We start from the raw sequence: 288,358 nt of genomic DNA, 5'->3' as shown, positions 1-288,358 counted from the left end.
TAGTTACGCTTAATTGAAACTACAAGTTGGCAGAATTGTAACAAATGGCTGGGCAACCTGTGCGCTCTTGAGGTCGCCTTGGCTAAGATTTGTGGCAGCCATCAGCCTCAATCAATCAATGGCAAATCACGCTGCACACGCTGTTGCCTGTGGCAAGGACACCTGTGCCTCTTGGCTGGCCGGGCCTTGTGTGTTGACAAGTCATGTAAGTCGTATGTTGTTTAATTATTGTGCGCATATCTGTTGGCTTACCAATAAAGCGTTAACCGCTAACGAGTTAAGTGCTTTTGAATGCCCGCTGAGCCACGACCGCAGCCGCGGAGCAATAAGTCGGAGCCAGGGAATACGAGAGAGAGAGAGAGAGGGAAAGAGAGAGAGGGAGAGAGAGAGGGAGTGACACGAGCTAACAGCGCTGACATATCCTTGATGAGTTGTTGACCAAAGTCATTACATGAATGGCTGAGGATGCGGAGTGCTGAATGCTCCTCTTGACCTGAATCAGAATTGAGTGCTCTTTAAGTTGTAATAAATGTGTGTGAGTGTGTGTGTGTGTGTGCGGTTTGCTATGACATTGTAAAATGATCGGCAATGGGAAACTTAATTGAGTTATTAAGCACTTAAAGTGCAACTGAATTTGTTTGCATGCTCTGTGTTTAAACGTAATACCAATATACATTTATTGCATTGCGGTAGAGATCTCCTTGTTACGGAATGTATATATATTTTATTTAAAAATGGAAATCACACTGTATAATATTTGCGTTTATTTCTTGGCAGCATCGGGTAGTAGGCCGACCTTTAGCTAAAGCTGCTCTTCCGTCCGGCAAAATAGACATTATCATTGTCTTTGATTAGAAATACAAATGGCCGGTTAACTTCAAAACGTGACATAGCAGATTTAAGATTCACATTGAAATCTGAAATAATGTAGAATTCAAATTAACGATAGATTTGCAAATAAGCTAAGCTGAGATGCAAACCTTGAACAGTTGCAGCTTCAGTTCCATTTTCATCCACTTCCATTACCGATTTCTGTAGGATTTCGCTGACAAATAAGTTTGGATGGTCAGACATAAATGTAAAATTGCCATTTTCGAAAATTTCGCGGATACCCAGACTCTTAACAATATCGTTAAATTTCTCCTTATAGTCAATCTTAAACTTTGGCAGGGCGAGTTCCATTGTCCTTGAATTTCGTGGTATAATTTCCTCGAAGTCTAATTTATATAAGTTTTGTTCTATTTTGCCAATACCATTTACAGTATTTGGCAGAAGAATAAGCATGGAAACATTCGAAGCGGCGTACGGTATCTCTAAGGCGTGTGCGTCTAATTTTTTGACGAACTTGTATTTAAAGTTGTTTACCTGGGTCATTGTATGAACCTTTGATTTTCGCATATTGCCATCGCCTCGAGGCGTAAAAAATACTTTTCTTTTGGTGTTTAGTTTTTCAAATTTCGCTTGCCATATTCCTTTAAAGTAAATTGCACTGAGAAGCAATATTTTTGTTGAGGGATCAGTTGTCTCAATCAGTTCGGTTATCTTGTTGTTAGTTCTCTCGGCTACCCATTTGTTAACAAGAGGGACCGTTGCTGCGGCGTCTGCAAAGTCGACAGCTTCAATTTCAGAACTGAAGATATCCGCTGTGGTTTTTCTAAATGTTGGCAATATGTTGATGTCACGTGCCGCGTAGATGCGACTTGCATAATCTAGTGTTACACCTTTGGGCTTAATGTTTAGTGTATGCCACTCTTTATACCTTTTGACTGCCTCGGATTTTCTTAGGCCAATCAGATGCAGAAACGTAGCAATTTCCTCAGAAGCTTTACCCTCAGCGCCCAAATAGAGCTGCATAAGGCCGTCGATCAACAAGAAGGGCGAAACAATAACATTATCTTCTTTACTCTGCTGCAATACATTCCCAATAAGAGTCGTGGTTATATTCTCCGCATGGCTAGATTCAAAAGCACTAAAAACGAGCAGCACAAGCACTGGGAATCTACAATAGAACTTTGCCATTCTGGTAAAACTGCTTAGGCCGTTCCTTTCGTGGGTCTTTTATAAGGACTGAGAAGATAATCAATTTGACGTGCTTTGTTTTCCTCATGTTATGTCGTTAGTCTAATAAATTAGATAATCACCTGTCACGGCATAGCCCCATATATACGATTAGTATCGGATCTCAGCTACCTTTACAAATTACCGTTTAATTTGAATGAGTTCCATGTAAGCATAAATATTCATTCATTCATTCGAAAAGGCTGGGATGAACTAAGAGCCTAAGAGCCGAAATTTTAATTTTATTTTTATTGGTTGTCAAGCATTTAATGAAATGAATTTCACAAATCGTTTGCATTATTATCCAGAATTGATTTGACCAAACACAAATCACTTAAATTAGATACAATTTGCACGCACACATCGATATCGATCAGTGGCAAACCAGAAATGAGTTTGATTGAAATGCCACAAAATGGCCTAAATAAGTTAATTAAATGCTTCAGAGAGAAATACTTTGCTGTAGTTTAAAAATATTTGGGCCGTACGTACATATGTACGTAGCTAATATACGGACTTGCATAGCAATAAAAGCCAAAAATTTAGAATGTAATAAGGTAGACGCCATATCGTGGCAAAAACAATAATGAAAATAAATATTAAACAAATACTATTTCAATTCATTAGCTAATGTAATTACTGATGCATACTATTCCCACGCACGCTCATAATTAGATTAACGTGAAACAGACATGTTGAGGCCATAAAGAGAACCATGTGGCATTATAAAATGCAAATAAACAAAGTCATTGTGCAATTGAAATAATGCGAAACATAGGCGGAATGAGAAACGCGTCATCTTACCGCGAGTTTAATTACATTCAAAAGCCTGGTGCGCTACAATGGGCGTATACGTAATAAACCTGGGCAAGAGACTGATAGCGACATAGAGTTTGTTTGTATTCCATATAATTCAATAAATGGCATAAAATGCGACGTGCCACAGAACTAATGAAGTCAAAGTGCGACACACACGAGAAGACACTTGGCAACGGTGGCAAGTGGTGGCAAGGGGTGGGGCGGCGGTTGCATTTGTCACGTTTGTTTGCTTTGGTTTGTTTTTGATTTGTTTGGTTTGTATTGCATGTCAAATAATTTGACTAATACTATTATGTCAGCAAAGCGTACTAGATACGAGCAGATAAATTGCAGATGCACATCTTTTTAATAATATTAGGTGAACGAATTTGAAAGTTAAAATAAAAGTTCCGATATAATATAAAGCCTTGAACTAGTCTAATGCTGATAAAATAATGTTTTAATGAGTTTTATCAAGGCATTTTAAAACATTTTAGCTCGTTCGATTGCAACATGTCCGCGTGGACATGGCTCAATCCATCTATTATATATAATGTCACCATTAATGCGCTAGCAAAGTTTCTTTAAAATGTTCTGCTACCTTTTAAGATTTCGCATACTAACTAAATCAGTTGCTTACTGTCATCTTGGCTGCGTGTAGCCGCAAATGCCAAGAGCAGGACAGCAAGGCCGCGTCTGGCAAAAGCGCCAGTTGAATAGAGAGTGCGTAAGGGGGAGAAAGAGATAGACAGCGAAGATACTGCTAACATGCAATCACGTTGACAGACTCTTGTAAGTAGAAAATGTGCAGCTAAAGAAGAGAAAATAATCCCCGCACAGGCAGTGCAAGTTTTAAGTAGCACACACACACACACACACGTGTACGTACACACCTGATAAGGACATACGCATTCGCTCACACAAACATATTACTTGATCCGTGCTACTTAAGAAAAACTAAGTGAAGCATATAAGTAGCAACTAATTTTCGAGCTGATGTAACAGCAGCGACGACGGCGAAGACGCTGCCAACGACAATAACGAGAAGGAAAAGTAGGAGCGAGAGAGAAAGGCAGTGATAGGAACGGGCAGCGAGGAGAGCGCAGAGTAGACTGCAGCAGCCATCAACAGCTGTCTCTTTGTCTCACTCTGTCCGTCAGTCTGTCCATGTGCATGTGTGTTGTGTGTATCTCTATTTCGCTGCATCGCTTTACCACTGCTTCGTCTGTCAGTGTGTGTGTGTGTGTTTGTGTGTGTATGCGTGCCGTCAGCTGCGCTTAATTTGAGCGCATTGCTCGCCAACGCGTAAAGGAAAGAAATAACAAAGCGCATTGCATACCTTTTGATACTCTTTGCCCAAAGGGAGCTGGGGTCTCTTGGATAAGTGAACAAAATTGTTAATTTGTGTGAACATATTCATCTACACATGCATCACAAGAGTATTTAAGTTGCTAGAGCTGGAAACAGACGATCTCATGCACAGATCAAGCGGAAAATATTTTGGACACGCAACTTATATAACTAGTTGTGTGCAGGGTATATTAGAGTTGGACCCTCTCTTATATATTTTTGAAAGAAGCACGCATCGTCAAAGTCAAAAGACAAACTGGAAAAGTAAAAGCTCTCTACACCGTTAAAGGCACAGCCTGGCTGGCTAGCTGCGGTGGGCGTGCCTGTGCTTTGAGTGCGCCTCGCAAATGGCATACAAAAAGTTGCCTAAAACAATTTAAAATTACCTCACGTACGTGCGAAATTGCAAACGTATTGTGGGCGTGACAGCCCCGATGCAAGAACCTCTCCTCAATCCTTCAGATCTCAACAATAAATGGCAGCTTATAAGTCAAGTGAAAAGCAGAACAAACAGAAACTGAAGCCAAAACTGAAGGACTACAGCAATTTCGGGGCTGACTCTGACTTAGGCAGCCAAAGAAAATATAAAAATAAAAATAAAACTAGTAACTGATTGCAAAATGTTTCATTGTGCGAGAATGGGTGTGGCACATGAGAGTGGGCGTTCGTGGCTTTGGCATCCTGTGGCATTTTAAGTACAATTTTATAGAGCATACCTAAAGGGACGAGAGAGCGGGACAGCAAGAGAAAGAGTGTGTAGGGGGGTGTGTGTGTGTGGGTGAGAGATGCGCTCCGATGCTCTCTGATGACAACGAATGAAGTGTTGTTGCCCGTTGTTGTTGTTTGTTCATGCTGGTGCTTTTGTTGTTGTTGTTGTTATATGCATGTGCAACGAGGCGTTTTTAGAGACAGGCGACAGAAGGAGTCGGTATTTAAATAAATTATATTTATTTCAAATTAAACTAACAGCTAATGATAAAATTTTTTTGGATTATTTGGGTTGAAATATGTCAAAATTGATTGCGAGGAAAATCAAATAATATGTCAATAAAGTAGAAACAACTGTAAGTCTTATACCATTACTACCTATAAACAAATTAAGATTTTTCGGTGGAGTTATCATATTCCCCTATTCACAAAACTTTATAAACTTTTTACTACATAAAGTGTATTAAATTTTGCACAAAAAAGTCATCTTAAATAAACGAGAATTAATCCTTGTTCAGTTTTAAACATTATTATTTACTTATAAAGCAGAATCGACTAACTAAACTCTTAAACTTTGTCGCCTGCACATATAAGAGTGTTTGAGTCACGGTAAGTTTATCTGTCGGTCGCTTGCTGTGCATTGTGTGTGTGCTGCTGGCTGGGTGCAGGAAATGCATTATCCACTTAAAAGTCAAGCAAAAAGGACTTCGTATTGTGAGTTGGGTTAGCAGCTACTTAACGCATTAGATACAAAGCTCAAGTGCAGACAATGCGAGATATAGCCTGAGTGGGGGAGAGAATCCGTCTGGAAATGGGGCTAACCCACCCTCATATAGTTCATTAAACTGAGCTAATTTTCGACACCTTTTGGGCTCATAAAAAGCGATTGGCACGCACATTGGCCAGCTGCGGATGGAGATACATTGCATGCCAACTATAGATACAAAGCTGGAACAAATCTAAACACAATAACACTTCAACTCTAATGAGCCAACTTTAAGTGTGCTAAAGTTTTACCTGGGGGTGGGCAATACGCTGGCTCTGTATCGTGTGTGATTTGAGCCATAAAGATAAAACACACGCTGAATGCAGACAAAACGCCCACAGAGACACAAGTTTGTGGCTTAAGTTGGGGGGTTGATAAGAATTTGAGGATTTTATGTGGGGCAGAGAAGAGCATGGGTTTCGGATTGCCGGCAATCACTTTGGCAGTCACGTGCAGCTGCTTAGCATCCACCTCCAACCAAACAGCGGCCCGCGTCATTTGCCCCATTATCAATAGACGTCGCCGCTATATCAAACGGCTGCGGCAGAATTTTGGACTCCAATCTCAGTGATTGACATGCGGGTTGCAGGCATTCGAGCCATTCAAGCATTGTGAACGTGTTAGCCGCCAGACAAACCCCAACAAAGGGGTTTTTATTTGACTTTAATATGCGAAGTTTAAAGATTGGGTATATTGAGTTATTTGGCTGAGCAGCTTAACACAAAAGAGTCTATTCAAGTAATACAACCAAAAATATTATTATATAAATATGATAGCATATTTTAAATAATAATTGTACGGAGTGTTCCAAATAATTAGATTAAAGCCTGAATACACTTATATTTCTTAGTAATTTTTACTCCTATTTGGCATTATTCATAAATAAACCTCTCCTAATTTACGCTCTATATGTATGCTTATATATATATTGATCCATTGCTTTTTATATCTATTATAAATATATTACAAAAAGAGATGTCCTAGTTTTTCCCAAGCTTAGATAAGCTTTCTAGCTTGGCTACTGGCAGACAACAAAAAGGAATATAAATCTGGAGTACCATTATGGCCATCTAAGACGCTGCCAGAAATGCTCATATTATTATGATAGAAATACTTGACTGGGCTTACCAGCCTGGCCCATAGTTCGGTCTGTCTTTCTGTCTGGGATCCGCAAAATAAATATATTTGCCTGCAGAAATATTGTATTTCAATTGACAATTGAACAGTGCAACGGGCGAAAGCCAAAACGTAATCAAATCATATGAAAAGGCCAAATCGGAGACGAATTCCAAATCGACGAGAAGTCGATGCCATTGACGTTGTTGACGTTGACGTTGACGTTAACGTTGACGTTGACTTCAACGTCGACGTCGATTTGCAGTTTGAAAAAGCTATAAAAAGTCTTTGCATACTTTTAGGGCTGGCGGATTTGCGCAACTAATGCGCCTGTTGTTGTTTGTGGCTTGTCAATGGTTATTGATTGTCTGGTGTCATGTGTGCAAGCAGGCGGTCGGGCGGGCAGAGCAGTGTTTGGGGGCAAAGTCTAAGCCGGCATGTAAAGCAAGGCGGAAGCTTTTAAGACATTTTGTGCCCCTACCGCAGCGATTTGAAATGTGAGCGGCGCTCGTCCTTCTATGTGTGTGTGGGAGTGGGAGTGTGTGTGTGTGTGTGTCTACAGCATTTACATTACAACAAAAAGGTTTTTATTTCTTTTTTTCTGTGCCGCACTCTGCACATGAAAAGCAAACGCATTTGCAAATATTCAAACATGAAATCGGCTTGGCAAATCCTCAAGAGCTAAGCAGCGTATCACAAACGGCTCAGCAGTTGCCAGCAAGCAAGCGAGAAAGGGAGCGAGAGAGAGAGAGAGAGAGAGAGAGGTAGAGTGGCAGAGCTTGATACGGAGAGTGAGAGCGGGAGACAGTTAGTTGACAGTTGGACATGCGGGAGCGTGAAAACTTTAACAAAACTTTGTCATAACTTGCTGAATTAAATTTGTAAAAGTCAAGCATTGAGCGTGCAACGATAGAAGCTTTATCTTCCCTTCTGCTCCGCACGGCCCGCCCAGCGGGGACTCAGGGCTCACAAACTTTGGCAAATGGGCATTGCATAGTTTTGGGCGTCGATTGCGATATGACAGCGCAGTTGGTTGCACTTTTTGGGGTGTCTGCTGGTTAACAATTGCTACCCTGCAAAACTATTGAAGCTTTCACTCGCCCTGCTTTCTTCTGTACTGTTGGCGGCGGGTGTCGGCTGGGAGAGAAAGTTTTAAAACAATATTGCATAGTTTTTGGGCTGACATGGCAAAAACAGAAAGCTGAACACAAGAATGTCGCCTTGTAAGCTCAATATAATAATCACATATGCTGCATGCAGCCGACACAGAAGAAAGTTGTGCCCCAAGTGTTGCACACAGATAAATGAACTGAATCGTAAGTATATACATTTGTGCGCCACTTTTCCAAAATATTAGCTATTGAATAAAGTGTTAAGCAAGTTTAAATCGTACCTTCACGATTATTTTGTATGAAGCTGCAGTGTTGAGACTCAACTTTGCGTCCCATTTCTTTATATGTTTCCAGTTGGTCACCCCTTAAAGTTAAATTTATATATTTCAGTTAGATAATCCAGTATTTAATCCAATGCAGAGTGCATGACAATGCAATTTAAGAATGTAATCGAAGTCTTCTGCCGCATCCACAAATTATAAATGAATATTCCTGTCAGGATCAATTCTGTATATTTGTCAGCTATTTATTCATTATTTGCGTTATTTTGTGATACCCTTCTAAGACTTGAATATTTAACAGGCCACAATTTCCCTTTCGTTGTTTATGGAATAGACCCTATTTTGGGCTTAGAAATGAAAGCCACAAGTTTGGAACTGCAGCTTTTGACTCATCAAGTGAGTTAGTTAACGTCCTGCTTTAGCTCCTTTGTATGCAAACACGGCCAAATCCGGAATGATGGGAACCCAAAGAGCGCGGAACTTGGAGCCCAGAAGTGTCTTTGAGTACGCGTTGATTTGCAGTTGTTGGCTAAAAGCGCATCCAATGCCAATGCCAATGCCAATGCCGACGCCGATGCGGATGCCAATGGCAGTGCCAGCCACTGCGCGGTTCTTTTGCAGCTCTGCAGCCGTTTTCCATGAATATGCATGAGCAGTTACAAGCCATCAAAACATGCCAGACGCTTGTGGTATAAAGTAGAGATAAAAAAAATACTAGTACAAAACAGAAGCTGATGCTGGAGGTGGAGCTGGAGCTGTAGCTGGAGTAGCTTTAAAACTAAAAGATGTGCAGCGTTTTCTGCGCGTTGCCATATCAAATTTAACCGCGTGACTAACGAGTCTATCGTTAGAATCGACAAGACCACTCCACTCCACTCCACTCCACACGCCACATCACAAACATCACAACATGTGAACAGCACAGCAAACTAAACCGATGGCAATGGTAGCCAGCATGGCGTATACTTGACGTCTGACGTTCAACGTACGATGTCCGATGTCCGATGTCCGTCGTCGACGACTTTGCTGCTGTTGTTTGACGTGTTGAGTTTAATTGGAACACTCGACGACGTTGGTGATGGCGACGCTGCTTTTGATGTTACCATTTCTGTGGGTCGTCATTCGACGGATCCTTGCGTCCGTGATGTTGCATTAATTCATGCACTTTCAAAGCCCCAACATAACACGACACTACACATCACACACACACACTACACTAATTCACATATTTTTTCTGTTTTAATTTTTGTTTTTTTTTTTTGGTACACACAAAAGGCAGCGCTGTATTTTAGTTAACGCGAATGCAGTTCGGTATCCCCCTTTTTTTATCCCTTTGGGCCAACATCATTAAAGCTGTTCGAGGGCTGCCACAAAGCGCTGCACTTGGTTCAAATCAAAAGTTCATTGCAGCCTTTCAGGTCTGACCTTTTGCAGCACGCAGCAATGCACTTAATGAGCTTTAAGCATGGTTAAAAAAACAGGATGTAAATAATTATCTGATTGTTATATTGTTTTTAGACAATCCTTAAATATTGTGTAACTTGTATTCTTTTCCGAAGGCGACAGCATTAAGAGTCCATTAAGTCCAACCAAATTTTAGAAATTTGTCAGTCAAGCATTTATATGACAAAGGGAAATGAATTCTGGATCATTTAAGGCAAGAAAAATAAACTTTTTATTGTTCAAGTGTGCTATATAAGATATGGAACATTTGTCAATATATTGGCAGATGGCAATTGTATGTCTTTTGCAACAAGATAAATATATATGTATATATTCTTGACAATTCTTTATCAATAAAGTTCCTCTTGTGGATTTCATGTGTTAATGCACAGAATATATTGAATAAATATTCTTTTTTCTTGCATTCAAAATTTATTATAAAGCACAAAAATAATGTAGAAACAGAAAACTTAAATACTTGGCATAGCAAATACTTGTTGTTGTTATTGTTGTTATTGTTGTCAGGAAGCACTCGGAAGTGCGAGCAAATGTGTCTCCCCCTTCTCTTTGATATAAGTGCGTGTGTGTTGCATGTTGTTGTTCCTGTTATTTTGCATTATGTTGCATTTGCAATGCAAATGCTTTTGTGCTTTTTCTTGATGTCGTTGCCAACGACGACGACAACAACAACAACAGCAACAACAACAACAACAACAATGCATCAGCATAAGCCTTGTGCTTCTCATCGTTGTTGTTGCTTTTGAATAGCTTTTTATTTCTTTATTGCGGCTTCCATAGTGCGTTTGTGGGTGTGTGTGTGTGTGTATATGTGGAGCTTGCATTTGCTTTTTGCTGTTTATATTTCTAATAAAAATTTTACATCATTTTATGCATCGATGCGCAACACTAGGCACACATTTGCACACATATAGATACAAGATACATAGATATAATATAGACTATGGCAGCGAATCGTGAGATGGAAACGTGCTTTATATAAATGTGATTTTGTTCTCGTGATAACTATACAAAATTTAGATTTGTATTAAAGAATTTTTGAAACACACATTGACTTGGTCTGTTGTTATATCTACTTGTCGCTAGAGGGCGTTGTTCTGTTGCTTATGTTTTGTTTTGGTTTGGATTCATTTTTATGACAAAGCAACTGAATGGTAAACACACAACGCAACGCAAACAACAACATCTGTAAAATAGCTGCCGATGTTGTTGCAAGTTGCGTTGTTGCTCTTGTTATTTCTCGTTGTCGTTGCCGTTGCCGTTGCATTCCATTAACATTACAAATGTATTCATTGTTTGCAACTGCAGCAACAACAAATACAACAATGATGCTATTTTACGCCGCATTATGCGAAAATGTGGCAAGTGATAGAAAGGATAATGCCTGCTCTATGCCGAGGACGACACACGTTCACGCAACAACAACAACATCAACAACAACAATAGCAACAACTGCAACAACTGCAACAAGAACAACAATGAAGCGACGCACAGCAGCATGCAAAACTATTTTTTTTCCTTATGCCCAAGTGGCTTTATTATTTGTTTTTGCACACATCGCTAATATGCCAGCGTGTGTGCGTGTGAGTGTGTGCGTGTGAGTGTGTGTGTGTGAGTGTGGGTGTGTTAGTTTGTCGCTATATCGACGCTGACAGTTTGTCTAGCTGGAGAAAAAGTTCAGAGTGCTTAGCCGTAGTTCTAATACCCTTACAAGGCTTTATTTATATATCCGTATGGGATAGAAAACGAATTATTTAATATTCCTTAATTAATAAAATTAATAAAAAATCTATCTACCAGCTTAAGTTTCTGATTTAAAAAAAATGAAAAGTGATCCGTCTCAGCGACCATTACAGACAATGGAGAATAATTGAGAGATTATGTTTGACTCCAGCAGATAGAATGTATTTCTTGCTTTCAAAATTCGTGATTCTCAAAGTTCAAATATAATATAATAAAAGTTCAATATAATATTTGTGAACGCATTGTTATAAGATATCCTGTGTAAGGTCTGGACTTCCTTAACACAAATTCTTATTCATATAAAAATATATATGTAAATTAGCACTTACCCCAAATATTCACATTTTCCTGTATTATATTATTTATGTGTATATTAGAAGCACAGAAAAAAATTGAAATGCCAGTGTATATCTGAAAGAAAAAAGTAAAGAGTTAATTATTTACAGTAAAGTAGAATAAGGAAAGATTAATGATTAAAGATTAAGATTAATTAAAATATACGTAGATTTATAAGATGGTCACACCAGAACACTTATAATTTAATCATGCCTTCCAAGTTTACTTGAATTCATGAAAATCGCATAGTAGGGCGCTCTATAAAAATATAGAGTTCATGAACTCTCTTATTATCAAGCATTTAATAGTTTTATTTCCTATTTTCAGTAAATTGCAATGCTGGTTTGATTTTCCAATCGAGCGCCTACCTAGTCCTACCAAGACAATGAACAATGGATTGGACTCCTTCGCAGAGAGAGTATAAACAGCAGCGACGATGGCAAAATCACAGCATGTCAAATTGTTTTCCTATTATTGTTGCCATTGTTGTCGCTGCCATCATGTGTGTTGGTGTTTTCGCTGGTGTTGTTGTTGAAGCTGTTGTTATTGTTGTTGGGCTTATCGTTATTTAAATTAGCATTACAATGCATTCACACACAAATATATGCGCAGGGAACGCATGTCTGCCATATTGTTTTGGAAAGAAAGCTGCAGTTGTTTTTGTTTCACTTTTATTTTTATTTTTTTATATTTTGCATTTTTAAAGCCAACAACAAAGTGGGTTACGTTTTTCTCGGCGTTTTTCCCCTTTTGTGTGCATTTGTCGCAACATTTATTAAATTTTTAATTAAATACGAGTTGCCGTACAGTCGATTGACAAACAGGCAACTGAACTGACTTTGTGATGCATACACATGGCGTATGTGTGATTTATTTTGAGCTCGCTTTTATTTATACTACATGCTTTGCTTTGTTCTGCTCTGCACACACACATACTACCCCAACAAACGCATTGGTCGAGCAAATTTTAAATATTCAACTGAACAGGAATAGATAAGTGCAAGCTAAATGACACAAGGCAATTCCTAAGAGCTAAAGAGATTTTTTTTAATTTTTCCTTCAGCTAGTGAAATTGGGCTAAATAGAAAAATAATACACGAAAGTTGGAAAGTTGTACAAGGAAATCTTACCATTTGCAGCAGCTGAACAAAGAAGTGGTTTTTTGTTTAACCAGTTAATTATTCATTTAGCTTTGCTAGAGTAGCAACGAATAACTGAGTAACAAGAAGAGGATTTGAACTGCCTTCGAAGAAGTCTATTAAAGGTAAAACTTGCTACTTTAGAAATTAAACTTAATGCCAGACAAGAATAGTTACAGAAAAAAATAAATACCTTCGGAATGCATATGAATAAATACCTTGGCAGATGTATTAAAATCAGATTATCGATTGAAATTAAATTAGATATATTAGCCGCATAATCATACTTTATAATATACAATATCGGCACTTTAATTATCAGCTTTATTATATAATTAACTGATCAAAAATGTATATACTCTGTCTTAAAATGCGATATATGATAATAGTTAGCTTCTATTGTGACAAGTTGTAAGACACTTTGTCAGCGTGTAAGCAGCTGATAAACATTTCGGGCACACAGACATTTATAAATTTCACACTACAATGCCAAAGAAATTGGACACAAATTGGCAATGAGCAAAAATTGTGTCTAAAATACAATACGAAATTGGTATGAAGAGTCTACAGCTTTTATATTTTTATTGGGCACATTTCTTATTTCGGCTAAGAAAAGCGATACGCTCGAATGGGAAGCAAAAATCCACTTTGATGTTATGCAATCGTGCGAGGCTGAGGCGAATGGATGAGATGAACTTTGCGTACACACACAAACACACACACACACAGACAGACACACAAATACATACACTAGCTCAGGAACGCGTACATTATTCATGTTTTGGCCATGGCTTGTACCTTGCTCGCTGTGCAGACAGGTGTGCAAAATAACTGGCAAATATTTTACAGCTGTCGCCTTTTTGTGCATGTAATTTTGTATTTATTTGTTTGCTTTTGGCAAATCACAAGAGCTCACACATAGACAGGCAGTTTGGCGGAGAGGGAGAGAGAGTTAGAGACAGATAGAGAGAGAGAGCAGGTGAGTTTCTTAAAAATGTTTGGCTTTCGTAGCATTTTTTTTCAAGCTTGATTGCAGCCTTGTACAATTATTGGTTGACTTTGACATTACATCTACAATCTACACATTAAATTGCCTCACATTTAATGACGAGTTTTTTTCTTATCAACAGCCTCAACAACATGCGATTATATAACACACTTTTGGGTCTATTTAAATAGGAATACAAATTTTGAGCGCAGCTTATCATAGGCCGAAAAGCCGTTGGACTTCTATTAGGTTCTGTCCAGGGTTATCAAAAATTTCAAAATAAATAGATCATAATTGATTTGTGTAAGGCCAGCAGGTTTAAGAGATTTTCAGGTCAAGGGGGTGTCTGCCGCAGTGAGTGTCCGTTTGTAGAGTTTTCACTGTATTTTACATTTATAGATTTATATTTGAGCAAAACTTAAACACTAGTTGGGCATGCATCTGAGACAATCCATATATCATTGCCGGCAGTTCGAGCCCGGATATTAAAAATGTATAATAATAATGTAATAAAATGCATGCGAACATATGTAAAATTAACAAAGATGTATAACATTAAACTTAGGACATCAATACTTGTGTTTCGGCAACGATCTAGGGTGGCTTTTGGCATTGAAACAAGGCAATCGGGGCTCTCAAGGCCGACAAAAGCAAAATAACAACACTTGATACAAACAGGCATGAGAATAGCCAAATTAGAATAAGCTAAACTACAGCAGGTAACTTTTCAAGCAGCAGGAAATTCCAACTGAATCCAAACAACACGCACACCCAAATTTATTCCCAACATGCCCAACATTGAAGATGAGGTGCCAAGGCCCTGTAAGCGCCAGCGACTAGAAGTAGATCCAGAGCCGGGTGGTTCAGCGGACCCAGAACAGCCAAGTGGTTCGGGTACGGATGCAGTGCGCAGCGAACCGGAGCTGAGCGAGCGTCTGCGCAAGGTAATGCTGTGCACCGTCTGTCTGGAGCTGCCGCATCCGGATGATAGCTACCAGTGCAGCTTGGGACACATCGTATGCGAAGATTGCGTCACACGTCTCCTGGCTGAAGCCGCGCTTAACAATCGCGAGGCACAATGCCCACACTGCCGCACGCACATCAGCTGGCAGGAGCTAACCAAGAATCTGGCCGTGGGACAAACTCTCTGGGAGCTGCCGAAGAGCTGTTCCGACTGCGAACAACAAATGGAATACAAATGCCTGGCCAAGCATCTGAAAACGGAGTGTGCCAAGCGTTTGGTGCATTGCCAGTACCGCTGCCTGGGCTGCACCTGGCAGGGCTGCCAGGAGGACAGTGGCCAGCATGAGGCCAGCTGCCACAACCTGCAAATGTCTAGCGATGAGATTCTACACGAGCTGGCCACAATCGATCGACTGGAGCAGATGGCGGCCCAGCCACTGCGGCAGTGCCATCGACAATTGAGTGCCCCAAGGATTTCCTACGAGGACCTGGATTTGCGATGGCCGCAGCACAGTTCGCGCCTGAACGGCGAGCTCCGCTTCCAGTCCCCCACAATCTTTGTGTTTGAGGAGTCATGGCGTCTGCGCGTGAAGCTCGTGCTCGGCACTGGCACAGAGCGCCGCCTTAGCTACAGTCTGAAGATATTGTCATCCCCGCAGGAGGTATTGCTGGTGAAATACTTTGCCACATTGCCGGCCATACACGTGCGTGCCAAGCAGCTAATGGATGTGGAGCCCCAGCTAAACGAGTCGTTTTTCAATCTTGCCGGCCAGAGCTCAGAGTTCAAGCTGCTGCCCATGAGCTGCCAAATAGCCACCTATCGTTTGCTGGCCATGCCACGGATCAAGCTGCGCCTCTGGATGATGTTGAACTAATTGGAAATGAGGAATAGTTGGATTGTTTTGCAAGATCTTAAACATTTATTAGCATCGTTATTTGTTTATTTTGTGCACTGTGCGCCTATTTCGGTGCCGCCTTCTGCTGCTTCTCCGCAATTTCGACCAAATTCTTCAGCCATTCAGTGGCTACAGCGGACACCTTATCGCCGAACTGTTCAGTTTCCTTCTTGAACTCGTCCACCTGCTGGTTCAATTTCTGTTGGCGAAACGGCAGCATTGTGGCGTTAATACGGAACATGATCACAAACAACAATCCACAAGCTGGTATTACTTACATCAAGATTTTCCTTGCTGAATGCCTCCTGCACTTTCTTGACCAAAGGCTGCAGAGCTTCTGGCAGAGCGGTTGGGGCTTCGGGCGCATCACGCGCCACACGAGCTGCTCCGTTGCAGACCTACATTGGGCATAAACACCATATCACATTTATATCACACACATGACCACAATTGGACTTACGGCAACCAGCGCAACAAGAAGGAACAGCACAGCGATCTTGGCCATTATTATTATTTTTTTTTTATGAGGATTAGCAGCTCTGCACAGTTGAACACGGAGTTGAGTACTGACTGAAACGCTCGCGATTTACTTGCAAAGATACCTCGTTTTGCGTCTTTTCGTATTTTTATTTTTTTGGACAGCAGCAGCAGCGCAAGCTTATCAGCAGCGTCTGACCATGTGCCATGGGGCAGGGCAACATACAGTACAGTCGGGGTCACACAATTAGAGATACTCAGTTTGTGCTTTGATTGGCCAAGGCTGTTCGTCGGACCCAGACCTTTAGCTCATGGCACGTGGTAAAATTTCATAAAGTCAAAAAAAAAATTCGATTCTATTTCCATTCTGAATGTTTCAAATTTAGAATCATATTAAACATAAAAACCAGTGCGCGATTTTCAAAACGGACTACAGCTGACTTTCTCGAGCTTGTATTTTGAAGAAATATTAATAGATAAGTCTTTCTAAATGAGTTCAAGCAACTGATTCGCTAACTACCAAGTCTTATTTTATGTATGAAAACGTTATTTGAGACTCGAGAAGATACGATCGGTCCATGCCAATTTGTATATTAAGTACATGTAATATTGCTCTGCGGATATTCGAGCGCATTTGCCAATTATTTAATTGTGTATTTAAATATTTGACTGCCATTTTGCAGATCTTAATAGTGTACCTCTTTATATATATGCTGTCAGTATGAAAGAAAGGCCATATATTATGTTTTGTACCTATTTGACTGCCCGTGACTGTATGCTGGATCGTATGTAGTACTTCCTATTTCGTATGTACTACAACGTATTAAACATATGTGCATATGCTTATCAATCAATTGAGTGGAGCTAAGCTTTGTTTTACTTTTTATTTTTTATTTATTTTTTGGGAAAGAAGTGTTTTTCCCAAATATAAATATATACATTAAGAAACAATTCATTTATCATACAATACATATGCCTATTTTTCGACAGGCTTCTTCAGGTCTGCTGTGATATCCCCCACAAACTGTTGGCCATTCTTCAAGGCTGAATCGGCAAACTCCTTCAACTTGTCTTTATCCACATGTTGTTCCAGAAAAGCGTTGACATCAGTCATAATTTTCTTAAGCTGGGCTGCTAGGGGTTCCAGTGGATTGTCTTCTTTCTTAACCTCTTCGGCGCAGCAGAACTATATATTGATACCAAACAATGCATCTTTAAGCTTTTGGCTTACAAAGCTTTTTTACTATCAACTTACGACAAATAGTGCGAACAGCAGAAATAACAAAGTGATCTTTGCCATTTTATTTATTTTCTCTTGCTGATTAATAGGCTGAATGTAGCTCTAAGCAGTTAAACACCAAACTTAGTACTGATTAAACCGCTGTCCAGCAATCCAAAATTATGCCTAGCTCAAAGATTTGTTTCTTGCGCCGAGCGGCACATGCTTTTATCAGCTCTTAAGGCTCAGGGTCAAAGATGTTCATGTGCCACAGCATTAAATGTGTAAATAGTGGAATGGAAACCGGGTTTTATTCTTGTTTTTCCATAAAAGTGTGGACAAATTTGATTAAAATTGTGTTAAACTCAGGCTCTGTCTTAGATTCTATTATTACCTTCAAATTTACACTTTGTTCCTAATAAAGTCTGCTGACTTTATATGTCCAGTCCATATACTTGCCGTCTATATACACATTTTTAATTCACCCTCAAATTCGAAATACATTAATGTGTATATAAATAGTCATAATCAGTTTAAGCTGCATGCTGAGTTTCAATTTTTTGTTTCCAGTGTTTATTTTATTTTCATTTTATTTTGTTCGTTGAAGGCTAACCTTGAGCTATGATTTTGAACTGTACCGAAGTTGAGCCACAAAAAATATAGTGTATATACTTTTTAGCAAATTATTTTATTTTAGAGCATTATTTACTCTTTCTTTTCACTCAAATTCTGAATGTCCGTTTGCGTATCAGTCAGGAATTTTTTGCCATTCTCGGCAAACTTGTCGACGAACTCCTTAATCTTGCCCTCGTCGACGTGTGAGTCAATGTACTCCCTGGCTTCCTTCAGGCGAGCCTCAATGGTGGCCTGCAGGTCGTCCAGTGCAGACGTTTCCTTCTTGACTTCTTCGGCCATGCACAGCTATAAGTTTCAATACCCAATAAGTTACAAAATCTAAAATATATTCACAATTGATGGGCATCGTTTACGAACTTACCGCAACCAATGCGCACAGCAGGAAAATCAACACAAATTTGCCCATTTCAAAAGGATGTTCTCAGTAGATCTATACGAATGCACTGGCTGTCTAGAACTGAGTGCGCTGCAGCGGATGCGATGCTTTTAAATGTGCAACGATCAGCGGCGATTGCAATTATCAGGAAAGCTGAAGCTCAGCTTGCATATTTGTTAATTGCAAATTGTTCGCATTATTTATTTTTTAATAATTTCAACACTCGCACATATGTATATTCAAATTATACTTCGGACTAAAGGTTAAGTCTTAATCAGACTGTAAACATTTTAAAGGGGTCATGCATTATTAATAGAAAGTTTAACATAAGGACAGCTTTGTAAATATCTATCCACGCCCAACAGGAGCGCATTCCCAAAACCAAAATTTTGCAAAAATTTATTCTTAAATTCTCGACCTAAAAGATCTAAGCTGTTCTTGCATTGAGAACAGAGTATTAAGCAGTCGGCTATATGAGGTTTGCTTAGAGACAAGGCTACGTCAACGAACGACACGTGTAGCATAGGAGTTCTTAGTTGAGTTATTTGTGATTCTGATAAGGTGCTCTATATTTTTAAACTCAAAGCAATAATGCATTTATTAGGTGCTCACATAGAAATTTTAATTATTTAAACTCGTGAGGCACCTACGTCAACAATTACAACATTTTGCAACTTTGTGAACTTCCTGCTATTTTATTATTAGGGTTCAATAACATAAGAGTATATTATTAATACACTTTTAAATGTTGAGATTAATTAAAAGCAACAAATTTTATTTAGTGGGAGAAAATAACCTACACCCTAAATTCATCATTTCGGTTTTGGATTTAATATTTTAGTTAAAAGAAAAATTGATTCGCCCTTCAATAAGATACCATAAAGGGCATTCAAGTAGAGCAAGAGCAAGATTCATTCCCATGGGTATACAAAAGATTAGTTCTTGCCTAATCATCGCTTAGGTTAGCTACCGGGGGCAAGGTTGCCACACCCTAACGAAAGCTAGTCTGGTTTTGTCGCCAAACAAGTTGCGGATGTTGGTGGATTTGTGACACAGACTATTTGACTTCTTAATGGGCACTACATATTTAAAAAGCGTGTTGATGAAACTAGCTACAAATCGCAACATTTGGTTAACAATTTGTACGATATAGCGGACGTGGGATCAATTTGATTGATGTGCTCGCCAGGGTATTAGGTCTTCGACACTTTGAGCGTGTTGTTAAAACTAATCTTTTACCCGATTAGCATTTCAAATTGACACACAAAAAGTACAGTTTGGCACTTTGAGCTGGCATTTACACTTACTTTATTTAAACAAATACTTATATAAATAAATATTGATAAGCGGCGATTACATGACATGGTCATCACGAAAGCTGACATCGCCGTCTGACTCTGCACTTAACAGCACGCGTATTTTACATTTTGTAAATATTTAAATGACATTTTCAGTTGGCGGACTGCAAACAAATGCCCCGATCTTAATGCAATGCATTTTTGCCACATCGACAGCCGTCTGCATATTGTTTGCATTAAGTAAACACAATAATTGTTTACTGTAATATTGGTCTTTTAAGCTATTTGCGCGAACAATATTGTTATTTATGTGTCTGGCATGTTAAATATGAAGTAAGAGAATTTGTTTTATGTTTTCATATTCATATTGATTGTGGTGATCTGGATATAGGATTTATAAAGCGAGTTATAATATTTGTGGTATGTGTTTACGAGTCTCGTAAATGAGAATAAAAATAATATTATATACAGTTAAATCTAGTATATATATATTGTTAATATATACAACATTAATAATAAATATATATAAAATTTAATTATTAAAATTTGTTATATTTATATGTAATTATTAAGAAGAACTTGTTTGATTATAATTAAATAAAATAATAATTATAAAATATATTTATATTCATATATATAGTATAATTATTATTATAATTAATTATAATTAAATAGGTCTGAATAATATATACACATATATAGAAGAATTTTGAGGGCTTTTTATGCCAATCTATGATAGAATAAGCTTCTTGTCCGTTCAGCTTAGCAAATTCGAGAAATTAAAGCACATGGCACGGGTAAGAGAATGCCATTAATATGCAGAAATATTCAAGTATAGGAAAATGCATGTATAGGAAAATGGCACTTCATAAGCCATCAAAAGCGTGTCCAGACAGCATCTGTTTTTGTTGTTTTTCGACGCTTAGTTTCAAGTGCAATCCATTAAAACAATTTAATGCAAAATTGCGTGCCTGAAATTACGCGGCGGCAGCGGCGGCATCCGGATGCTCACTTATTGGCCTCATCTCGCTTTAGCTTTGGCCCTGGCTATGGGTCTGGCTGTGTCTGGGTTGCTGTTGATGTTCAGCTGTGAACATTTGGCTTGGAAAGTTTATTTTCCACTTGAGAGCAACAAGCAGCGAAATTAACAGCGAATCTAACAGACAGACGTTGACTTTATGCCTTGCTAGTCATTTGCCCAGACACAAACAAATAAAATTAAGTGGCGACACAGCCAGAACCGCAGTCAGTTCAAGAACCCAAAATATAGACACAGATGCCAAGTCAATGTAATGCACAATATATATATATATATATATACGTAGATATGCATTGCTTAGCACCCTTGGAAAACTAAAAACCGCTAATAAATTTCACACTTGCCGCACTGCGAATAAATTATTTTCATTTTGCCGGCGTCGTGAACTTTTCCCGCTCAGTGCGGAGTAAAAGCGAAAACTGTCTGTGGTCGTCGCTCGGCTAATTAAAATCGAAGGTGTTGAAAATCAATTGGCTTTTGTTCGGTGGAGGTGGCAGTGAAAAGTGTTTACGTGGGTTGCTCAAATACTTTTCGAGCATTTAAGGCTTGAGCTCGTTGGAAATGTGTAAAGTGTACAAATATCTACTCTATATATGTATTCTCCATCAGCATCAACAGCCGAGTCCATTGAGCCATACTCGTCTGACGCCAGGAACTCACAAGCTTGAACTTAGTCAATAAGAAGAACCAAGTTTATTTCAAATAATCGATGCATCATTACAACGAAATGTATTTTTTTGCACTTGCCAAAGACCTGATCTTCCTCTCCTTATCATTCGGCATATTTGTAGTCTTTCAATATACTTACCCAACCATTTTTAAAAGATGCCGATCTAAGGTACAGAGTGGAGTATATGCTCTGGTACGGGCGGATGACATTGGGGCAAAGGCGGCCCCAAGGTAGGGTATGTGCGCAGTCGTAATAATTCCAAAATAGTTTGCAATTCCAAGACATGAGCATAGTGCTTGCGCACATTGTCCAATAACGATCGATGCGTTTTTATCTGTTCCATGCTGTAAGAGAGTAAGAAAAAAACCAGACCGTAGATCAATATTATGTAATTATTATGTAATTAAATAGTTTACCGCTCGCGCTGCTCACGATCGCGTCGTTCCTCCATCATAACATCGCGCAGTGAATTGTGCAAGGCAACATCCACTTTGAGGCGTTCGATTTTAGAATCAATCGAATGATTTTGGCGCTTAATTTCCAGAGTTTTCTGCTTCACTATATCGATTTTGATGTTGCTAAAGCAAATCATTCTTAGATAATTTATGATATATGCTGACGCTGTGCACTTACATGCGTTCGATTTGCTTCCTAAAGACCGCAATTTTTTGCTCTAAAATACGTTCTATAGCACCGGCTGCCATATATTTTTGACGTTCCGTCTTGACCTTGTCCCAGTTGCGTAAGATGTTGAGAAACTCGATGGTCACCTTACACTTCTCGATGGCATCTAGCATATACTTGAGATAGGCAATATTGGCCTTATACAGTTTGTGTTCCCATTCCTTAAAGATCACCTGACGTCTGAAGATGGCAACGCGCTGCATGGCTTTTATTTTCTTATTGCCAGCATCCTGAAGTCCAATCAATTGTTTAATAATTATGGTTTATATAGTTAGAATATTTACCTTTATCATACGATTAACTTCATTGATGTCCTCCACATGCATCAAAACGCAGTTCGATAGCGACTTGGTCGAGCCCATAACCATAACCTCCACCTGACCCAGTGATAAGGTCAACTGTAGCGGCATATTTCTCATGGCTTCCAACTGAAAACATTAATAGCATAGACCAATTATTGACAGAATTTTTAAATAATGAACAAGGCTGCAGCCCTGATTTTATAAAAGACTTTTGTGTTAATCGACTTACATACTGCTGTATGCTGTCCTCCATTTCCTTTTGGGTCTGAGCCTTTGTGTCCTTTAGACCGGCTATATCCTTGGTCAGGCTGTTCAAATAGTTTTGGCTGTCTACCAACTGATGGCTGATGCCCTTAAGGCGCAGCTCGCTTTCGATCTTCTGACGGCGCAACTTGACAAAAATATCCCAGGACTTGGCATCCACAGAGGCTGGACTATACTTGGGCGCATCATTGTCGGCGATATAGGACAAAAAGTCGGCAATCTCCTTGGGCATGGGGAAGCCCACACGATTCGTTTGCTTGGGGGAGAGTCTCTGTGCGACCTCAACGCAAATTAGCGATGAGCTAAACAGTTTGTTGGGCAATTTGGGCCGTTTCTTGAATAGCTTGGTCATTTCGTGGGCTGCATGTGGCACAGAGTTTAGGAAGTTGCCGCGAAACTGTCGCTCTAAGGCGCGATCTCGCGACTGCTGGGCCTCGAGACGCGTGCGTACATCCAGCAGTGCTCTCTCCCAGAAGTCCAGCAGGTTGCTGTAGCGTTTAATGTACTCGTTAAGCTTATCAATATCGGTCCGGTGGTGGTTGATCTTCTCGCGCAACTGATCGCGCGAGTGATTGATAGTCATGAGATTGAGCATACGGACGCGGCATTGTTTCTGGGCAAAATCGTACTTGAGTTTCAGTAGCATGAGCTCGGCAACACGTTGGTTTAGCTTGAGGATTTGCTTTGTCTTTAGCTGCAGCGTTTTGGCTTCGTTCTCGTTCAAAATGCGCAAATACTTGCGACGATCCTCCTGGAGCAGATTCACGGCATCCTCATAAGCACGATAAATCTTTTGATCCTCCAGCGTGTACTCGTGCGGCTGCTTCTTTAGCGTAAACTCAGGCACCGGTATATCCTTTTTGATCTCCTCTTCCCACAGCTTTTCGATGACGCCATCCATCATGACAATCAGTGCCCGCGCCCAGAACTCCACCGACCAGAGCAGCAGGCGACCCCTCTTGCCGCCCGTATCGATAGTTTTGCGTCTGCGTCGATTGATTGCCTTAATTTCCGAATCATCGACCTCCAGAATGCACTTGATGACCTCATCCTTGGCTAGTTCTGGCACAGTTAGCTCTGGCAGCTTAAACGCCTCCATGCTCAAGAGTCTTAGCATGCAATTCATATTGTCATAGATCTTGAGAAGCACATTATTCGTGCTGAGCACATTATCGATGGTCTCCTTTTTCAGTTGCTGGGCCTCGTGGAAGTGCTTGTTGAACTCCTGCTTCATTGGATCCACCAAATAAAAGCGATACTTGCAATTATCGTTGAATATTTGATTCGAAGTGACGGTGTTTTTGCTCTGCAATTGAAATTGTGGTGCCATGATGTGCTCATAGATACTGGGCCCTTCGACCACATAGAGTTTCATCTCGTGACTGGACTTCTTGCCAGTGTCGCCTTCGGTATTTCGATCTGGATGCGCCGGCTCATCTTCCAGCTCTTCCATGGACATCACAGAGAGTCGTATGTGATCCTCCAGATCGTAGAATCGATATTTATCGAATGTCGTCGCACTCCTCTTACGTACCAATGCGAAACTCTCAAAGTTCGCATCTGCGAATATCGAACGCACTTTGTAAATAATGTTGGCAGCGTCACGCGTCACCAGCTGCATAATCCAATCCCGTATCCGCGACTGATCGTCAATGGCACGCATCAACGATTGTCGCTCCAGCTCGCACAACTTGTGCGCCTCCTCAGTCAAGGCGTCCAGCCATTTGTAATGGTAGCAAAACTTTTTGAAAATTCCCTTCGATTTGCCCGTCACGGAAATGTCGTAATCAATGAGCGCCGTCACCTTGGCCGAAAAATCTTGGATCATCTGCAACAGCTTTTCGCGCTTTAACAGATCCGCATATGCGTATTCCTCCTTAACCTCCAGTTTCACAGTAAGTGGCAGAAAAACCCGTGACACCATCGCCGTTTGCTGCACTATGAACCTCTCGGGCACCTCCAATTCGGTGTTCTCACGCACATTGTCGGCCAGCGAGGGTAGACGACTTACCCACATCACATTGTTGGCGCTCAGTACCAAAAGGTATCTGTAAGGTAAATATTTAAAAACAAATTCCAATTTCGGCTTCAAACCGGTTCGAATAGAAACCGGTTTATAGCCCAATTTAATCCGATTACCCCCTATTTGTATACTTACTTGGAATTGTAGCACTCTCTGGCACGCAGCAGAAAGTGGGGCCTGAAGAAAAGCGCTATGAAGCGCGACATCATGAATGCCTTCTTGGCACGTTTGTGTTGGCGAAAGTGGACCATAATTCCATCAACGCCCCATGTGAGCAGATGCTTTGTCTGGCCGATGCCTATGATGTGGCCGAAGTGAGTCGACCTTATCGATGCGGCCCACAGGAGCTCACTGCGCTCGTTGAGCATGAACTGATCGAATATGCTGCTGTCCTTGACCACAGCCACAATCTCAATCTGTACCCAACGACCCATCGGCGCCTGTACGAAGAATGCCACATAGCTGTTGGGCAATGGCAATTCGCGTCTATGCAGGCGTCTGTCTTTGGTCCAATTGTAGATCCACATCTCATCTGCATGGCCGGGCTTCTTTAGGGTCTTGTCCCGCGATATCATGACTAAGAGACGCGGTCCTTCGACCAGCAGAAAGCTCTGGACAAAAACCTGTTTGACCAGCAGATCATCGTTGATGGTAAAGTAGTGTGTCATCTTGGGTGGACGGTACTCCACGTTCACAATGTGCAGCCCTTTGGCCTGATCCTGGAATACGGCACAGTTGTCGTGAAAGTCCATGGCGAATACGGCTGCCGTTTCGCATTGAAGCTCATTGACTATATTTGGCAGCGATGGCTTGTCAAAATGGATGAGCACCAGGCAACCATCGATGGTTCCTACGATAACGTAGGGATTGGTACGATGCGAGCAAATGGCGCAGGACATCAGAATGGGCACTTCGGAGAGCGTTCTGCCGCTTGGTAAGTCTATCATGGCAATCCCATCATTATATAACACCACGACACACTCCTCCTTGAAGCAGGCCAGCGTACGAAATGCCAGAATCGGTTTGCCGCCAACAACCAGCTGCTTAAGGACACCCTCATTCTCCTCGACCGCCACCCGATGAATGCTGCCGAGCTCGCCCGACGCATAAAGTTCACCATTCTGATTGCTGACAAACCGGCTAATGTGGGACAAACTCTGATCAATGGTCCATTCGACGGTGAAGTTGCCAGCCTTCTTCTTAATGTAGAATGCCATCGAACTATTTGAGATCAGGAATCCCATTCGGTGCGATAGGAGAGCGTGCGCCCGTGTGTGCATATCCACGTCCTGGTCACTTATATAGGTGGGCGACCAGCGCTGCTTAATGACAAAGCAGGCAATATCTATCTGGGAGAATTCGCCATAGTCGTTGACCACATAGAGTCCATTGTCGTCGCCGAAGCACATGAAGTACCTGTGAGATTTGACATAGTGTTTGCCCATTTCCACCTCGGAGACCTGATGCAAATACGCATCCTTCTCAATGTAGCACATCTCGTAGCAGAGTATGCGCATTTCCTTCTTGTCATACTGCACTATGGTGGGCAAGTTACTGTTGCTCAGTGAAATAGAGAATTCTGGTGTCACTATAAAAGTTGATTGCTCTAGTATCTTTGTGCTGGTGCGATAATTGAAAACACAAATCGCATATCTTGGATAGCCGCCGATTCCAATTAACAGATCCAGCTCCGAAAATCGAATCATGGTAAAAGTCAATGCTGAGGCTGCAAACAGATAACATTTCGAAATAGATAAAGGTCATATACATAAACTATTTCCATAGTTATTTTAATCAAGATTTAAAAATCTTTCAATTTAATTTAAATATATGTGAAATTCGTCAGAAGTGAAAAGTAAGAGTTCTAGAGTCGAGACTGGCCGATACCCAGTACACAGCGTATTCTTTTAAAGCATAAGTCCGTGTGTTAAGGTCCATGTGTAAATACCAAAGTGCAAGGTTTTACCTTTTAAATGAATTTTTTTTTTAATTTTCTGAAGTGTCCGAATAGTGAATTATTTTTAAACTGTATATACTAAACACCTCAAGATTGGTGTATCTAGCTCTTATAATTATTAGTTATGTCTCAAATTAGATTTTATGGATATTATCGAAATGGGGGTTGATATGAAGATTTCGAGCCTAGTCATAAAATCAATATTATCGAAATGGCGCGAGATATCGAACAAAATCACGTTTTTCATATGATATACAAGAATATAAACATCAAGGTCAACTACACATTTCAATAGATCTCTGCACTAATACTTACGTGGCAATGTTGAGAATCTGGTCAACTCGGGATACTTGTAAATGTATATATTCGGACGCATAACGCTTTCGGCAAAGCCAAACAGCGGAAAGCGATTGTGGCCCGTAAAAGCGCTAATGTGTAGTCCGGTGGCCACGGTTTCGGCCCGAAAGTAGCTAACGGCCAACGTTGAGACCTGAGTAAACTTGAGCAAGTTGCCCTCTCGCAGGCAGAGCACATCGGGGCCCACATTTGTGATGCTGTCGCTTACGTAGGCGTTGCTCCAGCTAAGTGAAGGAATTCAATTAGTTAATGTTAATACTTTATTTATAGCAATGCCTTACCAAATCGCTGAGCTAATATTCATTTTGATATTTGTGTCTTCTTCTGTTCTGCTAAATATTTCCTTCCCTTTCAGTCAACAAACTCTGTGGTTGCTAAGGCAATGCTTTCCATGGCAACTGAAATTGAATTGACAGCAAGTTGATTAAACTAAAATATTTTAAATTAAAACAGAATTAAACAAATTCGCTTTCCGCAGAATTACAAGATCAATTCGTTAGACTTCAATTTTTCAACATGGCGTTTCGCAAGAAATTTCCCAGGCGGCAACTTTGAGTGGCATCAATAAAAACAAAAATAACATAAAGGAGCCCCTTTATAGGCGCCAATCTAAACGCTGCCGAAAATTTAGTATACAATATATATATTTATTTTTGCTATTGCTCGCTTTCAACATAAGCGCTAACTGCGTTTTGTTAAAAATTGACGCCTCTTGTTATTTTTATCGCTTAAATGTTATTGTTAATGTCTGCTGCTTGCTTTTGTAACCTCTTTGTGGGTCACTGGTGTGTCATTTTTGTGTATGTGACAGTTTTTATTAAATTGTAAGCTACAAGCTGCATTTAATTTAAACTACGCCATTTTTTATTGAGTTTTAAATAATTTTTTTTGATGGTTAAAATGTTTTGCGAACTTTTTTTCGATCAATTTGTGATAACATTCTTATAAGCAGCAAAAAAGTGGTCGCATATACTTTTTTTCGATTCATTAATTTTGTGTAGTTTTATCAAGCAATTAGTAGAAAACTATTCAAGTAATAATTGGTGTATATTTTTCTATACATTTTTCTCGGCAAGTTTTGTTGTTTTATTTTTGGACATTTTTCATTTACCTGTTCTAAATAATTGCTGCATTTAATTATTTTATAAATATTTAATTTAAGTAAAATTTCCTTTTATACAATGGTATTTATATTACTAAAAAATGTGTTGCTATTTTTTTGCAAAAATACCTGAAGCCAAGCATTTCTAGCCAAATTAGATATAGTTTATTTTGTTCTTGTGTTTTAATTGTTCTGTGTATTCTGGCTGCAAATTCGACAATAAAGTTGTTAGAAAGAGTTCTCTCACCTTAGACATTTAAGGGCTGGCCACAGAATTGACATAAGCAGCTGGCCTATCTATTCCATGCCATTTTTCATATTCGCCAGCAGCACCTGCAGCCCGGCACTTTGCTGCCTACTTTGGGGCGCCACTCAATTATTTATGTGCCCCTGCAGTGCAGGCAGTCGAGAGTGTGTGGCACATTTGCACATGTGCCGTCTCCCACTTTGAAAGTTTTTGGGCATAGCCGCAGCCACCCTAAACGCCGACACGGAATGTCTTTAATGTTAATGACTGAGTGCAGCAAAAGTTTGGAGCGCTTAAGGCGGCTTTGTGGCAAGACGTCGTCGCCAAGATCGGGATTGCAACTTTGCCGTTGTATGTGGCCCCGAAAAATCTCTGGCGACAAGTTTCTGAGGCGCGGCAACTTTATTCTTTGTGTTTTTTTTTTACTCTTTATACATGCAGCACTCATTAAAAACGCATTAACAATGCATTGTAAATCATTGTTGTGCAATAAGTTGCACATGCGTTTGCAGCTGGCGTTGCCAGCCAGTTACAAGCTTCGGTAACACTTGCTATATATGCACATCGGTTGTATATATGTATATAAAATGTGCGAATATCTATTTTTAAAGCTTATTTAGCAGCTATAACTATATTGAGGCATTTCAGTTAATTAAAATTGTTTTAGTTAAAACGAGTTTTTGCTTGGAATTATTTAAAAAAATTCTGCAATAGATTTAAATGTTATAACCTGTTCAACAAAACGAACTTGCCGCGCACAATCGACAGTAAAACATTAACAGCACATTTTCATTTAAATTTTTACAAAAGGCATTTTTCATAATAAATTTTAATCATTTTAGTAGAAGCGCTGGGAGAGCAATGCTATAAGAAGCAATGCAATGTCCTCACTATAATAAATATTTCATAAAGGCCAGACAATGGCAGGAGTGGCACAACAATACCGAGTACCAGGTAGCGACCTTTTTTTCTCGACTATTGGCATCATAAAAAAAAGGGAGCTTTCGGGCAAAGATTGCGTTGCTGCTCAGATGTGCTGAAAATTTCTTCCTTCCGTAGTGTCAGCAATAGCAACAACAACAAAGACGGCAACAACAACATCAACTTGGGGCATCCTCCTTTAGGCCACACAATTGGCTGCCAAATGGCTAAGCTGGCTGCCTGTCAACCAACAAGTTTTGGGTGCTCCTTTTTTGTGCTCCGGGTCCATGTGTGGGTCGTCATGCAAAATGTATGCTAAAATTTCCTAGCCTCAGGGGTAAGTATGTGTGTGTGTGTGTGTCACGCTGTGTGGCGTCGCTTTAACATTTCTTTATTCATAAGCAGTTTGCATGCGAAGCTTTTCTTGAAAGGAAATCCCACATTAATACTAACTTTAGCCGGCAGCTGTGTTGTTGTTGTTGTTGTTGTCATTGTTGCCAAAAATTAAACAAATTTGTCTGGGCACAGAATACTTAACAAATTTTTAAATAGCGTAGAGCAAATTAGTTTTGCATAAGCGCACAGACATTAATAAATTGAAGCGTGCTTTGCCGTAAAGCCCATTTAGGGGGCATTTCCGCTTTAGAGTCAATTAAACGTGCTGTATTTGGCCATGTGTTAACATTTGAGCGGATTTTAGTGAATGCATTTAGCATTTTGCTTAACACTTGTGTATTACAGCTGATTTTTGTTAACTAATGCAAAGGGCTTTAATAAACGTATGGCCGGCAATTCTATGAAAGTTTCGCTAATGTAACCGGTAAAATGCACTAATTGCATTTATGGCAAATAAATCTGAAATTAGTTTATGCATCTGTGGAACGATTTTAAAGTAATTTCTACCTCTACCAACATTGAAAATATAATAATTTTGTTAATTATGCTCGCCGGACTGGAGAGATTTGGCCGACCTAAATAATTGATTGCGTGGCACATTTGGCAAAATTAGTTTTAAGCCAATTTCAAATCGTATTTAGAGCGTTTTTAGTTGATACAAGAAAGTGAAAAGTGGGCCACCAATCAAATTTAATTTTGTGTGCATAATCAGCTTTTATTTTGGCACCTGTTCTTTTTGGTATCAAACCAAAAAGGTTCAATTATTTAAGACGAGTATATATTGAAGTCAAGCCAAAACTACATCAAAAGCTGTCATCACACGAATTCATGAGAATCGCAGAGAACGGCGATAATTCACAGACAGCCAAAGAACACATCCAAATTCTTTAATTGTAATCAGCATCTTTTAATTCTTGAATATTTTATAGTGTGCGACCTTTGGAATGAGAAGCTGTCACGTCAACTTTGCAACGAGTTGTTTATGAGCATTAGAGCCATGTTCTCGCTTTCGCTGTCGTATTTGCTTGCGGACTGACAGCTGATTATAATGTGCTGCTCTTGTATGGTCCTGTCCTGCTGTTTTATGCCTGTTGTTGTTGGCGTGCAACTCGTTAAATTTCCATCAGTGTGCGTGGCGCGCCATATTGGCCCAAAATGTCACAGCGAGCAAAACTTAAGCAATGAACCCTGATGTCCTCACGTATTTGTGTAATATCGATTTGACTCACAAAAGCCACGCACTCATATGTTGGTATGTGTACTCTGCTAGTGTGTGTGTGTGTCTGTGAGTGTGCGTGTCGCTTAGCTGCCACACATGCACGTAATTGATATTTTATGAATGAAATGTAAACACTTTTTTATGTGCCGAACGACTCTGTGAGCGAGGCGAGTGTTAAAACTTTGATGCGATGTGCCATGTGCACCCTATACGCCTGATGTTCTCGGTTCATCAGGAACCAGTTGCGTTATCTGGGACGAAATGAGATGGTTGTTTGTAGCACGTCAAACAGCACTTTAATGTACTTTGGCCAAAGACACACTTAAAATGAATACTATTTAAATAGAAAATAAAAGATATAAATAGCTGCATAGTCATAATTTAAAACTATCGTATTTGTTAAATATTATTTATCATAATCTAACTATTTAAATATATAATTAAATGCAACAAGAAAGATGATTTTACTAAAAGACTTAAGATTCAGAAGCGAGTTTTATTTTTGATAGACATTTTATCCAACTTATTTTATAACAATAATCTCTATAGTTTTAAGTAGCTCATCTAAGCTTCGCTCTGATTAGGTGTCGCACCCAAAAGCCCTTGCTAAGTGCGGGCGCATCATAAAATGGCAACAAAGTGTCGAGCAGAAGCTGCTCCATAAAAATATTTTCAAGTACTCTTATACAAAATATAAAGCATAAAATGCGCCTTGCGCTCAACCCACAGCGAATGGTCAGCGTTTTGTGTCAGTCATAAATATAAAATTGCAACCATAATGTTTTCTTTTCTGCACACACACACACGCTCACTCGCATGCATATATGTATATGAATATATTACTCGACGGTTTTGTTTTTATTTAATTTGCATTTTTAAAGCATCGCCGATCAAAACGAAATTGATTATAATTACAAAACCATTTATTGATTGTGATATTTAAATCGTGTGTGCATGCTTGTCTGACACTCTTGCTTGCCGTTAAGAGAAATGTTTATTTTAATTCTTTTAAGTGTATGCAAGAATGTGCAGAATCTGCTTGGACTTATGCCAGCTCTACTTATTGCTGATTCCACATGATAAATTTGCTTTCTTTTCATTAGCTAGCACAAAAATGTTGGGATGAAAACCTTATGCTGCACAATTCATGTTTGTGGGAGTCATTTAGGAAAAAATCAAGCTCAAGTGCTGCCACTGTCTGAAAAGCTTTCTGTTGCCAACAGTGCATATGATTGACGTGCCTTCATGGATGGCAAATTTATTTGTATTATGCTGAAATGAATCGTGTGATTTTTATTGTGCACACAGCGAGAGGCAAAACTTTATTGGAAATTTGCAGCACTGTATTTTATTTCTTAGTCTATTGACGTTTTTTTTGTGTGCTTTTATGAAAATGTAGAACGATTCTTGCTAAAACCAAAGTTTTGCAGTTTCATTTTCTATTTTCACAAGTGTGATAGATACGAGTTCAAGCTGTTGACGCTGCCTTTTGCGGTATATGCGGCTTATGGATACAAACATACATATGCGGCAGCCGAGGAGCTGTTTAGGCACAGGGCGTGGCATGTGGCAATGCCAAGCGCAGACATCGCCACAGAAAGTTGTGCCTAAACGTGGCTGCCGTTGGCATATGCAAGCCGCACTACAATATGATATATGGCCGACACAACAACCTAGAAATTTGAACAGTAAGTCATCTACTTATGTATGTGCTTGCAGGCTCTATAAATCACTCGAAGAGTGTGCTGCGCATATTTGTCATTAGCTCCACAAAGATGCTGTAATCCTAAGTATTGATAACGAAACGTGTGATTGCTGCTACTTAAATCAAAGTGGGGCTTAAGTATACTTAGTTAATATAACTATAAATTAATATAAGAGTCTTATTTGATTATTTCAATATAAATGCAATTATTGTGTTATAAGTTCTAAATTTTAGCTACTGATATACTCTAGCCTAAAGAAATAGTGCTCTTTCGATAGCACTTTTCGATCTCAATAGTTTCTATAATGGACACAAGTTGAAAAATATTTTGTGTTAATTCAGTTTGTCATATATATTCAAAACTATTCATGTACTTTTCGATTACATTAATGTTGCAATCATTAGCAGTCTTGCCAATTCAGCCAAATTCGGATATTTTTTTGGATGTCGTCGGCTGTTTTCATATTTCATATATCATTTTTATGTCCCACTGACAAGTACTCGTAACCCTGTTTAATGCCAATTTATGGTAAGAAAATTAAATCTCTTTTCAGCTATTTGCAATTATTAATTAATTATTTAATGATAAATATCTAATCAAACATATTGATGGAACGCTGGACCTTAAAGTAGTGCTCGATATTCAATTTAAGAAAATTAGTGTACTTGGAGTTGCTCTTTGAAATATTTATTTTCATTATCTGGAACCCAAGTATGATTTACACCCTTTCGAGGGAAATTAACTTGTTATTAACTTATAACAAAATGAAAATTTCCATGCAATATACGCACAATGTAACAAAAAACATGTTTTTGCTGTCACTGTCTCTTGGAAGTTTTTCACATAAGAATTTTTAGCATGTCGCATGCGTCATATTTGGCAAAAGCACGTAGGAAGCGCAAACACAAACGCACACAAACAGAAACAGACACATGGACTGAAAAACAGAGATAGATCAGGAGGGAAATGCCTTCACACATATTTGCATGCTATAAATGCGACAACAAGCACACGCACGCACACTACAAAATACGCAAATTCCATGCTCAATTTCAGATTTGTGCTGGCGGCATACCTGAGCGCAGCCACGCCCACTTCCTCAACACACATTCATATCCACACGGTTTACGTGTCGCAGTGATAACGTGCATTTTGTAGGCATATAAATTGAGAGCCGTGTATTTGGGTGTTGGATTTTGGCTCATTCAGGTAATTTCAGTTGCCACCACTCGAATTGGCAGTGCGAAATTGTGCGTCCAAATGGTTCGTGAAAATAAGAAGAAGAATAAGCGGACTAGCAATGATGAGCGATGCTGATGATAACAGCAACGTGCAGCAGCTGACAGCTCTGCAGAATATCAAGTATTCTTCTCAGTACTCAATTACGAAGATTCCGTAGATGTCCAAGTTGCCACACGAGTTGCCTTTGTGGCAACATTCGGTAGCATGTTTTGAGAATGGAGTGCTCGGAAATTGAATGTGAAATACGATAAAATAGCCGAATATGAGCTCAATAGTTTCTGCATTTGAGCTAGCGGACTCCTGCCAGTAAGTTCGACGCCCAAACACGAACTCTGTTGTATAGATTAGATGCATATATTTATATCATCAGTGCTCTAAATATGTAATTTTGTAAATAATAAATTTATTTGTAGCTTTGCAAATACTTTTTAAAAATGAAACTATGAATATTTCGAAAATGTCGAAGCTACCACAAGAGTCGCCTTTGTGGATAGATTTTGTAGCACATTTTAGGATGTCATTGAAAATTTCGATTTCGATCAGAGGCAGAATTTGAATTAGAAAAAAATAGCAGAATTCGAACTCAATAGTTGCCCTAGACAAGGTAAACAGCGTTGCCTAATAAGGCTAGGTTTAGTTAAGCTTGTAAACTTGAAATTATTTTAAATTATGCTAAAGTTGGGCCCCCAGAGAGGCATAACATGAATACATAGTTAAATTAAAAATGTTAAGTATACCACTAGTTGGACTATACTAATTTTTCAACTAAGTAATGCGTGATAGATATAATTATGACTATTTGCTGTTTGTTTGAAGAGTACACAAATGATGTATGCAGGGCATATTCCAAAATTGAAAGCTATGCACTAAAAATGATTAGATTATGGTAATTCAAAATATATCTCTATATGAAATATTTTTCATTAGATAGATGCATTCATAAACACCGACATGGGTATAAATACTTTATACCCACTTGTGCTATTAAAATTGTACAATTGACTTTTTAATGCCCACAGAGCATGAATGAAGGTGCATTCGAATGTTTTCGTGTATCGCATCAAATTCAATTAGCTTAGTCTCTCTTTTCATCACAAATACACAATTCATGTCCATATGCACTGCTCAATCAGCAGCGTGCACTCACATAGCTTTCCTTGTGGCTTGCCCCATTCTGTTGCATGCTTCCTCTAGCTATGGAAACCGCATACGTTTGCTGCCCTGTCGTGTTGCGTCTAGCACGGAAATGAACTTAATTTATGGCGCTAAAAGGGATTTGACTTTGTGGCCTCTCTCCACACGCGAGAAACGTTGCACAACGTTTGTTTTGTATTGTTTCGTTTGGGGCCCTTTTTAAAAGCAAAGCGCGGGCTGCGATTCTCGCAATCATGGCTGTAATGATTTGTGTGCTTAACGCGGCGCCACCGTCGCCGACGCCGACGGTGCTGTCATTGTAAGCTCTAAATTATAAACTATCTACTGAGCACAAAACTTTGGGGCAAACATTTCACGGGAATCCTCCGCACACGGTGCTTGCGATATACGAGAACACGATTTCACAAATGTACATTCATAAATATATACATACATACTTATGTATGTGTTGTTTTATGTGCGACTTAGTCTGCAACTTTTGTTGAATTTGTGGCCAAAAGTTATAATCATATCCAGTGGCAAGTTGGTGCGTGTTTCGCAGGACACACCACAATGCCTGCCTGCTGCCAAGTATTTCCAATTACAATTTCCTTTACCATTAATTAGCATGTCAGTTTTATGGCAAATGGCTTTTAATTTCGCCTCCAGCCACTGGCATTGGCATTGCTCTTGCGTTTCATTTGGCAGGCCCATAATTATGTAAAGCAGCTGCCCACAATGAATGACAGTTAAAACGTTTTCGAAGCAGGCAGCAATTGGGCCATTATAAGTAAGGTTGATGATGCGTACCTTTAATAATGTGTTAATTAGGAGTGGGCAAGTGGGCGGACATTTAGAAGATACAAGCCAATTCCAAATAGTATTTCTTTGCTCAAAGTGCCGCCTCCTCCTTTGTTAAAGTTGCCGACTCCTCTTACATGAAGTGAAGCCAATGAGACTTACTTGAATTCATGAGAATCTCGTAGTGGGGCATTTGTTAAGCGCAGCTTACATATGTACGTACGTACATACATACATACATTCATACAATTATAAAAACATACATACATACATACATATGCCCATACATATGCCGAAAAATAAACTTTCGATCATTAAGCCTTTAACTCAAATTTTCCATAAAAATGCGGTACATTTCGCGAAAAACGTATCAAATAAATTTTCGATCGGATTTAAGCAAAAAAGTTGAACATTTTCTGCCAAATTTCCAAAGTTGCGTGTGGAAGACAAGCTTATATCAAAATTCAAAATTATTGCTGGACTTGAACCAGCAAGGTCCCGCTTGATAGTCCGACGCACAAACACCAACTCTTAGATCTTTGTGTAACTTAAGGAATTATTTATTTATTTGGGTAAAAAGGGAACAAAATCTTTGCGAATCTTTTTAATAGAATAAAACACTGATCTTTTAAAATACCCAGCTCAAGCTAAAACGCATTCGGAGGCCTTTTTGGCTTCTCTTAAATTCAATAGGTGATGTTTTTGCATTGGCAGCTTTGTCGAACCTTCACGACATCGCTTTCAGTGATTTTTTGCTCGGGTATCAACGCGCTGGCAGACTTTCATTAACTTGTCAGTGGGGCTTGCCAAAAATGTCACACGACGACAACGGCCGCGACATCAGTGGCCTTTTTTTTCGGGCCAGACAAAGCAAAAGGTTGATCTGGTATTGTTTTTCGCAATATTCGTGAGGCTGTCTGCATCTGATAAATGCTTTAGGTAGACAGGCATGCTAGAGTATTCAGCGCCGACGTGGGTTCAATTTACGGCCTTTGAGATGTCTGCTACCCGGCGAACCGCAAGTCGAATTGCATATGGCTGACATTTACTTAAGTGTCTCCTCTGAGAGAGGGCTCAAAGCCACTTTGCACTGCTGTAGTTATCATAACAATTATGTAGCAGAGACAATGCCACCAAATGCGCTCGAGAAACCACTTCAAACAATGACATAAAACAATGCCAGAGGAATGCCTGCGCCGTTTGGAGTATTGTAGTTTGCAAATTAAATAATTCCCAGTTACATTTCCGTTTCGCCAGTGCGTCGACAATATTATTTCGCATTTGTTGGCTCCTCAACCAGTTACCATCTATCCGTTAGCTAACAGTTTCCCAGTTTTTCAGCTCCCCAGTTGCCGAGCTGTTTCCGAGTGCTAATTGTGCGGCCGTTGCCGTTGCCATTGCCAGTGCCTTTGTTTAAGCACGACAGCGTCCAGGACAATCTCTGGAGTTATGTGACTGCAATAACACTAAATTGGCTAGATATCTCGCGGTTTTGCCGCTGTGCTGTTTCTCAGCGCTTCTCAAATTAACCCAAAGCGTTCTGATTTTTTAAGGTATGATATTTAAACAAGTGCTTTGAATCTTATGTTAAAAATATCTTCCGCTGTTCTAATAAATCTACAAAATTTATAAGAGTATTTCAAAAACTAGATTACCTAAACGAGAGCTAAGCGTTATTCGATGATTTTAAGTAACGCTTAGTCGACATAACATTCAGAGCCTGCCTAGCGCAGGTGTCTGAGCGTCGGACTAACAAGCAGAAGGATTTAAGGAATTAAGCATATTTTTTCAATGATTATATTAATAATAATAGTGATATTCATCCTAAATTTCTTTTTTATATAATTATATTTCATTAGAATTTGTTATAAGTGACAGAAATTGTAGGTACTCACGTTTTTTGAACCATGTCCGATTCGCTTTTTGTCCGGCGTGCACTCAGTGGGTTAATTGACAAATGCTAGTTGACGCTATCGTCCAGTGCATTTAGCTTTTAATTGTAGCAAAGTTTTGGGGCGCTGCATTTGCATATAATTATGCTGGGAGTTTTATGCGCATTCGCGCTATCTGCCATGCTTCGTCCATGGATCTGTGCGTCATTCAGTAGTCATTTGTTGATGTCTCTGCGGCTGTCACTGGCACATCGCCTAACCATATGCAATGCAATTGCACAAAACTGTCCATCAACGCTGTCATTTACTGGCCTGAACAGGCCCAAGCTGTCGTCCTCATCCTGCGGCTGACGGGTGGCGGCTGCTGATGCATTTCTTAAATGTTTGCAGGCTGTAAAATTTATTTAAACGCGCCCCTGTCATACACATGACAGACAGAAAGAGAGATAGGCCAAGGGACATACGCAATGCGTCATCGTCATAGCCATCCTCTGATTCTGATTCCGATTCTGAATTCCGCAGCTGGTTGTCCCTTGCGGGCCAAGCAATGCAATTTGCATTTAGGCAAGCGGCACGACGAGGACTTTTGTTTGCAGCCATGTTGCAAATTAATGCAATTTTTGTGGTGCCATTGACAGGTCGCAGAGCAGCAGCAGGAACGTCTCTCGCCAGCGTGTACTCGTATGTTTGGGCTAATAGTTTTGCTGAAAAGAAATAAATTAAATTGATGAAGTTATTTGGATTTTTTATTAAATTGATTAGTTTTTGTTGCCAAAAATACTGCCAGACTCTAACTATTTTCTTTTAAAACCAACATATTAAGAAAACATTTCATAACGTTAAGTAAAAATTATTAGTGTGAAAATAAAAATGTATTTACGTATTTATAACAGTTTGAATATTTAAAAGGATTGCATTTAATTATTAATAATAATAAGTAAGTATTAATAACAATATGATTATAGTCTTCAATAGCCAAATAAAGTTCTTAGTCTGGGCAGTCTTTTAGAAAAATTAGTTAATTAACAACCTTTTCTACATTAGCCTAGATGCATTGGAGCTTACCTCATTTCAATCCTAATGCGATTTCCTTAATTACCAATGTGATGAACTAAGCGAACCGTCAACAAATTTTCATAATTTTTATGTTAACATTTTTCCTTATTTCAAGGCAACTTCTCGTTTGTGATGCCTTAACCTCATTTCCCACTTGAGCTTAAACATTGCACATACGCCAGGTGGTCCCAGCCAGATCCAGAGCCAGAGCTGAGCGTTTGTCTGGCCAGCGCAGCGTTGTTGTTATTTTGATGTTTATTCGGGGCGTGGAACGTTGGAAACTGGTTTGACAAATAGCCGGCGGCTTATATACAATGCAGAGAAGATGTCATTGTCTAGATTCATGTTGTTGCTTGTTGTGGGTGCTGTGTGTGTGTGTGTGTGTGTGTATGTTATGCGAGTGGGCGTGTGTGTGTTTGTTGTTTTGTGATGTTGCCTGCAGTTTGTGCAATTCTTGTGCATTGTTTTTGTTTTCCTTAACAACTTGCTGATGTTGTGGTTGGGTTTGGGTCTCGGTTCTTTCGTCTTCTTTCACTTTTGCGTACATTTGCGGCTCTGAGTGGCGGGCTGCAAGGACACGAGCTGCAGCACATTCGCTTGAGTGCTATTAAAATGCGCCCAGGGCTGTTGATTGGTAAAGAAAAATGTAACATGTGGTTTACCTAAACTTTTACTGGGCCAAAATGGCTCTGGGTACGAGTACGGACTGCCAGCTGTCTCAATTGATGGCTGCACGAGAGCCTGACACCTTCATATCAACTTGAAGACAAACGGCCTTTTAAATGGCACCAGAATGCAGGCCAAACTTGTGGCTCTGAACGAGTTGGGCTGTGGTTAAGTGGCTGGCATTGGTGTTGTGATGTGTTTCAGCTGTGCTAACTGCTGATAATTTGTTGCCTGGCAGGAGAGAATGTCGAGGAGTGGGAAAGCGTACACAGCAGCAACAGACAGCTAAAGCATCAGACCTGATTTTCCCATATACCTCTGTGCATTTTGCGTACCTACAGCGGAATTGAATCTGACCAAAACTGCTCTCCAAAATGTGTACTTCACCTATTTTACTTATGTTTGTCAAAAGAAGATTTAAAAAAGCAAATTGTATTTACTTTTGTGAATATTCAACGCAATTTATTAAAAACACAAACTAGTTTCATTTTAAATAGACGGCTAATACCAAATATTTATTTTGGGTACTTTGTGCGCTTAAATACGCATAATGAATCATTTTAATTTTTGGTTAAATTATTAAATATTTAACCAGCACTTAACCTTATGCTAATATAAATTATACCTCTACGGTTCCTTTGTGTACCTGTTTGTATGCACTGCAAATATTTATATGCTCGACATATGCATACACAGGCATATATTCATATATATGTATATACATATAGGTTTGTATGTATTTATATGCATATATATGTGTGTAGATTTTGCGCATAATTATGCAGAGTTCACTTCCTTTTTGTTTGGCCAACGCAACACTTTGAATTCGTGCAAATGCTGTGAAAAAGCTGCGCATGGGCGGGTCAATTAATGGTCAAAGGGTACGTTAAATATTGATGATAATATAGAAAAAATATTCCATATCCATATATTCATATGCACATATAAAATGTTATATAAATAAAAACAATTCTTGAGACGGTTTTGAAAGCATATGCCATGGGCTAGGCATCAATTTTATGTGTAGTAATTAATTTATCTCGCAATCAAGTTATCCTAATTTGAGCTAGTATTTCAATTTTAATTTCAATTAAAAATACATTTTACTTAGGCAGTAGCAACCCCTCTGTAAAAATGTTGTCCCTACGCCACTGGGATTTTTCCGTTCCTCGCGCACAGTTGCGTGGAAATAGTAGTTGGCAAAGCGACCGCACGAATTTTCTTAATGAGCTCAAACGCCACACATTGCCACACACGCACACACACTTACATAGTTGCATATAAACTTTGGCCTTTATTTGCCGAACGTTATGTGCAACCACACATTTTATTATTTCTTGTTTAAAATGTGTTAAAAATTTGCTTAGCTTAGCGTGCTGGAATTCATTCCACCCTGGCAAATGCAAATGCAACTGAACTTATGCGAAGGAAGCAAGAACAAGTCGAAGAAATGTGGCTCAAAGGCTGCACTGCCACGCCCACCGCCCTTAAATGCCACAAGCGAAAAGCTCTTTAAGACATTACAATTAAATTAAATTTCATAAGCCGCCAAACGATTTAAGTTTAATTATAATTTTTTACGGCGCGTCCAAAAAAATCAAGAAAAACGAAAATCAAGGGAAAATGTGAGCAAAAGAAAAGACAGAGGTGAAAAGTCTGGGTAGTTGAATTATGAAAAGCGTGTGGGAGCCAAAGCGGAAGTACACAAAAGAGAGAACAATCTCTCTCTCTCTCTCTCTCTCTCTTTCCCTCTCTCTCTCGATTGTTTCTGTTGTTATTGTATTTTGGCAGCTGGGCGTTGGCAGCTGCTTCCACTCATTAGGCGCTTTATTAAGCGAGATAATTAGCCGAAGCACGTAACTTGCAGTTAATTGATATTATTTGAACTCCACGCTCATTATGTTAAGTCTCTCTTAGTCTCGCACTCTTTCGCTCTCTATCTCTTTCTCGCTCGCGATGTTGCTGCCATTGTTGCAGTCACTTAACCTTTGAACTTTTTGCAATTGTGCACAATTAAGTTGAAAATTGTGTTATAATGTTAAGTAATTGTTTATGAGCCGATTCAGCTGGCCAACATTTTTGGCTGCCGAAACATTTAAAGGCTATTAAAAGCAGCCGTGAGCCAAAAGTGAGGCCAGCAGACGAACGCTTGAGAGCATTAGTTGCCAACTTAAAGTGCTGCTTGGTGGAAGTCCTTACAGTCTCTCAAGTTTGAGCCCCGAAGTTTTGGGGTGCTTTGTTTAGTCTTTTTTGTGTGTTCCAAGTCCATTGACCGCAGAGTCCATTTAAATCTATGAGCTGCTCATTAGTCGGCTTGCAGTTAATTAATTTGATTTAAGCCCGCACAAACACACACATACACACACACACACTTTGACACCAACAGAAAACTCACCTCAGTATGCGATTTAACGACTTTAATTAAGGCAAAAGTCGTTGCCAGACATTGACGTCGACTGCGCCGCCGACTGCTACGCACTGACCTCATTTTTTATAGTCGACTATAAATAACAGAAATTATGTGCACGCCGAACTGGACGGCACTGTAAAAGACGCACAGTTGCGGCAGTGGGATATACGAATTGCGACTGAGACGAGAGAGGGGAGTGGGTCTGCTAGTGGGTCTGGCAGTCGGTCTGGCAGTGGCTCTGGGCATGTCCCGTCGCAGTTTTGGGCGCGTTTTTCAGCGCCAGTTAAATGCGCTGCCATGAATTTTAATTCGACGACACTTTGGCCAAGGGACACGCAACACGACAGTCGCCATCGCAATCGAAATATATAACAAAAACAAAATGGAGAACAGAAACATTCCAAAGAGAGAAAATACATAATGCTTGTTGCGAAAAGAAATTAAAGTAAAAATCAACTCTGACTGCATATACATTTGCACAGCGGGTCATCATTGAACTGTGGCACCACTCGCCAATTTAGTTGGTTAAAATTTTCAAAAATCATACCAACTACTTATAGTGTGTCTCTACATTAGCTTTCAATTTATATTAACCTAAATACTTAACTAAATTAAAGAGAATCAGCTTGCTCATCACAATTAAAACTTGATCTTTCAAATGGTTTTCCCATGTATATCATAAATATGAGAGAAGTCCTTAAGTCACAATGGCATTAACAGCTTAAAATATAAGCTTAATTTATTCGGTTAAGAAAATAAAACCTGATACAAATTTCTTGCTTTGATATTTCTATTAATTTTGAATAGCAAAGTACTTTATGATCCTATGTAAGTGGTTACCTGTTGTATGCATCTCTCCCTCAATTTCACTTGGTAACTTTTCAAAACTTTTCCATTGTTTATGCCCAGGAAAATGCGATTTCGGTAGGGGTTTGGTCAAGTTGGCGACGCTCTGACGCCGACTGGCCGTCCACCACAATCGGCATTAATTTAGCGGAAGTAATGCGAGAAATTGTTGAAGTTCCAACTGCTCCATACAGAGCAAAAATATTGCTCATTGTCCTTCGCATTGGGCCGAGGCTAATTGGGACTTGGCCTATACGTTTGATCATCTCACATGGGCAGCCTCCCGACGAAGACCTTAAATATATTAGCCAAAGGGTTTTCCAAATGTGCTTCTTTATTTGTATGTTTACTTTTATCTATTTTCTTGCTTGGTTAATTTTAATGAACAAGACATTTAGTTTTATATATATACTTTTTTTGGTCGCTTCTTTAATTAAATAAACTTGCCCTTTCTGGTTTTAATGGCCATATTAGTTTTTATCGCTCAATGTTGGACTTAATGCAGGCCAGCAGAGGAGCCACATGGTGCACTTGGGTGGGGTTTGAGGCGTGGCAGGTTTTGCTAATTGCCTTTTTGTGCCTATCGAATAATCTTTTGGCGTTTATCAACAAATGCCACATGGCGAGCTTATGTTATTTCATTGTATTATGTTAATGTCATTCTAACGTGAGCTATATAAATATATCTAGCATATGATTTATAGGCCATATTTACAATATAGCTAATGGACGCATTTGTTACGGCTGTTTTGTATTAATGTATTGTGTAGTCGATGTTTAAAAATAATTGGTTAAACAGGTTGATAGTCTATGTTGAAGGTATATCATAAACATGCCTGAGAATATATCTACAATTCGCTTGAAGATTTTGCATATATTCGAAAGCTAATAGAATATACTTCACATCATTTTCTATAAGGAATTCTCTTTTGTTATTCCAACATTTTCATCTAAAGTAATAGCTGTGCCTTTTCTTGTCAGTCGTAAAGTTTTCCGGGTACCTGTCGCCCGCATTCGTTACACCACAATTCGCCAGCCTGCAATGAATTTTGTAAGCGTTTGCCTCGGCTCATATAATCAGAGAAGCCCGAAGAAGCACCACTCAAGCTTTCAACATGAATTCGACACATATTTAAAAACTCATTCACACGTCCTGCCAACTTATTTAACAGCTCAAGTCACAGTTCCACAGCAGGCAGTAGAGCAGTTGTATAGATCTTGTGCGATGTACTTAAATTACTTGAGGACGAATGCTGCTCAGCTTGAATGCAATTTAAGTACGTACTTCAAAAGCAAATGTTTTATAGAGCACCCATCTCATAGATACACACCCACACACACACACACGCACAGAAACACATACAATATCTAACTGTAGAGCACTTTTCGCCCAAAAAAGACACTTTGCACGGAAGCCGACACATTCTCGTCCTTGTCTTCGTCCTGTTGGCACTCAGAGTTGCCTCAGTTTAGTATTTCTCTTTTAGTTTTTGGGTTTTACTTGTTGTACTTGCTGTAGTGGTATTGTATTTTATTATTTAAAAGCCTAAAATCTATGAAGTGCGGTGCAAATATTTGAAATTGTTAGGGCAACATTTGCAACTGACTCACTGACTACTGCATTTGACAAGAATATTTAATTTAACTGGCGAGGCACAAGACGAACCCCACACATGCTGAGAATTTTGCCAAGTGAAGCTGCTACGATTGCTGTCACTCTATAGCCTATGGGGCATAGTGGCTTTGTGACGCAGTTTGCAAAGTTCTATTACAAAATAAGCAACAATTATTAAATTTCCTAAATATAGATATATTGAACAGTATAAACATTATGACAGATCTAAAAATGAGTTATATTTGATAATTTTATATCTTGAAGGAATGCATGTTTACTCTCAGAAAGCATTCAGGAGTATATTCTAAATATATGGATATTTAAATATTGGTGGTGCATAAATATATACACATAATTTTAGTATTTATATTTAAAGATAAAAGATATTTTTGGTTAATTTATAGGAACATATTCATTCAACATGTGCTAGTTATTTCATTTCCAGTGAGAGTAAATAAAAGTCGATTTTCTTGCAGCTATTTCGGCTCTTTTTTGTTTCTCGCTATTTACTATTTCGTCAAAGGTATTCAGCTGAGTGCTGCTGCTTCCGTTTCCGGTTTCATGTTTACATTTGTGTTAAATGCAAAGCTGCAACTCGTAGGTTGCAGTTCTTTTCGAACCACGACAGCTACGTGCACAGCTTGGGGCCAATGCGATGCGGTGAGTCTCCAATTTGAACAGAAAGTAATGCGAGAGTCAAGTCAAATGCAGGAGCCCACGCAAGCCTGCCCAGCTCTATTTATCTTTAATATTTAAAATGCTCTATTTACCGTAAATATTTTCATGGTAATTTACGCAAATTTACATAAATAAGCGCTGTGATACACCTTACCCCACACACACACTCACACACACTCACACACACATAACACACACCACAGTGAATGCACATGCCTAACTGTTTTGGTTCGACGTAGCCTCATTTGAAAAATGTCAAACGCAGTCCACCCATTAAATTGTGGGTGGACGCAACGTTCAACGAACCAGGACACAGGACATGGGCGAGCAGCACAGTGAGGACTCAGGCGCGCCATCGTTTGTTTGGCCTAATAGCTTTTCTATAATTTATCATGGAATATTTATGGCACGCGCTTTTGTATCTAGGAATTATGCATTTATTATTCAAAATGCTTTTTATGCCACCAAACAAACGACTCCTGTGCCTCCTGCAATTGCCATCTGACAGGGGCGCCTACCCATAAACGTTGTCAGCGTTTAGTTTAGTTTGTTGAAAAATTGTCATATTTACAATGTGGGCACAGAACACGCCTCTGTCTCTGCCTCTGCCCTTCTTCCATGTCCTGGCCAAGTTAATTGGCAAATTTAAATTGAATACATTTTTAATGATAGTGCAATGGACTTTGCCCAACTATTTCAGTTAGCAGCTGCAGTTAGCTATGTGTGTGTGCATGTATGTCTGTATAGATGTATGTCCATATGTCATCATTACGAGTGAATGGCTGATGTTGTTGTTCTTGTTGTTGTTGTTGTTGTTGGTGGTTGGCTTATTTATGTTGTAGCGCGAGCGTATTAAGCCGTTTAATGATATGGCCACGATTTATATGGCTCAAGCGTAATTGGCATCTAAAATGACTGAAACTTAAATTGAATTCGTTGCTGGTTGTTTCGACAGATATGGGTTAAGCACTTGCTTTAGTATTAGATTGAATGAGTCATAGGTTAAATTTATAGTTAGGCTTTTAAATTCGAATTTTAAATTGTTGCATCTTTTCAATCGTCTAACTAGCTGAATATTCTATTGGGTATAGTTAGTACAAAAGAGTCTGAGTCCTTTTTGGTGTTACAATCCAATAGTTTCTTGTGAACTGCAGCAGAAGTTTCTCTTCTTCACATAAGTAGCTTTCACCTGATAACTGGCAGCTGGCCTCATTCAACCGATTTCCAGTATCCATTTCAATTGCATGGCTTTTAACTTTCGTTTCACTCCGAACTAAGTAACCTCAACAAGAAACTCTACTTTAACTTTCCCCACGACAAACTTTAGCATTGCGTACACCTGATCCCCGACTCGATGCTTCGCCGGTAGCGCTCTGGTAGTCCAATGCCATAAATGTCAATAGACCAAAAACCATTATGCATAATATTGCAAGCGGCACTGCAGCCACATGCAACTTCCACGGGCAGCTTCAGCTCCTTCAGGGGCCGCGTTGCGAGCCTTTACCGCCATCTCTCGCCGCATGCTAAACAATATTTCTCCATTACAAAACAATGGACCGAGTGCATAACGCAACTGCTTCGACTCCTGCTCCTAGACATGCCGCTCCCTCTGCTCCTTTGAGGACAAGTAACACCTTTTACTTGTGGCGTTCGGTGTCAGTGAAAACTTTTGCTTTTTCTGCTTGGCTTTTTATGTTAGCGTGTTGCAGTGTAGCGTCTGCCAGCCACGGCCTGCTCATACCTTGCCGCCCTAATATCTGCAGTTGTCGCCGCAACTTTTCGTTGTCTACTTTTGTGCTGTGGCAAGTTTGCGCTTGCTTATTGTCCAGCGCAGAAAACTTTGGCCGTTTGCTGCTAAATTGAAAGCGACTTGCTGCGCAGTGTCCTTGTCAACGCTCTGCGATCAGTTGTCCTTGGCGGTGTAAATTGTAAGACAAATAAACAGAGGCAGTCGCCTTGTGTTATATATGTTCAAGTAAAGAACTTCCAAGGTAATGCCCCAAATAACCAAATACAATTTACAGAAGAAAAATGTAGAAGCTTTCGAGCATAGATTGGGAATGAGGAGGAATGCTTGTACTAGTCTTTGAACGTTCAATAAATAGCAAAATCAGGTAACATTTTGGCTAACATCTGGAAAAATTAGCTGAATTGGCAACACTGTGTAAGAGTTAACAGCATTAACTATGTTTATCGAACTTAACTCGATTTTGATTTGAAAGTCGCTCGAACATTCAACAATACTATCAAAGGAGAAACTACCAAATCACCTCAAAGAGAACATCTAAGATTCTGGAAGAGGCACCCCCATCCTGCCCAGAAGCTGCAAAAATTGGTGACTTGACTGCCGCATGTTGTTCTTGCCTTGAACAGGCAAAATTTTGAATATGTGCAGCAAACGCAATTTGGCGAGAAGACGTTCAAAATGAATTTTCTTTATGGTTGAGAGTAAAAGTAAAAATAATTAAGTTCATTTTTTCGCATTACACCTGCTTACGCTTATTAAAAACATATCATTTAATAATTTATAGATTAAAATTAATGTATTCCAATATTTTCCTTGGCGATTTTCTTATTTGATTTCGTATTATTCTTACACTTTCTGTTCCATATCAATTTAAGCCGCTTCGTAGTTATTTAATCACTTTTTTTTTAAGATTTTGTATAAAACATAAATTTTTAAATAGCTCGATGTCGTGCCCAGATTTTGATTTCGTTTTCATTCACAATGTATCTCATTTTGTTTTTGGCAAGTCACAAAAGTAAACAAACTCTTAATTTAAATGAATCAATACTTAAAACGTGTAAGAAATTGTCAGTTAACGTAAATGATAAATGCTGTACCCATGCTTTTAATGCTTTGGCTGTTTGCCACGATAAAATCCCACGATGGCTTCGCGCGACAGCTCCAGTCTTTCGCGAACAGTCTTATAATACTGAACGCCTTTTAACTGATCCATAAATTGCCGCAAATAGCTCAGATATTGTATTTTTCCCTTGGGCTTGGCTTCATTGGGACACCAGCAAAGCAGCACCAATTTCTCTCGCTTTATTTCCTGTTTGGTTACCAAACACACATGGGTGTATTCCAGATCGAACACTCCATAGCGACATTCGATGGGTCCATTGCGAGTGAGATCCTCAAGGAACTGGTTATAGTCGTTGTCCCGCGGACCGACGGTCTCCACATCGACAAAGGCATCGGAAACGAGGCGAAAGATTATGTAACGATACTCTTTGCTCTTGCGTATGGCCTCGTAGATCTCAAAGCATTTTGGGCTGCAACTGACGACGCTCATTTTTTGCGTTAACTTATCAAAATCTGAAACCTTATATAAATTTAATTTTTCTGCTAAGTACTTCTCTGAAGTGCTATTAGAAATAACTATTTCAGCATAGCTCACTGGGTTTTGTGTGGGAAAAACAAACCTCATTTGAAAGCAAAGTCAACAACAAACGCAAAAAGTGCCGACAATTGGAAAAGTTTCAGTCGTCGCATCCATTTGAATTGCATACTCCTTAGAAAACTCACACATCAACTGGCATATACACACATATTTACATATACTAAATACGTAAATGCATATCTTTAGTTGGCATAGTTTTCCTAACTGTCTTCTTTTTGCAATTCCATTCACTTTTTTCGAGTGCAAGCCAAGGCCTACGGCGGCAGTTCAACATTTTTTCCTTGTAAAAGTTTATTTGAATTGCAAAGTTTGTTGGGGCAAGAGAAAAGAAAAAGATGCTTTATGATAATTGAACTGAGCTCGTTTATTTATGGGAACTATAAGAACAATTTCTGATTAGAGATGCAAGAAAATATCGAAATAGTGATTTATTATAACCGATTTTAGCTGACTATTTTACTTTCGGAGTTTCAAACTAGATCACTTAGTTTCTGAAAAAAGTAAGAGCCACTTAAAGAAAAATATGAAGACAGAAAAAGGACAGATGAGGGAGTTCAGAGTTAGTTCCTCATATATGTTTGTTTGATTATCAATATGATATGTACAACTCACTAGAGACTATATAAATTACAAATAAAGATGATACATATCAAAGAACTCTGCATGTATAAATATCTTTTTAAGTAATGGGAATGCTGTGCTTTAAAAACCGCTTCGACCCAAGACTCATTCACAAAATCACTCCTTACGAGATTTATTGCGCTTGATATAACTAGGCAGGCTGTTGTGCTTTGTAACCAGTTTTATACCAAATACCCTTTCCCACTTCTCCCTCTGTGCATCCATCCCTTGGCTCAAGCAAGCGGATTAATCACTTTACGCTTTAAAACGTTAATCATTGCGGGGAATGCGCAGCTTTTGAGCTTTGCAACGCTTTTAATTCAATTTGGCTGCGCTTTTGCCAAGCATCCTGGCAATAGGCAATTACCAGTAATCGAATTTTGCCACGACGAATCCGTTTGAAACAATAAATTGTTCACTTGCAAGCCCGAGGGTAGTAGGTTGATAGCCGAAGGGGCAGGAAACAAAATGCCAGCAGGGGTCGAGTCAATTCCAACAATTACCCAAAAATGCAAATGCAAATTGCGCGTGTCGCCGTCTCCAACAGCTCCTCTTTTGCCACCCCAATGGCGGGTCGGCGTTTTTGGGGACATAAAACTTAGCCCCGGCTTAAGCTCTTAAGCTGAACTTTCACTTAACCGCAGCAAAGCGTTAAAAGCATTCCATATTAATGTCTAATTAAATGCAGCGTGTGCCCGCCCAGACAAACGAGCAGCCCTATTTGCTGAGGCTCGAAAATAAAATTGCGAGACAGCTTCATTTGCATTTTAGATCTGGACATCCTGGTCTGTGCGTCCCGAAATGACAATCGGATGTATTTCATTGAAGTGCGTCCAGTGGACAACTCGCTTCCTGCTGGTTCCAGCCGGCCACTGCTGGCTTCCAGATCTGGCCAGCTGCCAGATGCCGCCCTCTTTCTGATTCCTCTCATACATTTTGCAACGTTTTGGTAAAACAATTCGTGAGTGGAGCTGCCAACCATTGCTCAGCTGTTGCATTTGTTAAATAAAATATCAGTTGTCATTAAAGGTGCTCCATGCTGGCTGATTGTGGACCTCCTTCTGCTTCCGGTGCAGCTCCTGCTCTTGCTCCTGCATCATCTGGTCTGCATGAGAGAGCTGCGTTCATTTGTCACTCGACTGCGCTTGACAATTAAAAATTGCAATCAGCTGAGAACGAGACAGCTGCCAGAAGCCTCAAGTATAACATCATGTTAAGTCTACGTTGATGACGTTGCGCTGCCTTTTTCGACACTTTTTCTTGGCTCTGACCACTGCGCTTGATTTCCCAAGCAAATTAATCGCTGCAAAGTTGACAGACAAAAAGCAAAAAGTATGCACTTGGTATTCAATGCATGTGCGTCCAATTTATGCGGCAGACTGAACAAAGCTTTGCAGAGCTGAGTGTGGGAGCAGCTGCAAAAGCAGATTGCAATGCACATGAAAGACTTACTGTCAAAGATCTATTGTTCTTGAGGGGGAAAAAAATAACAAGAGCAGCTAATTGCGACACGCTTAAATAAGCTTACATATAAATTACGGCTTTGTAGATATGTGAGGAAGTGAAGCTCGTAATTGCTGAGTTTGGTCACAATATCATAAGAAAACAGAATAGTTTTCCATACATAAACTTGTTTTTGGAACAATTCGAAGACTTCATTGAAAAGACTTGCCTATGCAAAGTTTCGTTAAAATAGAGATTCGATAAAAACGTCCCGCCCGTTAGGAAACAAACATTTATTAACCCATGCAATTACAAGGTTTTTAAATGTTTCCCGCTCGATTAAAGAAAGTTTGACCACATTTGGTAAACTTTAATTTTCATAAATTTGAAAAGTAAAGAAATGAGTAACATATGGACCCGCGAGAATTTCAAGATCATGCCAAAATCTCACTCATCCCTCATACCTTTAAACCCTTTCCCGTCATATCCTTTTAGATCTCGACGAGATGGGGATTTCCAGCAACGTAATTTCCAGCCTGATCGCATCTCTAATTGAATCGGACAGACGAACAGATAGAGAGACAGACATGGCTATATCTGCTTTTAATAATGGTCAAGGATATATATAGCTTATGGAGTCGAAAATGTCGCCTTCAATTCGTTTAACATTGTATTAAAAGGCTTTAAAAATAAAACATTATTATTATTAATATTATTTGATGCTTTCAGCTAGTGTCATTGGAGCCTATTAGACACTTGTGTATGTTTACCCGTACTACCCAAGAGTATTGCGCTTTAATTTGCGATCTATTATTGTGCGGCTACACGTGTATCTATTCACACGTGCTCACGCATACGCACACATGAATATACGGCGCCCACAAAGCCCACAATGAACTGTTAACGGGGCGTATGCGTGTTAACATATTTGATTTGTATATTTCAATAGGCAATGTCGCAGTGTATGACCCTCCTCCAGCACCCCCACCCAATGCTATTTGATGGGTTTATTATTGAGCAAATAAATTAAAATTGTTTACCTTTCACCGTATCTAGATATATTCACTGCGAGTAACAGAGACAGCAAACCTTTCTCTGTGGGCTTCTGTCCCGATTCAATTGCGGTTTCGTGAGTGCGCGTATGTTGTGGCAACTTTATTTGCGCAAATTAATGGATAAATGTTGGCACACACACGCAGGCATATATATTATGTATACGCACATATATGAGCATATAGCATCTGTAGATATAATAAAAACAACAAAAAGGGAAACAGAATAGAATATTCGATATAATGTGAAAAGCAATATGATGGCATACATGAAAATAAACAAAAGTATGCGAAATATATATTTTGCATATAACAGCAGGCAATTGAATGAAAATGTTTTTCTCTGAATCTATATTATAAGGGGGGTTGCACGAAAACAAGACCCGGGGTACTCGCACGCAATGGAACATTGCCCGGAAACCAGAAAAGGCAGCACAACATGGAACTGAAACACAAATTGTCTAAAAATAAGGAGCTTCATTTGAAATAGATATTTTGCTGTTGCCACTGAAAACATGTAAGTAACAAGCAGGAACGAGTCTATGAGATGCCTTTGCTAAGCGAGAATAATTTAATTCTGACAACTTTTTATATAACTTTAACTTGCCCCTTTTTAACCCTATTATAATTATGTGCTGAACCAATTAATATACATGCATACATATGTATTAGCATCAAATGGTCTGCCAGTAGGTTACCCCACTTGCAAATACTCTCTGTTTTCTCTCTCTGTATAATTCCCTGCCTGATATCCGTAACTGGAAGACCTACGTGTCTCTCTTAGTCGCCTCGTACGACAAGCGATGACATGCTGTGGAGGTATTCTGGCGCCCGCCAACCACACGGGTGATAGATCAGCACTTAAATATTTATCTAGTAAATCAATTCGCCTGGTACTTGGCTCGAAAAGGGCTGGAAAAGGCAAAGCTTTTGACTTTAAATATGCCAAAGTCTATTCCATTCAATCTTCCTAGTCTATAATCCTCTCCTGAGGTATATATACGCTGAATGTAACAAATCGGACGCCCTCTTAAGATTACCGCTCACCTACAATCAACTTCTGTAAAAGTCGATACGCTGAACGGCTATGTAACCATGTCCATCAGTTGGACAGCTTTTTGGGGATCAGCTGCGAAGACTGAAGCGTCTCTGAACTAGCGACATTTATACGACTTAAGTATTCTCTTTGGTTGTTGTTTGTAGCTATTAGTTGGTTAACAATGTATTAATAAATCCAATGAAATACATTTAAAAATATATTCATTTGAGTTGGGGAGCTATTAATCAGGCAGGAATCGATAGATCATAGGGATCAACTCGACAAAATGACTATGTATATACCCTATGGGGTCGTAGATGCAATTTTTCGCTTGCTTACACATTCGCAATGATGTAATGTCCATTTTCTGGCACCTAGAATTTCTATACTCAATGGTGCCGATTGAAATACATTTCCTAAACAATCAGGAGTCAAAACTGGCACATTTCAAAACAACGTTGGTTCTCGCGATGAGCACAACAAAGTAATATTGAAAGGCCCCCGGAGCGGTTAGCAGCCGGGAGCCAAAACTTTCACACAATGTCAGTCGGTCGGGAAAGAAATAAACTAACAGAAACCGAGTTAAATACACGCACGGTTGACATACGAGGGGGTGCAGGTTGTGCTCGAATGGGAAATAGAAAATGGGAAATGGGTAATGCAGGCAGCTATGCGTTGCAGGAACGGGAGCGGGTACGTGGACCCATTGCGTTGATTGTTCAATTCAAACATTTTGGCATGTTAGGGTCTGTTTTCACTTTTCCGAGTGCGGTATGAAAATGTCTGCCACTTCCAGGATACTGAAAATGCGTTAAATCCGCTAAAAAAGCGGTTAACCGACAAAGTTGAAAATGCCAAATGAGGTTCACGTTGGTTTGGTTTAGTTTGGCTGGGTTCGGTTTGGCTTTGATGGCAGCTGGTCAAGTGCTGACGGGTTATTTTGACTGCGCTGCGGATTTTTGTGCACACAGCAGGCCTCGGCCTGGAAAAAACTGCCAAATTGCTGAAATCAAACAAATATTTCCCACATAAGAAAACCTTTCGAATGAAAATTATAAAAGACATTACAATAGGCTACAATGTCTGACGGGAAACAAGACGCAATGGCTAACGACGAGTCCTTCTCATACTCGCCGGAGGTTGTGGAGGTTCGCAGAGAATTCGCATTCATATGAGCAACATTTAAATAAATTCATTGCAGAGCTACACCGAAAAGGAGACCGAAGAGGCAATGCAGTTTATCAAAGACAACGATCTGCCCATGTCAGATCTTCATTATGCTCTCAAATACGTACGCATATCGAATCGCGCTCTTGAACTGGATGACGAGTTCAAAAAAATACAGAAACGTCTTAAGAATCTGCGCGAAGCGGACCAGGCTGTTGTCAGCCCACCGAAATGCGGCCAAAGGGATATTAATTTATTCAACAAGGCCAACAAATGATTTGTTTCAATGCTTAAAACTTATCCAGTTACGTATTTCAGCAAGCGAGGCTACTAAAAGAAAGCAAAAAAAAAAATTAAAAATAAAAAAAATTATTGAATAAAAATCGACAAAACTTTGACATTATTATTATTTGGAATCGATTTAAAACTGCTTCGAAAATTGTAATTTAATTTAATTTTTAAAGATAATTTTCTACTCAACACTTTTCTGATGGCCTCATTATGGCTTGGGTATTTCAAAACCTAAGTGCTCTACAATTTTTCAATATTCAGACCAGTTCTCAAACTTTTTCCGGTTTTAGACTGTCACGAGTCAAATAGATAAAATTTGATGCTAGATATAAAAAAAGTTAAGAACTGTTGGAACGAGCATGCTGGATTGAGTAAGCGGGGCAAAGGGAGTTAGACGCCGGCAACAGAGAATTGCATGCAAAGCGAGGAGACAAAACAGCACAAAAGCAAACAAAATTATGTTTAAGGTTATATGCTATGCATAAGTAAATAAGCAGACAGCGCTGACGGATCAGACGGACACGAGGGCAGCCAGGCAAGCGGAAACGGAAGCTCAAGTAGCAAAAGAAAGTGTCTAACTGGCTGTGTGTGCATGTGTGTTATACAAAATGTGTGTGCTATATATATGTATGTGTGTGTGTGACTTATGCAAGAGCCACAGGCACTTCCGACAATTGGCAAAACACAACAGAAAGGCAACCAAGCAACCCAGCCAGGAGCGGAATGCCAAGGTACAGAAAAAGCCATGCGAAAATAAAATTAATTTAAATAAATTAAATATTTTAATAAGTTAAAAGATAAATATTAAAGAAAAAAAGAACATAAGGGAAAAGTTTCTAAAAATTGAACTGATAAAAAATTTACAAATATCTGAAATTGAGTTAGTTTTAGTTTAAGTGTAAGTAGGTAAAATAATTAAATTTTATTCAGTTAAATTTTTTGAACTAAAAATGCTTGAGCTAAGAATCAAAAACAAATAGTCAAAAAATAAATTTGAATTCTTTTTGAGGCTTTTTGGGAGCCTCGCAGCTGAATCCAATTTGATACTTGCTAATTCGAATAGAGTTGTGTTTTTATTGTTTTATATACTCTTGGTAAGTTTTTTGGGGCCTTAGGTTAAATAAATCAGGGCGCTCCTGATCAGGGGTAGTCAGGCGAACGGGCAGGCGCGCAGGCAGGCAGGCAGCCACAGGCAAGGATGCTTTGCACACGCGCCGAGCGAGATAAAACATTTGTATGCGCTGATAAGAACGCATCCACTTACTTTTGGTCGTACATGACCTGAATTTTTGTGCATTACACAGACACAGACAGACAGACACACACACACACATACACAGACATCAGAAAATAGAAAAAATATATTGGACTTGGCGCTTGAACTTGCACACGAATGAAGAAATTTAAATTTGATGCCAACGAGAAGCGACGAGGTCTTCAGCTATCAGACAAAGACGCCCACTTAATGCACACTTTATAGGGTGGGGCATTCTCGCAGGTATTTTGTGCCAGGTTGGAATGTGGAGAAACAATTAGACACAGCAGAATTTTCAATATGTACATATAAAGCATTGCATATGCTGCATAAAGAATATATTTTTCAATTCATATAAATAATATATCATTTATTTTTGCTTACATATAAATTTTATATAGTATATTAGTATTGATATGTAACTATTTTCTACAGTTGAGTTTGCGAAACATTCAAAGAGTATCGCGTGGCTTCTTTTTTGACACATTTGAGTGTGTTATGGGGGCAACATTAAAATGCGGCACCATGCCCAATCGAGTCTGGGTGGCCCGATTGGTCTGACTGTCTGTCTGAGGGTAGTAGTAACACAAAAAAAAAAGAAATCTAGTTTGTCATTCTAAAGTTCCAGTTCAGTTACACGAAATTTGAACGGAAATACGAAAATGAAAGATTCGTATCTGCAAAGTTAGAGCGAGATTGATGTGTGCACAGCAGCAACAGCAGCTGGCTGTGGTGCCCCCTTCCCATGGCCACGGACGCAACGTCTCTTCAGAACCACCAACTTCTCTCCCCCTGCCACCACACACACCCACACACACACATTCAGATGACTCTTGCGAAGAACGAGCGCCGAAAAAATATCGAACCGCCCGCAGCACTCAAATGCGGTACGTTCTGCCTGAATCTGCTCCCGTCCTCACAAATATTCGCTCCTTCGTACACGTACCCCCGCCCTGTGCGTACGCCTGTCTCAGTGTGAGTGCACCCCTTATACGAAAATGGGATTTGCTTGCAAATTTCTGCCAGGCTGCGAAATGGGGCGACCATGTGCGGGAGCGGGTGCGGATGCGGATGCGGCTGCGAATGCTTTGCGCTCGTTTTGTTTGTTTGACACTTGCGTGGTTAGTGATTGTCCATATTATGTGACACACTGTGTGACAGACGAGCAGATAGAGCAGGTCTGACAGTCAGACAGAAAGAAGTAGGGGAAGTGTCACCCACACGCAGGGCAACGGCGAGGCACAGGAAGAGAGGGAAACGCAAGAACGACTGGCTCGATTTCGTGCTGCATCAGCGCTGAGTTTGCAACTTTGGCCAGCTTCCGGCTTAAAGTTCAGTTCGAGTTGTCAAAAATGTTGGTGTGCCATTGCCAACAGGCACAACGCGTTCCCATCACCACATAATTGACAGCTATGTGAATTGAAATAGGTGCGATGGGTAGCTTCAGCAGCACACAATTTGGTTAGGCACTGAGAAAGCTTTTGTCTCAACTGCTGCAAGAACTATTACAAAATGAAAAGCTGTGCATGTGAAATGCATTATACTTTCATGTTTTACAAAACATTTCATTTGTTTTTATCTAACAATTGTTGGCTCTGCTCTTTTAATGGCTAAATCGCTTCCATTCCTTGCCCAACATTTCTTAAGCATGCAGGTAAATATTAATCTTGTTTATTTTCTTCATTTTCTTTTGCTATTGTGGCCCACAGATTGAGTTTCATTCAGACTTCAACTCTTGTGCGCAATCACTCGACCTATCGACCTCTCAAACCAGACAGCTTCACCGTTTGAGATACTTTTCACAAAATCCATTAACAAGCTTTTTGCATATGCCGACTGGAGAAAAGGAAAAAGGAAAAATGTTGCCCCTGCCTTCCACTTGAAATGCGAGCAGTAAATAAAAGAGCAAAGAGTTAGAGGCACATCCCGTGTGCATAAATTGTAAAACCAAATCCAAGAGCGGATCGAACTAAGCCAACTAGCTACTGGCTGGCTTGTTGGCTTGTTTGCTAGCTGGCAGGCTGTTTGGGTGACCCTTTCCCGAGGAGACAACGGAAATTGTTGAGATTTATGGCGCCTGGTAAAAAGGGCAGCGCCATATTTATTTGAAAATAAGTTGGCCCATAGGCAAGTGGGCTGCTTCGGCTGGCAAACAAGTTTACAAATTTCAGGCTAGCCGAAAAGCCCCAAAAAAGGATATTACATATCCTGTTCCTAGTCGTGTAAATGCCATTATAGATTGAATATTTGCAGCGTTGTCCCAGCCATTTGATTTACGTTGTTTCAGTACTTCCGCCACGCCGTTGTCCTCTGCAGCATGCTTTGCGGGGCTTTTGTTTGTTTTTTATTTGCTGGCGTCTTTTGCGTGGTTTTCAAGACCAGAGCGCAGCAGCATTAGCCTGGGTCCTGTTCCTGGTCCTGCTACTGCTCCTGGCCCTGCTACTGGCCCTGGCTCTAACTCTGACTCTGAGTTATGTATTGTGCCGCAGTATATGTGAGACTATTATAGGCCTCCGCCGGACCCTCTTCCCATCCGGCATTCGCTTGTGCTACGTGCAAGCTGCGCTTTTTCACACACTCCAGCAGCATTATCAACATCATCATCGTCATCATTGCCAGCGTCATGATTGAGTTGGGCACGCGATTATTGCCATTATGGAATGAAAATGAAAGCCGCTCAAATCGTAGCAGCTTCTCGGAACTCACTTTGCCGAATGTCCCTCCGTGTTGCCCGCTTCTGCGTTGTGTCTCAAGTGACTATTCACAGAGTGAAGATTTATTGAATGTGCGCTGCTGTCTGTGGCTGCTGTAAGTTCTGCTCTGTCTGCTCTTTGGCATTGGGTATTGAGTGTTTATTTATTTTCAAGCATCATAAAAAATACAGCAGGCAGCAGGCACGAGGCAAGCACTAAGAATATATACACACACACATTCAATAATATTTTCGCCTCATGGCAGAAGCAGCTGCAATTTTTACGCCATTTTGTGCTGTGCCAAGCCAAGTGTAATTTGTGGTCCGGGAACTTTGTCTATTGCCCTTGTACACGTTGTTCTTGTTGTTATTGTTGTTGCTGTTGTTGCTGTTTAATGAAGCATTCGCGCTGAAGTAGCTGTTGCAATTTTTATTTCGTTTGCCGGTCAATGAACATTGGGAATGTGTTAAGTGCCATCGCTTGTCTTTAATTGTCTACAACTTTGCTGAATGGCTTTTAATGAAGTGTTAAACGTTCATTGTCACCCCGATACCCACACTAACATCCTCCCCTACACAGCCTTTCACGTTCTACAATAATGCGTTGATGTTTTTCAAATAAATTACGCATACGCCGCATTGGCTTTTGTCAGCTGCCGTTTCCCAGATCTTAAACTGACTAAGCATACTAGCTGTAATTCTTAGCAACAATAATTACCACCTACTAGCATTTAACTAGTTAGGTAATGGGCGAAAGGGAAAAATGTGGCTTAACTGTGAATATAATTTTAAAGTAGACTGTTGATTATGTTTGCTTGCTTAATTTAAGTCCAGCGATTTTATTGACTAGGAGTCTTTTCTAGTCCATTTTTTGTCAAAATATATTTTTTCACATCTGTGCGTCAAATTGTATTAGTTTTAGCTGCTTCACCCACAACTACAAAATCGTTGTTTTTGTGCCACATGACGTATACGCAACGTGATTTCTCTGTGATGTTGCCAGTGCAGCTTGGGGGCATTTCCGCTTTTGCCACCGCCATTACTGTCATCATTTGGCGCTCGACTAAAAAAACATGCTTTATAAAGTCGACCAGCGTTAGTTTTTTTTTCCTATATACTTTATGGTTGTATAAATATAAATATGAAGCGGGAGCGCCGCGCACTTTTTGTTTTATGCATGCGGCGGCTACATTTTATATTACACATATATATATATATATATATTTCATAAACTGCAAATTTAGGTCACAACCACTGGGTATACGAGTTAGCGTATGGGACTTGGCACTACGGCCGACGATGGGGCTGGGACATGCATGACAGCAGCGCTAATGTAGCAACAGCTTCGGGTTCCCAGCGGTCAACGTACCGCGTTGACGATGGCGACGTCAAAGCGTCGTCAAAATGAATATGCGCATAGTTGCTGCGGAAATATTAAACATACGCCGTGTATGCCGCAGCGCGAGTGTTGAACATAGCGTGATGTGGCCCAGGCGACGTTAACGAGCAGACCAGTTGATATATTCTGTGTTCCGTAAATCGAAATCGCAATGAATTTGTATCAGTCCGCAGAAAATAAACCAATGGAAGATGTTTTTTTATATTTGTAAAACTAAAGATGCCAAAGACTCAAAGTAGGGATTGCTTAACTTTTCTCAGGCACAAACTTATATAAAATGGAATTGTAATCTTTTAGCTAGCTGCGAGAAACCGTTTCGAAGAGAAATTGTGGAACACATTTAAATATGAGACACACACAGCTAAGCTGCTATGGCCTGTGGGGGTCTTGTCTCCGTCTTCACAGTGCCCGGCCCCAAAGTATGATTGCGTGCCTAAGCGCCATCTTACGGTTGATAGCTTCATTACAGTGCAGTTGTTGCTTATTACCCGTTAGTTTGTTGGTGTTCTTGTACGGGTTGTGGTTGTTAGTGTTGCTGGTGTTCTTGGCATGTTGCAAGTGCTGATTACAGAATGGCGTCAATGTGAACGCCTGCAACCTGCGCTACTTTTTACGGCCGGTTTGTTGCACTCAACGGCATTTTTCTAATTTTAGTTAAAGTGTTTTTTCGGTGGGGACCTCGCGCATAGTTTGCTTAATTTTTAAATTGCCAACCTAAGCTCTTGGCCTGCCAGCCGTGCCAGCTGGCCTCATTCCGTGCGCCAATGAGTCGCTTGTTAGGGCTGCAAGTGAAAGTCTCTGTTAAGGCGCAAGTGTTATGGCGACTCTTAAGTTGCAGAAATTATGATTGGCGGCTAAAGAGATTTGCCGTGGCACCAGTTGTTACTGTTTACCTAAGTGCGCAAATCTAAAGTGTTTTTCCCTTATCCTTTAATGGCGCCAACTGTGCAACAGTTGTTTATTGTTAACACAATTACTCAAGATTATTAGCTATTATAAAGCGAAAAATTTAAAGCTGCATATCTGGGACTAATCACATATTGCATTTCATTAACGGCATGACGAAATTCTAACTGCATTTCTAATCGTCAAATTATTTACAAGTTTAGTTTAGTTTCTAGTGGGATTCTGATCTCTGGGATATGGTTTGAATCGTTAGGCGAACTGCGGTGCTGCATTTGCAGCTTAGTATTATTTTTGGAGTATTTTCATGTAGGTATTTAATATATTTTAATGTGGGAAGTTTCGAACAAGACAGATGACAGATAAAATGATGATGAAAACATGAATAAATATGACTAAATCATGCTGCGAAACTTTATTTATCAGCAATTTGTAAATGATGCCATTTATTGCGGATTAATCACACGCCCCGCAAAATAAATCCTACTCTCGTCTTTGACTAAAAATACAAATGGATGGTTTACAATAATATCTTCTCGAGCTCGGGGCAAAAATCTATTGAACTCTTCGGCAGTTGCTGAAATATTTAAATACTACTATTATCTAAATATTTGAGATATTATGTATAAATGAGATACGAACCCGGCGCGGCATCTTCGTCATCCAACTCAAAAACGGCTTTCTGGAAGATATTGCTGATTCGCAATGGGCGCTTGTCGTCAGTCATCGATTCCATATTTGCATTTCGAAATAATGATTTAGCGCCCAAATTGTTTACAACATCACTCAGTTCGGCCTCAAAATCAAATTTAAATTTTGGCAAAAGAACTGCCATTCTTTGCTCATCGGATTCGGGTGGGATATCGTCCGGGTGAAGGTCATCCAGATCTTCCACAAGCCTATTAATGCCGTCCAATTCTCTAGGCAGCAGAATAACCAGTGAGAGCATTGAGTCTTTATATGGCAGCTCTAAGCAGTCAGCATCCAGAGGCATAATGTAGCTAGACTTGAAACGGCCAACTTGACCCATCATATCAACCCGGGTAGTGCGTGTTTCTCCTGATTTTTCCCGAACGAAAAACTTGCCTCAAAATGTATTGTCCTTTAAAAATGGAGATTTCAAGGTGCCCTTAAAATAAATCGCACTGAGGAACATTAATTTTATCTTGTTGTCCGTTTTATCAATCAATTTTGATATTTTGTTCCCAGTCCTTTGGGAAATCATGTCATTTATTTTGGTGACAGTATTTTCGCAATCCCCAAAGTCCACTTGCTCAGGTGTATAATCAAATACATCATTTATTAGTTTCGTATATTCTGGTAATAGGCTGACATCTTTATCCACGTAGAGCCTATTGTCCGATTTCAATATCACACCTTCTGTTGGGGTCAGCTGTCTTTTCCAAGATGAATAACCTTCGATTGACTTGATCTTTGGTGTGCCAATCATCTCAAGAATGTTTTCAATTTCCTTAGCCGTTTCGCCCTCGGCTCCTAAAAACAACTGCATCAGGCCATCGCTTAGCAAGTAGGGCGAAACAAGAACATTTGTATTCCCGGTCTGCCGTAATGCTTGCGCAGTAATGGCCAGGGTTATATTATCCGCAGATGCCGATTCAAAACCTAAGAGTGTCCCAAGCAAAAACACTACAATCGTACATTGAAGCTTGACCATTTTGGGAAAACTATAGGCACATTCATAGCTGAATTTCTTATAAACAATTCAAATATAATGAATATGTCATGATGTTACAGGAACAATTAATTTATTAGTTTTGGATGTTTCGCCTAATATGTAGCGAATCGCCATTAGAAATCAAAAAGTAAGAGTATATGTTAAAAAGGTGAGTAAATATATATGTACATATACCTATATACCAACAGATACCAACATATACCTGTATCTAAAAGAATGATTGAGAATAGGCAACAACAGATCAAGAACGTAATGGCAGATGAATAATCGCAGGAGAGGTTTAACATCAGAAGAGGCAAGCAAAAAACTGTTGGATTAAACTTTTTATAACTTATCAATAAGTACTTCAAGCTTTCCTACCACTCATTGTTAAAAAATATCAAATAGTTACATATAATTATATATATATTCCTATATATATATATCTATATATAGATCAGTATCCATAGCATTGCGTGTCCAAGTATGAATTAGTTTCACCTATTTTAATATTTAAATAACTTGCCATACTCATAATATCGTATATACCCCAAAGTAGCTCTTGTACATTTTAAGTTTATTTTTCCACAAATTAATAATGTGCTGTCAGCCAGTGCACGCCTCTATTCTTACCAAGTCATGCGCCAAGACGTATTCGATATTGTCAGATAGCACGCTATTGAAGACAGCAACAGCCGTCGCATTGCTCCCATCGCAGCGGATACTTCATTTTTAATACGTGTCACTAACCGAAAGGTTCCAATATTTGCAATATTGAAATGTCAGATGTTGTCGTGTTGTTAATGCATTCCGAATTTTGTATTGTGTTAAAGTTCCTATACCCTCTATGCATGAAGTCGACTAAAAGGCTATACCAAATGCATGCGAATGCATGTAACAGTTAGCTGAAAATCTAAAGCTTCAAAATCGAAAATCGTAAATAAGTGTTTGTTTGGGTGTTTTGCATAAAGGGTGTCTCCTGGTCGCATTTGTGTGTGCAAATAGTTCAATTGCAAACGAACACGATTTTGAGAACTCGAGTTTGAGCCGGAGACTCCAACTCAAGGGAAGGACAGCAGACAGCAGCAGGTGCAGCAGGTGTGACTGAAGGGTCTGTGACAAGGAAAGAAGCTCTAAATAATATGAAATATTTGAAATTTGATAGCGCATAGCTCAGCAAATGATCCGAACTGTTTGATTTTCAATGGCGTCGTCTGTTGTTGCCTGTTGACTTTGCATTTGGAGTGCGGTCAAGCATGTCTTTAAATAAAATTTGTGTGCTATTGGGGAGTGCAATCGGATGACTGACTGATGCGTAAGCAAAAACATTTTCGTTCAAGTGAAATTCAATTGTTATCGAAGCAGCAGACGTGGCACAGATAGCCTTCGACATTTGCCGGGCTGGAGCTAGCAGGAGTTATAAACTGTTTTGGGGGTAGCTTATCATAAGCAATAAATGCTAATGGCTGAGCTTTGCCTTTGGGGGCTTGCATGGTCCTTGGGGAAAGCATCCATTAGTTGCAGTGGCGACCATTCCCCTACCCCAAAAAAATAAAATAAAGTAAAATAGACCAGCGATGTCAACAATAATCCAGCATCCAACTACCCCTCACAGCTGCGGCACATAATTCAACCCCTGCGGCTGCGCTCCAACAAAGGTGACAAAAGATATCGCAATTTTATGAGTAATCCCGACACTCTTTTCATTCCAGGCCCAGCCAGAAGGTGGGCGAGCGGTATGCGAGATGGTGACAAGGACATGCACTGATTACGCAGCATCACCGACTACTATCCTGGCAATGGTAATAAAATTCTCACTTCTGGATAGATTTTTGCATTGTCGTTAGAGTAGATAATGTGTGTGTGTGTGGGGGACGGCCACGGTGACGGCGACGTCGACGGCCTCGGCTTCATCTCCATCTCCATCTCCGGCTTCGCCTTCAGCCTTTTGCATTGTTTGTCAGCGTCTGTCTGGCTTCGGATGCTGCGGATGTTGTTGTGAGTCATATTAAAAAGTAACGAGCAAAATATTATGAAGCCAGACAAAGGCATTTCCGGCACAGAGACGAACCAGAGCCAAAACCAGAACCAGAACCAAGAGCTACCAATATATTGGATTCACACGTTGTAATGTGGGAGAGCACATATATGGGGTAGGGGCGTTGGGGTCTTGTATATCGTTGTTCATTCCCTGTTGTTGTAGTTGTTTGTTGGCTGCCCCTTTTCATTTGGCCAGCAACATGATGTGCTACACAACAGCCCGCCATTATATTATATTGTATTTTTAGACCAGACAAGTCTGCATTGCTGCATGTGCCATGTTCACTGTCTGCCGCTCTGTGTACTGTCTATCCTGATGAGCTGTTCAGATAGCCCCTCGCCCTTTCCGTATTGTTGTGCCATTATTAATAACCATAACTCAAATCTATTGCCGCTTTACTGCTCATTGAATCCTGTTTATGACCAGAGTTTCGTCAGTTTTCCTCAGTTACTTTTTGAGTTTATATTAAAAAGTTTTGATTTGACCGCCAACCGCTAGATAAACAAAGCTTGTGTGAAGCAAGTTAGACCTGGGCGTGGCTACAGTATTTTTGTCTAGTCTGGCGACTCTGTCTTGAAAGCTATAAATATTAAGTGTATATTTTTTCTGTCCGATCATTTTTTCATTATAGCCAGTTCACAGCCGGAATTCAATTTTATTTAAATGAAACTCAGTTAATGGGTATAGAAATCAAGGTTCACTTAGCGAACCCCAAGGCAGCACTTCGGTTCGAACCGTGAACCGAATCAGCGATTCTTTTTTGGAGCTTGCAGCCCTGTTAATGGGGAGCATAAATGCTTTAAAGTTTTACTCAAAATTAGTTACTAATTATGAACAGGATCCTCTCTTTGGCGCTGAGAGCGAAATCCTGGCAAAGTTGTTTGTAAACTTTTGGAAAAGCTGCTTGAAGGCCACTTTGAGTTGCTTTGGTTCAGTTAGTAAACTGTTGGCATTTGGCTTATCATTCAAAGCTTCAGCTTTGATATGCGGCAAACGGGAACTGGCCTTTGCGCTAAGTTTTAATTGTGCTCATATCTCAAGACCCGTTCAAGGCCCCTTTCCTGAATGTGGAGCAGAGCCAAAGTTTTTGCCTGGCCATTTGTGTGTGGCTCAAACTTTTTCGGGGGCTTACACACACATACACACGCACACACACACAGTCGCAAATTGCTCAACAATCCATGTTGCCATTTTACAACACTTGAAATTTCTTTGGACATTTGCTTTTGGCTTAGACCCGGCATCATGTTGACTTTTACTTTAGCAAATGGCAGCCGAGGCAGGGCCCCGCTCGACGGCGGGGCAGTGCAGTCCGGTTCGTATAATTTCAATGTGGACTGTCGTAAATAGCATAAGAAGCAGAAGAAGAAGAAGAGCTGCCGGCGTTGAGAACGATGAGTATTTTCTTAATTTTCTTGCGCTTCCTGCACAGCAAAGTTTTGCAAGCAAAGTGCGAGAGAGTTTTCTAGCTTTTCTAGCTGCAGCAGCTTTTCCGTTTGTCACGACAGACAAGACCCAACATTAAAGTATTATGCAAGCGTATTAATGCACTCAACGGAACAGTGGCAGAGCAGCAGAATCAGCAGAGCCAACAGGGCAGGGGCAGCAGGGGGAGAAATAGTGTCCAGCTAGCTGGCAATGTTGATAAGCTGCAAGTCAAGTCTGGACTTTGAATCGGACGCCGACTCGGACTTTTGAGCACTCACAGCGTGTGTCACACGGCCAAAGAAAAACAGTTGGCAAGATGTGCAAAAGTTTTTCTTAAGCAGGAAATAATATCTGAGGCGAGAAGCGTTGGCAAATGCCACCTGCGACTGCATAGGCTGCTAGAGTTTGAAATTTTCCCCAACATTTATTGGTTAGCCATCCAGCTGCATTTAATTTAATTAATCGAAGGCAAAGCCAACGGTATTGAAGCCAATTCCAATTCCCTTGAGCGTCTAGTTTAGTCTGTCTGAGTCTGTCTGTTCATGCTTTGTTGTCCTGTCAGCTGTCAAATTGAATTCTAGCACATTATGCTCAATGGCACAGAACAGTCCCTCAGCATTTAATATATATATTTATATATACACACCATATAAACACTCTCGTGTACTATCAGCCGCACGCCGACTTCGATTCCTTGGTGTATTTCGATTTGACACCATAACTGATGATGCTCAGGCAAAAGGCGACGGGCAAGGCCTCTTTCTCTTTCTCTCTCTTTCTGTTTCTGCATTAAACGTTCGCACATTAACATGATGTATGATCCGGGTCCAGAGTTAAGCCCACCCCAGCCATTAGCAACAGAAATGGCCACTTAATGGCAGTCGAGCTGCAAGTCGGGGAAGCGGCTGCCACTCTTAAAGCGAGTATGTTTAAGTTTTCGTGGGCAAACGCGAGTTCCAACCAGTTGCCACCTCTCACCTGGCGCGTAATCAAGTCATGCTCAAACAATTGCAGCTACGCCTCCACCAAAACAAACTACCACCCACCCACACAAAGACACCCACAGACACTTCACCCCATACAAACACACACAATGAAAACACATTGAGCAAACACTTTAGCGCACGATATTCATACACAATTTACACAATCCTACAAACGTGCTTGTGAGCTGTTTCCACTGTGCCACATTTGGTGGCAAATGTTACATTAGGCTAAAGAACTGTTTAATCGAATGTTAATTTTCAATAAATTTTGTAATACTGTTTTTGAAATTTTCGATATTTTAAAGACCCTAAATATAATTTCTTGAAGGTAAGGAATCGAAAATAATATTTGTTGCATGAAATTTAACTAAAAATTATTTTAAAAATCAGATATATTGCTACAGAAATATGGATTGAGTCAACTTATGCAGTTTAATCCAATCTTTAAATTAATGCTATGAATTTGAAATCAAACCATTTTTTAATGAGGGTTGATTTTAATTCTTACCACTTACTTAATTTAAAATGTATTTTGATCACATTTATTTGTGACGATTAAATGAAAATTTAAATATTTTAATAAAAGCCAAAGTTAAGACAGTTGAAAAATAAATCAGAAGAATTTAAGTTAAATTTGTACATAAAATACTATAATCAGTTCTGTTCGCTGGCTTTGAATGTGAAACGTTACGTAGAAAGTAAAACGCTTGAAGTTTTTCAACTTAAGCTCGTGAAATTTCAATACTACATTCGTATATATTTGAAAGCTGTTGCGTCTTGCTGCATGCCAGTGGAAACACGGCATTTGTATGCTTTCAAGTAGCTTCACATCTTCACGCCGCGCCTTTTATGCCAAATAATGTAAGCGTAAAACCAAATGCACTAAGAGCATTTCAAGTGCGCCAATGGAGGGCGTGGCAATCGTGGGCTATGCCCCACTCCAGGGGACGGTTATCGTTATGTTGGGGGGGAATCGGTGTGTCAGAATGTGTGTCTGCCAGTCTCACACAGTCGCACAGCAAACCTAAGACTGCCTTTCAATCACTTAAATTTGCTATGGTGGGTAAGGAGGCCACATGCCCGAAACACTTGAGAGGTCCAAAGGTTACATATATATGTTGCGTGTGGTGCTCCACTGTGGTGCGCGACTTGTTTGAGCGAGTGTGTCATTTATTGTGTATTTATTTGACAAGCGCAGATACATGGGAAAGAGACACGTGCGTTGTGCAAGAGAAGCGGTTGGGGCTGGCACAATGATTTTAGCATGTTTAAATGTTAAATGATGCAACATTTACTTTTGTATGTTCCTGCAATTTTTCGTCGCAGACACCAGCCCTTATGGCTTCAGACGGGTACGGGTTCGGTCTACATGTTGATTATTGCTCAGTTTTTTATATAAAATTCTGGTGCCCTATCAGCAGGCGCTTTGCTACTGGCGTCCACCATTAGTTAATGTCGTCAAGGCGTCTCTGACGCCCCACGGGTCCCCGTTTGTTTTACTTTAAGTTTGATTTATGTCCCTGGCCGCTGACTCAGCTGTAGCCAGGCCCGATACGCAGCTGCAAAACGAATCTTGTGCCCACAAAAAGTTTTATTTTCCTTTTGTATTGTTTGGAAATTAGTTTCGCCAAGTTCCTTTTTTTTCCTTGTTGGTTTTTTGTGACGCACATGTGATTTTGATTAAAAAGCACAATAGGAATTAAAATAGAAAGGTGATTTATTTCGGATAAAACAAGTTTCGTGCTTGCCATCGTGCCCAAGGGGAGAGGTGGATCTCTTGTCCATTTGGCATATTTTTACGGCTGAAAAAACGGTCGGCTAAAGCAACACAATGTTTCATTCATTCATCAATCAGCGCGCGACATTGCATGAAAAATGTCAGCAGGAAAAGTCAAATAAAGATTGAATTGCATTGAATCATAGACTATGGAATACCCTGTACCCGACAAGAGTCTCGTATCAATTATATTAAGCATAATGAAAGGCTGTAATCTTTTTCTTAAACTATAAATAAACATCGTTCATTTCAAAATGTTTCAAAATTGGATCATATTATTAAAATAGATCACATTTGGGAGAACTGTAGTCACATTCCCACAGTCAATACTATTAACTTTTCTACTGGGTGTTCTCTCTTACAGAGCAACGAAGAGTATTCCATCCACGCCCACTTCTGTAACTTCATGAGGACCATTCTATTTTCCGCCTCTGAAGATTGGCAAGTCACTTTTCAGTGGTTGCCGCGTTGCTGTTCCCACAAAGCAATCAATATTGATTGCATAATGAATGACAATCAATGCTGCGTTTGACACTTTCCATTTTAACACACACACACACACACATGCACGGCAAGGGTCTGTGGAGGGGTAAAGGGACAACAGCCGAATTAGTTTAAAACAAACTACAAGCCACAAAAAGGTCATCCTAATTGCATTTAGTGCCGAGCTATTTCTGAAAGTTCAATTGCCAATGCAATGCAAAAGATCCAAACGATGATTCAATTGACATTCTAAGCGGACAGGCAGCGGATGTTGATCCATGGAAACGACCTCGTCTCCTTCTCCTTTGCCATTCCCGCGTCCAACTCGTGCGGTCGTCTCCAGGCTTGGCGTTTGTTTGCCTGTCCTTTTGACGCTTGTCCAGCTCTGCAGCTCCAGCTCTCTAGTCAGCCGCACAATGACCGCCACTTGGCTGCTGCTGCTGCTGCTGCTGCTGCTGTTACCAGTTCCTACTCGACTGGTCCTTCAGCGTTCCCTCTTCATCTCCATTTGCACTTTGCTGGCCAGGCCTGGCCTGCTTGTTGTTGCTGTGCAGTTTTTTGTTAACTTTTCGACAGCAGAAATGTTTCGTTTATTTCGCTGGCTTTTGGTCATGTGCTCGATTGTATTGTTTGTTTCGTTTTGTTGCATTTGGTTTTATTACGTTTTCTGCCATTGCGCCATTTTGGCTGCTGCTGCTGCTGCAGTTGCCTCTGCTGCTACCTGAAGCCACTTCGTTTAATACCCTACACTTAGAGGAGTCTGGCTGCTCTTATGAAATCGTTGAAGTCGCATTCAATTATTCGCACACTGCCAATTCTTTGACTAAAAACCATATTGAATCATTGTTTTCTTGCCTCTAAATTTCTTCTTAATGGATTCACTGACAATATTATTACAATTTTCAGCTCTAAAGAATATTCCAACGCAATTGCAATATTGCAGTATTCAGTGCCAAGAGTATTTGTGTTTCTTTATGATATACAGTTCTTTTCCAGAGTTCCTGTTGTGTGCATCACTCAATCGGCACCAGAGTCTCTCTGTTCGTGTGTTTCTGATATTCTCTAAATTGAACATATTTCCGTTCCAAATGTAGCGCAGGTTGATTTTTATTTCGCTCCAGCGCTCTACCAACGGGGTTTTCATTTCCTGTTTGCAACGGTTTGAGACTTTTCTCAAGACTTCAGATCAGCAGGCACCAAAGCGAACTTATTGAATTGCTTTTATAGTATTTCTGTTTGTATATTAAAACTAAAATTTGTCTATGCATGAAGCTGTCGCCTAATTAGATTGCCTAAAATATTATGTATATATTATTTGCATTTTTTTGTAATCATCCATTTGGTTTGAATATTAAATGCATATTTAATTGATTTGAATTTCAATAGGTTTAATGGAAAAAATCATTTGATATTTGCTAATTTTTAATGGGTCTGCTTGTGTTGATTGTATGCCTTTTTATGTACAGTTAATAATTTGATTTCAATATATTTCAAAATGTTGTTTTTTTCACTTCAGCAACTGTCCATCACGCATCGTCACGTGCACATTTTCAAAGGTTGCCAAACGGTTTGGTTGAAATGAATTTTATTAACTTTAATTGAGTTTTTCATTGAGTTCTGGCAATTAAAAAAAAATAAAATAAAAAACAATGGCATGTTAAAGCCACAAGTTTCAATTACTTTCTATATGATTGAATGTAATTAAATTGGCGCTTAAAAACACGAATAACCAAGAGATTTTTAAAAGCTTTTATTAACTAAATGGCTAAAAAAAAAACAAAATTATAGAAAATGGCTGGCAGAAGTGTGAAGTGTTCTTATATCAAAATCTTCTTAAATAATTTTAATGTGTTTTACACTTAATCATAAAAGGACGGTTCTCGTTAACATTAAAATAAGTCCCGTTCGAGGGAATTTTAATTTTATGCATATCACTAAAAAACAAAAACCGAAGAGAAAAAAGTGCAATCTCTGCATTAAATGTAGCTGGATACATAAACTTCATTCTGCCAGGGTCAGCGTTTTAATTTTTTCACAGCTCATTTTTTGTTTGAGTTGCTGTGCATGCGTGTGTGTTTGTGTATGTGTGTGTGTGTGTGTATGCGTGTGTAACACACGCTACATAAAGTAAATATTTTAACAAGTGTTATTTTAATTGTGTGCACTGCGGCGTGCACAACAATTGTTGTTATTTTTGTTGTTGTTATTTACCTCTGTTTATAGCACTTGCACTATATACGGTATTTATGTGTATACAATTATATAGTGAAATGGCAGGAATGTTTCACATTTGCAAGAAAGAATGCCCCAGAACTTTGCACAGGACGCGTGTGGGCGCATAACTTTAGGCGGAGCCGACGCATTTGCATTCACATTCGAGAATTCGAATCCGATGCGACACGGCAAATGGGAATATGGGCGTACGTATTGCATATTCATGCGCAGATTTTTACTGGCTTTAGTCATTTTATCTGATTAACGCCGCACGCATAAATCCCAGCCGCGCCCTTCAATCGAAGCGCCGCTCCAATTTAATTTGCCAACGAGCGCCGGCAATGGCAAAAGTTTTCACTTTGTCACCTTTTCAGCAAGTGGAAGTGGCAGCCGTGGCAGAAGTGGCGTTGGGGATTGGACATTGGGGGGCGGCTGGCTGAGCTGGAGCCTGGTGGTTGCATAAATCAATTCAATTTGTAATAAATTTCAAACTTTTCATTTTATATTAATTTTTATGCCAGCGCCGCTGTCGTTCTGCATGCTCCTCCCTACGCAAGAAATCAATTTTATTATAATAAAATAAGTGAAGGAAAAGTTGCGGCTCCTCGGTTAGTTTATCGTGTGCGGCCCCAGCATATTTTCTTTCCACTTTGGCTACCTCTAACCCAGCCAGGCTCCTGACCATCATGGTCTTCCATTCGCCTGTGACGCATACGCCACGTTGGCCGATGTCGTCCTCATCCCTTTGGGTGCTGCTGCAGCTTAACAAATTGACTTTCTCCGGCCGCGAAGCGCCTTAGTTTTTTGTTGCATACTTACGTGCGCCGGGCCTGAGGCCGTAGCCGTAGCCAGAGCTTTGGCTGTGGCTGTGGCTGGACTCGTTTCGTTCTTTTATTCTCTTTATTATGATTATCATTTGAGTTATTGCTGCAGGCAGCCGCAGTATCAGAACTACCAGCTACAGCGCCATCACCAGCCCAGAGCATCGAAGCCTTTTATGGTCTGTCTGGTCGCGTTGTCGTCACTTTGTCTGCGGCATCGTCGCCAGTCGCCGCCAGCTCAGCACATAATTTCCAATGCCAACTATTTTTGGGCGTTACTGACAAATTAATATGCATTGATTGTTCAACGGTAGTCTCCAAATAAATGGAATTGAGTATGAAGTGGGATAGAATTGGGTAATCGTAGCAGAACAGAATTTGAAAGAATAACAACTGAGCTTAATTGAGGACACGCTGATATTTGCTTGCTGCAACCAATTCTGCTAAAGTGCCTATTAAATGAATTTATCAGCTTATTAAATTAAAAACGCGTCTTTAAGGAATTGCTATAGCTTATTTAAAATATTTTGAATTGAGAACCATCCCTCATTAAGACTAAGGTTTATATAGTAGCTGGAGATAAGTAATCTTTGGTCTAAATTGCAATTATATATACATCTTGTTCATATATGTATATACCATATATATAAATAATATATATCAAATAAAATATAATATATAAATAAATATAATAATATATAATATATATATAATATATAAAATAAATATGCACTTACCCAAAATACATGTACAGATCTCTGAAAAAATTAACAGTATGAAAGTAGATAAGTAAATAAGTCTTAGGCATCAAGTTTATTAGATTGTCCGCACAACGTTTTAATAAATTTAAATCATGATTGGGCCTTACTTAAATTTATGAGAATCGCATAGTAAGGCAATATTTAGAAATACTTTTGTTTGATTGTGCAGTGCAGTTGATTGATATTTAAATAGATTTTAGATGATACTTATAAGGCTTTTATGTGCTGAGTTTTAAATTAAATTACAAAGTTCTCAGATCCGACAAAACTTGAATTTTTAATATGAATTTTCCGAAAAGTTTGAAGCACGTATTAAGTGAATATTAGATAATGAGTTGAAAGGCGATCTCAGATTGTATACAAAAAAATTTTTGGCAACCGTTTTCCATTAATTTTTCTAGAGTTGCGTGTGGAATTTCTACTCTGCTTGACTTTTCTACTTCGTTTCAGCTTGCACTTACATTACATAAAGTAACTACAGTGAAAATTTCAGCTGTGCGTTGATCAACAGTCAGTCAGTCCGTCAGTCGGTCAGTTTAGTGTACTCATATATTACAAGACTTTTTACAAATGTTATGTGATTAAGCTTCTTGCTCTCTCTTAGTTCTCCCTTGTGCTGCCTAACCTATTTTGCTTAACGGCAACGCCCACTACTGCCTCGCCCATTTAACTCGACTGGCTTCAGAGAAATGCAATCAATTTGCGCACAAATTTTTGTCATTTGTTAAATTGGAAATTTCTAGCTGCAGGTCATCTTGTGCCATTTGCCGGATTCGACTACTTCTTCGACTTTGTCTGGTTTTCAATACTGAGAAATTCCTTTGCACATTTCAAATGCTCTTTGTGTAGGCCTATAGTCATTCCAAACGAATATCCCATTGCTGGCCAGCCATGTAATAGAAATTTGTTGATGGAGTCGCCGCTGGCAAACTGAAAACTTGGATAAAGTGAAGGTATTGTTGATTTTTAATTGTGCCGCCTCGTTTTGGGGCAGGCAAATAAAATAATTTATAAACCACTTGCCACAAAGCAGACGACCACAAAGCTGCAATGTTCTGCAGCTTAGACTTGGGTCTTTAAGGTCAGAGTTCATTTCGCATGCATTTTCAAATAAAACATTATTTAACCAAATGCTGTTTGTCTGCTGCAGCTGCAGCTGTTGTTGTGGTTTTGTCTGCTAAAGAGCACCCTATTACAAATTCGTGCACTTAAGCTCTGAGTACAAACAAAGCGCCTTCAATTTAACAGAGTTTTGTAAAGCCAAAATGGAAAAGAAGTTAAAACAAAACCATTTCTTTATACCGAAAATTACAGTGAACCCGGATAAGTGTTAAGTTTTGATCGCCTGTGGGATCCACATTTGATGGCATCTCTAATAACTAGCGGTCCAAACAGTAAGACTATCATCAATAAATCGACTCGCGCTTTAGTGCTGTTGACAAGTCCAAACGGGTTTTACTTGTTAGACACAATCAAAAAAATACTATTTTTACGTGTACATTATCATTTCGAAATTTACAGTTTATTTACATATGTATTGTATATATATCTTTGGAAAGTTTACTCCCCAAAGAGAAGGACGTGAATTGTGTGTTTTATTTGGACGGCTAATTCGTCTCGCAAAATAAACAACTTTCTTTACTTTGATTTCTATTCAACAAAATAGTTAATCTGATTTTACAATTGTACATAAGGTAAAAGAACAACGGAAAGGAAATAATGCTGACTCGAAAAGTTTTAAAATAAATATATTTTAAATGTAAATGTACTTCGATTCAAAAAAAGAAGCCCTCACTCACTGCTTTTACTTATCTGATGTATTATAATAATGATCAGTTATCTTATCCGACGGAGTTGGGTGATAGGTTTTAACTTGATTAAGATTATGTAAAAATCTATTATTAACGTTGACTCTACTTGGCAAAAGAATCATTTAAATTGCAGATCAGCCATTGAAAAGTTTTGAGAAGTCTTCATTAGGCTTGTATCGTGAAACTTTCCTTGAATTATCCATTTTTCGTTGAAGGAAATTGTACCGACAAGCGCTATTTTTGGGCAATCAATTTGTTCTCGGTTTTTTTTTTTTTTTTGCTGTCAAGCACGCCACAAAAATCTCATCCAAGGGAATCACAAAACAGTTGCATTGTCTTAGTTTTATATTATAGTTTAATAGAGTTAAGTTCCATTTCTTTGCAATTCGCAGAGACTACAAAATGGCTTTGTTCGCGCTCTTTCGTACGCGTTAAATTGCCGTCGTCGCAGGATCACGTGGCGAATGTGGAATGTAATTGCGTATACGTCGCGGCTAACGATGGACAGACAATTGCTTTATTGCCACGCACGCACACAGAGACAGCACACACGTTTTATTGAAGTGTTTACCTCTTGGCTGGACATTAAGAACGTCTGCTGCTGCTAGCGCCGGGAGTGGCAGTCAAAGCGTTTGTAGCGATGTCCTTTTTACTGCTGGGACTGCAGCTTTCTAGTACCTGACAGCCGCTGCTACTGCAGTGAGAGCTGCCGCCTGCTGCCCGCTGAGCACTTGGAGACATCTTGGACTCATCATCAACGTCAAGTTAAGGCCATTGCAGCAGCAGCAGCAGCAACGGATGCGGCTTTTGTTATTATTGTCGGCTGCTGTCAGCAGTTCGTCGTCGTCATCGTCATCGTCATCGTCGTCGTAGTCGTCATCATCACCATCATCTGCGTCGTCGTCGTCGTCTTTTGGGTACTGCAAGTTGTGGCATTTATGGCGCACTTTCGACGCAATTGGCTTTAGCGTTCTTTCTCTCACTTACTTGCTTTGTATGTCACTATGGTCTGGCAGGACAATTAATTAAATGTTGCGCGAACTGCAGACGGCGATGATGCAGCAGATGTCAGCTGCCTGGCAAAGATTCTGCTTCACTAACTTAAGCGTTGACACGTCGCTTATTAAACAATGGACAGCAAATGAACGTTTCTAAAGAGTGTGAAGCACAGAGATAACCATTAAGCAAACTCGCTGAGCACCCACATAGACTGGGCAGAAACCTCCAAAAATCTGGCAAGAGATGGGGAGCTTGTTCTAAAAGAATGCGTCGAAAAATGCACCTAGCGGATCTCTTAGATCTTAGCTTTTACTATCCACTTATTTACATAACGTCCGAAAATACTATAGACTGAAAATACTATAGACTAATACAGGACACATAAGCCTAGTAAGCAAATTTCTGATCAATAAAAGGCCCAATTATTTAAATAATGAAATGAACAAACTGTGGTGAAGGGTACAATATTTGAAGAAAAATATTATATAATTTTTTTTCTATAAGTTCAAAGTTTTTATTACGAAATTTACCTGTATAATTTCAAACCTTCGATCTATGTCGCCAAACTCGTTCAGTCAAAGTATTATCCATCAAAGTTAATCGCTTTTGCCCTGGCAGCAATCCACATCCGTTACATTAATTCCATGTTGCTGCTCTGCTAACAATATTAAAATCTTTATCAAATCGAAATTAAAAACCAGTTTGAATTGCTTCCTTGCGACCCCCGCGCACATCACTCACACAGACACACACAAACACTGTAAACTAGAGTCCCGCTCTCTTGGAAAGCGCCATCCTTTGGGTCTGGCCATAAAACTTTAAATAAATATGCAGCGTGTGCTGCCGTTTCCAATGGCGATGTCGACGTAGTCTTCCTCTGCTGTCTGCTCCGTAACCGATAACATCATTATTGATGAAGCCGTGGGTTGCCGGAGCAGGCGGTGGGTCGGGGCAGGACAAAAGTCACTGCCGGCAAATGGCAAAAAGGCAGCAAAGCGTGCGCCGCACGAACAGATTGCAGGAATGTGCCTCAGCTGCCACAGCCACACGGCTACGGCTCGCACTTCCTCCGACCGGAGGATTGGGCATAGGCGGGGAATACAGCTGGGGACTCTGGCATTGGCACTTGGGGTGCTATTGCCGCACGGCGGCCAAGGGAGGGGTCGTGCGCTCGTTTAGAGATTGGAAATCGCAGACATCGTCGACGTAGCAGTCGTTGTCGTAATAACTGTAATTGATTTTTGATTTGTGATTTAATTTAACACAGTTAAATGAATTGAAGTGAAGAGGCAGCGCCATGGGCTGGATTCAACTATAGCAGAGTGCTCTGTATAAGGGAGGACTAAGCTACGCTTAGCTTATGTCTTTGCTCGCTTGGATGGAATACACAAAATGCAATTCTTCTAAGCCCAATGCAAGATAGTCAAGCGTTACATTTAAAAGGAAGCTAATACTATCCTGTACTCTATGTAATATCAAGAGCACTAAAAATTGTAATCACAATCTAATCTAACGTGAAAATGAGAATATAATCAATATTTTCATCTGTACTATTTTGTTTACTTCATTTAATTAATTTGCAATTCATACCTCATACCAATTATACTCTTTATAGAAAAACTTTTGATGAAACTCTCCTCTAATATGGCCGCAGGCCATTCATTTCTTTTGCTATAGCTTTTTTTAAAACCTTTCAGAGGCTGCTTAACCCTTTTATTTGCCTAAGATTTTGTTCTTTTGTGCATTATTTAATTTAATTGCTGCCGAACCGTGCTTTCAATTTACTTGAATATGATTCTTGGCCAAACCCATTTGTTGTTCGCATTTACTTCTGAGTCCCGCACCCCGATTGCTTTGTCCCGCCGTTGGAAATTAATTCACATTTATGTAGCTAGTCCATTTTGGTGGTTGCAAATTTCATTAGGCAACACAAAACTCGCCAGGCACCACCAGGCAGTAGTACTCCAGAATTTGCCCTATTCAGCTTCATTTGGACGCAAACAACCAACAACTGACTGAAACTCCATACAACAATATCAACAACGAGAACAACTCTTGACTTGATTTTATGAGTTTTGGGCCAACTAGCAATGACTGCAATAACACTAAAGCCACCCCAGGCCCCGGCTACGGCTGCAGCCACATCCTTCAGAGCAGAGGCAGTCGCAGTCGCAGTCGCAACTGTGTAACCCTCTGGCCAATTATATTGAAAACTTTCGGCTGTGCAGAATACGCCAGAATCAGAACAGCATTCGACCACCCAATCCCACCCAGCTCGTGTCGTGTTTTTCTGACTAATTCTACATTTTAATTGATGCTCGTTTGGTTCTATGTGCATGTTGGATACAAAAGCTAGCAGTTAGTCGTAGCCGGATAGAGCCACAATATCTAGTTCTCAACCGAATTGTGACTGAACTGCATTGTCATTTGCATATCTTGCCCGGCATTTGGCTGTACGAGTAGCATTCGTTTGTTGTACTGGGCTAATTTATGAGCCACTGGGCTGTGGTTTACTTTTCCGCGCCATCAAATCGCAGCAACCGAGCCAATGACTGGCATAATTCACACGCCAATGACTTTGAAATCAGCGTAATACTTGCATATATTTACACACACACACACGCGCGTATACATATATATGTGTGTATCCATATATATATATGGCTATATACATGCCCATATGCATTATGCGTTATATGGCACATCTTGGCAATCTTATCGGGCATAACACAGCTCATGTAGCGTGCAAATCGCTCGAATATTGAAATTGGCAATTTTGATATTCATTAAATGCGTCGTCCTATCCCCCATGGCCCGATTCCCGCTCCTCGTCCACGCACCGCATCGACTGTGCTGTGCATGGGAGCGTGCTTATCCTGGCATCAGCTTTCGCACAGCGCCAATCAAATTCCATAAGCATCAACGTCGCTAAGCAGCGAAATCAATGGGGCCAGGGCTAAGTCTAATGCCTGCTTCTTGGCGGGTGGTAGGGATATGGATCTCTTCCTGGTGTATCTCATTTCCGATAACCGCAAAAAATTTCGCACGCTCTTGTACATACATATTTAATTTGTTATTGGGCGTCCCGATATTGCGATTCATTATAAAGAGCGCCGTTTGATTTAAAGCTTTAAGGCGTTTACCCGCATATACTCTGCTTGTGTGTGTATTGTTGTGCGTGGCCGGGCAGGCGGAATGGGACAGGCGGACGGGCTTCTCTCGGTTCGTTTATGTGTTGTGTAAATTTCATCAAAATAAATACAATTTATAGCGTAATAAGCCAATTTATGCGCCATGTTCGCTATTCTAGCCAAGAAACGCACAATTTACATAAATTCTCGGGAAACTGACAAGGAAACTGGTGGGGGCACATGTTACTTAACATGAGTATATGGCAAATGTTAAATGTATAAATGCCAAATAAATAATATTTGATTGCTCCAACCCAACCAGTACATATTTTAGTCGCACTGAGTTATTGTTTAAATTGCTGTTACGAATTATAAAGCAGGCAGAACCGACAAAGCCCCGCATATAACATTGTTGTCCATGTTTATATGGCTGAACAACAAAAGCTATAACAATTTGATAATATCTCAATGACACTTGCCTACAATGAACGTAAAAGTTAGGATAGGTCTTTAAGAAAATGCCAATTTTTTTTAGATCGAATTCAATTTTAAATTTAAATCTTTTTCGTCGCGATATATTTGTTTTGTATTTGGTTTAATAAAGCATCTCGATTAATTAAAGAGCTCCCGAATTTCCGCCTTGCTGTTAAACAATTGAAATCGTAGATAGAAATAATTAAAACAGTGCGAAAACAAATGTCGCAGAGCATCCAAAAGAGAGCAAAGCGAAAAGAAGACAATTTAACTGTAACAATAACAAAAGATGAAACCAAAGAAAATATTCCGCAAGAGAAAATACAAAAAAAGGAAAATTCAACTTTGACAAATTTGTATGCGAAAAGGACTGAAAGAAAGGAAACTCACCGAAAGAGCGAAATGAGAAGAAAAAAATGGCCACACAGGGCGTATGAGCAACATTTTTAATTGTTCAACATATGTTTCCGTAATTGCTGTGGCAGTTTAACTGACGAGATAGAGAGGCAAAAGTGGAAAAATGTGCAAAGACCGTGCTAAGAGGGAGACTTTTCAAACAAGCTGCCGTCTCTAAAGTGTGCCATTGGACACAGATCTGTTTACTTTAATTAACTGTGGTCTATCTTAATATCAGTTTAGTTGATAGCAATTTAATCGCTCTAAAGATATACCTAATTATATAGTGTAAGTTGAATGCTTTTGTGGAAAATTAACTTGTTGAAAGCTAAAATATATAAATGTGAATAATTCACTGTTTTAAACTTTCTCCCATTGTTGTAAGAGGCGCGAAATTTCCTAAGGCGAGAGTCTGATATACATGTTTTGTATATTCTTTTTTGGAGTTTTTGATAGTTTTGTAATAGAAGGAGCTAAAATATATAAATGTGAATTCTGCAGTCACACTCGTCTGAGCACTTGTTTCAAGCCTCCTCACACTGTAGTAAAAGCCGCGAAATAGTCTTACATAATTAGATAGTCTAAAGTATATCTATATTAAATGTGACATACACACTATTTGTATATCTTTTATAGTCCTTAATACTTTTTATTTCCTCCTAAAAATCTTAAATGCATAAATGCACTTCTGCACTGTCACTCGTCTAAGCATTGGATCAAACTTCTTCTTTCTTTTTCTATTACGAAAGTCTTAAATAATTCGCTGATGGTTAAACTTTTACTCCATTCTAAAACTTGTGCATGTGAGTTTGCCCGCCTTTTTAAGCTTTAGTTCCACAACATTTTAATTATGTTACTTGGCTTTTTATTGGCAGTATATTTTTTTTTGCTTCCGTATCTTCCTGTCTGCTGCTCTTGGCATTGAACTGTTAACTTCTACAGCCAGAGTTTATAATTCAATGCGTTCGCCTGGAAATTGTACTTCTGCAGCACGGTCCAAATGATAAATTGTGTGCTGCACTAGGCTCTAAGTGAAAAATATAAAAAAGTGGCGTACACAAAAGATAAACAACACAATAGTGGAGAAAGACTGATGGCAGGGGGGCGGGACGGGGCGAGCCTGTGTCGGAGGGTAGCATAACGTAAAACTGTATTTAATTAACCGACATTGCAATTACAAATTCTGTGCAACGCGGCGCACTGAACCAGGGCCTTGTCCGTGGCCAGGACGGCGCTGCTGCTGCTGCTGCTGCTGCGCTCTCCCCCATGACCAAAGGCAGCATCAGAATCAGCAGCAGCTGTTCGGCATACTAAAAAGGACTCAAAACCCAAGCGACGAGCCAAAACAATTTCATTTTGTGCACTAGCGGACGAAGGACGAGCTCTGCCGGGACGATGACGACTACGACGACGACGACGTCAGCCATAAACGTGGCCAGAGCTGAGGCTGCAGCTGACCAGCTGGTTTGGGGCTGGGCTAGCTTCCTGGCAAATATACACAATGCAGCAGTTTCAAGGCGTGCAAACAAAAGCTCAAAAGCGCAGTGCGAAATACAGGAGAGCTGGAAGAGCCTTTGCCTTTTGTTTATGACTTCGACAATTTACACCTTAAAGAAGTGAAGCTTTCCTTCTCAAGCCGACGTTGTCCGAGCGAGCAAAAAAAAATTAACGGCTGCATAGTTATCTGCCACAGCCAGCTGGGAGCCCCAGGCAGAGCTCCTTATCAGTCCTGTCCACAGGCGGCATCCAGACGTCCTTCACACTGCACTCCTTTTGCCATTTGTAAAAGAAAAGTGGAAAAAGTTGTGAATAACTCAAAGTCTTAATGAATTATGGGCTCGCCCGATGCCTTTTGCCTTTGCATTTGGGCTCGTCTGTTGTTTCGCCTCCTTTGGCTAGTTTCTCAAGTTGAATTGAGTTGGAAGTTCGCTCCTTCTACCCGCTAAAGCTGATTTGTGTGCGAGATAATACTGATGATGGCGATTACGATGCGGATTTTGATGCTCATCCAGCGCCATTTCTTTTTTCCGATTTAGCTGCTGATTAGCTTCGGCAGTTTTGTTTAAATCTTCTCTTAATATAACTCGATACTTCGCTGTACTTTTTTTTATTACTTAATTTACTTTACTTATTTTTCACTCTTAGTTATTTTTATACCCTGGCTTTATTGGCTTTGTGTGTAACAGTCAGCACGAGTCTTCTCCGACTCCAATAAGCATGTTCTTCATTCAGCCGAGTCGACCTAGCAATATCCGGCTGACCATCCGTCTCAGAGCTTATAAGAGCAGGGACAAAATCTTGAATGCAGGAAATCGATAACTATCCCCGTGTTCATGAATTCGATAAAAATCGAAACCGAAATCCTGTTTTTCTCGGAGTTAATTAGAGCTAAAGACACCAAATTTTGTAAGTAGTTTCTTGTATAGTATACATTGATCCAGAATATTCAATTCTTTTAATACCTCGTCTCGTTATCCACACAAAGCTTATAAAATATAATTTTTATCGATCCCAAGTAGTCTCAGGCTTTGATATGTTATAAATATCGGGCAATAAACACCAAAGGACATTTTCACATTGGGAGAGAACGAAGCTGCGCAGCGAGGGACGTCTGTGCTTTTTTCGCTCGGTGCAGGGTATCTCCTAGTTGGACACCCGCATCTAAAGCATTCTTGTTATTCATGTATTTCGATTTTGTTTATGCATTAGGGATTGCTCGACTATCTACTACTCGTGCTTCATTGGTCTTATAACTTCACGGCAGACCATTTGTTTTGATTATTATTATTATTACTATTATTGTTATTTCGACGCAAACAAAACATACTCAAACTTTTTCTCGTGTTCTCGTGTTCCTACTCGCAGTACAATTTTTACAACTGAGCAGCAGAGCAGAGCAGCGGAGACGTATGTAAATAATGAGAACTTACACATGGAGCTGGGGGGGAAGAATAGTTGGCTGCTATAAATAAAATTCCATAGCATAAAATCTAAACAACTGAAATGAATGTTGCCTGGCAGCAAGAGAACAAGGACAACAAACAAATAATTTCATGTCATACAATGATGAAAGTTTTGTAATTTTTGATGTTTCATGTTTTCCCTCGCCACTCTCAGTCTCTCTCACTCACACCATTTTACTCCCCCCTCTTGTGCAGAAAATTAAGCAATTTAATTTAATAGATACAAAGCATCGGATGGCGCTGGCAGTGGGAATGAAGTTGTGCATTATGTGAAATTCGCCCATAAACTGGGTGAAACTTCCTTGTACTTATGTACTGCATGTAGTAGTTGGTGCCTGCTACCCAGGCTACAGAACAATAATTCAACACATATTTAAATGCGCATCTCTTGCCGCTCCTCGCTGCTCTTGCCCCACACTTGGAGCCGCCTGTAGCGGCAGCTACTGCTGCCACTTGCTGTCCAGCAAATGAAAATTTAGTGTGCATGTTCCTGCTGCCAGAAACAGAAACAGAGCCTCAGTTTCGGTTGGAGTCCAGTTCCAGTTGCACAGCTCCACGCGCTGCCTTCACCCGCCTTCGCACCGCCATCCGCATGAAATATGCTTGTGCCAGTTGTCGTTGTGTAAAAGTTGTTGCTGTGCAACTGCGTCGCATCGAAAGCTAAATCAAAATTTCTATGAGCCGCAACTAGTGCAGCAGTTGAAGATGATTCGTATCTGAGCCTGCTAAGCAACTAATTTCAGCTTAACCCACTTTTCCAAAGCAATTACCGTGCCTGACCCTCTGCTCTAGGGGAGCGCGCCCCGCCCAGCTGATTTATGACAATGCGGGCACAACAAATGCAGACTGCCAGCGGCTGCCCAACGGATTGCGAATTGTGTTTTTATTGCCACCGAGAAGACAGCCTCAAAATCGCCATTTAATGTAAGTGAAGATAAATTATTACAGCAACAGCAACAGCAACAACAAGTACGAGGACAGCAGCTGTGAGGGGAGCGGCTGCTGTCAACAAACCGGAGATCAGGCAACATCCGTTCCATAAACGGATGTCCGGTTTGTTCGCACGTTCACGCTGTACTTCCATTCAGAAAAAGCAGTTTCACGTTGGCCTGTGCTCTGCCTTCGACTTATTGTTGTTGCTATTGTATGAGCTGCCTGTAAGGCACAAGGCACAAGAAAGCAACCATTAAGCGACTCTAGGCCTAGTTGGACTCGTGTCTTGTTTGTCTTAACGGATGTATACAACACGAAGCAACACGAAGTCATGTTTTTGGCCGATTCGTATGTAAAAGGCAGAAGGAAGCACCTCTGATCTATTAAAATATATCGAAATTGGATCAGGATGATGAGCTGAGTCCATGATGCTGAGTCCATGTTCGTCTATCTATCTCTGAAGTTATAAAATATAAAGACTTGATCTTTGAAATGCATAAGATTTTATTCGCTACGCAAAACAAGTTTATATACTTGTTTTCTCTATTCGCATTTTCAGAAATTCGATAAATATCGATCTTCATACATGATTTCTTAGGCACATAGGGGCTAGATAGAGCAAACTTAATAATGTGCACCTTCTCGAATAGTATATTAATATTTATTTTATACAATTTTCTGTCGATATCTCGTCACATTTCCAAAATATCGATTATTATCGAATTTTAGAGCATAGCTCAACAATTTTTAGAGTTAGGTACACCAAGTTTTGTATATAGGCTCTCATATGTAATGCACGGATTGGGAATATTTCAATTTTTGGACGCCTCTTCAACTCCCCTCAAAAGTCAGGCGCTATCACTTGCTGTTTCATTAAATTAGCTTGTAATGTTTGGTTGAATGATTGTTGTAAGATTCATCTTCACTTAAACGGGTAGCATTCAGTCAATGATCAATTCAATCTTCAATTTTAGAGTACAATTGCAATGCAGACACGCGAATTGTATGTGATTCGACAGACAACAACCAAAGAACCGACTGAATCTGTGCTGAAATATTGCGCGAATTTAGCATTTCAATGGAAAATTGAATATTTCAAGTGGCTGGTAATGACATTTTCTCAAGTAGCTGTTGCCCAAAATTCCAGCAGGGGAACCTGAACAATGCCGAGTCTGTCACTCATTCACTGGGCGCATTTCTGAGGTAACCGCGCGTATTTGGATTTGTGTGTGGAGCGGCAATTGAAGCTGGCATCTGATTTATTAACTCAATTATGGCCCAGAAAGAAGCACCCCTTAAACCCAATCCCCCCACCGCCATGTAATTCTGTTTATGCCTGTTTATGTTAAGAAAAATTGATGCAAATTTACGCGAAGCTGTGCAAAAAATTCCACTTAAATTCTGCGCATAATTCGATTTACACAGGAAAAAAATTATTTTTATCGCAATATATTCAATGAAAACGCAAAGAAAAGGGATGAAAAAGGTATGCTGCTCGGTGGCGAGGTTCTTATCCTCGCAGTCGTAAGAAATTATATTAGGGATGCCACGTAATATGGTTTTAGACGCTTGCTTGAATAGCATAAAATCATAAATAGAATGCGATACAAGACGTTATCATTTTATAAAGTACTAGAAGAAATCTCCCGGCTTTGCCCGGGTTACCAAATCTATGCAGTCGCCCTTTTATTACGACTTGATCTTTTAAAATAATTTGTTAAATTAACAAATGTAATTGTTGAAAATTTCTGAAGAGCCATCGAACTGTCGGTTGTTAGTCCGACCCTGCGATGTCGTTTCTCTTTATCATACAAATTTTGACTACCGTAGTTCCCAGTTAAAGGACGATACTTTGAAAAGGACAGACCCAAACAGGAGCGGCTTACGCTATGGGTTGCTTCTCATTCAGTGAGGACAAACATTTAGATGTGTATAAAAATATATGTTAAAAGCCTGAAGCCAGCTACTCAATGCGAATATTTTCCAACATTTTCTGCCGAAATTAAGTACGCTCCCAACGCCTTTCAAGTATCCTTTTGGCTAGCTCTTGGCATCGACCATTGCTAAGCCCTCAAATTAGCAATAGAATTCGAACTGGGCCCATCAACAGCCATTTAAAGACTTTGTCCTTGGCTTAACTGTGCGTCGCTTATAATTTATGAGCTCAGTTCCATTGCCAAATATGGACGTTTGGTGCCTTTTTGTGCCGTAGTTCGACTCCATTAGACAATTACGCAATAGGCTTTTAGCCAAGACATTTTCGGAGCCGAAACTCTTCGGCCATCTTCTCGTTTTGTTAATTATTTCTTAATGTCGTCTGTCAGTGTAAGCCCTTCCGTTTCCGTTTCCTCTGTCCATCAGACTGTCAATGGAATGTGATGGTATCATCAATCTGAATCAGTATACAAAAGCGTTGGCGGCTTCACATTGCTTATCACGAGGGGGAAAATCTCTTAAGTGGCGTTTACAATTACGACATTCTCTCTAAGCACATTATTAGCAGTCATATAATAAGCACATTTAAATTAACAGAGAGCACAACAGTTAGCATAAGAGCAACAACTAACTAACTAACTAAATCTGGGCACAACAAGAGCTACAATATGGGGCCAAACAGCTGCCGCTTGGTGTCTGCACTTTCGCAAACAAATTACAAATAATTACATGGAAAGGCCAGGGCATAGTTGAAGCTATGCAACCTGCTATCTGCTGCGTGCTGCGAGCTGTGCCACCTGGCCACAGGCCAACTGCTCTAACTGCAGGTGTTAACTGGCCCCATTTTGTTGCAACTGCCGCTTACTGCCGGCATGTGCGGTATTGCGCCCCGCCGCCCCTGCTACTCCTACTGCTGCTCCTGCTGATGATTGTTGTCGTTGTCGTGGTTGACTCAACTAACTGATCCCTCTTGCGCTTTGGGGGCGACACTCATCATAAATGCAATTATAAAAGCTTTGAGGTACAAGCCAAATGATATTGCCCAAAATGAGATTTACCTCCAAGCATGAGCTCAATGAGATATGTTTCTATAAGAATTCGAAAATCGAAAGATGCTAGCTCAACTGATAGAACTTGCTTAATATTAAAAAAATACCTTAAACATTTTGGGTTCAATTACTGAGCTCTTTAATGTCGTATATGACCTCAACATAATTAATAACAAATAGTGCACAAAAAAAAGAAAATAATGCCAGATTTTTGGGTTTGCCGATGCTGGAAATCAAATTGCCAAGTGAATACGAATTTTGCATGACAAAGTAAAAATGCCTAAAAATAGTGTAATAACTGCATCTACCTCCGTCTCAGTTAATATGACATAAATCTGTTCGAACTTCTATGATATATGTGGAGATGGCCGCCCACATGGGCGCTGCTGCAATGCCCAGTAAAAAGTGCGGTGGCACCAATGTGTGGTACCTTTTCTAGGCCAGTAGAAAAACATCATTAAGTGTTCCAGTAAGTCCCACAAATGCAGAAATGTGCAGACTAGACTTACGTGCTGAACAGCTGGAACTCTTTGCATACGCACGACGCCCAATTGCATGCTAGGCAACAAATGACCACAGTGGGCAGAAGCAAGAAGGAGATGTCCTGGGAAAAATACGGGCAACAGACCGCAATGGTGCCCAGGTCTTCCTTGCACAGTGGGGAGTACCCTTTAAAGGATACGAACATATCTCGAAATTGTGTTGCAGAGCTAGTAAAATATCTTACATAAGAGGCCACAAAAAGTGACATCACGGAGATCGATAAAACGATTGATGACGATGTTTTTGATAATGGGTCAATCTTTCTTGCCCCTTGGTGCTGCGACGTGCCAATTTGCATTGCAGAATTACAAAAATGGATTTTGTTAGGCTGCGGCACACGAACATGTTAATTTCTTTTATGTAAAAGGCAATGGAGTTTTGAATAATTTTATTCTATTTTCGACATTCATAGGCAAAGCAACGCAGCAAAAATATTATGTTTAGTTACCAGCAGGAAAGCTTTTTATTGATTATGACATCCTTACGCAACCCTGTTCTATAGATTAACAAATATTTGCCACACACATTTCTAAGATTTCTGTTTTTCAATCAGACTCACATATGCCTCGAATTTGCTTTGCCGACTCCTTTGCGAGTTTAATGTCCTGTGCATGCCATGTGCCACATTTGCATTGTCTTAATGTGAGTTTGTGTGTCTGTATGTCTTCGTGTGTGTGTGTGTGTGAGGTAGTGTGTGTGTGCCATGACGATGACAACGTTGTCGTCCTATGGCTATTGTCTGCGACTATTGTGGGTCCTTTTGTTTTTGTGCATCGCGCACTGCCGTCTAATAACAGCGCCACATAATGTGGGTCATTGTACCGCCATATGGCGCTGCATTTGTCACTACTAACAGCAACAATCACAACAATAGCAACAACAACGGGAACAACAATAAACAAGAATCTTGGGCTGCTAATTGCAAATACAGTTGCTTGGAATAGTCACAATTGCTGCGTGGTCGCTTCATGCAACGTGACAAGTCAGCAGCTGCAGAACAAAGTCTGCAACAGTATGTTGCATAAAGTGCGAGGATAATCGATGGATTTGTATTTTTAATTTTAACTATGTAATCATATTTATATTTAAATACAAAGTGATAACTTGTACCGAGGTTTCAATTTCTTTATATATATATTTTTAATTGTATATATATTATATATGTAAATAGGCACTTACCCAAAAATGCGTACAATTTTTACATTGTCATCGATTAGTAGGACATATATATATAAAACTTTTCTGAAAAAAAAAAGAGTCGGTTAGTGTAAGACCAAAAGAAAATGAGAGAGAGAGAGCGCGAAAGGGAGTGAGAGCCGGGGTTAATAGAAAAAGAGACTGCAAGAGAAAAACTAGAGTGTGTGTAAAAGCATATGTAAAATAAATGAAAATTTGCAAACCCTACATGAATTCATGAGAATCGCATAGAAGTGCCGTAATATATTTCGAAATTTTTTTCTTGCAACGAAGCGGGAAGTGAATGTGGTCTACGTTCAATAAAAGATAACATTCATGGCAGCTACTACCCGGCATTACTCCCGCCAAATATTGGATATATTCCTAATAGTGCACAGCACGTCTTCAAAGAATTTTCAATAAGCTTGAAGTCGATCAAAAAAAACTTTCATAAAACCATTTTACATCAATACCTGTTAGTTGCGGAGCAAATTTTTAAAAACGCTTCCTAGATCTAACGATTTAGCCAGTCCGTTGACTGCCAATCGAACGAGGAAAACAATTTGCGTATATGTTGTGGATAACAAAAGGGTGGCATATGCAACAATAAGAAGCAGACGGCCAAATACCCTGTAAATAAGAAACTACATTATGTCATATAAGTGAGAATGTTTTTAGTTGAATTAAACATTCGTTTATAATATATCTCACATATTCAATACACACATTAGCACATCTGCTTGCTTACAGGTTATCCACAAGAAGTAAGGAGGATAATTTAAATGATAATGAATAAATAATAATGCAAAAATGCCAAAATGGAAGCATCCACACATTATATATGAAGGAACTTTAAAAAGTCAAGTTGCCAAGGGTAAGTTTCTTACAGAAAACTATTCATTTGGCAGCTTAAGTTACTATTGATCTCTTACGTATCAAATATATTACCAGGAAACCGACAATTCGGCTGGCAACAATGGCTTAAAAGATATTATTTCTAAGATATACTATAATATTATTTCTTGGTTTTTTAAGCACTTATACAGGGTATCCTGTGGCTTGAAATAAGTAAAAGATCCAACTCCAATTTTTGTATTACTAGCTCAACATAGCTTTTCTGCACGGTTACAGGGTATTCACAACGAGTCTGCAGCCTTAACGTCTGCAGCGTCAACAATTTGTGCGCGCCGCCGCAAAGTATGCATGCGTTTTTTCCGTTGCATGCTTTTTGGCGTATCAATTTTTGTTTGCGACCAGACAAATTTTTCACAAATTTCGGATTTCTAAGCAAAATCAAAAAACGGGGTATGCAAGTCGATTCCAGTACGAGTTCAAAAAGGTATAACTTTCCAAAATCGGACCATTTTCAGCCGAATTATCGGAAAAAAACGAAAAATCTTCAAAATTATAACGCCATTTTTTCCTGTATCTGTAGCCAAATAAGCCCCGATCTTGGAAAGATTGGTCTCGTTCGATTCGTGGTCACAGCCATTTTTAGCCAACATCGTAACTTTTGCAAAAAACATAGTAGTTTTTCTCATTTCTTAGAATTAAGATTTATGTCAGATGGTGTTAATCGATAGTATATATATATATATATTTTAATGGCATAATATGCTTTTAGGCTATACTACTATACGCCAGATGGCGCTAAATAATCCTCAATTCTTTTAACACAAAATAATATTTAAAACATTTAAACAGACTTTTCTAGTTTTAAATTAAAACTTTAAGCACTGCAAAACCCTGCCATTGATAACGAGTTGATAAATATTCATATTTTATGCTAGCTGACCAATTAAAAATATACATTTAGTATGTTGTGAAGCGCACTAAAATCATGTGGGCAATAAACATTTTTTAGATGCAAATTTTTTGTTAGTTGGATTCATGTGCGTTCATGCATTTCGCTATTATTAAAATATGAAACGAAAACCAACTATGTGAATAAGTAAAATATCCATTTGAAATGCAAATTTTTAAACAGAATTATAAAAGCCTTTCAAAACTTCGATTAAAGTATTTTAGATAGCTAAAAAGTGTTTTTCTACTTTCTTATATCCAGTGTGGCCTTTTTTGTTGCCCTTTTCTGAAGCTGCCTTCATTGCAGTGCTAGGCAGCCTTTTGTTTGTGGCTAATTAAGCGCTTGCATAAGACAAACAGAAATCAAAGCGAATGTAGTCAATGCTAAACAAAAGTATTTAAACATTTGTCGTGGCTGCATTTGAGATATTCCGAAGGCGATAAGTGCGCCAAACAAATTTGTAACTGAGTCGTATGCAAATTTCGCATGACTTTTGTGACTCTCTACAGCTGGTTGGGCAATTCGCAATCATTCCACAGATCCTGTTGCCAGCCACTGCATTCAGCATTTGAGGCTGCGCCTTTGAGCGCATTTAAGACAAATTTCCAATTTGTAATAATACAACTGCGGGCCAGCTTTGGTTGCTTTAGAAAGTACGAGTACGAGTACGAGTGTAAAGGTTTTTATATGTAGAATACTTGCGAAAAAGAAAATAACGGCTGGTCAATCAAGTTTTAGTTTGCAATAAAGTGCAAGAAATGTGGCAAAAAGAAAGGCCCGCATGGGGCTAACAGCAACAGGGCAGGCAAAGTGATAGATTCGCTAACTCATTGAATCAGGTTACCAGCCCAAACAACAGACAGACTGGGACTGGGACTGAGACTGAGACTGACAGGCGGACCCACAATTCGACCAGCTGGTACCAAATGTTCTTCTCCTCCAGCATCAACTCTGGTTGCCTTTCACTCTTCCGCTGCTACAGTTAGATACGAGCCAGAGCCTGGCTAGGCACAGGCCTGGCATAGCCATCACTGGCATCTTTGGCATCGATTTGTTGTTTGTTGTCGCTGCGCTGTGCTGCTATAATTTTATGGCAACAACGCGACGCTGATTTCCATGGCCCGAGGTTATGACTCGATCGTTATGTTTGGGGCTTGTCAGTTCCTGGCCAATGAAGACATATTATGATTGTGAAAACCTGGGTCTCTTGCGGCTGCCCCATGGCTCTAGATTCTTTATATTAGAAGGGAAATGGATTTGCGTACAATTACTTCGGCCATGCTGCTAGCCTCTGCGTATCCTACTCAACTCTCAACTCTTTCGCAGCGGGAAAATTAGTAAGGGCAAATATTATTTTATGATTATATTTATTATTACTTCATTTTTATTCATTTTTTTTCATTTAGTAAATTGCGTTTTAAAGAAATTAAACAGTGTAACTACATACATATAGCAGCAAAGTCTTTGCTACATGCTCATAATTTGCCATGCGAATCGCACTAGAGAATAAGTTTGTGTCAGAATCTGCCACGCCCTTGAACAAACTCCTCCCATTCTCATTATGTTAGAAGTGCAATTTTCAGCTCTTTCATGCTGAGTTTCCCATGCTGGTGTGTGTCAGTATAACGCTCGCGGACAATGGCAAAAGTTTCTGTTGCGGCTCGATAAAGTATCTGTTAGATACAATTTACAATATTTTTCGCCGCCTCGCCTCGCACACAAGTGAAAGTTTTCGCCTGGCCAAAAAGTATGGCTTTAATGATAATGACTTTAGCTGAGCAAAAAGTGGCGCAAAGTTTAAAATACGCCAACGCAACGCTTTTGGGGTTTCTCAAAATGCCAAACATCAGAAGTTTGCAACATCCCCTCCCCCATCCCACACATGAACACACACACACACAGGCACACACATACCCACAAAAGATACGCAACGAGTTGTGCAGAAAGTTTTCTACGTGTTGGTTTGGCAATATGAAATTGATAAGACATTCAGCGTGTGGGAAAAAGCACAAAGTGGAGCAAAATTGTAAGGAGCAACTGCTTTCAAATCATGGAGAATATGTAATGGTTGCGTGCTTAGCAAGAATTTTCAAAGCACAACTCTCAAATTTGAAGTTTTTAGCCAAAGAATGCAAAGTTTTCTTTTCCTCTGCATTTCTGGTCTTGACTATAATAAATAAAGCTGAATATTGACTCGGTTTCACTTAGGAACAATTCTAATTATTTGTATTGGTCACTAAAAGCAAAAACCCTTCTGCTGTTGCTTGCAATTTGCATGGTCTAAACTTTAATTATACTGGATCTTACATTTTTACGGCAAGATCCTAAAAATTGGCTAGCCCTTGGAAGCGACACGATCTTGGCTTGCTACGATTTAATTTTATCGCAGCCCCCTAACACAACAATGTCAGCGATTTATTGCATCAGACCCAACAACAACAACAACTAGCATTCGCTAACGTTGTAATCGCTAGAGATACAATAAAAAAAAATAAAAACAAGCAACCTCAGCAGCTCGGAAGGCTACCAGCTAAACGAGCCCGAAGTACAAACCACCTCAGTTTGCAGTCGTCGGTCCTCCCTCTTCAGTTTTCAGTCCAGTCTTGAGTACTCAGTATCTGGTCTCTGGCATTTCGGCAGCCTCATCAACGCGCTAATCTTGTTGTTGCTCTTGCTGTTGTTGTTGTTGTTGTTGTTGTTGTTGTCAAGTTGGCCAACGTTGTGTTTGTCGTCGTTGTCGGCAACGTCCTCATCATCAGCATCTTCGCCTCAAACCTGGACTCTCTCAGGCTGTTAAGAGTTCAACTCGTGATGTTAGTGGTTCAAGACAAGGCAGCGATTTCCTCATTGGTCCACTATTCTCTGATTGTTGTTGTTGTTGCTATTGTTGTTGTTGCTGTTGTTGCTGGCGACATTCTGTCATGACGATCACGAACCATTCGTAACACATTTGTTGCAATTTTCGTCGCTATTTGTTAAGGTTCAAGAGAGCTTGTACCAGGGGAAATCTCCACAAGTTCCATCTGGGCTTAGAGCTTCGCTCGCCGCCTTGGCGGAAATTAGCAGCGTGTAAAATATGCACTAGCTGGTCATAAAGTTTAGGAAGAGCGAGAGGATGGACACAAGTCGACTTGTCGGTTGGGTTGTTAGCTTTCAGTGCAGATCATAAAGAACTCACCAGCAGGATCTCTTGACAAGGTTTAGACATGTGGAAAGACCTGAGTATATTGTTTACAATGCTTTATATAAAAATAATTAACAGAAAGCTTTCCAAAGATCTATAAGTATGATCAAATTTCGAATACTATAAAATGTAATTGAGAGCGACAATTGCAAATTTGTATTGTATTTGGTCTCATTTCTGACCTCCCAATAAATGGCACAGAACATCTCGATGTGTTTGGCAAATCACTCTTTAGTATAGTTGGTCACACTGTTGGATATAGTTGGTCACACTAGAAAATTATCTGCCACAGACAGTTTATGCAACGACTCGATTCGGCAAACGTGTTCATGTCAATTGGGGGGTCAGAAATGAAAGATTAAAAGAGATCCAACCAAATTTTATTGGGTTGGTGCTGAGTTAATTTTCTGTTTTTAATTATATAGTATATATTTTGTTATAGGTTCAATTACTCCAAATTTGTAATCTTTATCAAAAAAAGCCTTAAAATCTGCCAAACATTTCAGAAAAAGGTTGACCGTTCATAGAGCCAGACAGTTTGCCTGTAACAAAAATCGGTATCAAAGCTTGTCTAATCGTCTCTTTATTATTATTGATTTCATAAACATTGATTCATATTGCAATCCTCTTTACAAGCTTGCCAAACAGTTTACCTGCTCGTTACTCTTCATAACTCCCCGCAGAATTGCTTGCCGAACGACTTTGTCCCACAGCTACATCAATCGCTTCAGTTGAAAACCAATCAATTATCAATTGCTTTGCATGCTGAAGCGACCCAGGTGCACAGTGTTATCTCCAGTTACCCCCGGCCGCCTACGTCTATTCAAATAATAGTCCACTAATTGTTTAATTGAAACCCCATACAGCAACAGCCGGCCAGACAGAGCCGGAGAATTGAGCTGGTTTCGCCTCGTGCCGTCTCTGCTCCAATTTGTGGCTGTGGCCATCATCAATTTGTGCAAATTGCACGCACGTAGCTCTGGTCGGGCCCAAAACCCAGTCGATAAACATATCAACACCTGCGATAAGGTATTGCGTACATGTATAGTAGGCAACCCGTTGCAAATATTGAAAATCACAGGCATCATTGTGCCGCGGCCAGTGCCAGTTCGACAGACCGACAGCCCGACGACTGTCTACAAGCTAAATAGATTTTATTTGCTTGATTTTCGACGCGGCGCGTTCGCATTTTTATACAAATTTACCCAACAATGGTGAGCCAAACGAGCTGGCAACTGAATGACGTGTATCCTAGTCAATCAATGGACACTGGCCAGACGGACGGACACGCGTGCAGGCACATGCCACATGGAACAGGGACGTGTCAGCTGTGTCTGTGTGTGCCTGTTAATCTCACATGTTGGCCGTTTGTCGCGTGCAACAATATTTTTGCCTGATACCTACAACATTGTGAATTTCACACGCCAGTTGCTGTGAGTCTGAATGCGTCCTGCAGGACGACAGTCTATGCTTGTATTTTGTTGCTAACCATTCGCGGCACGTTCAATTGATTGAATTGAAGTCGCTTTTGTCGCTTTAGCATCGCATCAATGTTGTTGTTGCTGCTGCTGCTGCTGCCTAGGCTTGTTAGCCATATTGCCATTGCCGATCACAGGTCCGGCTGTTTGTCCAGCTATCTAAAGTCCACTCAATCTCCATGCACGTCCATGCAACAATTATTCAATTTGATGTGCTTGCCTTTTGTTTTGCCCATGCCCAACGCAGTGCGCCTCCTCTTCTCTATTGTTGTTCCACTTGAATGGCTGCCAAATGTGTTGTTGCCCACTGTCAGGGCGTCAGAGTTTACACCTGTTCCGAAGTGTGTCTCCACAACGGAAGCGGGCCGAGCGTGGCCCCAGCCGGAAGTGGATTTAATGCGGCTGCAATTTGCAAACCCGTTTAGCCAGCGCATTAACACCAGTCAACTGAATAAACGTCCTCCTCCTCCTCCTTCTCCTCCTTCCAATCGTGCCCATTAGGGCACACAGAGTGTACAGATAATATTTTATTGATGTGGTAATACTTGGCACCTGTACTCAACTAGATTTCACAGATTGTTTCATCTAATTATGATTATTAAACAAAGGTTTCTCCTAGCCACACAGCTTGGAATTATAAGGCTCTACATGGCTGTGCATATTGAGCTGTTTAATGATGTGCTTGACATTCAGAAATGCAACTGATTAAAGTTAAGACCTAAGAATAGTTCACATATACAATATATCTGAACTGCTTGGCCTCAATGGTACATTTGCATAGTCCTTGAATATATTACAAATGTGATTTGCTATTATTTTGTATAATTGTACAATTTTTCATAAAATGTGTACCACAAGGCCGGGGGTAGCTCCCACCTGTCTGTTTTTGACTATCATCATGAGAATTCTGCTGCAAGGCAAAACGTATATCAGCCAGATCGTTCCACTATATCATATAGCAGCCATGACAAAGATCGATCGAATTTGAATTTCTTGCATAAAAAAGGTTTTTAGGTTTTTAAAAATATCTAGACCAAACTCGAAAACACTAAACTAACTAATTAGTTTCAGCTACGTCTAGGCAGAATCTTAACAACATTGGCACACTATATCAAATAGCTGCTATAGGAACGATCGGTGGAGAGCTCTAAGCAGAATCTTAACAACATTGGCACACTATATCAAATAGTTGCTATAGGAACGATTGGTGGAGAGCTCTTGTATGAAGAACTGTTTTCTTTTTCAAGATATATTGACTAAACCTAACGAACCAAATTTAATTGACATCCAACATCTATATAATATCTCTAATAAAAAAGTAGATCTAAAAATGAGTCTCTGTATAATTCTATCTGCCTTTCAAAATATCTACACCAAGCTCAGCAGTAAGAAGCTTCAAAATTCTGCTTACATATCTGTAAGAACGTAAGAAAAATGTCTACCAAGATTATTTAGTCTTCAGCGTGTTGTAATTCCATTCTTCTGACCATTATTTAAAGAATTTATATATTTTAAGTAAGACAAGTAAATTGTTTGATCCAAATTATCAAAATAAAAGAGATAGGAATTTTTGTTTTTGCCTGCAAGCTGATTCCCACACTCGACTCCCCCTTTGGCTAAGTTTATTCAGGCCACTTGATTCCACTCGTTTCACGCCACTTGCTCATTATGCTAATCATCAAAGCAAACCCAGCATAATTGAACTTAAACGGAAACTCATAAAATGCACTTTGAAAAGGAAGCCCTCGCACGCCCCCGCCAACTGCAGCGCTCCCTGCTCTGCCACAGAGTGTAAACAGTTAACATGCTAAGCTTATTGAAGCTGCCACTGTGAATGCAACGCTTCCAAGCGGTCGAGTAGCCCACGCGATGTCAGTCGATTAGTCAAAGCCCGACGTAGCGGGGGCAAGGGAGGAGAACAGAGTAACTGCAGAGGCCTAAACTCGACTCGAGTGTCAATTAAATTAATATCAATTAAAAGCGGCTGCAACTTGTTGCTCGCTGCTTACACTGCATTCAGCTCTTGCAACTCAACTCTAGTTGCAAATTATGCACACGCCATCAAGTGGCTGTCTAATGAATGCAGCCTCCAGCGCCGCCTCCATGGTGCAGATTTTTCCACTTTAATGAGCGGGTCGAGTCGCGCCCAATGAAGGGCTACCCCCCCATCACACTCTTCCCTCTTCAGACGCTGCGTTGAAATTTAATCAGCAATTTCCTGTCGCTATGCACGGGATTTTTTCAGTTACGCAAAGTTCAAATGACTCTTAGTGAAGGGATACGTTTTAAAATAAGATAGTTATTTAAGCTTTTAGTTGAAGAAATTAGATTGTTAGAGCTTTCATGTGCTTTCAAAGCTTAAGCCAACATTTTTAGTGCTGTAAATCATAGAACAGAAATCAGATTGTTCTAGTTTTCACGAGCGTTCAAAGCTTCTAGCTGCACTTCTAGGGTAGTAAAACATACAACAGTTTCTAAAATTTTAATTTGGAAAGCACATTATTTTATAACATTTTGTAATGTACGATTTTTAAACTTAAAATAATAAATAATAAAATAAAATAATAAAATTAGTCCAATTAAATCATAATAAGTGTGAGTTGTAGCTTTTTATGTACCTTTAAAGCTCTTACCCACAATTGTAGTGTTGTAAAACAGTTGCTATACTTTAAAGTTGGTAAGCAATCTGAGAATTTTTTAACTTGCTCACTTATTATTGAATATCCAATTAATTAAAGCTCTCAGGAGCTATCAAAGCTTTACTCCATAAAGTTAGCAATCATCTTATTCATCTCAGAAAATTCTCAGCAGATCACTTCAAAATCAAAATTAGATTGTGGGCTTAGTCGGACATGAACTTTTTATGAATTTAATTAATGCTTTCATGTGCTTTCAAAACTTCTTTTAACTGTACCCCAAATTCTGTAAAAAGTATATATATTCTCGGCTAGTGTCATTTTAGCTTAAAGTTACTTGCTTCAAAATTGATTCTCGAACAGTTTGTCAGCGTCAGTGTAGCGTCAGCCAACATTAATAGAGCGGGAAGCTAGAGACTGGCAGCGCTCCCGTGGGTGAAGTGTCACAAAATTTGCACGCGACTTGGCGGAAAGCCACATGGCAAAAGATACACATGCCCAGTAAAGACGCAGTGAGGCAGGCAGACAGGCAACTTCTGGCCTGGCACACATGTCAGCATGTATTGAATGTCGTCGTCGGTTGCTGGCAAGGTTGTCGTTAGGAAGGAAATGGCATACACACTGACTGCTACCAGTTTCCAGTTTCCAGTTAACAGCTAAGAGCTCGTCAGCTCTGCTGCGCTGAAGCTCTTCGATTCTCGGCTAAATCTTACGCACGCACACGCATCGCCGGCCAAGTCAAGGAAATGTGCAAAGTTGCGCAGTGGCAAATTTATAGCGACAAATGTTGACTTGAGATACGACGAAGGCATCCTCCACTCCCCATTTCTTCATCCGCAATGCTCCGTGCGCCAAGCTCCAGGCTCAAGCCAAGGCGCAGTCAGTTGGGAGCTGTTGTTGCCTTCCTAAATTGAATGTCAATCGATTTTAGTTTTTAATTTAAAAAGTGCGCCACGTTCTTGTCCTCTGCCGCTTCTTATTCATCGTGTCGTAGCTGTTTCTGGTAATTTAGACGGTCGTGTGTGGTGCCTGAACAGACAAGAATTGAGCTATGCGCCTGTTGGCAGCTTCTCTAAGCTTCAATCTCGTTCCCATAGTGTGTGTGGGCGTGGCAATCAACCAGAGGTTTAATGGTTCAGCTAACGGCAAATGAAGCCACCGCGGCGACATGGGAACAATCCATGTTAAGGGCTTTGCCAATCAGAGCCAACACCAAAATAGATTTTACAGCTAAGATGCGGATAAACGCGTCTTGAAATTTAACTCAGAGAATAGGTGTTATATCTCTTGAAGGCAAAGACTTTTTAGTTAGCTTATTAGTTGATAAGCAGCTAGTTATAATTGAGAGATAAATAAAAGTTATAAAGTAGATTTGCTTTCGCCCCTTTCATGTTATCTATCCCTTGCTAACTTTATTCTATGTTTATGGAATCATTAGCTATTCTAATGTAGATTAATTAAATTAATTAGCACCTATTTGCACCTATAGGAATCAGATTTAAATTGACGGAATATATTCAAATTTTTGGCAAATTGCGGAAAATAACGCTGCACTCATCAGCTCTTCGATGTGCCATAATTTGTAAACAATTCGAAGCGTTGCAACAAATTTGACAAGCTGCAAGAGCCACAAGCGAGTGAGACCTTAACTCAAATCATAACGGCAACTCGAACTTATTGCCGAATGGCTCGCCAACAATCCGTCCTGGTCGTACAGCTGTCTCTCCCAGTCCCTGGACCCCAGTCAATTGTTGTTGTCGTAGTTGTTGTCGTTGTCGTGCCTGGTCGCCATCGATGTGGCGAACGCCGCCGTTGCCGCCGCCGCTCTAATCGCTCATTAAATGGCCACAATTTGCCTGCACTGCGCTGCATTTAAATTACTTTCCCATTGCTTTGGCTCTGGCAATGGCCGGCAAAATTTGTTTATGAGGCCCAGCGAAACCTTTTAACTAAAACTAAAACTAAAGCTCATAACTTCGGTCGCAACGGTTCGGGATCTGTGGTCCGTTCGCGTGAATTTCAGCAATCAGACGAATGCTCCGCTCTGGAGTCCCACAGGCGGCAGCCAGACTTGCAGACTTGCAGACTGGCAGTTGGGCGGCTCTGTTGGGCACCGTCCCGTCGCATTCATCAAAACCGTTCGAGTCGTGCAGCTTGCTTCCAAATCTAAGCTGTGTGCCCCACCCGCGACCCAAAGTTTCGGCATGCAATTCGCATGCCACGCTCAAGCTCAGCCGCTATTTCTTTTTTCTTTTAGAATTTTCCTATGCATTTGAAAGAAATGAGCCCTGGACAGAGTGGACGTGATATTATAAATTTAACTTTTACGTTGCTCGCCCGAATCTTCTACTTTTTGAGATGTGGCACATTTGTTGGGTCATGTGCGGGTTCAGTTGCCAGTTCTTGGCGTCTTTTTTTCCTTAGCTTGGACATGAGAATCTACTTTCATTTCGGCTGGCAATGTGTGCGGCGGCTGCGGTATATAGCTGCACATACTAAAGTTCACTTGCCGCATTGCAATGGCATTCACCTGGTTTCCGATGGCAGCCAGCGAGCTATATCTAAGCGCTTTACAACTGGCAACTGCCACGAACTCCCATGTGCTGCTTTGGTTTTAAAATCATTTTTAATTAAAATGTGCTGCAGTTCAATACACACTCTTCATAGCAGCTGCTCTTCGTTTCCCCCTCAGCTCAACCACCCTCTGCTTATTGGAACGCCTAATTTATGTTGCCGACGGCGTCGCGTTTCCCTGCCCCCTCACAATTTTATCACTCCACAGCCCCTCTCTGCCGACGAGTGTCTATTTTTAATTTTGGTGCACGCGTCGCTTTTCAATGTCAGCTCCCATTGTTCCAGTTCCTGCCCTGTCCCAATGCTGTTGCCCATCTCATTGTCTATATTATATAATGGACGAAAGGTTTGAGTTGGGATTCGGCTGTTGGGCTCCCTCATTTCAAACTGTACGCATCGTCACCTTATTATTACATGGCGTTATTTTCGTAGCACTTGAAATGCGCTTAATTGGTTCCTCAGCCTGGGGGTATTATGTCCCATTTGCTGCCAGCGACTCAGCCTCTATTCGAGTGTGGCGCCCCCTTCGTGGAGTTGGACTCGAGTTATTAATATTTACAACCTGGCCAAGTAATTTACTACAGTTATGAGCCGTCGCTTCTCTCCACTTAGCGCTCAATAATAAATAATTCGAATTCCTTTTGAAGTGCGTGCTTTGTGGGGTTTAGTTGGGACCAAAACGGGCATAGACATTGGGATGAATAAGCCGTCGCGGGTGTGAGTTGTTTCTGTGCGGCTGTTCGCGTGGAAAGTGTTATAATTATAGATTTATTTTTGGTAGAAGTATTTATGATTTGATGAGTTTTCAATCGATTTTACGTGGATTGGTTTTGAAATGCTGTCGAATAGTTGGCAAAATTAAAATACAACGAATTTAAGATACATTTTAGTTCCAAGCTAAACGAAAATGAAAATATTAAATGAAAGAATGGAAGAATATTCAGTATTTAGACAATTCATGCAAGATACAATTTAAATTTAAATAAATAGCTAAAATAAGCCATATTTTTTATATTGTTAATACAAATCTCATAGCGGAAATGCAACATTTAAATGCATTTTAAACGCCTTGCGAATCAGTTGCATTGCTTTAACGTAGTGCAGCATTATTATGGTAACAATCATATTGTTCTTGGTGCACAAACTGTTTGATTTAGGTGCCTCTAATGATGCCTTACAACAATCAACTGCAATTGGCAATAAAATCGCGGTACTAACAGAAACGTTAGCTGGCCAAATCAAAGCAAGGCAAAGAAATGCACCAAGTTCGTGGCTTAAGTCACAGTTCCAACTGCAGCTCTGTCTCCATCTCCATCTCCGTCTCCGTGTCCGTCTCCGGTCCGGCTCTAGTTTGATTACAGCAGCAGCAGCAGCAAGAGCATCGGCTACGGCCTTAGTCCAGGCCCAAGTGCAACTCATCCAAGCGCTATTCAATATACCGGGCACTATAAATTATGCCATTGAGCTGAGCCAAGCAAGAAATCGAAATCATGACCGAAGTTTTTTTCCGCTTTTTGTTTGTGTTTTTTTGCTTTTTGTTTTGTTGTTTTGTTGTTTTGCTGCTTGTTTGCAGTTTTTTGCTGATTATGAGACTTAAATTGACTGCGAGCAGCGATCGCATTTCGGAATTGCAGCTCGGAGTCATAAATAATCATAGTTGTGCCATTTATTATGACAAAATATCATTTGGACATTTGTTTGCGGCTACTCCAGGGCTGAGATTCGGTTACCCTCCATACAAACAAAATCTATCCGAACTGCATCTGGCTGCACATCTCTCAGTGCATCTGCACGGCGCGACTTTGAATTGTTTGCACAATTTCATTGCTCTGTCTTTATGCTGCGTTTTAATATAAATTATTTTTAACAATTTGTGGAAGGCTGTGTCTCCGCGCGACCTCCCCCCCCCCACTCTCTGCCCCTCACTCTCTCTTCTCAGCAATTTCAGCCCCGGCTGCTTCTTCATCTTCTTAGTGTTGCGCAACCAGAGCCCATGACCGAGGACGAGGCCGCAGGTCGGACAATGCAAGCGTCGGCCAAAAAACTTTGGCCAGCATCTCTGGCCCTGGCTAGGGGAAACTGGCCACTGAACTGTAGGCCCTTTCCGACTGTCGGCTGGCAACTGGCAACTGGCAACTGGCGGCTGCAACCAAAGGCGCATTAATCTCGCCAACGAATGTCAAGAATTGTGGCTATGCCGACGACCAAACTGCAGTTTTTTTATTGTTGTTAGTGTCTCGTTTTGTGTTGTTGGCTTTGCTGCCTTTGCTTTGTTGCTAAAAAGTGTAAGTTTCATTTCTGTTTCACATTGCTTTTGTGCTCCCAACAATTTTTAGCTAGCATTCTGCGCTCTGATGCGCAAGCAATGCGATTTTGATAAGCAAGCAGTAGCCGGCTCAAAATTCTAGTACGAGGCCTGCAGCTCTCAGGCCCAGCTCGAAACTTGGCCGTTGTCAACGGCGGCGCGGCGGCAAAAAACAAAAGACGCCTCAACAGTTGTCGGTGCCTAGAAGAGATGCTGAGCCCCTCAAATCGAGCGAACAGTTCACATTGCCTTGGGCTAAATATTGTCATGATTATTATTTATGGCTCACCAAGAGCCAAAAGACGCTCAAGACCTCTTAAAGCCCAAACCGACCAAACGGCACTCAGTCGGTCTTAAAGTGCACTTTAATGGTCTGCTTTGATTGCAAGTTGCCTCTTCGCATGCCAGCAAGCAGTTAGAAATATACAAAAAATACGGGCTCAGAGCCTCAAATCGATAGCAGGAAGTAAGCAGAGAAAACTATTTTTAAAACTCACAAAGTTTAAAACATCAAAATTCATGTTCGTCACAAGGCTTCAGGTCCCTAAATATTAATTTATATTTATACAACCTATTGCTGGATATTATTGTTGACACACAAACAAACAAATACATACATATGCATACATGCATATACACATATACAAATATATACATACACTAAAGTAAATAAGTTTGCCATTCACAACACATGTAATCAAAACATGAAAACCTGCAGGCCTTACTTGAACTCATGAGAATCACATGGTAGGGCGGTATCTAATAATACGTTTTCTTTTTATAATTTACAGCGCAGTCTGTTAAATACATAAATTTAGCTTGGTCTACGTATGATATAAGAAAACTTCCATTCATACACACTTGCTTTCTTACATGCATACATCAATACACATATACATACACACACATATGCAACACTAAAGCAAATCAGATTGCACTTAAAAGCACTTAAAATCAAAGCATGGAAACTTTTAATCCTTACTTCAAATCATGAAAATCGCATAGTAGGGCGTTATCTAATACTACGTTTTTAATCATTTCCAGCGCAACTCGGTTATATAAAGTTTACTTAGTTGTTCAGACATTCAGACATACAGCCATATATACATTTAAAGATGCACACATACAAACATATTGGGTGAATTTACATTCATATGTGACTACATATGTATGTGCACTTTGAATTTGTAACTTTTTCTAGACAAATTGTCATAAGCCTTCCGTAATATCTTCTGTAATATCATATAACTAATTGCTTATATTTTTTTAAAATTAGATCCCTTTTTTAAGCTCAATTTTGAAACTCTTTCTACCAGACGAAAAGTCTGTTTGTTTTGCTCTTTTTGCTGGCACTCAACACGCTTCTTGGCTGACTTTTAAGATTGTTATTGCTAAATACTTCTAACATCCAGCTGCCAATAAGCCCTCTGACAACGCATACCTCTTGCTCGCGTTCCTAGTCCAGGGTCTGGCTTTTCATCACTTTTAACCTATCCATTTTTTCAGCGTTTGCTCGTTTACTGTCGACTTTTTTGCCATTTCAAATTAAACTTAAACTTTTTTCATTTTCATTCACATACACAGAATCCACTGCGCACATGCGTTTCAATTCAACTTTTTTGTTCATTTCTGTATGCCATCTACAACTGCGCAAGTGGAGAGGCTATGATCGAGAATTAAGTAAGCTTGTGACATGCTAAAGTTAACTCATTTAACAAATATAATATTATTTATATGTATTGATATTGTTTTCATAGAACTTTTTCATTCTAAATGGGGATAGAAATAGAGAAGGGATTTATTTCTGTTTCCGTGAATATAACAAAGAAACATGAAAACAGGGTATCTGCTTGCCGAATGCCGTTAATCTAAAATGTTTTGCGCTGATTCCTGGTACGCGGCGTGCTCAGCGTGTTGTTTGCTTATTTGAAGTTTCCGCTGGGAGCTGGAGAATCGAGTGGAACTAGGGAGTCCAATCGTCAAGTCGAGTCGACTCAACGAGCGCGCAATATTAAATCGTCTGTATTGTTTACAATCAGAAAGCGTTTTATAGACTTTATGGACGACGCTGACGAATGAGAACGGCAGCAGCAGGAAAAAAAAAATACAACAATATTAACAACAACAATATATTGACTAAAGCTGCTCCTATTCCGGCAAATATCCCCCTACCTATACGACTCGCTGCGATTCTATGAATCCATAGTCTGGCGGTTTCACAGTCCAATAACTTTTTCATTAGTCGGTCTGCCAGTCGAACTTGGCTGCCTTGCGATTTTCATACAAAGTCACGTTTTAATCGCCGCATTACACAAATCATTAATCAAAATTAAATAATAATTATGAAGCACAGCGAAATCAAAGCCCCAAAACACAACGCAACACACACCTACTAAAAAAGAAACCCAAAAGCAGCAGCAAAATGTGTGACTGGATATTGCCCAGTTGGTCAAGTTGGGTCAGTCAGCAGCTGTTGGGGGGCAGGTGCTTGGCCAGCTTTTTGTGGGTGCCTCCCGCAACCCAAGCTCCCGCGCCTGTTTTTTAGGTTTTATAAAAATAGAAACGTGCACAACTCAGTCATTGCCAAAAAAAAAAGCCACAACATTTAATTGAGCTTTAATAATCCATAATTATGCGTAGAGGCAAAAGCATAAACAAATTACCAACTTGGCATATCAGTTAACAGGCAGCGTGTGAATAGCTTTGGCTTCTGATTGGGTTCAAGACATGCCAGGCACATGCTTAAGACAACAATTAAGATGTTCTCTACATGATAGTTAATTTTGCTATTTGTAGCAATTGGAATAAAAATGAAAACCTATTTTAGGTGGAAAGATATTTATATGAATGTTCACCCCGAGTCAATAAAAATATCAAAATTATTGTAATTTAAGTTCAGCTTCCTGTTAACAAGAAATTAAATAATAAAATTAATCGCAATATTTTAAACGCATTTATTAATTAGTTCTGTCATACAAAAACAATATTAAAATGTGTTTTTTAAGTTAATTATTTATTTTTGCCAAAGGCAAATCGCAAACATATTTGTATTCAAAACTAACATTATTTTATTTTAATTTTATTTATCAAATTTACCATAAATTTGGATATTACATGCAATGTTATTGATAAATTGCTATCAGCAAAAAATGAATAATTTAAATATCAGCAAAAAATGCATAATTTAAATATTTTATTTATGCTTTGCATAAATTTAAAATCACAACAGCTTTGAGCTTTAAAATCCCTGCGCCGTGTTTACATGCATGTTAAGCTAAAACCCGCAGCAAACAGATTGTTTAAATTGCTTGTAAAAATACACAACAAAAACAACAATGACCATTACGTGGAGTCTATTTTTTTAATGCTCGCAACTGTGCTGAGTTTTTTTTTTATTTTACAAGCCACGACCCCAACGACTACAACGACTACTGGCCAACATTTATACAGCAATTGAACCCCAAAGTGCAAAAGGGTAAATGCAAGCCCCCAATAGGCAGACGGGGTCTCAGTCTGGGACTAGGCGGGGACTGATTGGGTGCCGGCTAAGTCTACACATCTGTGTGTGTGTGTGTTTTAATACCCTGTTAGAGGGTATTATAGTTTTGTAATACAATGTGTAAAGAAGGAGACATCTTCGGCCCTATAAAGTTTATATATACAAGATCAGCCGCCGAATTGATATAGCCATGTCCATCCGTCCGTCTGCCTGTTTGTATGCGAATTATTCTCTCAGTTTTAAAGCTATTGTCTTGAAAGTTTGCAGGCAGTACACATGTATTATTATTATTATTATTATATCTCGACCGAACGCGAGGCTTATAAGTTTCTCCATGCTTCTTATAAATATGCAAAATCTTATCATCATCGGACCACTATATCAAAGGAATTTTCGTTCGAAAAGTGGGTACTGGTTTGGGAAAATATTCTGTTTATTTTCATCAAATCCAGTATTTACGAGCTGGACAATTCTCACATATCTGCAAAAGGCAAATGTCTTCAAGGGTATAAAATCTTCGGCGTGCCGACGAAATTCTCAGTTTCTCGTTTTTTTAATGAAATTCAGGGACCAGGAGTGCGGTAAGTGACAAAGGAAGCACTGCAAAATGCATTTTATTACACGTTCGATTGATTTTTTAAAACTCTTGAGCATGGCGGACCGAGTGTGGGGCACATCTACGCGCCTTTGTTAAGTGAAGAGTTTATGTTTATATTTACTAGACAGACACATGTGTGTGTATGTATATAAATACATATATATATATATACACATTGATTCTATATGTATGTACGTGTAGTCAGCCCCAGGGAGTCGGCGAGTTGTTCGCTTCAAATTGAAATTGTCGATTTAACATTTTGAATTATCGTTTAGCAAATGGTCAATATTTTGTAACAGACCTCCCCCTGCCCCACCAAGCAGCCAGAGACCGTTACGTACACACATCAAATTGTGCCACATAAATTGTATTGCTATAAACAATCAATTACTTTGTGTGGTTCCAGTTCCCAGCGTCCATTTGGCATCAACGGGGCAACTTCTCAAGGGAGTGCGTCTGTTTGGCATTCGATTGTATACAAAAAGTTATCGTTGTTGTTGTTGTTTTTGTTCTTATAGTTCTTGATATTGTTATATGGGGTTCCCTTTTTTCGATTTTCTCCACATTTTTTATATTTCGGCTTGAGTTATGTGGATGTAAACACAAATAAAACTTTAAATGGGCTTTTGTGCCGTTGCAAAGAAAAGTCAAGGGCATTGTTGAACGCATCGAAGTTTAAATCAAAGCGACGCAATTGATTATTTATCCAGAAAACTAAAGCAAGCGAGAATAGAGAACTTCTACGAAATTGTTTAATTTTCCCTTTCAACTGAAGCAGCGTGAAGCGCCAAAGAAGATATGAATAAGTTTTGATTAATTCAAAAAGTTTAACGAAACGAAAACAATCAAAACGCTGACAACTGACGCAAAGAGAGTTTAGTAAATGCTTTATACTAATAAAATTTAAATATTTATGAAAATTTTTAGTCTAGTATATAACACTTAAATTAAACTACTAATTATATATAGCATATTTTCAATCGATTGTCAAAGTTGGTCCAAGGTTCGGATCCTCGGGCTCTGTATAAATACTGCCCGCGCGATTAAATAGGAAGTAATAATAATAATAATGGTATGCATGTTAATGATAATAAAAGTAATTAATATAATAAAAAGTATTGAATGATTATAATAATAATACTAATACAAAATATCAAAAAATTGTATTAAATAACAAAAATCCTAATTAAAAATAATAATAATAACAATAAAAATAAAAATAATAATAAAGTTAAAAACAACATAATAATAACAATTTGACGATTATTAAAATAGTGTAATATAAATATTATTATTATTATTTACACGAATCTCTAAAATTACATAATTTTCATTACTTTTTACTTTGCCAATGCACGAATTTATGGAATTTAAAGAAAACCGTAAAAATCATAAGAAAATCATCATCCCTTTGCACCAGGGGGGTTTTTTTCACGCTTGCTGCAATTTTGAAATGGAAATCATTAAAACCTGCAATCGTAAAAAAATCAGTATGTATATGTATAAAATTTCTTGCCAAACGCTTCAACGCTTTTTATTTGGCAGCTATTAAACTCAGAACTTTATGGACATGACCAATGTGGAGCACTAAACGCTTTGCCCGGCAATCGCAAATACTTTCCCCAGTTCCGAGCGCCGGCCCGGAGTTCCGCTAGTTTATGTGTCCGTGCCGGTAACCAGCCGTCCCAGTGGCAGCGCCAGCTCCATACCCAGTCCCAGCCCCAGTCCTAGTCCCAGTCCCATCTGTTGGCGCAATATACAAGCCATATATTATTCGAGTACTACGCTCCGTACCGTGCGGGGGCGTTGCACGTACGAGTAGATCGGCGCGGGGGGAGAGTGAGTGAGAGGAGCTCCTTTCTCTTCGTGCTGCTGTGTTCGCCAAGGGCCAATTGACAGCAGCCTGCAGAACAGCATCACAATTAACACATGCCGGAATACCCGGAATCGCGACTGAGCCGGGGATGGAGTCCAGAGTCGACTACAGAGTCCGGGACGTGAGTGCGCTGCGAAATCCGTGAAGCGTTGCACGTGTCACATCAGCAGCGACGTCAAGTAAGTCACTCGCTTGCAGTTTCCAGTCGAGGATGGTTCGTGGGGTGCATGGGTCGACGGGTCGGTGCTCTGTGTCCTGTGTCCTGTTCCTTGCTCCACCTACACACACACACACAGATAGACACGCACACATGCGCCCTCTGTTGGCCTCCAGTTGCAGCTGCTTTTATTACATTTTGACGCATTTTAATCGTTTTTCATCATTTTATTCTGAGGGTGGCTTTGCCCTTGTTCGTCACTTTTCTTCTGCTCCGACTGACAATAATAAATTATGCTTTGACTTTTACAAGCATTCCTCGCCCCGTGCAGGTCCCTCCTCATAAATTGCGTAACGCTTTGCCCCGACGTCGACGACTATTAAAAATTACATAATTGCTTGACTGCAGCAGCCCAGACAAAGACAACCATAACAATGCCCCGAGCTCTCCCTCAGACCGAGCTCCGCACTCTCCATGGCTGCGATTTTTGCGTAGCAAATTGCATTATTTACTTTTCAATACATGGCCAAAAGGCTACAGCAACAAACAACAAAGAACCAAAGCAAAGGCAATTGAGCCCTGCGAGGGCTACGCGATTCAATTTGTTTATAAAATTATGAAATCGACCGTAGCTAATCGATTAGGTTACGAGTGGAATAGTATTAATATAACTTCAGCTTGTGTTCTTATATACAATTTTTAGAATTTTCGCAAATTAAATGCAATTATTTATATCAAACCTTTGCCGAAAAATCAATTTTTCAATTGACAAGCACGCTCATAAATCATGCCAATTTTACTTTAGATTTTGTTCACTAAAATATCGATTTCAATTTCAATTCAACAATATCAAAACTTTTATAAAAAAAAACAATGCTATTCATTTGGTTAGTCTTTAAATCCCAAATATTTACTTTAAAATATTTGCAGACAAATTTAAAGGGAATTATGTTTTAATATTAAGAGATATATATTTAAAAATATGTATATATGTATGTGTAAATATGTACTTACCCAAAAGCTCAAATCATCACGCAGGAATTTTATATTGTAATTTATTATTAAAGAAGGAAATTTAATTAAAAACATCACTGAAAAGAAGAAGACAGTGGATTAGTTTAAGAGCAGAAAAAAGAAAGACAGATAACATAAGAGATTTTGACAGAGAAAGAGAGAGAGAGAGAGGAAGAGGGAGAGCGACAAACTGCAAACGTTATTTAGATTGCGCCTACAACTTGATCACAAATTACTTATAAATAAATCATAAGCCTGTACACCTTACTTGAATGTATGAGAATCGCAGAGGAGGACAATATTTAAAAATCATATTTTTATTTAAATCAAAGCGGTTGCATTGTGTGTAGGTATGCATTTGGTAACACACACACCCACATACATACACGTTTGCATACACACATCCAATAGCAGTGTAGTAAACTGTATCGCCAGTCAGTTTGGACAAACAGTTATGTATATCTAGATTATTGAATGAAAAACGAAATAAAATATGCGCCTGAATCTTGGTCATTTGGAAGACATAAATTAATAAAGAACGAAGAAACAAAGCCGAAACATAAATACATATAGAGATTATACAAATGTACATTGTCAACCTTTCCTGTTGTCTTTAAAATATAACCGAAACTGATTAGTTTAGGAATATGATTTTTATAATGTGAAAGTATAGTGCTTGGATATACAGGAGTGCATGTACCTATGAATTAAATTAGAAAAGAATATTACGTAGGTGAAACCAATTTGCTGGATATAAGTGCATTAAATACACGTAATTAAAGGGTGAAATATTCGATTAGCTATGGAGTTTCAATATTTTATAAGACGGACCGCTTGCGTGGAACTGCATAAGTTTTTATTGTGCTGTGGCTGTGGTCTGAATATATAGTTATAAACAGGAAATCAATAGGTAAGACTCAACTCTAGAATTAATTAAAGGCAACCCTTTCTTTCTTAAAAAATCGGTACAAAGGGTTAATTGGTTTTGTGCAAATGTATGTAACAGGCAGTAGGAAGCATCTCCGAACCTATACATTCCTGATCAGTATCAAAAGTCTGTCTTTCCGTCCGTCTACCCATACGTAAATTCGGACGCATTCGCTGCGATCTCGAATACTATGAGAGCTAAAGACTTCAAGTTTTGAACGTAGTGTCTTCTGATATCCAGTCGGAGTTAGTATCAAATGTTTTGAGGAATTCGTTTGATTATATATCGGGGCTTAAAAGGGCTAGATAGCCTTTCGTATTGTATACATAGAACCAAAATATTTACTTTTCGGATACCTTCCCTTTATACATTTGGAATTCAATATTTATGCCCAATAAAATTAATAATCAAAATCGGACAATATATACCGAGCTAAGCGCAAAAGTATGGGGAAAAGGCTGAAGAAACACAGACACAGCATAAACTGACTTTTCCTGTGTATTTATCTTATAGTCCCGACCAGAGCACTCCTACTTATATATCAGAGTAATGTGAGATTGAGTTCCGTAAATCCCAATTCTTAGCTCGTTTTGATTACTCCAATAAAACGATCAAGGAAACAAGCGAATACCATTTCATTGACAGGCTGCACTTGGTCTGATAACATCATCAGTTACTACTTTATATGAGCACATCTTTTTGGCTATCCGGCTGCCGGCTGCCGGCAGCGGTTGTTGCCCCAAATTGCTGACCATCAATTCAAAAAATGTTTCAGTTGAATGAAAAAAAGTTGCGCTTTTAACTATTCAACTTTGTTGCCATTGCAGCGCAGGTTGCACCAACTCTCCCGCCGGTTAGTTTCGTGAACTCCAGCTGAGTGACTGTGCGAGTGACTGACTGACTGAGTGACTGAGTGACTGACTGAAGGACTGACTGACTGAGTGAGCAGCTCTGCTCGCATACCCGACTGACCACAAAAACCGCAACTTAATAATAATTTTTGCTGCAACAATTTTTCTGCGTTTGCTTCTCTTTTGCTGCGGCAATTAAAAATTTTTACCTTATTTGTTCCACTTTTCGAGTGTTCTCCGCGTCGTCCGCAGCTCCGCTGCCCGCTGCCCGCTGCCTTCCCCGCTCAATTCCTATCAGTTGCCATTCGCTGCGCTACAGTCTTGTCGCCCCAGCACAAATTTTGCATGGTCATTTATTTTTTTGCACACACAAAGTAACTGGAAATAGGACTGAGACTGCGACTGCGACTGTGTGACATCTAGATTGTGAAAGCCCCGCCACCCGCGGCGCCGCTCCACACGCATATCCCTGACCAATGTCCTGGCATTCTGGCAACGCGCTGTTACTAATTAAAAACGCAAATGGGTTTATGATGTTGCACAAGTTGCGGTTCGCTTAAGGGGAATGGGAATGGTGAATGGGGAGTGGGGAGCGGAGAGCGGGGAAAGGAAGCGTTTTTACTGCTGTCGCTGCACAAATGTAACACAATAAAGGGCAAAGAAAAACTGAAAAGATGTTGTAAAGAAAAGCATAAAAGTGCGCGGCATTAAAACAAATTTTTGTATCGTTCTCTTCTGCTCTCTTCCGCTCTCTTCAGTACGATTCTGTTCTGTTCATTCTTCTCTGTTTTCTGTGCTGACAAAAATGAGGCGAAAAATACAAAAATTCAGCTTGGAGTGCTACTCCTCTGCTCTGTGGCTTTTGCTGGCTTTTGCTCCTGCCCTCGCTGCCCAGTCCCCTGACCCAGTGCCGCAGCCGAGAATTGTCAACGTTGAAGCTTTATGCTTTGACTTTATCGCCTTTATCTCGCTCCCACTCTGTGTGTGGCTGGGTCACGCTTTTCGCGCTATCTCCCTCAGTTCTGACTGGCATGTTTTGTATTTTATTAGCGTGAAAATTTTTCAAAGGTGTCAGCAGTTTGCATATGTATGTGCGTGTGTGTGTGGAGGAGGAGGAAATGTGAGACGACTTGTAAATGATGCGAAGATGCCAGCTGACGAGCTCTTGTTAGGCTAGGGTGCAGGCAGCTCGAAGAATGGGCTAGCAATTTAAAAGGAAACAATGCTCTGCTTCTTCAACACCACCCAAACATAGTGTTGGGCAACATTTGCAGGCACATTTAATGAAAGTTTTTCTGGAACAGCCAACGAAATGCGGTCGACTGGGGGGAAATAACAGTGGAGCACGAAAAATATTTTTAATTGCCAAATTTATGCAACAGAAATTGTTTTTCAAAACAAAAGCCTGCCCCATCCCTTCGTTTCGCTCAGTCTTTTTGTCTGCTGTGCTAATTTATATGTTAATTTTTTTATGCTCTTTTTTCATATTTCTATTTATTTCGTATAGTGTGCATATTATGAGTATTTTCTGCTGCTTTGGTATTTTTGTTGATGCGGTCGCTTTATTTTGAATACAAAAACAGCAAAGGATCCCAACCGTTGGTGTCCCTATTGAAAAAGGCGTACCGTTGTTTTTCTTTTTTGGTTTTTTGTTTTTGGGTTCTATTTTGCATGAAATTTTGCTGAGCACACACAAAAAGCCACCAGAAAAGAGACCGCAGCAGAGTGAGAGAGAAAGACGGTGTGAGGGGGGGGGGGGGGGGGGGAGCGGATGGCTTTGGGCAGTTGCTCATAGGCAACTTTTTAATTTTCGGCACAAATTAGAATAATAGTCAACGGATATTACACAATAGATCCTGCGGACTCGGGACGTCGCCCATTTTTGGCTTGTGGCGCGTGTTGTGCGGATTTCCGGTCAGTCAGCTGTGGTCAACTAGAAAACCAAATACCGTAACTAAAAGCCAGGCTAACAACTTTCGAACATTTGTTGAAAGTTTAAAGAAAAACTTTTAAATTAAAACTTGACTAAGATACTTTGAAAGCAAAGGAAGTGACTGGAATTAGTTAAAAAAAAAACAGAGAAGTATTGCCTTAAAGACTTTCTCTGAGAAGCTGTCAAAAGAAACACGGTGTTCACTCCGTTATCAGAACATTCAGAAACAATATTTTTCCAAACAACCTTTTGATTTAATTATCTCCCCCCAGTAGAAGGGTTTCGCGAACCTAATCTAACCGAAACCACATAATAAATTCGAAAAAAAATACTTTATAGCTTGTTTTTGTACGCAATACAATATCAGACAGCGATAATTTGCTGGAAATTAGGGACAAGTCCTGTTTTAAAGCCTAAATTGTTCCTCTTCTTTGGTGTAACTTTTCTCGACTATTGCCATCTCTGTCTGACCTTGCAGCCTAACTTTTTGGCTTGCTATGCCTTATGTTATGCTCATATTTATACCCGCAACAATGTGCGCCTCGTAAAACAATTTATAACTTTTGCGCTTTTGCCTAATAAGTTGGCATGTTGTGGCCAATAAGTTGCCGCAGAATAACCCCCCTGCCCATGACCATGCCTCACCTAAGCAAAACCAGGCGACATCCCGTGCGCCACACACAAGTGTGTCCTGGCAGACGACAGGCCGTTGTAGTAGTCGAAACTATGTGAAGTACGAAAAGTGCAACGCGCTCTTCTCCCCCCTTCCTGGCAGAAAACTAAATTACAAGCATTGGGGAAAGAACAACAATAACAACAATAACAGCCTGCAGCACTCCGGTGCAGCTATTCGCCGCCCGCCGCACCTCTTCCCACAAGTTGGCAGCAATTTGTCGTTGTTGTTGTTGTTGTTGCTGCCTTAACTACTGTTAATTCTTCTAATTGTGTGTACGTTGTTTGCGTGCGCTAATGTCGCATATGCACAAACAACTACAGCAACAACAACAGCAGCAGCAGCAGCAGGAGCTGCAGCAACACCTATGGGACAAGTCGGGCGCAGGAGGCGTGTCATGGAAATGTGTAACTGTTTATGCCAGCATCGCTCGCGTTCTACACTTGAGATTTTTGTTGTTGTTGTTGTGCTGCTTGACAAGTAATACGGCAACTGCAAGAAGAGAGACAGAGAAAGGGACAGTGTGAGAATGAGAGTGCCAGGGAAAGGGAAACATGAAAGGAGGAATTACTCCCTGCTCTCGTACTTATTTGTGCAAAGCGCTGCACGCACCGCGTGAATGTGTGCGTGAGTGTGCGTGTGTGTGCAAGCTTTGTTATTGTTAAATGTAATTAAATTATGCAGATGAGTGCCAACATGTCGCTGGCTGTTGATGCTGCTGCTGCTGCTGCTGCGTATAAAACAAATTGCATAGAAAAGCGTTTGCGTATTTTACATACTCGTGTTGACAAACAGCTGGCCAACATTGACAAATGTGCTAAAATACAGTTGCAACTGTCTACAATGTTGAAAGAAAAAAGATTTTCCTATTTGCGTACATTTTACTAAAAACAAATAAAAAATTCCATCGCCTGGCAGCGGTGGGATTCGAACCCACGCCTCCGAGGAGACTGGTGCCTTAAACCAGCGCCTTAGACCGCTCGGCCACGCTACCACATGTTGTACCAATGAAATATGAATGTATATGAGTAGACAAAAAAGTTTATGCAAATTTCACTAGTGATCAGCTATCAAGAGGAATTAATTTATATTTATCAATATGTATTCGTGGGATATACACATATGGAAAATATGTATTGCTGTGACATTCATAGAAAATATCTAAACTTTTCAATATCAGATCATTTATATTCGCATATTTTATATATCTATTTACCCAAGTATAGTCAAAAGATTTAGTTTTGCATGTGCTTTAGTCAAAAGGTGGTTCTAAAGTCGGATCAAACTAAACTAGTTCAAATAGTTCAACTGTTAACATAAAAACATAAATCAACTGAATATTCTCATTTTTAATAATTATATATTTACCATATATCTTATATATATTATTTTACTTAGTTACTTCTACATGATGATTTGTTTATCGCTATACTCACTTATCGTGATGCTGGGGATAGTTTTTGGACAGGAAGATAACAAGACATCCAAAGTTAGCGCAAAAACTTTTTTGCCCAACGTATACCTAGCCGGCGGAGTAGGCTTCCAGCCCGACGGTCAAAAGTCTCTACCCAACGGACAAGTGTTCCTCCCCAACGGACAACAGTTCCTTCCTTACACCCCACAGTTCCCTCCTAACGGCAGAGAGTTCATTCCCAACGGCCAACAGTTCCCTCCCAACGGCCAACAGTTCCCTCCCAACGGCGCACAGTTCCTTCCCTACGGACAACAGACCCCTCCCAACGGCGCACAGCTCCTTCCCTACGGACAACAGACCCCTCCCAATGGAGAACAGTCCGCTCCCAACGCCCAAGAGATCGCCCCCAAGCAGAGCTGTCTACCCAGGGTAGGTGGCTGAATGAAATAAGTATATAGAATCAGCTTACTAATACATTTTTTTTTAGGAATGGGCCGCCAACTGCCCAACTTCTCCGCGGCCCTTTATTCCTTTAATGAATCCAGTCTTGGTTAATTATATTTTGACCTTACACAACTACCTACGTAGTTCAGCATTGACGGGACGAAGTCCACCTCCGAAGGTGATCCCGCTTCGCTGGAACCCAGATCTGGCCACCTTAGCGGAAGGTAATATTATGCAGTGCAAGGTGGTCCATGATGAATGTGCGTCTGTGAAATACAAGAGGTCCGCACAGAACATAGCGCTAAGTAGCTATACGGGAAATTTGAATGCCCGATCGGACAACGAGTTGGTGAAGTCGTGCCTTCACTCGTGGTGGAACGAGTACAAGGCTAGCAACTATCAGGATGTAGGTCACGGCAAACATATCGCAGTGGGCTGTGCTGCCTCCAGATTCTATCAGAATAATGAGCATAAATTCCTGTTTGCCTGCAATTATGCTACGACCGATCCAAACGGAAATCTAGAGCTCGCTAATGGCCGAAGGACCGCAGCGGCCATTAATATATTTTCCTAAATGAGACTTTGTTTTTGTAAAATAAAAGGGATACGATAAGAGTATTCCCCATGAAGTCAACATTTTAGATGATTTATTAATAAAGCTAACCATACCTAAACATTCGTTTTCATGCATCTAATTGCAATATTAAATTGTATAACATTTCACATCCGTAGATTAATTTTACCAAATACGGGCGCAACATATCCCCCGTAACAATGGACAGTTATAACCCAATAATAATGAAATCCGCCGCAAATATGATCAGCAATAATAATCCTCACTTATTCAATAGGTAGCATAGCAAGCGATAAAAGTATCTGTCTGAGCAAAGTATATAGGATTTTCCGAATAGGTTTTTCTTTAGGAATCTTAGTAACGCTCCCCATCGTCTGTGCAACCTATTTCAGTTGGATGAGCCCCAATATAACGGAACACATAAGGCAGTCGCTCGTTGCCGCGATTTGTCTCAGCTCAGAGGATGGGCACGATGCGCTAGGGCCCTGTACTGGCCAGTTTAGTTATTTAATTTGATTTACTTATTAAGAGTCGAGAAAACGATTGTCAAATTAAGTAATTGTAATATATGTATGCATAATATACGAAAAGAGATATGCATAGCGTAATCTGTCGCGCACGAAGGTAGCAATAAAGAACGATTGTTCCGGGTAGGCAGAGAGCAGAGTAATGAAGACGATAACTTCTGTAGGAGGACAACACCGAGGATTGTTCTACGGTTGGTTAACGAAGGGAAGATTACGAATAAGAAGCCTGCTGGCAACTGAGTTTAAAACTCTCAGGACAAAAATCAGAATTTGCTTCTTAACTATGGGAGCACTATGTTATGCAGAGAAAGATGGAGTAAACCGCCTGCACGGCAACAAGATTTAAATCAACCGGACAAAATGTGGCAGTTACGACCTACACGCACACCCCTAACCGGAAAAGGATGAGCAGCTGGTGAAGTCATCAATTAAAATGCGGTGGAAGGTGGCAACAGTTGACATAATTTAAGCTAAAGAAAGCGCACCACATTTAAGCATCTCCATTTTTACAGTCACTGCTTTGATGGTGGACGGCAACCATGCCGTGGGCAAGGATACGAGGAGTACAACCGTTCCGTATTTGGGAGAGACAATATACATACCTGGACAAATGGCCGCAGGCTGAGAGACGACCTTCTCCGAGTCCTACAATGGTTAATCAGCTTGAAAAATAAATGAGTCCCGATTTCAAAAATTCTTCGATATCGTTGAATCATTTCTAGAATGAGATCCAATAAAGTTCGCATACAAAAAGGAAATATGCGTTTGCTTTCAGTTAAGTTTGTCGTTTATTTGATTTAATCTTCTAGTTCTTGAACAGTTTGCAATTGCTTATCCGAATTGCCATCCATATAATCTCTTAATCTTTAGCATTTGAGAGTTCATTGCATGGATCTTTTTTTTTTTTTTTTCGTCCTGCTTAACGGCAGTTATGAATACTCGTACAATATTAGAATATGATCATATTTTTGGTTGCATTCCTTATATTTTTCTTAATCCTTGTTAATCGTTTTTGTTTTTTGAACGCTCTCTTTTAGCTATACGTGTCCCTTGTAATTTGCTTAAGGTCTATGAAATTTGATTTATTTAATTTCAATGTATATAAATGTTTATATATAACTAGATGATAGATTTGTTGTGTTATGAAATATGAATACGAATTTACGTTTGAATAGCTTTTTCAATTATAATTTGTTAATTTTATATTTTTTTTTTTTACTTATTAGTTTTAGGTTACGTTTAACTCCCTTGTATGTGTTTTGCATTTTGTTCCATTAAATTGTTAAATATGTACAATTATTCAAAAGCGCTAAAAAACGCCACCAACTCGACACACGAAAAAAAAACAGATACAAAAAATGAACAAATAAATATAAAAAAAATAAAATAAAATACGTATACATAAACGAGAAAGCAATCAGCCAAATGGCCATATAAAAACAACAGAAAATTAAATTTGTTCGAGCATACATTTTTTATTTACACATATTTTGTATTTATTTATGTGGCATAAATTGCTTTTGTATTCATATTGTGTCAATTTGTAGTACCTTCTTTATAAATATTGTGTAGTTTTGCATAATTGTAGCTATTTCGCTGCATTTCATAAACTTTTTGTTTATTTTTTCCTCTTCTTTTTTAATATTTATTATTTCAATAAGTAATTTAAGTTTACCTTCTGTGTTCTATTTATATTGAATTTATTAACTACAAAAATGTTTCTTTTTTTTTCTGATATCTATGAACTTTGCCTTTAATTTGCATACATTTTGTTAAGGGTGTTCGGCTTAGATATTGTTTCATTTTTACTTTATGTATATTTATTTCTGAATTTTAGTTTTGTGTTTTATCTTTCTTGCAATATTTTATGCTAAATACATATATATTTTTAATGACTTGTGCTTAAAAGCGTAAATTAATTGTATACAAATTGATTAGTTGTTATTTTAGTATTTTGTCTTTATTTTGTTTATATTCTTTTAGTTTTTGTGCATATCATTTAATTATTTACATGCATTTAAACGTCTAAGTTAAACTTATTAGGTAAATCACTGGATGCGAAAAAAGACCCTGCACAAAACAGCAAAAGAAAATAGTGCGCAGTGTTGGTAATCGTCAGCAGCTGGTAAAACTGTGTTGCTAAATTTAGACAGTTTAAGATCAAACTATGCACAGTGTTGGTATTCGTCAGCAGTTGACTCCGTGTTAAAACTGTGTTGCCTAATGCCGACAGTTTAAGACCAAACTAAGCGCTATCTAGAATGCAATGCATGTCAAACTGTATTTACAAATCAGCTCCGCTCATTTGCCGCTGCCTTTTGTTTCCTTTCTCTTGTTTTTAAACTAAACTCTAATTTATACAAAATGATTTCGCCTGAATAAAGGTAACTAAATATACAATACATAAATATTAATTAATGCATAGTTAAAGTAACACAATGTGATCCAATTCCTCATCAGCCCTTGTAGAAGTGATACAACTCAATATCCCCGCCCCGCTGCTGCGGCTTGGTGCGGCCCAAGGTGCCGCACGATTTCAGCGTATATCAGTGATAGCGACGCAGGCTGCCATTATTGTTATTGTTGCTGCCGTTGGTGTTGTAATTGCCGTTGACCAACACTGCACCGCCGCCGACGCCATTGTGATTGTTGTTTGAGAGAGTTGCCACATTGTTGTTGTTGCTATTAAAGGAACGCCTGCCAGTCGTATTGCCATGCACCAGAGCCATGCCCATGCCATTGCGCAACGGCAGCGCCGGCGGCGGCGGAGTGGGTGTCGGACTGGGCGGCATATCATGATCCAGCGGCAGCGAATAGTGCGAATTGTTGTGTATATATCCGGCATCGGCCATCGCATCACAGGGCTTGGCATAGACGCCGGCTGCGCCGCCGATGCCATTGTGATTGAAGTGATCCTGGGTGAGGCGTATGCCGGCATGGCCATTGGCAAGTGGTTGACTATAATGGGACAGGGTGCTCTCCTGCACGCCGCACTGACGTCCTGCCATGTGTCGGGGCAGGGAGGCATTCAGGCCGAGAACCTTGCCGCCGCCATTGGCCAGCAGTCGCATGTCCTGTTGCGAGTGATGAGAGCGCGGTGTTGTTGTTGCTGTTGTTGTTGCCGATGACTGCGGATTGTTGGTCATGAAGTGGATGTGGCTGAGTTGGGCGAAGGGGGCATGCGACGCATCAACAGCACTGGGCACCTGTAGCTGCTGCAGCGGCGTTCCTGAGGTTGTGGATGCCATGGGACCGTTATGACTGGAGGGGGCACCACCCCGACCCCGCAGCTGAGGTGGGGGTGGAGCTTCTAGCTATAGTTCTGTGACTGGTATCGACCGGCTACCCAAATACTGCGATGAATTGATGCCACTGGGGCAGGGATAGCCCGAAGCGGGATGTACACCGCCGCAACCAGGCGGCGGTCTCGTCATGTACTCCTCATCCGAAAAGGTTTTCTGATACTCGCGTTCCTTGCGCCCCAGCGCCGAGTGACCCTTGAGCATTTCGCGTATGCGACGACGACACGTATAGATTATCAGCGCCAAGGTGGTTATCAGCGCCGCACAGGCGACAACCATGATGCCAATAATGGCCTGCTTGTTGCCCGTGCCGTGGGTGCAGCCCAGCAGAGGTTCGGCCAGCTGCGTCAGCGGTAGTTCCCTCAAATTGGCTGGATAGGAGCAGATTACGGGAGCATACTGATTGCTGCCATTCCTACTGATGAGCAAATTACGCAGCCACATCAGCTGGCAGTCGCACACGAACGGGTTATCCGACAGATCCAGGGTTTGCAAATCCGACCAGGGGAAAAGACCCTCTGAGAGGGAACTCAGATGATTCTCCTTCAAGATGACCGTGCTGAGGTGTGGGAAACCGCCCACGGTATTCGCATGCAACTCATTGAGCTGCTTGTTAGCCGAGAGATTCAAATGCTCCAGATTTGTGTTGTCCGTGAAGGCGCCGCTCTCGACTCGACGCAAGCGCTGAGCTCCAGTAATCTCCAGCTGGCGCAGCTCACGCAAACCCACAAAGGCGCCAGTTGCGATCACCTCGAAGTCATTTTGGCCCAACGACAGCTCCTCCAGACGGGCCAGACGCTGCAAAGCAGCCGAGGGCACAACCTGCAAGCGATTGTCGGAGAGATCCAGATAACGTATGCCCTCCAGACCCTTCAGGGCATCGGCCGATATGTTATGCAGTCCCGCGCCACGCAAGTCCAGGCGCGTCAGAGCCTTGAGATCCTGAAAAGCGCCCGCGGGAATAGTCATAAATGAATTGGTGCCCAAATAAAGCTCCGCTAGGCCGGGCAGCGCTTGGAATGTCAGCTCCGATGGCACCGTAGTCAGGGTATTATCGTCCAAATACAACATGCTCAAATTAATCAGTCCATCCAAGGCATGCGGATCAATGTGACTGATGCGATTCTGGCCAAGATTCAGCTCAACCAATTTAACCATGGGCGAGAAGGTGCGGTACTCCAATTCGGCAATCAGATTGCCCCTCAGATTGAGCACAGTAATTGTGGTTAGGCCCGTAAAGGTTTTGTTCGTCACCTGTCCAATCTTATTATGATTCAGATGCAGCTCCAGCAGCTTGGCATGGTAGGCGAACGAGCGTTCTGGTATCGTTACCATATCATTGTAGGATAAATCAAGGAACTGCAGCTGTGAATAGAACTGCATCGATGAGTCGATGGTCTTCAGCTTGTTGTTCTTAATGACCAGCCGCTGTATGGACGGGTTCAGTGCGATGGGCAGCACATCGAGCGTGCCCACACCGCAGTTGACTTTCAGAGTTTCGTCATCGCATTCACAGCCATTTGGACAATTTGCCAGGCCATTTGTCGGCACGAGCAGCACCAGCAATGTCGTCAGCAGCAGCAACAACAGCGACAGCAACGATGACGGCGACATGGTAATTGCCGCTGCCATTGCCGACGACCCTCGTCTGCTCATTATGTCCCTGTCCCTGTCCCTGTTCCTTTCTCTGTTTCTTTCTCTGTCTACGGGTCTGCAAGCCCGCTTGGAGCTTTACTCCCTTCGTGTGCCTAGTCTGTGGTGTGGTTTGTTTGGTTAGTTGCCTTTGCTGTGACCAGACGTTGACTGTCTGTCGGTAGAGAGCTATCGGTGCAGCTGCTCCTCTCTTCTCTCTCTCTCTCTCTCTCTCTCTCTCTGTCTCTTTCGCACTTGCTGTTGTTCGCTTTATTTTAGGTTAAATACGTTTTAGCCAAGTTTGCCAATGTCTTTCGTATTTGGCGTCCGACATTCGTGTAGCTCTGTCTGCTGTTTAGCCTGTAAATGGAAGGAATTGAGAGGGGGAATGGGTTTTAGTATGTGCGCTTTAAATTGATTTTCCATTAGAGTTCAAAATTGCTTGGCTTTTGGATTTTCATTGGATTTGGCAGCTGCATTCGCCTTCCCGTTGGCTACCCGGCAAGTTAATCGGTAGTTTTGTGGATTATTTTCCGCCTCCTTTGCCCTGTATCCACGCCTATGTCCCCGGCAATGCCTCCAAGCTCTACCTCTATATCTGTTACTCTATTTTGTATTCTTTGGCTGGCAGTAAACAAATGAAGACAATTTAAATGGCCACGGCAACAACATTACCAACAGCATTCGCATTAGTGGCAAAGCCAAATGGAAGCTGGTAATAGTAGAGTTTAACGGGGTCCGGCAGATGCAGCTTTAATCGTGAAGTAGACTCGAGCAACCCTTGACCAGGCAGGGACAGGGCAGGGCTCAAATGGACGTTGGTCCATGGTCGATGGTTTCATCGACCGGATATTTAGCTAGGTAGCTAGGCAAAGTCAGTTAATAACTGCCAGTTTTCTAAGCTTTGTTCTTTAAAAGGTTAGCTGCGTGCTTCGCTCTTACCACTTCCCACATGGGACTATTAGCCCAGTTCCAAGAATTTTCAAAATATTCCAGGGAATATTCATTGGTGGAATGTTGACAATTAATGCCATTAGCTTGGGTTTCGATTCTGTTATGGAGCGCCAGAACAACTCCCGGGTTTGTAACTCAGTTGAATAAGCTTGGGTCTCTCCTCCCTACTGCTCAATGAGATCTGATATCCTATATGCCTATTAGAGCTTCATATAGTGTTCTCCTGTGTTTCTGGACATTCCGGATCTTTTAATGGGGTATGACATGATGGCATAAGGTCTTTCCTTTCTTCTACGCAATGAACAACGATCCGTTCCTTACTGAAGGATTTGAGTTGGGAAAGGTGAGATATGATATCCAATATGCTTATGAGAGTTATGTATAGTGTTCTGTAATTTTTTGGATTTTCTGGAAGCTTTTGATGGGATAGGCATGATGGACTTCTGTACAAACTAAGGTCTTTCCTCCCTTCTGTGCAACGCACAATAATCCGATCCTTGTTAAAAGATTTGTCTGGACATCCTGAGGTATGACATGATAGAATGGTGATGTGGAATGGAGATGTGCAATCTGATATCCAAGATGCCGATGAGGGTTACATACTTATATTGTGCTGCAGTGCTTTTTTTTACATTGTGGAAGATTTTGATTGAATATGACATGATGGAATGGGGATGGGAGATGTGAGATCTGATATCCAAGATGCCTTTGAGGGTTACACATATTGTTCTGCGGTTTTTTTGTTTAATGACATTCTGGAAGATTTTAATGAAGTATGACATGATGGAAGAATGATGGGTGACGTGAGAATCTGGTATCCAAGATGCCTATGAGAGTTATATATGTAATCCATATATTGTTCGGCAGTTTTTTTTTTGAGATTCTGGAAGATTTTGATGGAGTATGACATGATGGAATGGTGTTGAGAGTTGTGAGATCTGATATCCAATATGCCTATGAGAGTTACATATGTTCATTGTTTTGCAATATTTTTGGACATACTGGACATCCTGGGGTATGACATGATGGAATGGTGATGTGGAAAGGTGATGTGCAATTTGATATCCACGATGCCTATGAGGGTAACATATATTGTTCTGCAGTTTTTATTTTCGACATTGTGGAAGATTTTGATGAAGTATGACATGATGGAATGGTGATGGGAGATGTGAGATCTGATATCCAATATGAATATGAGAGTTACATATATTATTCTGCAGCCGTTTTGGACATTCTGGAAGATTTTGATGGAGTGTGACATGATTTTTTAACATAATTATTATTTATTTTATTTAAAATCTGCCCCCTTTTTGGGCAACAATTAAATGTTTTCTTTGACCTATGAAATGATGATGTGTGATGTGAGAAAATGGTATCCAAGATTCCTATGAGAGCCACAAATATTGTTCAGCTAGGTTTTCCCTACTGCGCAATGCACAGTGATCCATTCCTTTCTGGGAGATTTCTCTTTTATGTGAGAGAAGGCGAAGTGAGATCTGATATATCAGATGCCTGTGATATCCTAGATTTATTAGAATATTCTGGAAGCATTTGGTCGGGTTTGTGTTGATGGCCTTCTGAACATAAGTCTTATCCCCCACTGTGCAGTACACTCTTGTGTGTTCCTTCCCAGAGATTTTTCCTTAATGGTTAAAGTGAGAGATGTGGGATCTGATACTGGGATACTGCCTTTTTAAATAACACTCGATCGGTTTGAGTCGTTCCAAAACGCAATTTTAAGAAGGATGTATGCGCGCTGGTAGATTCGAATCGGACACAGTGCCTATATTAACAGGCACTCCATTTGCTATATCAACAAACTGCAAACCGCCTGGGCTCTCAATTTATATTCAATATTAGCCGACAAAGGCTTAAATGACTGTAGCCCAGCTGCATATGGGTTACTGAAAGGCAGGCCTCGGAGCACTTAATTAAAATGCCATTGCTTGAGTTGGATTACGAACTGTCGATGCCTCATTTCTTCCTTAATCGGCTCCCAATCTCCTTAAACTGCACACACACTATCATGTACTGTTATGCACTTGGATTTATCATGCACAATTTTGACATAAAAAAGAGGCTTTCAAGAGCGAAAGAAATGCCATTTTTTTTAGACAATTTCTAATTGTATTCTTGCGTATGATTTGAAAACAAGGGTATAAAAAAAAGCTTGCACAAGACACTGAATATTTTCCATATTCAAATGGCTAATCCAGCTTCAGGTATTTTATAAAGTTAATATAGAGACTTAGTGTTACATTAAAGTCATACAACTTTAATACACCTTTCTTTTAAATTTATTGTTAGTTTTAAGACATAAATAAAGAAGTTCCACTGTTAATTACCTATTTAAATTGCTTCAGTAGACCCCACATAACAGCAACACGAGACAGAATTTAAGACATGCCACATGCGACAGCTCAGTGGCAAACAGAAATTGCTTGGCCCTGCTGCCCCTTCCCTGCTATCGGATTTTTAGCAAGTGAGCCAACCCTTTGTGCCACAGCCTCAGAGTCCCCAAAGTCGAAGCCCATTCAATGGCCAGGCGATGGCAGCGCCCCAAAGGCGACGGGGCCAAAGATATGCCACATAGTTTAGTTTGGTCGAAACTTGAAAAACAACTTGCACTTTGTATGCTTTGGGGACATTTATCAGTTCGGGAGCAGAGCAAAATGGTAAAGGAAACTTAATTTAGCGCACAACTGCGAGAAGTTCAAGGATGCCGGAAAGGATATGGGCAAAAGGCGCAACCCCAAATGGTCTATCAAATAAATAAAACAAAAAGTGAATACAATTTTGGTTTTTATTTTGTTTTTCTTTTTTGGTCTGCCCACAGCACGTATAAACAAGAAAAACACAGCAGTTGGCCACGCCCCTCAAACATTTTTGCTTTGGCTTTGGCTTTGCCGCTGCCTTTTTCATATTTTTCAACTTTACGCATTGTTCGGGATGGAAATGTTTCGGCCCCGAAGGCGTCATGAAAATAATCATAGATGTGGGTCATACTTTATGGGGTGTGGTGGGACGAGGCGGGGGCGACGGCGGGGGCGGGCCAGACAACTGATGGCTTTGTGCTGTTTGTGCTGCGCCAAAAAGGATAACTGCTGGCAGCAACTCTCGAGACGAGACACAGCTCCAACTTGACTCTCGTTTTTATTATGTAAATATCACATAAACACCCGGGAGCGACTCGGGCGCAATCATATGAAAGAACGCCACAAAAATGGAGCGCCAGGTCCACGGTCCTGCAGTCTCTCATCATTATCATGCATATGCCATAAAGCGACTTGTTGAGGCTGCGACTGAGCGGCCGCTCGCTTTTATTTGGCAGCTTAAAAACACAGAAGCAGCCAACTGACAGCAGCTTCATGAAACACAAGAAAAACAGCTAAAAGGACCTCTCCATCTACGCCGACTCCTGTCAGTGACTGCCACTCGTTTATGTGCGCTGCGTGCGGGTAGCAGCTGCTTAAGCAGTCAGTCAACACACAGTTTGGCGTCGTGTGTTGAGGGGGTTTGACAAAGGGGGCGGCTGCATATGCTTAGAAAATCAAATTTAAATTGCCAAAATGTGAAATGCTGCTAAATGGCCAAAACAATCCGCAGGCCAGGTTCTTCGAATAGGCCCCTAAGCAGGCATCAGGACATGACCCGACTTGCACAGAGCTCTATTGGCTTAGTCCCTACAAATGAAGGCTGTTAGCAGTCTGTTTTGTTTGGGGCGAGACAATTTGTTCACGGGAAGACACTTAACGCTGGCCCCATAAAGAAACAACAACCAGCCCTAAACCAACACAGGGAGAAGAGCCTGCTTCAGGCTAGCAGTTAACATGTGTAGACGAACTATTGATAAAAGTTAAGCTCAAAGTGACTCTCCGACACGAGCTAACATTAAACGTGTTTTATTAGAGACAACCTTAATGTATTTTGTTTTCAGTTTTAATTTTTATGTTAGGTTTAGCTTACTCACGCACTATACAACACTAGACTGGCGCCCCTAACTTGTTACCTTGTCATAGCAGCTTTTTCCTGTGATTTTTGTTTTAGTTCCTCTCTATTTGAAACTATCCGCTCTCTGCAAATTACCTTACTACTCGTTATTCGCACTTTTTACAACACTGCCTTCATATACTTTGAGCTTGTTTTCAGTTAACATTCATTTATTTCAAGAAAGTACGAATTACTCTAAGGTAATTTAATTGCCAACTGGGCAGTTATTCAATATCTTATTTAATGTACTTCTCGCTACTGCACTACTCGTTGTATGCTCATTATACAACACTAGTCTGGCTCATCTGAAGTCCTTGTATTGTTTGTTCGCTATTTTAACTAGAACAACTCTTTGCTAGCTGCCCTTAAAAACTACTTGTTCTACTCGCTACTGCACTTCTATTTATTTTAGCATTATACAACACTAGTCTGGCTCACCTCTACTCGTTGCATTGTACAGCTCGCATTGAAGTACTCGCTGTTTCAACTCCCCTCTATTTGGCACCATTCGCCAAACACCCTCTGCTGACTGCTTTAAAACCAACGGCAAAATTAAGTTTTAGCTCTGACCTCACTCTTTAGTCAACAGCATTCAAATTGTCACCCGACCTCGCCCAGTCCAGCTGACGTGTGTGCAGCTCAAAAGTATGCTCTAAATATTTTATAGCTAGCCGCCGCCATGAGCGTTGAGATTTTTTTTAAACGTTTTTATTTGGTTTTTGGGCGTCCAGCAAACCTTTTTCGACTGTTGCCCCTTGCTGAACTCATTTATTAGTTCTGACTGTGTCCGAGTCAGTGTGCTGGTTCGAGTTCGAGTCCGAGTCCGACCAACGCCCACCAACTGACCATTGTTATAAATGTTTGGCTGTCAGTTCAGCTATCGCTCTGTAGCCTTGCGGCCGTGCCCCACAAAAAAGGAGAGAAAGGCAAAGTAAAAATAAAAATAAAAAAAATAGCACACAACTCTTTTATTGTATGTGTCTGTCTGGTTCCGCTGCAGTCCCTGGTTCAGTCCCTGGCCCGCAGCCTTTTCCATCTAGTAGTGTCGGTTTGTTGGTCCGCCGGCCGCTGGCCAGGCTTTGCTTTCGCTTGCGCTATGACTTCCGTTTTTTGTTCTCTCGGCCCCATTGCCCGCTCTGCCCCCTCAAGCTTTTTGCTTTGTTGCTGCTTATTGTTTAGTCGGGTGAGTTTTTGAAAATTTGCCAAAAAACAATAAAAGCAACAAAAAAAGTACTTTTGCAACAGTTTTTCTTTTGTTTTCCATTGCCAGGAAATTGCTAAATAAATGCATGTTTCTGATTTAATACGAGAGTGTTAGCAGGAGGCAGAGCGAAAGAGAAAGGAGAGTGTTACCCGTGCCCAATCAGTTTTCCTCTAGTTTTTCTATTTATTTAAGTCTTGGGTAAAAGTTGCTGGCGCTGCTGAGTTTTAAAACGAAATCAAACGCCCGCCTGTGCTCAACTCTTTCTTTGCCGGGTTTTATTAATTTCCCAACCATCTTTGAGCTGCTCCAATTTCCACTAACTGCCAGCCCCGCCCATGTCGCCCCCCGTCGCCGCCTGGCCATCAACGTTGGCAATAAACTTCAACTGGTCTGTTGTTCTTTGCCAAATGTTTAATATTTCAAAGTAACGCCAGCCAATAGCATAGAAAAAAACCAAAACCCACTTTCCATATCCGCTGTCTCCTATTCCAGGGGTTGACAGGGGGACGGCTTATCCTCGCTCATCCCCCTTTGCCCCTTCGACCCATTCCTGGTGTTATTTATATGACAATTTCGCTTGAGCGCGCGTTAAAATATCGCTGACAATATTTTATGCTCATGCTTTGCCTCATGTTTTGCCAACGTATTACGCCCCCAACCCCCAACTCCCCCCTCCCCCCCTGCACCAACATTTTGCTATGATAAACTTGGCAAATTTATCCTGCTTTGTGCCATACGTCTTTTGGCACAGTTTCCGCTGAGGAATCCTTCCCGTGCGCCCTCCGCTAACTCGCCAGCTCACTATTTGCTCAGTTTACAGTTTCGACTTGAGCTTCGCGTGTGCATCTATAAGATACTTTTTGCTGCTAAACAAGCACAGTCAAATATTTGCAATGCTCTAGAAATAACAACAACCATAGTCAACAAAAAGAAAGAAAAAAAATTACGGAATACTTGAAGCTCACGCACGCTGCAAGTTAAGCGCGGTATTTGGGGCACTTCCCAGAGAAAAACTCCTCCCACTCCACCCAATCGGCCCAGCTGAAGGCTGTGTGCCAGTGAAAGTCGCTGCATGGAGGCAGCCAAGCAGCCAAGCAGCCAGCAGCTAGCAGCCAGCAACCAGGAGCCAACAGTCAGTCGTCTGTGAAATAGAAAACGAAACAATGGCTCCATTCGGTTGGGCGTAGCGAGAGAAGTCAGCGTTGGTCTCTACCCACCGCCAGGGGGCGCTTTACAATTGCAATGCGATCGTCGTCGTCGTCGTTGTCGTTGTCGTCACACATGTTACTTCAATTTTTGGTAATGGTAATCGGCATCGTTGTTGCAACTTGCAAATTGCAACTTGCGAGTTTCGGATAGCTTTCCGAGTTTGCCTAGCAATTGATTTGCATTTGAAGCTGAATGTTGCGGAGCGCATTGCATTTTGTTGCCAAACACTCGAGCTGCGGCTGATTTGTAAAAGTAACCACAAAGCTACAGAGCTACATTTGTTTTTAGTAAAAAAATGCATTGCTTTATTCATAAAGAATTTGCAGAAGAGAAAGCAATTCGTGATTACAAATTAAATGCAAATCATCAAATACCACAATTTTTGGGGTGCCCAAGATAAAGCCCTATTGCAAAAATATACTTGAAAACTGTAAAAAAATGATTGTTATATAGAAAAACCCTCATTTTTCCTATGGGAGCTTCACTTATATATATTTAACACAATTTGGTGACCAAAGCACAGCCTAGACGGTAAGAGATTGCAAGCTGAATTAACTCAAAAACCTTCCCTTCGGGTCAAAAATTAGGGCTTCGAAGGTATTAAAATGGCCGATCTCAAGATATGGGAAAATGTTGCTGAGAGTTTCTGGAAAAAACCTCAACAATAACGTAGCCATAGAACTAACGTTATGAGCCTGTAAAGTTGACATGTCTAAGAGTCGGGCTAACGATCGAGATGTCGCTGGTTCACATCCAGAAAAAATGATCAATTATTATATTTGCTGATAGAATTTCTTATTATTGACAACGAAATGAGAAAAAAGTAAGCAAAGGAAAAAAAATAATAAAGATATGGAAAATCTAGGATTGTATATAGCAACGGTTCATAGACGCGTTATGGCCTGAAGTTGGCTCGAAATTTACTGATTTCATAATACAAGCATTTTTAATAATACTTATTTCTATAATTATTAAAATTCTCTTTTGATTTGGCTTTTTAGCTAACCCAAAACGCGCTTTAAGGATCTGCCAAGGGTGTTTTGTCATTTTTGTAAAAGCTGTAATATCTCACTCCATATAAGACCATTCCGAAGAACAACGCTTTAGCCGAAAATGTACTTTATGTGTCCCTTGAACATTGACACCAACTAAGCGACGACGGCGCGACGAGAACTTGGCGTACCAGTTGTTGCAGCTCTAGCCAAGAATTTGGTGACTTTGGCACTACGACGACGACGCTTTTATGGCATAATTCCTAGCGCCGTCTTTTTGTTTTTACGGCCACGCCAGAAACTTTGACTGTCGAGCTGGTTGGGTGAAGGAGCCGTGTAGAGGAAAGAGGAAAAACGAAAGGCACGGCGAATTGGCATGGCCAGAAAGTAAAGAGTAATACCCAAAGCAGTCATAAACCAAACCAAATATTTTACATATAAACGACCGCAAGCAGACGTCAGAGTCGAGGCACTTTGGAGAGTACCGAATCCAGAGAGGTGTGGGCTAGACGACGTCGCCATTTTAGCCATAACTGTTTTTTTTTTTTTAGTGTGTGTGTTTCTTGGGTTTTCTTTTTTGGACTCATGCCCATAAAACGGCGACAGGCCAAAAGTAGGTAACAAAGTTTAGCCGGCGACCTTGCCACACGCATTCCTAGAGCTTCCCAGTGCGACGTCGTCGCCGACGCCGCCGTCTGGAACTTTAAAGCCAAGGCAAAGTTATGTGTGGCAGACAATAAATCCTTGCTATTGATCCTTGCTATATGTCTTAAACAAATTTATATGGCAAACGGAAAACTAGCTGGCTCCACTGCAATATACTGCCACATTTTGCCAGGCAGACCCCTTTGTACTCAAACCCCCTCAAAACCCATCACCCTTGGGTGGCTTTTGATAAACGGGCGTATGGCATCGCAAGAGCATGTCGAACATAAACCTTGCACGGCTGGAGATTCGCCATGGATTTGGGGCAACGTTTAGTGCAGCGGAGTTGAAAATTAAGCCAAGGCACCAACGAAATTTTTATTACAATGTTTATCCTAAGAGCAACTTAAAATGGAACTATAAATTCCCAAGTGGAACAAAGTAAGGGCATGGTAAGGGTTAAAACCCCGAGAAGATAAGATTGGATTAATGCGGGCTAACTGGGAATAAGCTAGGAATAAAATAAAACTTGGGTATGGAACTACAGAGGAGACAAGAAAGAGAGTTGGGCTCGATTAGAAAGAGAATGGGGAAACTCGATTATATGCCATCGGTAAGGAATACTGGAAAATGCGTTTCGTTTACATTTGATGTGAGCCAATTAATAAGGAAAAGGTAAAGAATTTATATTCTCCTTGCCCTTAACTTCAAGTAGATTATAATAAAGAATGAATATTTCTCTTTTCAGCTATTTTATATAAGAGAATCAGGCAATATGTTGTTCATCTTCATTTTATGTAAAACAATTAAATATAAAAATGAATTAAAGAAAATTGTTACAGAAAAAATTACTGAAAGAAAAACAAAATTCATAGGTCCGATTGGAAAATTTAAAAAGAAATAAAAGGAAGATACAAATTTAATAATATTAAGATTTGATATGTAGACAGTATGAGGTAGGGTTAAAAATCATGAATGTAAATGAAAGGGAAAATGGAATTGTTCATGCGGCTCAAATAAAATGACTTGTGTGATTTATAGACAACAGAGTTCTTATAGAAGCTTCAGTTAGATACTTTGTATATTCAAGAGCTGAATCTGCGTATGAGGAGCAACTCAAGTCGCAGACGTCGAGTATAATTTAAACTGCTTAAATCAGTTAAAGCTATGAGGCAGGTTTTTCCAAAAGAAAAGTTGCTGCGCCAAATTAAATTTCCATTGCTAGGTAACGTCATGCATGTATATATAAAAATGTTTTTTGCGCTTTTGGCCCCTTCTCCTCTTGGGAACTTTGCCAACTTTTGCTATTATTTAGGCTGCTTATCGAAAAAAGTCTGCTAGCAGATCGGATTTGTGTTTAAATTAAGCATTAAGAAGGGAAATGTACGAAATGAAAACGAGAATTAGGCCAACTTAAAAGCGCGTAAAGGACTTACCGCCGCCCGCAGTTGGCCAAGGGCTTAGGACGTCTTTGCGACAATGCTGACAGGCATTAGAAGGCAGCAGACAACGGGCTGCATTTGTTGCTGACTCGACACGCGAAAACTGCAACAATCTGGCAGACAAAAGTAGGTGGGAAGGGGTCGGTGGAGTGGGAGGGGACAGTCTGCGCCAGCGAGCAGCTACCTGGACTAAGTAGCGCCCGCCAAACGTTGACCGCCGCCATGTCGAGCGCCATAAATCTTTGCAAATCGCGGCGGGCGCAAAGTGCGCCACAAAATGGCGAAAATTGCACGGCAAGGAAATAACAAAAGGGCCGGAACGAGTGTGGCCAAGCAGCCAAGCAGCGCCAGCAACGAACGAGACAAGGGAGGTCCTAGCTAGACACGATTCTGAACGGGCAGCCAACATTGTTGCCGCTGCTGCTGCCGCTGCTGTTGGCCAACAGGAAGCCACGGCACATGCTCGGAGTCGGTTTAGTTGCAGTTGGCGTGTGCGAAATTTAGTGCGCTTGAAATTTAGTTGCACAGTTGCGGTGATTTAGTTGGCCATTGCTCTCTCAAGTTGCCCCAAACTGTGGCCCAGCTCAGTTGTGGGTAGCAATGGAGGTCAGCCGGAGTAAACAATAAACCCAAATCGGGGGACAAGGCAGCGTAGAGCGTGCGACGACTGAGCTGAAAGGAGCTTTAAGACAGCTTTTGACACTTAGCTGATTATTGATTACATTCTAGCCTTTAAGCCATGACTATGAAAGCTTAAGACTGTTTGACATTAAGTATTGAAACTATAGAAATTAAAGCAACGTTCTGAAATCACACTGAAATTGGGCAAATATGTCTGGCATATGTCTGACCACCCGATTAAATGGCACGCAGACGGCTGCTTAATCGAGTGTGTCAGATATGGTATTCTGCAGATTAAATAAATGAAATATATTATTTAAGAAAATTATATTATATTGAGTCTGACAGCTTTGACCCAATCTTCGTACCTACAAATATCTGGAGCATTTCCATCAAAAACTGCGAGTCTGTCAAAATCCATATAGTTTTGACAGACCTACTAAATCTTTTACAAAATCTCCGCCTGTCTGAAAATCTTTAAATTCAATTTAAAAAAGGAAATATACTAGCTGAAACTTTATCAAAACATGTGCTACTTTTAATGTTACTTATGCTTTAAACAGTTTAAAGAAACTTAAAGCTCTAGTGAGCTTGGAGGAATACAATGTTTGAAGTCCCTAAAAGTTTTGGGCAATAAGTAAAACATATTTAAATTGCAGGCGAAGCAATCGAAGTAATTACCATTTACAAAAGCTCTGACTAGCTACACATTATAAATCTGAAGCGGCTTTCATTTTCATTAGCGGCATGCATTAGCTCACACCAATGTGCAATGAATTGCGCTATAATGTTTGCATTCGCTCTTAAATTTCCAGGCTTAACAGTTCAAAACTTTTGCCTACAGTCTGCCTTCAATTTCAGCCCCCAACAGCACTGCCATTCCGCTCAACTCACCCCCGCTGCAGCAGCAGCATCTGAATTTAACATGAAGGAAAGCAGCAGCAGCAGCAGCAGCAGCAAAAGCAGCCGCAGCCGCAGCAGAAACGTCACATGTGCGAGGAACTTGTCCGGGAATTCGGGGAACCAGAGATTGGGGATAGCCGAGGTTTTTGCTTTAAACAGTGCCATTGTTTATGCACAGACGGGGCAGCGAGAGATAGACACACAGGAGAAAAGAGAGAGAGAGAGAGAGAAGGGGGAGAGTCATAGCGGGCCAGACTCATTTAAAGACTCTTGCGCCGTCAAGACCCCGACGTGAGTTAAGTGCGTTGGAAAAATTTATGCGAAGAATGCAGCAGCAATATGTGCAGCAGCAGCAGCAGCAGCTACAACAACAACAACAACTGCAGCAACTACAACAACAAGAACAAGTCGCACTCCAACAGAGCCAAAACGGTGCAACCCAATCCAAACCAACCCGACCACATGGCGCACTTTGTTCCGCGCACAAAAAGGACCAACAAGGCAGGCCCAGGCGCCGTTTTTTACCAGGACTTTTTATGCTATATTGTTTGAAAAAAATGTCTATAGGCAAGCGAGCTGGCTGGTGGGGCACAGAGCGAAGACAGGAAAGAAGGCATTTGCCAGGCTCAGGGTCCGGCCCCGTGGTCCTCCGGTCCGCCTGTGTGCAACGGATATTTAAGTGTGAATAAGAAAGCTTTGGCAGATGCTTACTTTTTTTTTCCCACCCGCCAGTTGTCCATTCTTCGCGGCATTATTCATTGCCCGAGTGAAACGCGACTGCGGATAGGCCGACGACGAAAACTTAATAAGATTTTAATTGAAGCGCAAGAATTTAATTAATTTAATAATGAGTTCCACAGGCCAAAAGAAAGTGAGTAACACAATATTAATAATAATGTGATGATGTATGCATGGCATGTGCAAAATTTGCAGACTGCTCAGTCGCGGATTCGTCGGAATTCAGCGGAGAATGGATTCTATCCCAAAACTATGCTCGATATGCAATTTTATTAACGTTAGCGATTGGAAATACAATGCGATTGGAAATACAATGTGATTGGAAATACAATGCGATGGGAAATACAATGCATGGAATTTAAATTAACCAAGCTGGGACTCGTGTCAGAAATCTACCGCGCATAACCTGGGCAAATACAGTGGAAACTCTCCTGACAGACACTCCTATCAGGGGGGCAGCCCACTTGGGCGGACATGTCCTCTGAAATCATCGTAAATAAGGCTACAGTTATTCCCCTTCTGCTAAGCGGTCGCTGTCCGTCTGATGGACTATATACTGTAAATGTACGAAAAGGCTTTTATAAATCGCTTTTTCGTTAGCCTCTTTCTCACTCTGGCACTCTCTTGTTGTTACGTTATTCGCACTTTTAATAAACGCCCTTCTCTGCGATTTTCAAGAATTCAAAAAAATAAGAGCTTCAACTCCTTTTACAGCATAAACATGAGTATATTGGCTTTAAACTTCAATTTAAATAGAGTATATGCACATAAATAACTCTATTATTGTTATTTGTTTAACTATTTTCCCACAACTACTGTTGAGCAAAGTAATTTCATTTCTATACGCTTTGCCAAGTTTCCCAAAACTATCGTTTGTTTTGCCAAACCATCTATTGTATCCTTTAAGCTCGTTTAGCTAGAGTTTGTCTTGGGTTTTGGCTACGTGCCGTTTGTTTTGGGGTCCCCGCGAAGCAGCAGAGGCGAGCACATGCAATGAAATGGCTGTACACACTAATTGCAAGTTGTTAATGTTGCAGCTGCGAGTTGCAAGCGGCAAGCGGCAAGTCAATTGAAAATCTTTAGTGACTTTAAAAGTGGAAGTAATATAAATCACACAAAAGGTTCAGAAAGTAACCCAATGCCGGCATTGGTCGCTGGTTTAATGACGCAAGTAATTGCAACTGTACAGCGAGTCGCAAGTTGCAAGCTGCAAGTTGAGAGTTGCCAGTTGCCAGCTGGGGATTGTGGGCAGCTTCAAGCATAGAAACAACAACAATTGAATGGCACAAGGGAGCGACTTAATGAAAATCAAACACACAAACAACAGCAACAGCAGCAGCAGCAACTGCAACTGCAACAACAATAACTCAAAGTCGGTCAACTGTGCTGTGGAAAACGTCGCCGAGACTTTGCGAACCCCAAAGCAACTCTCAAGTGGCGCATACCAAACAATAATTGATAAACGAACAGATGTACAAGTGTTTAAATGAATGAATGATGTGGCTCTGAATTTGAAATGTGAAATGTGCCTGACACAAGTTGCAAGCTGCTTTGAAGTTTCAACATTATTTGCAAGGGTGCATTGGGCAGCGGCAATCTACAGATTACCATCAGAACGACCCAAATCAATTGATTTATGCACTTGCTGCGCATCGTTGCATGTGTGTGTGATTGTGTGTGTGTGTGTTGCGTCAATTGAAAACAGTAATTAAATTAATGAAGAAAGTTGACAAACTGTTAGATCTGTTGCTATGCTCATAGTTTATTGAGCTACGGTCTGGTATTAATTAAGTTAACTGGAGCGTAGTGCGTGTGCAGACACGGCGGCATGTGAAAGTCATAATCAATTTGAGAAGCGCATAGAGAGGCGCACATACAGCGGCAGCTGTTGTAATTGTCACGCAATTGCCCCAGGCAGACCGAGTGGGGCCAATGGCCTTCGTTGTTGGATCAATGCGGAAGCTTATTTCTGTGACAAATTCGCGTAAGAAACGCGCCAGAATCGAATATTTCACAAATAACGCGTCGAATTCTTTGACGCTAACAAGACGTGCTTTCCAGCTCTAGGAAATACGCAAGTTGATAATGCTGTGATTGTGCTAGAAAAGTGCAGGGTATGCAGAGAATTAAATGTCAGCAGTATCAACTTGAAATACTATAAAGCTTCTTGCAATTTCACGCTTCCATTAAGCTTTTGTATACGATTACAAATGCTGCAGCTGCCACGCCTTGATAGGACTCGCCCTCGATTCAGCTGAAAAGCCAACAACGCATTAATTATGCGCTCGAATTCAGCAAATTAGCGAGAATCCATAGAAAATTGATGACTTAAGTGGAAAACATAAATACACAAATAAAAGGTCAAGTTTCTGCAAAGCAGAAAACGATTTTATGACCAATCAATGCAAATTCCTCAGCAGTATTTGAGCTGCAATAAAAGCTGAAAGTATTTGCAACTTAAGCTTCTGAATATTTATGTATATTATTATACAAAAAGTTGCCATGCCCCCGCCCTAAGCCCGCAATGTTTACTAAACGATTTTGCGAGCGCCAAAAACCGCTAACTATCAATTTCAAGGTGTCGGAAAGCGCGCGGCGTTATTTGCAGGCCAAATTAATTGTTGTATTTAGCAAATGACATAACTGACATTTATAAATGGGTATTAAAATTGTTTGTGATTGTAGTTGGAATTGTAATGCAATCAGTTTCGATTTGATTACCTGTAATTGACTTTTCAGCACTGTTGAATAATCGACGCTGACAGCGGCAGAGGCAGCGACGGCGACGGCGACAGCGACGACGACGTCATCAACATTTAACACTTTTTGTGGCCCATTAACAATTCAAAATGTGGTTCACTCTACTTCTGCTCGTACGTTGTTGTTTTTGCTGCTTTTAATTTAAAACATTTATTTTGTTAATTTCAATTTCAATGCCGGAACTTTGTTGTCAAACATATTGCATTATATTATTTCTTTATTGTTGTTGTTGTTTTTGTCGTTCAGCCTGCAATGATATGAAAATGCAGAAAAAAGAATCTATAAATTATTGAGGCAACAACAAATTACAGCTGCGGCAGTGGTAAATTGTTAATAATGTCACAGTTTGATGCCAACAATTTATGATGAGCTTAAAATATCCATTAAAAAAATATTTTAAATGGCCGCTTGCAGCAACGCATTTTGTTAATATTATTATGCTTTTGCACTCAACATTTTTCAATAATTTATGTTAATTTTTTAATGGTCCAATGGACTACATATAAAAGAGTATAGCGGTCTATCTTTGGGATAAATTAAGAGTATCTTGATTTTGTAATTCCATCTGGTAGCATAATAATAATAATAATATTAATAATTATAATAATACAATTCATAAGATATATGATTATAATAAAACTAATAGGTTAATAATAATTAAAAATAAATCACAATACTTTTAGAGCAAACATGATAAAAGTATTATTTGTTCATTTACTTTTTAATGTATCTAAAATGTATGTATTTATGACAAAACGTTTAAGAATACAGCACAAAGTAAAACTGCAAAATCATATGCTCACAAGAGCGAACGCGAGAGCTGAAAGAGCGTATTCCTATTTACATATATCTATGTATATAAAATAGTGCCTTTAAGCAGGTAGTTCATAATGTACTATAAATTTGATATGCTCCTATTAACATATTCATACATATAGCATTAATATTAACTTACATCAAAAAATGTCATGTTAAATAGCTAACATATTTCTTAACTTGTCAGGGAATATTTATTAATTTTAATTAAAACATATTTATGCCCTGATTTCCACACGAACAAGCACGAATAATTAGTTTTTATGCAATTAACTACACTAAGTGCAATTTTGTTATTGAATTGATCGCAAAAAAAAAAAAATAGTTATGCAAATTGTGCGAGCATAATTAATAAACTATTTTGAACGAGGTTCGTAAAAAAAAGTAAAATATGCCGCAAATTTAAAAAAATGAGCAGGTTCCAGCTAAAAGGCATAAAGAGCATAAAGCAAATGTGTGACAACGACAAAAACCGCAAGAGTTGAAGAAGTGGAAATGGAAAAGCGCAAAGGGAAATGCAAAACGCTCGCCTGGAGAGGCTGCGACAAGAGACTGCGACTGCCACAGCTGGAACTGTGACGGGGCATGGTTCGGTGTTTGGGGACTGGCGCTGGGTCTGAGTATGGGTCTGGGTATGGGACTGAGTCCGGGCCTGTTTCATATGTACATGGCAAGTGTTGTAAGTATGTGCTTAAATACGCATTTATTCATACAAATATGGCAAACGGCAGCAGCAGGAACCGCAACAGCAGCAGGCAAAACAATAAAACAAGTCACAATGAAACTACACGCAACCTAACGACTACCAGATACCCTGCAAAGCGACTTGAATTCAGGCAACTCAGAGGAGCAGCAGCTTAAGTTGCTTGAAAACTAATCATTTTGAATATAACAAAGAGATTTTCAACGAGATTTGCAGCGACCTTTGCTAGCTCCTTATGTCGTATTTGTTATTGTTATTCCTGACCACATACCCGAAATGGTCTACTGCTTGCAGTATACCCGATTTAGGTGCGAAAAAGAAAACGCAGAGCGAACGAATTTCCATGTCGTTGTCGTCGTAGTTGGGCAAATCAGATGCGCAACTAACGAGCAACAACCACGACAACGTTGCTGACAACGGGCAAGGACTAGGACCCATGTAGGACCAGCGCCGGACGCTGTGCCGCGGGCCATTCTGCGTCTGTGCCCGGAACCGAGCACGGGCCCGAGCTCGAGCCAGACCCAGTGCCAGTGCCAGTGCCAGAGCCCGAGCCCATGCGAACATGGCGCAAATGTGACAAATATGGGCATGAAGTGTGCAAGTGACAGGTCTAACATACTTACAAATTTTCATGTGGCGGCCACAGAGCCAAGACCACATTATCACCCAAAGGGGGTGGGACAGACGTCGCGGCGGCCGCACAGCCACCGGCTCCAAGGGAGACACACACACACAAGACACACAGTCATTGTTGCATAGGAATTTGCGTTTTCAAATGTATGTTAATGATCCAACGGGCTCCAACGAAGCCAACAATGATTGCCAGGTTTTTTCTATTTGATATTCATCCCCCACCGTCCCGCCCGTCCCTTGACAACGTTTGTTCAGTTAGCCAAACGTAGTTATTTCCTGTCTTTCTGTACTGGTCCAACACTTTGCTGTTTTTATTTTAATGATATTTTTCTTTTTGCGCTTCAATCAGAAAAAAAGAAATATAGTGAAAAAACTTTAGTTGATTTGAATATGTGCAAACTAATGCCGTTGATGAAGCTGTGCGCCTTTTTTTGTTAATTTTTTTGCGTAAATTAAATTTCAATTTTAAATTTTTTAACGGAAATACTTTGAGTGTTGGGTTTTGCTGTGTTGGGCAGCTGTTGCCATTAAAACTAATGTGATTTAGATAGACGTATGGAATTAAATTAAGTTAAACGTGTTTGCGGCTAAAATTAATGATCTGTTAAAGATTGCTTGAAATGATGACGTGCTGTTTGCCCAACAAGTTTCATGTATTTCTAAATTGACTTCGATGATAAGTTATTTACTTGCTAAAGCCTTTCCAGTTCTGCCTGTTCTTCAAAATAAAGAAGTCTCTCAAGCTACGTCTTAGCCGCCGGAAATGCGTGTATTACGCAACGAAGTTGACAAGAAAGTAAGCCACAATGCGTGAACAGGAAATGACGACATCGTTGACTAACAAACAAACAAAGTGCAGGCAATCAAAACAGCTTTCGGATGCATGCAGCAAAAAAACAAAAAAAAAAGGCCAAAGAGAAAAACCTAACTAGCTGGCTAGCCGGCCACAGCTCAACTGGTCAGAGTGGAAGATCAGGCGGCAAACTGTGGCCACTCGAACACATGGATGGCAATCATATAGCTGCTTGCATGCAGCATGCAACGTGCTGGGCTCTTCCCACTCCCCCTCCCACTTCCCCTCAGCCACCCTCAGCCGCCAAAAGCTAACAAGCCGTCAAGAAATGTGGCAGCAGCTGGCTGATCTCGACTCCTCCACTGTTGGTTGGCAGGCAAACAGCTTGCACAGTGGCTTTTCCAATGCACTTCTTTTTCAGCTACAGCTACAGACTCATTTGAATGCGCACGCATGAAAATGGCAGAGGGTTAGGGTTAGCTGCATGTTTGCCAGCAAGTGGACACCAACACTGACCTAGACACGCACTCAGCTTATGGAGCAATTGGTTGGTACACACACTTGGTTTGTCACAGCGCCGGCTTGTATCTTGGTCTTGGGCAGACTACCGCGCTGGCCAACTATCTCGTATCTCTGGCTGTCGCCCCACACGAAATTACATAATTACCAACAATAAATTGTAATTACTGCCTTGAGATACATTTGCTCAGATAAACGGTTTTCCGTGTCTGTCGCCAGTGTGTTTGCACTTGGTTTCGTTGGTTTTTTCTTGCTCGTTTCGCTTTTGTTGCTGCTCATTTTCATTTTTGTTTTTATTCTTTGTTGTTGTTGTAAGCTGGCACGACATTGACTTTGGCCCGCCGCTCGCATAAATTACGCTGAGCAATTACAACAAACCATCCAAAATGTAAACAAACTTGGGGAATACGCACAATTTGTGCGCCCAGAGGCGACATTACTCGTGGCTGACAGCGGAGAGGGAATGGGTGGCTGGGTGGAAGGGGGCAGCGGTTGGCGGCGCATTGAAAAACAGCACACAAAACGTTTTTAAGTTTACAAAGTGCGTGCATAAATTTTTGAAGCCCTAGGTAATTTATACCGATTTGTGCTAGGCCAGCAGCGTATTCGCTGCCCGACTAGAATATGAGGTTTTTTGTTCATAGATCGGAAGGTTTGCGGTTTTTGTGGTATACATTTTTGCAAATATTCTATCAAAATTACTGGCAGAAAAGTTACTTAAAAAAGTTCACAGCCTGTATTTGAAATGCTTGATTACAATTTTTACTGATACATTTAAAAACCGTTTTGGAAAATCCTTTCAATATATTACATTTTCAAAAAACTGTAGACTAAATGACCCGCTTCTCAAAGAAATGCTGTCTGAATTTGCATACAGAATAAATGACTTTATACATGAATAACTTTCAGTTGGCCTTGAAAATGCAATCGACTTTCTTTGTGTGCTCATTTCTGGCTAACCTCAATGCGTCGGCATCGTGACATTTGGCCACTTGAATTGAATATCAAATCGCATCCATATGATAAACTGGCAAGGCTACGATCTAAACAGCCATATCAGACAAGCAATTCCCCAATCAGTGCAAAATACTGTGACAAATTGACCTGTTCCACAAAATTGCAGGCAAAATTAAATAATAATTGAGGCAAAATGCATTGGATTGCAAACAAAAACACATAAATACGCCCACATTCTCTATATTTCACTCATCTGCTCTATTTCTCACTTGTTATTATTGAAATAAAATGCAATTTCAATAAATAAACAAATTGGGTCAATGTATATCAAATGGGGGAGTAGCAGTTAGTGACTTAATGACATCATCAGAGGCGAATCTGAAATTGTTAACGTCTGTTGCCAACTGCAGCTAGTATTTAAATTTGATTAGATACGCTTTCAAGTTGAACCATCCGCTGGTCCGGAGCTGTTTAAGTTGTCCTAAGCGACTGCAGCTCATTAAGGTCAGAGCACCGGGTCGCTCTCATTCATTATGGCCATCTAATCTTGCTGACAAGCCAAAAAAAAATCAGTCAGTCAGTCGGTCGGTCGGTTGCTTCGAAAAGCCTTTTTGGCGCATTATGCAAAAATGTTGTCAATTTTATAAAATGTTGCTGGCTAACTAGTCCGGTCTTTTGAAAGCTGCATATTTAACTTATAACGCATTTACAACACAAAACGATTTGCATATTTAATAAGCAGCCAGCCACGCTCACGCACAAAATCGAAGAAAAGCCATGAAAAGCCAAATTTTTTTATATTTAAATTAAATAATATCAATGTGAAATAAATGCGCATAACGTTTAGCGTAATTATCTAATGGAAATGCATACGTTTATATATTACTACTAATATATATAGTCAATGATTATATATACAGCTTTGTATGGGAAGCGTGTTTCAATTGATAATCGCACGACGCCCAAAACAAAAACACTTTTTATATTTTTTTTTTAAATTATTTAAAGGTTAATTAGGGGCTGATGCGCATTGAGCGGTGTTCGAGGAAACAACAGATAACGAGTTGCTTGAAATGAATATTATAAATGAATATTTTCAGACTAATGCTCAATTTTGCATGTTCCCATAAGCAAATGTTTTTTTCAGACAAAAAAAAATGGTTATTGATTTGTTAAAGCAACAGGTTTCACAAGTTCGCACATTTGTCTACAATTTGCAGCTTGTGATAATCATTTATGTTAAGTATTTATTAATAAAAATATAGTATATTTTTGAACATTAATGTTCTGGCTGAACAACATTTTTTAAAAAATATCTAAAAACAAAAAATGTGTATAAATTTGTATGAAATGTCCCTCATTAGCGATTGTTTCACAAATGGTTCATTTCCTATGCCAATTTATTCTCTAATCCGTATAAATGCAAATCATCGCGATTGCATTAGCTTTAATGTTCGGCTGGGATAGCTTTAAGCCCAGCGCATTAAGCATTTAAGCCCAGCCACGCCCACTGACGTATTTATAGCGCTTGTACATATTTCCCCTTTATTTTTTTTGTTTCCCCCCTTCCCTTTGCATATTCCCGTAAGCCCGTAAGTCAAATCGATGCGAGGCAACCACCGTTGCGGCTATTTATTTATTTATTATCACAATGAGCCAGCCCTATTCGGCATACTCCGGCCGAGCTGTGGCCCTTTCCTATTCTCCTAGAGCTCCTCCGGTCATTTTCTTGCCTCATTTAATTTCGCTGCCAGACCACACACATCGCCTCCTAGCTGGGATTTTGCTGTTTTTGCTGCCACTATTAGTTGTTCAATTTAAGTCTGTTTTTTTTTTCTTTCTCTGCTGCTGCTGCTGCTGCTGCCCAGTCCTGGACGCTCCATTATGCGCGTCCATTATGCCTCTGCTTGCCTTGATAATGTTCCACGTAGTAGACCCGAGACGCCCTGGTCTTATGGCATTGTCAGCTTTTGCCGGCCGACTGCCTTTTTGTCATTTCAGTTTTGTTGATTTTGCAAAAAATATAAGCGAAAAAAAAATATTTACCACCTCCCCAACTTGAGGGGCTGCCTAGTTTCGTAGTCAAACGCCGCCCGACTCTGACGTTGGGCCAATGTAAATAATTTATTTATGATCTTGTTTGTTTACTTCTTTGCGAGGCTTCTCCCTGCTCATCTGTGTGCTTCGCCTTGTTTGTCTAGTGCTTAGAAGGTGCCGGTTTTTGGCTTCCCAAAGCTCTTATGTCGAATTGCTCCTTTTCTAGCTAGAAGACCCCCCCCCCCCCCCCCCCATCCCTTCCATACAGCCTAGACCTGAAACGTGTGGCATTCACATTCACTTTATAAATAAGAAATCAATTGATTTTGTGCAGGCGTAAGTTAAGAACTGTTGCCTTTGACAATATTTACAGCCCTTAAGGCGATTAACAGCGATTCCATTTCAGTCCTCATGTAAATATCTTCATTTTAAATGAAATTGAGGCACATTCACATCCTCTTGTATCAACAGCAAAATGGCATAAATATTATTTCAGATCCCTTGGGAACAAAATTTGTCTGATTTTTATTTAAGATGGAAAGATGGAAAAAAAAATTTTTTGCTTGTAGGATATTAATTTTGCTCTCATATTTCCCATTGGCTTTCGCTGCCATCTTTTGACTTTTATAATGTTTGTTTTTCTTCTGCCCGGTTAAGGTTTATGTTTCTGTTTGTTTGGATTCTTGCAAAAACGCTACACATTTGGCTTTAAAAGCCGCAAGAAAACAGTACTTTGAGTAAAGGAAGTGATATAATTCCCAATCATGTGCTATTAAGAATTCATAATATAGCCTTGCTTGACTTTAAAGTGAATATTCAATATTTGATAAATTAATGTCATTTATTAAAGCCCGTGCTAGCCTGTGCCCAAGTCTGAATTGCCTTTACATATATTCGTATTTATATATTAATACATATGTAAATAGATACTTACCCAAAAATTAACAATCATACGCATTGCTTGTCATCTACTAGTTAAAGGGAGACAGTCCTTTTTTCACTGAAACAAAAAGAGGAAGATTACCGGTTAGATTGAGGCCAGGAGAGAGAACAGAATATATACATAAATATACACACGCCTACATACCTACACACACAAATTAAATATATCGATCAGATACTAAACAGAGAAACCACTTATATTCAAAGCCTGTAATCCTTACTTGAATTCATGAGAATCGCATAGTAGGGCAATATTAAAGAATAAGTTATCTTAATTTAATTTCAGCGGGAAGTAAACTTAGTCAATGTTTGGTATTACAGAACATGCATACTTACATACATACATAGACAAATACATGAACACATATATACATACACACATACATGCTTACATACATATACATACATAAATATACAAATACAACATCAAAGTCAAATAGATTACCACTCACAACACTTATAATAAAAGCATGAAAACCTGCCTTACTTGAATTCATGAGAATCGCATAGAAGGCAGTTTTTAATATATTTATAATTTTCAGCTCAGCTTAATAAATACGTAAAGTTAACTTAGTCTATGATTGTTATATATATGAATATACATACATACATTCATACATACACACAATCATACACACAAAAGTATTACACCAGCTATATATCTATATTTATAAACATATATCCTACTTTATTCTTGCTTCCCTTAGACATGCCAAAATTTTATTTATGAAGAGTTGTAAGTCAAGTCAAGGAAAATTTAAGAGCCACATATATTTATGCAATAGAATTATAAATTTAAATAATAAACCCATTAGGTGGGGCTAGATCTGGAAATTTGCTTCGTAAAACGTAAAATTTGTCATGATTAGAAACAGTTTCTATCTGAAAATGACCGCAACTTCCAAAACAAACTGATGCAATCAATAGCCCAACCATCTCGTTGGTCCCGTGGTGTGAACTGCCTTCAACTTTGCCCACTTTTTTGCATATCTTTAAGGTTAGATCAGAGTCGAAAAAAAAACTCTTAAGTGTGTGCACACTGATGAATCATTGGGCGATTATATGGGCTGACCACGGTGCGGGGCAATTATGCAATTTTCTACAGACCAAAAACACTTGTCGCAGTTTAATGTGCATTTACCAAACAGCGTATCTGATGATTCACACGGCTCAGGTATATTTATATTTGTATCAAATTGTGCGATGCCATAGGCAGGTGGCAGCTGACTCAACGTATCTGCAGTTGCACAAGCATAACATGCAGATACAGATACTGGCTGAGCACGATAGGCGAATCATTTGAAACAATAAAATCTGGCTTGGACTGGCTCTTTGTCTCGGCTTACAGGCGTTCATATCAGATGAAATAAACACACATGCACACAGACACACAAACACACATGCGGCATAGAGAAATTGCAGATGGAGACCGCACATGACTTAGAAGAAAGCCGGAGGGGCAACTAGACATCAAACGGCACTGAGAAGTGCCGCCAAACTCGACACTACGTAGCTGTAGTTACAGTACGTCTCGTCTGTATCGTCGGCAGCTAACTGTAATTGTATCTAACAGCTTTAGCTGACAGGCCCGGCCAAGAGGCGACAGCCTGGCAACGCGTCGCTCTGGAACTTGTCTTACTTTTTATGGCCAAAAGCAGCAGCAGCCACAGCAACAAGAACAACATCAGTTGGAACGCGTGCGGCTCCAGAGGAGGCGTCGCATCGTTTGGAACTGGTGGCCACCCAAAAATGGTCAGCAAAGCGCCACCAAATTGACTGCCGGCCCCGCAATGGATGCGACCAACTCGCAGATACTTTTCTACACAGTTGGCTCTGCTCCGCTATAGCCATTGAATTATTGTTTGAAATCAAAAACTAACCATTATTTACCAGCAGAGGAGTGCCAAACAAAAGCCAGCTCCAAATAGCAAAAAACAATGTAAGGCCAATGCGAGATGTGCTCCAAAAGAAGAAACTCTGGATGGAGAAAATATTTTAATATACGATTTCCTTTAATTTTAAATACTTCGTAGTCTTCTGTTTCTGCTTGATTTGAACCGGCAACTTCACGCTTATTAGTTCGACGCTCAGCCCCCTAGGCCATAAAACAAGCTTTGCGTTCGTCTAAATCAGTGCACTTCCGAAACTTATCGAACAACCGGCGGCAACTGCAAGCGGTGGCCCATGAAAGTTGTATTGAAAGGCGGGCGCGACAGAAACAGAGACTCAGCGACAGATACAGAGTCAGAGAGACAGTCAAGACAGCCAAGACAGCCACGACAACAACGACAACAACTTGGCGAGGGACCGCGCCACAATTGACTGGCAAACTGGAGCTGTACATCCTGGACACTGGCAGGAACTGCACCGCATTCCCCGCGCATCAGATCTACCTTTTACTTATTGCCAGGGCAAATAATAACTTATGTGTGGTGTCCGGCCAAAAAAGCCGTAAGCGCTAAGGGAAATATTTTCAGTGTGTGCTTTTCCTGCCATACTGCTCCAGTATTTGTACTTTAGTAGTAGTTGTGTCTGCTGTATGCTGGCCAATGTAAATAAAAAAGTCTAGCTATTGTTGTTGTTATTATTATATCCGTAGCTGCTGTCTTTTTGTGTGTGTTGGCCTTAACTTGGTTTTCTCCACAGCTCGAACGATGTATCTCAGTATTTTTGCAATATTTCAACATGCCGGCGCGTATCTGTTGGATGCCTGTCTGTGGGTTTTTGCCATGCCGTGCCATGCCGTGCCGTGTCCGTTATTGAACTATTGTGCAGCGCACGTAATTTAAGCCAGCCCCGCCCCACAATCCTGCCCAGCAACATATATCTATTCCCCTGCTGTTTGTGGATTCGTTGTGGATTTTTGCAAAAACTTTCGTCGTCAGGCGCATGGCCAGTTTGCGTTCTCAATTTGCGGCCCAAGTTGAAAATTTGTTTATGAAAGGGAATTTTCTATGAAAGTAACTGAAGCTCGGGCCCAAAGTTCAGCCAACAGTTAAGTGCAAATTATTAGACGAAAATTAGTAGAGCGAGCCAAAAAGCACATACTAAACAAAATACAAAATAAATAAACATAAAAATACTCGTGAACAGCTTTTTTGTGGTCAGTTCGCTTGCATTTGCTAATGGAAATCGTTGTAAGCTCGCAAAAGTTTTGCGTACATTTTTTGGTGTATGTTGCGGATATACAACTGACAGACGTGGTATGCAAAAGTTGTTTTTATTGTTTTGGCATTGCACAAAATTAATTTCGAGAGCGAGCAGGCAGCAAGAGTGTGCAACAATTTTAAGCTTTAAAATATAAAATCAAAATAGAAAACATGACATTGATAGTTTGAAAATTCTGGCCAAATGATACTGGGAGGAAGGGATTAATAAAACTAAAACAAAAATATTTTTGTGATTTTCAATAGGGTGTATTTCCAATTAGAAATGAGTTCAATCTAGATTCCATCGTACTTGTGCTCCACTTTCAGTTAAAGCATTATTTGAAATTGGATCGTCTCCTGCATTGGCATTATAAATACAAAAACCAACACAGAAATTCTTGCATGCCCGTAAACACCAAGGCAAATACACACGGAACCCAAAAAGCAATTAAAGATTAAAGTCTCACCACAACGACAACAACAACATCACAGATACGAAGCTAGTATACACTAGATAACTGGCTAGGACACAAACTGCGGGGGAGAGGGGGGCACTAAAATGGATGACCAACACGTGCTAAGCTCATTAGATGCTTTGATTTCTCAAGTCTCAACCGGGCAATGGCCAAAGTTTTGTGAGCGCCACATAAAACCAGCCAAGAGACATAAATTCTGGCAACAAACTAATAACCAATAAAATTTCTTAAGCCGTCTAAGCTCATAAATGCTATTTTAAAATACAGACAACAAATCTAGGAGCGGGACCAAAGGGCAAAAGTTCGACTTGCCCACATATATATGTACATACATACATATTCATGTATATATGTGGATTGTATTAAAGTGGCCCAGGAAACCATTCAAGTTGAAAAGCCCTCTTAATAAGCATTGGCCCGGGGTCTGCAGCTGGGTTCTTAGCTTGCAGTGCCAACAAGTGGCCGAGTTTGACTGGTGCGAGGAGGGGAGGGGGGGGGGGGGGGGTGCTACTGCAGCAGGGAATTAGTGAGAGAAGCCTCTTCAGCTGATGTTTGAGTGAATGGAGTCCAAAGATGAGCAACAGACGTCAGGCCCAGTCAGGCAATGATTGGCAGTCCCAGACCCCTAACCAAAGACCGGCTGTAAAATAGAGCAATGCCAGCAACAACTGCACCAACTACAGCAACAACAACAATAACAACAATAACAAGAGCAAGAGCAAAAGTTGCTCTGTCAGTTACTCTGACTTGCGGTCGCTTAGCTGTGCTGACATAAGAGAGGGCTGCTTTAATACTTCGAGATTGACGTCAAGGTTCAGTTTGAGTTCTTAAGTATTTATTCATTTAATTATTGTTCTATTAAATGCCGACATGCAGCTAGTATGTAAAAATAATCTAGATTAAATAAGCAACTTTCATCTTATCATAAATTTTAAGGCGCAGTTAAGCGACTTGCGAATGTATGGAATAATATAATTATGTCTACATTATATTAAGTTTAGATCTTGGGACTTTTATTATCTAATCTTTGAACGAATGTTGGGTTTTGTATGTTAAATAATGCTAGACGTCACCGTAGATTAAGTTATATAAGTATCTATTCATATAAGTTGAATTTAAGTTGTTCTTTTAATAAAAGCAAAGTACTGAGACAATTTTCGAGAATAGCCGAAAGATCCATATAAATAGTACTTTTAACTAAAGAAAAATAAAGCCTGAGTCCTAGAGATGCCTAAATCCAAAAATTGTATATATTATATAGACTTTTAATTAATATTCTATACAATTATAATATTTATTTAAATCGAATTATAAACTATTATTATATTAATTTTAATGAAATTTTCTGCCAATACTTAGCAGCTCGTTTAACAGCCTTTTACCAACTCATATATAAGCATATCCTTCATGTTCACATAACTCCCCATATTATTCAATTTTTTGGCAAATGTATCTATCCTTTACATTTGGATTTATTTTCTAGCTGTCAAAAGCTGTTGTCTCTATGGTCACAAGACACAATGTACTCATTGTTCAACTAATCGCCCCTTTTTGGTTTCTCCTACAAGTTGCTTGAACTACCCCCGTTTGAATGTTGCCTCACGGCAACTGGCAGGCAACTGGCAACTGCAACGCTGTTGAACTTTTAATTTGATGAATGATATACATTTGTCTCGAGTGCAGGCCGGCAAGCGGTTGGCCACAGATTGCCACGTAGCCACAGCCCTGTCCATAGCCGCAACCACATTCAGACATACACACACACACACACACGCAAAGAGTTGAGTAATTGTGGTGGATCGCAGCTGAGCGAAGATCTGCACCGCTGCTGGCATATTTACAAAAAACATAAACACAGACACAGAGTCAGAGTCAGATTGAAGCCGAGAAGTGAGGGAATCGCCGCTGCCCCTTTAGCCCCTCGAGAGGATGACACATGCGTTGTTATGTGTGCTGAGAGATCTGTGAAGATCTCGGCCTGCCTGCCCGTGGTATATAATTTTGCTTAACTGCAATTATGAGATGTTGCGGCTGATCTTGAATTTGCTGAGGCAGAAACCTGCACAGCCGCCACCGGAAGCTTTGTCTTGGTCTCTTTTTTCTTCTGTCAGCTTTAGCTTGGAAACTTGTTCTTACGGTTATCTGTTGGTTTTCCAAGTGCCTCGAGTGGAGCGCGTCTGCGCTGTCTCAGAGTCTGGCATGCCAACATACAACATCCTTAATTATGACAATCAGCGGCTGCTTGATGTTCATTTCACTTGCCCCCCTTCGCGCTCCTCTCGGGATATGCCCGCTGCTGATCCAGATCGGTTGCAATGTTTATGTTGGTATGGGGCCATAACTCGATCGGCCGATCGTTGATCATGTGCAGGCCTCGGCCTGGTTAGGTCGCCTCTCGTCTGACTGAACTGGCACAGTTTGCCGTGAAACGCTTCGGAATGTTGTGCTGGGGGTTGATTCTACCAGCTAAAGGATCGTTATCTGATATATGCAGAACACATTGTAGCGTGAGAGCGCGAGCGATGGGAGACAAATTACTGAAGAGCCAACTGGGTGGCCAAAGCCAATCGTTAAGTTAAGCAATTGGAGCACATTAACAAAGCCTTAAATTTATTTTTGAAGTATATAAACAACTGCCTGGAAGGCAATTATAAATTAAACAAAGCTGTCGATCGAAAAGAAATACCATTTTTTATGGGTCAAGATTTCTACTGCAACAAATTAAGAACCTGAAGCAAATTAATTAAAGTGATTTAGGTATAAAGTGAATGAAAAGAATTAATCACAAACTAATCAGAGCTTCTGATCATTTTAGCTTAACTATTTTACAAATTTTTTATATATTTGTTGCTTAATATATAAAAAGTTGCAAGAGAAATTCAAATAGGGCAGTTTAACTTTGTACCAATAATCAAACTTCATTATTTATTAAAGAAAACGCTTTAAAAGGTTCACGTGTGCAGCACTCAAGCTAGCAAAAGTATCTAAATATTTTATCTTTAATTTATGAAAAAATATTAAGAAATGTAGATTATATTACAAAAAAATGGCAGACCTTTTTAGACAGAAAGAAGTATATTATCTTCAATGGGCTCGATTCTCTAGACTACCTAATCGATAATGCCTTCGAAATTAGTAAACATTTATTAATATTTCAATAACTTTTGAACTTAATTTAAAAAATAAATGGTAATATGCCATTGATTATGATAATTTGTTGTTATTAATGTCTTAATGATCATTAACTGCACAGATTGTTATCTAACAAGCCGAAAGACAATCTGATTTATGTAAATTTCTCTGTTAACTACAAATTTGTAAGATCACCAGCACATGCACAGAATTTACTTAACATCACTTTCGCTGAACCCAACCAAACCAAACCCCATTCACCACCCCAGACACACCCAAAAGAAAAGAGAGAAAAAAACCGCAGGGGACTAGCCGACAAAAGTCATGCGAATGCTGGAGCATTGATTGATTATAGGGCAGCCAGAGAGGGAAAAATAAAAACAATTAAAGGTTCAGCTTTCACCCGAAGGCAACACAAACTAATTACTTTCACTTGGCCAGAATGTCGAGCAGAGTTCAATCTTGCAAATAAGCGGCAGCAGCAGCAGCACTTACAAATCGAGCACGCAGCTATCTTCATTATTATCATCATCATCATCAGTCGGATGGGGGCCATAGGTTAATATGGCAATTAGCCAAGAGCTCCCAGTGTAGCCAAACACCAAGTGCGCAGTGAAAATAAGAAAGCCGTCCGAATGTTAACTGACAGTGGACGGGCAATTAACGAATCCCAGATATCAGAGGCGACTACCCAACCTCTATTGCTCATAACTTTCAAATGTGATTAAGGTCGACAAGCTGCCAGGCCGAAAGCAAAATACGTTGAAATATGTAATAAAATAGAAATAAATCGACAGGTTCTGAGCGCAATAATAAATAATTATGTTGTTTTATTGATGTGGGCCAAGACAACAAAATCAAAATGCGTTGGCCAAATCAGTTCTGGCCGGCACGGCTTCGGCACACAGACAAACAGCCCACGGCCAGAACGGATGCTGGACTATGGGCACACACAATCTCTGGCTACGTATTTCAACAGGTTCACGCCTCTATCGACAGCATTCAAAAATATAAGTAAAGAAAGCCAAAATCTGTGCAACAACACATTAAATGTAATTTTCAAGCTGAAAGAGGGGGCCGCAGCAGCAGCAGCGGCTTCCCAAGATCGCCAAACCAAAAGAAGCCGCCGCAAATCCAAAGGCGTTGTCAATAAAAATAAAAAGAGGAAAAAACAAAGAGAGATATGTTTAGTTATCCGAATATAAAATACCCTTTGCAAGGTTTATTTGCTTTTTTGGGCTTATTTTAAGCAACTGCTGACTGTAACAATCTTAATAAATATACCCCGTCAGGCGCACTTTTTGTGCACAGGGTATGGAACAGAACATAAATCGAACTCTCGGCCGCCGCTCGACTTGCAAGTGGTGCACATCAAATTTGAACAGTTTTTCAAGTGTTTATGACGTTTCATGGTGAGCTCTGAAAGGAAGGGTGGGACGAGTCCGGGCTTAACCGGGTGTAACTGAGGCAACTGAGGCAACTGTGTGGCTTTTTGGATTGGTGTGATTATCGTGAGTAAACTATCTCCCAGCTGGTCTGTGGGTCTCGGGTCTCTGGTAGTGCTGCATTAACAGCCGCTGCCGGTCATACATGTATGTATATATACATATGTTTATATTTTTTTCGTTTTATGAAGATGAAATTCTTTTTTATTCGAGATTTATACGCCGACGGCCCCCAACTCCCCTACTCCACACGGGGAGCTCTACAAGCTCTGCGCGGCTGGAGCTCCAATTACTTCACTCACTGTTGATTATTATGTTGTATGTTGTAGTTTTATGAGTTGTTGTTGCTGTTGTTGTTGTTGCAGCAGAGATTCCGCAAAATCAATGGAATGGTTGGCTGAATGTGAGTTTCGCTTTTGAGCGAGTGCGTGTCTGAAGTGTGTGGAAATGGGATAAATATTGTATGAAACATTGTTAAAGCGAATATGCCAGTCCCTTTGCTTAATCGCAATTGATTGTATTGCTCTTCTATTAATGGAACAAAAAGTGCTCAAGCATATTAAAAAACATTATCCAAGCACAACAAGAAAATCATAAATAATATTGCTAATGGATGGCGTATCCCAGACAGCATGTTAATACTAATATGGAAATATTCAGCTAATGGCTAAATACTCCAAATAAGAGCTATGTCTGTTTGTTATATATTCAAACTTTAACTCTATTTATTCAAAGCGAAGCAAATATTAAATAAAATTGTTTTCATTGTTTGTTTTTAACAAACACGGACCTCGAGCCAGCCAACAAATATTTTGAAATATGGAAAGGTCGCCAGAGCCATCAATAAATATTCTATAAATATATATAAACCTATCTGCATATACTGCTTAAAGCTTTAAAACATCTTTGATGGAAAGCTGAGTACAAAATTGTAAATATTTATCCTCTAATAAATAGACTAAGAAAATTATATATTAAGAGCATAATCTATGAGTAAACATAAATATATATTTTGATTTCTATTAACTTAAACCTTTTCAATATTATACATTTAGTTTTATTCCAATTAAGGCAGGAGTTAACACTGTTCTGTTATTTGACATATATCTAACTACGATCTAACATATGTTAACACACATAGAGATTTGCGGTCGCCTATTGATGCGATATAGTCCTTACTCTGAGTTATGAATCACATCAATTAAATATAAATTACATTATTATATATCATACACATACATACCAAAAACTTTACCCCAGTTAACTTAATTCTTCAACCAAGCATTCAAATCATTTCGCTTGTCCGCTTGTCATAAGCAACAACTTAAATCTTTTTACTTTTCCTCAAACCTTCATCTTTCAACACATTTGTTAGCCGAGGAAATCTCATATAATTTTCATAAAAAAATATCTATATTATATGTATATTATTTTCAGCGTAAGCCCGAGTCGCACCTGTTGCTACATTTTGGTCTGCCGCTGGGGCTAATGAGCCGGACTTGGGGGTCAGCAGAATGACACAATTTACATAGAATCCACATCAAATGGCAGGGTATCTGGCATATATCATTTTCAATAAGCCGCATCGCATTGCTGCGATATCTTCAGTGACAATCTGGCGGCGAGTTCTCACCGTGCGGCATAAATCACGAGCGGGGCCAACCGAAACCAGTTTCTGTTTCTGTTTTTGTTTCTGATCTAGCGCAAAAGATCTACGCGCATAAATTCAAATTAGATAAAAATAAACTTTTACCAGGCAGGTGATTTAGTACTTGAACCAAAATATAACAACAACCGCAACTCGACGCAGGTGTTTCGATGCCAACTCAAAAAAAAAAAAAAAAAAAAAAAAAATGTGGACAAAAAAAAAGAGAAACAAGTTTTCTAGATTTATTCTCAAGTCTTATTTTTGCCTACTTTACTTCGACTGCGACTTGACATATTTGCCTGCTAATTTCATGTTATTTATGCGGCCGTTGTGCATTTTTTGCTGTACGCCCCAAGTCCCCAAGCAAAGACAAACAATGGAGAGCTTAGAACTTGCTGCCGGGTGCTGGGTGGGGTCGTGAGTTCTCCGGCCTCAGCTGTGGGCCCCTGAGCTCGGCAACTTGAGCCTATTGTTTGTCTGACAAAATGACAATTACATGTTAAGAATTTCAACAAAAAATTATTAAAATAAATATTTGTACGCTAAACAAATTGCCTGTCGAGGCTCCGGTCCAAGCTGTGCATAATTTAATAAATGTGTGTCTGTGTGTTTGTCTGCGTGTGTGCTACACTTGAAAAAATAAAACCAAAAATAAAATTGATATTGATACAGCTGAAATGTGCTTTTGTTTCCACATAAAACTTGATTTTATAGTCTAAACAAGAATCAAGCGTGTAATGTGAGGTTCATTGTCAAGATTCCAAAGACGAACACGTTCTCCAGCTAACAAAGTCCGAAGATCGGAACAACTTCTGCAGTAGCCCCTTAACGCAGACAAGCTGCTGCGGTTGCCAGATTCCTGTCTGACCCCAGAGAGGCGCCCCCAAAGATTACACCCCTGCGACCTGCCTCCGAGGTGAATCATGTACCTTACCCTACAGTATTAGGTCCTCAATCCCTTTCATTGTAAATGTCTCATCCTTGTAAATACTCCTAAAGGTAGAAACTATACAACATGGGTACTATAATCATATTTCAGTCATTCTTTCTTGGTAGAGAATAAATCAGGTACTGAAGGGCGCCAGTCAAATTTCAAATATTGACCAAAAAAATTAACTTCTATTAATCTAGCATGTGCAATTATTCTAAAAGATAAAAAGTATATATACAAAAATATACTAAAAACAATATCCTGATCCTAAAACTAAATACACAGTTGGAATAAATTGACAATTCAAATAAATTCACTAATGAAGTTCACAATAATACTGTGAATTAGTTATCGAGTACTATGAAAACACGAATAACAATTTGTTAAAAAAAAGAAGCCTAATTGATAGATACCCAATAAAACTCTGCCAAGCAGTTAAGACCAGAGCGTATCAACTTGAATGTATTGTCAGTTTTTCACAGGTGATTTATACCTTTTGCCAACCCCATTTTTGCCGCATCCCACGCCTCAAGCTGGCACCTTGAGCAAATAGTAAGTTAAACAAAAACACAACTGAATGGCGGCTCTTTATGCAACACAGCAGAGCAAAGCAGTTGTCGCAACTGCAGTCGCGAGTCGCATGTGAAAATTCACACTGCCATCGTGTGGCAAACAACAACAACAACAACAATTGAGAAAAGGCCTTGGGCCAGACCAGGGCGGGGCGGGTAATGGGAACGGGCATAGGAATTGGCTGGGTTGGCACTTCATTAAATAGACGCTGCGGCGCTTTTCCGAACCGTGCCACGCCCCCAACATTATCCACTGGGGCAACTGAACAGTCAAGCGGCTGCTTATTTTTCACACATGCTCGCCAGGAAAAACAACAACAACAACAACAACAGGGCAAGCAACAGAGCAAAAAGGAAAATAAAAAGAAAAGCAGACAACGAGGCAAAAATTTAAGCAACAATTTTTTTGTCCGCTTTTTTCTTTTTTAAGCGCTGTTGTTTATGATGACAATTTTTTTCGTTGACGACGTCGACATGTGGCCATAAAGTTGTCGGTAAATAACAAACAGGCGTCGACTCTGAGCGCTCAACGCGCCACACGCTACGCAGCAGGCTCTGGAGCGGGTAGGGGTAGGTCGGCGAGTGCCTCCCACAAGGGATGCCAGTAAAATGGCAAACAAAAAAAAAATGAATCAAGAGCCGTCAAATTTTGTTGTCATAGTCGTGTGCACGGCGGACGCTCGAGTTGAGTCCTGACTAAGCCGCAGCGGCATGCAAAAAGTATCTCAGGGATGGCAGGCAAAGTATCTCAGCGAGTCGCTGCGCTCGTAAGCATGTTAAATGCATTTCCTTTTTGGCTGCTAAATGTGCGCAGTTGTATTTCAACTCGATTTCGTAATATCTTTCAGCTGTTTCCCCAGACTTTTGCCTCAAATTATGCCCAATTGAGCGCAACATTTGCCGCATTATGCAAATTGTTTTCATATTTTTATGAATTTTAAAAAAATCGCTTATTTTGCTTTAATGTGTTTTTTTTTTTGGAAATAATGAGCGTGGCATTTGAATGTCTGAGCTCAGCTTAAAAAAACAATGATACTTTTTTTTATTCAGTCTTTGTCTTAAATTATATTTGTACTTAGCTGTTGGAACCTGTTTTATTGTCATAAGCCAAAAAAATTTAATGGGCGACCTTGAAATGTTTCTAATGTGTGACTATAATTAAGGATTAGTCACAGCTTGGCTTGGAATTCATTTAAATATTGTTCTTGGCTAAGTTTAAATTTGCTATGAAATAATTGTCTTGCCTTGAGATGGCTTTTGCGTTTTTTAGAATTGCAATTTTATATATTTTATGATTTATTTATTTTACATATGATATGCAAATGCTATTCTTAGGAAAGACATAAATGTTATAATAAGAGAAAATATTTGAGCTAAAAAATCAATAACTGAAATAAGCTCTACTCCATTAATTATATTAAATTAATTTGTGCAAATGTATGTAACAGACAGAAGGCTGCAACTTTGAGCCCATAAAGTGTATATATGCTTGATAGCCGAGTCGATCTAGCCATGTCCTAGCCTAGTCTGTGCCTATGAACGCGTCGATCTCAGAATCTTTAAGAGCTAGAGACTTAAAATTTTCCTCCTAGTGTCCGAGCAGTACAATTTTCTTTCTGATAACTTGCCCCGTTTCCAAGCAATCGATAAATATCGTTATTGAAATTCTGTTTTCTAAGCAAATTTCTTAGGTTTTGATGGCTAGAGTCACCAAATTTGAGATGTAGCTTCTAGAATATTATCAGATTAAGTATCTTTATGGCTACCGCCCCGGGTATACCTTAGTTGGGCCCTCCCGACTAGAGCACTCTTACTTGTTTTCGGTGGTAAATATCAGAAATATTTTCAGGCCTATAATAAAACACTCGCATAAAGCTAGCTTCTAGTGGATCCAATTATTTTATGGCACTTACCCATAAACTTTCTGAAGCTCTCAAACATGTGTATCCACTCGTCGTCACTAATCCACACACAATTTGGGCTGCATATAATCTGTAATGAAGAGCAAACATATAAATTTAATATGCTGTCCCATAAATTTTCCGCTGCACTTAAAAAACTGAGACGAAATCTTTCAAGTCGAATACAAATAAGTGTTCGAAAAATATCTAAAAATATTTCCAATTAAATTCAGTCTGTCGAAGTGGAAGCGAAACCATTTAAGAAAATAAGTTGCTACCGAAAAACGGAAAATGTTTTGTCATCTGTTACGATTTAAACCAAGCAAAAGGATTGACAACGAAATTTAATACGCAGCGAAAACTTAAACTAAGTGAAAATTAATAGCTGACTCTCCACCAAAAGAGGAAGATGTAGAAAAATAAAAAAAATAAAACTTTCACTTGAAATTTGTTGAAACAAGAAACTTGAAGTGACTTTTTGAACTGTGAACCGAAACAGCAAGATGAGCGGAGTTGAGTTAGGATGAGCTCTGAGTCGAGGCATCATAAATATAAATAATACACATATTTCGAAGTGTGTCTCCCTGTAACTGACACGCTGATGGTTCATTGCAGGGGCAGAGGCTGGGGCAGGGGCAGGGGCAGGGGCATGGACTGGGAGCTGCCGCCTGCATGCCACAGCAATTTGTGTGTGGCAGCCTCTACATAGCGACAACATTTTGACACACTTAAGTGTTAGACAGCCGACTCGACAGAGCTCCGACAGCCTGCATCATCATCATAGCATCATCATCATCTTCATGATCATAGTACAAGTTGTCAGAGGGTCGCGGCGATAAATTTGGAAATTATGAACATAATTCTTCATTAGGCCACGCATCCGATAATGGAACTGAAGAGGCGTCCAAACGTAACGAAACGAGAGTGAAAGAGCAGAAGCGACTCCCCCAAATCTCCCATAAAGCTATCCACAAAAACTGCCCACACTCGCTTTCGTTTGTTGCTGTTGTTGTTGCCGTTGTTGTTGTTGTTGTGGGAAGCCTAACGCCTGGTGATAAATTGGCGATATTACGCATTCGGCTTGGGGATTATTTTCATTTTTGCACGTGGGCGTCACCGAAAGTCCCGCCCAAGTCCCAGCATTTCAAGAATGCCACAAAACGCACACGCAGCGCAATAGATAACCGGACTGGGAGATGGACCCATTGATAGAGCGGCGATTGTATGGTATTTAAATTGAAATAACGTGATTTTTGTGGTCCGCTGGTCACAGCTCCGCCGCATGTCAGAAGTCGAACGGTTGCGGAGGGGGGCGCGCGGAAGAGCAATGCCAGTGGCATAGATTTTACCAAACTATTCCGACTATTGTTTTGCGGTTTTGCGCAGATTTTGTTTGGCTTAGGTTTACTTTTTTTTTTTTGGGTTACTTTTTACAGGCTTAAATGAATCGGAACGCACTTTTCACTCGCTTTTTGGGGGTCGTTATGAGTGGGTGGGTGCGGCTTTTGTTCGGCCTTGTGTGCATAGCTTTCCAGCGAGTTATGACCTGCGGGGCCGGGGTGACATTGGCAATTGGCCAATTTTTGGCGGAGAAATGTTTACAAAAATTTAAAAATCAATAAAATATTGAAGGTGTGTGCCTAAAAACAGTTTAATTAAATTGTTTGTAAATTGAAAATAAAAAAAAAAATTATTTCAGTCTCTCCCCGACGGGGAATTGAACCCCGGTCTCCCGCGTGACAGGCGGGGATACTAACCACTATACTATCGAGGACGTTGAACGTTCTCTGTCTAACACTCAATAAGAAACGTCATGAGCAGCAGTTACGAAAAGAACAAATACCAATGTATTAGCAAAGCAATCACAACGTCAAGGGAAGTGTCAGCAGCAGGTACGAAAGCTCATGTCTGTGAGCCGTTTACCGTTTATTAATCACACACAAATACTAACAAGTTGGGCGTATGTATTTATGCAAATATAAATAGCCAGAACGGCGAATAAAGCTTTTGCGTAAGTTTTGCCATTTGCTTTTATGTGTGTGCGTAGCATCGAATTATTTATGCGCTATTCTTTTTATTCTGTTTATTATGCGATGTCATTGCTGATTTTATGCTTATGAGTGGTTCGGCTTTTGGTATTTCGATAGCGGCAAAGCTCAAAGCAAGGGAATTTCTTTTTAATGTGACGTCACGATTGTTGTGGTTCATTGAGTTAAGCTGTCAAATATGTAGCTGGATAAATATAATAATGTTAACTTCCGATTTGATGAGGAAAGAGAATGTATTAAGGAAACTCTTTATTGTTTTTTCTTCTATTTAAAATGTTTTTTTATTTACCGCATTTAGCCTGCTTTCATAAGGCAATGAAAACTATGTGCATATAAATGTATGTTTGTGTATTTGTGTTTTTTGAGCATGTAAATGCCCATACATAAAAATCGATATACGGACCACAGAGTAATATTACTTACTTAAATATAAATGCATTTTTGGCCCTGTATGCACTTTGATGAATTTCTGCAAACAACTGAGTCGGCACTTATATTTATGTAGCACGTAGGATTTAAATGCACAAATGTATGCACCTTCTCCTTTGTTCCACTTTGGCAACACTCAAAAGCTGTCAACACGTCAACTTTGTTGATAACATCTCTTTAGAGACCTATTACAGAAACTATCAAACAACTGGCAACAACAAAGTGCCGCAGTCCCAAAACGATTTCTAAACCATTCAGTCATAATGCATAAAGCATAAAGCAAAAATAAAAAAAAAAAAAAGCTCGCCTCTCGGTGCTCCACATGTGACGTCGACGTCGACTGCGTTGAGTATCTCACAGTCCAATTCACTCAGTACGACTGCGAGCGCGAGAGCGAGAGCGAGCGAGGTGGGAACAGCGGCACGCGGCGACCACAGAAACCGCAAGGTGCGTTTCTGCTGTTTGCTGTTATTATTATTCGTGTTATTGTTGTTGCAAAACAACCGGCAAAAGGATGAATGAAAAAAATATGAACGCAAAAAAAAAATAGGAGAAACAATTACACAAACAATTCGATTGCAGTCGACGCTGCTGTCGCCGCCGGCAGCATGTACGCCACTCAACTGACACTCAACTGGCAGCGGCAGCGGCAGCGGCAGCGGCAGCGGCAGCAGCAGCGACAGCTCTCCTTCTCGTGCGCTCCCACTCCCTTTTTGTGTGCAATCATGCAAATAAAACATTTTTTATATGCACGCCTTTGTGTGTGTGCGTGCAAAATTTTAACCCAAATATTTTGTAGACATGCAATATTTATGCTACAGCAACAAGAGCAACAAAACTGCAAACAGGCGCAATTACAACAATAACAATAACAGTCAGCAGACAGGCGAGTGCAACAACAAAAATAACAGCAACGTTTTTGATGTAATGGACTTTTGCTATTTTGCAAATGGGTTGATTTTTTTCCACTTTTTTTTTCGCAACAGACAAACCTACCCCCGCCGCAGCTGAATGGGCCTTTGCTTTTGGGCAGCTGCAAATGTGCAAATGTCCCTTAATGCAGCTGTCCCTCAATATTCTCGGTCACACTCTTGCTCGCTCTCCCTCTCTCACAGTTTACAGTGTAAAGCTTGCGGTGTCTACACTCTACACGCTGCACTCTCCGCTCTCCGCTCGACGTGTTTAACGAACAATTTTCGCATGCATTTCTAATTTTCATAAACACATTAAAATGATAATTAAAAGGCATTTCAGTATTTCCTTTTTTTTTCGGTGTTGCTGCGAAATGTTGCCGCATTCGCTGCTGATGCTGCTGCTGCATTATTTATTTATTATGTATGCAAATGCATTTAATTGCATGGACAGCGCTGTCGTTGCTGGCAAGGAGTGGGGTGAGCTTTGGGGATGCCCAGCGCCAACGTCAAACAATTTGCATATTTTAGCATGTAATGAAATTTGTAATAATTCTGCAATTAATTGCGTGCGTGTCCTTGTTTATGGCCACTGCAAACCTACGTGCAACAGCAGGCAGGCAGCAGCACTAGCAGCAGCAGCAGTAACTGGAGCAGTTACAGTAACAGCCACACATCAACAGCAGTAGCAGTAGTCGCTGTGTCTGCCTGTGTGTGTGTGTGTTAGTATGTGGGCTGCCAACATGTGGGCACACATGAATTTCACAGTTGCGGCATTTACTTTTTCACTGCCGCTGCCGCTGCCACTGCTGCTGCTGCTGTTGCTGTTGCACAGTGTAAACACACCGCAGTTGCTTGCGGCATTTGACAAGCTGCGGATTTTGCATTAAAGTGAAAGCTTTTCATTATTATAATGTAACGGTAATGACTATATGACTACTGACATAACAATAAGCGATTGTGGGGCAATTTAATAATTATGCGCGACTATATGCATACCCTATAAAATCTATAGATGCATTTAAATACTTATCAGCATGCTTAATAGAAGTGCGTTACTTTTAAATTAATTAAATATTATTAAATTACAAAACGTTAAATTTTCATCTTAAACGGTTTTCCAGAACTAATTAAATTCGCAAGAAAACTTTAAATTTGGGTTAGAAGCGCAGCAGAATAGATGCTATTTTGTTATTAATATTGAGCCAAAAATATAGATATGCATACTTTTACATTAAAGTGTTAATTTTAAGCTTATCAATAGCTTGTTTATAAAATTGAAGCACTTTCAACAAACAAAACTTGGGGCGCATCGAGCTTGACCTCGTCTCCTGAAATTCACAATGGAAAATAAAGATATTTTCCATTTACCATTTCGCATTTCTATGAATATAGTTTATGTTGCAAGTTTATTGCAAAGTGCCATGTTTACTAGCACATTTCCAGATTAATATTTGCTTATATTAAGTAGCTGTTGCTATTATTATTGAGCCTTGGCTTTACTTGCGGCATGATGGGGCAGACAATGTTATTGCGACGTGCTGCATGTTTATTTTGAATTGTTTGGCATGTTTTCTTTTCATTTGCACCATCATCATCATTATTATTATTTTTTTTTTATCGGAAAACAATAAATAAAACAGTTTGTTTCACTAATTATATATAGTATATACATATATATATGTGCAGACAGGACCCTTAGTAAGCGCTATAACAGTAAAATTTTAGACTGCCAATTGAAGTCGCAAATTTCAGCTGGGAATTGCATTTATCTTGTTGTTGTATCTAACAGATATTTTGATTTTCATTTTGATGTCTGGGCGTTTGTTTTGATGTTTTTCAATTATGTAAGGACGGCATCAGTTGTTTTTCCTTTATACGACTTTTCGTTTTTCTTTCTTTTTCTCCCTTTTGCCATTTGCCCGCTTCATTGCATTGTCTGGACTCTGGACCCCAGGAGGAGAGACAATAGATTTCAAGGATGGTTTCTTTTTGCTTACTTACGCAATGCTGCCAGCTGTGCGCCCAACTTGCCTCTGTATCTGTTTTTTTTTATTGCTTGCAATAATCATTTTGGTATAAGAAGAAGAACAAACGTGGCATGGCCAAAAATCTAATAAAATTAGTGGAAATGGCTTTAAAACGCAATGTTTTTCAACAGTTTTTCCTCGCTCCGCTTCGTAATTATACGAATTGCTCTCGCTCTCTCTCTCGCTCTCTTTATCTCCCCCTCCTGCTCTATTTCTCCCGGTCTTTGATGATGTTTTTTTCATTAGTTTCGCGCCGCTTGAAGCGCTTCAAAAAAGCCTCGCAGCCATTATGAGACCCAACCATCAGTCAATTAGTTGCCGCAGTCCGAACCGTCCAAGTGAAACCCATCAAATAAAATATTGAAATTCTTTTTAAATATTATATTCGCAGTCGTGATGGCAAATTGTTGTTTTGAGTATCTGTGTGTGTATGCGTGTGTGTGCGTGTGTGTGTGTGTGTCTGTGTGTGAATTAAAATGCGTGGTAAATGTTTTAATTGCCGCAATTCACGATCAAATGCGATGTGCGAAAATTTGAAACGCTCAAAATTAGCAGCAATTTAGACAGTTTATTATGATTAACATTTTGATAGATTAATAACAAAATGTTTATCGAATAGCTATTGGCTATTCATGTGAACGTTCGGGCTATTACTGCAAATCGTTTAATTATTTTCTATATTTCCGAAGAGTTTTTTTTTTATCAATTATTATAAATTATGTAGCCGATTCTTGGCAAAACAGGTAAAAAACGAAAAAGCTAGGATCTCTTCGACACGCTGAGGACTTAATACTTATAGACATTTCCCCTTATCAGATATGTGAGAAGACTGAAAAGTTTCAAGACGATAGTATCAAAACTGAGAGACTAGTTCGCATTGAAACAGACAGACGGACCCTTTACCCCCTGCAAGAGTATACAAATTACCATAAATTTTCTGCACTTAATAGCTAGTTCTTTAAGCATCAGTTCATATTTGTAACACTGGAAGGTTCCATAAATAAATTAACAACATAAATAAAGGCTAAAAGCGCATTTGCATAGTCTCTATAACATAATCTGATAATCTTCAGACTTCCCTGACAAATTTAAAGCATATCCCATTCATATTATTGATTTGCCCATTTTGCGGCACCGCTTCAAAATAAACTCGTACATTTACATCTAATTTTTTTTGCGCAGGAAATAAATAAAAAATAAACGCAAAGCTTTAAAATACCCAGAATCAAAACGCGGCGGCAAGGACAACGGCCAAAATAATAGTCAATAAAATATTTGCACGAGCAAAAATCAGTCAAGCGCAGCGCCAGGACTCGAGACTTTTTTTTTCTGTATCAATGTACCAAAAAAAACACGACACGGTTAGCTACAAAGACATTGAACAGAGTACAAGCAGGGCTGGATGAAGGTGGAGCACATACGTGGGGGCAGTCCTTAAAAACGTGCGGCCTCTCATGCAATGGCATAAGAAAAGTTTTCTTTTTGCCAGGCTGCTTTTGAAGTGCACATGACCAGACCGGTTGAAGAAGAACAAGAGAGGGGAAAAAAAGACAAAGATGACAGGCCCTGAAAAATTTAACAAAAATAACACCGAACATGTGTTGGGCGGGGCGGGAAGGGGGCGGGTTTATTTTTTCTTCTGCTTTCGGTTGTTGTGTGTGCCAAAGAAAAACAATTTACAATGTTTTGCTTCTAGTTGAAGACGTTTTATTCAATGCCAAGCAACAGCAACAACAACAACAACAACAACAAGAAACTAAGAACTCTTTAGAAAGTTTTGTTTTTTTTTGTAATTTTTTCTCATTTTTCTTGTATTTTTTTGCGCTGAAGCCCGGTACGCGGCTTTTGTGACAAAATTTTTACCCATGACTTGAGCGAGTGCCAAGAAAAAGCGGCGACCTTCTAACAAAAGGGCGAAAAACAAAGCAGGAAATGGCTCAGGATATTGGCGGGCGGGCACGCGGGGCCAAACGTGCGTGCAGCGAGCGTGAAATGCGACAACCCTGGTCCGAGTCGCTTAAAGCGCGCGTATCTGAAAGATACATTTAATAGAGTGTGCTGCTTGAAATACGCTGCTCACTTGTAGCTCGCTTCTATTTGCAGCTCCTTGGCCCGAGCAACTACTTATGGACATTTTAGTTAAATTTTACGAGGGTTTTAAACGTCGCTTTAGCCCCGATTTCTGCAGCCAATCTATTGAAATTGCGGTCGAGCTGAGGCCGAACAAAAAGGTCAACACATTAAATTTATAATGCGATTGAAAAGGACGACGAAAGCGCCAGCATTGCGGGGCTGTACAGTCCACTCTGTGTGTGTGTGTGTGTGTGTGTGTGTGTGTGCGTGTGTATCTGTGTGGGTGTCTGTGCACTGGAAAGTGCCTTTAAGTAGGTCAGTTTGGTCTGTCATAAAATGCAATTGGGGCGCATTGAAGTGCCGCGATTCCGACAAGTGAAATGTCAAGTTGTAAATAAGCCGGCGAGCAGAGAGAAGCAATTCGCGTATTGCTGGGCGTATGGGCCCCGAGCAGAGGGCGTGGTCAGCCGGGCGTGTCCTGCTGCTTTGATGCCAGCTAAAAGGAGCTGCCTTCAAAGTGACTCAAAGTGCTCAAGGAAAATGAGTTAAACACTCAAGTAGCGCAGAGATTGCATTTCCAGATACATGTCAATTCCATCTGAGGCAAATTCATTTAAATCGCATTTAAAGTAGTTTTTATAAAATAACGTACAGTATAATGTGTTAAACTGGCTCAATAGTTATGTGTACAATCAGTAAAGCTACCCAGTTTTGTATATTTTTTGCAAATAATAACTTCGGTATGCCAAAGAACTAATACCCTAGCAGACATTTGCTTTTGAGAATAGTGCAGCATTAAACTGCATAAATTGATATATATATTTACCACATAGCTAAATCTAGAGCACACTCAAATTGCTATGATTTAAATATATTTTATTGGTCTCGATAACAGACATGGTTGATTTTCAGGCCCTGCCACTGCCAGAGGCCAAATTGGCTAAGGTCGCCACAAAATTTCCGTTACTTTACAGCGTTAACAGAAACGACCTTCATCAATATATATCAATATCGAATCAAATGACAAACTGCTGCTGGTTTTATTGACAAAATGCATGTCAATGTGTCAAGCGACACAATCAACGCCCCAAAACCAAAAGCCAGAAGCATCGGTTGCCCTACAGGCCTGTCATAATCAGAGCTCGTTCATCGAGAGAACTCGTATTTCTCTATTGATGGGCATAAATAAAACAAAGATTCCAAATAAAAACCTTAAAGGGCTGCTGTTCGAATTAGCAACAAATCAAAAGCAAATAAAACAAAATATGTTATATATAGAAAGACAACAGCGCCTTGCAGCAAATGAAGAGTGACGGGGCCCTCAGCTCTCAGCTAAATAAACGCCTTAAAAAACGACGTGCGGATAACAATCACAGGTCGTAAACTATGTAAAAAATGCAAGTATTTGCATACACTAAAAAGAGTTAAAAAAAGTCGAGTTGAGTGTCATTAAAAAAGCCAGCGACTATCAAAACTAACTGCCCGGTAGACATTTGGTTGGTTTTGTTTTTTTTCTGTCGTGCTGGTAATTAAAACTTGTTGGCAGACTGTCAGGCAGCGCGAGTTAACAAGTCGGCAGCATCACAGACTCAAAGTGGGGGAGGGCGGTGCGAGGGTTCAGATAGAGAGCTGGCGAAAAAATATTATTTAATTGTGAGGCGAGCGCTAATTAAAGCCGACTCCGCAGACTCAAAGCTGTAGCTGAGACGCGTCTGTCGGCCATTGGCCATAAAGTCAAACAGTTTACGGCTGCTGGCTGAATTGACTGCGAGAGGGGGGGGAGGGTGCTGCTCGTGGCAGCTATTTATGTTTATCGACTGGTAGCTCTCTACTGACACCATCATCATAGTCAACATCATCATCTGCCGCAGAGACTGGCCTCTAAGTTAGTCATAACTTGAATGCCAACACACACACACAAACATACACACACACACACGCTTTTACGCCGAGTGGAGATGTCAGCGCAACTTATGGTAATTGTTGCAAATTATTTATTTATTTATGCACGCGGCTGCTGCTGGTGCTGCCGACGCTTTTGTCGCCTGATTATGTGCTTATTTATAAGCGCAGGTAACTCGACACATAGCCCAGGCTCCTATAAGGATGTGCGATGCTAATGAGATGCGGCCACAACGACACAACGAACACAAAATCCACATATGAATATCAATTATGAGACCTGCGATTCCCTAACCTATTGAGTGGGCATAAGCCAGGCAGATATCACTTTATCTTGAGCTAAGCCAACAGGAAGGAGCCGGGCTGGGCCGAGCTGAGCTCATCTGGGCTGGGCTGGGCTGGGCTGGTCAATTGAGTCGAGGGCTGGCTGTTGAAAGCAGACGTCTAGACGCCGAGCGGCTGCAGCTCAGAATGAAGAATGCTTTTAGACAAAAATGTTTGGCTATTTGCATGAAAAATTCACGATTTCAATTTGTAACAGAATTTCACTTTAGACAGCTGCAAATGTAGCAATTACGATTTACACTGAGAAAATAATAGATAAAGATATAGATGATACGCAGTCTAAGATCTGTTGGCTAGGTTTTAAATTAAGGCACTGAAAAAGTGTTTAAATAAAAAGGGTATTTGGGCTTTGTACAAATGCAGAGGAATGCATTTGCTGTGCAGCATCAAGAGTTGCTTCGATCCAGTCAAGTACATTTAATCTCATGTGTGAACTGATTGATCTCAGGGACTATAAAAGCCGGACACTTCCAATGTGGAACTTAATACTATTTCATATCTAATTTTTTCTTTCAAAATCAAAATCATACTCAACATATATTTTATTTGCTTGTGATTTCTTCACACAGCAAGTATTTTAGCAGCACACAAAATTCCATTTAAATTTTAAAAGTTTCAAAATATTTATTTTACAGTCAGTGCCTCACAATCTACTCTTGAACTGAGATCCAATTACTTAAATATTTAGTTGTTAGTTTTTAGAGAAACACATTCAGTTTATCGAACAATATCTTTTTAACAAACTAGCTTAAATATTTATAAAATTCTAGAAGAGCATTCATGTGAAAACGTTTTCAAAAGTGGATGTAACACTCGAAACTACCGTTCAATTTGCCAATTAGCTTAACGAAAAACAAGAGCCCCAAAAAGCAAACAAGTCGAAAGTCATGGCTGCAACATTGGAAATTGTTTATCGGCGAGAAAACACCTCAAGAAGCGACTCGAAGCGATGCGAACAACGAATGCAATTAAAATAAATATATGCAATATCAAATAGTCGCAATGCAGCGCCCATTGACACCCCCGCGCCCACCCCAGGCAAGCGGCGAGCGGCAGCAGGGCGAGTGGTTAACTGATACCGAGTTCAAGTATCCAACAGATACTTTAAGCCCGAACGTGCCTAACCAAGCGGGCAACGGGCAACGTGCAACTGGCTGGACCGAGGCCAGTTATTGAAAGAAAATTGCAGTAGCCATGCGAAAATTTTGGCATGCAAAGCCAGTTGGAGGGGCAGCAAGTGGTGTGCGCTGTGCGGCAAGTGCGGCAAGTCTGGGAGTGCATCAGCACAAGGGGTTCAACTGATGCTCATGTCTTGTGCATGACTTTGGGAATCGGTGCTAGTCGGGACCCGCCCGGTTTCTAATGCGCATTCGCTGTCTGCCGTCAATCCATTAAAAATTGTAACAGCCACAAAACGTGGCACGTACGGTTGCATACACATTTTGATATTTGTTCGGCTGCTTGTTCGCCGGGCCTCGGTCAGCAGATAACATTTGTATTTAAAAGACACTTTACGCCGGTGCCACAGCCTCAGCCACAAACCGGTCGCCGGTGACCATTTGTAGTTTATCTGTGGCAAATCTTGAGGTACCGCCACATGTCAAAATGTCAATTTTTTTTGTGGCACGTCTCGCTCTCCCTCTCTCTTACTCCACTCTCTGTGTGTGCTTGTGGCATGCAAAATGCACATGCCACATGTTGCGTAAACTAGTTTTGCGATATATCACCTGAGACCTGCGACCATCGTCTGCATAGTTTCCTCCAATGTCCGCACTTGCAATTGCATATTTTATGCGAACGAGCACATCTCGTACCGCTGCCAACATCCAAAGCCATTCGGCTGTCAGTCCCGTGTTTGTTGTAATTCAATTTGAGTCTCTATGATAGCGTACATGAATAGCAAGCGACGGGTTTGGCTTTGGGTTTGGGTTTGGGGTACAGTTTGACTCTGGGTTGGGGGAATTGGTAACAGGCAGCCGCCAGAGCGTGTTAAACAACACGTGAACAGAGCAGATTGGACACTTGGACACTTGGGCAGTTGGAGAGTTGTGCATTTAGATCAATATATAGTTGAAACTTACCCCAAAAGTTAGCAGCTGTGGATGCCAGTGCTGAAATTGCTGCCTTGCGGCTGTTAACTGTAAATAGAGCAAATTAAAAGAACTGTTAGAAAATATAGTTAAGCACTTAATTCAAAATGAGCTTGATTAAGTATGCAGCATGAATAGAAATTGAAAAAGATTTAATTATATATATATTAGATGAAGCTTAAATGTATCTAAAATAACTAGAATAAGTTTTGAACAAATAATCTAGTGAAGTCCAGCTTTAAGCTCACACGCATATTTCACACGTACACTGTAACGTTACGAGCTTTAAGCACAGCGTAGATAGAACTGGCATAAAAACAGTTTTTTTGTGGTCAAAAGCACACTAATACTTGTGCAATTACTTATATCTATAAAGATGTTCACTATGAAGAATATTAGATATCAGACTTATCAGCATTACTGCAACTGCAGTTTTTGCGTATTCTACCCAACACTTTGAGCTTTCGCGCATTGAATCCAACCGTTATTCCTTGTAATTATTGTTATTTTCTATTCTAAGAAAAGCTTTCGTCACGCCATGGAAATTACTTTGTTGAAAAGACTTTATGAGTTGCTGTCGCTTTCGTGTCTTGAGAATTTCTTTATTGTACGTTCCTTATTTTTTCACAGCATAATTAAGCACACTTTTAAATATTTTAACCTATGGTGTGCCGACTCGTAAAAACTAGAGTACCCTATAAAAAAAAAAAGAATACAGACCACCCAGCTTGCGTAGGCTGGTTGTGGGTCGATGTCTCGGCTGTGGGTGCGTGCAAAAAGGTCAACATTTTATAGGTATTTTCCGCTTGGGTCTCTGTTTCAGTTTCTGCTTCTGGCGCACTCTAGCTGATGGAAGGTGTTAAATAATAAATACGTCAACCTGGGAGTACTGGGAATTGGTCTGCCAATAAAAGCAGGCGCACGATTTGAAGTTGCGTGTTTTGACTTATCATTCACAGTTCACCGGCTAAGCCCGCTCACACCGTTCACCCCTTGCCGGAATGATGACATTTTAATAGCCCGACCCCAAAGCCTAGGCAATAATATTTGCTGACTTTTACGAGTTGTTTGTGCAACGCATTGAAACAATGAAATAAACCAACATTTTACTGCTGCCTTCGCCTTTTTTTGTTGCTTGTGAGTCCAGAGTGCCGCGCTTCCAGCTACCTTCAGCTACATCCTGGGCTCATTTCTAACGCGCTTTTAATGGAATATTTAAGCACCTGCACATAAAATCCCCGGGGTCCAAGCAGCCGGCTGCCAATTGGCACGTGCTGAGCCGCTTTTGATGGCTTATAAAATGCATAAACATATTTGTTATTAATTGCTTTATTTTGCTACGAATTGGTTAGTTATCAGCCGCATCGATTTTCCCAAAGCCGCTTTTAGTTTCAGCCCCCCCCCAACCCAAAAGTTGCCGCCGGCAAATGAAATTTTCATAACCAGCAAGCCCCGGAAACCTGGCATTAAATCTATTAAGTCATTTCTGCAGCCCGACAATAGCACAGCAGCAATTAAAGCCAAGCAATAACAACAATAACAAAAACAACAAATAATATAATAACAGCAAATTTCTGCTGCAGACTACACTAATTTAATTAGTCAGGGCACACAAGCCGAGGGCATGGGGGAAAGCGGGTAAGAGGACTAGTTGGCTGGCGTCTTGTGGGCCAGTCAAGCGTTTAGGCCCTGGACCTGGTCAGCCAGTTGCGTTAATGAAATCAAACTTGGAGCGATACAATCTTAACGAAAGCCTTCGCACATGAGAGCAGTTCCTCGAAGGTGCGAGAAATAAATGAATGCCAGCAGAAATTTGCTTGAAGGCGTAATATATTAAAGAAATATTTAATGGAAACTGTTCTGCTTGAAAAAATGAAAGAAGTTAGCTAGTGAAAATATTTCCACTCATAAAATGAAGCAGTCTAAAAGCTTGTGAATATAGTAAAAATTAAAAAATAAATAAATGCAAACATAAATAAAAACAACTGGACATTAAAAATAGATATTCTGCTAGTTCAAACCTATTTATATAGCTGCTAGTCGAATATTAAGCCCCTCGCAGGAAACAATATGTTTTGCTCTAAATAAATCCTAGACCAATCGCTTGCCGAGTTACCTGAGCTATAAATCAGAATCACCTTTGACTAGTTGCTCATGTGAATCGATCGATTTTATTGATAAAGGTTATCGTAAATGCCAGCGACCCGAGACCCTTAACCGATACATAAAACAATCGCCGAGGCAAAGGCAACACATGTCATTGCTCGGGATATTGTGACGTCACAGCGCGTCGTCTTCTACTCGTAGGTGACTCTGACTCTGACTGTGACTGCTTCCGACTGGCTGCGACACATAAATAAATATTATATTACCATCATACACACACACACACACATACACGTATTCCGAGGAAACCTTAGATCCACGTCGCACATGTGAGACACATTTACACTCCCTCCAGCTTGTGTGTGTGTGTGTGTGCGCTGAGTTGTTAATTAAATATTTACGCTGCTTATTTGCAAAATGAATAATTTTAGCATTTTATTTCGCCAGCACACAATGTGCTTCCCTTGTCTACGTGCCCCAACTTAGCAGCCCCCGCTCTTGCGCGCCCCTTTGTTAGAAGCCTGAGTCTCCGTGTCTGGCATTTTATGGCCGTTTGTCAACACTGCTTGACGGTGTGCAAACCTTTTAGCACACTTGCCTTTAGCTTAAGCCCGTTATTAGTTTGACTTGGCGGCTCTTTAAGTTCAACTGCCAACCCCGATGCCGAACTTTAAGAGCTCATAAGGTCGCCTTTAATTGGCGCACAATTCTCGTAAGCAGGCATGTACACCCCCGAGGGGTCGCCCCCCACAGCACAGGGCTTCCGCTCAGCTGTGACAACTCAACTGTGCCAAAGTGTGTGCACTTAGAGGCCAATGAGAGATAAGACACGAGCCCGAGAGCTGTCGAGCTTAAGCAATTCAAAATGTACTCACTTTTGAATAGCAAATGCTGGAAGATTTAGTGAGTACACAGATAGTTTGCGGAAGTCTTTAGACTTTTAAAGGGCACAGCTGCAAAATTTGCGAGTAACTATGTATTTGCTAAAAACTCTTAATTTAATCCTAATATATTTTAATTTGATATTTTAATCAAGTTCTTACCCTGTATAGCATAAATCTTCTTCTTCTTAAGGCATCTTATATTTTAATTAAATATTTTATAAAATATTCTTGTGTTTCTGCTACATTAAAAAAAAACCTTTTTTAGTTTTATTAACTATTTTAATATATTCTTGTATTTCTAATAAATCAAGAAGTCTTCTTTTATTAAAATTAAATATTTTAATAATATTCAGGTATTTCTCCTACATCAATAACAGATGCTTAACTTAAGCATAGCACATAACTTTTAATTGGACTTTAAATACATTTATTTATATTTAATTTAATAATTTTAATAAAATATTTTCATCAAATTCTTGTCTTCTTACAGCAAAAACCTATAACCGACGCATAGAACTTTCAATGTAAACTTATATTTCAATTAAATATTTATATAATTTCTTAGACAGCAACAAATTTCCTCTCAACCTCCCGCCTAAAGGCCCATGGCTGCTCTAGATCCTACTAGAGCTACCTCACGAAAAACTTATGCTAAATCAACTCTGTTGAACTGGCCGCATAAAGACCATAATTGGAATTGAAAAACCGAAATTGTAAAACAATTTGAGCTATAACAATATGAATCAACAAACAGGAAGCAATTATGCAGCCAGCAAAAATATAATATTTTTATATACGATTTCGTTTTTCACTCTTTAACTTATGTCATGGGTTGTACGGATATTTGTCTGGTTTTGTTCGGCGCTTTCGTCTATTCATTGATTACACTTCTGTTGATTTAACCCAAATAATTTTCGAGTCAAACAAACATTAAATAAACAAACCAACAAACAAACAAACAGCGCGCTGCACAGCGCTAAGCAGACAAACAAAACAAATCAGCAAAACGCGCATAGGGAAAATCAATAATTTTGGGTGACTCCCCCCCTTCCAAATCGAAAAATCGAATCGAACAATTTGAATTGCCTCGCGGCAGTGTGGTTAGTGTGTAATTTGTGGTTTAGACAACGCACCCTTTAGTGAGTGTTGGAGATAGGAGGAGGCGGAGGAGGATTATATGAGCGGGAATATAATTTTATACAACTTTGTATTTACTTTTAATCAATTTCACCATAGGAAATGTCAACAAATTTCTTCGGGCGTTGCAGTTGTAACCGCACACTTATCTAATGTGTACTTAAGTGCAACTAATTATTGGGTCGATCCCATGTTTACCAAATAGACAAAGACAAACAAATGCTTGAAGGAGGGCGCTGCGTACGGATCGAGTGTGACCAAAGCGCGATGTGCGTATGGAAATCGAAAATCTAGTCCATTTAAATATTTAACGATGAGCAGGCGGCAACCGATTAAACTTTTAGTTAAATGCGGACAAGGGGCGTGGTCGGGCAGAGACGCCACCTGTCTAACAATGAAACAGCTAATTATTAATTAATTATGCAAAGTTCTCGCAGCCGAGAGGGTCTCGAAATTTAAATACAAACGACGCGACTCACCTTGACAGCCAAGTCCAAGTCACTTAACTAACATCAAGCACAGCCACAACAATAGCAACACCAACAACAACAACAACAACAACAAATGAAGTCATTTGTTTAAAGAGCGTTCAGTTAAAAGCAACCAAATTTGTATTTACTCAGACGCCAGACTGCGGGGCTCTAACTCTGTGAAATTTTTGATACTGTGTCAAATGGCTGTGAATGTCATTTTTGGCATTGCAAAACACGTTTCGCATGCATGAGAAATAAATACAAAAATTAATTCAAAATGCGAAGCGAAACGAATCGGGAAAAAATAAATAAAAAACAAACTACAAACTGAAAGCTAAATGCAAATTTGTGTTATGCGATATACTAAGTGTAAACGGCACAGACATGAAAATGTCATTTATTTTGCATGCTGGTTCAAACCCGAAGGCTATGCAAATTTAATTGATATGATGTAAGCCATTAAACAGGTCTTGAAAACTAAGCTAAAAAAGTTCTATTCGAAATGAGTTGATAAAATGTGAACAATTCCACGTAAACAAGTTATTCGTTTGCTATAATAATTATAGTAAATAATATGGGAATTATTATGGTTAACAAGCTCAAAAATAATTTTGTTAAAATGGTTTGTAGCACAAACTGATTACTTTGCCTTTATCTTGTTATCTCAATTAGACAAAGCAAAGCCTTGACTTTTAATGCAAATATTTCTGTATAATTATCAGCCGTAAACTTCGAACAACTTCCATGACTTAGCTCACATAATTTCAGTAGTTAAACTCAATTTTACAAAGTTCAGAATTCTGAGCATGCAACAACAAATAAACGAGTCAAAGTCAAAACAATTTTCTTTCTGCTAGACGTAATCAGTTTAATAACTGGGCTCAAAACCGAGCCAAAGTCTATTAAAAGTACATATTTTGTAATTAATTTTTACAACCCAATCAAAAAATGAAATCAGCAACTGAAACATAAAAGCCAAAACACGTCGCCAGCTGTAAATGAACCGAGTCGGAGACAAAAAACAACAACAACAACAACAACAACAACTGCAATATAAACCTGAGCGACAAGCAATAATAATTACCCAATATTTGGACTATTATTTTCGAGTTAGCTGTGCAGGCTGCTCCGATTAACAATTTAAAAAATGTTCAAACAATTATAAATTAAATTTAAATTATTAGCCGGCCAACCGTACGCAGCGTCTGTTTAAAAATTGCACTCACGTTGGCCCAATTAAAATGGAAATTCATTTAAAATCGAAAGCAGCCGAGAGAGACCTAATTTTACCTGTGCATATGTCTGTCTCCCGCACAACCTTTAGCTTTACCTTTCATAAGCAGATCGCAGCCGCATTCTTGGCAACAAAAACTCAATTGGAACGTGCCATTCACACCGTTCGGTTAATTGTAGTCGAGAGATTTTCTATAATTGGGCAGCTCTAGGGTAAAGAGAGATTTTACTGCGCATATAAACAATGATATAGCCAGAAATTGGCTTATAAGTCTATGATTTTAAGCACCTAATAAATTTTGCTTCATTTTTGTTGGCATTTTGATGAACGTCTTGAGTTTTTAGCCATTAAAGTGATTTTATGCGTATTTATAAATTTCTAAATGTTTTGGCTGGCGGCCATCAGAATTCAATGCGTCATTTTGCTCTAGAGAATATTTCTATATATTCATAGATATAGTATATATATATACAGATATAGTCAGGCAGGCAAATGAGTCGACATCGACTCAGTGTTTCAGCGTGTTATGCTTTATCTTTTGTTTACCTTTACCAGTTTTGCTGATAAGGCGCCGTCAGCAGCAGCGATAAGATAAACTCAGCCAGTTGTGCGTGTAGCAGAGGAGCTGACTAGCCCCCAAGGCGTGACTTCTAGCTGCGCGGGCAGTTCTGATTTCTATAAACTGTGACTGCAATTGTTGTGCAAGCGTTGTATTTGAGAAAATATCGAACTCTGGAAGTGCCAATGGACTCTATTTACCTATATATATAAACGTATAGCTCCGACGACGTTGACTCTTCTTGGTCAATATTTGTGCATACTTGCGCCTAGTCTGCGCAGTAGGCGACAAAAGCAGCTGTAGAGCAGGCACAAAGCTGGCTTAGCATTGAGCAAACCAGAATATAATGTAGAAATAATGTATAGATAAGATTGGGTATTGGGAGGGGATCGATTGACGATGCAACAGAGGTAAAGAGAGCTACAGAGCGAAAAAAAAAAGTAAACCCAATGCAGCCTAGAGAATATGTTCCAAATAGACACATATGAAAATTAAATAAAAATATATAGAGCACATATTTAGCTGACGCGCATTTGCCACAAAGTCTTTTTATATGGCTCATTAACATTCGATGCTCGATTTGGTCTTTAATCTTTAACTTTCAGCACATGAATTATAGTTTTTTCCCAACCCCCTCCCCGTGCAACGCCCATGTCACGGCCGCATGTCAAGTTCCACAACCATCTGTTTGCACATTTTATATGCTGGCAGACAGACCATATAAAATATTGTTTGGCCCAACTCAAAACATCTACATATGTGTATATTTTCCAAAAAGCAAAAGGAAATAAACATTTCTAAATATACTACTGACCATAAAAACAATGAAAATACATTTAAAATTTGTTGAGGCATTTAATAGTTGAACATTGTTGGGGCCTGACCAAAAATAAACAAAAAATAAAGGAATAACTAAAGAGCAGAACACTGCAAACATGGGCGAAAACATGTTCATAAAATGGCACTGGGACAGACTGGGCCAAAAATTTATGACAAAATATGCAAAAATTTGTTACACTCGAACTTGACAAAGTATAGATAAGCTAAGCAAGAGAACTTAACTGATGCTGTGGCCACATAGTTGACGCCCCCGGAATACAAGCGGTCCATAAATAAAAGCTAGCTAAATAAAACAAAATACAACAATGAACCGAAATGAAAATGAAACTAAATGCGAGGAAATATGGGCTGACAACAAACATTTCTTTTCTTTTCTATTTATTTTATTTCTTTTCGAGCACATTTGTGTAAAGTTGTGTGTGCTCTGTTTTAAAATTTATGGGTTTATTGATACTTGTGACAATGTTAAATTTTTGCTTTATCAGCAGCCAAGTTTCACAAAATGACCAAAAACAAAACCAAATTCCAAATGCCAGACCACAAATTCTTCAAATATGAGAAAGTTCTTTGGCATTGGCTGCCAGATTTTCGATTTTGTTTGAAAAATGATTCAAATGGAGAATATTGTTATAAGTAAATGCTAAATAATTATATCTGCAGTTCGATGTGCTTTTGAAGAGTATAGTACATATTTTAACGCTTGGACAGCCAATTTCTATTCAAGCTTTGATAAGGCAATTAGTAGCCTAAATGAAGAGTTTAAATTAAATGCTTTTGGCTTTTTGCTAAATAGCTAAGCCACAAAGCCAGCCAAAGCGATTAAATGGCCCAAACTATCTTAGCCAAAACTTTTCGCCCAAAGCCACTCGCCAAATTAAGCCAAGTTAATTTCGAAAACAACAACAACTAAGCCACCCGCACATGTCAACAATATTTGTTGTTGTCTGGAATGGGTTATGGCTGTTGGGTCTACAAAGCAAATTAACTGGGTAAACAAAAAATATTTGCTTAATTAACTGACAAAAACTTTCGGCACAAAGCACACACATACACACGCCATAAAGGATATGCGGCTAGGCGACTGGTAGAAGCCCGTGAAAATGTTTTCATAACGCACACTTTTCACCTAGACAAATGCAAACAAACATATATTGCGGATGGCAGGGCAGGACGAAGGACACGTGCCTACAAATGGGTTGGGTAAAACTTATTGACAAGCTCACAGCTGGCAAAATATTGTGGGGAAACAAATACCACACAGAGATGGGCATAAAGCAGGCGTAAAACTTGTACAGGTCGCAGCGAATAGTTGACTAACGTGGCGTATGCGCAATTAACATTTATGGTTATTAATTATATTATGCATACGACGCGTTGTACACAAAACACAAATAGCCTTGTGTGTGTGTGCGCGTGTATGTATGTGTCAGCTTCAGCTTGTTTATTTCACTTTATCTCGATTATATAGTCGACATACTCGTTCTCTCAAACACTCACTCTCCCCCACTCTCTCCCCCAGTCTCTCTCGTTCTCCATTTCTATCTGCCGCTTAATTAAGCCATAAAATGCATGCTACATGAAAGTTTGCGAACAAGTTTTCCGCCTGCCTTCACCTCAAAGACGTTTAAACTAATTTTGGCACAAGGGCTAACAACTTGAGACCCGGCGGCGTCTCCTCTGTCATTGTAACTTAACCATAATTATAGGCAATCAAACGTTTTTATTAGACGCTCCAACTAATGATCTTTTGTGCGCCGCGTTCTGCGGCAAGGTCAAGTCTTCAACTTAAACCCAATACGAAGCTGTTCAACCCGCCTGCCTTTGGGCCCCGTCAATATGTGTGTGGACTTATTAATTGCTGCCGCCGCTGCAGCTACAACATCTGATTAGCAGCCAAGTCCAAGCAAAAAACCCCGCCACTCGCAGGCATTTCAGAATTCATAATTGATAGACCAAATGATATGGTTCTGGAATGTGTGAGCTACAGCATTGAAAGTGCTGCCAAATATGGATTGAGGGCATGTGCAAATGTATGCTAAACACAGGCTGTCTAGCAAGAGCAGCAGAAATGGATGAACATGTGCTGAACTGAGTAATTATGTGAGCTGCGAACTGCAGAAATATGATATGGAAAAACTTGTTACCATTTACTACGTAGAGCTGTCTATACCAAGGCTGCAAGCCGGCTCCAAAACGGAATTTCATTTTATTTTGTAATATGAACCGTATGTATATCAAACCAAAGCAGCTGCAGAAAAAACAGTTGAAGCACAGCTCAAACTATATTTTATTTGAAAGATGGTTTGTTTGGAAAAAAAGAGCTTTTGAGGAGACTCAGTTTTAGTGATTGGACATTGGATTTATCTAAATATATTTGTTTATTTACTATTTTGCGTAGAGATCATATTAAGCCCGTGATTTCTTGATGAAAATATTTACGGCTTGAAATATTCTCAGCAGAACAGGCATAATTAATAATTAAATTGTTCTATTAAAATTTAAAAAATATATCGCTAGCCAAAGTGTGAACCAAGCCCTGTGCTTAGTGTTGTGGAAAACCAGGTTTACGAACCAAACATTCAGGCAGGTTGACAGTTCAAACAACTAGCTGAACCAGCGACTTTTCTATGCTGCTGCACTTGAAACTTGTGAGTTGCTGCTAACGGACACGCCTCTTGAGCGGACACAAATTGGCGCAGGGTCGACGTCCGCAAACAGTTTTCACTGTATTTAAATTTGGCATGGTATACTTAAGTTCTTTATGTGCTTATCAAAAGATAATTTGAAGAGTTAATTATAGACTTATTTTGCAAATATTCTTTGAAAAAATTACATTAATATTAGTCAAAAATATATATATTTATATAGTACATATGTACACATATGTACAAATTAAAATTATTATTTGACAAAATTCTATCATACATTTTATGTTAAAAGAAATAAACATATTTTATATATATTAACTTTTCTACTATATACATTATTATATATAATTACTTATTCTATTATTTCAATTGGAGTAATTTTTGTACCAGGCTTTCTAGAATATGTTAGCTAGTATAATAATATTATACTGTATTAATGGAACTTCCCACGCAACACCTGCCTAAGCCTCTAGCTAACTTTCCAAATTAAAACGCCACTTACAGCCACGCAAAGGTGCCGCTACTTAAAGCCCTGCTCTGCTCAAGATTTGGAGTTCTCCATGTTATCAGTGCGCCCAAAACTAACACTAACAAGATTTATGGCCCAATTTCAAGGCCATTCTCCGCGCACAGACACACACATTTACAAATTTTTAAATTTCAACCTGCATTAGCTAATCTAAGCAGACAAGACGCAAATGAGAGAAGGCAAAACTTTTTAATTACCAACAGGAAAAACATTCAAGATAACCGAAAGTCAGTGGAGACAGCCTGCCAGCTGGGGGTGTGGCGGGGAGGCTGGATGGGCGACAGCGTCGGACGGCAGCAAGAAAATTTACATAAATTTCAAATATAGCAAGAGGAAAATTGTGTATTATTCAAGTTTTATGTGCGACTTTATCGCCACGACGAGACAAGATGAGACGAGACGAGGAGACGCGGAGCCGAGCTCAGATGCAAGTCCGAGTTTGAGTTCCTGGCTGTCCTAAACCTTTTCCATTTTTTTTCTTGGCTCTCAAAATGTATTTATGACTTGTGTAAATACCAGAAACAAAATTCAACACGAGGCAACTTTTTTCGTTTTTGTTTTTTTTTAAGCCAACTCACGGCTACAATTTTACAGCTTAAATATTTTTTAGCCATTAGATAAACAAACACGAAGAGCCGTAAACAGGCTGTGAAGAGCCGAGTGGAGTGGAGCTGGTTAGTTGGGGGAGTTGGAGAAGTGCCACAAAAAGTAACGAAAATATCTTTCAAGTACAATGTTAGGTAAATATAAACAAAAGTTTTTTTTTTCCCCAACTTTTTCGGGTATCTTTTAGAACTTGGCTGCTGCTGCAGCACTTTGCTGCTGGTTTTCTTACGTTCTTCTTGTGGTTGTTGTTGTTGTTTTCTTTTTGGCTACTTAAAGCTTTTAGAGCATAAGGAGTAATATAAATTACATTAGCTAAGTGCCAGGCAGCAATTAAAAATACCCGAGACTCACGTCCCGGTGTTAAAGTCTTGCTAAGAACTGTGAGAGAAGCTGCTAATGATGTTATGGGTGCCCCCATCATCATCGGCATCATCATTAGCATCATTATCGTCAAGCAGCAGCATTAGCAACATCATTAGAGCGTCAACTTAATCAAGGTTAAAAAGCATGTGGCACATGCCGGAAAATTTGTGGCTGCCGCTGGCTGCTGCTAATGCAACATTTTCAAGTGGCAAGCGTCGAGCATGTAAAACCCAAATATATATATATATACGAGTGTATAAATATCATCTAGATATATTCTTTGATCATATTGATGATGTGCCCATTCAGCAGGAACGTAATTAGCTGCGTTTGTTTATCTGTTTGCCTTGCTGTGTGTGTTTATAGTAAACATACATTTTCAAATTTCCCTACATTTTTCATATGTTGCAACCAAATGATTGGAAAACTGCGAATGTTTTGCTTGCTGCGCGCAAATTTGTTAATGCGATTACAAAAGTGTGTGTGTGTGTGTGTGTGTGGGAGGCGGGGAGGTTATATAGTGTTAAAAGCTGTCATTAGAAGTTGTGCAAGTGTTGTGTAATGTTAAATGATGTAATTGGTGGCAGCTCTTTTGGAGTGGAAGAGCTTGAATGAATTTTGGGCAAAATGTAGACCAAAATACATAAAACAAAAGCACATCGATAAAGCAATAATAAACTGTTAGCTAAGTTCTAAGCCAAAATAACTGCTAAGAATTAAGTAAAAGTTAGAGTTTAACTTAAAGTTTAGATACAATTATATTTATTTTAAGTGGTTTAAGTAATCTAAGCTGGAATAGCTGCTTAGAATTAAGTCAAACATAGAGCTTAGATTAAATATAAGATACTATTAGACATAGATTTAGGTAAATTTCAACACAATAAAACTTTATTTTCTGATCTAGGCTAGAATAGCTGCATAAGACTTAGTCAAAGACAGAGCTTAATTTGAATATAATAATAATAATAATTTTAACCATATTTCAACTTTATTTTCTGCCTGAGTTTTCGTCTCTGCAGCTGCTCCTTACAGCAGTTTTTCCGAATTACCCAAACCTCAGCTAACGCATAGCAATTGAGTTATTCTAATGTTATACAACATTCAGCTAACACAAGCCAAACCCAACGTTATGTCAGCTCACGTTTAGGCCATTAAGCAACTGTTCTAAGCCAAAGACACACACACACACTCACACATACATACGTACAGTGAACACGCCCAGCAAACACCAGCAGCTTCCATCAGTCAAGAACAAACCGGGAATGGTAACTGTTCCGCAGAAGTGTCAAGCACTTCCACATAAAGACCTAAAACACAAACATTTCTGTGTCGACGCCCAGCCGCCCAGTCAGAATGCCAGCCCAAGCTGAACCTCTCAGATCGAGCTTCATTCATGAAGATTGAGACAGAGAGATTCACATCTAAGTGCGAGAACAAACACAACCGGCCACAAGGAGGACGACAACAGCACCTAACAAGTTCCCGGAATTGCACAAGCTTTAAGATCTTCTAACGAAACGCAAACCTGTGTTCCACTGCCCGAAAATTTGGGTACGACATAATTAATGATTACAAATTTTCACAAAACGAAAAACTCATAAAACCTTATCGATCGCTGTGCTCGCTAGCTAACAACAACAACAACAAGAACAACTGTCAGTACTTCATTGAGTCAATTTCCTGAGCTGCAAGCTCGCAGCTAAAGATATAAATTACACGCAAGCTGTTGACTGACAGGAAGACAACAAAAATGAAAACAAAACAAAAGCCAAGCTAGAACTCAAGATGTTGGACATTAATAAGTGAACTTAATTAAAACTTACGCTGGAAAATTGTGCGTGGAAAACACTTGGCGTGAATTTATTGTTGCGCGACACACAAAAACCAAAACAAAACTCGAATTTCGGCAAACAAAAGAAACACGCAAAATTTGCTCGATTTTTTCGTTTTCTATTGATGGCAAATGTATCTGTGAGATACGCGTTTGGCAATTGGCAATTGGCAAAAAAAGAGCATTCATAAACGCGAGGCAAACATTTCATTAATTTTCGCACACACGCCGCACCGAAAACGAGTTACCACGCTCAGATACAACAGGCCGCCAGTGCATAGGGCAGAGGGTGGGGCGGAAAATTTGGACACGCGCGAAAAACTGCGTAGCACTTGGACTGCGGCACTCGAACTAAATGGGCAGCTGTATTAGTTTTGGCTAACGGTTCAGTTTGAGTTTTGGATTAGGTTTCTGTATCGGTATCGGTTTCGGTTTCGGTTTCTGTTTCGGTTGCTGTTTTTGGGGGGCACTCAATTCGCTTGTCCATAAAAACGTCCAGACACGTTCACGTACTCGGCTCAACTGGCAAAAAGTATCTGAGAGCGAGGCGGGCACCGCACGCGACGAAACTTGTTTATGAACTAAAGTATCTCGCTCGCTCGTTCGCTCTCCCTCTCTCTCCCTTTCTCTCTCGCGTCGTGCGGCAACACGAGCGCACGAAAGCCGAAGCGCACGAAGCAAACCCAACGAATTGGGTAGGCCAAAATTTATCTGAGAGCCACTGATAAGCGTTGAGTGAGAGAGCGCAAGCAAGAGCGTGTTTCGCACTCAAGTTGGATTCAAATTGGACTCTCATTGAGTTAGATAAACGCGTGGTTCGCAACTTGGCTAAACGTTCAAAAACTCTCATTGAACATTTGTTTTCGTTTATTTTTTTTTTGGTGCTCTATTGTTGTTTTTTGTTATTTTTACGACACTCGTGGGTGTCAATGGAGTGTGTGTGTGCTCAATTGGCTCGCTATGGGTGTAGTGGGCACAGGTGTGCAAAAACGACGTGTGAGACAAAGTGCCTGCTGATTCCATGAAGTTGTCAAGCAAACAAATTAGTCTACAGCATTCGGAAGCAGTTGCAGAAAAGCCGAGGCAAATAAAGGCATAGCTTAACACATTTTTGAAGGCTTTGATAATGGAAAGATCACATTTTGCTTTTGCCAGAATAATAGCTGGCTATTGTATATACTGTAAGTATTAACCAATAAATACTTCATATAGCTTCAGATTATCAATAGATAATATACTTTCTCAGTTATTATATTCCCTATAAATAGGTCAACATTATTTTCATAATCTATCCTACGCTCTCTTAAACGATCTGCCAATTGGAACCGCTTTCTGCACAGAGCCTCTTTATGTAGTCTAATAAGTTAATAACACATAAATTCTTATCGGTCTATCAGCAAATATCAATAGATATTCAGTGCGGCTTGAAGTGCACACAATATGCAAATCAGATTTTTTGGGAGCGGTCATTGCAACAACAACGACAACAACAGCGGCAAAACTAAAAAGAAGAGGAATGCATCGCCAAAGATAAACAGAGAGCCCAAACACGGCAAACAGAGAGAGAGAGAGCGCGGGAGAGAGAGAGTAAAAAGTGCGAGAGTTAGCTTTGTTTTGCCGGCATTCAACTCAATCGCACTTCTCAGTTGGGTTAAATTCTCTCTCTCGCTCGGTTAGATAAAAATGCAATCGCATCAAGTTTTCCCAACCCTCTCGCATGTGCTAGTTCAGCTAAACGCACATAGATGGCGCTGATGTGCATTAGATAAGAAAAGCCGCCTTCGATTGCAATTTGTTGTTGTTTTCTTTTTGTGTGCTCGCTTTTGAATTTGGCTGCAGTTCGTTTCTTCTTCTCCGTTTTTTTCTGTTTACAAAAAGCCGGCAAACCGAACTGAAAAGTGTGAAAAATCTAGGGGAAACGGGACTCAAAGTCACATTCTTGGAAAGTGCAGGGCAAAAAGTGTCGCCAGTTGTTGCCGCGTAATCAGTTTTTTTTTTTTGTTTTTTGGTCTACGGCTGCCGGAAGTTGCAACACGTCGCCGTAGACTAACGCATATGCTGCCTAAAGCATAACGATGTCGTTGTCGTTGTCGCCCCAACACACCCCAACAATTGCAACCCCCAACCGCCCGAAAAACATGTGCGGGGGAGTATTAATCGCAAATTTTCAATGTGGAAAAAGAACTTGAAAGTTGGGAGCTGAGTTATTGCACGGGCGGGTGGCGTTTCGGGCATTGTTCGAGTGTTGCCCCAAACCACAGTTGGCAACACTTTTTTTTCCCCTTTGTGAACATGTGTGAACAACTGCAGTCGCAGTCGCAGTCACAGTCCCAATCTTTTGGCTTCGGCCGCATTCGTAGGCTAGCAACCCCCGATGACATCCTTCTGGCGGGCAGCCCTCAAGGCAGCGATTAATCATGAAATTTTCACAGAAAATATCCATTAGATACGAATTAAGTCATAATTGAGAGTGCAAGCCGTGGCACGTTGAAGTGCATGTTCGGAGCGACAATGAGAATGGAGAATGGGCAAAGGGAGCTGAACATTTGCCTTTGGGGGTAGCTTTCGGTTGCACGTTGGGTGGGTTGTTAGGTTGCCTTTCCCAGTGTGCGAATGTGTGTGTGTGTGTGTGTGAGTGTGTGCGTGTGTGTGTGCGCCTGCATAAATGAAGTGTGCCTCCGGGGACTATATGTGCCTCAAGTGTCTGCGACATATTTATTATCCGTATGCATGCGGAACAAGAGTTTTGCCTAGAATATGCTTTGAAGCAGAAATTAAAGATCCTTTGCAAGCAAATGGGCACTTTTCAAGTGCTTGCCAAACCTGAGTAGCTGTAATTACAGTTCGAGTGCCACTGAATTGAATGTAGGAATGTGTTGGAGTGTGCGTGCATACACACATGAGTGAATGCATTTTTAATAGCAAAAATTTGTGTATTGGAAAATATGGCAAAATTATTAGAATCATTTTTCTTTGCCTAACTTTAAATTTTTTTTAAAAATCTATTTTGTGAAGCTTTATTAATTGTGTATTGGGCCTAAAGCATTGAAATTAAATATTTGAAAACTCGAATAAAATATATAGTGACAGAAACATAAGTGTTTGGGAGCTTGAAAAGATGTGTAGTGCTAGGAAGGAAACTTCCAAAGAAAAAGAGTATAAAATTGAATTTTTTTTTTTGAAATTAAATAAAAATCGAGAAAGTAAAGATATTTTCGACATGTACAAGATTTTATAACCTTGAAGATATATTCCTCTTGGAGATATATGAGAATAGTGCAGCTCGTAAATGATGAGTTTGATGAAAATATCTTAGAAAGCTGAATATTTTGCCACACATGAAAGAACTTTTCGACCGATTGTTCCTATGGTAGTTATATGATATAGTCATCCGATGTTGAGAAGATTTTTCAAATATGTAGGGAGCATAGTAAAACTTATACACGACGAGTAAAATTTGGCCAATTGCGAAAACTGAGGTGGTTGCAAAAACCGAGGGAAACTTTTCTGTTGGCCACGAGACCTATTTCCAAAAAAACATGCCTTTGCTTACCAGTAAAATAAAAGTAAATCGAATAGTTCTGTGTTCAAAGCAAGGATTTCATTTTAATTTATTAATTTTTTGAAAAATTGAGAAATTGTGGTCTGTACTTTTTTACAATTTATACTTTTCTAAACAGCTGTTTCTACAATGTTGAGAAATCGGGTGTTGCAATTGCAATTGCAATCGAGGAGTTGCGTAGTTGCGTGTTACGAGGGTTGCGTTGAGCGAGGTCGTACTGTATATCTAAATACACAAGAAAAAAGTTATACAAACAAGAACCTACTTTTCGACTCATTGTTCAAATGACAGCTATATGGGTCGGTCCTTCTATGTGTTGCACATACCAGTTCATAATAATACAGCAAAGATTAATTGTAATCTTCTTTTGTGAAATATTGATCAAGATCTTGGACTTTACTATTGAAGTTTCATACATTTCATTCTACTCCTTTATAACTCAACAATTTTTCCATTTTTAGCCACACATTAAAGTTTTTAAAACTTTATTCCATATCATAATTGCAAATGAACATAAAAAAATAAAAATGAAAGCTTTAAAAATTTCAATAAAAGTTATGTTGCAAATTTGATTCTAGCTCTTAATTAAAAACGAATTTTATATATTTTTTCTTTGCCATTCCAGTGCATGATTATAAATGAATTTTTAGATTTCTTATGTCCACATTTCTAGGCTTCACTGTGGCACAAATACCTATATAAGCCAGCACATAGTATTACGATTCCGTTTAAGCAAATATTAATTACACATTATTAATTTCCGTGCTGGAGCCGCCGCCGCACAAGAATATGAAAAATGATGTGCTTCCTCCAGTTTGGCCTGGGAAGTGGACCGGCTATTATTTAAATGAATTGTTTTGAGCGGACAACAACAACAGCAACAAATATAACAATAACAATAACAGCAAATTTTTGGTCGTTGATAAAACCTTTTCTGTGTGTGGTAAGCAAAAAAAATTTGCGCGTGGGCGAACCATATTTTTTTTTGGTAGGTAACCCCGCTCCCCGCCCCGCTCCAAGCCGTTAAGGGCCCAAGCGGCGGCGGCGGCCTATCTCGATTATTGTTTAATACGCTGTCATTAATCAATTTGTTTGCCATTGTTTGGAGGCCACACGGTAGTTGGCTGTGAATGTCTTTGTGGCCAAATTAATTATGGGCCCAGATCTGAGATGTGTGTGCCGCGCGTTTCGGGCCGATAAACAGAAAAATGTGGCCAAAAGTAAAAACAAAACCGAAAATATAATAACAAGTGCACAAAATAGTGACAAATAATTTGCGGCATAATAAATGACATTGTTTTGCTCGCTGTTCCGAATATAATTTATTATATTCTGCTTGCAAAAAAAGGCAACAAAGGAATAAACGAGAAAATCTGACAAAAAATGTGAACAGCGAAATATCCTTTATATTTTTTTTAACTTAAAGTCAGGGACCTGAAAGCTTAAGTTTGAGGCACAATTTTTGGCTCGGAACCATTTCAATGTTGAATGCGGTAAGAAATGTCTGAGCAAAAAAAAACTGTTACTGGTACATGTAGTATTAAAAAAAGAGTAAAGTATTAATTTCAGAAAGTGCATCGAAATTATTAAGAATTTATCTAAATAGTTCTCTATATATTATTTTACTAGAAGATTTAATTTAAGAAAGTTCTTAAAAGTAGGTACTTATCAAGAATAAATAAACCAACTTTTATTTATTTAAAGGGGTATATACATATATAAAATTAATTTAAAAAGCTGCTTATAAAATTTAAGAATTTATTTGATGAGGTCTTTATACAGAAATAATTTAAGAAAGTGCTTAGAAAATTAAAGGAATTTAAATAAAATTAAAGTATTTATTAAGGAAGGGTTTTATGCAACGATTCATACTTATTTGTTTTCTTCAAATGAATTGTCAATAGAAATTTACATAAATCAACATGAGAAAATATGTGCACACACCTAATGTCTGTTAATTGATAAGGCCCCATTTCTATTTATAGGTTACATTGTTGTTTATCTAATTAAAATGCAATTAGAGTTATGTGTTGTTTAATTTGCAAGAACTATTTAAAAATTGATGCATTAATTACGGACAGTGCGACACTTGATAACTTGTTTGCGCTTTGCTTTTGTTTAACACAATTCTTCAATTGCACTTCATGGGAAATCGAAAATATTCAAAAGCATTCGCATGCATATGCGCGACTATGAATAATAACACACACGCACACACACACACACACACACATATATGTATATATTTATGATATTTCCGTGTATGTGTTTGTTCAATTACAAATTGCTCAATGTTGGCATGAAATAAATTATTTATCTAACATATCCAAACGGCGTTGTCAATAAAGACATAAGTGCGCACAATCAAAAGCAAATCAAGCCGATTGACACAGACAAAGACATGGCTGAAGAGCGAGCGAGACGGACTGAGTGGTAGAGAGAAAGAGACAGAGCGTGTCAAACACTTGACGTACAAACTGCGGTCGCTATAAAAGCGCAGGCAAAGTGCAGCCCATAAAAAATGGGGGGGGGCAAAAAACGAAATAACAAAACATTTGACACCAAAATCATATTAACATACACACTTACATATGCCACAGCAACAACTACAACAATAACAATAACAACAACAAGGAAAGCTTTTGGGGCTGTCCAAAAATCACAGTTGGATGTCAAAGACCTGTCATAGGCGGAGGGGACAAGAAAAAAAGCAACAACAACAACGACATAAGCCTATAACACTTGTAAGTTCAGTTGTTGTTGCCTTTGTTGACGGCAGTTATTTTTATATATTTTTTTATTTTTCTATTTTGTACATGTGCATAGAAATATGAATTTTGTTTGAGCTTTATTTTTTATGCTCTTTGACATTTACCAAATTCTTGTAGCCTGGCATGTACGACAAATTGGCATTGCACCCATATGGAGTTTTTTTTTGTTATACTCTTTTTTCTTCTTGGGGGGAATTTTTTCGGACTGTGCTGCATACATATTCCAACAGGTGTTCGAGTGCGCTTTGATTATTACACAACACTGTTCAATTATGCGGGCCTTTTTAATGGGCTACGTCATTTATGATCAGTTGGAATTTGGGATTAAAGCATGTAAGATATTTTAATTACAGCCAGCTCGGGAGAGTCAAATGGGAAAGAACTACGTTTAATAATAATAGATAATTTCAGCTTTATGCTTGGAATATTCCTGCTGAATAGTTGTGCTTATTGGCAAACCGAAATCATTACAATTTGGACTTTACTTTTTCTTTCCCTTATTTTTAGCTTAATATGTTGCTCTACATAAATCACATAAAACTTAATGCGGGCTCCATGACTTATCAGAAGTAAGCTCGCGTTCGCCTTCGCACTTCGCACAATTAGCAGAATTCGTAAGCTAATTGGCAAATCTCTGTCAAGAACTCGAACGAAATAATTGAAAAACAGAGGGAAAGTCAATATTTGAATCCGTTAAATTTATGGTTTAGCGCGGAGAGTCGGTGGAGGGGCGCTTCTCACATATAGAATATAATTCACTGACATACCAAAGTCAAAACTATTTCGCTTTCAATAAAAGTTTGCAGGCAGCTCGTAAAATGCCGCAACGGAACGCAACATAACGTAACGCTTAACGTAATAGCCTTTCATGTTTGCTTAGTAACCCACATCAATTCTAATCGCCTGTAGCTTTAGCCAACACCAACTCACACACACACACACACACACACACAACCATAGAGCGAGAGGTTTATCTCTCTTGTATACCCACCCACAACATTGAAGCAGCAGGCAAACGATTTATGGCATGCTTTCACATACTTTCACCTAGGGAATATTCCTGGCCATGTGCATAGTTGTGGTTGCTCTTGTTCCTCTTCTCCTTCCTCTTCTTCTTCTTCTTGCTCGTGCTGGTGTTCTTCCTGAATGGCTTGCTTGGGTTTCGGACTTAGCCAGACCAGACAGACGCCGAGGCGGGGGCAGATTGCGGATGCTCTAAATATATAGTGAACTGGTCGTTCTGGCTAGTTTATGGGAGCATATTAATTTTGGCATTGAAACGGAGTTAAATGCAGGTGCAATTGTTTTATGCAAGTCTTGTGGCTGCTTTGTGGCATTTTCCAACACTTGCTTCTGATGTGCTTGCACACATAAATGTACAGCTACAGTTTTCTATGCACATCGAATTCTTATGATAATCTAAAACAGTGTTCTAAAACACACTTTGCCGCATTTTGTGACGTTTAACAACACTTTTTTTAAGTTAAGCTGCATGAATTTGAAGGACATATTCAACAAAATTGTGTATACAATTTAACATCTGTACTTTGCCCCATTTCAGACATTGTAATTGACCCATTTTGGATAAAAAAAAGAAAGAAATAAAAATTGTTTTACTTCCTAGAACATCAACTGCCGGCTAGAAAAGTTTCCATCATGCTCTTAACTTTCCACATTTTCCATATGGATCAGTTACAACAGCCAGACTTCTTATACTTTTGTCATTAGCCATTTTTTATGGTATTCAGCTGAAAACTCTTTCCTGCACTCAGCAACTACAACAACTTTTCCATATATGCAAACCCATCATCCTCACACAGTAAAGTTTACGACCCAAACTTTAATTTCTAAATCATAACTTTTATTTTTGCTCCAGTTTTTTTGCAGAGTTGCAGACATCCTGCCCTGGGTGGTTAGTTGTCAGCCAGTCGCTAGCCAGCTGAAAGCCACAACTGCGAACCGGTAAGTGTTCAACAATGGCTGATAGAGAAAGAGAAAGATTTATAATACCACACATCGGCCAGATGTTTATAGTTCGGTTGAGTTATTAACACAAGTCGACTGGTTTTTTATTTATAAAGGTTACATGTTAGAATAAGAACAAGAATGTGATATATTTATGTATACTCTTTGTTATTCCAATAACTTTACGATAACTATGGCACAATTGTAAAAAAATAATCGATTGCTGTTTTGATAGATTTTCAATTGCTTCATAACAATGTGATCAATACTTCTTACCATTAACTATTTTAAAGCCTCAGCAAATTGAGAAAGTCATGTGATCAAAGCGGCAAGTTTTAATACATAAAACGTTTATAGAGTTGAGACCTGCAGCTAGTCAAATAGCAATTCAATTGACCCGCCCAGAATTCCTGGCGAAAGTTTCTTTTCTAGATCGAGCGACATTCACCTAGGGAAAGGGCGGCGTCGACATTAACTGCAAAAATACTTTGATTGCAATTTTTTTTTTTTTTTTTGGTTTGGCCAAGTCTTTCACTTTCTATTTTTCTTTTGAGTCGTTGTAAAAAACTTTGCAGCTAACTGCAGCAACGTCAGCTTGCCACAAAAATCAAAAAGCAAAATACACTTAGAATGCTCCAGTAAATAGTGCATGACTAATATATACCCTAGCTAAACTTAGCCATGTCCCACCTGCTTTTTGCTTTCTTTGTATTTTAATAAAATACTAAAACTAATTAAAAAATTGAAAAGTTCTGAGACATCAAAACTGATATGCAGTTCCGTATGTGAGAACTTTATCTTGAAGTCTAATAATGACTTTTATAATATTTTTAAATATATTTAAATATTAAAAACAATATTATAAGACATTCCCGTACTCGCAGGCAAAGAAAGCTAGATCATGAAAAACCAGTGTTGACAATCGCCGCATCAAAAAAGAGGCTGACTCAGATGACATGAAACTAACTGAATTAGCTTTCGGATCACATATTGGCCTCAAACAGAGCTGCTTAAAAAGGCGAAATTAGTTAAAATTTTAGCTGTTTCCTCTCAAATAGCCAAATGCTAGCTAGAAAATAGCTGCATTGGCAACACTGGAAGAAACGTACAACACTTTCCCTCAACGACATGCGCTTGCACTGAGTTTTTTCGACTCCATCTGACGCCTTTTATAGATGCAGGGTACAGATGCAGAGAAGTTCGCATAATTTAGTTGCCGGGCCATTTAAATGGAGCACAAGTGTAACTAATCTCAAACCGGCGACGATAGCAACGACGTCAACGTGCTTTTTGTGCCTTTCACTAAATGCGGGCACCGAAAAAAAAGAGACCTGAACGAGTACACGAAAAAAAAAACAACAAGCAAAACTAAAAAGACGGCGTTTTGTTTTTTTCTAGGTTAGCCACAGAGCGAAGTTTGAATGCAAAAAGTAAAGTTGAACTGAAGCCAACGGCACCTGCAGGCCAAGCCAAACGGACCCAGGCAGAAGGCCGAAAAATATGCCACAGCCGTTGCCGTCGCCGTTGCCGTCGCCGTTGCCGTCGCCGTTGCAGTTGACATTTCGTGCCGCTTGTTGCAATTAAAAGCGGTTAAATGCAGCCAATGTGGGGCAGGCTTTGTAATTGATTTGCCAGGCATGCGACAACGAACATACAACAGAGTATAGAATAAATAAAATTTACCAGCCCAGCATTTAATTAACTTACGTGCATTGACCAACACTCAGCCGGGGCTGAAGCTCTTAAAAGAAATCTCCTGCATCACAAAAAGCTCTGCTGCCCACCAGTGAACCAGGAGCGATCCATGAAAGCAACTTTGTTATGGGCCAGCAAAAAGTTGAGCTGCATGCAAAACTATTAAAAACTTTGACCTAAATATAATAAAACATAAAATTTACTTAGCAGCAGGTTGCATACAGGATGCTTCCTTCACGTTGCCGGCAACGTTGCACTTGGGCAAAAAATCTAAACTTTTGGTTAGCAGGTGGAGGGTAGTGGGGGGGGCAGGGGAGAGGGCTTTCTCGCATGTGGTCAGGTGAGTTGGAAGCTGGGATTTCCGATAAGTGAAGCGACCGCTTGTGCGCTTAACAAGACAGTTCCGTTGTGTGTATTCTTGACTTTAAAATGCTGAGAATATGTGAAATATTGAAGATAGATTCAGCCAGAGTAACGCTTTATTACTTTATTACTGCAGGCAAAATGGGATTAGCACAAATTTACGATTTTCAGCTACTGCATTTCGTTTGAGTACTTAAAATAATTAATTCATTTCGTTTAAATTACTTATTCTTTGGGTCTCGAATTGTTGCCAATTTTATCCTTTGGAATATGTAAGAGATTCTCAATTTGATTTCATAAATCTCTAGTTAGAGGCTTAACGTTGCAATGAATTGATACTATTTGTGCATTTGGAATGTATTTTTTTAAGATTTCTTGCACATGTACACGCTGCTTGGGCTTGCTTAGAGAAAAACATACATACAAATTATGTACGAAGCAATCTCTAATTTCATTCGACATTTGTAATCAAAGTTGGTTTCTTTTTTTTTGATTTTGCAAAATGCAAATCTCACGGGAAAATCAAAGCTTTGATTGGAACACATCCAGAAAGCTGCTAATAACAACCAAACTTTGACCAAAAACCGTTGATAAACAAAAAGGAGCAGACCTTTTTTTTAGCTTAAATTCAACGCAAACTCATTAAAATCAAAATATATATATATACATATCTGTATATATATATATATAAATCAAAAAGATAAGACCGCACGCAATCGGTAGCGTTGAGTGGAGCGGCGGAGATTTCCTGGAAATCGGGGTGACGATTCGGTCGCTGGTGGCTCCCACAGCCGCAGCCAGTTTGGAATGTGACTCGAGCTACTTGGCACAAGAATTTGCCTCACTTCACATTGGCATTGATTACAGGCGGCGGCGGCGGTGGCGGCAGCGAAGAGAGAAAAAAAAAACAGCAACCAAACATGAGTGGCAAACAAATTATTACAAGTGCAATTGAGAAATATGTGACGGCCACTTATCAACATAATCAACAACAAATACCTGGACACGCCTGAGTGCAGTCGGCGCAGTTGTCGGAGTCGGCAGCCGCCGTCAGGGACAAGCACACAAATATTTTTGCAACGACCGCTGGCGATGGCGGCTCCCTTTGTGAATAGACCTAGGCCGGGCTATATACCCATCGACGGCACCCTACGAATCTAGCTAGGAATCCGCGAGCAGCAACGAGCAGGCAAACGCTGTGGTTGATGTGGCTGACGACGTCGTCATGTCACACAGACACACTGTGGGGTCCCCGCTGCTGCCGCTGTTGAAATGAGCAGCAGCTCTGCTTGGGCTGGGCTCCGTTCCCGTTGCTGTTCCCAGCACTCAGTACCCAGTACCCCGTATCCCGTACTCAGTACTCGGTTACCAATCCTCAAGCCCAAGCCCAAGCCCGTCGCCTCTCTCAGCTCCATCATCGTCTGCGTCGTCGTTTCGTTTCGTTTTCTGTCAAATGTTTGGCTTAATGATGGCATTGATGGATGGATCACACGTAAGCGGTAGTCATTTAGTAATTTATCTCAAGACATTTCAAATTAATAGACCGCAACTCTCACAATCAGTCCCATCCATCCAACCAGCCAGGAAGAGAGTGCGCGCGCTCCTTTGATTCGAGGATTGTGCAACGAGGCGATTTTTATCGCCATAAGCCTAGCCGACTATTAGAAATTATGTGCAATTTTTGTCAAATTATGAAAATTTATGGCATGTGACAGCGACTTTCAACGACTTTCCAGTCGAATCTGTTTGTGAGAGCCGGGCTAATTAGTGCAGCTGCCTCGACTTGCTTCAGTCTGCAGTTTTGAGGCCTTTCAAGCTCGATTAAGTTTTAATTAGGCGCAGTTTAGTTAATTGGCTGTTCTCTGGCTCAGTCATATGCTAATTTAACCAACCAGGGGGTACAGACCTCATGTGATGTGTGAAAAGACAGTTAAAGTGACGGTCAATGCACTTGCATCATGATCAAATACAACAATCTACTAAATTGAAGCAGAGAGAGCGAATGAGAGAGAGAGACAAAGTGAGAAGGAAAATTTCTTTACAGAATATATCGCTTATATTAAGTTAATTTGATTGCAAATACAGTTTGCTAATATAATACACATAATCAAAGCATGAAAGCCTGCAGTTGATTTCATGAGAATCACATAGTAAGGCGTTACTTAAAAATGCAGACAAAAAGAAAGGAGAAGTAATTTTCGTCTGTTTTTGTTATAAGATAAGCTTTTTCGTCTTTAAAGCCAGCTACAAAATTGCCTTCATTATTTTATTTTTCTTCATTTATATATTTTACTTTATAAAAATTGTAATTCTCAATTTCCTTAGATATGCACAACAACTCTTTGCGTATTTTCCCTGTATTTTGTTCACTCTAATTTTTTTGTATACCCTTTTTTTATTTAATCTTTATTTAAAGCATTTCTGTCAGGACTTTTTGGTATATAATTTCACATGAAATATTTTTAACCTCCTGGAGGCTTAGCTGCTGATTGTTAAACATTCCAGCTGTTTTTCTTTATTCTCTCTTGAGCTCATGCATTTATTTTCGCATACCCAAGCTCCTTTGCATCGCTTTAGTAGTCAACTTTATCGCCTGCATGCAAAACAATTCCATCAATTTACAATAAATTCGCATTCCAAAGAGCACAACTACAACACAAAGCTGTTGAAGTTGAGCCCGAAAAATCCAATGCGTAGATCCATTTGCCTTATCGTCCACTGGCAATTGTCTAATTAGCTGCTGCAGTTGCAACAGCAGCAAGCGATGGGAAACCAATAGGAAAGGCATGCAATTGGAATGAAAATGTCGTGTTCGTTGCTGGACCTTAAAAACCGATGCCGAAAACTGGTGAAAAATAGCGACATGGTCCAGCAACTACCTATTGCTGCAGACACTAAGCTACTTGCCACTTGGCAGTTGCCAGTTGCCAGTTGCCGGTTGCAAGTTGCAAGTTGGCGATGCCGTCACGTAATGAGCGCATTACGCACATCGACGGCGACTAAGAGGAGCCCGAGAGTGGAGCTTGGGCATGATAACAAGCCTTCTGGTTGGCTGGCTCGTTATCCTTGTCACATTATCGCCTTAGCCGAATACCAGGCGCGTCTTGAGTGTGCAACATTGTTACGGATAGCAGACGCGCGACGTTGCCACACGGCTTGTGGTTGTTGTGCACGCGCAGCGCCTGCGGTGTGCCAAAAGGACAATGCCTTGGCCTGGGCTCTGAGCACCACCCAAGTCCGCTACCTTGCCACTTGTGCGTGTGTGCGAGCTTATGTGTGCGTGTGCTCAAGTAGCGAAAGGCCTTAGGCTTCGAGCTTGCAACAAGCCGTGGCATTTGTTTTTCTATTTCTTTTCTTTACTTAGTTTTTCTTATTTTTTTGTTGCACGGCCTGCGCTACTTCAAGTTTGCTAGTTTGGCGCAACGCCAGCCTGTGGCACACAGTCAGACAGCCAATGTTGCACTCATTTTAAGGCCACGACGACGACGCAACTGACAGTCAGACAGACAGACCCGACTGCATTTTGCAACATGTTTTAGCATTGCAGACCGCCCCGTACCCAATCCGCAGCCCCCAGCACCCAGACCCCAATCCCCGTTCCAGTTCGGTTTCTGTTTGCGGTCTGCGCTTGACTCTTGCAGGTGTGCTTCACACGACTTGTCAGTGTCAGCATAAGATTTTTTCCCATTTTTTGTTTCTTTTTTTTCGCAGTCTATTTGAGAGCATGTGGCATACACAAAGTGGCATAAAATGTTGAGAAATATTTGTATGAATTTATATATTTTTTTGTAGGTTATGCCTATTGAAAAAGTGTTGCGAATTTCGACTGCCGGACAAAGCAAGCGACAGAGGTCACAGCAAACCAAGCTGCAAGGGCTACATATATGGAATATCATTAAAGAAGATAAATTAAAACAATCTTTTTAGATAAAAAGGCAATAATATTTTATTAAATATATCTAAAACAAATTGTATTTTTTGTTAAGTCTATTTAGCAGCCACACTGAGTGCAAAGTTTGGAGTTGCAACCCCTGAAACAGAGTTTTTTGATTATAAATTTGGGTTTTTAATAGACGAGTGATGGCAGCTCGAGCTTACTTACATTTTCAGCATTCCTCATTTAATCCGGGCAGCGCCAGGTAATTTCTTTTAGCTTAACAATATTTTACAACACTGAATGCCAACAGACTGTGCAATTGCCCTTATCAAGTTCGACGACCTCAACTGCCCGCCCTGTCCAGCTGAGAGTGGAACCAGGCAAGCGACAACAAAACATCAGGTCAGGCTTGTGTCGGGCAGCGCATCAAAATTAATGATGCAACGAAAACCGCTAAATACCCCCGAAATGCAACAGGGCACATGATATAGCTGTTGATAGTAAATGGGGCAGGTGCTGCTCTCGTAGTGGACTGTTGGAATGGTGTGGTGTTGCACGCTGGATGTGGCACACGTTGTAACGTTGACGCCCGCCCGTGAAACATTTTGTGCGGAACAAAAGGCTTGTGGTTAGCCACCACGGCCATGACTACCTGTTGTTTTTGTCCGGCACCAAAAAGTCCATATGTCAAGCGAGTTAACAGCAACAGCAACAAGCCAAAATCAATTTCAGCGCAGCAGCAGCAACAACAGCAGCAACAAGCAGCATTTAAAACGGATTTGTAACGCCAACAAATTAGTTACGCCAAAATGCAGCTGCGCAGACGCACGACTCGCGTCCTCTGGCCGAAACCCCGCGATATCAACCACCAATTCGGTAACTTCAACGAACCGGACAAGTGCATTTCCAGTCACCTTAGAGATTGCTCAATGAAAGAACGGAAATTGTTTACGCAAGAAGAGGGAATAAAGCAGAAGAAATGCTCGACTAAGTCGATACCCTTTCAAGAAGCTATGTGCTCCTAAAAAAATAAATAGAATGTGGTTGTTCATATTTGGTAGTTGCTTTAAGTTTTATACAATGTAAAACAAGTTTTAAGAATTTGCTTTAAGAATATAAAAAATATATATATATACATATACATAGCATAATAAAATAAAATGATTATCACACATAAAAAAAAGGATATCAAAGATTTTATCACCAACATGCCCTAGTTAAGCACGCACAACAACAAAAATTAAACCAGCATACGACATTGCACTTTGACAATGCGCTGGAATCCGGACATAGCGTGGGCGAGACGCGAGATTACAAGCCAAGTGAAAAGAGAGAGAGGGAGAGGGAGAGAGTGTGTGTGCGAGGAAGTGAGATTCGACCCGTTGGCAAACGCATTATGGGTCACTAAGCCGCGTCTCCATTGTTGTCCAAAGTCAATAGACTACTCGCACTCTCACATTTTTTCTCCTCCTTGCTCCAGTTACTGTCTGGAAGAGAGGGGGCAGCAACTGCACTCATGATTGACATGCAACACGCGCTGGAGAGCGCCCACTTTGGGGGCATGCAACGCACCATAGTCGTCGCACTTGGCTTAGTTTATAAACTGAGCGAGAGTTTTTTTTCTCCAGTTTTCAGTTTTCTCTGCGTCTCTTCTATGCGTTTTCCATTCTGTGTAATTGAAATTACGTGACACTTTGCATATGCACTGGATTTAAATTGAGTTTCGAGTTGCCCACTGCACTCTGAAGTGGGGGAGGGGCAGCACAGCAACAGCAACAGGAGCAGGGGCGTGATTGCGTGCCCATTGCGCCACGCGTGTCTTCGGCCTTTGTTGTAGTTTCCCTTGTTGTCGTTGTTGTTGTTGTCGTGGCTTACCGAACGTAGGTGGCAGCCCAGAACTTTAACAAGTGTATTCAAGTGCAGTCGAGTGAATGAAAAATTCCCCAAACGCACAAGGTAGAGACGAAGGCGCACACGTGTTGGGGTAGTCTTAAAAACAACTACAGAAAAAAAAACCAAACTAATTAGTTGCATGCGTGCTGGGTTTCAAGAAGGCACAGCGGGTAATTTGGTTATGAGAAGCAGGATTAAAGTCTGTGTAGTTCATGATATAAAAAACAACAGCAGCTGCAGAAGCATTAAAATGTGAGAGGCAGAAAAATTAGTCTAGAATGTGCGCAAGTACTGAAGATAAATGTTTAATACCCAACAGTCCACAGGGAAACTAAAATACTTTAGGCGATAATTCGGGCGACAAGTAAGGAAATATAATTGTATAAAAGGGATACAAGACTACCATACAAAAATATTTAAAAAAATAAAAAGCAGTTTGTCAGAAGTGGGATTCGAACCCACGCCCTCAGAGAGGACCAGAATTCTCACAACACCTTTCTATGAAAGGCAAGAGTTAACAGCTCTTGAGTCTGGCGCCTTAGACCGCTCGGCCATCCTGACACGTGGCAAACCCGAGCTAAAAATGCTTCTTAGAACTGAAAAACATTGAGTATACATATGTATATAGATTTTTTTTTTTGAACCGATATAAATATATATTTGATTAGATCCCTAAATTTTGTTAAACAATTGCAACATCTTATATAGTTTTTTTTTTCATATTTTATCATTTATTATTTTATTTCTTTTTTATTTGTTTATTGATTTTATTATAAGCTGAGCATAGATATGAAACTGCGGAGATATTCATATTTGACAAAAAAAAAAATAAATAAAAATAATTTATGTTTGTTAACTAGTGCAAAAAGATATTGTCAGAAGTGGGATTCGAACCCACGCCCTCAGAGAGGACCAGAATTCTCATACAAACACCTTTCTATGAAAGGCAAGAGTTAAATGCTCTTGAGTCTGGCGCCTTAGACCGCTCGGCCATCCTGACATGAATAATCAAGATGACAACATTTCGGTTCATATTAGACAGCTGTAAAGGATCATTAAGCCTTCATGTATTTATTTAGCAATTTCACTTGTGCCCCAATGCACTTAATTAAAACATAACATTTCTAAAGGAATCAGCAAAAAATAAAAATAAAGAACATATTAAAAAAAATATTTGTCAGAAGTGGGATTCGAACCCACGCCCTCAGAGAGGACCAGAACGCTCACAAACCCTGCTGAGAGGGCAAGAGTACAGCTCTTGAGTCTGGCGCCTTAGACCGCTCGGCCATCCTGACATATGACGAGCGACGAGCAAACTGACGAGCTGTTGCTTGCGTCATTTTTTTTGTGAGTGCGAGCTATTTATAGAATAAGCAACAAGTACAAAATACAAAATGTTAGATAAGAAAACGAACGAACACAGAAATGTTTTATATATATAGTTGTATCGAGCGATTGTGTGGGCGTGTTAAAAGCTCGCGGCGTATTGACATTATAGGTTATTTTAGATAGTAAATAATGTGTTTACTTAACAGACACAGTACATAAAAGTATGCAAACATAGAATGAAAAATCGTAGAATTTATCGAAATTTAATACAATACTTTCAGATACATTGTTGTTGTTCCACTTGCACTTAAGATAGTTCTTTGCGGATTTTGGAAGGTATACAAATTATATATGTTTATTAAATATATCATTTTATATAAATTTTAGCTAAATAAGCAAAATATTATCCCCACAATAGTTTTTTTGTAAAGAGATAAATGCTGTTCTTGTCGAGACATTTTATACCAACTCTTATCTGGAAAACCACATTGATATAAATACCATGTTACCTAGCACAATTTGTTCTTTGCCACTTAACACTGTACTTGTACGTTTCTCCTCGCATTTCAGTGAACATTTTATGCTTGGCTTAAACGTTGCTAAAATGTAACCTGAGCGCCGCTTCCGGCAGGGCAATCAAAACGAACTCTCGCTGTTGGTCGCCCCGTTGTTGTTGCTCTTGCTTTTGCTGCCCCGGGGCCTCATCATAAAAATCACACAAACCGCAGCCAACAATTGATGCGCCACGGGTTCAAGTCAATTGCAGCGTCCGCAGGCGGCAGCAGCTGGCAGAGACGCGTGCTCCGGTCCAAGATGAGTGAGTTAACCACAGGCTTGGCTGCTGGTGACTGTGGGGCCAACCCTCTCGGCTGCTACTCTGGATGCGTTTGTCAGTTATAAAAAGAGTATTCAATACACTCGCACATGTCGGGCTATCACTTGCAGCTCCGGCAGCAGTTTGAGTCGCCTGCGGCTTTGGCATTGAAATCGACAGAGCAGACACTTTGAAACTCCTCATGCAAAACGCATGAAACAATGGGATTTACGTGCTTCCAGCTGTTATGGATGCAATCGGATACATCAGCCTAAATGGGATACATGTGCACCGGCGCTCATACAGCCAGCCACTGGCTGGCAAATGGATTTTGGTCTCTGCATTTTAAACGGTAATGACAGACATAAGCCCCCACTGGACACTGACCCAAGGGGGGCCCCGTGTTGGCCAGCCAAGCCAAAAAGTTTGTTGTGTTAATTTTCAATGCATATAAATTCATTGGATGCTCCAGACAGGGGATCATTGCGTCTGTGTCGTCTCGAGTGCGTTGTGGGGCATCGGTTTTCAATAGCCACAAAGCCAGACCAGAGCGCCAGAGCGGTAGACCAGGTCAGCGCTAGGCCAGACATGTGCACTTTAAATGCTCCAGCAGTCTCTACTCCCAGCTTTTGCAAGTCGCTCAGCCTGTCAACATCGTCTGGTAATCGAAGCCTTCGCCTTTGTGCTGCTGCTTGTTGGCCTTATCCAAATAGGTATTCTCCAAAGGGAAAATGTGAACCCTGAGTCGAGGTAATTGTATGCTGCCTTTAATTGTTCTCATTGTTTAAGAGGCCATATAATGACAAACTAATTTTTAATGTTTGCCTTATGATGTGCAAACGCCTTTAACTATGAGCGTGATATGGGTCATTTTATCTTATTTTTAGGGCAACCAACTTATTCATATCGATTTTAAATCGGTTTTTAGCTTTATTCGCATATTTGCATTTTTATTTTTTTAAATTGAAACTCCAAAGCAAGAAAATTTCACTTCACTAATCAGCTCTGGATTTGATGAGATAATAAAATAAATTAAAAATAGTTCGCATAGAAACAAATTATGGGAACGGAAATGTCTCCTTCTATTGCACATTTGAGAACAAAATTAAAATGCCCTCTAAAAGTGTTAAAAAACTCGATTTAATTTGCTTATCTAGCAAACATTTTCAGCATATTAATCAAACTAATTAAAAATAATATAAAAAAATTGTTTACAACTTGGGCTCGTCCGGGATTTGAACCCGGGACCTCCCGCACCCTAAGCGGAAATCATACCCCTAGACCAACGAGCCAGTTGTACGTTGCTCGAATAATTTGCTAGATCATTGCAGCGGAGTTGGCTTTCAAGTTGTTTGTTGTGTTGGTTGTTGAATTAATTATGTAAATTGTCGTTTGTTCAGCGAAAAACCCGTTCACAATAAAAGTTTCAAGAGCAAGAAAATTCAGTGGAGCTACTAAAGTGGTCTTTGACTGGTTTGGTTTATCAGCACGGGCCTTGGCGAGCTCATTTGATCGTTTTGTCACGTTGCCAAAGACTTAAGTGGTTATTGGCCAAAATTAGCTGGTTAATAGCTGTTTTGGATTTACAGCAGCAGCTCGTTCCCATGCATGGCACTCACAGCTAATCAGGCAGAGCTTGACCCACCATATGCTACATCCGCAAAATTGCATTGATTGGGAACCCGCCCCATATGCTGGACGCGATAAATCTGAGTTTGGCTGCGGCAGCAGCTGTGCCACAGAGTTCAAATTATGCGCCAGAGTCCATTTGCCACTTTGCCAAAGAGGCGAACGGGTCGAACCCCGAATGAGTAGCCAGGAACACACATCCTTTCGACTCGGCGGCCTCTGGCTGCCTTTTGTCACTGATTGTAATCTCTGGAAGCGCTGCTCGTTAACATTATTGTGCGGCTGCTCGATAATGCATTGGTCTTTTTTATTTGTATTTTTTATTTTTGGCTAGCTGTTGCTTTTTGTATTGTTACAAATCATATGCCAAGTGGAGGGTGACCCGCATAAACTCACTTGATTCGCTGTGGTTATCCCGCGCCTTTTGGCTGCCAGTGCGATCTTCTGCACAGTGGTACTATTCATGTTATGCAGGAATTCGTTTTTATGATACATATTCAAAATATGGAAATGTGAATAATAGATGACTGATAATATAATATAAAAACTAATGTTTAAAAGCTTGTTAAACGATGAATATAAAAATTATAAATATAGTAAATAACTCTCATCCGATTACACACTTTTTCTCAAAATTGATATATTCTTGTTTTATATGATAAGCTTTCGCTTATTTAATAATATTGCCCACTGTGCAAAGACTTCTATCTCTTTTCGAAGCCCGTCTAGCCCCTCATGTTGACGGGTTGCTTTTTATTCTACGGGCCCTGCAAATATTTGAACAAATGCTTAGGAGGCACATCAAAGTTGGCCCACAACTGAACGCTCGTATGGTCAGTTTTTCAATTTATGTCCTCGGTAAACACACTTAAAATTTCTTTGTAACTTTTAAGGTACGTGTGAGCTGATGGCTTCATTAATGCTTAGGGGGTTGCAACCCCCCGCAGAAAATGTTTTTATGTCTTAATTCTGCTAAAAAAAAGTTGCATGGCAATTTGAAGTGGTTGCTTTTGGGCAGCGAGCTGCGGGCAACCCCCCGTTGGGCACATTTGTTACGTCACAGATGTTATGATTTTTTTTTCCTTTTATTTGTGTCTCGTCCTGCTCGTTGGATATTCCATTTAGCCTTGTTTCCTTTAAACGAGCATCGTTGGCGGCTTGTAAGTGTTGTTGTAATTAATATGTAGCCACTCAATCTAAGCGAAGGTTACATTAAGTTGGTGGCTCATTTGAATTCATTAGCCCAACGGAACTCACGCAGCTAGCATAGTGCGTAATTTTGCTCTTCAATGAATTTTCATGTTGAATTTCGTTGGGGATTTTCTTTCTATTATTCATTTTAATTGCGCATCGGGTGTGTTTCACTTTTTCTATTTTTATTTTTGGCTAAGGCAAGGGTAGCTTTAGTTTCATGTACAGCACTGTAGTTGACAGCTCAGTTGCGCTGCTAATGGCACTGGGGATTTGACTCTGGCTGGCTGGTTAGCGCCGGGTCTGAGTTTGATGGAGCATAATAACGCTAGCATAATTATATAAATAGTTAAATGGTAGAGCCACGCCCAGACTCGAGGCTGTTAAGGGAGTTTCGAGGGGGTTTAAAGCTGGCATTGAGTGTTATGTAAAAGTAAAAGAAATTATGCTTAAATTGAAGGTGCTTGATTAGGTTATGCAAAGAAGTCAAGCTTGTGTTTTACTCAATTCACTTTAATATGCGTTTTCTTAAACCCTCATCAAACATGGCTAATCTAGCGATGCTGCTGCGCACCTCTTGCAAGCCTGCCGAGCCACCCAAAAAGCGATTCAACTCAACTCAACTCGGTTGATGGTGCAGTCAACTTATGCAACATTAACACTTAATGCACACTGTGTCTTGTGTCTTCGCTGGGAGGGCTGTTGCAACCTTTGCCCTCTGGCCACCAAACATCACAATGCACCTCCTACTCGAGCGTGTCTTCATCATCTTCAAAGACCAAGCGACTTTGTGGCCTTTAACAGCTTGTCTGCTGCTCCTCTGCCAACTGCATCAACTCCTGGCTGTTTACATAACCATGGCCGCATGCCACTTTAGTGGGCGTGACCATCAACAACAACAGAAACAGCAACAACAAGAAAATATTGTGCTAAATTTAATGCACGACCATATAAAGCGCTCCCATATGCAGCTCTAGCACCAGCTCCGCCAGCCCAAGACTTAGTTAACTGCCCTTTCATCAGGTTTTCGGTCATATATTTCGCAACCGGCGATGTCGATCATCCAGAGATGCTGGCAACGATTTTTCGAACCCATAATTACGATCTTTGTGTGAAATATATAAATATATATGGAGAAAAATTACACGTAGCTACTAGAGAGAGGACCAAGGAGAGTCGAGATCTAGGCACGTTTTTTGCTCGCCGCGTACGATCTGAACATGATTTAAAGGGCAGACCGAACTGCCTGTGCTTGTGCCTGTGTTTGTTGATTTTTCCCTGTTGAAAGTGATTGTATTTTATAGATTGTTTAACATAGACTAGACGTTGTTGTTGCTGTTGCCATTATTATTGATGCTGGGCAACGTGTGGAGCGTGTTTACTTTTGCAGGGAAGAAGCAACTTTGGTGGCGCGCTAGCAAAAACTTTTGAGCTGGAATCCAAACGTTGCAAGCAGCTTACATTTTTCAGGAAATTGCAAAAAATTGAAAGTGCCGGGGTGTGTGTACAAATATATAAGTCAGGAAATTGTATACGTTCGACACCTACAAGGCAGGGAACACCTCTTAAATGCTAAGACCTTTAAAAGCGAAATCCGAAAATAAAATATTATCACGGATGGTATGTTTTAAAAGATCTGGGCGTTATTAAGGGAATTGCCCTTCCACAATTATTTTCCCATCTATTTGAAAGCAAAATAAATATATATTATAAGATTATATACCATTTTCTAGATTCGATATCAAAACATCAAACACAACGTAGTCTGTGAGGCTGAGCGTTGAACTGGCATGGGAGAAGTCGCCGGTTCAAATTCAGCAGAAGTTTTCCAATTTTCCAATTGCTTTATTTTATTTGTTTATTGTTATAATTTGTTGTTGTTCGCAACTAAAAAGCAATAACAATAAAATAAGTAAATAAATTAAAAACCTAAAGAAATCGTCTGAATAATTTAAATTTAAAATCATGTGCAACTAATCACAATTCCTTATTCAAATATTGAATGGACTTGAGCTTTTTCATTTAGTTCAACTTCTTATAACTGCTTATCATCTGTTGCCTTTCTGAAGTACTTAATTTAAACTCTATTGATGCACTCAGAGCTTTCCTTGCACACTTGTGACCAGCTGCATTCAACTGAATACACCTCGCTTAATCAAAGCCAACTCTGGAGAGTTCTTTAATCAACACTAGTAGTAGGGACTGTTGCAGCACACATGGGGTATCTACATCATTTAACAAACTAAACGAAAACCCAATAGCAGCAACACGTTGATTTGCTACCAAAATGTGCCACCAATCCGCATAACATCAAAATTTATAAAGCTTTACCCCACTCACATGATGATGATCAGGATGTTAATGATGATGATGATGGTCCCTAGCATCGAATGTCCAAAAAGCTTACTGGATAATGCGCCCCACAAAGTCGCTTGGCAAAACGGTAAATATATGAATTGGCTTTTGAGCTGGGGCATGGGCAGGGGATTAGAGAGCGCCACTCTCGCCAAATGGCTTTATGTGCTCCAGTAAATTTACACCTCGTAATCGAGATGAGTGGGCGGTACCCAACAACAGAGCAAAGTAGTGGCATTTCGTGGGTGAGGGGAAAAAAGAGCAGCTGTTACATGACAAAGATTAGCGTTGAGTTTCTTCTTTTATTTTTTGTGTTTTGGTCGCTTGCCGAAAATCTGTCGCACAAATTTTCATTTTTATGAGCGTGAAGGCGACATTAAAGCCAAGCATTTTGGCCATTTAAGTTATGGGTCATACGGTATGCGCCAGGATGTGGCCAGGAAGCAATTCAAGTTGGCCGCAGCCAAGCCAATTATATATGTATGTAGAAATAACAACAGCAGCAGGCTGGCAGGCAGCAGGCGGCGAGCAGGCAGACAGACACGTACATCAGCTCCAATGAATGGTGTTTGCCCTTGCCACAGTGCAACAGTGCAACAGCATCAGGAACACCATTAACTGATTTGCATTTCAATCTTAGCCAGGCGACGCTGGCGGCATGTGTTTAGTTTTGGCAAACCCGTTTCTCGGCCCCCAAGAAGTCAAGCAGTAAAAAGGCAGCTGCAATTGCAGCTAGAGATGGTGACGTGACACGAACACGCACGACCTAACAATACAAGTGTTCGTGCTGCAAAATCCTTACTTTAAATCGTGACTTAGTTAAATAAAATCGAATAAGTGGCTTTAACAATAATGAAAGATTGTTGAAAATATTCGATATGCGCCCATCTCCAATGGCAACAGAAATTGTTGCAACAACAACAACAGCAGCAGCAACAACACTTGCCAAGTGAGATCCCGACCCTCGACTTCTTATGCTTTGGTTTTGCTTGCACCGTGACTTAAAATGCAAATGAAAATGCAATCATTGTTTAATCTCGTACAGCGCCAGCAATAGCAACAGCAGCAGCAGCAGCAGCCAAGCAACAGCTACAGCAACAGTTGCTGTTGTTACGATCGCCAGTGAAGCATCCACGGGTAACGACAACAACAACTTTGAACATGTTTGCCATGCCCGATATGAGATTCAGGAAGCTTCAGCTTCAGATACACCATTTTTGATAATATTCAAAGAGATGGCTCTGGCGGTGGCGGTGGAGGTGGCGTTGGTAATACACAGACAGCATCCTATCCAAGACGATGTTACCCAGGCCAGACCCCTCTTTTGCCCTGTACTAAAGTTGCGGCTGTGTGATAAATTCTTGGCATGACTGCACAAAGCAACTGAACAACGACGGATACCTACAAGAGTTTTCTATCAAATAACATGAAAATTAGATCGCATTTTGGGATTGCTCTTGCAGTTGCAATTGCAATTGCCGCCGCTGTCATAAAGCAGGGGAAACCAGCAGATTTGCCAGAGTTGTCTTCTATGTTTGAGTGTGGCAGAAAGATTGTGCTGCCAACAGATTTAAGAGCCACGTTTGCAGAAAGAATTGGAAGCTAATATGATGGCACGATAGTAAATACATAGAAAAATAGGTACTAACTGTATGTTTTGGCGGATTTGATAAGTGGAAGAGATATAAGAGGAGGAAGAGATATATCGGGGTACATCTATGAAATATGTAACCTTACACTTAGAGCGAGTCATATGCAACTTGACTTTAACTTATAGGTTATTTATAATTTTCTAGAATAAATGCGCCAGAAGTTCGACAGACTGAAACAGCTGCAAATGATTTGTACCGGCGACCTCACGCTAGTTAGTCGGAGGCTTAGACTTGATAGCCAGAAAGGCGTTACTTTCGCAAAGCCTAAAATGTGTTTTTTATAATTTCCATATAAACTTTGAGCACCCCTTCTTGATGGTAGTATTTGTCAAAACCTCGCTTACTTGTTCACTTTCGAGCCAAAAGGAAGCTTCAGTACAACTTGGAGCTTTCGAGTCTATAAAATTTGGTCTGTGCATTAATCAACAGTCAGTTAGGCCAAACTCTTTTATGAATATAGACTAGAATTGTAGTTGAACAATCAACTTACAGAAAATTTAAAAAGAAGTAATCACAATTCGAACTATATTCCGAAATATAGTATCCTTTTTTATTTGTTTTTTTTTCAAAAATCCCCTTTAAAGCCTTCAAAAATTATTGATGTATCTAAAGGCTGCTCCACTTAAACAACAAGCTGCTGGCCAAGGCCATTCGTCTATCTATTGGCTGTGGGTCCATAACCAAGTGTCCAGCGACCAGTTTCTAACCTTCAGAGCAATCTAATTGGCAACGCCTTTTGCCACTGCAAGTGACAGGAAACTTTCATGCCCAGCGCCGGGAAACTAATTAACCTGAAAACAAAATGTTTTTTTCCAAGGAAATGATACAATTTCGCGCGCACAAGCCACACACACATACAACACACATACGTAGGGAGTGAGACCCTTAAAAAATCACATTTTATTTTACGGCTGGCTAGCAAAAAATAAAAAGCAACAACAAATGAAGCTGCTTATGCCCAGCAGCTGCCTAAAATATACAAAACAAAAATGTATAATAAGCCAAGCCAACAGGCAGCTCCCGCTTATCCGCATCCTCCAAGCGGAATCCTCGTCAAGGCCGTTGGTGGATCCAACACACACACACACACGCACACAATCACAGATTCAGCAGCGGCAACCACAAGCTCGGCCTCGGTCTCGGTCCCGGCCTGGGCCTGCCAAAGTCTTCGACAGCATCAAACGGCGGCTGCTTCCCTCGTCTGGGCCCCTTTGTGCCACGTCAACAGCCTCGTTGTCATCGTCATCATCATCATTATCATCATCATGATCGTCATCATCATCATCGTCGTCGCCGACGCCGACGTTGGTGTTTTGTCGTTTATCTTGGCTTCATTATCGCTTCATTAATTGCTAATTAACCATGTTCTACATGCCCCGTTCGGAGAGCGTCCACAGGGCCGACTTTTATAAAATGTGCAAGGCGTGGAAATATTACCAGCCCGTATTTCTACACCAACAAGCCTCCACTCCTCCCACCACTTCCACCGTTTCTGTTGGCCTTTTTGTAAGTGCAAATAAGTCGAAATCATGCCAAGTGAACGCGTCCCGCGTTTTATCGCGCTTTAATCTAATGCAATTTGTAAATGGCATCAGGCGCAGGCGGACAGTCGGTGGACTGGCGAGTAGGCAGGCACGGGCAGGTTGGGTGCCAGTAACTAGGCCAAAGGGTTCCAATTCCAGTCGCATTCGCAGTCGCAGTCGGACTCACGGTCTCACTTTCAGTCTCGGTTTTAGTTGGAGTGGGTATCCAGTACTCTGTGCCACTTGCCACATAAATTAAAGCAAATATTTTTGCTTATTTATTTGCCTGTTGCCGTTGTTGACCAGCCGCAGGCCAATTAATTAATTTATGAAAGCAGCCCGCAAAATATACACAAAAGTACAAGAGTGGCAAAATAAGAACGATAGAAAATAAGAAAGAGAGAGGGAGATAACAGCACAATCAAAGTGCATATGAAATGAAATCCAGAGAATTGGATATATAAACAGACCCATAGAAAATGCAGCCCTAAAAACGAAAATCACCTGAAAGTGGCAGACATTAAGTTTTTAAAGCGTTTCCATCTCGTAAGCATGCTTCAAGTTCTATATTCCTAGGTTGAATATTCCTAGCGGTCACTTTGGATTCGAAAATAAGCTTCAGTCTCTTCAAACTCTTTTAGTTATTTTAATTTTTGAAGATTAATTTCTGTGAAAATCCTTATAAAGCATCTCAGAATCACTTGTCGATGATGGCATGTAATCTGCAACTGGAAACAATATTTATAGAGCTGTGCTTGACCTTCGAAAGCTTACATATGAATGTGGGATACAAAGAAGACAACCAATAGACAGTTTTCTTGATGTAAGCCGAATTCCGAATCTGAGTTAATTTCATAAATAATAAGTAAGAAATAAGTAAAACGTCTGTGAACCAATAGTTCAGTCCGTTTCCTTCGCAAAAGTTAAGAAAAGTTATATAAATGTATATAAATGAAAATGAATTATCTACTGTAATCGTACCCTCATACAGTCCTAATAATCTAAATATAGCAATAACCCTATGCAAAGAACATTAAGGCTTAGCCAAAAGACAACGAAGTGCGGCACAGAAGGTGGCTCGTACAACGCCTTCGGTGTTGACTTGTTAAGGCCACGTAAATAGGCAAAAAGGATTTTCCACATGAAGAGTGCCAAGACAAAGCACAAAAAAAAAAAACAGAAAAAGAAGAATCAGCCGTGGCGCAGGTCTCTTTTGAGAAGCTCCGTGTTGGCTGTTCTTCCAGTTCGCTGCTTTGGCTGCCAACTGTGGCGCCAAACCGCAAAAGGCGCAACGCGCCAGCGACTGGTTAAAAGATTAACAAGAAGCAGTCATAGCAGAAGGCACAAACAGAAGCCAACTCAAGCCAAGTCGAGTTGAGGCGGGGTCTTGCGCCTTGAAAGTGACCGTGTTGGGTCCTGGTCGTGGTCCTGGTCCTGGTCCTCACTCGCTCGTCCTGGCCCCAGCACGTTTAATTAAATCAAAGTTAATTAATGCTAACGTATTCATAAACAGGGTCATCAAACACCAAAACGCCAGTCAGTCAGTCCTTGAGGAGTCGCTGCTTCTGTTGTGTTTGCCTTACTTTGTATAATTATGTAATATTTTTGCCTGACGGAGCTGTTGAATATGCAACAGCCAACAGCCGATGGCCTCAACCCTGCGCAACAGCAGCCTGGTCTGCCACGAGCAGGAAGTCGCAACAGTGGCAACCACTCGATGATGCAGCAACAACAGCTCGCATCAATGAGCGCTTGCTGTTTTTTTCTGCTCTTCGGTAATTATGCCAAAAAGGCTTTAAATAAACTTTTCGACTTTGTACAATTAAAAAGAAATATTTCAAATATTTATATACATATTTTCAAGAGATACAATTAGAAGAAATGCCTGGCAGCCAACAATGTCAACATCGCACAAGTAATCGGGCCCAAGCAGGGAGTGCCCGACTAGATAGTCTGAACGCCACAGCCATAAGCTGCCCTTACAAATACATGCCAGCTGCTTTCTTATGCCTTCAATGCATTCTTGCACAAAAACACGCATATGCACATACAGCAGGCAAGCTATACACTGTATACAACGCCTGCTTCTTTTTCCCTTTGCCACATCCTTAGAGAAATCCTCTTCTAACTAACTTCGGTGTTTATAGTCCGATCTTTATACAACGTGTAGGGTTTAAAATTCTTATAGAAAAGTATGTATATATCAAAGCGAAGGGTCCCACTTTAAGCGGAGAATGGCGGTCAAAAAGTGAAATGTTTTTAATCTTTGTGTACTACACGATAAACAACATACCAAGGGTGGGGTATCTAGCCTTTATAATTGTTTAGATATGCTTGAACAACCAGAATATACTTATTTTAAAAGTCCCTATCTTTTGCAGTCTCTGATATTTAGTCTCAGCTCGTCAAGTGTATATATACTACTTTATGGGTTTGGAGCTGCTTCCTTTTGCCTGTTACATACATTGCACAAAAACATTATACCCTTTTTCCACATTTTCAATGAGCTTAGGGTATATATATATATAGTGGCAGTTCGAAGTTCTGAAGTGGTTCGTTTTGTATACCACGAACCGGTTGACCTTAACTTCAAAGTCGGCATGGTTTTGCGGCGCGTTTTGTGGAATTTAATTAGTCGCGAATTTTGACTTGCAGAGGAATCCAATGTTATTTATGAGTTGGGTAGGCAATAGTTTCAGTTTGAGTTAGAGGAAAGGGGTTAAAATTAAAGATATGTCTAGGCAGGACAGTTCAGATAACATTAAAACAGATTTATTTCATTGCAGAAAAGGCTAGATGTATTAGCTTAGCCTGGCACCCAAAATATATATTGATTACCATTTACCATATACTTGCTGCCAGATACAAAAAATCTCGAGCTGTATAAATTATGCCATCACTTGTAAATGCATCAAAGGATTAAAAGCAACAAAAAAATAGAGCCAAAAATCTGCCTCCGTTAAGCTGGCGGCTATTGGAAATGCGCCATTGAATAAATGCGCTGCCATTAAAATCGCCCATAAAATTGTTGGATTGTTGGATTTTTCAACGTGCGTTGATATTTTAATTTTCATATTTTGACACGTAGCATTCAGCGGTAAAAAGCATTTAAATAAATCAACAGTGCGGCAACAATTTGTGTACTCATAAAAAGAATGTAGGAAAAGTAATTTAAAGAGGGCCACCAAAGCGATCGGTTCGTTTATTTTTATGCATTCGCCTGCCGATGGCAAATGCACACATATTGAATAACGTACAATATTAAAACATAATCCCATAGACAAGTACGAGTACATTTTAAGCCCAATTACGGACAGCCCCCCCGGGCCATGTGAGCACTAAATTTATGTATATAACAGTTGGGCCCATAAATACATCGGATAAGTTCACGAAATTGCAGCTGTGTTTAACAAGGTATTAATATCGAGATTGATTTTAAAAATAGTTGGATGGCCAACCAATGGAAGAATGTTATGATGGGGGACAAATGTGTACTCGTGCGGATAGTGTTGGGCACTTGTTGCTCAAAATAATGTTTTACAGGACTTATGACAATTAACATAATATTTTCATTTTGTATTTTTATGATAACCAACAAACAAAAAGTTATAAACACAAAACACCTCCACGTCTATTATCAGGTTTACAAACGCCTTTGCTTCCCGCCAAAGCTTTAACTTGCTGGGAATTACAAGCGTCAAGTAACGAAAAAAGTACAGCGTAAGTATCAACTCTATTTTTTGTGTTTGTCTAAATATTTTTTTATTGAATCTTGGTAAAAATTGGTGTAAAAGTTCGTAAAGTATCGAGCTTAATAACAGCTAAATAAAGTCCAGCTTGAGAGTCTACAATTGAATCTCAGAGGGAATAAGAAAAGTTCCCTTTGTATAGGAGGAACTATACAGATAAGTGGGTCATAGCCAGGCATTTATCAAAGACTCAAATAACATCGAAAATTACAAACACACATAAATGACCAGCTCATGTCCAAAAGGAGCAAAAAGCAAAGGTTTGCTATTATCCATAGACAAAAAATATGTATAGTATATGTAAAAACCCAACCAAACCCAAACAACATGACAATGAACAAGTTTTTAAATGCAACGTTGAAATTTGTTTTTCTCGTTACAAATTTATTATTTAGAGATTTCAGTTCGCTGTTTGTTTTGACTTTTTTAACAAATATTTTTAGTTGAAACTATGCGCGCGGGTATTACGGGAAGCCGCATACATTTCATATAAACATTTATATGGTCTCGCTCCCTGTTCACCCAGCTGGCGATGTTGGCAATGATATCCCAAAAACCCAGTGCAGCAGGGTAAACACTATCTAAGCAATAAAACATTCAAAGGATTAAATACTTTGGTAAAATCGCTTAAAACATTTCAAAAATAGTTTTGACTCGCACACACACCCCCTCGAATGGCAATGATAACACGACAAACAACAACAAATTGTTGTTGTTGTTTTTTTTTTAAAGTTAAGGATAGAGAAGCGGCTTTGGAGCTGAAAGTGGTTCGATGTGCGCGCATGGAATAGTGAACTGAAGTGGGGCGAGCATCGAAGGGGTCCTTTTTTATAAAATGGGAAAATGTGTTGAAGAGTTGTAGTGGATATGCATATAGTAGGATCTGACTAGGGTATGGCATATTAAACGACTTAAATGCGGATTCTCTGCGTGCAAAGTAAAAGTTAACTGAACTATACTGATTAAAGACTAGAGGAGACTCGACACCAAAACCCATAAAGCTGATGAAAGTAAGAATTAAGTCTGTAAATTCCAACAACAATTATACTAAATAATTTTATTACGTTTTTGCAGTATTATCTGCCTTGTAAGTTAAATAAGAAAATATATTGAAGGCATTTTTGAATGTTTCCATTTTTGCACTCATCGCAAGTTTTTTAAACGAAAAACCCAGCCAAAAATTCAAAAGTAGGACAAATAACCACATAAACTCAACCAGACATGGAGACAGAAATATTAAATGTATATAAATGAAACAGAATATGATTAGAAGATACCTTGTAATCTTATTTAATGTATAACTTTAAATCAACTTTGCAAAAGAAGCTACACAAAAATATGAGCTCATATCCCATTAAAAAATATCGAGAATTTAATGGTATATACTTATGACCGGGATGGTGTTCTATTCACAGTTTAACCCATGGAAACATCTTTAAAAGTCTACTCTAATTTCTATACAGTATAGGGTATTGCAAAAAATTGTTTGCTGCTGCACTGGGAGCTTTTCCGACTGCCAGCTGGCAACTGAAAACTGACGACTCCCAACCTTGCCGCCTGATGCGGCTCCTTTTATGGGCGCTTTGAAGCGTGGCTGCATATGCAATTACATTTTACAGCAGCAACAAAGTTGATAACAAACAAACAAAAAAAAAGGAAAGAAATGCTCACAAAAAAGAGCATGGAGGCAAGTAAATGCAAGATGCAGAAATGAGATGCAGGAAAGGCATTCAACAAATTTTGAGCGTCAGGTTTCGTTATGGATGCTCTTTTTTTTTTTGTATTTTTTTCTGTTTGTTTTCTAAACTTGCATAACAAATCGCTGCGAGAAGCTTTTCAATTCAAATGAATGAAAAAGAAGGCAAATGTTTTATGCATGCACCAAAAAGTTGGCGACAGGGATGGCTGCGGGTAGGCAGACAGCTGGGTTAGATGGATGGCAAACAAAGTGTGAATGATGCACTTAAGCGAAAGTCAAAAAAGCTTTGAGCTCGCATTTTGGACACTCGATTTTCATAATTTGCACTCGAACATGCCGTTCGGGAATTTATTGAAGAAATTAAATATTATCGTGGAAAGCAATTAATATGTGGGTTGTGGAAAACGAGGTGTGGTCAGCCTGGGGCGCCATTTGGCAAAACATTTTTGAGCACGCATCAGATGAAAGCACCTTGATAAGCCCGTGACTAATGGCAGCGCATGGCCAGGGGTGGAAATAACTACAAAGCGTTCAGCTTAATGCAGGCAACTACAACATTCGCTAAGGTCTGGGGGCTGTTTGCCGTTGGGTGTGTGGAATGCATTAAAACAAAAGGCCGTAGGAAAATTTCATTAAAGCCCGACTGACACACACACAGACGGGCACCCAAAGTAGGCCAGTAACACCCAAAAACATGTGCTACACGCATATTAGAGGAAAAGTGGCCGTTGCCATCGTTGCCTCACATGTGCAGCCATAATTCATTAACGATTATGCACGACACCCAAAAACATTAGACACAATCAGCCCCCGCCAGACTGGGACCTTGCCACGTGCGATTAGTGTGAAAATTTGCCTTCACATTTTCTGTTAATTTTGTTGCAAATGCGTCGACGGTGACCCGAGCAAAATATATATATGTATATATGTATGAATATAGAAAATTCTTCAAGCCCAACAATTTTGGACGGCCTTTTGTGTTTGCCACGCAGGGTGGGGGCTGCTGCTTGACAAGATTTATAGATATTTGCAACGAGTCATCACTCATACGTAGATATCGTATGTACTTATATGCACATGGAGAACGAGCTGAGCAGTTGACTGAACCTTCAGTCTGTGGCAAGTCTGTGGTGTGGTGTTGTACACAAGTTATTGCGCTCTTGGCTTGGGTACCAACTATTTTCGGCTGGCATGTCGAATGCTCGGGTTCAAAAGGGTAAGAGGCGGCTTAAGAGGCAAAGCTTAAAGTGCCATCAAGAAGCTAGCGAAAGGAAGCCATAACGAAATATAGTTTCAAGCGTAATAATCAAAACTGAGTGACTTTAAGTTGGGTTAAGGCTAGTTATTGTTCTTTTTTTTTTAGCCAAATAGAATGTGCGAAGTAACTACAAAATGTGCACAACTGCATTTTTAGCTGTTAGGAAAGCAATATAGGCACTTGGGGTGCAGGATGATAGTGCGGTGATAATTAGCGGTCATTCTTATTACATTTATCAAGCGCATAAATAAATAAATAAAATAATTTATCATTATGTGGCTTTAGTTCATACATTCCCGCAAGCAACCATTTTAAGATCTATCGTTGAAGTATATTTATTGACAACTAGATAATTGAAAGCTGAATTATTAGAATTCGCCTATAGATTATTGTTTACATATTTCTACGTCTCTCAATCTTCAAAATCAAATCTGTTGTCTGAATCTTCATTATTGATGCAAATATTGATGCGAATTCAAAAAAATGTGCTATAGACCATATGGCACAATCACAAAGAATATGGTTATGCCAGACAGGTACATGGTACGTCTTTTGCCCCTTGTGTTAGTCCATTAAACCTGTTCAAATGCTTTGCATAAGACACAAACGTAATTGACTGCACTCGGCAGCCCCCCAACCGCGGAAGAAGAACTCCCTAAAGTACCAGCCGAAAGAGAGTGTGCCGTCTATTATGATAATAAACTTACCACAGAGCAGCAACCCCCAGTTAGTTCTATTTTACCCACTCTATATGTTTCAGTTGCCATCTTGTAAAATGTAAAATCAACATTATTTCCTTCCACACAATCAACGATGATTTCTTAATAAAAAGCCGCTTCCCGGCGCTCGTCTTTGGGGTTGGGGTAGTAAACATAAGCAGGAACCAACCGACCCACCTACAACCCACAACCGACAACAACTTGTGCATAATACAATTTTTGACTGAGACTGAGAATAAAATAGTAATGGTTCGTTGACTGGGCTGGCCCTGTAGATGGGTTGGTATCCCCATTGTGTGGGTTGGGTGGTGGTTCGACAGCTCAGTACTTTGGCATTTTTTAATACCCAAGTGTCCCCGTCTCGCAATAAGTGCGCTGCGCAACACTGCACGCATACAAATGAGCGAACAAGCCAAATTATTGGGCTTGTTTTGTTGGGGGATGGGCGGACAAAAGCGTACGCAAAAATGCGCGGACATAAATCGGAAATACATAAATTATTAAACGTCTCATAAGAAGAAACGTTGTGGTGCACGTCCCTCAGCTGGGTTGGATCCTGTTGCTAATGAAGCTTCCTGATGGGTTTATGCTTCACAAGTTTCCTAGAATTCGGAGCAGTTTGCGAGAAATATAATATGCCGGCTAATTTAGACAAGTTGGCGGAACTATCACTTCAATGGATTTTTACGTTTATGCAATTACATTTCAAGATCCCAACACGTGCAAAATGTTAAAGTCTCCTTTATGACTCTCAGTCTGAAGTAAAATGACTTCTAAGATTGCTTTGTCTTAGTCTCAGATTCTGGCAATTCATGTTTCGGCAAATCATGAAATCGCAACCGCCATAAACTTGACAGCTGTCAAATTATAATTGTCAACTTTGTTGTCGCTCCAAGCCTGGAGTTTTGCCTTTTTTTTGTCAAACACTTCCTGTTCCGACTGGCATTTTACTTGGGTTTCACGATTTACTTTCCAATTTTGTTTATATACCCTTGTAGAGGGTATTATAATTATGTCAACAAATGTGTGTCTATAACTTCCGAAGGTATATTTGTTCTTGATCATTTTGAAGAGCTGAGTCGATATAGCTAGGTCTGTCTGTGTCAATATAAAATATTGCATGGGTTCGTTTTTCTGTTGCAGGCAGTATTTATATCGGAGCTTGCCGGATCGAAAAACTATATGAACGGTCGAATATTGAGTTGAGCAACTTTTTACGGCACTTGTTATTGTTATACAAAATCCTTTCGGTAGAAAATTAAGTTCTTATATAAAAAATATATATCTGTTATCTTCACCAAGTTTAGCTTTTGTTAGTTTAAATATGCTCTTTATGTATAAGCCATATCTTAATTATATCGGACTGTTTTACCATATAGCTCTTTAGGAAGACTTGGTCAAGATAAGTATTTTTATAAGAAAAATCTTACTGTTTTTCAAGATATCTCCACCAAACTCAGCAATTAGGAGCTCCCTCGCAAGTCTGTAAGCCATAACTCTAGAAGGGTATGTAATGTTCGGCCTTTCGAAGATATTACTTTCTCGCTATTTTTTTTTTGGTTTTTTGACAACTTCTTTTGACGGAGGCTGGGGAAACCCTCTCTCTGACTGTGTGACTGTGCGTGCATGTCAAGTAGCAATTGAGACGAACGACATTTGGCATGGGTGTACGTATTCGCAGTACACATATGACATCTGACTTCCACTTGTCAGAAAATATTTGCTTTCAAAACACAACGCGCGGTCGGTCGACCCTCTACCCCTGCCATCTCCTGCTCTTAGTTCGACACAGGGACCGACTTAACGCACGAGTTGCAATCTGTTCTTTCATTTGCTGTCTCTTTCTGTCCCCCCTCTCTCACTCTCTCTCTCTCTCTCTCTCTCTCTCTCTCTATCTCTCTCTCTCTCCTTATCTGGCTGTCTTTTGGTGCTGTCAGCCATAGATTTTCACAGTGTGTGTATGTTTCGTTAAATTGATAGAATAAATGAGCATAAATTGAAAAAAGAAATATCGACGAAACAACAACGAAAGCGGGCAGTGCAACCCCCAGAGGGGTGTTGAAAAGGGTGGGTTCGGGTTTCAGTCAGTCCTTGCTCCTGGGCCACATATGGGCAATTATTTAGTGCTTTGGCACAACTGAGACTGGGAATTTGCTTCTCACACACACACACACACACACACACATACACTCTCCTGACATCCCCAAACCGACATTACTATCGATTTGAGGGTGCATTACCTACTGGACCAGCCGAATGGCAACAAAGTGGGGGAAGTCTTGGCAAAAAGTTTTCATTGAATTGCATGCAATCAGCACTGGCTCGCCTCCAAAGTGGCAAAAGGACTGCGACTAGGGCCAGTGCAGAGCGAGAGAGCATAAAGTAATTTAAGGAACCCATAATTCTATCCCCTAGGAATGCGGGGCATATGTACATGCATAGGTCCGTTTATTATTCCTAGCCGCTATTCAGCATTCAATGCTCCGTCGTCCTGCTATATTTCTCATCGCGTGTGTTGCCAATTTGTTCGACATTCATTGACGACGCCCATGGACGTGTGCGTTCTGCTCCTGCTCCTGCTCCTGTTTCCAGTTCCTGATTCTGTTCCTGTTCCTGTTCTGACTGCACTCGCGGCTGTCGTCGCTGTTTGTTCTCAAAACCAAATTTAGACGTAATTAAATGTGAATTGTTTATTTAAGGCGCACGCTCTACCCGTCCAATCCGCTGTCCCCCTCGCTCTTCGGCCACAATTCCGCTCCCGTCCGGCACAAACAGCTTGCAGGCGTTTTGGCAGCCTGGCGTTCAATCAAGCGCAGACATGACGTTGGCTGGGGCCGGAGGAGGCCCGACAGCCCACACCAGGCAGGCGTTTCCGACGGCTTTCTTTGGCACAAGTTTTGCACAATGCCGGGGCACAGACTGCAATGTTGCCACTCATTTGTTGTTTATTGTTGTTGTTGTTGTTGCGGGTGTTGGCGGCAGCGGCTCGTCGTTGCAATTATTGCCCCGTGGCAAGTTTCAAATGAAAGCAGGTGTGTCAAATGTAAACTTGCCAGGTAACACAACGGGTCGCTGCGTGGGGAGAGGGAGCTGCTTAAGTAAACAGCGGCATAGCCTGATTGGCTCAAAAATGCATATACTCGTAGCATATATGACAGCTGCAGGGCGAAGGTCTGCGGGGGGCTGAGAGGCTAACGTTAATAGAATTTTTCATGAGCTTCGGCGACGCATTGGCATTGTTCAGGTCGCAGTCAAAGTTCCTTCAAATTACTTTATAAGTAGTTAATTTGATTGGCCGGGCAGGCAAAGATTGTGGGCCGGGGTGGTTTCTGATATGAGCCAAGTTATGTGAGGTAAGAACAACTTTGGAGTCGCCTTAATCGCTGGGGAGGCAACTTTGTAATGATGTTTATGAATAGAGACTATGCCAGCATAAGAAGCGAGCTGACGACAAGTAGGCAAGTAGGTGTACTGGACGAAAATTGGGTGGGGGCTTGGCAAAACTTTGGAATATATATAATACCTTCGCTTTTAGGTCAATTGTTCGGACTGATAAAAGTGGCCACCTTTCAGTCAGTTCAGACGCTTAAGTGAAAAGATATCAAAAACTTTGTAATTTAAAAAAGTTTGTGGTCAGTCGATGGATAAACGAAGAAGTTTTTAACAGAGACTGCGAATTTAAAGAGCTGTGAAAATTTTTAAGTATTATGAACGATATATAAAATTATATTTTACTCATAGTAAATTTAGATATATAAATGAGGTGTAGATTCTTTTATTAGCTTGGTAATAGGAACTTAGTTAAGTTACTTCACTATTTCTGTTTATTTCTTAAATATCTCAGTAGTTGAGTTGAAAATAATAAATCATCAATCTAACTACATGTGCCAATAATTAATTTCTTATTAAGGAGATAGAACTCGAAATGGAGGTTGTAGCTAAAAAAAAATTACAGTGAAACAAATTGAAAGGTCTTATAATTTTTGAGTATCCATAAGTTGACCTCAGCCTTAAGTTTTTCGTCTGCCTGATAAATTGTAAATTATTGTGAATGCACAAAAACAATCCTTCAATTAGCAATCTATGTCAAATATAAAATATTAGTTTTGTTCTATGCCATTAATATGCCAGCAGCAATAGTCTATACGAGTTTCTTTATAAAAGGTGTGCCCTTCAGGATTAAACTGAAAATACTAAATATTATTTCAACTACAGTCTGTCCGATTTAACAAGAAGCTAAACAGTGAACACCAGACATGTTAAACCCCGACAAGTCTCGTCTTAATGATTTACACCAAATTGTTCACCATAACAACAGCAACAACTACATAAGTATAAACAAGTACAACCATATATCAAGCAATTAGCGACAGCAGAGTAAACATGTTGTGGACAGGGTGCCTGGCGCTATAAAAGGGCGAGTAAACCCCACAAAAACCACTGCTACATAGCTCAAACGAATCATTGTCCGTTCCTGCACCGACCATTGCACTTTTCGCTATGCTTCATAAATTCACGTAGCCGAACTCAATTGCTTAACCACCCTCAAAAATAGAGCTCGGGCAGGAAGCAAAGTGGGCTCTAAGGACATTGTCGCAGCAAATGCAATTGCATTTCAGGGTGGCAGGCACAACAACTGCAGGCTGAGCTGCTCTTTTTGTGTGTGTTTGTAAAGCAAAAAAAAAAAGAAGAAAAATACTTTGTTTATTGAAGTGAGAACATTAGCAACGCTGTGCAAACAACGAGCAGAAGTAACGACAACTAGGCTGCAAAGCAACCCTCAATGCTGAAACGAATGCACTTGATGTAATGCAACTTGGTAACAAGTTGGACAATTTGGGCTATAGTAAGTGACAGACGGACACAAAGTTCGATTGTTGCCGAATTATCCGCAAAAAACTCATACAGTCGTTTATTTAAGTCATGTGGATTTCCCTCAGCGTTGCCATATAATATAATAATAATTATTATTTATTTTAAAATCTTTGATATATCTTTAGTTAGCACAGAGGCACTTTTAAACAAGTACGAGTCGGACCGATCCACAGAGCCAATATAAATCGGTCCGTAGTTGATCCCATTAGACACTTATATGCCGCAGAAAGCATACGAACCGACGTGACAGACCAATTATTTGACAGCAGACCAACTTGCCCAATTTACAGGGTATACGCATACAAATTGTGGGTTTTTCTTCTCGTACTCTTACGAGGCTGCCAAGCTGTGTTACGGCTCGCAGAGTCACAGCACTGCCAACTTCCTGAGTTGCATTGGGAGTTTGAGGCTAGTTTGTTACGCTAACCAAGAGAAATGCGCATGACTGCATCGCCACGTGGCACTTACAGGATATTACTTTTATCGGCACATGCTCTATAACGATGCCGCACGCCGTCCGAGATAATGCCCGAACCGATGCCGATACCAACAACGGTACAGAAACATCCAACTGTCTGATATCAGCTGCAGTAATCGCCGGCAAACGATCAGAGTTTGAAATTAATTTCAGCAAATTCATTAAAACCCAAAATCACATTAACTTGATAAGTAATTTCACACAAAACGGTGTCAAGTCAACCAAAAATCTCAGGAAATTGAAATATTTATTGGCTGGAACGCATGACAGAGCCAGTTCCGTTGGGATTTATTAGATTGCGGTGTCAACTCAGGCCTGTCAAATTTTTGTAATCGACCTAAAATAGTAGTCAATAAAATAAGAAAGTATAATCTTTGTTTGAACATTGAAAAAGTTAGATTAAAACAAGCTTAGTTAATAGTTAAATACAATGTGGGAAAGGAGTTCCATAAAGGAATAGTTCAGATCAGGGACTGAAAATATAAGATAAGATTAATACAGAAAAATGACTTGTGTCAATATATCTAAAAATTCCTGATTTTTTTAAAACGCATTTAACTTTTTTATTTTAATTTTTAGATTCCTTGTTCGTTTAAAGTAAAACTCAACTATTAAAACCTTTGCATTATAATACAGCCCCCTTTTGGTAGCAGATTTGGCGAAGCCCCGCTTAAAAATCAACTCAACACCTCTCCCAAAGGTTACGGGATGTCGGTTATATTCTCTCGCTGAAAGCTGACGTGTCTGCTTTGCGGCGCAGACATCATTTATCAATCTAACCAAACAAATCAAAACGAAGCTGAGACCTGAAAGCCACCCAACTAAACCGTACGACCCAGAGCTAAAACCATAGCAAATAGAAAAGTGAAAAATGATTTCAAATGGATTACAAGCTGCTGAAACCAGAAATATGCAGGACCAGAACAAAAATCTATTTACGAAAACTTTGGATGGTGCAAATGCAAAAAGACCGCTACCCCCCGGGTCTAGTCTTTCGTTTGGTTTCATTTCGTTTGGGCTCCCTTTTTCGTTTTCTGCACAATCACTTAACATCATTAAAACGACGCGTAAATGAAAATTGCGCTCGGCGGCTGCCTCAAAGCATTCGTGTGGCGTTGATGTTGGTGTTGGTATCGGTGGCATGCTGCTAATGTCGTTGCCGTTTTGAAATTTTCCGTTGCAAATATGAAAACGCAGCAGACAGCAGGATCCAGGCGCCAGAAGCCAGGGGACAGGGACAGGCACGGGGGGCGCTAGGAACATCATTCATCAAGGATTTAGTTAAACGACGGCGAGCGTCTGTGGTGGGTGGTTTTTGGACGGTGAGACCATTCATCATCATTCGTCTGGGATTATGCTTTTTAAACATACGATTGCTGTCAACATTGTCAGTACTAGTCAGCGTCCTCCGAGCTGATGTCCTGTGCAGCGCAGTCAGGCATACGCTCGATTTGCGAGCAGCAATGCAGCAGGATTTTCGTCAGAGGTCCAAATCGCATTCATAGTTTCGTTTTGCACCCCAAAACCTAGCATGGGTCTCCAATTCCCACATGACTGCACTGCTTTGGCTATTTGTGCTGCTGCATTTTCTACTGGACCTGGGTTTGGGTGACAGCCCAGCCATGAATCAATCATGTTTAGCTGGAGAAGCCCTTCCCAAGCATTGACAATGGCCCCCAAAGAACTCGCGCATAATTCTGCAAAGAAGTTTGACAAATATTTATCAATAATTTCAGGGCTACACCATAACAAACAATATGGTGACTGACACCGACCCAATAAGCGGGGGCCGCGTACCCCACCATGTTGTGTCCAGGGATTAGCAACAGCAAACATCTCCAACAAACAAATAAACAAACAAGCAACAAACTGTCTGTCGCTGGCCCGTTTGTCATGCTGACAATTGGCTTTGGCTGCCCATTGAGTGAATGGCCAGCAGGAGAAGCAGAGCCTGAAACAGAACCAGAATCAGACATGGGAGCTCTACAAATGGCAACGGCAACAACAACCTAACCCATGTGGGCAGTGTGTGTGTGGGAGGTGGTGGTAAAAACCAGAGGCATGTCAAAATCACAACCAAGTCGCAGACGACAAGGATAACAACCAGGATGGGCACAGATGCGACAGTCTATGGCTGGACCTACGCTTGGACAGCTGCGAATAAATTGCTACACAAAAGATGGAACTTCCATCCATGACATTGAGAGTCACTCAATTTAATTGGAAGAAAGAGTTATTGTATATTGTTGTTAGGCTAAAGCTAAATTGAAGCTTTAAGGTGTATTTGATTTACTTTTTGTGATTGCCATATTCATTACCTGCAATTGCAGACCTAGAAGTATATTTATGTATATATTCGGATTGGTGTGATCCTAATAACAAGAAGGATCTCTTAAAAACATTAAGACCGGCACCTTAAATAATATTTTATTGAATATATGACAATCTCATAGAAAAGCAAGGGAAAGAGAGCGAAACGATTGCTGAGTAGATGGGGGAAAGGAATTTTAAACGAGTAATTGGGCCCGTTGCTTCTTGCCTTTCTATGTAATTCTCATAAGTTCAAGTAGTGTGTGCTCATGAATTAAGTGTGTGTTTAAAGTAAAATGATAAAAATAAATAAGGAGGAAAGCGAGAACATGAGTAAGTAAGTGAAGGAGAGCGAGAAGGTGCATTAGTAGATGAAAGAAAGAGAGAGACAGCAACAGTTATTGGTATTCATTACACATTTCCTTTCTTTGCAATTCTCATGTATTTATGTTTATTGATTGGTATGTTTATTAAACAAGCAGTAGAGTGCTTGCGAGTGAGAGGTTAAAAAAGCATTGCCAAGGAGAGAACAATGAACGTGATTCGGATTCTGGTGTCCAACATTTTATACAAATTATATTTAAAACTTGTGAGTACTATTTGAAATCGGAAAATATTATAAAAGGTTGACAACGCTGAGATTTAAAGTGTATTTGGTATAGAGTACAAAACCCACATCCATGGTCGAGGTTTAGTAAAATTAATAATTTTTTAAAAGTTGTCGCATTATTTTAGCACACATGAGTCACAGCCTTGAACTGGTCTATGTGTACGTTACTCGAAAGGCATTTCCGTTGCAAAAATATTAAATAAATAAACCAACTAAATGTGTTTATTAAATTAACAGCAACTCGCAGAGTCAGTTTGTGGTGAGTCCAAAGTTGAAAACATGAAGTGGGAACGTGTGGCGCGCAATTATCATAACAATAATTCAAGATCTGGGCGCGAAATTACGAGGCACAACCGTTTGGGCCATCTCTTCTTATGGCTTATTCACAAGAAGACGAAGACAATTTTCTGGCGAAACACTAACATCATTTTGAATTTACAACATAAACTTGAAGAGCTGCACGCTAATTATCGATTGAATAAAGTATAACAAAGAGCAGACGCTGGAGAACCCAATAAGGAAAGGCTCATGAATCGTTTTAAGTGTAGCTGAGTTGAGTTCATGCTTATCGGAGCTGTCCGAATGCGCGAATGTGTTGAAACTCGCACCGCAACAATTGTGCATAATACTAAAGCGGATCGTTTTGGCAGAGTTATTGACAGCCGCTTCCACTGATGAAAGCCGAATGAGTCATTCAATTTTTTGTCCCCCACTCTACTGAATTTTGGGTCTGCGGTTTCACAGCAGAAGCGAGGCTGCTAATTGATGGATTGCAGTGCTTTATGAGTAATGTGAGAGGCAAAAACCAAAACCAAAATCAGCTAAAATGCCATCTAGCATTTTCAATTAGGCATGCCAGACTGGGCGCACTCGGCCACGAACTCTATGCAAAAGGAAAAAATAAAGCACACTCTTAAATAATTCAAAGCAAATTATGCGACAGTTGCCGCAAAAAATGTAAACGACACTCAAAGCAGAAGCACTTAACCCTTTTTTATTTCGCCTCTCGTTTACATCTTGTGGGCGACCCGAAATGTCTATAATTATTTGTACTGCGTAAGTCAAAGTTTGTGGACCCACCGGAAACCTGAGCCACTGAATGAAAAAAAAAACAGAGGAAAACATTGCAAAAGAAATGTCAATATTATATTTAAGACGTCTTTCATCGTTGTCGTCGTCTGCAAATGTCTGCCAGCCCGTTACGAGAAATTCATGAAGTAAAATACACAAATCACACAAAAAGGTAAACGTAAACGCATTTTATTTTATTTTTTTGCATCTCTTTGTGCCTGCGGACACAGGGCGAGAGTTTATGAGGCGCCCCGGTAGAGCTGTGCAGGGGCGCACACAAAATATTATAATTGCCCAGCCAAATGGAAATAAGTTCTGGCATTTTAAGTGCCATTGGAGCGACAACGATCACGTCAAGATGTTGCCTCATCGAAGCAAGCAGCTGCCTGCTTAAGCGTCCCCGGCACTTGGAGCAGTTTCAGTTGCACTTCAAGTTGCAGTCGACGGTGAGTCAGTGTCTTTGGTCATATGAAAAGTCAAGAAATCTAATTCAGAATTGAACAATTTGAATAGTTAACAATTCCTGCTCGTTAATTTTTACATTTTTTCTAAGATAATATATCAATACCTTACCGACAAGGAAAACATTAATATATTAAGTTAAAACAGTTTGAAGAAGCTGTTATTTGCCTAGAGTTAGAATAATTTTGCCATAGTCTGCTTATTTTATTTTGAATAGAAATATGTATGCTTTAAGTTGAATATTTAACTTTCACTTACTTTTTCTGGCTCTTTACAAGTCTAATGGCTTTTTAATCTGATTTTTCTGCTATACATATACATATACATATATCTAGAGATTTTGAACAGTTTTCTGCAATTTTATTGCTCTCCTCCCAGTGTCCAATGCAATTTGTAATCAATCTCAGCCAAGATGACTCAGCCGGAATTCAAACGCCATCAAACTTGGCCAAACTTTTAGACACAAAATCTGGCACAATGTAAGCTTAGTGTCCCCAAAAAAGAAAAAGAAAAAAAAACTGTCTTGCCAACCAATTAAATTGTCCTTGCCTCCTTGCCATAAAAATGTGCAACAGAAAGGAACGTTAGGAAGTAAAACTAAAGCCCCGATACTACTATACACATCACGATCCGAGCATTGTGATAAGGGCCTGGCCAGTCAGCCGTCAAGTGAATGAAATTTTATCACACACCACACCCGGAGCGGATGCTCGAATCGAGGGTTTGCTTCACCGGGAGAAGCAGCCACCAACCAACCATCCAACCAACCCGTAGCGATGAGCCTGCCGCATGACATTGCACGTTTTGCGCATTCGTCTCGATTGCAGTTTAGTGCAATCAAAGAGGATTCATCAGCCCAGGACCAGCAATGTCCAGCGAAGCGTTTATAATACCACCAGACAACAGCAGCGAATAGAACACCACCAAGGACCGAGGACCGGGAGCGGGTATCAGATGCCGAGCAGCAAGGACTGTGTGGACCGTCGAGCTAGCGAGTCTTAAACCAAAGAAATTAGTGTAAAACTAAAATCCGATTTGGGAAAACAATGTGATCAGAGCATCAGAGAGGAGGAGGGGGTGGTGCTGTCGCTGGTTGGTTGGTGGTTGGCCAGTCCCTGCTACTAGTCCTGTGGGAACACCCATTTAGGGGTAAGTTCCTCAGCTCGACTCGACTGCTAGCTAATCTGCCTCTCGTGGGTTTTTACTGATTCGACGCTTTTTATCAATTCTTAAATATCTGAATAGCCGCAACATTTTTATGACTTTCCACTGATGGGTTGGTGCAGTTATATTAAATTAGATTGCTGACTGGTATCGGGCTGCACAAAAAGGGAGTGAGATAGATAAAGAGAGGGGGTGAGAAGGAGAGAGCTAGAGAGCTGAAAGTGCGCATATGCATAAGTTTGCGGCGCCTCAAATTAGTTTCTTACGCTTGAATTTGCCTTAATGCACAAAAAGTACTCAAGGGATTTGCCGTAATTCGATTAGAAAGGGATTACGGGCGAAAAACTTCGACGTAAGAGCTGCTGCTCTTGAAACTATGTTTGGCTCTAATGGGATGGCTTTTGTGTCTGATGGGCCCTCGCCACGCCACGCGCTTGCTGATGAATGATGTATCGAATTTTTGAGCAGCAACATCAGCAGTTGTTGTATCAAAAGGCTGCGGAAGTTCGGCCAGATGGACCCATATGTGCAAGCAGCGCTCAGGAAGTGCCGAAACAACAGCGTAAAGCTTTTAAAAGGACCCGTGGCACATGAAGATTAAACCCAAAGTTCACAAAGGGCAGAAATGTCATGTGACAGGCAGATTGCTAAGAATCAGAAAATAATCGTAAGCAAAGAGTGGATGCTTAAACGAAATCAGAAATATATTTGAGGCACAACTGAAAAATATAAAAATATGTAAAATCGCAACATTCTGGGCACGCCTTGTCCTTATTTTGATAAGATATTTAAGTTTGTTTATTTATAAAAATCTAACCTAGAGTTACGGACTTTCAGTTATGTGGAAATTAAACTTACAATACCAGATATGCCTTTCAGTTAGATATCAGTAGAAAATCTTAAATTTTACATACAGTTAGATTCACATGGATATTTACCTCATCTTCTTGCCTACAGATTTTCAATTTTAGGATATAGAGAGCACGTTTTTGATAATTTGGGACCAATGTAGCGTTTATATCTGTATGGGATGGACTATTATTATTTTATCCTTTGCTCTAAGCCTTTTAATTAGTAGTGATAGGTGTAATTTTAATAATGGTATATATGAATTTATGGATTAAGTATGTTAACCATTTTTTAAGGCTATTTAAAGAACCTGATTCTCTCATCGGCAGACTTTGCTCGTGTAGTATGATTTATAATATTTGGTTCAGTTTAATTCTTTGCAACATTGTTATTTGTTTCAAATACTCCATTAAAATACCTATGTCTGTTGTATGTCTCTCCAGTACAGCATATCTTACCTCCAATTTGCCTTGTAGCTCTGTCTCAATGCAGCCAAACGAAAATAAGTAAGTAATTCATGACTTCTTCACTATGCCTGCTGCCAACAATAAAATCCGAAAAAAATCTCACTTGCCTAGCTAGACGTAACCTTTCAACGAAATAAAAAAAGAAAAACCCCCAAAAATTGGAAAAGCTGACCCAATACTGTCAAACGAAAAGTAAATGGAACCGGCAGAAGGCAACGAGCAAGGAACCAAGTGTGCAAAATTGATTTAACCACGAATTGCTAAACGATACGTAAGGAGCCGGAGCAAAGAAATGGTATAGGAAATTGCTAAAGGGGGTTTCGGGTTCGGTTTCGGTTACGGTTGAGTTTATGGTTAGGCCAAAACCCATTCGGACAGTGGGGTAGTGTATAAATTTCCGCGTATATAATTAAGCTGTCAGATTATTGTGACATGTCACACCAAAAAAAAAAGTGCGATACATTTGCGGAAAAGTAAATTATATTGTCGCGTTGCTAAAAAATGAGAAGAGGGGAAAATCCACGGGGCGTTGCACGGACGTACGACACGTACGAGTACACACACAACAAACGGTAGAGTATTTTCGCACCCCATGCATTAATAACTGTAATTTTCCAACGGGTGCGTGTGTTCCTGCTGTCATTTCCGCTTTTATTTCGCAAACTCTGCAGCACAAAGGGTTGCAATTTATAGCCGATTATAATGCCCAGCGCTGTCTCTCTAAACATGCAAAGGAAAAAAAAAACAAAACATAAATAAAACCCAGTCGGAATCGGACCCAAAACCCATGTTGCACTGTGCAATTGTTTCGCGTTTTGAGTTCGCGCTCGTTCGACGCCCCCCAAGGCGACAAAGCGTTGCTCGTAAATTGTCGAAATGAAAAAATTGCATTCGCCCCGAACTCAACTCCATTCACTCACGCACTCACTCATTCATTCATTCCATTCGTTCAGTCAGTCAGTCAAAAGTTAGAACTCTGTTTTTTTATTTCTCGACTGCCTGATTGCATAAAGATTCGCCTTGGTTTCGGCGTTTTTTAGAAAATCTAAACTTGCCCCTAGCGCAAAGCTGACGAGAGTTACGAGTGCGAGCTACAGAATTATCCCCCCCGTTGTGTGTTAAATCGAAATATGGTCTTTAAGTCTAATAGTGTGGCTGCGGCATGTTAACTCACAAAAAAAGTCTGTTGGGTTTCACTTAAGTAAAACATCGGCGGGGGGTGGCAGGGCCAAATGAAAATGGCGACCCTGATTGACCATGATGCAATTTTATGGGGGTGCCAGAATAATACATAAGCGAACAATATTAATAAACATGGACAAGAGCATGTCAGAAATGACAGGAAATCATCCGAATTGCGACAGAATCGCAAATATGGGCAAAACAGACAAAGCAAAGGAAATACGCTTAGATTTATATGAAAAAGGGGGCTTGAAAGAGATTGGTTCGGTATTAAACTTCTTATAAGTGCATCAGAGTTTGTCACATGCAAACACTTATATTGAAAAGCTTTTGGGATGAGCTTTTTATTTTTATATTTCTGCATTCGTAAACGTTTAACTTGTATCCATTTAATAATTTATTTGTATTGAAATTTAAGGCAAACTGAAAACTTACAGATTATTTGACTGAATATGTGTTGCTTCGCACAACACAAACTGAACCAATTGAATTCTTTAATTAGTGGCAATAAAAAGCCGTAATTCGCAAGTACATGTTTCAAAGAATTTCGCGCAAATTAAGTTAATCCAGAGTGAAATGCCGAAGTAGTTACATTTATATCTCCAGCAAGCACTCGGTCCCCACGCCTGGCAGCCCTTTTCGAGTTCAACAAACTGCAAACAAAGGCTACCAAAAGCTGGCAAACATTTCTCCCCCCATCCACAAACAGCGAATAAAAAGCGAGTTGCCCTCCCATCACACTGAACATTGTGCAATTTGTATAGGGCTCCCAAAAACCGACGCCTATTTACATAGGGCCCACTCCAGGGCGGTCCAGCTGCGGCTCAGAGTAACAAAAAGTGCCAACTCACACACAGAGAACAACAATTTTTCTTGAGCTAACGCCCAGAAAAAGAAAAAATAAAATAAAAAAAACAGCAAGAATGGAAAAGAGAAAAGCAAATTCCGCTGCGTTTTAATTTTCTATTGAAATTGTTAAAAGCAGGACAGAGGAATACAGCGCAGGATATGCAACGTCGATTTGTTTGCTTCGGTTTTGGTCTGTGGGGCTGAGGTCTCTCTGTGTGTGCGCGTGTGTGTTTCAATGTGCGTGTGTGTATGCGTGTGGTATGTGTGTGTGTATGGTTTGCCTTTTTCGCAGCGTCCCCCCCATTAGAAAGCGCTCGCCCAATGAACAAAAGAAATTAAATGCCTTTAAGGCATTTTTAACGATACAGCTCGGCAAAAAAGGCGACCATAGAAAAGCGCCAGAGAAAACACCCGTAAAGCGGAAGGAAGCATAAAAAAAAAAAATAACTAAGAAGCGGAGAGAAGGAGACAAGTGCGCGGGCTAGGGTAGCGAAAAAAGCATTTAAGAAAAACATCATCAGAGTATTTGCCCGAAACCACAAATTACTTACAGCGCAGCGGGCTGTCTAGTGGGCGTGGCTGCTCCCAAAACATATGACTACCTCCCATCTAAAAAGTTCCTTTCGCAAGAAAAAAAATGGCGCTCAGCGTATGTAAAGAAGGAAAAGCAGCAGGGCAGCAGCTACCGTGTCCAGTCAAGCCATTTGCCATATGCAATGCCGGCCGAGACTCCAGCAGCCGCTTTAACAGGCAAATAAGAATATGCCCAGTCCCGCCACCGGCACCGGCAACGGCACCAGCTCCGACTCCGGCTCCTCTTTGTTGTTTGTCGGAGCCTGGCAAAGAATAAAGAAAAAATTGTTGCAAACAAGCCAGGCAACAGGATAGCTCACCAGCTCTAGCCAAAATGAGAAACGCCGAATTGAAATACTTGCAATAAACATGAAAAAGGCAAGCAAGCAGCGAGCAGCAGCAACAACTCGGGAGTGGGCTAGAAAGCTTTGGATGCTGTTGCTCCTTTGGCTGTTGCGTTTATTGCATTGACAGGCCAGTTACCAGTTGCCAGTTGCCTCCGGGTGGGCCGACTCGACCAGGAGGCGCTCAACAAAGGGCGGCAAAAGGCGCACGGAGCTGTGCCACAAGCTAAAATATGTTTTATTCACGGCGGGTGCGAGTTTAATGTTAAAAGGAAGCTCTTAAGGTTTTGATGTTTAGTCCTCGAACAGCAAACCATGGATCCGTTGAGTTGGTTTAAATTAACCAACGGTCTGCAAATATGTTGCGGCAATTCTCACAAGAGGAGACAAATGTAAAATTAAATAAGGAGACGTGAGATCCTATCGTATTTGTCGAGCTAATTATTGGCTAGAAAAGATGATATTGGATAGGTCAAACAGAAGTTTAAATTACTTTTATAACACAAATTTTGACTGTGGCAACGTGAATATAACAACTGGGAGAGACTGGGAAAGTTGAGTTAGTTTAAAAAAATTTAACATATCTGTCGAAGATATCTATCCCAGCTCATGTCTGAATTGCCATTAAACTTGTATCGAAATGCAAATATATTAGTAAATATACATTCACTTAAAACAGAGGATCTCTGATTGCTATTTCGTGGTAAGAGGGCGACAGTGTTTTAGTTGAGAGCGGACTTGAGATGTACCAGGCGTGGATTTTTGCAATTGGTTAGTCACGCCTCGTCTTTACATAAATTTTAAGTTGATCGGACAAAAACATAATACCTGCATTCATCAGCTTTACGGCTGGATGGTAAACAAAAAAGTAGAACAGCTTTCCTTCAATTTCCACATTTGCGGTTGGAATTTCAGCAATCAGTCAGTCAGTTTGTCAATCAGTCGGAACATTAACAGGCATACAAAAAAAATAATTCAGATTATAAACATGTACAAAACTACTTCTCATAGTTAGTTAGATAATATGTTTTTGTTAAAAGTGGTTCTTAAATATTTTCTACAATCGAAAAACTCTGAAGGCTTTACTTTTAAGCCCAACTCTGATTTCCTGTACCACGCAGCGATGCAAGACCAGTTCTGTGGCATGCAAGTCCACTCGCTTGACCAAAGGAAAAGTGTCAAGTGTGCGCATCAAATGTTGCAAGCAATCAAATTCTGCCTGCTCACATCATCCACAGAGTCGGTCTATCAACCAGATTGGGCTAGAAACCAGAATGAGAGCAGGAACCGTTGCCAATTTCCTGCACACATAAAAGACAACAGCTTGCGGCCATTGAATTCAACAATTCTTCTCTCTAATTAGGAAAACGCATAATAACATCCGTATAAATCCAAGCTCAATCCAATAGTTTGGCCAGGAACGAACAAGGCATAAAAGTGAGTTCCAATTTGTAGTTTGACCAAATTTTAATTTTAGCAACGAAAATGGACTCAATGAACTCAAAGGTGCAACAGCTGGCACATTTTCACACCCAACTGAATGCAGATCAGTAAGAAACTGAAAGAAAAGCCTATGCAAAAATAAGTTTCTAACTGAGCTGGGAAAATGCAGGTATTGCCTCAAGGCTGATATTCTTCTTTTCTCACCAACTTCTCTGGGTGCCTTTGTGCGAGACAAACTTTGCAGGCATCGCCACAGAATTTGCAAGTGTCATTAAAGTGTTAATTGCTTTCATTTGAGGCAAAGTCTACATTGAGAGCAAACTCTTTCTGTGTATTTGCAATACACATATGTGACGGAGGGGCGCAACAAGGATGCGACGCCGCCGGTGCTGCTGCCGCCGCGGTGACAGTGCGAATGACTCTGGGAGCTGAGAGCGATGTGGCGGAGCGTCGTTGTCGTCTTTGTCCCAGTGGCGCTGCTCAGTGGCGGAACTTACCAAAGAAAATGTAGCGCAAACGGAAGTTTGCAATTAAAGTGTTAATTGTGTTAATTTCTTGTGAATTTCACGCGCAGCGACAACAAGATGAGCCAAAAGACGCAGCCTCGACTGCAGCAAAGAGACTACAATAAAATATATCACAAGTGACTGCAGGGTACTCAGTTCGAGTTTTCTGTACACTATTTTTTAGTCTATGTAGGCCAATTTCAAAGGAAAAAGCAAGCCGACGGACTAACAATAGAGCAAATAATTTAATTAACTAAAAAAGCTTAAATTACACAATTTTTGTATTGTCAAGAAGACGATCTCATACGAAACGTATTTTGTTTGATCAGCTCCTAAAAACGTTCAGAAATGTACAAAGGAAGCGAATATTACAATATTAAATTTAAAATATTTTAAAATGAAATATTTTTACATAGCTATTTTTTAAATATTTATATATTTAGATATAAATCAAACAACAGGCAGTCAAAAATCAGGGATTACTAAATTTTTTTATTTAGTAAAGTAATTGAAATTATATTTTCTTTTTAGACTTTTATCTGTGATGGGTAAAAGCTTATTAAATTTTACAGCTATTTGCCGCTTGTTGATTTACTTTAAAACATTTCCATTAAAGATTTAGTGCAGTCGATTTCACGCAAGAGCTTCCCAATATTTTCAATAGCTCACAGAAATCAACATGCCGCCCAATGTTGCTCAAGTGGCACTAAACATGCAATTAAAAGCACTGCAAAATATGTCTAGACTTCTGTCTGAAGCAATAGTAAAAGTGGGCTAACAACAACAACAATATCAGTTTTTTTGATATATACAAGTATATTGGTCATAAAGGCTGGCATATCGTGAGGCTTTTTCGACATTTATAGTTTTAATTGCCGACCACTCGAGCGCAGCAAAACAGAAGAACGGAAAGAAAAAAATAAAGGCAGCTGAGAGATCTTGACAGGCAGGAGGGCAGTTTAAATCGCATTTCGTGGCTACCAATAAACTTTTTAAGCCGATGAAAATGACTAATTGGACAGCTGAAAAATCAACAAACAAACGCTTTAAGAGTCGGCCCATGCGGAGACACTTTATGCGTGCAAGAAGCTGCTGTAAAACCAAGAGAAGAGCCCATTATAAAATTCTCATATACATATGTATATCTGATATACATATATATGTATATATATATATATATATTTGTGCATATGTATGTATGCAGCGGGTGAGTTGGTATGTCTGCTTGGTATGTCGCACATGAATGCTTCGGATAACAAAGAGCCTGGTCCTGGCTTTTGAGCCAAGCCAAGCCAGGCCAAGCCAAGCCAATGCCAACGGGTCTTTGTGCCTGGCAACCTTTCGAACTGAACTGATTAAGCCGCCAGTGAAGCGCGAGCTTTTCGGGTCTGGGAGTCGGGTCTGTCACTGGGTGTGTGTATCTGGATCTGGGGCCCTCTGCATGCTGTGGCCTCTTGGCTGACTGACTGCTGACAGCCGACAGCCGAGTGTGCCACATGGAAATCATAAAAAGCGCAGCCAAGCAAACACAAAGTAGTAAAAAGCCATGTCCCAGACGCCGCACCGGACCCTGCACAACCCACTCAGCCATCCGCCCCTTGGGTTAGCGTTGGTTACTTTACGACACATCGTCACGCTTTTGTGACATTTTGTCCTTTTGCCACTCAAGACACACACACTCACACATTTCGGGCACTTTTAACACTACACACAATGGACTTAAAAATTCTTTTTCATCAGTTGCCTAAACAGCCGCCGCTCTTGCATGTAAAAGAAGACGAAAAAAAAGTCCAAAGAATAAACAGTCCATAACATCAAAAAAAAACAACAACAATGAATCGCCAGTTCTCAGTCTTGGCTACATATGAGCAATCCTTTTATGGTTTTAATGCGATTGATGGTCCGTCGTCGTCTGTCGTCGTCGTCGCCGTCGTCCACGTCGGCGTTTGACAGTCGCTCGACGCATGGACACAGATTGATGGAACCACATTAAGCCAATGATGTAGGAGACAATGATAATTTTGTTATTGTATTCCGGCGAAACTCTTGCAAAATGCGGCCGCCAAACGTATAGCAAGTGGATATCAAGCCGACTGCGCATCCGCATACTATGCAGCGCTTTAAATTGAAGCGCATAATTTGGGCAAAGGTAGCAAAAGGTTGAGTTCCAGGAATTTTCAGATCCATTATGTGGCCAAGTGCACCACCGATCTGGGTTTCGTTATAAATGTCGGATCTGGCTAAACAACAAAAATAAAAAAGTTTCCACGCGTGTATCATCTTCATTAAATTGAACCTTTGTATTTTTATGGTTTATTGTAGCGCTGATAATTTGATTTGTCATCAGAGCCGTTGGGACGGATGATAAATTATCGAAAGTATTCACATAAAAAGTAAATTGAATATTTGTAAGGTCTAGCGAAAGACCAAAGTCGTCTAATTATGATTAATATTAAAATTTTAGTAAATTAAATTAAATAATTAATAAATAAAGGTTAACCCGACCCTTTTTAATATCGAAACACTATTTAAGTAAAGCTTAATAATTTCATTGTAGATTTTTATGCATATTTATATTTCTAAAACTTTACGAACATCCCTCGTTTATCACAGTCTCAGCTCAAAGAACTGCCAATAGAATTTTTGAGCCGACATGAATTTAATTTGCAATCATTATACTGTTATGCTTTGGCTACCGCAGCAGGATAATGGGAGCCTTTATGATTTGGACAAAGCCTCTCCACTTTCGTATTATATAAAATCCAAAATGAATTGTGCTCCAATTAGGCTCCTATAAGCCTTTAATGATTGTTATTAAAACGAATTTGTTGACTCATATTGTATAGGTAGACGTAGGTATATGGACTCCACGTGGGAACCAGAGCCAACTGAGGCAATTGTCGTGCCTATTAATTGCGCCTCAACTCCAGTGGTCATGCCCAGTTCTCGGCTCGGTCACATATCAAAAGCGTAGCCAAAAGGCTTGAGAAAAGAATGCCAGGCATTTGTCTTCTTCACGCCACAATGAGAGAGAAGGCAGCGGGGCAAAGCGGCGGCGGTCGCTAATTTAGCAAAACTAAAGCAGAAATAAGAGGCAGAGTCTCAAGTCCAAGTCCGAGTACGAGGGCAACCAGGCAAATCGGAGGCAGCTATCTTCAGGCAGCACACAATTATATGTATTTGCACAATTTACAATTAACGTATCAAAATCTGTGCGCTAAACTAAATCTAATTACCAACGAGCGCGACTGCAAAGCAAAACATCCAAAGCAGGAAACAGAATTCAATCAGAATGACGAAGCTGAAATGCTCTTTAATACGATTAAGATAAAAAAAAAAACAATTCTAACTGAAACCGATTCACTTTTTAAAATGAAAAGTAAATAAAAAAAGGTGTACAATTTCGGGAATAAATAAAGTATGAACGAGATGTGATGTGATGTGAACTTGATTTCGAGCAACAATCGAGCATCATTTTCAAAGATCTCTCTTCAAATTTTTCCACTCCTTCTTGGGGGAAATTCGTAGGTGAAGTTTTGAGCTTAAGCTCATATTCAAGGAAAAATTTCAAAAATCGTTGCAATATATTACTTTGCACGTGGAGTTCAAGATAGATCAAGTAGATTTAAATGCTCCACTGCCGGAAAATGGCTGAAAAATTAGGTCTATAATTACAAGAGCAAACTTAAACCGCGCAAAGCCAGAAATACCAGCTATCTATTCATCTATTATAGCGTATACCCTCTGGTAGAGTATAAAAGAAAAGTGGACGCCAGAGCCTATACCCAGAGGCGGTCAGCGGCTGTGCTCTGGCATGGCAACCAATGTCGGCTCCCTGGACTTTGGCTAAATGCTCCGACGATGGCGTTGCTGCCATTTGTCAGGCAACGGACCGCAAAATAGTTCCACAGCAGAGCTGCTGGCAGCGTTTTAGTTGCTGCTGCTGCTGCTGCTGCTGCTGGAGCTTGACGCGATAATAAGAGCGATGAGGAGAGTTAAGGAACTTCTGGCAGGAACACTAACAACAAAATCGCAGTGTGAGAACCGCTGCCACTCTGCTTTTTTTTTTTTTTGTATTTCTTTCAGTTTTTCGCGTGGAAAATAAATACCAATCTACATAAAAGTGGAAACCAAATAAGAAAAACAGTCGACAGTCGGAGCTGGCCATTGAAAAGAAAGAAACCTGCTGCCTTTTTCTATTGAGAGCAGTCCGACTACAACAACAGCAAAAGAGGAAAAACCGAAACCAAAAAAAAAAGTGGAAAAGCAAACGAAGCTAGAAAAAAGCAGCGGTTGTCTGGGCTGGACGGGACCCGAAACTGGGACTTGCACTAGCACTGGATAGTTGTTGGTTGTGGTAACAATTTTAGAGCAGAGGCCGGACCCCATCTAGTTTTGATGAAATTGCTCGAAATAATAGGGTGAAAATGCTTCGGCTGCCTTCCTCTGATGCTGTGTGTGTGGTGCCTTTTAACTCTTTCGCGCTTTGCTTTTTAGCTTGTGTGCGTGTGTGTGTGTGTATGAAAGAGCAAAGGCGTCACCAACCCAACTACCAGCTCCACAGCGCCAGAGCTCGCGTGCTGGCTTCGACGAGAGTCAAAAGCAGTTGGCACAAAAGTTTGAATGCAACCAGCGCTGCACACGCATAGAGACCCACCTCTCTGTAGGCGATTCGGGTTGGGGGTTTCATAGAAAAAATTAGCCAAAAAAAATGCTTTGAGACTAAACATGTTGAAGATTAAATACTCTTATGCACAAAATTCATTAGTTTTATGTTAGCTGAACGATTTAACTATAATAACATAATGCTAAACATTTCGGTTGCTTTTCCAGAAATAAAAAAAGTATTCATTAAGCAATATTCATACATTACACCAAAATAATGAAGCTTACTTTCGGAACTATATCAAAAACTTGGCCAGCTTTAAGATGGATCTCTATCATCTAGAATATATTTAATAATCTGATAAGCTAATAATATTGCCGGTTAGAGTATAAATATGTCTGTGTATAGTATAAACTGGGGCAAGCAAAAAAATGTTGGCGCGGCTGCAGTGAAAGATTTGTGGTGCTGCGGTTTTTGGCTTTTGGGTCTGTGTGAAATTGGATCTGTGCTGTTGCAGCCGTTGTTCGCCGTTGAAGTTTGACTTGAAATTGCAAAACAAAGCTGAGATTTCTATGTGGTTTGAATATGATTTGAATATAAAGGAATATTTGACTTCAAAGCCATGCGAGTTGCTTTTGTGGAATGCGTGTGTTAACAAGTGAATTTATCTGTTTGAGCAATGCAATTATCTCTGCTGAGGGAGCAAGAAGAAACATTGGGGGCAGACATTTATTTTCTACTTTTATAGAACAACATTTTCAGTAATCAACTGAATCATTATGTAAGTTCTCCTGGGATTACTAAAATTTATTTAATTTAAATTCTTTCCATCGCACAATAATAAATGCGCCACCTTTTCCACTATAACGAAGTCATCCCTCACATTCGTTCTATAAAAGCTTATAAAAAAAATACTTGAACGAAATATGCAAAACCCTCACGAGACTACAACATTCCGCCATTCCCCGCTAACAAACTACCAGAACAAGGCACATTAATTTGCTGAGAATTGAACGAGCTTTTCTGTGCCCTACCCTCGCCCCTGCCTCTGCTCCCAGCCAGCTGGCCACCTGACCATCTTCTGCAAATCAATTACTTTAATCAATTTTTAACACGTTCGCGTCTTTGCGCCCAAGACGGGCGCCTTCTTTGGTTTGCACAATCCGGCTGAGTTTTTCTCATCATATTTTTGTCGGGTAATTTTTTGTTAAAATTTTAATTATAAAGATTAAATACGGGCATGGAGACGAGTCGACTAACTAACCTGCCATAACAAACTTGAAATAATATTCAAGAATTTTTATTGAAATAATAGCCGCGATGCAGGTAGAAACCAGACGCAGACCGCGGCACCCAGACAGAGCTACCCAGAACGAGGCGCAGTTCGTCAGCGGACATCAAAGGCGGAACACGTTCGTCTGGGACGAGAATGAACTGGACGGCTGGCTATGGGTCTAATGGGGGCGACGACAGCCTGTCATCGTTTCAAAGTTCTCCTTCTGACTCGCTATTTTCTAATTGAAATGTTCAGCACCATATTTCTGCGCATTACCACCTGCTGCTACAGAGAAGCCGCCCGATTCCAGTTGCCAGTTCCCAGTTTGCAGCGCCCTTGCTCCCTCCTAGCTCGAGTGCATAATGCAACAACAGCTTTGCTAAATAGTTCACTGCCTGGTCTCGTAAATTGCAAAACCAAACCGCAAGAACAATGCGCTGCACTGACCATCATCAACCGACCAACCGACCTCGGCACCTTAACCACCATCGTCATTATCAACGCCAAGTTGAGCGCATGATAAAAGCAGTTGAGAGACTCGATGCGATTATTTTGTTTTTTCCTCCTCAACACTTTGGCATTTTTCTATTCGCCCCAAAGTAAAAAATGTATTCCTTTTTTCACTTTGTGATGCCCAGTAATTGTGACGTGTATATGGGCATATAAGAAAGCTTGAAGAGTATATGATTTATAAATATATAGTTGAGTTATAACCTTTAATTTCTTTTTACTGGTTCTAATTGTGATTGTAGCAGAGGTCGCAGAAAGTAGAGCTCTTATTAGATACTTTTAAGGAATAGAATAAAATAAAATAGAAACATGTACCTATTGCATAACTTTTACCTCGTCATTAAAGTGTAAATAAATATATAAGAGGGTATCTCATATTTCATGCACACCGCCGCTTGCCTTTTGCAGCCCTATTGCACTGGCCGCTCGTTTCACCAGCTGCTCGGCGCTTTTCTAGGAAATAATTTTCTTTTTTTGCTTTACAGTTTTCATCGTCGTCTCGTCTAGTTTACATCTTCATAGCCGCCTCGTTGCTCCACAAAACTGGGCTGCCCCCATCTCTCCACGCCGCGCTGTCGGGGCACTGTCACACCTGTCACTATTGTGGCTGATCACAACAACCGCCAACAATGGAGACGGCAATGGAGATGGAGACGGAGACAAAGACGACCTCGCCCAGTTCCATACACGTCCAAGTCCTACGGACTGGCGGACAAGGTGTGAACGTCAAATAATCACCTTCGCACACGGCATGCCCACAAAAAAAAAATATAAAAGAGAGACTGGTGAAGGAAGTCAATCGGAAGGCGGGAGCTGGCTGCTTGCTTTAGATTTTCACGACTCTCGACGTTGTCGCTTTGGTATTTGCTTTTCGTAAGAAAATTTGCGCATATTTCCCGTGTTTTTTTTTTTTTTGTTTTTTGGTTTTTTTGAGGTCTGAGGCGTTGGCGAAATGTGTGAAATTTCAATGGAAAGACGCAGCAACAGCAGCAGACGAAGACGCAGATGTCTGTGGCTGCGGCTGCGGTCTCGCCTCCAACTGCCAGCTACGCGGATGCCTGCGACTCTTTCACTGCTGCCGCTTTTGTTTGCATAATTATTTTATTGTACGCAGGGCGGGCAACTGGCAACCGGCAACCGGCAACTAAGGTAACCACGCCCACAAAACTACATGCACGAGTGCGGCCCGCATGAATATTAAAACAAAGACGTTTTCGTTTTCGTCTTGCCTCTTTGCTGTTGTCGCAACTGTTGCAACTGTTTCACCAAGTGCCCCAAAGCAATTGAGCAACTCCCCCAAACCTAAAACAAAGTCTAGACAATTTCGCTGGGCTCTACCAGAAAAACTTTGGCTCCGCTTACCCTTCTTGGGGCTCGGCGGACTGTTTTGGCCGTAGGCATTTCTTCAATTAGCGTTTTTATTATTTTTAATTAACAATTTTGCAACTTAATCCTGGTGCAAAGTCTAGTGTGTTGAAATTTTCTGCAGACATAATCGAATCAGTAAAGGGGCTGCATAATGCCTGGCTAAAGTTTGTCTAAGGACAACAGCGAACAACAACTTTTGCGGAACCCTAGACATGTGCATAATTATATTAGGCCCAGGACAGGGCAGGACAGCATAAAGCGGCCACAGACTTAAAGGGTGGCCCAAAAGGATGGCTGAAGAAATGTTGCCAAACAGCAGACAAAACGTCAGACATCGCTGCAGGCACATTTCAAGATACTTGAGAACGGCAAAAAGAGACGAGCACAATTAAAAACTACGAAGAATTAAGTTCTGCAGACTGGAAAATGGACAATTACCGCGCAGATCCTATTACGTGCTGAGTCAAATAAATTGTATCTGCATTCGGAGAATAACCACTAATTACATATGCCTGTATGCACCTATTTTTATATAAGCGTATGCTATGAGCAGCGAGTACTAAAATTTACGCCTCACTTTTTTGCTATTTCCTCATCAAATTTGACCGCTTCTTAAATTATATTTTGAATAAATGTTTGAAAATTAGTTTGAAGTTAATCGGATAGAGAAAACAAGGAGAGTCTACCATTGGCAAGTCGAACATTATGTCTGGAAGGAATAGATATAAGGCTCAGAAATGATTTTAAAAGTAAGCTTTTATTATAAAGAATTATTCCTAAAGGAGCCATATGATATAGAAGACCCGTTTTGTGTTTGGAAATAGTAAAGAACTCAATTGCTAAGTGTGATACAAAATATTTTGAAAAACACATACGCTTTTTATACAGAAACATATTTTTCCATATAAGCACTCTATTTCCACCCATTTTCCGCCATCGACTAATTACTTTCTCTTGCGATGGATATGAGCATTTGGACTGTGAATTGGCGTATAAGTGTGTTCAGGTGCCGGTTCGTGATGCATTAACTCATCACAATAGACGCACAACTTTTTCAAAGCCTTACAGCAGTCCCTACAGTACGGCATGCCGCAATTTTCACAGAACACAAATTTGTCGTCCTCCTGAGCATTGCAAGTGAGGCAACTGCGCTTGGCGCAGTTGAAATTAGCTAACCAGCCAAATGCTTTCGGGTAGGACAAGCGCAGGATCAGGCATAAATTGATTCTGCCCTGAACATGCCTTGAGGCAATATTCTCCTCGGCCCTCTTGCGCATCACCTCCCTATACGAGTGGCGACAGCGCAGAATGGAACTATAGAGAAAAAGAATGCGCCATTTCTCCCGCTTGTAATAGAAGTGACTGCAAATGACGCGACGCAAACGCTGGAAGGTGGTGCTCACATAGACAAGCAACAGGATGACCAAATAGAGTAGCAACAATTTTACGTAAAAGCTTCTCGGCAGCACATGCGGCTTTGGCAGACACTCCTCATTGCTCAAGGATGTCGAGACTCGCTCGTGTATATTAAAGTTTTTCATTGTGGTGCGCAGCAGACGTGCCATAAGTCCAGTGCCATTGATCTACGAGTTGAATTGAAAAACGATATTATAAGAGATGGGGGGAAGGCTTCACTGCTCTCACATACACGAAAGCGAACCTCGTGCTCACCCTCCTGTTGATAGGTGATCAGCGAGCGTTCGTGAATAATTCGCAGTAGATTAACAACCAGCCGATCCAGAAGAATGAATATACCCGCTGTAATAACCTCCAGTGATAGCTGCAACAAATGGAAAAAGTCCGTTTTTCTCTCGTCGTCGGTGCGGCTGTTAAGTTCTTCCACATCCACAAACATGGACCTCTCATGGCTGCGCAAAGGTAAAAGGTAATGTTTATCTGCAAGCTTGCGGCGTGCATCCACGTGCTTAAAATAATCCGTTATGTAAAAGTTGTCAAACTCCACATTGGTACAATATTTGAAATGGTATCGAATCGATGTACAAATAACGCCCAATATGAACAGATACAGAAATTTCTCAATAATCATCATCACAAGACTAAATATGCGCCTCCTGCGCTCAAAGTCCTTGATAAACTGCTCCGATGTCTCTTGGGCACTAAGCAATTGCTCTGACGTGGTCACGTTCTGCATCTGATAGGTGATCTCAATATTCGAGCTATTATCATATAGTTCATGCTCCGCGACTAACAGATTTACATAGGTCTCGCCAAAGTTGGAGGGCACAACCTTAGGGTAGTAGAAAGGTTAGAGAAAGATCGAAAGACGACATGGTATTGTAGTCAGTAGTGTATTAATCCAGAGTAGATGAACTCAACGTTTTGTACATTTTCCTACCTTCGAGGCATCGCACACCTTATCCGGATTGCCAAAAATATTGACCCTGCATATAATATCGACGCGATAGGGCCAGCAGACGACACTGGCTAGCCAGTCGGGAAAATTGGTAGCACATTTGCGATAACCCTTTAGAAATATTTCCCGACAAACATGATGGCCACTGCGCAGCTGTTGCTTACAGCGATTTCGCATATTTCGCACAAATTTCGCCTGCACTGCCGAAGCTTTGGGTAGTGGATAACTGGAATTGCTAGATAACTCGTTGGTCGCATTTGCAGCTCGGCGGTGCTTGTTGTTGCCAAATTTATCATCCTCGATGTCCGTGTACTCCACGCCGTATTTGAGATCTTCGAGAATGGTCTGCAGCTCCTTAAAGTTGCCCTGAATCTCGTCCAAGTCATCCTTCATCGTTTCCAGCGTGTTTGTAAAGGGTTTGGCCATCAGATCGAAACGGGTCTTGGTCAAATTGTATGTGAGTATCGTGGTGCAGGCAAACACTCGCGCCACCTCGCCGGCATTCCTCACCAGATTGTCAATGGGGCCCGAAATCACAAGCGCAAATGCCGTCGCACGGAGATAGCTGCGACCCGCATTGCCCAGCAGACCGACAAATATCAATAATGTCACCACACGCACATGGCGACTGAGCAGATAGGCGAGTCCGTTGAACAGCAGAAACACCACCAGCACCACCCATTCTGGCACAGCTGCCGCATACAGTTTGCCAAAATGACTGTTGAATGCAAAGAGCATCCACATCAAATAGGCCAGCAGGACGCCCGTCAAGAAGCTGCACAAGCTACGCACCAGTCGAATCCATACGATGTGCTCATTATCGTGTCCATAGATCAGACAGTAAATTGGTTCGCATACCTCTGCTATGAAACTTCGAACTAGCTTCGTTATATACATAAGCATTATGACTTGAGAAAATGCAAGGATTTACTGCTCACATATAATATTTGTCCGAAAACAAACTTATATTGATTAGAAATTGGGATACTACTATGAATTGAATATTACGAAATATCTACAGTTGGAAAAAGCAATGTGAGAGCAAACAGATCAATTGATCTATTTATATAAAGGAGCTTGACCGTCCGAGTTATGGAATGGCCAAATGTGAATGGCCAAATGTGATTAGAAATTGGGATACTACTATGAATTGAATATTACGAAATATCTACAGTTGGAAAGAGCAATGTGAGAGCAAACAGATAAATTGATCTATTTATATAAAGGAGCTTGTCTTGACCGTCCGAGTTATGGAATGGCCAAATGTGACCACTGACCAGCTCGAAAAGATACAAGGCTGAATTTTTAACTGTTCCGCTTTTAGAAAATTGCATCAGCAACTGTGGAAAATCAGTGGAATACGACGCCATACAACTTTCTTATTTATTAACCGATCGAATTTAAACTAATTGATCAAGCAATTTTTTCAAAATTTAATTGTGTAATGTTCCACGCCATTCGGAAGTGCCAACCCCCTGGGTGTATAATGGGATTCGTATATTCGTATCTTCCGATCGGCTTTAAGTGTAATTTCAATGCTTTACTTTATAAAATATATGAATATCTGTTTCACCGTGTTGAAACTTATGAAATTATTTCAAACTTAGTTTTTCGAATTCTATTAATTTAAATTTTATATTTAAACATATTAAATTTATTTATTTATTTCATAAAGAGCTCCACAGCTCCTTTAATTTTGCCAATGAGTGGCGGAAGAGTAAGAACTTGGAGAGACCATATCCTGGTAATATACGCTAGGGTAATATTATTGTAACGCAGGGACTAAGAACAAATTGTTTCCTATTGTTTAAAAAAGAATTGCCATTTAGCTGGCCAACAACAAGTGCCCGCGAGGGCTCAAAAGTCGACAGTCTAGCGACCTGTGAAGTAAGTCGAAGTTTAGCTCGCCCAATCGACTTCCGCTAGTTCGAATTGTATAAAACTAGTCCTCGACTAAACTCTTAATATGCTGCCTATCTCTTCAAACCATACACGATTATGTCTAAAGATTATGTTCCATACAAAATGATTGACAATATATAATTACGACAATATATTAATTATATCCTCTCTTTTAATATTTCATATTAAAATTCATTAATTTTCTCTTTATGCCACTCATCCTAGTGTAATCTTTAAGTAGCAAAAGTAAATTGGCAACAGATATGTGAGTTTATAATCTAAGAATAGCCGCTTTCAAGAATTCCTTAAGCCTACAATATCTGCTTTATCTCAAGTGAAAAACACTTGAAACACAAATAGTTTAAGCTCAAGGTTAAATGGAGGATTAACACAGTAGGGCGAGAATGAGAGGAGGCAAGTGGAATCACATTAAGCTGCCTCAATCGACGCAGCTGCGTTTAAAGCTCACAAACTGCCTCACTTTTAACCGTTTTATGGCGGCGCACTGCGAACTGTTGCCACACGCAACATGGGCAATTCCCCAGTCTTACTTTTTGGGCCCCGCCCGTTGTCATTTAAGAGCAGCCGCCACCGCCGCCGCCCCAACGGACTCTGTAAATGACTGCAGCTCCGACGATGCGCTCGTTAAAAATGCCAGACCAGCAGCAGGCCAGACAAGTCCACACATTCCCAGACCGGACCAGACACAACAACCTGCAAAAATATTCGCGTATGCTCAGTTTAATGTACGCAATGTGCGCAAGGTCCTTGTCGAACCCAACAGAACAGAACCGAACAGAGCAGAACAGAAACTGTATTTAATCCAATTATAATAGAGCAAAAGTAACTTTTGCACCTGCCTTGCGCCTTGCTGAGAGGATTCTAAAATAAAAATTGATTACATGCGTGCGCCTTGGTCGCAATGAATAAATTTTCAGTGTGGATGCGATGGCTGGCAGCGAGAGAGATGCAAGCTTGTTTGCTTTGCAGGCGAACGTTTAAAAATTTATGAACTGCACCGCTGAGCGATAAAATGCATCAAAATCCGCCAGCCAGCCAGCCAGCCAGGCAGTCAGTCAGTTCCAGTGGCCAGCACCAAATTGGTGCAGTTGCTCGTCGCGCTTGGCGATGCTACTCACTGAATATTAAACAGACGGGCAACAAAGCAGCCAGCTCCCAACGGCGGCACTTCATCAGCCCAAGTCGTGCTAAAATATTGATTGATCCTTGAAGTGCAACCGAATGGGGAATGGGCAACCTGAAAAATGGTGCCCGCGACCTGCAGCTCCTACTGGGAGGTGAGCTGGGTCTTTGACGACATCATCTCGCGGGCGTGGTTGTCAGCTGCTCAGCACACACATTAAAACAATTTAAGATTCCAAAAGGGCAACACTAGCAGTTGCACAGTGGGTCGAATAAATTATTCAAAGTCAAAAGTATGCTCGGAGATATGTATAAATATTAAGCTATTTAACCTGCCTGATGTCAGAGCGTTGGACTCGCAAGCCAGAGGTCGCCGGTTCAAATTCAACGGGCCTTGCCAATGCTTATTGTATTATCTGCCAAACAATTTTGACATCACGAGCACTATCATAAATATATATATATATAAATTTAAATATAGTAAGCCCTAAAATGACCCTGGTTGTCTTTCTATTTCATACTTGGCCACAGTGCTTTGGCAAGAAAACTGAACCCATTGTTCAGACCAACTTGTGTTAGCTTTATATGCATTAAATTGTCAAAGCGTTGATTCTACTATGCTTAAAGTTGTGCCGGCCATAAAATTGCTTTGGTGGTGCAGACAAAAAAGGAGTCGTTCCCTTTCCGGCAGCCAGCAGCCAGCCAGGCAGGCAGCTCCGCCTCCTCGTTGGTCAGTCAGGCAGAGTCGAGGCGCAGTCAGTCAGTCAGTCAGTCAACTCGAAAACCGAATGAATGATGAATTGCCTGTCACTTGCAATTTTTGTTGCAGACAAAACACGGCTACAATGTCGAGGCTCGTCTTCGTTGTCTGCGCCTTGTCGCCTTGTTTAAATTGTTCATGTTTTTCTAGAGGCACGGCCCAGGATTTGGCCAACACTCCACGTGAACACGATGCGCAATGCTGACTGCCGACTGATTTCATGGAATTTGCGTTAAAAGGCGGCAACATCATTGTCAACCGACGCGTCACCAGCTTTTTGGTTTGGGCTCAACTTTTTTGTATGGACACAACTGCAAAATTTAATTGGGCGGCAACTCCACAAAATATGAAACATTTTTGGCAGAAATATCAACAAAAAAAAAAAAACATATTTTTAGTAAAGAATTTTGTCAAACAATGTGCAGGAAATCAAAAAGAATGCATTGCGCTGGGAGACGCAGAAGTCAGTGGAGAAAAATGCAGGTTATTGTCTTAATAATCATCCGATATCGCTGAGATCCCTGCGATCAGATATTGAAGTAGCGAATCGTATACTTAAAGCTTATACGTATGATAAGATCTTGCTATTTAATCCTTTAATTTAAGAGGTTTCGCCTTTCCTTGACTCGTACTTCCAAATAAACATTAATCTCACAGCATGAATAATAATATTCTACTCTATCTATGGAACGCATATATATTCAGCCTGTTCGCAACTATTGCAAAGTCTAAACCATGAATAAGCGAACACTCAGCCAACTTTAAGCCAATTAGCGCCACTAATAAAAAGCAATAAATCAGCCGAAATTAACCAAACACAACAACAGCAAAGTGTACAAATAAAATTGTGCACTGCACTCTGCACATTTGTCAAAGAATTAACCCTTTGCAAAGGGTTAGGAAAGAAAGAAGGAAAAAAGCAGCCAATATGAAAATGACATTAGCCAAGCGCCGCCAGACTGCGGCTAGACCGAAGGCAGACAGTGGAGGACACAGGAAGCCGGCAGCACAGGAGGCATAGGGTTCGGGCCTGTGTCTATGTCCGTGTCGGCTGTCTACACGCAAAACCACTTTTAACTCGTTTACTTTATTTATGGCCATAATTTGTTAAGCAAAAGGTCGAAAACTAAACTGGCGACCAGCGACGAATGGGCGCAGCTCTCGGACGGACGCGGACGCGGACGCAAACGTGGCAAGGTGCGATGCATAATTAAGATAATAAAATATTAATTAAAATTAAGTTCATGCATATGCAAACACAGTGACAGCAATGCCCAACGAGAGCCAACACAATCCAAGTACAAATATTTGCGTTTTGCTTTGCCTGACGATGATGATGATCATCACGTTGATTAGAATGAGGCATGATAATGTGTGCAACGCCGACGTTGATAGCCTCGTTATTGGCACTAGAGAAACACAAACGAGACTTGCCCTAATTAATTAATTAAAAATGTACAGCGAGTTTTTCCTCCTTTTGCTATTGTTTTTTGTTTTTTCTTTTTTTGTGGTTTTATGCTAATTTCAGATACCTTTACATTAGACAAACAGAAACTCGGTGCACCTGCCCAATGCGAACGCCCGCCCCCCATCATGAGAACCGAGCAAATGAGTAGGCCCAAAGGGTTTTTTGAATGTGTGGCGAAACGAACGCCATGGGGGACAACAGACGTTTATAAATGTCAATCAGAGATGGGAATTTTGAATACTCTGAAAGAGCAAAAAGCATATTGAAATGTTTACTAAATTCGTGCACTGCATATATTTTAAGAGAATTTAATTAATAAATTATTCTATAAATTATTCTATTAAGTAAACCTAAAACAGACAAAATTAAATAATATATATATTTTGTACTTATGTTAAAATATAAAAAACGGTTAAACAGAAATTACGCAAAACTTTAGACACATATTTTCTTTTTCCCACAAATTCCTTTCGAAATTTTGATTATACATGCAAAAATAAATTAGATTAGATTAGAAAATTACGCGAATATTTTTATGGCCAGATCTTGGCAAGAGCATTAAGTTATTGGCTTCGGTATAGCCACAATTGAGTTATATTTTTCACATTGTTTAATTTATTTGTTAGGCATTTTTCGTTGGCTAATGGATGTTTGCTGTTTGCCTTCAGCTTAAAAACAAAAAAAAAAAGATCCACAAAGCGCGAAATGTGATACATTGTGGTTTTTTAAAGTTGACGTCTTGACGTCTGCGCATAATTTATTTGGACTTTGGTATTTTTAGATAATGCTTGGTTGTAGCCCGGCGCCTAATCACTTTACCTGTCGCATATGTGGGCATCTAATTGGTGAATATTTCTTCCCCAACGGGCAATTTGAACGTCAATCGAGCCGTGAGTGAAAGCGAAAGCAACGAACACTTCCCGTAGCTGCCCCCAAAAATCATTTTCGACCACAATTGAGCCGCGAACCAAACCAAAGGCCGAACTTCGCGCCATGATTGATGACGACCCGCGTCCAGTTCTGCTCAGCATTCTGTTTGTGCTGCATTAATTAACTAATTTAGTTTGGTATTTTATTTGTGTTCTCTTGCCCGAAAATGTTTTCCAGTGTTTGATTTCAAATTTATGCAGACACATTTTTAAAATTTCTATTGTTTTTTTGCAGTAATTATTAACATGCATAGCCCCTAGCAGAGCCCATGTCACGCCTTATCGCCAGCTTTCACTCTTTTCCCCAACCCCCTTTTTTTTGTATTTCTGGACGCATTGTCATAATTCACGCTTGACGCGCGCCCCGGGCGATCTGAGTGTGAGTCGAGCCCCAGTGGGTGGGTGGGTTATAAGCATTTGCATTTGATGGGCTTTGATGAATTTGGACAGTTAAAACCACAAAATTGTGGCTACGAGAGTGGCAGAGACCATAAATTTGCCAGTTTTGGCATTAAATGTTCCAGAATTTCCAAAATTTGGTGCACATTTATTTGCATTTCTAATGATGCAGCTGTCCAAAGAGTGGACAACAATCAGTTTTTAGCCATTTGTGCATGCAAAATTGAATTGAAATTATGGACAGCGACATTACAAAATATGGTTCATAGCTAACGGTGCTATCGTTATCATAAATTCGATAATTGTGACAGTCAAAAAGACTAATTTTGAATTTAGAGCTGCCTTTTGTTGTCAAATTATGGAATGTGCTCTACAACTGATACCTTTAAATCTTTGAATTGGATCAGATTAATTAAATTAAGTCAATTTAAAGCTGACCGGCTGACGGTCAATGTTGGTTTTAGCGACAAACAACAAGATAAAAGAGTTAATTTAATGAAATTCAATGTTTTTGCAATGCACAGCTAGCATCCATTTGAAGGCATTTAGTCTTATATTAGTTTAGCCTGCCTTAAAAATGAATCAAATAATGGTAAATCTTAGGGACATTGCCAATAGATGACTTACGTTTAAAAAACGTGTCACCGAGGTAACCAACAACGTGAGAAGCAAAATCGGGCGTTTGAACTCGCTGCTAAGCCCCGACAATAAATATAGCTGCAGTATAGCCGCAAATGCTCTACTAAACAAAGTTCGCATCATCCAGGCCAAGACCTTGCGAACATTTTCTGGAGCCGAATGGTATATTCGCACACGGGAAATCGCAAAAGACCTTAAGGTTCCAATTATAGGCGACGTTGTCAACGGACAAGCAGCGAGCTACCTATTTGAGCTCCGCAACCACCCTAATGTCCTGGCCAGGAACCTACTATGGAGGCGAAGAAGATGGAGGCTTAAAGGACGTACCCTACACACCAAGTCGATCGACGCCAGACCCCCAGCCAAGCAAAACAGAACCTTGTCTTAGCAAAATAAACATATATATAAACCACCTACTAAATTTAAATATCTAAACTAAGCTACCTTAGACCAAAGCTATTGTAAGCTATGAACCTCACTCAGATAAAAGTTCCTAGACTACAGTAACAGCATATCAGATAATAACAACAGAATTTTAAAATTAAAAAAAATTTTTTTTTAGGAAATTATTAGAAAAGAATTTATGTAAGCATTTGGCTTAATATACAAATAATTTAGCCTACGATAAATCGGATTCAAATACTGTCTTTCTGTCCAAACTCTGTAGTTAAAGTGACTTTTTAGGTCTTAGAGACATTGGCTTGATGCTATAAAAGTTCAATAGCTTTCCATTCATGCCCACTAAAGATCGTTAACCCTTAGCCCGAGAATAGCAAGTTACATGCTCATATGACACCCGTTAGACTTGCCACAAGAGCAAAGCAACTGGTTAACCAAATCAGCTACCGCACACGACACCTACCTACCAGTAATATATATAACCCAGTCGCATATCACATTCCTCAAGCTTTCCCATGACTGGCAATGACAATCAACATTTGAGCTCTGAGAGGGGAGCCGGGAATTGCCCGCGCGATGTGCTCGTATTTCAATAATAACTCTCAACTCTTGACTCACATTTCATAATTCATTTTCAATAGACTCTCACTTTTTTTCATTCGTTTAGCACATTAACATTAAAAAACCATTAAGCGAAGCTGCGCCCGATTCGAATATGTTAAAGCCGGCCAAATAGATGCATAGGTGGAAGGTGGAGCATATGATGCTGGCCCACAGGCATAAATAAATAAACCTCAGTTGAAAGTTGTAATTTATTACAAATTAAAATAAATCAAAATGAAATAGCAAAAACCACAAAGAAAAATTGAAAAAAAATAAAGAAAAAAAGCTTTTATAGGCACGCCGAAAGTCAAATACCCTTTGACAAAATGTTTGCATAGAAACAGACAGACGGGCAGAAAAAAAAGCTATGTATATCGGCTGAAGATGCTAATCAAGAATATATAAGCTTTACAGAGTAGTTCTGTGTATTAGATATTTCGTTGCATTATATTATAAAAAGTTTTCTTTGCAAGGGTATAAAGAGAACGATGAACGTCGCAATGTTTAAGAAAAGATTTAAGGTACTCACTTTTTCTCACTCGCTCACTCTCTCTCGCTCTCGCAGACACATAGTCTGGAACAATGCGGGCCAAAAATGAAAGAGCTCTGCATCGAAAATTCAACGATTACGAATTTTATTGCTGGTTAAATAAACATGCAAGTGTGGCGATATACACAAAACGCGTTAATTACAAAGATAAAATAAAATTATGTAATTTTATTTAGAACGACATTGATTTTATACACACGCGCACAGAATATACCGATCAAAGGAGACGACGAGCACAGAAAAAAACCGATTAAAGAAAACGACGCGCACCGAGTAAAGTGCCTCACTTGTACTAATACAATAACAAATGAGCAATAAAACATTTCAGCTCACACTATTTCCGATGCTCGCTTTATGCATTCCGTGTAACGGGATCCAAAGTGTGACGTCAGTTTGCGTAAGCGCAATAAGCATCAGTATTGCTTGCTCTCTCGCTCTTTCTATCATCCACACACAAATTCTGCGACGATATTGATTTTATACACACGCGCAAAGAATATACCGATCAAAATAGACGACGCGCACTGAAAACGATCGATTAAAGAAGACGTCGCGCACCGACTGAATTGCCAACTTGCACTAAACAATAGCAAGTGAATATTTGCTTGCTCGCTTTATGCATTCCAGGTGACGGGATCAAAAAATGTTACCATAGTTGGCATAAGCGAAATAACAATATACTATGCTATCTCTCTGCCTCTTTTACTCTCTCACACACATATGTAGTCTGGCAATATGTATGTATGCATGTGCGTTAAACATGCAAGAGTTCAACGTCAAAAATACCACGATTATGAATATTTAATGGCTTGTTACCAAACATTGACACATCAAGAGAACGGTTAGGGGACTATTATAAATTACATTTTATATATTTTTATTTAGTACGACATCGATTTAAAACACACGCGCACAGAAACGACCGATCAAAGAAGACGACGCGCACAGAATACGAACGATTAAAGGAGACGTGATATAATACAATAACAATTGAGCATTATTACTTTTCGGCTCACACTATTCCCAGTTCTCGCTTTGTGCGATTCCAAGTAACGGGATCCAAAGTGTAATTGCAGTAGGCGTAAGCTCAATAACCATTCGCAATGCTTGCTCTCTCGCTCTTTTTCTCACCCGCACACAAATTCTGCCAAAAAAACGGCATCAAAAATTCAACCATTGCTTGTTGAACAATCATTAAACTATGCAGAATGAGTAAAACACAATTATAAATGAAACTTACACAAACAAATCATGTTAAACATAATAATTAGATATTATTATGTTATTTTATTTAGTAAGATAGCGATTTTTTACACACGAGCACGGCATCCGACCGATCAAAGGAGACGACGCGCACAGACTAAATTTCCAGACTTGCACTAATACAATAACAAAAATGAGTAATAAAACTTCTGTGCTCACACTATTCGCAATGCTCGCTTCATGTAACGGGATTCAAAGTAACTTGCGTAAGCGCAATTACTATTTACTTTGCTCGCTCTCGCCCACTTTCGTTCTCTCACATACAAATTCAGCCAATAAGTTCGCCAAAAATGAAGAAAGATTGGCATAAAAAACTCGACGATATTTTTTTGCTTCTTTAACAAGCATTCAAGTGTGGACAACGCATACATAGAACACTATTATGAATGATATTTTACACAAATTTATCGCGCTAAACACAATAATAATGTAATATTTTGTTATTTTTTTAACAACGACATCGATTTTATACAGACACGCCATAATACGACCGATCAAAGGAGACGACGCGTACAAACTAAATTTACAGATTTGCACTAATACAATAAGAAATCAGTATGGCTCAAATCGCAATGGCTCGCATCATACGATTCCAGGTAACGGGATCAAAAGCATTACAACTATTGGCGTAAGCGCAGTAACCATCTTCAATGCGCGCTCTCTATCTCTCTCTCTTTCGTTCTGATGCAGCTGTAGTATGAAGCTCAAAAGCAAAGACAAATAATTTATCCATCCACAATATCCACTGTCTGGATAAATTCAGTTATCCATGCAATCCACGTAATTGCTGAGTTTTTATACATATGTACATATGTATGTACATATGAACAACGAGCTTTTTATAAAGTACACAGTAAGCAAAAGTTTAAGTTTAGCATAATGCGTTGCACATTTCGTGATATAGTTATAGTACCTTCGAGAAGGGTATTACAAATGTGTATATTAAGGAAATCAAAAGATTTGTGAGGCAGCACGAGTTAAAGGGGTCACATAATGTCTCTATAAGGCATACATACGTTAGAGATAAATAACATTTGCATTTTGAGTGCAACGCATACCGTCATAAAAATGATAAACGTTAATTTTTTTATCTACCGCTCGAGAGGAAATTGTAGCTGGAAATGATTTGTCAAAGTTGAAAGCTGATACCACATACAAAATTGACAAATATATGCATATGCGCCGGAAGAGAAATCCAAACCAAATTAAATTATATGAATTTAAATTTAAATGTAAAACACGAGTGTTTTTCCCAATATTCAAATACTTCACGTTGTGTAGTGGAATTGAGTTGAAGTTTTCATTTCGAGTGCATTTGGAGAGCCATATTTAATCCCATACATGATTTTACAACCAGCCGGTTAAATAAAAAAATATCGTATAATCCAAAGCTCTACACACGCTCACACACTTCGCATCCAAAATTTATTAACTGATGCACCTCTATAAAGTCGCTCGAAGTATTTTATAATCGCTTTTTAAATTTATCGCTACGTTTGGCAGATCTCTTGGCGTGAGATTGTGGATGAGACAGAGCATTGGCGATGCATTTCTCGTCATAAATGAGATAAACTGTCAGAATGCGTTTTACCGTTTAATTTGCATTCATTTTTGAAAATCGCAAGTCGCCTTTCTATGCGATTTTCATGTATACAAGTAACGCTTATAGATTTTGATTGATTCCAGTTACTGAGGGTCAGAAAGAGTAATTTAAGAAATAGAGTTAAATATTTTATATTATTTGTGATATTATAAATACAATTGACAACTAAATCACATAAAACATTTTAAAAAATCTCATTTCTGGCCGCTTTTCTTTTATAACATTTGTCCCAGCTTGCACGCGCTTTCAAATTCAATCTTCAATTATTAAAAGATGCATTCCAAAGCCAAGATCAAATTGAAATTCAATATGCAGCAAAATCAAACTGGGTGCAGAGTCATTGAACAGCAGGAAATGCAAAAGGCAACGGGAATGTTAGACGCCGACTGCCTCTCCACAGGCAATCTATGGACTTGTTTACATTTTTATGTTCCAAAACAATGCCCATGTTTGAATATCATAGTTATAAAAATGTCTCAGCTAGAATACAATTTCAACACTTTAAAGTTGGAGCCCAGACCAACCATAAATGCCATAAAACCGAGTAAAGTGCCTTCATTCATTGAGCAGCATTAACTATGCCCGTGTGGAAGATGGTGTCGCGGAGGAAATGAACTCAGCGCCGGGCTGAAGCTCAGTCGGGACAGAATTTCCAACTGTCAAATGTCACTCGCCGTTCAATATCGTTTATCAAACGTTTTATCGCTGATTTTCATAAACCATGGCCAGCGAGCAGCGGGAGGCAGGCATTAATCATGGCCAGCGGTCATTTTGGGTACCGCGGTTCGTCATGCTGTGCATTTGATCGTTCCTCTAGCCCCCCCAGCCCTTCAACGCAGTGTGCTGCATTCAAACTTTTGGAGTCAGCAGTTGCCAAAATAAAAGAACATCGGCCAGAACGGGAACGGGACAACGGCAGTTGGGATTTGTGCGACGGCTGCCAAATGCGCAACAACCGCAGACTAATTAAATTAATTGAGGTGATTTTTGTCGCAGATACTCACGCCCTCCATTGCCTCAGGTTGAGGAATCTGGCTTAAAAAATACCACGACTTTCCGTATACCCTTACAGTAGATAAGTATTGTAAAGTTCTTCATTTCCAACATTGATCCATTTATTCAATTTCCAATACCTTAGCGCATTTGTAGCTAATCTCTCTATTAATTCGCGTTTTCCAACACTATTTCACCAAATGTTGTGTAAGATCAGAATAATTTGGAGTGTGCTATGGAAGTTTTTTATACCCTTGCAGAGGGTATAAATTATAATTATGTCGTGAAATGTGTAACGCATAGAAGGAGACATCTCCGAACCCATAAAGTATATATATTCTTGATCAGTATCAACAGCCGAGTTTATATAGCCATGTCCGTCTGTCCGTCTGTCTGTTTCTATGCGAACTTGTCTCTCAGTTTTAAAGCTATCTTTATGAAACTTTGCAGAATTTCCTCTTTCTGTTACACGCAGTTCATATGTCAAAACCAGCTGGATCGGACCATTATATCATATAGCTGCCATAGGAACGATCGGTCGAAAAGTAGGTTCTTGTATGAAAAACATTTTTGTTTATAAAGTTATCTTGACTAAACTTGGTATTTATTAGTTTTACTACGCTCCCCATATATATGCAAAATCCTATTAAGATCGGACAACTATATCATATAGCTGCCATAGGAACGATCGGTCGAAAATTAAGTTTTTGTATGGAAAATTTTTATGTTTTTCAGGATATCTTGACGAAACTCGGTACTTATTAGTTTTAATAAGCTCCCCATATATATACAAAATTCTATTAAGATCGGGCAACTCTATCATATAGCTGCCATAGGAACGATCGGTCGAAAATTAAGTTTTTGTATGGAAAATTTTTATGTTTTTCAAGATATCTTGACCAAACTCGTCATTTATTAGTTTTACTATGCTCCCTCCACTTATTCAAAATCTTATTCACATCGGGCTACTATATCATAAAGCTGCCATAGGAACGATCGGTCGAATATTAAGTTGTTGTATGGAAACCTGTTTGGTTTTTCAAGATATCTTAACCATACTCGGCATTAACTATTTTCCCTGTGCTTCTTAGATACGGGCAAAGCACTATGAGCATTTTGAAAAGGTTGGGTCTGCAAGGGTATTAAATCTTCGGTGTGCCGAAGATAGCACTTCTTTCTCGTTTAGAGTATGCAGCTGTTTAACTGTTTCTACTTGTGTTGCTTATTTTTCGTTTGAGGCACCTTTTTTTTGATACGATTCCGGGCCGCGGTTATATCCGTAACTGCTCAGCCCTTGTAATCCATGGATATTAATGACCGCTCATATTTTTTACGCAGATCTGGTCCTTGTTTTTGCTGCTTGATTGAATGGTTATTCAGATTTTGCCAGATAGGGCTACCGGACTTGTTCTGTGTTGTGCGTCAGGGCAGGCAGCAAAGCCTCTTTTTATGACCCATTCGGATTCATTAATGTAGGGAACATTTTTTTTTTCGTTTACCTTCAAGAATACGTGTCGCGGCGTGTTTTATGGTGAAAGTTATAAAATATTCAATAAATGCAATCAGAATTTTTGCGTTCATTATTGAGCGTGGATAAAAATGCTTGTATTTGTAAATGTCAAAGAAGTAAAATATTAAACTCACCTGTTGTACTTTTATATGAAGGAACATATGTGTTTTTATATGAATGCAGTTATTCACATTTTTATTCAAGTGTGAAAGGCTGTCCAACTGTTTAGGATATGGATATGGATATACAAGAAAATATACAAATTTAATAAATATTTAATTTAAAGGAAAAATAAATATATTAATAATAATTTGCAGTATAAGATATATTTATATATATAACTGTGGCTTAAGTCAATACTACTTTCTTACAATAACCTGGAATTCGAACCCGAACCCCTCGATATGCACTTTTCTGAATGACTGAGTCACTTAAAAAGCTCATCAAGAGACTACTGCATTTTATTTTTAGTTTTTTAATTAAACAAAAGGTTTGAAACAAAAGTTTGAAGTGGAGATCAAGATAGTACGGACAGAGTTAAATGTATCATGGATGAAAAAGTAATATAAAAAAATCCTTAGCACAAAACTTGCCACGCAAGACCGAGTATAATAGTTTTGTCAAGAATTAAAGGATCGATCGTCATTTAAGTGATGCCAATTGTTTTGTATTTCAGTTTTGTTTGTTTACTTGTATGTTTTTAAGAAATAAATAAACGCTAATTTATATATGCACTATATACTAGCATTGGAAGCAATTGCATATACAAAGTTATCATAAGATTAGATTGTTTAACGTGTTTTTGTTTATAGTGTTGAGTAACACACATCAGTTATCGATTTCGTTCTTATGCAAGCTATCGATAATTTGATTTTGTAATATGCGCATTTTGAAATCGATGCTCGATGCGCTAAATGTTTTCCATTTGAATGTTGTGGCAAGTGCAAGGGTGTCAACAGCACTCGATTAATAAATAATGCAATTGAATGAATGGCTGGCAATTGCTGACTTGCATGCCGCAGTCAACATGGCGCAACATATTTTGCAGACGACACAACAACAACAACCACAGCAACAACAACAACAATGATAACAGCAACTGAATTGTGAGTACTGAAAATGTTTAGTTTTAGCGCCGCAGGTGGTCAACAGACGGCGGCCAAAAGGCACACAACACACGGCAATTCTTTTTTGGCCGTGTGCTGCAGGATAATGACAGGCCAACAATAACAACAGCAACAACAACAACATCAGCAACAACAATGGCATGGCAGGCACAACAGGATGAGCAGGCGCAAAAGCATCGAAGCATGGACATTTTGGGGGCGATTGTCAATTGTTGTTGTCAATTACGTGAACAAAACATGCACACGGCCGCACCATGAATGAAATCCACGAGGCGCCAGTTTCAGCTGTGGCTACTGCTGCTGCTACTCCAACTGCTGCTGCTGACCACAACAGCGGACCAAAAATTTGTACCCAAAATCATCATGTCAATTGCCAGGCAACAGGCCGGAACCAGCAAAACAAATGCAAAGCGGTCGCAGAACAAAGAGCAGCCCTTCGCCGGAGTTGGCAGCACTTTTTAAGTAGAGATGAGATCGGGCCACCAGCTCGGGCAGCGATATAACACAATCAGGTATTTATTTAGTGCCATACTTCTACAAATTTGCTTGAATTTCAAGATAAATAAATGTAAATCGTGAGACAGAATTCCGATTAATTCCGATTGGACTTCTATATCATATAGCTTTCATATAGCCATACATAATTAAGTTCTTTTAGTTAGCGCATCGAGCATGGGATTTATATAGCTAGTTTTAAACAATTTGTTTAAAACAAGGTTTCTATATGAAAAACTATTTTTGTTTATAGCACATCTGGACAAAACTGAGGTTTACTTTTCTTTCAAGATGCTTATTTGGAAGAGCCTTTCAACGCTGAATACTTTATTATGGGGCTCGTATCGGTACTATCGGTCGGAAATATACGATATTTAATCGTCGGTGAATCTAGCCATTCCTTCTAGTTATAATGAAGCTTGGATGAATAGTTCGTTATTTGATAAAATATACTAAGACTTCAATAAGGAACTGTGCCTTTTTTACCCCAGGTAGTTCCCAGGGCTGTGACTCCTTTGTGATATTTATAAGGAAGATTAGATTATAATTTACCATGCAACTACATTCGTCAATTGAAAAATATCAACGCAAGATGGTTTTAAAGCACCGTTTTATTTGATTCCAGTTACTATTGAGCCCTCACGCTGTGAATCCTTCGTGCCCTAAAAACAATTCACAATTCCGGACCATCTTTAGTGTTTTTAGGTTAATAACTAATATTGAATTCTAATTTTCTATAAAACCCATTTGATTAATTGAAGAAATATCAAAGCAAGACTTCCAAAAGGGACTTTTTTATTTATTTTTTTTGAAGATACTATTTAAACCTTTGGAATTTAACTCTTCTTACCATCTCTATAGTGGAGCTTCTCATTTATAAATTTGCATAAATTTATAAACAAGACGATTCTAATTTTTACTCCAGATACTATGCAAACCTCAGGCTGTTAATTCTTGGTGCTCGTTAAAATTCACGAACTCGCGCCACGTGTAAAGCTTTTTATATATTTAAACAAGTTTGATAATAATTTTCCATATAGATTAATTGAAAGAATATAAAAGCAAGATGTCCATTAGCAATTGCTGCCTTTTCTACTTCAGCTACTATTGAAACCTGAGGCTGTGAATCCTTCGTGCTCCAAATTAATACACGAACTCGGACCATCTCTATTGTGTAGCTTTCCGTTTAATTGGCATGCGATTTCGGTATGGGTATTATGTGTTCTGGGGCGCACATGAGTTTAACGATTTGTGGCGTGTAAAAGCATTTGTCAATGTGTCACAACAATAAACTGTCAGGGAGCTGCTGCAGCTAAACCAACTCCAGCTCCAGCTGCAGCAGTAATTGGAGCGGCTGGGTAAGTAACTGAAGCTAATGCTGAGGCAGCTGAAACGTCTTTCTCTCAATTGTGGATTAGCCGCTGGCCCGCTTGCAACATCAGCATAAATTGAACCCGCTCTGACCTTTTTAATTAAAAACCGGCAACGGTTGAACCAAGTTGGACTAGAGAACTCGATCCGGCATTCGTGCCGCGTTCGCATGCTAAAAATTGCAACAAAATTACATGACCTCCCCCCTTCCCAAAAAAAAAACAAAAAAGGAACGTCGACAAGGATTTGGCTGCACACAAACGGAAGAGAATTGTTATCTAATGTCTGGAGGCGAAGGGTCAACTGCAGGCACTGGGAAGCAGTCACGCAGTCGGCAAACGCCGACGGGGAATTGAAACACAAGCAAGAAAAGTGTTAATAAATTGTAGCCAAGCCAGGACAGGATCAGACTGAATTGGAAGGGCTCCGTTCCGACGGCGTCGTCGTCATGGCATTGCCCAAAATTAAGTTACGTAGCAGTCGCCGCGTCGAGTCGCTGCTCGATTTGCAAATAAATTTGTTAAATTCCCCACTCGATGTGAATGCCAGCCACAGCGAGAAATATTTTATAATGCCGACACCCAGAGACCCGCAGCCGGGTGTGAAAGTTCGTGGCACTGGACAAGCACAAGCGACTGTTCGACTAAAACGTGCCTGGGATTTGCCCCTCGGGCGCAGCTCAACCTGACTAATTAGACGCGTCATTGTAGCCCGATTGGATTTGCATTTGGATTTGGCAAGACTTTTCGAATTGGCATTGTTAATGAGCGGACCATGCGGCTGCCTGAAAGCGGTCTGAGTGCCAACCTCTCCTAAATGGAAACTAATTGGCATTTAAGTTCGCCAAAGTGGAGGAGTTACGGTAAGTGCACTTTTAAGGCTGCCTCACAGCTGAATTTACAATACCAGCTCGAGAAGGGAGCATGCAAATTAGCCGGACTCTACTGACCGCTCCTGAGACGGCGTGACATTTGATCGGCAAGCTGAGAAGTCAGCTGGAAAATGCTTACAATGTTCTTAACATTTCAAAAGACAACAGGAGCTTCCTTTCCGATAACATAAAGAAGAGAATAGAAATTTAACGATGTTTTAAAAGCGATTAAAGACAGGACTTTGCATTTTAAATACCTTTAAAGCTACCTTGAATGTTCTTAAAATTAAAAACGTTTAGTTTTAAATAATAATAAAAAAAATATAATAAAAAAATCAATCAATAATTATAATTTGACAACTACCTATGCAACATAATAATTATTGAATTTAATATTTTTAAAAAATAACACGTTTCTTTTTTATTTAAACTCTTTTTTTTTCTATATATATTTCATTAAAATTAAAAGTAAATAAATAGAACATAATAATATAGTTCATAAATATTCAAAATCAAATTATAATTTGATAATAATTAAAAATTATAAAAAATTATAAATTATAATTTGATAAACACGTGTGTGTGTAATGTGGTCAAAACATATTATTCTATAGACTCCTTTTTTTTAATAAAAATGTAAAGTGAATAAATATAATATAATTATAAATTAGTGATTTAAAATCAAATTCTAATTTGATTAACAGGAGTACAAAAAATAATATACAATTGTCACATTGTTCAAAAAAAAATATTCCTCTTAATTGTTGTACTATTCTGAATCTTTTATGGCTTACTTATTATTTATTTTTATTCTCTCAAAAGTATTTCTGAATCGGGTAAATTCTAATTTTTTTTATTTTTTTTATACATTCTTTAGAGTTTTATCAGAATTCCTCAAATTCTCATTGAATAATTGTTATTATTATAAAAAAGTATAGATTAATATAATTAATCGGACTGGGCGATTTCGACAGTTGAATTTGGGAGTATCCAGAGCTAAAATTAAATTATGACTGAATACCTAGACAACTCCTCTACCGAGGTGAGCAAATCTCAATGTGACAAAATGGACAAATTGATAGGGATAGCTTAAATTCTTGAACTGACAGCGATTTATGTCCACATATGTATATATTTTAATATTTGTACACGATAGGCCTTTTATTGGAATGTAGAGCATATTTTCATTTGGCATGCAACTGAGGACAACAGTTAACATATCCAACTGTTTGCAATGACTGGCCTCTGTCTTCGCTTAATTGCAAATCCATTGGCTTTTAACAAAAACAACAGCAACAAAAAAAAGAAATCCTTTTTCATTATTTTGAGTACATATAAATAATGGCAATTGGTTTTTGCTGTCATTGTTTTCATCAGACCATGTGCAGCCCATTTGTATTTAACATATCATTCATATAATATCAATTAGTTGCATATGTGCGCCAATCTCTGGACCGTCCAAAGGCTGCGAATTATTTGCCAATGTCGAACGGCCAGATATCCGGCCAAATACCAACGATGATGATGGTGTCCACTCTCTTGGCCATGTCAATGGCAAACGGATGAAAGAGCTCACTCGATTGGCACGGCCTGTTTGTTGGCTGTTGATGATGCCGTTGATGATGAGGCCGGAGCATGACGTGGATATCGACGGCGGCCGCAACGACAACGACAACATCAATGTCAGCGCACCAAACGTGCTCCTTTCATTTTGTTTATACATATATATCTTTTTTTATTTTCATTTTCTCTGCTACACAAAAAAGCTCATTTTATGCCAATTTTTGTGTCCCCCTGCAGCAAACTGAATGAAATTTAACGAGTTGGCCGAGCACACACACTTTCATCCGTTAGCCAATAAACAAAAGAGTGCACACATGTATCCATAAAAAGGATTCACATTAACGGCTCATTTGAGCCAAACACTGAAAAGCCAAGCACTGTCGAAGAAGCTAATCGAGTTCGCCGGGATTTAATTCTGCTCTCCTACTCTAACCATAGTATATGGTATATGTGTGTGCACCAAATAAAGGAGGAGCAAAAATTGTACTTTTCTTAATTTAAATAACAACTAAAGAGATACAGATAAAGTATATACCCATACAAAACATAAACATTGGCGAGGGCTTGTGTGGAGTTTGCTTAGATATGGAGGCAACTGAATTTTACAGGTTATATATTATAACTTTTTATAAGAGAAACGAGAAAGTAAGGACATTTACGGGTCGCCGAAGAATAAATACCCTTGAAGATATTTTTGACTTATGTAGATATGTGAGAGTAGAGAAGTCGTAAATGCTGAGTTTGATGAAAATATCCTGGAAAACTAAATATTTTGCCTTATAGAAACTTTCTGTTCGACCGATCGTTCCTATGGCAGCTATATAATATAGTGGTCCGATGTAGATAGGAATTGCCATAAATGTTGGGATCATAGTGAAACGTATAAATGCCGTGATTGGTCAAGGTATCTAGATAACCAGAAAAGGTTTAAATACAAAAACTTAATTTTCGACCGATCGTTTCTATGGCAACTATATGATATTGAGCTCCTATGTAGATAGTATTTTGGATATATGCGAGAAGCAAAAATACATGTGCCGAATATGGTCACGATATCTTGATAAACAAAACTAGTTTCCATACAAGAACCTACTTTTCATCCCATTGTTCCTATGTCACCTATATGATATAGTGATAGTATCTGACCGGCTCCGATATATGTACTGCCTGCAGCAGACAGACTATAAGTTTAAAACTGAGAGACTAGTTCACTTGGAAACTGATAGAGGACATGGCTATATCAACTCGGCTGTTGATGCTGATCTAGAATATATATACTTTATGAGGTTAAAGATGTTTCCTTAAATGTGTTACACGTTTAACGACCAAAATATACTACTCTCTCTTCACGGTTATAACAGTTAAAAGCCTTAAGCTTGAATTAAATTGTAAAAATTAAATTGTAAAATTTGTTTGGAAGTAAACAATAATAAATTTTATATTTTCAGCATATTCATATTGTTTGTATAAGAAAGTATGCGAAGCTAAACCGTGACCAGATTTAATTTTATTTTAACTTATATTTTAATATATCGTATATTCTTGTTTTTATATGTAAATATGTTACTCACCAAAAATTCACGCACGCATTCACTCTTTTATGAGTAGAAGAAGGCACTCTTAAAGATTTACACATCACTAAAAAAAATATAAGAATTAGAGAACGAATTTCTTAATTAAAGTAAGAGTATGAGAAGACATAAAGTTAATCAAATTTCACTACTCGAACATTTCATACTCAAAGAACCAAGACCTCAAAGTGTTACTTGGGCTCTTCAGAATCGCATATAATAGCCTTTCTCCACTGGGCTTAAAAATGTCACATTTTCAAGTTTTACATATTGGTGTTCCACCGGTTTTCGGTAACATGTGAGTGGCAAAAGTACTGTTTCTTTAAATAAACAGCTGATCGAGTTGCTTTAATTTACATAAGCGCCGCACAGATTTCCTTCCAAAAGTCAAATAATACGGCCCCGAAGTAGGGGCTCCGTTTAATAGACCCTTTGCGGGATTTGGCCAACTTTAAATGTTAAAAACTGTGGGATTATTAAAATTTAAAATTATAATTTAAAGTTACCGCTTGCCTTCGTTGCAATATCAGCTGGCTTATGTTTACATTTTTCACAACATCGATAGAAATCTCGATTAATCATCGCAAAATACACGAAATGTTCGGGGCGAATTTACACATTTTTAAAAATGTGACATTTTTGAAAAATGTGTGAAATGTGTTTTCTTATGGAGAAACGTACAGGCGGCCGCATTTTACACATATTGCAAAAATGTGACATTTTCAGAAATGTGTTCAGTGGGCAGAGGCTATAAGAGCAGTATTCAAAAATATGATGTACGTATTGTTCTGCCAAACCAACCTGTTTCCAATAATATTTCACATTTATTAGGATATGTTTATCATGAAATCAATGCATTCCAATATGCATAGACCATATTCAGGGAGCAGCTTAATTATGTATGCAACTAACGTAGCTGCCTCAAAAACATAAGGATTCCCTGTCTTCCTGCCCCCCCCCCCCCCCCCCCCCCCCCCCCCTAGACCACTGTTCGCCACACTCTGGCCGGGCTGGTTGTTAGTTTTTCGGCTTAACCTTTTGCCAATTTAAAATTGGTTTGCCTGGGCTGGCAAGTTCAAATATGCACAAACATTTGTTCAAAGGCTAAAGATTTATCTCGCCTGTTGTTCGCTAGACACCCTGTGGTTCCTCTCGGGTGCCACGTCTGCTTCCGTTTCGTGCCGGCTCTGGGATCGGCACAGCCGCTGGCCAGAAGCAGAAGCAGCTGAAGCACTCGAGCGATGCCAAGCTCGCTACCGGGCCTGAAACTCTTTGGGTATTCATATGAGCGCACCGATACAAATCTTTGAATTTCAAGTGTAAAACTGGAATATGCAATTGAATTTTTCACGTTTTTATTTGCTTTCCTTTTATATTTTTTATTCCACCCGCTGTCTGAAACTGTTTTTCGACTTGGGACAACCCGTGGAATATGCCAAAAGCCAAAATATCTTAGATAGTTGATACAGCGAACAAACACTTAGAAGGTTTACTTTGTGAATGGAATTTTGGAAATAGTTAGTGTATATATACACTCAGAAAAAAACATAACACGAAATCAACCTAAAATTGTATTAATTTGCCAATAAGGGCAATTTGTCCTATTATTTTATACCATTTTTTGTATAAGCAAAATGAATGTAAAAATTTGGTAATTTTTCTAAAAGGTCGAAATAAAAGGTGTATAAAACTTAGTTTTCTATTTTATGTAATTAAGGCCGAAATTTGTAACTTATTGGGCGATTTTCAATTAAATATTTTTAAATGAAGGAATCAATTTTTTTTAACCAAATAGTCCAAAAGATGCAGTTTTCTATTTTAGAAAATTTTTTGTGGACCTTTTGTATACCACTTTTGTGCATTTAAAAAATTTTTATTTTAAGTAGATTTATTACATTTTAATGTAGTTTTATATTTACTAATGTTGTTTTATAATTATTAAAAAGAGCAATAATAGAAAATCGCACTAGAGTATAGCAAAATAAGTTAAAGAAAATTTGAAGGGAAAATCCACCTTAATAATGCAAGAATATATGCCTTTTTGAAAATTTTGAAAATATTTTGTAGAAATTTATTTAATGGTCCCTTTTTGAATATGGAATATAATTCTTTAACCAAACATTTTGATTTCATCTTAGGAACATTTCTAAATGTTTCTAAAATGTAGAAAACCAAAATTTTAACTGCAATTATTTTATTTATATCAGTTAAACATAATTAGTTAAAATTTAAAATATATTCTATATAAAATTATAAATATTTTATTATATTTGAATATAAATGTTATTAAAACACATAGTATAAACACAATTCTTGCTGATTCTTTAATCAATGCATTCAGAATGTTAAATCATAATTTACCCATTGTTTACTTTGGCATAACTCAAAAATTTCCATTTAGATTGAATACGCCCTGCCCCTCTCTGCCCCATGAAAGTCGGTAACCTCACTAATTTGAGCACATTGAATATGCTGTGGGGCATTTACCTAGGGCACATAATGTCTGGGCCCGGGCAATACTAAAAATTTGTAGACTGCAAGTCTGATTGGCTCTGACTGGCCGAAAAATACATTTGGCCAAAAAGCTTTTAGAGCAGCGAGCTGAGAATTCAGCTAACAATTGGAGCTTGTAGAGTGGCTCGCCTTGTTGCTGGCTGTTGCTGGTTTTTGGTTTCATTGGCAATTTGCATATTCACGCTGTGGATAAAAATCAAAACAGTGGGTGCCACGGCTGCCACAGTGGCAAGCGGCAAGAGGCAAGAGGAATGCTACAGCCAAACGGCAGCGGGCGAGATGCAATGACAACGACAACGACAACGACAAAAACAACAACAACAACGACAACAGCGACTAACCAAGCCAAGGCAATCGATGAATGGCACAGAGAAATGCAAAATGTGCCTGCTGGGCATTCATGGCATCGAGATGCGAACACCAGGCTCAAGCTGAAATCGCGGCCAAAGTGTAGCCAGCCAAACAAATTCAAAAATGTTTGCTGAATTTCAATTGCTGACAAATTGCGAAAGCGCCAACGATGCCGTTGAGGAGGCAAAAGGGAAATGCGCCGCAGGACAGTTTCCAAAAGCGAGCATGACGAGGATGCGGCATCGATGAATACAACGAGGACTACGGCGACGACGACGGCGACGACGGTGTTGTTGATAATATTATTAGTACCGGTGAATGCCAAATTGTCCTTAAGGATATAAATGGAATTTGAAATTATTTTATCAACATTTTTGATTGCTTCCAGCTGAACAATTGCCGCAGACAGGACAGAACAGAACAGGACAGGACAGCACAGGGCTGGGCACAGAACGCCAAATGGAGTCATTCACACTGGCCAGCCGTACATATTTTAATAATATGCACAAAAGTTATGAATTCGCCTGCCAACAACAACAAAAAGCGGACAACGATGATGTTGCTGATGAGGACGATAAGTGGCAACAATACGTTCCCTGGCTTGCGCATGCTGGAAATGATAAATTTCAGAGTGCTGCGCCTCAACTTGCTGTTTGGAGTTTGGAACGGTGCGGTGTCCCCATGCTAATTATTATTGCATGGCGGGCCTTGCGGATTGGCAGCGCCAGGATTTCATCTAAGCTGATAAGGAAATTGCTTAGAATTCTTAATGGAGCGAATGGTAAATGGCGCAGAAGTTATGACTCGACTGGCAAGGGGGCGAGCGAACTCCTAGGGTTCAGAGGTGTTAAGCTGCTGATGGATATTTGAGTTGACCCAAAGGCCAGGGTCAGGTGCTCATTGAAATAAGTTGACATTTTGGGCCCCGGAGCAGCTCGGCACGTGTAAGCCGTACTCCGTATTTCAATTGATTAGCCATTGATTTCGCGCTCCAGAGTGTATTAATGCCCACTCGAGGCCAGCTGGAATGGGGGAATTTTCTTTTTGCCGCGAGTTTAATTATGTTTATCGAAAACTTCACGTTCTTTGCTTGGCGCTTCTCAATTGAATTTTAATAAAAAAAAAAAACAGCTTTAGGAATTGTAAGCATTGGCAATAAATAATATACTGGGCAGCCTTTATGTTTTAAGTCATTGAGTATATTTAAATCCGGGCTTGTATGATAAATAGCTCGCAAATGATAATCAGCAGTAAATAAATTTTATTTTACTTAAAAGGGTATGCTATTTTTGTGGAAGGGTATGTAACAGACAGAAGGAAGCATCTCCGAACCCAAACGCAAATGTATTCTTGATCAGCATCAATAGCCGAGTCGATCAATCGACGTTGGTTATTCTAGTGCCCGCGCAATTTGTTTCCGATTATCGATAACTTGTCCCGCTTTCGAACAATCGATAAAAATCGATATCGAAATACGGTTCTCTTAGGTTTTAAGAGCTAGAGTCACCAAATTTGGCAAGTATATGCTAAAGCCAGAAACCTCTGATTGTTATATATATACTATTATAGACCTAAGCGCGTATAAGCTAAGATTTTAAATAAAAAACTCTTGCTGCAGCTGTTCTATGCGATTCTCATGCACTCTTTAGCTACACTTTTCTTTTATCAATTTGTCTCGTTGTACGAGTTGTGTGTGCATTAAGAATTATTTGACTATAAAAGTATCTTAAATTGCGTTCATTTACAATGCTCAAAGATATTTTCGAGCAATTTGCTAGAGAGTTTTATCAACAGCAAAGTGTTTTTTGTTTGCAATATATATTTATGTTTTCGGCTGGCAACGTGTCGTATGTGCAATCTTTTCATACTTGACAGAGTTCATAAACTATTTTGGATAATGTGGCATCAATTTTTTGGTCACTCGACAAATGCAAATGTAAATGGTTTTAATGGTTCTTATAGATAAATGTACTCATGCATATATACATATACATATATTTGTGTGTGTATACAAACAGAGACTCAGCAAATTTGCCTGGTCTTAATGCAATACAAACAAAGCTCTAATTTAAATGGATCTCTCATCAGTGTTTTGACAGTTGAAGTTTTGACAGGGCACGAAGTCGGAGTTTGGACTGCCTGTCTGAGTGTGTGTGAGTGTGAGTCTGTGTGTTTGTGTGTATGTTTTAGAAATTCATTGGCAAAAGACAAATACACATATGCAAATAGGCAGCGCACTCAAAACTAATGTACTATGCATAGCAATATCTGTATCTCGCTTGCTCTGATAGCTTCTCACAATGCCTGCAGTTGATTGTAAATGAAGTGCCTCTACACGCACACGCCCACACACACATATACACAGATCCAAGAACAACATAAATATTCAATTTAAATTATTACCAAATTGGCTTTCACAAATTTCCATTATGCACTTATTTCATTTGCATGGAGGACGACGACTGCGAGAATGACGACGCCTAAAACCAGTCGACGTATGCAATTTTCATACGATATGGTATGTAGTACTGTATGTGTAGAGAGCAGGCTTGTATCCCGCTCATCAATAAGCAATTTAATTTGTCAATCGGCTCGCTCTGCCAACAATCAACAAAATCCATCAGCTATAAACGTAGTCCTTGGTTTGCATTCACAGTGCAATTAAATTCATTCGTTCGAATTGAAGGACCAAACGAAGCCAGCCCAAAAGGAGCTGGCTCAGGAGCAGACCGATGCTGGGCTTGTAATTAAAATAAACACAGTTGCACACACACACACACTCACACACACGCACACACACACAATGCAACTGCATTTGCATATGCATATGTGTACTGTCATAAAATGCGCATATAAATTGCATGTGTATTTATGCTGGGCGCATTAATAACGCGCATACGTCATGTTGTACATGTGAACGTAAACTACAAACTGCAATAATACAAGCCAAAATCGGGCCTAAATATATTTGCAAAATTAACCCTAAAGGCATTTAATAGTAGAAGCATAAATTGTTATTTGAATAGGCCAATTAGTGTAACCAGTTTGGGGGCAACATTGAAATGCCCAATTGTGAGATATTTAAACTCAGGAAATATCAAAATTTATTCACAATAATTGACCATATAGAATTATTATTTAATATAAATTAAAAATAATTTTGCATTTATTTGTTTTTAATATAAATATGAACTTGAGAAATAATAAAAAGGAATAAACAAATATTTATATTGACTTTCTAAATATTTGAATTTAGATCGTAATTTATATTGTTCTTCATTTAAAAAATGTATATTTTTGTATACCAAATTTATATTTATTCTACAAATATAGGCAACAATTACAAATACATTTTCAATACATAATGTTTTTTGAGAATAAATTATGCTTTATAATACTGAGCAACTTCAAGGATTTATAAGAGGTAAGAGTTTTAGGCAAAGTTACACAGCCCATTCACAAACTTTATGATTCAGACCACACAGAACCATTGAACCGCTTTGCTTATAAGCACCTGTAAATTTAACCAGTCAACTTACATACTTAGACAGCAACAGGAAGAGCAACAACAACAACAATTGATTGGCCTAGCAGGCAGACCCAGATGTGGGCCTGATCCAAGCTTCAATGCACTTGCTGAGCATTTGATTTGTCACCCAAGGCGTGCAAATGATAATCGAAAAATCACTCAACTGTGCGTCTGTCTTTGCGTCCTGGGCATGTGTGTGTGCGTATGTGTGTGTGTGTGTTTGTGCAAAGCTGATTTGTCTGCCCGCTTGACTGGCTAGCTCTGATGTCCAGGCTGGTTGCCGGCTGGTGTTTTGTCTGTCGCTCTTTTCGTCTCTGGCTGCCTGCATTTCCGCATCCGGTTTTGCATTTGACACCAGGGCCTGGAACAGTAACTACTGCCGCACACACACTCACACACACACACACGCACAACCTTTTCGAGGCAAAAACTTAACTGCTCGACACTTGTTTTGTGGTATGTTGCCATTGTGTGGCTGGCAATGCGTAGGTGTTGCTGTCGTGAGACTTGTTACTGATCCACACACCCGCTCCCGAGCTGCCCAATCTGAGTGCCCAACTAGGCAAAAAGCTGTTGAAGGACATGGTGACATGTGTGCAGTGGGGCCAAGCGAGTGGAACACCAGCTGGCAACCTATTTCAATCAAGGCTTTTTTCATTTTTTGGCATTGGCTTTGGGGCCTCCACGTTTAGTATTTTAGCAAACACAATGGAGCTGCCAACTTGGTAGGGCACATATGTAAGTACAGTAAAAACAAATACAATTGACCAAGATATATTCGTCTATTGCCTTGATGCCTTAATTTGAGGCAGCCACCTTGCCGAAAAGTTAATTTTAGGGCATTTTAGAGCTCTATTGTCCTAAACTACATATTGATCAATTTGTCCTACAAGCGATTTATTTTCTTTGATTGACTGACCACATATATCTTAATAAAGTTGAAATTTCCCTGTAGTTACTTTATGTGATAAAGTTGCACGCTCAGGTGGGGTCTGGGATAATTCTATTCACAAGTGTGGAAAATGGCCGAAATCGGATTTATAAATCTTAATTATTTACCATTAGATCGCTTTCAAAGTTTTTTTTGTAACGTTTTTGGAAAGTTCAAGATTCAAAGTTCAAAGAAAATTCCTATGAGACGTGTTTAACACTGTTTTTAAAAACCCGACCTTGCGGGAAGGCACATCCAAATCAAAGATTTAAATCAAATATTTGGTGAGCGAAGGTTTAAGCTTTGTGCTATCAGCTTTAAGTTTAGTTTCAGCGGTTTTGGAAATTCCACCCGCGATTGTGAAACAATGCCTGGAATACGTTTATATGCAACTTTTTGTAACTCATTTTCAAAGCTTTTATGAAAGTTCATTAAGTAATCTAATTTATATTATTATTTAAACAAATATTTAATAAAAAAGATTATTAATCTCATCCGCCCATAGGTTTTCCAGCTCGAAAAATATATACCATATCATATCAAATAACACTAACACACACGCACACACTCTGAAATCTAGAGAAGAACAACTATTTGGCTGCCTTGGGCGCCCTGTTTGACCACGCCCATGTAATCAAAAATTATGGCAGAAAGCAAAATTGATGTGCCATTAACTCAAAGTGCGAGTGCCACCAAGTTCCAACAGCCACAGCCTCAGACTACGGCCAAGTTTAGTGGCATTTTGATGGAGCCGCACAGAGTGCTCCGACCTGGCATAAAGCAAGTTCATTACTTCAATATTTTGGCCACACAGGATGCGTATTGTGCGGGGCATTGTTTTTTGGGTTCTAGAACGACGCCGGTTTTGTGATTAGGCGGCGCAGGCTCGTCTAAATTAAAATAGCTACAGTTCTGGCGGGGCGGGGAGGCAGCCGACCGGAGGACCGACCTTTATTGGATTTTCAATTGTCACCAAGGCAGGGTCCGACAACCGGGCCGAGTGTAGATCCCGACGGGGCAAATATATTTTTGGCCAGGCCAAAACCAAAACCCGCCCAGACTAAACCACAAGTGAATGACACGGGACAATGTTGAATGCTGGCATTCATTCGTTTGGAATTGGACGGGCTGGGGCTGGCATCCAAGCTCATTTGCTCGGCTGCTGCGGCCTCGGTTGCTGCTAATGACGATTGCCGTAAATGTGAGTTGTTTCTTTGCCCTTGTTTTTGTTTATAGGGGTGTGTAGGAGAGGAGCAGCAACCTCTTTTATTGATATGTCGATGCCGGCACTGGAAATTTCATTTTGGCACTGCGTGCATGCATATTTCAAGTGAAATTATTGGCCTGGTTCGCTACACAGTACATGGACATTCATTTGTAGCAGAAAATGCCTGCCCGAATTAAAAGCAAATTATTGTGTTTAGCTATATCCTTGTACTTCTTGGCCCAAGTTAATACTCTAAACCTTAATTTCTACTTTGTTGGTTTGGGCTGTTGACATTTTGGTTGTTAAATAAATAGTTTAAGTTATTTGTGTCGGGCAAAAAGTTGTTAATTAAACAGCTGCCCAAAACTTTTTGGCATCTTTGCATATACATACATGCATAAGCATGTGTCATGCGGCATGGGCTGGCAGATTGTTGTCAGGGTTTGAGGTATCTGACACAATGCTTGGTTACCAAGCAGCTTGATAGGTTTGCAGTATGCATAATTGTTGTGTTTGTTCAGAGAGTGAAACTTAATTTAATTGGCCTCAGACTTGAGTGTACGCCACAATAGAATAAAAGCATATTAATGAAGTATTTCAACTGAAAGGGATTATTATTATTCCCAATATCCTATCTAAATTGAGTATATCTAAATTGCATGAGTAATCCAACCAAGACTGCAAGCTGGCCTTGAATCAGATTGAGTCTGGAATGCCAATTTATTATTTACTTTTTTGAACCGAACCTTAAACCAAACAATTTGCCCCAAAGATCTTGCAAGCTGAGAATGACGCCGGGAAGCTACGATGAAGAAAAACAGGTTTAAGAAACGAGCCTAGAGAAACGTAGTTCGTTTGATTTGTAAGCCGCCATTTTTGTTGGTCTTGCAGCACTGAACTCTACCATAGATCGCACTTGATGTTGAGTAGCCTGACAAATACTACCCCAAGTCGATGACCCAGTCAATGACCTGAACGGACATAGCTTGGGTCTAAAAGGATAACCAATTATGCGTCGTCTGGCGTTGTCTCCTGCACTAAACCATCGGCCACGCATCCAGCACACCCGCACACAAGCCCAGCAGGCGGCAGTGGGAAAAACTCATTAAAACTGCATGAATATAATAAGCATTCGTTTGATTTATAAGCACTCATTTATTGCCCAGTGAGCGAGAGTCTCAGGAATGGCAGTGAAAGCCAAGTTGCGACCCTTGAGCACACAAAAAGTTTCTTGGCATATGGTTGTCAGCTTTTGTTTAGCGGGGTTGTCTTACAAAAGACAGCTTCCTGGCTAACCGCAGCAATGGCAATTTTCCCTACATTATCCGACCATTCAGTGCAGAGATCAGGACTGAAATCAATTCCATTAGGATTATGAATGCAAACGGCAGGAAGCTGCGACTATAAACGCGCTTGTGTGCAAACATTTAAGAGCTAGTCACAAAGTGGTGCAAGGGGACTCGGCCAGGCAATAAGCATAATGCATGGCAGTTCCCTGTACCCACCCCGAAATGGACAATGCGTCGCGCTAAGACAATAATAAACATAATGGGCCAAGAAAAATTGCGTAAAAGCGTCAAATATTTGGCAGGCGCCAAGCCAAATTGAAGTTCGGACACAATTGCCGGCACTCGCTGTTTGCTTAGGCCTATAAATCCGGAGAGAGTGAGATAGAAAGAGAGGGGGAGAGCTGAAGCTGCCGGCACATGTCCTTCGTCATATTTTATGCCGTCGGCTTGATTAGTGCGCACATTGATAATTATGCAATGCGAAGAATATCTCGGGGTAGACGGCTGCAGCTGAGTCCCCTGGCTCTCTGGAGAAGGATGAGGGTGTCAGTGACAGCAAATCCTGTGCGCGTGTCGGCATTTGGCATTGTGCAAGCATTTCCGCTCGGGGCTACACCATCCACCACCTCATTTAGTCCTGTGAGTCAGTCAGAGAGAAAGTCAGAAAGTGGCAGCAGCAAACTTTGAGCTGTTGCATTTAATGGTCTTAAGCATGGCTGGAGTGAGAGGGAGAGGGGCAGAGAGAGAGTGGTATCAGCTGTGGGCACTTCTGGCGCAGCTTCCTCTGACTAATGGCCACTGCGACTGACAACAGCTGCGGATTTACAAGCGAATGCATATGGCTGCGGAATTTACATAAAAGGTCGCTCAGTCAACAAAAGTGCGAAAGGAAAAGCAACTTTGCCATTTCTCAAACGCTTTCCACAGCTCTACACCTAAGTCCCAAGCATAGGCAGAGCGCTGCACTGAGGGTTAGATCAAATCAACACAGTTAGCTTCAATGCGAGGCAAACAAAAAAAATATCGCAAGGGAGCTTGTGCCGTATTCTATTTGTCACGTTTTGGAGTGAAAGAACACAGCGGGTAGACCAAAACAAGGTTATCCAGCAAGTCCTGGAAAGCCAACTCTCTACATGGTAATGAAGCACCAGTCATTTTTCTCAAGTTGGAATTGGAGTAAGCCAATACAATGGATGTATGTCAAGCCTGGCCATATTTTAATGTCCTGAACCCATTGAAAATGGGTACACAAGGGTAGAATGGAGTGGTCTAAATGTATGTGACAGGCAGAGGAAATCATCTCCGATAACAAAAGGTATATATTCTTGGTCAGCATCTACAGTCGATTTCTCAGTCTGTCCGTATGCATGAAACTATAAAACCTACAGACTTCACATTTGAAATATTTATTCTTGAACATATTTTACTTTTTGGATAACTTCTCTATTTCATTAAACATTCAAAACAAAGAATAACCTTTTTTGTTTATTACACACACGTCACATTTATGCCCTGAAAATATCATAAAAATCGGACTGTAAGGTCCGATGCTTTCAAAGAAGGAGAGAAAAAAGAGGCACAGCCACAGTGTGTGCACACACACATATGTCATTTTTTGTGTATTTATTAATAGATTAATGTTTGTAAGGCTAGGGCATCTTCTAGTCGAAAACTCCCGCCTAGACCCCGCTTACTTGTTTGACATAGCTAAGGTTTAGCCGTGGGTTAAGCCAGAATATCAGATACACATACATTTGCACAGGCGGCGAGCTAGATAGTCTTTGGAGAGCACAGCTTTGATATATGAAGCGTGAGTTTTCGGTTAAAATAAATATGATGCCAACTTGGCATGTCATGCAAAAGCAAATATAAATAAAAATAAAAAAAAAAACCCTCCACTGGCACCTGCCAAAAGCTGAAATAATTTACATAAGCCCATAAAGTTTAAGTCGCATTAGACGTAAGCCAAGTGCTTGTAACCCCAGCCGAAGAAAAAAGAAAAGGCTCAAGGACCTGCCGCACACACCGGCGAGCCCTGTTTAGTTGCCCATGGCAAATGCAATTGTAGAAGCGGCAATGAGGCCAATAAACAAATACACTTGCCCCAACAATAACACTCGATGGCGAAAAACCAACAACGAGAAGTCGCCCCGCTTGGTAACGCGAGCTTTATGGCCAACGGCGGCTACACTTTAACCCCACCTGGTGTCATTCGCCTCGCCCCTGCTACTGCCCCTGCTACTGCCCCTGCCCGTGCTCCTGTTTATGGCCACGTGTCGGTGAGCGACGCTGGCGTCGCTTGTTATTTTAAAATTTAAACACCCATGAAATAAAATATATATATTCGAGCCGGGGTAACCAGACCCGCGGAACGGCTGCGTCAGAGTTGAAGCATTGAATCCAATAGAAAAATGTTATTTTAATGCAGACGCTCGCCCGTTGCGACGCATTACAACAACAGCAACAACAAGAGCAGCGGGGATTTAGAAGTGCGGGGTGTAAGTAGCGTCGAAATTGGATCAAGGTCTCTGTGCACCCCCCTGGAGCAGGAAGCATGCAGCCATCCAGTCGCACGCGCCGCCAAAGGTGCAGCTAGCTTCCATTTGCATGAGACCCTCAGTCAAGGGGCTAAGGGCCGGGGCGGGCAAAGAGTTATCGCTTGTATCGCATAAATTGAAATTGGTGCCGCCCCGCCGGATGACGATGCCGACGACGACGACGACGACGCCGCTGACGCTGCCTGCCAGCGCCCGCACCACAATCAATGCACACTGATGCTCCGTCTCCAACAACTCGCATCATATGTGGAATTGTATTTACAGTTCACTTAACAAATGCGCATATCGCACGGCCACAGCAATGCCAATGCCGGGGTACACAACACACGGCACAGGCCACATGGACATGGACATGAGCTATGGATATGCAGAGGGACGAGCATAGAGCTGGGGCCCTGTTCGGATGGCTGGGGGTAACTAAAGTGTGGGTTATATATAGCGTAACACTGTTATTTGAGGTTTATCAATCGGCCGATAGAGGTAAATAGAAGTGGAATGCGGGTGCTCCCCCCTCTCTCTCTCTCTCTCTTCCTCTCTCTTTCGCGTTCTCTCTGGTGTGAAGTGGTTCGAGTGGTTCGAGAAGTGCAGCAGTGCTTATGATACCGAGTCAATATAGAGGTGTGCAAGAGTTCAAGGACTCAATGCATATAAATAGATGTCCCGGGGTGTTTGTCAGAATGTGTGCCGCAATTTAAACAGTTAAGAGGGTTTATTAGGTGTCCATAGGAATACGCCGAAGCGAGGAAAACGCTGACAGCAGAGTTAATAAGCGACAGCAGATGGAAACTGTAGGACAACAATATTCACGGGGCTTTGATCCCTAAATGTTCATGCTCAGCACGACGACGCTTCAACCACAGCGCTGCTTGATCGTCTAAACTTTTAATTGAAGCAATTCTTATGAGAGGAGAATATAGTTATAAACTATTAATCTAGGCAAAGCAATTGGCACTGGCTACTATAGCTTTGAACTCCGATCTTCAGTTGCCGGGTAACTTTGGCTGCTCGATAGATCCAATGACTGCTTTATTATTGAGCGTAACGTATAGCTATGGATTATTAATCCTAACATAAACAAATGGTATTGGCCACTGTGGCCGTCATTTATCAAAATATTTTTTTTCGTTTTTCTACACTTTGTACCCCGTACTTGAGTTGCCTGAATGACCTTCTCACTTATACAGCTTACAGCAGCTCGATAGATCCGTGGACTGCTCTGTTATTTGAAAGTAACAAATAATTATAGATTTTTAATCCTAACTTAACAAAATGGAACTAGCTTATATGGCTTTTATTCAACAAAATGTTCATTCGCTTTTCGGGGCTTCAAACCTTATTCTTCTGCCTGAATTACCGGCTCACTTAGATAGATCCGATCAGCTCGATTGATTCGATCTGTGCCGCAACAAAAAGGCTCGCCCGCTAAAGGAGTTTATTTCGGACAATTGCGTCTTTCATTTGTTAAACATTTTGGCTTGTCGAAATGGCCAAAGCTTGCCTAATTGGCTAAAACACGCACCTTGCCATGTGGCTGACTCGATGACCACCTCATCTCGGCATGGCCCACAACTAATTACCAAGACGACATTGTCTCTCAGTGTGTCGTTTGGCCGGCTGCTGATCAATTAGCTTTGATATTGTCGTGACATATTAATCGCCTCGCTGAGACAAGAAAACTCGCGCTTAAGTAGCAAAACCAACTAGCAGTCCAACCAATCCGCACCCCTAGCCACGCCTCAGCTGGCTGGCTGGTCTTCGATTTTCATGGCTTAACACATGTTGACAAAGTAAACAGGATTTTGATGCTGTGGCGTACAAGCAATTTGCTAATCCAATACCCCAGCCCCGCATTATCGCACTACCCCCGTCCCTGACTGTAGCGAAAAGAAAAAATAAAGTAACAAATTGGCAGATTAGTTGTTGACATTTTGGAAAATTAATGAAACTCTGCTGCCTCAAGGGCAACTGCAGCCACGCCCCCTAGAGCACCTAGCGCAAGGACGAGTAGCTTCCATTCTCAGCATAGTCGCTGTCCGTGTTATTTACCGCATAATTTTTGTGTGTTTTGGTGAAATTTCTGCAGCTTTTTTACTTCACATTCAACTGCACACATAATTTAATTAAAAAATTGTTTTTTTTCCCCCCATCAATTTTCTGCCTGAGAATATCAAAAAGCTTTCCACACATATGAGAGCCAGCCAAGCGTAGTACTAGTACAAATTTGCCTGCATTTTATTTGTTTTTCCAACGCCTTTATAAGGCATTTTTATTATATTTTACTGGTTTTCAAAAGCGCAGAAAAGTTAAATAGAATTTAGTAGGTTTATTATGGACCTCATAATATAAAATGCTAAAAAGGAATGCATGCATATTAAAATACTCGTTGTGTAGGTTGATTTAAAGCAGCCAGCGCGAAAAAAAACGAGGCCTCAGCTAAATATGAAAACACAAGAACGCCCGAGTACAAAATGCATGACTGCCAAATACCCTATATGGAGGATTGTGTATGGAGTCTATAATCATACTAATTTTATAGACTTTTGCTTTCTGACATAAAATAAACTGAAACTCTTTAAAAAAAACTTGATGTTCTTTTCAAGCATGTAAGCAGCTTATGGGATCACAAACAAGTCCAAACAAATTTTCTCTACCCTCTTTTATGCACTTGCTGCAGGGTATAATAGGCGACCGAATTGTTGTAGGCTGCAAAAATATTCTATAGAACTAAAGCGCTATTTTCTGTGCTGTTCTTTTGAAATGTGGGGTTTGTTGGGTTAGTCATTAGGTTTACCGCTTAACAGGCATTTCTATACAAAAAAGGCTTAATAAATTGTTTCACTGCTGAAATTGTTCAAAAGCATATTAATTATAAAAAAAAAGTGTCTAAACTACATTTTTAAAATAAATATTATGTAATTAATTCGTATCCAACATACAAAATTGTTATTAAAAATATCTTAGGCATCTGTAGATAGAGAGTTATCTGCAACAACATATTGCAGTTCTTTTATGAATTCTCTATATTTTATATGTATATTGATTTAAGAAAGAATAAAATTAAATTGTAAAAAATTTTCGTAGGCCAGGTTAATTTTAGTTTTCAAAATTTAGGGCTGTTTATACCTTTTAAGAGGGTATTATAATTGTGTCTTGAAATGTGCAACGCATAGATGGAAATATCTCCGACCCCATAAAGTACATATATTCTAGATCAGCATCAACAGCCGAGCTGATATATGGGAATGTCCGTCGGACCACCGTATTATATAGCTGCCATAGAAACGATCGGTCCAAAAGTAGGTTTTCGTATGAAAATCTCTTTTGTTTATTAAGATATATTGACCAAACTCAAAATTTTTTTTGTTTCAAAGTGCTCTTCATATACATGCAAATCTTTATCAAAATCGGACTACTAGATCAGCTGCTTAAGGAAAGATCTGTCGAATAGTAGGATCTTATGTGGCAAAATAATCAGTTTTTCAAGATATTTTCATTAAACTCTGTATTTTCGAACTTTTCTTTTCTCACTTATCTTAAAAAGGAAATGTATAAAAGATATGCCGAAAATATCTTTAATTTCTCGTTTGTCATAACTTTCGTAAAGCTCAGCTCAATAATTAATTTATTTAAAATTTTTGAAAAAAAATATACGAAAATGGAACATTTATTCACCAAACGTTAAGAATTCAGGAAAAGTAAAAAAACAAAACGTTGGGCATTGATTCATCAATAGATAATAAATATACATATCAGCTAGTAAATGTGCAGCAAGCCATAAATTAGAATGGCGTTCTTTTATTCTATAATCAAAGACTTTTTTTGAGCTATACACTTGGTTTTTGTCTCATAATTCTTGAATTAAGAGCCCAGTTCAAATGCTGTTGAGTGGCAATCCCAAGTGGCCAAGGCTTAACCCAAATATATGGCTCAAAGAGAAATATTTCATAGAGACCTGTCACAAAACAGCTCCATCTTCATCTTTATTACAAAAACCATTCGTGAATGTACAAAGCAATGGGCCTGCCTGGCCGGATCTAAGGCTGTCCAGAATATTTGTTAGCTTGTTATTCAAATGAAAACGTTTTCTATACTCGTAAATCTGAGCGCGAAAGCTTCTCAAGGACTTGAATTCGTTGTTTTTGTGTTTTCGCCGGCTGCGAACGTGCGTTTATGCAACGAGGCAGTGGGTGAAGGAAGAGCGAGTGGAAAAACAAAATAACATGTCAAAAAATAAATGTACAAAAGACATTTCTGGTATATTTTTCAAATGAAATATTAGTTTACTTTTAGCGACGGCGACAACAACAACTACAACAACAAAAGCCAGCGTCAAACCGTTGACAGGCAGCCAGAAAGGGAAGAACCCAAGGAAATGATAGAGTTGGGGGAGTGTGTACGAGTGCGGCGTCTTATTTGTCATTTCTTTAACGATTTCTGCAAAGCAAAGCAGAAACCAACAGACAAACGGCAGGATAAGGCACAAAATGGCGCAGGCACGTCGAAGCATCCAACTCCTACTCGAACTGCAAAGCAAGAGCAGAGCCTCTCGTAATGGCTGCTGGAAGATGATGCCACTTTTGCTCAAGTGCCGCAATAAACAAATTTCTCAAAAGGGCAAACGAGGATATCCTCCTCGGGGCTACGTGTGCCGACCAGGTAAGCCAAACAGTCAGCCACGAGGACCAGCCATTGGGACGTTTTGGTGGCACATTTGAATTATGAGTCGCGTGCTAAATTTTACAACTCAATGTGAATGGCGAATAAAAAACAAGAGACGACAGAAAAGCAACAAAAAAAAACAAAAAACGAAAATTAAGTAATTTTCTTCATAGCGATTGTTATCGTACGTACGAACGGAGCGTAAAAGCGAAAGGGTTGCCCGCCCTCAATCGACATATGTCACACGCTTCTGGGCGCCCAGGCGTGTCAAGCGTTTAGATCAACGCGCGTTGATAGCGCCCGACCGCGTTTTAAATACCAAAATGCCGGCACGTAGCTCATCCCACACAGTTTTTTTGGAACGCCTACACTCCCAACCCGCCGCCCCCGCCCGGCACTCACCATTGTTGACATCAATAAATATTCGCGCACGGCCGCGCCGGCCATTGGTAGAATTGGTGGAATCGGAACCAGCCCAAGGCCCCGTTCCCTGTCTCTCGATCCGCCCGGTCGCTATCATCATAACGCTGAAAAGCCATAAACGGCGTAATAAAATTCTGCACTGCCATATGTTCCCCAGCGGGCATTATTTTATTGAAGCATACGGACTAACGGACTCGTGGACACACACAATTTGTAGGCACTGTCGTTTGGAGCAGCCACCACCATCACCACCATCACCAGCACAAGCGACCACAATCCGCCGACAAAGCCCATAAACTAAAGACTTTTAGAATAAATTTAACATATTGTGGCGTTTATCATATTATTTTGGTTGGAACATAAAATTAATTTTTTAAATTGGTAAATAAAAGCGCCGATGGGCGAAGAAAATGGAGCCCGAAGACGAAAACTAAATACTCTAACAAGCATATCGAAAGCTACTGCTGACGGTATTTTGATACAAAATAATATACTTGATTTATAAAAAATATTCTCAAGAACCTTTCCTTTGCGACAAATGAACAAACAAATTTTGTTTCAACTTTAATTTTTTTTCAAAATTTTAAAGTTTTGTCATTCAAGAATGATTAGATAGTCGTAATACCCTCTCAGTCAGAGCATTTTTTCTATACAATTTCGATGCGGTTAAGCTCCAGGGTTAGCTACTGCGCTTTACTTTCACTCTAAAATTAGCTTTTAATTTAATTAGCTTTTTATTTGGTTTGAATGCATTTGCCCGGTTTACCCTTACGCCGAGCCCTGCAGGCTGCTGTGGCTGCCCTGGCCTTATTGGGTATTAATAGGCTGGACAAAGGCGGGGCGGGCCAGGGAGGAGCTGCCGTATAAAAGGCACAAAACACTGAACCACAGCAGAGCTAAAAACAAAGCAGGTCACTCTGTTGGGCAGGGGGCCAGACAGCTGGCCTGCAGGTACTGCACTCATTTGTTGGAATTCCGGAAGGAGCGACCACATTCCTCCCACTTCCAGTGCCGATTGTGCACTTTGATGTTGACGTTTCAAACTGGGTCTAATTTGGCGTAAACCCTTTATGGGCTTTACAAACAACTGCAGTGCCGGACTTAAAGGGATTTGAAGATTTTTTAATGGTTCAGCAATCAAACAAATAATTCCGGAGCGCACATCCAAAATGTAGCCCATAAAGACATAAGATACATAAGAGTAATTAGGGAAGCTTTGAGCAGCACAAGCACATAAAAATGTTGGGATTACATACAATTAAAATAAACCTAATCGTTCATTTCGCTGCATGGTTCAAGTCCTTATTTTCCACATCTGTGAAGCCAGTTTTGGGCTTAAGCCTGGGTTCATCTAACTTATGTCAATTTTCAACATAGTAAAACTCATTTGAAAACATGTTTGATATAAAATATTTTGGGACAGTAAATATTTGAACATTTAAACATTTACCCACCAATCAAGCGACTAATTTTGTAGTGTTAGATATGGAATTGTGTGGATAGTGAATATGTCTATCTGCAATTTCTAGACTATTGTCAGAATGATGGTCAGTGTGTGTCAATATGCTTTTTAGGTTTGATTATTGGCCACAACTCCAACTCGATTGTCGTCCAGTCGGCTGTATCATCCCACATAATTGAATAACCACGCCAAACGTTACGTCTACAAATTGAACAAGTGAATTGTTTCAATGCCCGTTTATCCTTGAACAGAACAAACGCAAATTATATTCCCGTCATATGAAGCACAGCAACATATAGATAAACATATATATGCCACCCACACGGCGATATACTCCCTAGAAAATAATAGGCTGCCTGTCCGTCACTTGGTCAATCATACGCTTTGTCATTGTTGTTGTTCTTGTCGTGTTGTTGCGTTGTTGCCGCTGTTGTTTGGTTATGTGTTTGGGGTTGTGCTCCCGCAATCAAATTGGAATCGTTAGCGCAACAAATTGAATCGAATCAAAGCCCCGACGTGCTCGCATTTAAATAATAGCCAAAGATTATCAATTAAGCCGTTGTACAAATTGATAGTGCAGGCTCAGTTTTGCCCCGGCCCAGTCCATACGCCCCATTGGCCCGCCCACTTTTCATATCCACGCGTGCTGCATTATTGCATTAAAATTATTTAATTATCGACTGGTCCACGTGGCCTTTGTATCGGTGTCGCAAACACCTGGACAAACGCATAATTGCATCGCCGGAGGGGAGCCGTGAAACAAAGTGACCGAGAGAGCGAGAAAGTAAGAAGGAGAGCGAAAGAGAGGGAGAGAGGGAGAGGGGCGATTATATGGATGGTAATATAGTGTATATTCATGTTCGTTTATGCAGTGTGTGCCGCACTGAAAATATATGCAGATTGCAGTTATGAGGTTTCATTTTTATTGCACCAGAGACTAATAAGATTTTCACGAAACACGCACCCGCCATCCCCTCACCCACGTCACATAGCAACAATTTTCATCATAATCGCGCTGATTTACATTGCAGCAAAGTGAACTTGTTGGATAGGCTGCATTACATTAAGCAGCATTTATAATTACAGCATAAAAGTTAATTACAAATTGAAAGAGCAAAAAAAAACACCATAGCGATTTCTTTGTAAGCGACAATAAAATTAAATTTTGTACGCACCTCGGATAATATTTCATGGTATCTGAAACATTTTTGTAATTTGCAAATTGTTTTAAAGTTTGTTAAATTCCAGTTAACCGTTTGCACAAACAGCCAAGAATGTTTAACCCAGGAGTAGAGATGGGCGCGACCCAGGTTTTTTACGGCACAATTTAATACGTACACGAAATATACCAGCCCAGTCTAACACGGTCCAGATACATATATGTATTTAAAGAATTTAATTATAAAAGTAAAGGTTTTCACAAATTTTGTTTGTTTCTTGGCCTTAAGTCGGACAAGTTGTGTTTAACATTTTCAGGTGAAAGATGCGAACTTGATTTAAGTGTAAAACCATATTTGATAACCTTGTTTTTGACTGTAGCTGAGAATCGTGTTCGTCCTCGTGTTGGTGAGGCTTGCACGAACACGCACGAAATAGAGTTTAACAGCACGCGGCACACGTGCCTATCTCTAGCTTTCAGTGTTCGACTTGCAGACACCCTGTATTACTTTTATTTTGCAGGCTACCCAGGACAATTTTAATTAATTAAAAATTAACTTTAAAAATGCAAGTGCTAATACTTAATGCTATGTCCATTATGCAATACACATATTTATTTATATTTTTTTCTATTTTGTATATCTAAATGTTTGCCAGCGTAGGCTATGTCTTTGAGTATGCCATGTTTTTGTAAATTACCTTCAGTTTTTGTTACCAAACTTGGCCGATGACTTTGCTGTTACAGCGAGAAACGCATCAAAGCCTTGAGCTTCAGTTTGACAAATTTAATTTTGTGCAAATATTTGCATAACAAATTTTGCTGTTTTGCTGATTTTTGTATGGCGGCGGGTGGGGAGAAGGGAACAGACCTTAAGCAAAGGACATGCAGCACAAGAGAGCACCTGGGTTCGGTTTTGGTGGGCGGCGAGGTGGGCGGCGAGGTGGGCGGTGGGGGATGACAAGCTGCCAAACAGTGGCCCGGCAATAAATCAAAACTCAGCTAATTACGCAACAAAGAGGCGACTTTTCGCCAGCTGAATGCTAATTAAAAACGAGAAATGGATCAGGACCAGAGCCAGAGCCGCATTTAGATTTGGCACCCTCTGGCACGTGGTCCAAGCGTTGCCCTTTTGGCAGCTTCTGCTGCCAAGTCAGCAGAGCTGGAGAAAGCTGCTGAATAGCCAACACAACTTGGCCATTAACAATAATACAAATCCGTGGCGAGGCGAGGTGAAATCATTGGGCAATGAAACGCAGCCGAATCGCAAATTTATGTGGCACGAACAGGACTCTCAATGCGGCAGCACCTATGATGCCGGTGAGCTAGTCCTGCTGCTGCTGCTGCTGCTGCTGCTACTAGACGTAATTAATTCGATTATATTTCATTGATTTCAACGCCCGGTCTCATAGAAAATAAAATTTAATTGAAATGCCGTTCGGCGTGGCAACGTAAATCAAGTTAGCTGCCCTGCGACTGGAATCGCTGGAAGGATGGGCAGGGGTGGCCGATGTCCCTTTTTGGAGGCGACAACAGCCAGCTATAATGGTAAACAAAAAATCAACGTGACAGGAAAGAAAATTAGCAAAGTTCGCTCAGCACTGTCCTTGGCCAAAAGTGGCCGCCCTTGGGGCTTAAGCTACTTTATGCTTGTCCCCAGGACGGGCACCAGGCGAAGAGTGTCTCTCATTGGGCGCTCCCAAGGGACGCGAATTTAGGACCGACCTGAACTCCGGCTCAGCCATGCGGTCTCTTTGGACTTCTGTCAAAGACATGGCAACAAGAATTTCTCCTGTGGACATTGATTAATAATGTTTTCGTATAAGTACAAGGATATACGATTTTTTATCATCGCGCACGAGCGAAGCCTGTTGTTATTGTTGTTGCCATTATTATTTGGCGCGTTTCTTTTTAATGACTTTGAATGGAAAAAAATTGTTTTGCAAAAGTATGCGACAATCTCAGGGATGATTGCTGTTTGCTGCCTTCTGCCTGATGGAAGGGAAGTGAAAGCCTATTAGCTTTCGGTTAACGAACGTGACAGCTTCTAGATGTGTTGGTCAGAAATCATAGGGATGTATGTGTTGACATCTATTCGCCACCAAAATATTTAACATACAATTTAAAAACAGAATCCACCCATATTCCGCCTGTCAAGTGAATTTTTGGAAATTAATTTGTAGTCAGTCAACTGAAGAAGTTTTTCAAATCCAAGTCTTGCTGTTCACTTACACCATAAGAGGCAACTGCTGTATCAATCAGTCAGTCCTTTATAGATACCAAAAATAATATCAAGTTTTTATATTATGTGTAGAGCATCTAAAAGTCGCTGTTGCCTTAGGTCCTGATTTCTGCGCGCTAATTTGAAAACTAGACATAGGCATAAATCATGCGAAATTATTCGACCGCAATTTCGGTATTTTCGTAGAACTGTCGCCTTTGAGCTGAAATCCTATTAAAGCCTGTGGTGGTTGGCTATTAATTATGAGCGTGGGCAAATTAAAAGACGCCCCATGCACACACACACAGTCACACACATACATAAACTCGCATGGATTTTCAGTCTGATTTCATTATAATCAATGAGTGCATTAGTCAAAGCCGACAAATCCAAACCTGGTCGACGTCGTCATCAATGTCTACGTCCGTTTGCAATAGCCTAATTAATAGGCAAATTCCAAGAGCAAATTGTCCTGATAATTAGGCATGCACAAGTGCGTCAAATGCCCGATAGCCGAAGCCGAAGCCCCAGCCCTCTACCATACGCTGCCTTAGTACGGTCAGAGACCCTCTGATATTAGTGCCTGTGTCCAGCCGCATCCACCTTCATTTGCATTAATTGCCGTTAAGTCGTTGTGCCTGACCGGGGGCAGATCCCCCTGACCGGAAAATTGGGGGATGTTGGACTGCACTTGCATTTAGTGCAAATTTGTCGCTTTGCCAACGACCCACGTCTACCTTTGGCTATTAACAACATTGCAGTGCTTCGCAGCGCAGGCTCTAAGCCAGGGATATTAATGGACCTTTGGGCAATATTGGAAATATTAACAGGCATATTTTCCATCAGGCAATGCAAGGGCGCGTGCAATGGATCGTTCAGCTGTGGCTGCTCTTGTAATTGATATTAAAGGAGTCCATCACGGGTAAATGAGATTATGAGTTGAAAGAGAATTATAATGAGGCCAGCTTGGCTATATGCATATAGAGGAAAATAAAAATGATGAATAACAATGAAAAACACAAACAGAAATCGCTTAAGAGTTCAAACTACAGCTGAGTCAGATTAAATGGAGTACTGCACGATGAAAATATTAAATCAATTAATTAAATACCCTGAACCCAGCAGCAAGCTGCCTTGCAAGCATTCGCGGTATGGAAAATGTATTACTGAAT

The 288,358-nt window shown here is 40.0% G+C and overlaps 9 protein-coding genes, 2 long non-coding RNA genes and 6 other non-coding genes across 17 annotated transcripts; 4 read left to right on the top strand and 13 right to left on the bottom strand.

The window, feature by feature from the left end:
* Positions 1-684: 684 nt before the first annotated feature.
* On the bottom strand, positions 685-2,039 carry LOC135433671 (serine protease inhibitor 42Dd-like). The gene is made up of 2 exons (XM_064689843.1): positions 981-2,039; positions 685-917 (listed from the first exon to the last, which is right to left on the bottom strand). Exons 1-2 carry the CDS (start codon positions 2,017-2,019, stop codon positions 799-801), a joined length of 1,158 nt encoding a protein of 385 aa, XP_064545913.1. The 5' UTR covers positions 2,020-2,039; the 3' UTR covers positions 685-798.
* Positions 2,040-14,644: 12,605 nt separating this feature from the next.
* Positions 14,645-15,694, top strand: LOC135433600 (zinc finger TRAF-type-containing protein 1-B-like). The gene has a single exon (XM_064689752.1). The coding sequence runs from the start codon at positions 14,645-14,647 to the stop codon at positions 15,692-15,694; it is 1,050 nt and encodes a 349-aa protein (XP_064545822.1).
* Positions 15,695-21,430: 5,736 nt separating this feature from the next.
* Positions 21,431-27,415, bottom strand: LOC135433669 (uncharacterized). The gene is made up of 8 exons (XM_064689842.1): positions 27,299-27,415; positions 26,976-27,241; positions 24,839-26,429; positions 22,646-24,728; positions 22,399-22,542; positions 22,064-22,344; positions 21,847-22,008; positions 21,431-21,774 (listed from the first exon to the last, which is right to left on the bottom strand). Exons 1-8 carry the CDS (start codon positions 27,319-27,321, stop codon positions 21,594-21,596), a joined length of 4,731 nt encoding a protein of 1,576 aa, XP_064545912.1. The 5' UTR covers positions 27,322-27,415; the 3' UTR covers positions 21,431-21,593.
* A 19,980-nt stretch (positions 27,416-47,395) lies between these two features.
* On the bottom strand, positions 47,396-48,340 carry LOC135433672 (cofilin/actin-depolymerizing factor homolog). The gene is made up of 2 exons (XM_064689844.1): positions 47,793-48,340; positions 47,396-47,721 (listed from the first exon to the last, which is right to left on the bottom strand). The coding sequence occupies exon 1, from the start codon at positions 48,245-48,247 to the stop codon at positions 47,801-47,803; it is 447 nt and encodes a 148-aa protein (XP_064545914.1). The 5' UTR covers positions 48,248-48,340; the 3' UTR covers positions 47,396-47,721; positions 47,793-47,800.
* Positions 48,341-53,496: 5,156 nt separating this feature from the next.
* On the top strand, positions 53,497-54,077 carry LOC135433674 (uncharacterized). The gene is made up of 2 exons (XM_064689847.1): positions 53,497-53,658; positions 53,712-54,077. The coding sequence occupies exons 1-2, from the start codon at positions 53,590-53,592 to the stop codon at positions 53,952-53,954; spliced, it is 312 nt and encodes a 103-aa protein (XP_064545917.1). The 5' UTR covers positions 53,497-53,589; the 3' UTR covers positions 53,955-54,077.
* Positions 54,078-60,607: 6,530 nt separating this feature from the next.
* On the bottom strand, positions 60,608-61,401 carry LOC135433673 (serine protease inhibitor 42Dd-like). Its single transcript, XM_064689845.1, has 2 exons — positions 60,860-61,401; positions 60,608-60,794 (listed from the first exon to the last, which is right to left on the bottom strand). The coding sequence occupies exons 1-2, from the start codon at positions 61,248-61,250 to the stop codon at positions 60,664-60,666; spliced, it is 522 nt and encodes a 173-aa protein (XP_064545915.1). The 5' UTR covers positions 61,251-61,401; the 3' UTR covers positions 60,608-60,663.
* Positions 61,402-62,456: 1,055 nt separating this feature from the next.
* Positions 62,457-66,635, top strand: LOC135433494 (uncharacterized). Its single transcript, XR_010437097.1, has 2 exons — positions 62,457-63,550; positions 63,605-66,635. It is a non-coding gene; the product is annotated as an uncharacterized LOC135433494 (long non-coding RNA).
* A 43,141-nt stretch (positions 66,636-109,776) lies between these two features.
* Positions 109,777-115,855, top strand: LOC135433545 (uncharacterized). Its single transcript, XM_064689665.1, has 3 exons — positions 109,777-109,848; positions 114,722-115,166; positions 115,225-115,855. The coding sequence occupies exons 2-3, from the start codon at positions 114,732-114,734 to the stop codon at positions 115,753-115,755; spliced, it is 966 nt and encodes a 321-aa protein (XP_064545735.1). The 5' UTR covers positions 109,777-109,848; positions 114,722-114,731; the 3' UTR covers positions 115,756-115,855.
* TRNAL-AAG (transfer RNA leucine (anticodon AAG)) lies at positions 114,236-114,317 on the bottom strand. Its single transcript has one exon. It is a non-coding gene; the product is annotated as a tRNA-Leu (tRNA).
* Positions 115,856-117,732: 1,877 nt separating the features above from the next.
* caps (capricious) lies at positions 117,733-182,901 on the bottom strand. Its single transcript, XM_064689504.1, is given in 5 exon segments — positions 117,733-121,576; positions 144,067-144,132; positions 157,341-157,419; positions 169,148-169,204; positions 182,359-182,901. A coding segment is annotated over 1 exon segment (2,502 nt). The 5' UTR covers positions 121,241-121,576; positions 144,067-144,132; positions 157,341-157,419; positions 169,148-169,204; positions 182,359-182,901; the 3' UTR covers positions 117,733-118,738.
* TRNAD-GUC (transfer RNA aspartic acid (anticodon GUC)) lies at positions 159,031-159,102 on the bottom strand. The gene has a single exon. It is a non-coding gene; the product is annotated as a tRNA-Asp (tRNA).
* A 16,028-nt stretch (positions 182,902-198,929) lies between the features above and the next one.
* Positions 198,930-199,053, bottom strand: TRNAL-CAA (transfer RNA leucine (anticodon CAA)). The gene is made up of 2 exons: positions 199,016-199,053; positions 198,930-198,974 (listed from the first exon to the last, which is right to left on the bottom strand). It is a non-coding gene; the product is annotated as a tRNA-Leu (tRNA).
* A 312-nt stretch (positions 199,054-199,365) lies between these two features.
* Positions 199,366-199,492, bottom strand: TRNAL-CAA (transfer RNA leucine (anticodon CAA)). Its single transcript has 2 exons — positions 199,455-199,492; positions 199,366-199,410 (listed from the first exon to the last, which is right to left on the bottom strand). It is a non-coding gene; the product is annotated as a tRNA-Leu (tRNA).
* A 175-nt stretch (positions 199,493-199,667) lies between these two features.
* TRNAL-CAA (transfer RNA leucine (anticodon CAA)) lies at positions 199,668-199,787 on the bottom strand. Its single transcript has 2 exons — positions 199,750-199,787; positions 199,668-199,712 (listed from the first exon to the last, which is right to left on the bottom strand). It is a non-coding gene; the product is annotated as a tRNA-Leu (tRNA).
* Positions 199,788-201,855: 2,068 nt separating this feature from the next.
* Positions 201,856-201,927, bottom strand: TRNAP-AGG (transfer RNA proline (anticodon AGG)). Its single transcript has one exon. It is a non-coding gene; the product is annotated as a tRNA-Pro (tRNA).
* Positions 201,928-209,572: 7,645 nt separating this feature from the next.
* LOC135433515 (uncharacterized) lies at positions 209,573-253,664 on the bottom strand. Its single transcript, XR_010437102.1, has 3 exons — positions 252,853-253,664; positions 252,499-252,575; positions 209,573-209,713 (listed from the first exon to the last, which is right to left on the bottom strand). It is a non-coding gene; the product is annotated as an uncharacterized LOC135433515 (long non-coding RNA).
* snky (sneaky) lies at positions 242,117-244,697 on the bottom strand. The gene is made up of 3 exons (XM_064689808.1): positions 243,710-244,697; positions 243,002-243,601; positions 242,117-242,936 (listed from the first exon to the last, which is right to left on the bottom strand). The coding sequence occupies exons 1-3, from the start codon at positions 244,628-244,630 to the stop codon at positions 242,298-242,300; spliced, it is 2,160 nt and encodes a 719-aa protein (XP_064545878.1). The 5' UTR covers positions 244,631-244,697; the 3' UTR covers positions 242,117-242,297.
* Positions 253,665-288,358: the final 34,694 nt, after the last annotated feature.

Source organism: Drosophila montana, unplaced genomic scaffold, assembly GCF_035044405.1.
Source record: "Drosophila montana isolate Dmon_TW-CO22-7 unplaced genomic scaffold, ASM3504440v1 contig_3218_1, whole genome shotgun sequence".
Taxonomy (NCBI): domain Eukaryota; kingdom Metazoa; phylum Arthropoda; class Insecta; order Diptera; family Drosophilidae; genus Drosophila; species Drosophila montana.
The sequence above is the reverse complement of the archived record's forward strand: the minus strand, read 5'-3'. Positions and strand labels throughout refer to the sequence as shown.

Coding starts and splice junctions, on each gene's coding strand:
- LOC135433674 (XM_064689847.1), top strand. CDS start 53,590: ATGTCTGACGGGAAACAAGACGCAATGGCTAACGACGAGTCCTTCTCA. Junction 53,659..53,711: donor ACTCGCCGGAGGTTGTGGAG/GTTCGCAGAGAA, acceptor AATTCATTGCAG/AGCTACACCGAAAAGGAGAC.
- LOC135433672 (XM_064689844.1), bottom strand. CDS start 48,247: ATGAGCGTCGTCAGTTGCAGCCCAAAATGCTTTGAGATCTACGAGGCC.
- LOC135433669 (XM_064689842.1), bottom strand. CDS start 27,321: ATGAATATTAGCTCAGCGATTTG. Junction 24,729..24,838: donor AGAGAGTGCTACAATTCCAA/GTAAGTATACAA, acceptor TTTACCTTACAG/ATACCTTTTGGTACTGAGCG. Junction 22,345..22,398: donor AAGTTAATCGTATGATAAAG/GTAAATATTCTA, acceptor ATTGGACTTCAG/GATGCTGGCAATAAGAAAAT.
- LOC135433673 (XM_064689845.1), bottom strand. CDS start 61,250: ATGATGGGTCAAGTTGGCCGTTTCAAGTCTAGCTACATTATGCCTCTG. Junction 60,795..60,859: donor TGACGAAGATGCCGCGCCGG/GTTCGTATCTCA, acceptor TAAATATTTCAG/CAACTGCCGAAGAGTTCAAT.
- snky (XM_064689808.1), bottom strand. CDS start 244,630: ATGCTTATGTATATAACGAAGCTAGTTCGAAGTTTCATAGCAGAGGTA. Junction 243,602..243,709: donor AGGTGTGCGATGCCTCGAAG/GTAGGAAAATGT, acceptor TACTACCCTAAG/GTTGTGCCCTCCAACTTTGG. Junction 242,937..243,001: donor AGCACGAGGTTCGCTTTCGT/GTATGTGAGAGC, acceptor TTCAACTCGTAG/ATCAATGGCACTGGACTTAT.
- LOC135433600 (XM_064689752.1), top strand. CDS start 14,645: ATGCCCAACATTGAAGATGAGGTGCCAAGGCCCTGTAAGCGCCAGCGA.
- LOC135433671 (XM_064689843.1), bottom strand. CDS start 2,019: ATGGCAAAGTTCTATTGTAGATTCCCAGTGCTTGTGCTGCTCGTTTTT. Junction 918..980: donor TGAAGCTGCAACTGTTCAAG/GTTTGCATCTCA, acceptor ACATTATTTCAG/ATTTCAATGTGAATCTTAAA.
- LOC135433545 (XM_064689665.1), top strand. CDS start 114,732: ATGATGATTTGTTTATCGCTATACTCACTTATCGTGATGCTGGGGATA. Junction 115,167..115,224: donor AGCAGAGCTGTCTACCCAGG/GTAGGTGGCTGA, acceptor ATTTTTTTTTAG/GAATGGGCCGCCAACTGCCC.